Source organism: Phacochoerus africanus, chromosome 8 (assembly GCF_016906955.1).
Source record: "Phacochoerus africanus isolate WHEZ1 chromosome 8, ROS_Pafr_v1, whole genome shotgun sequence".
Classification (NCBI taxonomy): Eukaryota; Metazoa; Chordata; class Mammalia; order Artiodactyla; family Suidae; genus Phacochoerus; species Phacochoerus africanus.
This window is the reverse complement of record NC_062551.1, coordinates 16,877,904-17,159,655: the sequence shown is the minus strand read 5'-3', so window position 1 is coordinate 17,159,655 and position 281,752 is coordinate 16,877,904. Positions and strand designations below refer to the sequence as shown.

At 45.6% G+C, this 281,752-nt stretch overlaps 3 protein-coding genes, 1 long non-coding RNA gene and 1 other non-coding gene across 7 annotated transcripts; 2 read left to right on the top strand and 3 right to left on the bottom strand.

Annotated features, from left to right (window-relative positions):
- Positions 1-2,160: 2,160 nt before the first annotated feature.
- LOC125134832 (small nucleolar RNA U13) lies at positions 2,161-2,263 on the bottom strand. The gene has a single exon (XR_007136828.1). It is a non-coding gene; the product is annotated as a small nucleolar RNA U13 (small nucleolar RNA).
- A 32,314-nt stretch (positions 2,264-34,577) lies between these two features.
- Positions 34,578-46,702, bottom strand: NOB1 (NIN1 (RPN12) binding protein 1 homolog). Its single transcript, XM_047791558.1, has 9 exons — positions 46,543-46,702; positions 46,288-46,420; positions 44,334-44,464; positions 42,229-42,300; positions 41,891-42,019; positions 41,599-41,799; positions 40,339-40,436; positions 37,190-37,334; positions 34,578-35,141 (listed from the first exon to the last, which is right to left on the bottom strand). Exons 1-9 carry the CDS (start codon positions 46,603-46,605, stop codon positions 34,872-34,874), a joined length of 1,242 nt encoding a protein of 413 aa, XP_047647514.1. The 5' UTR covers positions 46,606-46,702; the 3' UTR covers positions 34,578-34,871.
- Positions 46,703-52,280: 5,578 nt separating this feature from the next.
- WWP2 (WW domain containing E3 ubiquitin protein ligase 2) lies at positions 52,281-207,901 on the top strand. The gene is made up of 24 exons (XM_047794004.1): positions 52,281-52,370; positions 79,212-79,296; positions 86,199-86,346; positions 86,674-86,795; positions 119,793-119,930; positions 121,777-121,873; positions 148,736-148,863; positions 163,294-163,504; positions 179,766-179,855; positions 185,195-185,369; positions 192,470-192,524; positions 195,970-196,051; positions 196,672-196,800; positions 197,427-197,502; positions 197,799-197,870; positions 198,099-198,187; positions 200,370-200,529; positions 201,765-201,898; positions 202,137-202,277; positions 203,186-203,306; positions 203,642-203,746; positions 205,250-205,346; positions 205,536-205,608; positions 206,085-207,901. The coding sequence occupies exons 2-24, from the start codon at positions 79,227-79,229 to the stop codon at positions 206,182-206,184; spliced, it is 2,613 nt and encodes an 870-aa protein (XP_047649960.1). The 5' UTR covers positions 52,281-52,370; positions 79,212-79,226; the 3' UTR covers positions 206,185-207,901.
- Positions 207,902-219,726: 11,825 nt separating this feature from the next.
- On the bottom strand, positions 219,727-229,158 carry PSMD7 (proteasome 26S subunit, non-ATPase 7). The gene is made up of 7 exons (XM_047790378.1): positions 229,036-229,158; positions 226,827-226,918; positions 225,783-225,875; positions 224,798-224,895; positions 224,228-224,308; positions 221,414-221,505; positions 219,727-220,687 (listed from the first exon to the last, which is right to left on the bottom strand). Exons 1-7 carry the CDS (start codon positions 229,107-229,109, stop codon positions 220,243-220,245), a joined length of 975 nt encoding a protein of 324 aa, XP_047646334.1. The 5' UTR covers positions 229,110-229,158; the 3' UTR covers positions 219,727-220,242.
- On the top strand, positions 222,249-261,650 carry LOC125132736 (uncharacterized). Of its 3 annotated transcripts, none has more exons than XR_007136313.1 (3): positions 222,249-222,644; positions 260,504-260,632; positions 261,556-261,650. It is a non-coding gene; the product is annotated as an uncharacterized LOC125132736 (long non-coding RNA). The 3 variants fall into 3 exon arrangements; XR_007136312.1 differs by lacking the exon at positions 261,556-261,650 and adding an exon at positions 260,944-261,086; XR_007136314.1 differs by lacking the exon at positions 222,249-222,644 and adding an exon at positions 229,123-229,340.
- The last annotated feature ends 20,102 nt before the right edge of the window (positions 261,651-281,752 follow it).

The following is a 281,752-nucleotide window of genomic DNA, read 5'->3' as shown; positions in this document are numbered from 1 at the left end:
CCCTACCCACCCCTCCCTGGACCTTCCCCTCCTCCTTCGTTGTTCCTGCCCCAAGGTCCCGCCGTGAACTCCAGCCACAGATTCCCGTCACAGGTCCTTTATAAGGCCAGCCCGTCCTCACGGTCAGGGCTGGTGCCACCTTGAGCTCAGCCCGCCCCCCTCTGATGCCTGCATCAATCTCTCTTGCTTTACCAGCTTGGCCTTGCGCCTTCCTCCCTCGGCAAACCTAACATTTGGTGCCAAAACCCAGGAGGGAATGGCGAGGGAATGGGTAGCGGGTCAGCGGTGCCCAAAATTCCCAGGTTTGCAACCCGGAGAGCGGCAGACAGGGGCAGCTCGTCCTGGGCGAACCTCAGGATCCCACCAGGTCTGGGCCCCTGATCTAGGCACCTGCCATCCAACCCTGTGGAGCCCGGCCAGGGAGGAACGCCGAGCCGGGAACTTCGCCTTTCCATTACCAACTCCACAGCCAAGACCCGCCACCTAGTTCTTGGGTAATTGCCACCTTTCCGGGTCTTCTGTCATCAGGGCCACGGCCCCGGTTCCTCTGACACATCAGAGCGAAACCTGCCTCTCAGACAAATCCTAGCACTTTGTCCGAAGACGCCAAGGCTGCCCGGCCCCCATTCCTCTGATGTGGGGGCGCCCATAGAGTGCATCCTCTGTCTCTTCTTGGGTCCACGACTCAGACCTTGGGGATGCCCAGCCCGAGGAGTGGCACTGCCAAAGGCGGTCCCCTACTTACCCCCTGCCCCATCCCCTCTTAGTCTTCTCTTCTCATCGTGGGGAACACTTCCTCCACTCTTCCAGGGACAGCCTCTGGGCTGCCTCTCACGGACTGAGAGAGATGTTAGGTCCCAGCGTTTTAAATGGTAACACTGCTTGGACACAATACACATTGGATAATGGCTCTCAGTGGCCCTGAAATGGCACTTATGTTGTTGTTGTTGTTCTTTTGCCTTTTTCTAGGGCCACATCCGCGGTGTATGGAGGTTCCCATATGGAGGCTGGGGGTCGAATCAGAGCTGTAGCCGCCGGCCTACGCCAGAGCCACAGCAGCACCGATGCCAGCCGTGTCTGCGACCCACACCACAGCTCACGGCAATGCCGGATCCTTAACCCGCTGAGCAAGGCCAGGGATCGAACCCGCAACCTCATGGTTCCTAGTCGGATTCGTTAACCACTGTGCCACAACGGGAACTCCCAAAAATGGCACTTTTGATTTTAATATCCTGCATGACCTCGATAACTTTTGTCGCCGTAATGGCGAGGGGTCCAAAGGTCCCTGCGTGCAGGCTGTCCTTACCCTCCGCTCCCACCCTCCCTCCGTTCTTCTTGCTCCACCTTCGAAATTCTTCATTCACAACGACTCCCCTCTGATTCTGAGAGCTCCTCCTGTGATCCTGCACATCATCGTCCTCCCTGTGTCACCCTCTCCGTGCAGCCAGCTCTCCCACCCGCTCACAGCCATCCTCTCCTCCGCCCTCGGCTTCCTCAACTTCTCCCCATCCTAACCCAGATCCTGACCCCTTCTTGCTCCCCTCTTCATCCTCAGTCTGGACCGGACCTCCTGCTTCCAAAGACACCTGCCAGCCAGCTCCTTTACTCCCTCTAGGGGAAGTCGCAGGAACTGAAGGGATTGTCCGGGTCCATGTCCCTTTTTCAACGTCCACCCTCTCTCACATTGAAAAAAGATGAGGCTCCTTCTCTTCTGACCCCTCCACCTACATTAAGCAATTGGAGTATCTCCCTCAGTCCTATGACCTCACCTGGCATCTCCTCCTCCACCCTCTCCCCCGAGGAAAAGTAAAGGGTCTGGCGAAGCCCTCAGGCCCACGCTGACACCTCCACTGGCAAGATAACCGCCAACAGGTCAGGGCAGCAGCAATCCCCAGACAGGATCCAAAGTGGGACTGTCAGGTGGTCACCGCCCCCTCCCGGGCCGCAGACGCTGGAGTCTCATGGTAACTTGTCTCATAGGAGGAGTGGGAAAGCAGCATATGGAGCTGTCAACTATAAAAGCTAAAAGAAAGTAGCCGAGGCCCAGATGAAACCCCTGCCCTCTTTCTCATTTCACTTCTTTTTCACTTTCTCCAAAAGGGCACAAATTTAGACCCGGTTTCAGTAGAAGGAAGTCTTTTCTTTCTTTCTTTTTTTTGACGTCAGATGGGTAATATGCCGAAGTTGTACCAAGGTTGGAGGGAGGCACATGTCACACAAGCGTGTGACACCCAGTTATCATGCTCCTGAACGACAAAAAGACCTGAGGTCTTAAACGCTCACTTCACGTCTCAGGCTGCACCTGACATGCGGCACAAACTGCAAACATCGGGGGATGGCCCTCAACGCCCACAGCAGGATCTCTTGAGCCGTGCCCTCAAGGTATTTAATAATCCGGATAAAGAGGCTAAATGCCAAAAATTAAAAAGCGATCAGGCTAAATATGAAATGCTGGAAACTGCCATTCAGGGCTCCCCAAAATACAGGCTCCCTCACAAGGACGATGGCTCTGAGGCCCCTCCAGGACCATGTTACAGATGCGGCAAGAGAGGCCACTGGAAGGTTGAGTGTGACCAGCCCCCTCCGGGGAGGGCTGCATCCCTCCCTGTGGAGAGACCAGAATCCTCGAACCTCGAGCTGCCGAGCCCCTTTGGTCAGGCCACAGAGGACTGAGGGTGCCCGGGCTCCCGGCCCCCATGCCTGTCACACCATCGCAGCCCCCGGTAACTCTGCTCGTTGCAGGTAAGCCAGTTGCTTTTCTTATTGACATGGGGCCCACTTAGCACTACCTGAATTTTCAGGCCCAGTACACCCCTCTCAAGTCTCCACTGTGGGGCCTGCTGGCCGGATCTCCAAACCCTTAACGGCACCCCCTCCCGGCAGGAACACCCTAAAGCCATTCTTTCCTGATACTGCCCAGGTGCCCACGCCCGATTCTCGGCAGAGATATTTTATCTAAATTCAGAGCCTCTCTTATACTTCTCACTCCTGTCTCTGACTCTGACCCCTCCCTCCTCCTCCTTCTTGCTCATCCACAACCTGATAAGCTACCTCTCCCAGCCTCCACTGTTTCACCCTGGGTATGGGGTACCTCCACCCCTTCCATAGCTCAGCATCATGCTCCCATTCAAGTTAAAAGACCCACCCACATGGAGTTCCCGTCGTGGCTCAGTGGTTCACGAATCTGACTAGGAACCATGAGGTTGTGGGTTCGATCCCTGGCCTTGCTCAGTGGGTTAAGGATCCCACGTTGCCATGAGCTGTGGTGTAGGTCGCCAACTCGGCTTGGATCTGGCGTTGCTGTGGCTGAGGCGTAGGCCGGTGGCTACAGCTCTGATCAGACCCCTAGCCTGGGAATCATCCATATGCCATGGGAGCAGCTCTAGAAAAGGCAAAAAGACAAAAAAATAAATAAATAAATAAAAGACCCACCCACATGCCCCTGTCCACCCCAAGACATGCCCCTGAGGGAAATTGCTGGTGGAGTCTCAGGCACAATCAAGGTCCATGTCCCCTTCCCATGTCTGATCTATGCACTAATCCAGACCCCGAGACCAGTGAAGGACACACCATTCCTGCAGTCCATTTTATAAGCCAGGCTTCCCCTGACAGACAAAAACTACAAAAATTAGAACAGGGCCCACGAACTCCATTCCTGGACTTAACTGACATGGCCTTTAAGTCTCAGGAAAGAGGCTTGTAAGCATCGAAGGGAAATTTGTTCTGACCTTGAAGGAACAAAGTCATCCCAGGAGGAATTTGCCGGTGCCTTTGAGGTGCAGAGGCTCTGCCTGGCCTTCTGGAACACTTATCTCGCCGTCTTTTTGAAATACAAACTTCAAGAGAAGGGGCACAAGTTGGAAGTTGAATTCTCAGGGGCAAATAGAAATCCTACGTCTTTTTCATAAACATGAGCAAAAGGGGGTTTAGCCATCTAGACAGGTGACCTTGATTTGTTCCATCTGCCAGAAACCCAATTTCGACCCAGTCTCTCTTGTAACTGATGGGTTTTACACAGTTGTACCTTATTCATGGCTGAAACTTAGGAAAGGGAAATATGAGGTCTCTGTTTTGCTTGTTTGTATGTATCTTTGTGTGTGTTGTGCATGCATATGGCATCGCCGAAATTAATTCACAAAAGAGCTCTACTTAATTGGCTTAAAGGAAATTAAGCACTTACGTAAGTTCTCAAAATGTGTAAGGTCAATTAATTTTAGGTTCACATGAACTGGAAAATATTCAGTATTACATTAACATCTAATATTAAAGTTTGTTGATCTAATATAGACATGACTTTAAAGTCATCAACATAAGTATGATACCTTTCGTACCTGGGTTTGATAAAAGTCAAATGAGATACTGAGACTTCAGTTACTAAACAGAGAAACCAAAGTCATTTAAGACTATTGATCGGGGAGTTCCCATCGTGGGGCAGCGGAAACGAATCCGACTAGGAACCATGAGGATGAGGGTTCGATCCCTGGCCTTGATCAGTGGGTTAAGGATCCGGCGCTGCCATGACCTATGGTGTAGGACACAGACGAGGCTCGGATCCTGTGTTGCTCTGGCTGTGGTGTAGGCCGGTAGCTGTAGCTCTGATTTGACCCCTAGCTTGGGAACTTCCATATGCCACAGGTTCGGGCCTAAAAAGCAAAAAAAAAAAAAAAAAAAAATAGTCCATAGTTGCTTCAGAAGAGTAGGATGTGTGTTTTCAGTAAAGAAGGAAGGAGAAATAGAATTGCATTTTATTAAGGGAAAAGATAATAAGTCTGTCCTATAGCTTATTGTTTTGAATGGAAAGATAGGGGACAGAATAACATGGATACAGAAATTGATGATAAGTTTGTGGGAAGTGGACACTGAGAAAAGAATTTTGTGCAAGGACTAAGTTTAGAATTAACTTTAATTGAGTAAATTAATTTTATTATTATTACTATTTTTAAGGCCACTCCTGCAGCATATGGAGGGACCCAGGCTAGGGGTTGAATCGGAGCTGTAGCCATTGGCCTACACCACAGCCACAGCAATGCAGGATCCGAGCCACATCTGTGACCTACACCACAGCTCACGGCAATGCCAGATCCTTAACCCACTGAGCGAGGCCAGGGATTGAACCCACAACCTCATGGTTCCTAGTCGGATTAGCCAACCACTGCGCCTCGAACTCCTATGTTTTCTTCTAATGTTACTTGAACTCAATCAAAAGCAAGTAAGACTTCAGTCAAGGGGTATAACTTTCCCAGAATGTATTAATTTAAATTTAAATGTAAAGGCTTCTTATGTTGAGGACAATTACACCATCTAGGGATAACCAGCCTAATAACACTAGGGAATGGACAAAGCCAGTATATAAATTCCTTTAAGGATAAGGAACAGACTAAGCCAGCTAAACAGGGATATACTGGACTGTACTTGGTGAAAGCTCTTAGCGTAAAATTTTTTTTTTTTAATTTTTTGGTCTTTTTGTCTTTTTAGGACCACACCTGTGGCTTATGGAGGTTCCCAGGCTAGGGGTCCAATCGGAGCTGTAGCCACAGGCCTACACCACAGCCACAGCAACTCAGGACCCGAGCCACCTCTGCAACCTACACCACAGCTCATGGCAACACCGGATCTTTAACCCACTGAGTGAGGCCAGGGATTGAACCCGAAACCTCATGGTTCCTAGTCGGATTCGTGAACCACTGAGCCACAATGGGCACTCCATTAACTTAAATTCTTATTTAGGACTTTACTAATACTGCTATCTATATTATTTTTTATTAACTGTTTTTTGTGTGTGTGTGTGTGTTCAGTGCCTTTTTTTTTCACTCAGCATGTTACTCCTTTTTTTTTTTTTTTTTTTTGCTATTTCTTGGGCCGCTCTCGCGGCATATGGAAGTTCCCAGGCTAGGGGTTGAATCAGAGCTGTAGCCACAGCAACGCGGGATCCAAGCCACGTCTGCAACCTACACCACAGCTCACAGCAGTGCCGGATCCTAACCCACTAAGCAAGGCCAGGGATCAAACCTCATGGTTCCTAGCTGGAGTCATTAACCCCTGAGCCACAACGGGAACTCCTTTATTAACGGTTTTTACAAACTGGCTATTTCTTACATTGCCACATATGTAACCGAGTCTCCAATAAAATGACACACAGCTCCGCATGAGATCAGTGATTAGATAAGGGAAAATGCCACAGAGGGAATATTTTCTTGGACCATAAGAGACTAGGAAGACAGATGGTTGAGAGACTTTGGGCTACTGTAGATAAGGCCTAGTCCAGTAATAGCACTTCGAGTGGCCTCTCCCCAAAACCTTTTCCACACCTGGGAATGAGCATTTCCAGCACCGTGGGACAAAATGATGATGAAATGCCTCCCAAAACTATGGTCGGATTTATGTCCAAGGAGGAGCACCGTGAACTGGAGTTCAGCACCTGCCATCAGCCTCTGCAACTGCCGACCCACAGCACCCCCTGGGCAGAGTTCAGCGTGGCAACCAGGAGTGAGGCCCTCTGTGCCCTGGGAACATGGACCGAACAGGCCTTCAGATAGATTTCAGGTAAGGATGTTTATGGGCCCAAATTCTTGGGTCTTCTCACATCTAGAAAAACTGAAATCATTAGCAGTGGCCTCTGCATTGCCCGTTAGGGAGAAAAGGCAGAAGGGAGCAGCTGTGGATCAGACATCCAAGGCAATAAATACCAGGTAATATTACGGGAGTAGTTTTAGACAAGTCTTTGTATTGATGCCACCAGCCGTTCTCAAAGCAGCATCAGCTGGCAGCTGTGACAGTACATTTTCTTATCTTTTTTGGTCTTTTTGCCTTTTCTGGGGCTGCTCCCATGGCACGTGGAAGTTCCCAGGCTAGGAGTCTAATCAGAGCTGTAGCTGCCGGCCTATGCCAGAGCCACAGCAACGTGGGATCCGTAACCCACTGAGCAAGGCCAGGGATGGAACCCGCAACCTCATGGTTCCTAGTCGGGTTCGTTAACCACTGCGCCATGACGGGAACTCCTGCGACAGTACATTTTCAAGGTGTCTTCCTATAACAACCTAAAGGAGGCAACATTTAATGAAAGGCTGGAATGATAGGTTCCCAGGAGGATGGAGACAGGCCCCCCACCCCCCCAAATGTGACTGTTCACCTTGCAGACCTGCTGTGGACACCCCTCCCAAAATGTGGAGGCTCACATTGGGCAGCAAGAAACAATGGCCTGCGGAAAACACCTGCCTGCCCAGATTAACCTCCTATGGGTTAAGTGCCCTCTGTCACGGGAATCGACCCCCTACTCACCCCTCCCTGGACCTTCCCCTCCTCCTTCGTTGTTCCTGCCCCGAGGTCCCGCCGTGAACTCCAGCCACAGATTCCCGTCACAGGTCCTTTATAAGGCCAGCCCGTCCTCACGGTCAGGGCTGGTGCCACCTTGAGCTCAGCCCGCCCCCCTCTGATGCCTGAATGAATCTTGTTTTCCTAAATTGGCCTTGCAAGTTCCTCTCTTGGCAAACCTACCAGGTTCAAGTCCCAATGTGGGTTTTGGCTGGGTTTGAGTCCTGGCACGAGGGTTCAAGTCCCAACCTGGCTTTAGAGGGGGTTCAAGTTCCAGTCTGGATTCAGGCCATTAGTGCTGTCAGTTTCAGCAGGTGGACCGTGAAGGGACAGTGATAAGACAAGAAGGTGTTAAGAGTTAGGTCTTGGTCCTAGAACAGCAGCTCCAGGACAGAGCTCCTACTCTGCACACTCTTCTCCTTGATTTTGAGGTTTTGCCCTGTTCTGCTCCACTCTCTTCCTTTCTTTCTCTTTTAACCCCAGAAGAACTGTGTCGCCACTAAGGTGTCCTTTTTATTGTCCCCGCCCTTGCAGGTGCTAACGCTTTATTCCCAGCTTGCAGCCAGGCCAGCTCCCATCCATCTCGGACCCTGTTGGGAACCCCTTCTGGCGGCACCTTCTCCGGGCACCAGTACCGGGGTTGGGGGACAACCTTGGAAGGAATAACATCTATAATAGGAAGTGCAAATCTTGACCAGATTGTGTGGTGGATTTTGACACAAGAGTGGGATTTGGATAATAGGGGACCTAAAGAGATCACCTCACAGTTGACTCTGAAATGGGTCTGGCTGCATCAACCCCAACCACCCCCCAGGTGGGAGCCCCTCCTCCACCCGAGGCTATTGACAGAGCTGGGGATTAAGAGAGGCCCCCTGCACATTCAGGAACCGCTTCTCTGTACCCTGAGTTACCCAAGGGGCGCATCCTTAGCCCAGCTCGCACTCGCAGTGGCTTAAATTACCAACCAACTGCCCCTACGGTTTTGCCTCTGAGAGAAGTTCCTGATGGAACCTTTCTCCATGTCTGATCTAAGTATGGCAGAGGTCAAGTTAGGACGTTTTTCTGATGGCCCTGAACACTTTACAAACCCAACGAGTGAGGGTTTTTTGTTTGTTTGTTTTTGCTTTTTAGGGCTGTACCCTCGGCATATGGAGGTTCCCAGGCTAGGGGTGGAATCGGAGCTACAGCTGCCAGCCTACACCACAGCCACAGCAATGCAGGATCTGAGCCGCGTCTATGACCTACACCACAGCTCACAGCAACCCCGAATCCTTAACCTACTGAACGGCCAGGGATTGAACCTGCCACCTCATGGTTGCTCTGACTAGTGAGATCTTCTAATCTCAGCTGGGGAGATTTGCAGATCTGACTCTCCCACTGCTGCAGTGTGTAATAATGGTGGCCAGAGCACATGCAGACCAACTGGCAGCCCGGGCCCTGCCCGACAGGGCCACCCAGTACACCGGGTGGGGAATGATGCTGCTCTGAGGCAGAGCCACAGTGGAATCATCAGGTGAATTCTATTGTTAGCAACAGATGGGATCATGCAGTTAACTGTGTAATAGAGGCTATGAAGAAACTTACAATGAAACCTGTAAATTATGGGAGTTCCCATCGTGGTGCAGTTGTTAACGAATCCGACTAGGAACCATGAGGTTGTGGGTTCGATCCCTGGCCTCGATCAGTGGGTTAAGGATCCAGTGTTGCCATGAGCTGTGGTGTAGGTTACAGATGCAGCTTGGATCCCGTGTTGCTGTGGCTCTGGTATAGGCTGGCGGCTATGGCTCTGATTGGACCCCCAGCTTGGGAACCCCCATATGCTGAGGGAGCGGCCCTAGAAAAGGCAAAAAGACAAAAACAAAACAAAACAAAACAAAAAACCAAACCTGTAAGTTATGAAAAGGTGAAAGTGGTCCAACAGAGACAGGATGAAAATCCTGCAGTCCCCAAGGGAGACTTGTGGAGGCTTTTAGAAAGTATACAAATGCGGATCCCTCCTCTCCTGAGGGACAGGCCCTTTTGGTTATGCATCTCACAGCCCAGTCTGTCCCAGACGCCAGGCGCGAACTTCAAAAAGCAACTGCTGGTCCTCAGACTCCAATGAACCATTTGCTCCAATTGGCTCATTCAGTTTTCAATAGTAGGGATGAGGCCGAAAAGGCTGAATGCACCCAGAGAAAAATGCAAAAGGCTCAAATGATTGCAGCGGCTTTGTCTGCTCAGAGACCACCAATGGGGAGGCTGGCTTTTCTGGGCTAATCTGGCTCTGGCAGATCACTAGGCTCATGGGTACCCAGACGGGACCCGTGTACCCTATGTGGACAAAAGGGGCACCAGAGAGAAAACTGCATTCGATGTGCCTCTGCAAAGCCAGGGCATTGGAAAAGGGAATGCTCCAGATGCCAGAGAGTGACAGGGCCCCCTCAGCCATTGATGGTTTTGCAATCAGAAGGTCGAGGGGGTGGGGAGTTCCCGTCGTGGCACAGTGGTTAAAGAATCCGACTAGGAACCATGAGGTTGTGGGTTCGATCCCTGGCCTTGCTCAGTGGGTGAAGGATCTGGCGTTGCCGTGAGCTGGGGTGTAGGTCGCAGACGCGGCTTGGATCCTGCATTGCTGTGGCTGTGATGTAGGCAGGCGGCTACAGCTCCGATTTGATCCCTAGCCTGGGAACTTCCATATGCTGTGGGTGTGGCCCTAAAAAGCAAAAAAAAAAAAAAAAGATCGAGGGGCCCAAAGCCAAAAGGGGCTCTGTCTAGAGGTATCATCTACATAAAAAATGACAAGCCTCGAGTGGTCATTGATGTGCCAGGACACTTAATAAAATTTCTTATGCATAGTGGTACAAGCCTCTCGGTCTTAACCCAAAGGATCGGCAGCCTTCATCGTCATAAGGGGTTCGTGATGGAGCTGTCACGGAAGGGCCAAGGGCACACTTTCCTGGAGCCCCTCTTGTGTAACATCGACGGCCAGCCGTTTTTACATTCTTTGCTGTTTGTGTCTGATTGTCCTGTCCTAATAGGAAGAGATTTATTTACTAAGTTAGGGGTCACTCTGTTTCTCCCGAAGCAAGGGAACCACCCTCATCACCACGTGGTTCCAACCGAAAACAGAGAGGGACCCACTGAATGTGAAGTTGAGGGAGCCGCCCTGGTGGACTCTGGAGTGTGGAATATCGGGGTTCCAGGCTTGGCAAAGATATCCAGTTGAGACCTGGGCAGGAATATCCCTGCAAAAAGCAGTACCCCTTAAAATCAGAGGCAGATGAGAATACTGTTAAGACCCCAACTCATTTATAGAATAAGGGTTCCCCGAAGCTGAGGTGTCACCCACGGACCAGGAAACCATGGGTGTCAAGGGACCCAAAGGAGACATTGGAGCACCTGGTCCCCAAGGTTTCCAAGGCCCCTCCAGTGAGCCTGGAGCTTCAGGTCCCATGGATCCCCGTGGTCCCCCGACCCCCTTGGCAAGAATGGTAAAGTCGGAAAGCCTGGTAGCTCTGGTGAAAATGCAGTTCCTGGTCAGATGGGCCCCTGTGGTGAGAGGGGTCACACTGGACACCCTGGCCCTGCTGGTGTTTGTGGAAATGGTGATGCTACTGGTGCTGCTGGACCCCCTGGTCCCACTGGCCCTGGTGGTCCTCCTGGCTTCCCTGGTGCTGTTGGTGTTACCGGTGAAGCTAGTCCCGGAGGAGCCCCTCTGGACCTCGGGCACCAGCAGCCCACCAGGTCCCAAGGGAGCAGTGAACCTGGTGCTCCCGGCAGCAAAGGAGACACCAGCACCCAGGGAGAGCCCAGCACCACTGATATTCAAGGCCCCCCTCCCCGGCCCTGCTGGAGAAGAAGGAAAGCGAGGTGCCCAAAGTGAACCCGGACCTGTTGGCCTGCCTGGACCCCCGGCAAGCGTTGTGGACCGGGTGCTGCTAGAGAGCAAGGTGTTCCTGGACCCCCTGGTGCTGTTGGTCCTGCTGGCAAAGATGGAGAAGCTGGAGCTCAGGGACCCCCCCTCACCGCCCTGACTTGCTAGCCTCACTGCAGGCAAACCCAGTAAACAGGGGGTTCCTGGAGTTCCCGTCGTGGTGCAGTGGTTAACGAATCTGACTAGGAACCATGAGGTTGCGGGTTCGATTCCTGGCCTGGCTCAGTGGGTTAAGGATCCGGCGTTGCCTTGAGCTGTGGTATAGGTTGCAAAAGCGGCTCAGATCCTGTGTTGCTGTGGCTCTGGCATAGGCCAGCGGCTACAGCTCCGATTCAACCCCTAGCCTGGGAACCTCCATATGCTATGGGAGTGGCCCAAGAAATGGGGAAAGACAAAAAAAGACAAAAACAAACAAACAAAAAAACAAAACCCAGGGTGTTCCTGGAGACCTCCGTGTTCCCTCTGGAGAAAGAGGTGAGAGGGGTTTCCCTGGCAAGCATGGTGTGCCTGACCCCTCTGGCCCTGTTGGCTTCGCTGGCGCCCCTGGTGCTGTTGGCCAACCTGGTGTGAAAGGCGATACTGGTGCCCCTGGAGCCACTGGTAACATTGGTGCTCCTGCCCCCAAAGCTGCTCATAGAAGCCTGGTCCTCCTGGTGCTGCTGGTTTCACCATATGCTGTTTAATCTCCAAGGTGGCTGGGAAAATGTTAACCCGAGCCACAGAGGGTTACGGCCTCCCAACAGAAGAGACAGTCGGGTGTTTCACTCCTCCCCCAGGCAGGCCCTCGCCCTCCCCCAGCAGGAAGTAGTTATTGAACGGTCATCGCCCAGCAGCCCCTTTAAGCATAAAAGGGTGAAACACCTGGAGGGGGAGTGAGTGCCTGGATGGAGCAGGCACCGTAGCTGTAGAGATCCCAACAAAGGATCACAGATGGAGAGGGAAAGCGAGGGGCCTTGGGAGATCACTGCAAGTTAGTAATTGCTCCAGAAAGCCATCAGAACAATGCAGGCTTGCTGGACGAGTGGAGGCAGGAGTTTTGCCTCAGGTCTTTGGGGGGATGCGGTAAGGCTTGCATTCAGGTTCAGACCTAGAGCTGAAGTTTAAGGACCACCTGATTTGAATACCGGATGATCAAGGAGGAGCTGCCACACCCAGAAAGGAAGAGGCGGGCTTTTCCCACCCCACTCCCCTGGATGATAAAAGTAGCCCACCTGGTCCTGGGGCAGAGCCTCCTTGCCGGCCCGCTGGCCTCTCTCCCAAGCGTCCCATCTCAATAAATCTGCTTCTTGCCTATCCTTTTTCTCTGGCGGAATTCCTTCTGCGTGGAGGCATGAAGAACCTGAACTTCAGTGAGTCCAGACACCAGGTGAGTGATTCAAATTTAAAGCCCTGGGTTCAAGTCCTAGTCTGGGTTTAGGGTGGGTTCCAGTCCCATCTGGGTTCTGGCTGGGATTCAGGTCATGAGTGCTGTCAGTTTCAGCTCAGTAGGTTAAGAATCTGGCATTGTCACTGCTGTGGCATGGTTTGACCCCCAGCATGGCCAAAAAAAAAAAACACACCCCAAAACAGTAAATTTGGGCTTGGTAGCAATGCCAGACCATACTGAGAGTAAAGCAGAAGGAAGAGTCAGTTAAAACTGATTCGCTATTTTGTTTAAAAACAAAATTCAAGGCTCAGTGGGTTAACGATCCCTAGTTGTTACTGCTGTGGCTCATATTCCGTCCTTGGCCCAGGAACTTCTGCATGCCACGGTCTAGCCAAAAATATAAATAAATAAATAATTAAAACAAAATTCAAACTGAGTAAATTTTAAAGCTCTTATGGGCTTTATTCCGCAATTCAGGAATCGGGCAGCATCCAATCTAGCAGAGAGGAAGGAGCTCTGAGGAGCTGTTCGAATTAAAAGATTTTTGTAGGTAAAAGGAGAAAGGAACAAGAAGTTACACTGGGCAAAAAGTGGGTTAGTGGGAGTTCCCATCGTGGCTCAGCGGAAACGAATCCGACTAGGGACCATGAGGTTCCGGGTTCGATCCCGGGCCTAGCTCAGTGGGTTAAGGACACAGCATTGCCATGAGCTGTGGTATAGGTGGAAGACGCTGCCCGGATCTGGTGTTGCTGTAGCTGTGGGGTAGGCCTACGGAAGTAGGTTGATTTAGACTCCTACCCTTGGAACTTCCATGTGCCTTGGGTGCAGCCCTAAAAAAGACAAAAAAAAAAAAAGTGGGTTAGTTATTGCAGAGTGGCTTTCCTTTAAGGGATGGGAGGGGTCTATCTAGCAGGTTACCCAACTAGGGCTGATCAGGAGATTGCTGACTGATTCATTTGAGATTTCATTTCTAGGGGAGCCAAAGCTGTAATTAAGTCCCAGTTAGTGACCTCAGGCTTAGCATAAGCAACTCCATTTTGGGTCTATTGTCTTGTTTTAACAAGGCCCTTCTTTGGGGAGTTCCCATTTTGGATCAGCGGGTAACAAACCTGACTAGCATCCATGAGGATGGGAGTTCGATCCCTGTCCTTGTTCAGTGGGTTGGGGATCCGGCATTGCTGTGAGCTGTGGTCTAGGTTGGCAGCTGCAGCTCCAATTTGACCCCTAGCCTGGGAACTTCCATATGCTGCAAGTGCAGCTCTAAAAAGCAAAACACAAACAAGCAATGTCCTACTTTTTATCAAACTTTCAACCTAAAAGGTGTGATTTAAAATATTTTAAGGCCTTAGTGCTACTCCCAGCTAAACTCTAGAATTCTCAAAGTTTTTCTGAGTTTCTGTGTGGTACTCACAGTATCAGGTTGATTTTCTTTTTTTATTTATTTATTTTTATTTTTTTTATTTATTTTTTTTCGTCTTTTTGTTGTTGTTGTTGTTATTTCTTGGGCCACTCCCGCGGCATATGGAGGTTCCCAGGCTAGGGGTTGAATTGGAGCTGTAGCCACCGGACTACGCCAGAGCCACAGCAACGTGGGATCGGAGCCGCGTCTGCACCCCACACCATAGCTCACGGCAACGCCGGACCGTTAACCTATTGAGCAAGGGCAGGGACTGAACCCCCAACCTCATGGTTCCTAGTCGGATTCGTTAACCACTGCGCCATGACGGGAACTCCGAGGTTGATTTTCTTTAAGTCAGTCTTTCTCTTTGATCCTCTTCTGACATTCAAGTCTTAGGGAAGTCATTTCCTTGGTAGTTAGCAGTTGCAAATATGGATCTAAAACTCTTTGTTGTTTTTTTTGGAGTTCCCCTTGTGGCTCAGTGGTTAGTGAATCCAACTAGGAACCATAAGGTTGCGAGTTCGATCCTTGGCCTTGCTCAGTGGGTTAAGGATCCAGCATTGCCATGAGCTGTGGTGTAGGTCCCAGAGGCGGCTTGGATCCTGCATTGCTGTGTGGCTCTGGCATAGGCTGGTGGCTACAGCTCTGATTCGATCCCTAGCCTGGGAACCTCCATATGCTGTGGGTGGGGCCCTAGAAAAGGCAAAAAAAAACCAGAAAAAAAAACCTGGGGTGTGGGGGCATGTGCTGGGGTTGTGGGATGGAAATCCTATAAAATTGGATTGTGATGATCATTGTACAATTATAAATGTGATAAATTCATTGAGTAATAAAAACATTAAAAAATAAAGAACATACTGGAACTCCCCCCCCACACACAAAAAAACACACCTCTTTGGTTTTTTTGGTAATAGTTTTTATTTTTTTTCCATTATACCTGGTAAAAACTCTTGAGATAATATACCGCACCAGGGAGACCACTGTTATTTTCGTAAGCAGGATAATTCCCAGTGTCAGGGGTGTATGTACTTCAGAGCCACCGTCCTCAAGACTCAGGCCAATCAGAATCAAGTAAGTCAAAGAAAGGCCTGGTGAAGGAGTCACTTTTTTTTTTTTATTATAGTTGATTTACAATGTTCTGTCAATTTCTGCTGTACAGTAAAGTGACCCAGTCATACATACATGTACCCTCTTTTTCTCACATTATCCTCCATCATGTTCCATCACAAGTGACTCGATACAGTTCCCTGTGTTATGTAGCAGGATCTCATTCATGGCTTATCTACTCCAAATTCAATAGTTTGCATCTACTAACCCAAACTCCCAGTCCATCCCACTCCCTCTCCGTGCCTCTTGGCAGCCACAAGTTGTTCTCTGTGTCCATGAGTTTGTTTCTTTTCGGTAAATAGGTTCGTTTGTGCTGCATATTAGATTCCAGACATAAGTGATATCATATGGTATTTGGCTTTCTCTTTCTGACTCATTTCACTTAGTATGAGAATCGTTTCATCCGTGTTGCTGCAAATGGCAATATTTTCTTTTTTATGGCTGAGTAGTATTCCATTGTGTATATATACCACATGTTCTTAATCCATTTATCTGTCAGTGGACATTTAGGTTGTTTCCATGTCTTGGCTATTGTGAGTAATGCCACAGTGAACATGCAGGTGCATGTATCTTTTTCAAGGAATGTATTGTCTGGATATAGGCCCAGGAGCGGGATTGTTGGATCTTATGGTAGTTTTATCTTTAGTTTTCTGAGGGACCTCCGTACTGTTTTCCATAGTGGTTGTACCAGTTTACATTCCCACCAACATTTGTAGGATGTACCCTTGTCTCCACACCCTCTCCAGCATTTGTACTTGTAGACTTACTAATGATGGCCATTCTGACCGGTGTGAGCTGGTACCTATTTGCAGTTATGATTTGTATTTCTTTGATAATTAGTGATGTTGGACATTTTTTCATGTGCCTATTGGCCATCCATATGTCTTTATTTATTTATTTATTTAGGGCCACAACCACGGTATATGAAAATTCCCAGGCTAGGAGTCTAATGGGAGCTATAGCCAAGGAGTCACTTTTTAAAGTCAACTGGCTTATCTGGTGATCTTAGGCAGCTGAGTCTCAACCTCCCCATAAATTTGTTTTCTCTGTGAGTCTGCTTCTGTTTTGTAAATAAGTTCATTTGTATCATTTTCTCTTAGATTTCAAATAGAAGTGATATATGGCATTTGTCTTCGCTGTTTGACTTAACCTCACTGGGTCCATCCATGTTGCTGGATATTGTATTATTTCATTCTTTTTTATGGCTGAGTTGTATTCCTGTGTGTGTGTGTGTGTGTGTGTGTGTGTGTGTGTGTGTGTGTGTTCGTTTATATACCCATTTGTCAGTGGACATTTATATTGCTTACATGCGGAGTTCCCGTTGTGGTGCAGTGATTAACGAATCTGACTAGGAACCACGAGGTTGTGGGTTTGATCCCTGGCCTCACTCAGTGGGTTAAGGATCCGGTGTTGCCATGAACTGTGGTGTAGTTGGCAGATGTGGCCTGGATCTGGTATTGCTGTGGCTTTGGCATAGGCCAGTGGCTATAGCTCCGAATAGACCCCTAGCCTGGGAACCTCCATGTGCCAAGGGTGCGGCCCTAGAAGAGACCAAAAAAAAAAAAAAAGAGATTGCTTACATGTGTTGGCTATTATAAACAGTGCTGCTGTGAACAATGGCGGTATATGTATCTTTTGGGATTAGAGTTTTCAACTTTTCTGGATATATGCCCAGGAGTGGGGTTGCTGGATCATATTGTAACTATTTTTTAAGGAAACTCCATACTGTTTTCCAGAGTGGCTGCATAAATTTAGAAATCCACCAAAAGTATAGGAGGGTTCCCTTTTCTCCACACCCTCTCCAGCCTTTATTATTTGTAGACTTTCTGATGATGGCCATTCTGACTGGTATGTGGTGATACCTCATTGTAGTTTCTACCTGCATTTCTCTAATAATTAGGGATGTTGAGCATTTTTTCATGTGCCTCTTGGCTATCCTATGTCTTCTTTGGAGAAATGTCTGCTTAGGTCTTCTGTCCGTTTTTGATTGGGTTGTTTGATTTTTTGTTTTGAGTTGTTTATATATTTAGGAAGTTAAACCTCTGTAGGTCACATCATTTGCAAATATTTTCTCCCATTCTGTAGGTTGTCTTTTCATTTGCTTATGGTTTCCTCTTCTGTGCAAAAGCATATAAATTTGATTAAGTCCCATTTGTTTATTTTTGCTTTCATTACTATTGCCTTGGGAGACTGACCTAAGAAAATATTGCTGTGATTTATGTCAGAGAATGTTTTGCCTGTGTTCTCTTCTAGGAGTTGTATGATATTTAAGTCTTGAAGCTATTTTGAGTTTATTTTTGTGTACAGTGTGAGGGAGTATTTACAAGCTGTCCGGCTTTCCCACCATTACTTGCTGAAGAGACTGTCTTTTCTCTGTTGTATGTTCCAGTCTCCTTTGTTAGAGATTAATTGACCACAGGTATATGGGTTTATTCATGGGCTGTCCATTCTATTCCATTGATCTCTATGTCTGTTTTTGTACCAGTACCATGCTGCTTTGATTACTGTAGTTTTTGTTGTATTGTCTGAAGTCTGAGAGGGTTATGCCTCCAGCTTTGCTCTTTCCTCAGGATTGCTTTGGCAATTCTGGGTCTTTTGTGGTTCCATTTAGAATTTGATGTGGGGACCTCACTTGTGGCTCAGCCAGTTAAGGATCCTGCATTGTCACTGCTGTGGCAGGTGTTTGATCCCTGGCCTAGAAACTTCCATACACTTTGGGTGCAGCCACAAAAGAAAAAGAAAAAAAGAAAAAGAATTCGAGGAGTTCCTGCTGAGGCGCAGTGGACTAAGAATCTGACTACAGCAGTTGGGGTTGCTTTGGTGGTGCGGGTTCAGCCCTTTGCCTGATGCAGTGGGCTAATGGATCCAGTGTTGCTGCAGCTACAGTGTAGGTCGAAACTGTAGCTCAGACTGAATCCCTGTCCTGAGAAATTTCATATGATGTGACTGCAGCCACTAAAAAAATCCCTTTGCATCCCTGTGGTGCAAAGGGATCCGTGGCATCTCTGCAGTGCTGGAATGCAGTTTCAATCCCTGGCCCAGCACAATTGGGTTAAAGATCCGGCATTTCCACAGCTGTGGCATAGATTGCAACTGCGACTCAGACAGGATCTCTGGCCCAGGATTCCGTATGCCACAGGGCATCCAAAAGAGGAAAAGGAAGATAGAAACAAACACTGAATTATCTATTTAACCAAAGTGGCATAGAAGATGTTAAAGGCAGATGTGGAAATTTTGCAAATGTAAATGAAATCTATGCAAATGTATCTTTTGAGAAGATAGCATTTTCTTAAGTAGTCAAAGACCTGACAGCGAGTTACCCTTCTGTTGCAGTAACTCCGGCTAGGAGCTATGAGGTTTTGGGTTTGATCCATGGCCTCACTCAGTGGGTTAGGTATCCGGCGTTGCCGTGAGCTGTGGTGTGGGTCACAGATGTGGCTGGGATCCCGCATTGCTGTGGCTGTGGCCATAGGCCGGCGGCTGTAGCTCTGATTAGACCCTTAGCCTGGGAGCCTGGGAACCTCCATATGCCGTGGGTGCAGCCCTAAAAAAGCAAGAAAGTAATCAAAGACCTGATAAATACAATGTATGCAATAAATTATTTTGGTAAAGACACAAAATCTTTGCTGTCCACGCAGATGACTGAAAAGTTAAGGAAACTTTCACTCTTTCTTATTTAAAGCAGACCAAGAGTCCAATAAAACTTTGTTCTTTTAACATTTTTTATATTAACAATTATTTTTTAGAAAAACTTAAACTCTTGGGGGGTGGGGGGATGTACCTGGGCTGTGGGATGGAAATCCTGTGAAATTAGATTGTTAGGATCATTATACAACTACAGATGTGATAAATTCATTTGAGTAATAAAAAAGAAGAAAAAAGAAAATGCACTAACTTTGTGCAATAAGATACTGTAATAGAAAGACCGTATTCACAGTTTGTATCACAGTATATTATCACTGTTCTACTTCACTATGTTATTGCTGTTAATCTCTTACTGTATCTAATTTATAAATTAAAATTTATCAGAAGTATGTATGTATAGGAAAAAACATAAAATATTTATACTGTATGTATAATGAAAAAAAAAGAAAAGAAAAACTTAAACTCAAACCCACTCTTAGCTAGCTTGACTCCACATAATGTTGCTTTCCCAAGATTCCTTTTTCATAAACCTGCTATAACTTTTTTATATCCACTCAGATTTTGTCCTATTTTTTTTCCGTGTTCTCATTCCGGAACAATTAATTGTTTTACTTTCCTTGTCTGCTTTCTATGCAATTATTTCCTTTAAACCTTCTTATTTCTAAGCCATTTTTAAAAATTGAGATGTACTTGTCATACAACATTGGGGAAGTTCAAGGTGTACGGTGTGTTTCTTTGGTACGTTTATGTATTGCAGTATGATTCCGTAGCATTAGCTAACACCCTCATCATGTCACGTTTATTATTTCCTGTTTGTATTGAGAACAATTAAGATTTGGTTTCTTAGTAACTCCGAAGTTTATGACGTGGGATTGTTGACTATAATCACTATGCCATGCGCTGGATCGCCAGAGCTTCAATTTATCCACCAGTTGTAAGGTCATACTCTTGTTTGGGGGGGATGGGGCCACGCCTGCGCCATATGGAGGTTACCAGGCTAGGGGTCCATTCGGAGCTGAAGCCACTCCCTATGCCACAACCACGCCAGATCTGAGCTGCATCTTCGATGTATACCACAGCTCATGGCAATGTCTGATTTTTACCCACTGAGCAAGGCCAGGGATTGAACCTAGGTCCTCATGGGTGCTGGTTGGTTTGGTACCGCCTTAGCCACGGCAGAAACTCCGTAAGGTTTTGGGTTTTTTTGTTTTTTTTGTCTTTTTGCCTTTTCTAGGGCTGCTCCCGTGGCATATGGAGGTTCCCAGGCTAGGGGTCAAATCGGAGCTGCAGCCTCCGGCCTACGCCAGAGCCACAGCAACGCGGGATCCGAGCTGCGTCTGCAACCTACACCACAGCTCACGGCAACGCTGGATCCTTAACCTATTGAGCAAGGCCAGGGACCGAACCTGCCACCTCATGGTTCCTAGTCGGATTCGTTAACCACTGTGCCACGACGGGAACTCCGGGAACTCCATAAGTTTGTACTCTTAAATAACATCTCTCCAATTCCCACACACACCCACCCACACACACATACACACACACACACCCCAGCTCCTGGTTACCACTATTTTACTCTCTGTTTTTACAAATTTAGTTTTTTAGATACCACATATAAGTGATATCATACAGTATTTGTCCTTCTCTGTCTGGCTTTGCTCACTTAACATAATACCTTTAAGGTCAAACCTTTTGTTGCAAATGATAGGATTTCCTTCTTTCTCATGGCTGAATAATATCCCATTGTATATATTTATTTTATCTTCTTTATCCATTCATCTGATGACGAACAGGTTGTTTCCATATCTTGGTTATTGTGATTAATGCTGCAGTGAACATGGTTGTGCAGATAGCCTTTTGAGATACTGATTTCAGAAGTTCCTGTCTTGGCTCAGTGGTTAACGAATCCGACTAGGAACCATGAGGTTGTGGGTTTGATCCCTGGCCTTGCTCAGTGGGTTAAGGATCCAGCGTTGCCATGAGCTCTGGTCTAGGTCAGGTCACAGATGTAGCTTGGATCTGGCGTTGCTGTGGCTCTGGCGTAGGCTGGCAGCTACAGCTCCAATTAGACCCCTAGTCTGGAAACCTCCATATGCCACGGGAGCAGCCCTAGAAAAGGCAAAAAGACCAAAAAAAAAAAAAAAAAGATACTGATTTCATTTCCTTTGCATATATACCTAGAAGTGGGATTGCTGGCTCATATGGTGGTTTTATTTTTAATTTTTTTAAACTTAGCTTTTTTATTAATGATTTTTATTTTTTCTATTATAGTTGGTTTACTGTGTTTGTCAATTTCTACTGTACAGCAAGATGACCCAGTCACACACATATATGTATATTCATTCTTTTTCTCACATATCCTCCGTCATGTTCCATCATAAGTGCGTAGATATAGCTCCCTGGGCTATACAGCAGGATCTCATTGCTTATGCACTCCAAATGCAATAGTTTGTGACTATTAACCCCAGACTCCCAGTCTATCCCACTCCCTCCCCCTTGGCAACCACAAGTCTATTCTCCAAGTCCATGAGTTTCTTTTCAGTGGAAAGGTTCATTTGTGCCATATATTAGGTTCCAGATATAAGTGGTATCATATGGTATTTGTCTTTCTCTTTCTGACTGACCTCACTTAGTATGATTTTTAATTTTTTGAGGAACCACCATACTGTTTTCTATAATGGCTATGGTAAGTAGTTTCAATTAATTACATATATTGATTGGAATTTTTAACCCTTAGGATCTTTTATTCCTAGTGAAACTAAGGGATAAGCACCTGTGGACTATCCATTACACTAACATTCTGTGGATTGACAAATTTATAAATACATTTTATAATTTCTAGAAGTATATTCTTCCTCATAGCAAAAATATCACTGTGCCACACAAAGTGTTTACTAATAAACCCAAATATCTTTAGTTTTTCTGTAAAAAGAAAACAAAGTGGATACCTCAATCCTTAATGTTTCAGTATTTTATCTTGCTTGGAAATGACCTAGAAATTTGATGAATATCTATCATTTAACATATCTCAGCTTGAGGATTCAAGTATCCAAAAGATTTTGGAAACTATGATTAAGTAGACATACAATAAAGCATACGTATCATTGAAAAGTACATTTATAATTTTGTAGCTTCTAGTTAATCTACTTGTTCTTAAACATTATGTTGACATTACTCAAAATGTCATGAGACATTGAACAGCTAACCATCATGTTAAATTATTTTTCTTGCAGACAAATTCTGCAGCAGAGATAGCATGAGCATATCTGACTTTTAGTAGACCTAGGTAGAGTAAAAGTATTATACTCAAAACCAAATTCATGAGAGTCTGAATTTAGGAAGGAAAGGACAGTGCGAGCTTCTACCTTTCTCTCTTGACCGGGCACTACAGAGATCCAGGAGAGCCAGCTCCTGTAAAAATTCTCATCTTTTGCCAACTGCTGTCAATTTTCCTAGGATCCCATCTGCAGGCTCTAGGGCAAATGAGACTAAAGTCGGGAGAGAACATAGCCCAGGTATCTACCAGAACTTGGCAGTTTTTTGATAATTTTCATTTTAGTTTCCCCTTGGCTGATTAAGGGAATGGCTGGTGGTGTTGACTAGAGAATCCCTTGGAGTCCCATCCACACGGGAGGTGCCCCCCTGGGGGCCTCACTTCAATGGTAGATAGACATTCAAGTTGGTGTGGAAGGATTTGACAAAAACCTTTGAAGACAGTCTTTTTTCCACTGTCCCATCTGATTACAATTGATACGCCAATTTCCGAGCCCGCGTTTTGTGAATGGACCTCTAGGCGGGCGCAATGAAGGAGTTCCGGGGAGCGGGGGGGGGGGGGGGGGGGGGGGGGGAGCTTCAGTTTCTGGTCTTGGAACTGGTTGCAGCTGTATAGTTACTAATTTGGTGGACTTTTTTCTTTTTGTCTTTTTGCCTTATTCTAGGGCCACTTCCCATGGCATGTGGAGGTTCCCAGGCTAGGGGTCTAATCAGAGCTGTAGCCGCCGGCCTACACCAGAGCCACAGCAATGTGGGATCCAAGCCGCGTCTGTGACCTACACCACAGCTCATGGCAATGCCAGATCCTGAACCCACTGAGCAAGGCCAGGGATCAAACCCGCAACCTCATGGTTCCTAGTCGGATTCGTTAACCACTGAGCCATGACGGGAACTCCTCAAGTGCATTTCTTAAGTGAACTATATTGTATAATTAGAATGTTCCCCATAATGGCCACTGCATGGCCAGATTGTTTTAGTAAGATTTTCCTACTTTTGTAGATATCTACAGCTTCTAGACCACAGTTCTTATATAAAAGCAGTTGTGCCACATGGTGCATGCTCGATTCTTTGAAACCTGAAGATCTCATTTATTTAGCTAAGCCTTAGGGCTCTTGGAGCCGAATTAATAGCTAAGATGGGAGTTCCTGCTGTGGCACAGTGGGTTAATGATCTGGCTTCTCTTTCTGGAGGCACTGGTTTGACCCCTGGCCTGGCACGGTGGGTTAAGGATGAGCAGTGGGTTAAGGATCCAGCATTGCTGCAGGTTGCAGCTCCAGCTCAGATTCAGTCCCTGGCCTGGGAACTTCTATATGCCACAGATGTGGCCAAAAAAGAAAAACCAAACCAAACAAAAACAGTGATTAAAAAACTACACAACAAACCTGAGGGATGTGCCACAGGCTCGGGGATTTTCTGGTGTTTTACAGTGTACCTCATTGCGTGGAAATTTTCTTGAGATTTCCAGGTGACCTAGTATTGTCCTCACCTACTCCATAACCAACTTATCCTAACACAGGATTCATACATTTTCGTGGTGAGCACTCCAACTGCTTTTATGTGCTCCATCTGTGCTCACCAGTTCTGTGGCTTTGGCGTTGAGATTCCTGTTAACAATAGCTCTATTATTCCTTTACCACATGTGCACATTAACAGAAACCAGCAGTAACAAAGGAAGCAGAACTGTGGACATCAGCAGTAACCAAGGAGACGGTACTGTGGACTGGCCAAGAGAAGGCTTTAGGTAGTTGCTTCCAGTAGTTCCCAGGTAGAACCACGGGCTGAACCAGCAGAAGCCCACACATGGGGACTGTGGACTAACTGAGAGCTGGGGACTCAGGTTCCAGGTGTCAGCTCAGATTGACCCATGAAGCTCTCTCCCTGGGCCACAGAGTAACTGATAGGTAAGGACTAGGGCTCTGTTAGAGCCTCCTGTCAGTCTAGGCAGAACCATGAACCATGGACTGGAAAGCCATTTATTTTTATTTTTATTTTTTTTTTGTCTTTTTACCATTTCTTGGGCGGCTACTGCGGCATATGGAGGTTCCCAGGCTAGGGGTCTAATCAGAGCTGTAGCCACCGGCCTACACCACAGCCACAGCAATGTGGGATCCGAGCTGCGCCCGTGACCTACACCACCACTCACGGCAATGCCGGATCCTTAACCCACTGAGCAAGGCCAGGGATTGAACCCGCAACCTTATGGTTCCTAGTTGGATTTGTTAACCACTGAGCCACGATGGAAACTCCTGGAAAGCCATTTAGATCAAGAGCTCAGTGCAGAGAGCTCAGATCTGAGAGGAACTTCCCCATGGCCCTCGGAAACAGTGAGACAGAGAATGCAAAGCATGTGTGGGTGTCAACACCTGTGTTGATGGTTGTCCCTGAAGCCATCAACAGTGTCCTTCAATCCCATTATGACCACAAAAACTTAAAAAACAAAATTCAACTGAGTAAATTTTAAAACTCTTAATGTCCTGATGATTCATGAATCAGGCAGCATGCAAGTCCAAGCTCATACTGCTTGCCCCATGACAGGCCAGTAAATCAAGAAACAAGTTGTTGGGACAAGGAAGAGTAACTTTGTTTGGAAAGCCAGCAGGTCCAGAAGAGGGTGGACCGGTGTCTCAAAGAGCCATCCTTACCCAAGTTAGAATTCAAGCTTCTTTTATACTAAAGCGGGAAGGAGTGGGGCTGCTTATTGCAAACTTCTTGGTGCCAGAATCCTTAGTTCTTGAAGCTTTCTGTGTGGAAATGTTTCTATAAGCCTCCAACAAGACTATTGGTGGTTTTCCCTGTTCTGCAACTTTTTATCTCTATATGAATGCAAAAGTATTACACTTTTAATTAAAGACAACAGCCTTGAGAATGGGCTGTCTTGTTTACTTCCTGCAGTTCTTTTTTTACCAAGATGCAGAGCCAGCATGACTATGCACAAGTAACAGAGTTCAAAGGTTAGAGCTAAAGGAATAAATACAGTACACAATCAGGTATGTTCTTCTCTCTTAAAAGGAGGTGGAAACAAGGAAGTTATACTATGTAAAAAGTAAATGGATTATTGCAAGGCTACTTTGCTTTAGGAGATGGCAGAGGTCTTTTGCACAGATCATCTCACTAGTGCTAATAAGGCAATTCCTGATGGACTAGTTATAATTTCCATTTCTAGGAGAGCTGAAACTGTAATTAAGTGTTGGTTTGCTGATATGGGGCTTAGCATAAGCAACTCCATTTAGCACCTATTGTCTTATTTTTAATAATTAAATACAGTTAACACTTTTTTTTTTTTTGGTCTTTTTGTCGTTTTAGGGCCACACCTGCAGCACATGGAGGTTCCCATGCTGGTGGTCTAATCGGAGCTGTAGCCGCCAGTCTACACCACAGCCACAGCAATGCCAGATCCTTAACCCACTGAGCGAGGCCAGGAATCAAACCCACAACCTTATGGTTCCTAGTTGGATTTGTTTCTGCTGTGCCACAACAGGAACTCCAATACTTTTTTTTTTCATTCTGGACTTTTTTCTTCACTAGTTTTGATTTTTAAAAAAGAATGCATTAAAATATCTTAATTACTCAGTTTTCTGCCACTTTAAACTTTGTGCCTGAGGCAAGTGCCTCCTACTTTCTCATTTGAGTCCTAGTCTTGACTATAAATAAACTAAATATTTTTTAACTTTTTCATGTTACAAAAGATACTGATATTGTGTAAAACTAATACATCAAGAAGTAGCGTACATTATCATAATGTAACCACTAGAACCATTAAACACAATTTTAAAAGTATTTCTTTTTTTTTTGTCTTTTCTAGGTCTGCACCCGAGGTACATGGAGGTTCCCAGGCTAGGGGTCTAATTGGAGCTGTAGCTGCTGGTCTATGCCAGAGCCACAGCAACACAGGATCTGAGCCACTTCTGCAACCTACACCACAGCTCACGGCAACGCCGGATCCTTAACCCACTGAGCAAGGCCAGGGATTGAACCCACAACCTCATGGTTCCTAGTCGGATTCATTAACCACTGAGACACGATGGGAACTCCAAGATTTTTTCTTTTTTCAGGGCCGAACCCACAGCATATGGAGGTTCCCAGGCTAGGGGTCAAATTGGAGCTACAGGTGCCAGCCTACACCAGAGCCATGTGGGATACAAGCTGTGTCTGCGACCTATACCACAGCTCATGGCAACACAAGATCCTTAACCCACTGAGCGAGGTCAGGGATCGAACCCGAAACCCCATGGATCCTAGTCGGGTTGGCTAACCACTGAGCCACAAAGGGAACTCCCTAAAAGGATTTTTCCTTTTTTTTTGAAAGATCTAGGCAGCACAATTCAGTAACACTTTGTGTATCTGGGCTGCTCAGAATAACCATGGCCACATGTGGCTGTTGAGTTCTTGAAATGGGTCAATACAGCTGAGGAAGTGAAGTGTTCCTTTTAATTAATTTAAATTGTAAGGAGTTCCTGTCGTGACTCAGTGGTTAACGAACCCAAGTAGCATCCATGAGGACTGGGGTTGGATCCCTGGCCTCCCTCAGTGGGTTAAGGATCCGGCATTGCCGTGAGCTGTGGTGTAGGTTGCAGACGCGGCTCAGATCCTGCATTGCTGTGACTGTGGTGTAGGCCGGCTGCTAAAGCTCGAATTAGACCCCTAGCCTGGGATCCTCCATATGCCTCCATATGCCCAGTCCTAAAATGAAAAAAAATAAAAAAAATAAATTTAAGTACCTACACATGGCTAGTGAGCTACTGTATTGGGCACTGCATGTCTAGAACACAGAGGAAAGATGGGGAGCTGGGAGGTCACAGACTGAGAAGTCAGGGTGCTGGCTATGCTGCCTCCCCTGTCTTTTTTTTTTATTTTTACAGTATAGTTGATTTACAATGTTGTGCCAATTTCTGCTGTACAGCAGAGTGACCCAGTCATACACATACATACATTCTTTTTCTCATACTCTCTTCCATCATGTTCTATCCCAAGAGATTGGCTATAGTTCTCTGTGCTGTATGGTAGGACCTCATTGCTTATCCATTCCATTTTTTTAAAAAATAATTTATTTTGCTCTTTAGGGCCACACATGCAGCATATGAAAGTTCCCAGGTGAGGAGTCAAATAGGAGCCGCAGCTAAGCCTCCAACCAGACAGTTGTTATTTTCTGTTCTCTAACTTTTTATTCTTATATGAATGGAAAAGCATTACCCCTTTAAAGGTCAGATCCTTGAGAGTGGGCTCTGCTGTGTGTTTCAGGCGAGAGGCAGTGTTATTTTACAAAGGAGCAGGGCCAGCATGACCAAGCGCAGGCGACAGAGCACAAAGGTTAGAACTAGAGAAATAGACTCAACATGGAACCACATTTGTTTTTTTCTGTGACACATCCTTGGCAGGGCTCCCCTTTATGACTTTGTAATATCCGGTTATATGGATAAACCACATTTTGTGTATTTATTCATCAGCTGATGGACATTTAGGTTGTTTCCACTTTGCCTATTAGGAGTAATGCTACTAGGAGCATTGTTTTTGTTTTTTGTTTTTTTTTTTTCATTTTTTCAAGTTTTATTGAAATATCGTTGATGTACAATGGGATACGTTCTGCTGGGCAACAAAGTGATTCAGTTATGCTGTGAACATTTGTATGCAAGTTTTTGTTCGGACATATTTTTTTGCTTCTCTTGGGTATATATCTAGGGGCAGAATTGCTGGTAACTCTGTTTAACATTTGAGAAACTCCCAAACTCTGAGGTGGGGAATAAAGCCCCCATCTTACAAATAAACAGGCACCAAGTGGTTATCGGCTTGCTCACAGCTATGCAACGAGTTAATGGTATAGTCCAGAATTTGAACTCAGGCCCTCTTACTCCAGGACCAGCTCCTAGCCCCTTGTTATTTGAGTAAGAGTCAAAATTCTAAAGTCTAGTTCCTGGTCAGCTACTAGTGCTTCTCTCTGAGCCCTGATTTCCTCAGCTGTAAAAATATGAGTTGGGGCTGGATCGTCTCAAAGATCCCTCTAGCTTTCTTTTGCTATCGCAGTTTAAGATTGTAGAATGCCGGAGTTCCTGCTGAGGCACAGCGGGATCGGCGGTGGCGGCGTCTTGGGAGTGCTGGGACACAGGTTCGATCCCTGGCCTGGTACGGTGGGTTAAGGATGTAGCATTGCTGCAGCTGCAGCTTAGATTGCAACTGTGGCTTGGATCTGATCCCTGGCCTGGGAACTCCATGTGCCATGGGATGGCCAAAAGGGGGAAGAAAAAAAAAAAAAAAAAGGATTGTACCATTCCCATTATTCTCTCTGAGCAGGCCTCTGTCCCAGGAGTCTGTATGTGCTGGGCATTGGGTGTCAACTGAAAACAGTGTCCTCAAGGCTTTCCCCCATCCCCAGGGAGCAGGCCAGCACCATGGAGCTGTAGGTTGACTGTCTTCATTATCTAGAAATAAAAAGTAGGGGCGGGAGAACCCTCAGGAGTCCCCCATCCTCCTCCCAGTGAAAGTACACAAACAGCCTCATTAGTCACCTCCTAGGGCACTGCGTCCACATGTGTGGCTGCTTTTTTGCGCAACAAGTCCCCAAAGCCCCCTTGCTTTTCTCTGAGCTGTGGCTGATGGACTTAGGACAATAGCTCAGAGCCACGCTTAGGTCTGTCTGGGGACCGGGGCATCTGTTGTCCTCAGTGGTTTCCGTGGCTACCAGCCAAGCGTCCCTGGAGGGACTAGGTTCTTGGTGTGAGGAGTGAGATGATGCTTCTGCTGTAAACCCCACCCATCCTGCCTTTCCGGTCTCACCGCCACACCCACGACCCCACAGACCACACACCATTATGCTGGCTTCTCTGCCTGCCTGTGCGTCCTGCTGGTACATAGTGCATAAAGTAGGTCATTCTTTGTTGGGCTTAGACCACTCTTGTTCAACAAACTTTCTCTTGGAATGGCAGGCGAGGGTTGGTTGTGAAAAGTTTGTTTTTTTTTTTTTTGCTTTTTGGGGCTGCCCCTGTGGCACATGGAGGTTCCCAGGCTAGGGGTCTAATTGGAGCTGTAGCTGCCGGCCTACACCAGAGCCACAGCAACGCCGGATCCAAACCGCATCTGTGACCTACACCACAGCTCATGGCAATGCCACATCCTTAACCCACTGAGCAGGGCCAGGGATAGAACCCGTGTCAGGTTTAACTACTGAGGCATGACGGGAACTCCCTAAGCAGCCATTAGTAAATGTCCACCACACTTGCTTGTCATGGTGCTTTGCAGAGTTTGTCTTATCATTGTCTTAAATCATGCAAAAGGTTTCATTTATGAAGATTTACCTCCAGGAAGTTCCCACTGTGGTGGAGTGAGTTAAGAATCCGACTACAGCAGCTCAGATGGCTGCGGAGTTGTGGGTTCAACCCCTTGCCTGGAGCAGTGGGTTAAAGGATCTGGCATTGCCACAGCTATGGCTCATTCAATCCCTGGCTCAGAAACTTTCATATGCTGCGGGTGCGACCATGAAAAAGGAAAGAAGGAAAGGAAGGAAAAAAGGAAGAATTTACCTCCAAAGACATGAAAGCAAACATAGCAGTCGAGACATGTTCAACCTTTCCACGCTAGATTTCTTCCTTTCAGTATGTACTGGGGTACAAAGTGATGATAATTTCTGGGATATTCTTCTAGATGCCACAGGTTTGGCATGTGCTCCTTGGCTGTGATTTAGGGCAATACTGCTTCCTTGGTGGAGGGTTTTGGAAATGTCGATTAACACTGAGCTTCTGATGGACCGGGAACTGGGGGTTAATAGATGCACAGTCTTGCCTTTGGAATGGATAAGCAATGGGATCCTGCTGTATAGCACTGGGAACCGTATCTAGTCACTTATGATGGAGCAGGATAATGTGAGAAAAAGAAAGTATACATGTATGTGTGACTGGGTCACCTTGCTGTACAGTAGAAAACTGACAGAACACTATAAACCAGCTATGATGGGAAAAATAAAAATCATTAAAAAACCCCAACACTGACCTTCTACCCATATCATGTATTAAAGAAGATGTGGTATAGAAGTGTCAATCAAGGAATATTCCCCATAGAATTTTTTAATGGCTTTTATTTTTTCCATTATAGTTGATTTGCAGTGTTCTGTCAGTTTCTACTGTACATCAGTGACCCAGCCATATATATATATATATATGTGTGTGTGTGTGTGTGTGTGTGTGTATGTATATGTTCTTTTTCTCACATTATCCTCCATCATGTTCCATCACAAATGACTAGATATAGCTCCCTGGGCTATACCACCGTATTTCATTGCTTATCCAAATGCAATAGTTTGCATCTATTAACCCCAGACTCCCAGTCCATCTCATTCCCTGGCCCTTGGCAACCACAAGTCTGTTCTCCAAGTCCATGAGTTTCTTTTCTGTGGAAAGGTTCATTTGTGCTGTATATTAGATTCCAGACGTAAGTGATATCATATGGTGTTTGTCTTTCTCTTTCTTACTTCACTTAGTATGAGAGTCTCTAGTTTCATCCATGTTGCTGCAAATGGCATTATTTTGTTCTTTTTATGGCTGAGTAGTATATATACCACATCTTCTTAATCCATTCATCTGTCGATGCACATTTAGGTTGTTGCCAAGTCTTGGCTATTGTGAATAGTGCTGCAGTGAACATACGGGTGCATACATCTTTTTCCAGGAAAGTTTTGTCCAGATATATGCCCAAGAGTGGGATTTCTGGGTCACGTGGTAGTTTTATATTTAATTTGCTGAGGTACCTCCATATTGTTCTTTTTTTTTTTTGCCTTTTTTTTTAGGATTGCACCCGAGGCATATGGATGTTCCCAGGCGAGGGTTCTAATCTGAGCTACAGCTGCCAGCCTATGCCATAGCTACAGCAACTCGGGATCTGAGCCACATCTGCAATCTACACCACAGCTCACAGCAACGCTGGATCCTTAACCCACTGAGCAAGGCCAGGGATCGGACGCGCAACCTCATGGTTCCTAGTCGGATTCGTTAACCACTGAGCCACGATGGGAACTCCCCTCCTTCTAGTTTTGATGTGCATTTCTCTAATAATCAGTGATAATTGAGCATTTTTTCATGTGCTTGTTAGCCATCTATACATCTTCTTTGGAGAAATATCTCTTCAGGGCTTTTGCCCATTTTTCAATTGGTTTTTTTTGTTTTTTTTTTTTTTTGCTGTTGAGTTGTATATGTTGTATATTTTATTTATTTATTTATTTTTGTTGTTGTTGTTGTTGTTGCTATTTCTTGGGCCGCTCCCGCGGCATATGGAGGTTCCCAGGCTAGGGGTTGAATCGGAGCTGTAGCCACCGGCCTTCACCAGAGCCACAGCAATGCGGGATCCGAGCCGCGTCTGCAACCTACACCACAGCTCACGGCAACACCGGATCGTTAACCCACTGAGCAAGGGCAGGGACCGCACCCGCAACCTCATGGTTCCTAGTCGGATTCGTTAACCACTGCGCCACGACGGGAACTCCATGTTGTATATTTTAGATGGCCAATGCCTTATCCAGCAGGCTACTGGGGCAGTTGTTTGCATATTTTAGAAATTAAACCCTTCTCAGTTGCATTTTTTGAAACTATTTTCTCTGATTCTGTGGGTTGTCTGTTTTTTTTTTATGGTTTCCTTTGCTGTGCAAAAGCTTGTCAGTTTGATTAGGTCCCATTGATTTATTTCTGCTTTAATTTCTGTTGCCTTGGTTAAACATGAGTTCTGAATATCCTGACCTAGCAGTCAAAATTTTGAAGGAGAGGAGTTCCCGGCATGGCTCACCAGTTAATGAAGCTAACTAGCATCCATGAGGATGTGGGTTCGATCCCTGGCCTTGCTCAAGGGGTTAAGGATCCAGCCTTGCCGTGAGCTGTAGTGTAGGTTGCAGAAGCAGCTCAGATCCGTGTTGCTGTGGCCGTGGTGTAGGCCAGTGTTTACAGCTCTGATTTGACCCTTAGCCTGGGAGCTTCCACATGCTGAGGATGTGGCCCCAAAAAGACAAAAAACAAAACCAAAATATTTTGAAGGACAACTTACTAATATAAACAAGTATTTCCTACATCAATATTCTTGAAAGCAAACTAAATATAGAACTTCCTCACTGTTTCTATATTTTCACTAGGAAACTCCAAATCAGATTCAGTTTCATTTGCCACATCGAATTTAAATAATGGTGTGATAGAAATTCCAATCATTTTACTTAAAATACTGTTTTTAGGAGTTTCCATGTGGCTTAGTGGGTTGAGGACCGGGTGTTATCTCTGTGTGTTTGCAGGTTTGATCCCTGGCCTCACTCAGGGGCTTAAGGATCCAGTGTGGTTGCAAGCTGCACCGTAGGTTGCAGATGTAGCTGGGATCTGGTGTTGCTGTGGCTGCAGAGTAGGCCCTAGCTGCAGTTCCAGTTGGAACCCTGGCCCTGGAAATTACGTCCATACGCCACGGATGCATCCATAAAAGGAAAAAAAAAAAAAGATCGTCTTTGTTTTCAAATATGGCTACAAAATAGGAAACAATCCATTGGTTTCTGGGTAGTCATGCCTGCTTTGTTAACTCAGTGTTTTTTTGGTGGAGTAAGCAGATTCACTTTTCTATTATACCCTTATAAAGCACATTTTACCTTTTAATAATTTCTCATATTTGTGTTTCACATAATCCAGAGGACTTGAATTTGCCAGTGGCCTTTGGTGCTAAGGCCAGCCCCATTTTGGTGTATGTATAATAAACCAACCTCCCTCTAGTTCATGTTTTACCAATATTTACACCACTCTAGTATGAGTTTTGCTTCTCTGCATGTGAGTGAAATAGATGGGCTGTCTGGGGGAATGACTTCAGTGAATGGCTGTGGGGATGTGTCGCTGGTCTCTTGTGTGACTGGCGCCTGGCTGGTGTTACCTTATTGTGGGTGTGTCAGATTTCCCGTTTCTCAGAGTAGGCTTCACAGGCCATGTTTTTATCTTCTTGATGAAATTCTCTTCTGCTTCTTTACGTTGGGGGCTCTTTGTCTTTGCAGAATTCAATCAGAACTGTGTGTGGTTTGCCTTCGTTCATTCCTAATCAGTATAAATAACCTGGCAGCCCCGTGCCCTCAGAGGACTAAGAGACAGCTCCCTCCCCTTTGTTGCCAAAATATCAGCTGCCTCTGCACACCGAGGCCAAATAGAAACACGGACACAGAGTTGGAGGAACTAGATAAAGTAGCTTTAATTGCCAGGCAAAGAGAGGAACACGGCAGGCTAGTGCCTCAAGGACTGTGCACCCCCTGCCCCCTGCCTTGGAGGGGATAGTGAGGAGTCTTAGAGTGTTTGTGGGTCAGGGTGTGATCCGCTCACGGAAGTTTTCCTGATTGGTGGGTGCTGGGCTCAGTGGGAGTCAGTGCCATCAACCTTCTTGTTCCAACTGGTCTGGGGTCTCTGTGCTTGTGGGCAGCATACAGTTGACTTGTCTACTGGTGGGGCTTCCGCACCTGCAAAACGCCTTTGAGGACATGGCTCAGAATATTCTCTGTAGTCTTTGATGAAGGTCCTTGACTTTGTTGAATGGCTGAATTATTAGTTTTTTTTTTCTGTGTTTTTTTTCTACGTCCCTCATTAAATTGGTTCTTAGACTTAAGTTTTTCTATAGATAAAAAAGCAGATGGAGTACGAGTGGGGTCCACTCTGGGGAGGCCTCGCAGGATCCTGCCGGGTCATACCCTCTGCACGGTAAAACCATCAGTGGGTGAAAGGAAACCATTTCTTATTAATTCCTAAGCTTGTAAAACCTAAGGACTGAAAAGCTGGACTGAACAGTCTGCTGTGCCTGCATCGACAACCCCTGCGAACATGTTCCTGCAGGTACACATCTCTGCAGGTGTGGTTGTTGCTAGTGCTGCAAGCCCAGCCTCTAGCACCCCGCCCTCCAGTTGGGTTAGGATTGTTTTTTGTTCCCTTGGGGTTGGGCGGGGCCCCAAGATTAGTTCTGGCCGTTGAATGATTAGATCTTTGATCTTTGTTTTCCTCCCTTTTCCTTTTCACAGCCTCACCCTCGGGATATGGGAGTTCCCAGGCTAGGGGTCAAATTGGAGCTACAGTTGCTGGCCTACACTACAGCCACAGCAGTGCAGGATGCGAGCTGGCTCTCCACCTACACCACAGCTCACAGCATCATTTAATCCACTGAGCAGGGCAGGGGATTGAGCCCACATCCTCATGGATACTAGGTGGGTTCTTCACCACTCAGCCACAAGACTCCAGTAAATTTTGAATTGTATGTTAGAGAATAGTTATGTATCCATGTCACAGTACTGTGGCTATGTTAAACGAACATCCTTTCCTGAGCAGACCTGTAGAAAGAGAAACTACAAAAGAGGAGGAATACTCACAACTGGCGAGAAAGGTAAACAATGAGAGATTCTGGGTAGTTCAGTGCTGAATTTTCCTGGATGATCAAAATGTTTCAAAGTAAGTTAAAATGCTAGCTCTTAGTTTTATTATAATAAACGTAGTGTATCTTCTTACAAAAAATATAAACCTCAATGCTTGATCCTTGGGCACACGCAACTGTTTGCTTCATGTGACCTAAGAGGCAAAAAAAGAAAATGCACAAAAGCTTGCAAACACATTTATTAGAAAAATATCACCACTTGGAAGTTCTCTTCTTTAAAGGTTGAAGATCTGCTTCAGGCACTGTTTCTTCTGCTTTCATTCAACTCTCTCTCTGGCTGCACGGGGGCCAGGGCATGGCCGAGTCCCACCACCAACCCAACCCGAGGCACCACGGCAAGTCCTGGGGCAGCACTGGGAAGCCAGGCCCACTCCCTCGGTCCGGCACAGCTGGGGGCGACACACGGGACTCCCCGGCAGCCATGGCAGCAGTCCAGCTTGCCTGTGAGCCCCCCTTCACCTTTTCTTCACAAACTTCTTTCTGGAAGCATTGGGATTTAACCGTCTCCTCCCGGCTCCCAGGGTGCTGTCTCGGACGTGCAGGGTAGCTGACCGGCTGGAGATGTCATTCTCTGCAAAAGGAGACACCCCAGCTACGTAGTCGGGGGCAAACACGTCGGTTTTCTGCCTGGCCTTTCGGGAGAGCCGTAGCTGAGGGAAGCGCTGGTCCTCGGTCAGGTGGGGGTTGATGGCGTACTTGCCCCCTTTGGGAGCGGGGAGTGAGTACTGCAAATAAGACGATGGAAGGCCATTAGAAGGACGGGCTCCAAAGTCATACGCATCAGATCCTGTAAACATACAGCTCACCTTACAACTCGACGCAGGCTCTGCCTGTGACGACAGCAACGGAGTTTATCATCACTGCCCACGGAGCACTGAGCCTCCCACTTGAGCTGTGCTCCATCCCGCCTCAAGGATGAGAACTCGGAGTTCCTCTCGTGGCTCAGTGGTTAATGAATATGACTGGGAACCATGAGGTTTCGGGTTCGATCCCTGGCCTTGCTCAGTGGGTTAAGGATCTGGTGTTGCCGTGAGCTGTGGTGTAGGTCGCACACGCAGCTCAGACCCAGAGTTGCTGTGGCTGTGGTGTAGGCTGGTGGCTACGGCTCCAATTAGACCCCTAGCCTGGGAACCTCTATACGCCTCGGGTGCGACCCTAGAAAAGACCAAAAAAAAAAAAAAGGGTGAGAACGCAATGTGGTATTTTGACTACATACCCTCAGCTCAAGACAGACAGAATAACACAAAAACACAGAACTCTGGTAAGCAGGTACCATTTTCACAACAGTAGAGGCTAGCAATTCTCTCTCTATATATTATAGTCTCTGGTTGAACAAATAAACAATTAAGGAAAATGGTGTTACTAAGGGTGTAATGGATACAAAAAGGAAGCTAGAATGAACTATGTGGTGTTGGGCTGAAAGTGAAGTTAAAATTTATTGTTTAATACAGTCAGAGGCCCCATGAACTGTCTGAGCATCAAAAGTCAGTAATGACTAATGACAGCAATGAATCACAAGCTACAGACCACACTCATAAATAAATTTATGGCAAAGTTCCTCTTTACAACAGAATACCAAGTAATATATAAACTTTAACTGGTCTGATGAGAAACAGTATTCATACAGTATCAAAGCATCTTAAGTTACTAATTACAAATAACCTAACAGGAAATTTGGTAATCTTGGGGTGGTAATATATATTGTGGTTATATAAGAATCCACCTTAACTAAGTGATCTAAGTTATTATGGCTAGTAAACGGAGCAATGAGTCACCATTCACCCCCGACAGGACGGTGAATGGCAAGACAGCATCAGTTCTGGGTGCCCCTGCCAAAACATACACAGCCTGGATCCAACCACAAGGAAACACCAGACAAACTCAAGGTAAGGGATCTGCTACAAACTGCCTTGTACTCCTCAAAAACATGAGCGACACGAGCGACAACAGGCTTGAGAAACTACTTCAGTTTAAAAGAGATGAAAGTGATGTGACAAATGCAATGTGTGATCCTCGACTGGATCCTGGACCCCCAAACCCTGTTCTTTTGCTGTCAACAGGGAATTTGTGGCAAAGTTGGAACTCGGTCGGGAGACTAGCTGGCAGCACTGTATGTAGTAAGGTGAACCTCCTGGTTGTGACATCACGGGTGAGACAGTCCTCGTTTCCAGAAACAAACACTCACAGGGCCAAGGGCATCACGTACAATTCCCTCTCACATGGTTACGGGGGAAAATGCAGTCAAACATTAAATTGGGAAATGTAAGTGAAATGAAAATGGGAATCATCTGTACTGTTTTGGACAAGCTTTCTATAAATCTACAATTATTTTCAGATAGAAAAGTTAGACACTCTTCTCCGCCGCAGCTGGAGAGCCCAGCGCCAGGTCAGCAGCCGTCAGAGCCGCCTTGTCTCTCAAGCCCTCTCTCCTGATTCCTCGAACCAACCCACGGCCGCCCTGAAGGACCTGGCACCGCCTGTGCTGCTGAGCACTTACTATTACCTGCCCTCTGAAGCTTCTGGAAGTTTTGCTCATTCTCAAACTCCTGCACAAATCCAACCTCTACCATCGTACAAACCGTCTCCCTCTTTGTGACCCTGGGGCTTTCTGGGCCCGTGGTATTGACTCCTGCGCTTACTGCTTATGTCTCCTCAGACTGCAACCCCCTCAGAACCCTCCGATCTGGCCGGCCGTGTTGACATCGGGATCGCGGGCTTCTGACACCGGCCTCTAGAGCCCGCGAGGCCCTGCGGGCAGGGGCGGGCTACTCACCCGGAGGCCCCGCGGATTCAGCACCTTGGGGTTGCGGGAGAAGTGCATGTGCAGGGTTCCGTCGTCGCTGACGGTCACAGACACCTTCTTCAGGGTCTTGTTTCCACAGTGTGAACAGAACACTCGGCTCATGTTGGACGTGGTCCTAGAGACACAAAGGAGACGTGTTGCCCTGGAGCCACCGGCAAAGCCCCGGGCCCGGAGCCCAGGACGGGGCTCGGAGGAGACGGGGAACTGGGGCCGGGCTGGACGGCACCCCACCCTCCGCAGACCCAGGCCAAGGCTGCTGCTCAACCGCAAAGGACACAAGCATCAAGTCAGTAAACAGGGAAACGGAACAGAATGGTGTTGCAATAATCACGACCTCTCACCGAACTGCCTACAAGTGTAACAATGCTATGCAGTTGCTCGGCCCCCCTTTTAGACAGGAAAAAGGTCAGGTAAGGTCAGGTAGCTTGCTCAAGGTCACAGAGCTAGTAAGTGGCGGGTATGCCCCCGGAATCTAGCTCCAGAATCAGCGCTCTTGGCACCACCACACTTTCTCAAGAAGCAGACTGTGACATCATTACAACTATGACTCAATACCCTGTCCCCACCGTCAGCCTGGGCATTAAGCCGGCGGTGGCTCTGGAGGTGCCAAGCATTAACGAGTGACACAGGAAATTCCGGCAGAGCTGCTGAGGGTGAATGGTGTGCGTGCTGAGGCCCACCCCAGGCCTTGGCTCTCTCTGACCCCCTTAAGCCCCGGGGTGGACCCTGGCGGGACATGCTGCTGCTGTCAGGGACCACGCAGGTGCCCTGGTGTCTGTGCTTGAGGAATTCTCCCTCAGTCCCAGTGGTCAGGAGACGAGGGCTGCGAGAAACTGCTAGAGCAGCCGAGCCCTTTACCTGAAGTCTCTGCGCGTGAACTAAGCCTGTCAACAGTGCAGGGAGAATCATGCTATAAAAGAAACTGTCTGGTCAATGGGGCTAATCTCACAAGAACGTTTCCAAGAGTTTCTAAGAATGAATGTTAATTTGAGGAACTTGGGACTTTTGTAACAAAGGACAATGGGAGAAATGAGACTTCAAGAAGCAAGAAGCCACACTGTCAGGAGCCTGGTGCATGTAAGGGCTAAAGATTCTGAGGGGGCAGGAGGAGTTCCCATCATAGCGCAGAGGAAACGAATCTGACTAGGAACCATGAGGTTGCGGGTTCGATCCCTGGCCTTGCTCAGTGGGTTAAGGATCCGGCGTTGCCGTGAGCTGTGGTGTAAGTCACAGAGGTGGCTCAGATCTGGTGTGGCTGTGGCTGTGGCTGGCAGGTACAGCTCTGATTAGTCCCCTAGCCTGGGAACCTCCATGTGCCACGAGTGCGGCCCTAAAAGTAGAAAAAGAAGAAAAAAAAAAAAGATTCTGAGGGGCGAGAGGCAGCTTTGAGAAGTGGCTAGTGGGCAGATCTGCAAGGGATGGTGGCAGAGCTGGGCCCCAAGCAAGGAGGGATTGTTTCTTTTTTTAATGGCCGAACCCACAGCATATGGAAGTTCCCGGACCAGGGACCGAACTTGAAGCAACTCAAGCTGCTGCATTTGGATTTTTTTTTTTCTTTTTAGGGCCACACCCTCTGCATGTGGAAGTTCATAGGCTGGGGGTCAAATCAGAGCTGCAGCTGCTGGTCTACACCACAGCCACAGCAATGCTGGATTCGAGCAGCATGTGCGACCCACACCACAACTCACAACAACACTGGATCCTTAACCCACCAAGCGAGGCCAGGGATCAAACCCAAATCCGCATGGATACCAGTCAGGTTCTTTACCTGATGAGCCACAATGAGAACTCCCTGCAGTAGGATTTTAACCCACTGTGCTGCAGTGGGAACTCTACAACCTGTTGTTTTTAGGGCTGTTGGGGAGCAAGGCTCCATTCAGGCTACTCTACCCTCAGTGGAACAGCACTGTGGACTCAGCGAGACACCTGACTGCTTTAGAAAGCAGCACACACAGGCCTCCGCGAAAAGGGGCTCCACCAGACAGATGACCTACATGATGGCAACGTCTAGAACGAATCCATGGAGAGGCTGGAACCACTGAATGCAGCTCCCAGGGTGCATGCTTCGACAGCAGCGCTACAGCAGCGTCTCTTCCACTGCCCCCCAGCTCTGGGACCTGGGGGCCTCTCCACGCTAACACCAGCCCCCACTGCAAGAACCAGTTCCAGAGGCAGAGGCAAAATGGAGAGGAGGGCCCGGCCACCAAACTCCCAGTTCACCTGCCTGGAGAGCTTCCTGTGCGCCAGACTCACACGCTCATGTGATCATCTCCCCAGCTCTGCACGACCATCTTTCCAGTTTTGGGTAAGAAGCAGCTCAGGGTACAGAGAAAGTTGACCCATGACTGCAAAGTCAGACAGCTAGGAGGAGAAAGACTCCCGACTTGAACCCACCAAGTCTGGATCCTGACCCACGTTTCTTCTAAATAGAAAATTCCAAATGTACAGCTGATCAAAGCGCATTAGGAAGCCCCGTGTACCCTTCACCCAGCTTCATTTCTACCTGTACCCGTTCTTCCCACTGATTTATTTCAAAGCAAATCCCAGACATCATTCCATCCACAAACATTTCAATACTTGTCATTAGATGAGAGCTCCCTGCTCCAGAACCCACACCCTTAATCCTATGCCATGAAGACAAGGACTAAAAACAGCCTCCTAGGATTTGGGAGGTGGGAAGTCACTGGGCGTTTCTTTTTTTCTTTCTTTTTTTAAAGGGCTGCACCCCTGGCATAAGGAAGTTCCGGGGCTAGGGATCAAATCTAATCTAGCTGGCCTCCCCCACAGCCACAGCAATGTAGGACCTGAGCTCCATCTGTGACCTACACTACAGCCCCTGGCAAGGCCGGATCCTTAACCCCCTTAGCAAGGCCGGGGGCTGAACCTGCATCCTCACAGACATGACATCAGGATCTTAACCCACTGAGCCACAACAGGAACTCCTGTTCCAGGGGTTTCAATGCCCTGGTGGGGGCAGGACCCAGCCCACGCAGAAGCGACAAGGGAGAGGGAACACCTGTACACAAGGGAAGGCTCTCCTTCAAGAAGTTCATAGAAGGTTCAGGAAGAGAGGAGCGTGTGCAAAGAGGGGCGCTGGGCGCACATTATTGGCTACGTACTTGAAACAGCCGTGGCAACGCAAGATGTAGCTCCGGGCCTCACGGATCAGCATGCCGTTCACAGCCAGCACGTGCAGCCCCATCTGGAGCAGGACGTTCTGCAAGCAACAGGTTAAAGCGGAACTGAACGCACAGCAAAACCAACATTTTTTAACAGCTGCATAAACTGCTGTTGAAATAACTTCACAAACCCTGGTCTGCGCCACAGGGGGGTTTTTGCTAAGGAAGAATAAACTTAAGATGCCTCTAAAGACGTGCAGTCGTACACGAAGACGAGGACCCAGACTTCTCCCATCTCGAGGGCCGCGGAGGGTACTCATCACTTCAGCAAGGTCCCCGTGGGCAAGCTCTCTGAACAGGGACATTTATTTTGCCTTAACAAATACATTCCTGGAGTTCCCGTCGTGGCGCAGTGGTTAACGAATCCGACTAGGAACCATGAGGTTGCGGGTTCGGTCCCTGCCCTTGCTCTGGCATTGCCGTGAGCTGTGGTGTAGGTTGCAGACGCGGCTCGGATACCGCGTTGCTGTGGCTCTGGCGTAGGCCGGTGGCTACAGCTCCGATTCAACCCCTAGCCTGGGAACCTCCATATGCCTCGGGAGCGGCCCAAGAAATAGCAACAACAACAACAACAGCAACAAAAAAAGACAAAAACAAAAAAAACAAACAAAAAAAAACAAATACATTCCTTTCTGGGCTAGAAACCTCTACATCCAGTAACTATTGAACTGAGCACAAGACATTAGCACACTGAAAGAAAAGCATCAACAGACCATGAATGTTAAACATTAAAAATTTACTCTATAGGGAGTTCCCATTGTGGTGCAGCAAAAAACAAATCCAACTAGTATCCATCAGGATGCGGGTTTGATCCCTAGCCCCACTCAGTGGGCTGGGGATCCTGTGCTGCCGTGAGCTGTGGTGTAGGTTGCAGACTCAGCTCAGATCCCACATAACTGTGGCTGTGGTGTAGACCAGCAGCTAAAGCTCCAATTCGAACCCCCTAGCCTGGGAACTTTCATATGCCATAGGTGCAACCCTAGAAAGCAAAAAATAAATAAATAAATAAATAAATAAAATCTATTATATAAATTTCCCTAACCTCCAAGCAAAACTAAAAATTACCAAAGACCACAGGTAAAATTTCTAGAATCAGGAAAAGAAGCTGTGTACACAACAGCTCTGTACACAGCCCCAAACCTCTGAGGGGCCAGTGCCTATGTGACAGGTACGACACATAGCGAAGGCCCTTCCGCCCACCTGCATGGCGAAGTCCGTGGTGACACAGCCGACCCGCACGTCCTTGGGGACAGAGCACCGCTCCAGCTCCTGCTGGATCTGCTTGATGTTGCTGGGGGTTATCCACCCGCCCCCGTCGTCATCACTGTCTTGGTCCTTCCCTTCTTCCAATCCGTCCTCTTCCTTCTCCTCCTCACTCGGAACACACCCACCTTCGTCAATCTGAAAATGTGCACAGCATCACACCCCCTGCCCACAGGAGCGACTGGGGGATGCTGGTGCATCATCAGGAGATCACAAAGCAGGACCTTACCAGCAGCTCCTGCAGGTCACGATCAATGTCAGGCAATGGGTTTCTCCAGAACACAAAGGAAGTGAATTCTAGGTCCTCAGACGCCCTGGCTGGCTCTCCATGTTCTACTGTTTCTTGTGGACGTTTAGGCTGAGGTTAAAAGAAGTAATACCGTTAAAACCTGCAAATGGAGAGGGGTATAGATGAGATGCCATATGATGCACAAATCAGGTCAGAGAAGCCCGAAGACACTACGGTATTTGTCTCGGGAAATTTGGTTCCCTGTAAACAGACAATGTGTGGAGGTCTGACATGCAGCAGAAAAGAGCATGAAGAGTCTGACTGATCTAAGAAGTTACCTTTGAGGGCAGATGGAAACCAGAAATGTGCAGAGGGGTTTCTGGGTGCTGAGACGATGAACTCACTTTCACCTTTAAAAAGAAAAAAGTGACAACTCTAAGCAAAGAAATACAGGTTGAGACCTCAACATGGAAGAGTAATTAAAAAGAGGGAAAGCAGGAGTTCCCTGCTGGCTGCTAACAGGTTAGGGATCTGGTGTTGCCCCTGTGGCACGTTGTTACTGCTGTGGTGTGGGCTCAGTTCCCGGCCTGGGAATTTGTATATGCTAGGGCACAGCAGCCCCCCACTCCCGGTTTGAAAAAAACAAAGAAAACGTATTATTCCCACCTGGATAGTGAAAGAGAAGATATTCAATGTTTTTTAAAAGTGGGAAACACAAAAACATATAGAGAGAATTGGTCAGCAATTCCACTACCAATAAATAACCACTTTGAGGCAGTTCTCTTTTGTCCATAGACTTATGAACACCATTATATGGAAAAGTCAGAATTATCTTTGGTTACATCCTTAGGATAAATGCCTCAGAATGGAACTACTGGATCAAAAGATAAGCTGTTTTAAAGCTTTTGATACACAACATCTAACTTCTGCCAAAAAGCCTGTAGGACAGAGCAATTTTTAAGAATCCTGAAGTAACAGATAGAAAAATGAAAACCCAGTTCAGCCACAGAATCAGAATTTATGTAAAACTATATAAATTCTATATAAATTATGTAAAACTATATAAATTCACTCCCATCCCCTCAAAACATTCTGGTGACGCCTTAAAGTCTTTATCTTGGGCATCACTGTTAGACTTTCTGGACTGAAGGACTCTAAATTGGTTAAAAACAAATGAAGGCAGTTCTATCCAGACTAGGAACGTAAGTCTACTGAGTTTTAAAGATTTAAGGCAGTGAGGAGCAAGCAATTCTTTGCAAATGCTAGTTGAAATTAATTACTTGAGGCTAATTATCTTCTAAAATCCTCTGGTCTGGAAATAGCCAGCGGAGCGCAGACACAAATCCCTTAGTCTCTTCAACCAGGCCAAGACTCTGAAAGCACAACAGGAACCCAGAATTCTGAAGGTAGCCAGGGTTGAAAAAAAGGGTCAAGCTCTGAAAGTATTCTTTCTTGCTTGTTGTTGGAAAGAATTCTATTTTTTTATAAAGTAGTGAGAATATAGTTGATTTTTACTCTTTCTGCATTTTTTTTTTTGTCTTTTTAGGGCCACACTCACGGCACATGGAGGTTCCCAGGCTAGGGGTCTAATCGGAGCTGTAGCTGCTGGCCTACACCACAGCCACAGCCATGCCAGATTCGAGCCGCATCTTCAACCTACACTACAGCTCACGGCAACGTCAGATCCTTAGCCCACAAGCGAGGCCAGGGATCGAACCCAAAACCTCATGGTTCCTAGTCGGATTCGTGAAGCACTGAACCATGACGGAAACGCCTCTTTCTGCATTTTTTTTTTTAATTTTTAAATTTTTTTAAATCTTTATTTATTTATTGTCTTTTTGCCATTTCTTGGGCCACTCCAGCGGCATATGGAGGTTCCCAGGGTAGGGGTCTAATTGGAGCTGTAGCCACCGGCCTACGCCAGAGCCACAGCAACGTGGGATCCGAGCCGCGTCTGCAACCTACACCACAGCTCACGGCAACGTTAACCCACTGAGCAAGGGCAGGGACCGAAGTCGGATTCGTTAACCACTGCGCCATGACGGGAACTCCTTTTTTTAACCAACCATTACCAAAAACCTATAGGTCAAAACTGGGACACATTTGCTAACTGCAATGTATGGACTTAACCTGGATCCTGATCCAAACAAACTATTAAAAAGTTTATGAATTACTATTAATTTTGCATCAGTGTAATATTGGTTTTGTGGTTATTTTTTTGAGACATCCATTCTTTACAGACACAGCAAAAATATCTACAGTGAAACCACATGACGTCAAAGTTCAAAATCTTCAGGGCTGGGGGTGGGGAGAACAGAACAGATCATGAGTTGATTAACTGTGGAGGCAGAAAGATGGGGACGGTGGCTCTCTACTTTTGTACCTGACAGTTCTCATAATAACAAAATCCAAACAGGTTAAACCAACAATCCTTCTGATTTACCTTTTCTGGTTCTTGTTTTAGGTGAGACACCCCAACGAACTCTGCTTCCAACTGGTAGGTGAGTGCCAATACTTGGATATCTGTGGCAGATAGGCTGGGATAGTCTCCCGTTTTCTTTGAAAACTCAGTTACTGTGAACAAGAGATTCCAAACTTCAGTCAGAAGCGAAGAGCCATAGCCGCTGGATAACCATGATAAAAGTATGAGAAGAACTTATATCCCAAGAAAAACCTCTTAACATTTTAATCCATTTACTGATCCTTTGCTACTCAGAACTGGGACATTTGTATTCTCATCACGATTCATGCCAGGGAGCTCCCTTGTGGCACAATGGGTTAGGATCCGGTGTTGTTGTCACTGCAGGGGCTCGGGTCGCTGATGTAGCTCGGGTTTGATCCCTGGCCTGGGAACTTCCACATGCCACGAGTGTGGCAAAAAAATAAATAAATAAAATAAAATAAAATAAAATAATAATAAGGAATCACAATAAAAACTTAAAAAAAAAAGGATTAATCCTAGCTAGTCATGATGTCCTCATTGACTTGATGGCAAATGAAGGAACAGAACAGGTTAAAAGTTAGCATAACATCTGCAAATATGAGTTCCAATTTATCTGGGCTTTGGTGATTACATTAGAATAGAAGGTCTCTTCCCTCCCAGAAATAAAATTCTTTTGATTCTAACAATCCAGATTAATAGACTGGATAGTCAGGAGTTCCTGCCATGGCTCAGCAGAAATGAATCTGACTAGTACCCATGAGGACTTGAGTTTGATCCCTGGCCTTGCTCAGTGGGTTAAGGATCCAGCATTGCCCTGAACTGTGGTGTAGGTTGCAGACGGGGTTTGGATCCATCTTTGCTGTGGCTGTGGCTGGCAGCTGCAGCTCCAATTCAACCCCTAGTCTGGGAACCCCCATATGCCACAGGTGTTGCCCTAGAAAGACAAAAAAAAAAGGCAAAGAATGGATAAAAAATATTGAGTGCATTGGGTTGCTTCATATTCAACACACAGTAAAAGCCCGCTGTTGCTACTGTTATTCTCCTGAGACATCAACAATAAACACATAAGATTTTCACTTATCAGTAGAAAGATGTCTTTTGCTACACTAGCACAAAAAACAGTAAGTATGCTAGTCATGTTTTCTAAAAAAGCATCTCTAAAAAGCAGCTAAAATTTACTGGGCTCTTACTGTGTACCAGGCATTTTTAAAAAGGCTCTCATTTTATCCCTCAGCCAAATCTTATATAGTATTTCCTCATAAAGATAAATAATTGGTCAAAGATCATATAGCCAATAAGTTGGAGGAAACTACATAAGTCACAAATAGTTTAGATACCAACAACTCCACCATCAACTTTTAAACCCTAAAAACACTTCCAACCACCCAGGCCCTTTAAAGAGGTGGGATCGTTGCCTTTGACTCCCTAACAATAGAAAAACGCTGACTCCTAAGCCAAGCGACAGCTGTTTAGTTTTCTTGCAGGACTAATAACGTAAAGCCTAAAAACTATTCCTTTTTCTTATTTGAGACCAGCCTCCTTATCCAAAACCGTCATCACTCTGATCTACTGGGAAAAAAAAAAAAAAAGCTGGGGGCAAGAATAAGAGATCTGGCTTCTTTTTTTAACCCCAATACATTTACTGAACGTTTCTACAGCGCTGGATACTGTGCTGAGTGCCAGACTCCTCATTTAATGCTCCCAACAAACTCGGAGGCAGGTGCTGTTATTAATTCTGTCTTACAGATGAGGCAAGCGAGGCCTATAGAGTGAATGATGTAACTGGCAAGTTCTGGCTGACTCGTTACTCAGAAAACCCCTCTCCCCCCACGATCTCCTAGATGGTGCAGTTTCTAATTCAGCTCTGCTTTAGAGACTCCAACCAGCACCAAGGTAGGTCCAGTCAGCAAGCCGGGACCCTGCTTTGCCATCAATACCGGGCAGAGGCACTCACCCAGCCGCACGTATTCCGGGAAGGGCTCCTTGAAACGCAGCTCGTAGGGCAGGACCGCGAGCCTCCTGCGCGTGGCCTTGTCTCGAATCTCGCTAACCACATCCCTAATGGTGTAGATGTTCTTCCCGATGTCCTGCGGGGAGGCCGGCCCAGCTCACATTCGCCCGTACCCATGCAACGCGCTGCCCGATTTCCCGCGCCCCTTTAGGGGCCACCAGCCCAGATCCCGCTCCTCTCCGCCCAAACCCCCTGTACCTGCAGAGCCGCGTTCTGCAGAAAAGCCCCGGCATCGGCCACAACGTGCTCCACCGGCGCCATCTTGGCCAAGCTGGGGCGGAGCGCACATGCGCACGGAGCCCGCACCGCCCCCTCAGTCCCAATCAGGGCCTCTGGAAGCCGAGAAGAGCAGAGGCGACTAAGCAGCGTCGCCTGGTGGCCGCGCCCGCATCTCCCGGCTCAGGGCTCCTCGCGCGCATGCGCAATGCTGCCACCAGCTCTGCCACGGGAGTGTGGGCGGGGGCAAGTTTTGGGCCGGTGGAGCCTGAGGAAATGCGCTTTGGTGTCCACTCCTTGGCACCTTTTTTAGGTGTAAAGGCCAGTGAAACTAACAATTTCACTGTTTAGAGTTAATCAATACAGGTGACCTAATTTAAAGATCACAACAACACTAGGTACTAGTTGGTGAGGTATGGAGGTTAACACTGAAACAAGCCTATTTGGAGATGTTGTCTTGTCTTTTTCGGCTGCACCCGCACTGCATGAAAGTTCCCGATCAAGGATGGAATCCAGCCGCATCTACAACCTATCCCACTGCTAGGTCAACGCTGAATCTTTAACCCAATGTGTCACAGCGGGAACTCCAGAAGCCGCTTTCTTGTCCACTTCTTATCCATTCTGCTGCTGTAACCCACTTCATTTTGAGCGACCTGGAGCCAGGATGTATCATTTACTTACCTTAATATTCTTATCCCACTTACATAAGAAAGGTTCTTAATTCCTTGCTGGACAGCCGAGCAGCACAAGGAACCAGGCAGGACCACGTGGCCCAGCCACATGAAGCATGATTGCAGACTTGCAATGGGCTCCTGAGCTACCTGATCCTTCTCAGGAACCAGGTCACGCTCTTCCCCCTCATCCTGATCTTCTGGATCGAGTTCGAGTTCCTCTTTTTCTTCAATGCTATCAGTGGCCTCTACATCAACAGCCTCATCCACATCAACAGCCTCACCCATCTTTAGGGGCATCATATAAAATTTAGGCCCCCTTCTGAGGATATCAAATTCTACCAGAAAAGGATGTCAAGTTGGGACTCTTCTAACATGTAACCTTAAAATCTCCACCTTTTAGCTTTTGGATGATCAGACCAGTGGCCCAGGTGCCTATCCAGCTGGTCTGCAGCCCAGAGGCCAGTGGATGACTCAGTGCCACCAGCTGCACTGGTTTAGCTAAGTTATTAAGATGTTGATTTTACAAGAAGAAACCTATTTTTAAAAAATAATTCCTTGCTCAACTGAACCAAAGGGATATTTCTTAACTTTTAAATCCCCTTTCAAGTCTGAGATTCCATAATTATGAGATCTGGTCTGTTAGAAATGCCTGCTAGTGAATTTTGACTGGATGACGACTTGAGTTTTCAGTCATCCATCTTCAGTGGTACTGAGTTATTCTATACTTGGTCAAGTCTTTCATCTTACTCTTGGTTAGTAATTTATCCATCTATCTCCAAAAACTGTTCAGTGCCTGGGAGTCTTTCACAACAATTGCCCCAAACCCCTTTTCCTTTTCCCCGCAAAGTATCTCAACTCTTCTTATCATTCATTCTCTTCAACCTCCAGAGCCAGTGATTCCTGTCCCCACTGCCCCACCTGAAATAGAACAGTTGGAGTCTGTTTCTAATTGTCTAGTTCATCATTATCAAATTTTTTTCTTTTTGTTCCTCAGCATTCTCGGTTCCTCCACAGAATTGTACATTGCTAACCATCTCTGCCTTCTGGACTGTCTCTCTTTGCCTCATGTTGTCGACACATCACTATCCTGGACACCCTGTACTTCTGATGGCTTGTCACCCTCCTTCACTGCACTCTCTTCTGCCTTGCACACAGGGCACCCTCCACAGAACCAACCTGGTCTCTAAGTTTTCTCCTTCAGCAATACTATTTAGCCTCAAAGCTCATCACAATTACCACATACAGGAATGCTTCCTGCATCTATAGATCCAATCTCTGTTTATTCCCCAGTTTAGCTTCCATGCACCTGAAAATTTCTGGCATCTTCACTCAGGAGGAAGGTTAAAATTAAGGTAATTATCTCTCCTGCCCCCGCTTAAACTTCCTTCACCGATTGAGTTCCTATTTTTACTAATGGCATTATCAAAAAAGGCAAGAAGGTAAGAATCTCTGAGTCATCTTTAGTTCCACTCTCACTCTCAACCCATATTCTTCTTGCTAAACTTTATTGATGTCACTTGCGAAATATTTTGAGGAGCCTGGGTACCCTCTCCATTCATGCCCATTACCCTATCAAATTTTTATTTAGTGCCTAGAAAATATAACCCACTCAACACTAACATTCCTGACTCTAATTTCTTCTTAATAGACTGCTCCTGTTGCTTAAAAAGGGTGGGAGGAGTTCCCTCCTGGCTCAGCTGGTTAAGGATCCAGCGTCACTGCTGTGGCTTTGGTTACAGCTGTGGCACGGTTTCCATCCCTGGCCTGGAAACTTGCTTATACTGCTAGTGCCGCCAAAAAAAAAAAAAAAAAAAGAAGTACATGGAAACTATACTCCCCATTAACAGAGGTTTATTGGAGTTGATGATAATTCCATAGACACTAAGATGAAGAGAAATGATCTAAATCAGTGTTCTTAAATTTGAGTGTGACTCAGAATCACCTGGGGAGCTTGCAAAAATAGATTTCTGCGGTTCATCCTCAGTTTCTGATTCAGTAGGTCTGGGCAGGACAGGAGAATCTGCATTTCTAATAAGTTCCAGGTGATGTTGCTGCTCTGACCTGAAGTCACACTTGAGAACCACTGATTTAGGGGAATGATCAGGAAAAGAAAGATCAAGCTTTGAGCCATTCATTTTCTAGTAAACATTAAGAATATCTGTTACTTGGAGTTCCTGTCATGGTTCACTGGTTCATGAACCCAACTAGCATCCATGAGGACACGGGTTCAATCCCTGGCCTCACTCAGTGGGTTAAGGATCCGGCGTTGCCGTGAGCTGGGGTATAGGTCGAAGATGTGGCTTGGATGCCAGATTGCTGAGGCTGTGGTGTAGGCTGGCTGCCACAGCTCTGATTTGACCCCTAGCCTGGGAACCTCCATATGCCTCCTGTGTGGCCCTGAAAAAAAAAAAAAGAATATTTGTTACTATAAAGGTTTCTTGACATTTTGTAGCATATGTCATTTTTAATCTACTTTAATCCCTTTTCCATTTCCCTGTAACACTCATATCCAAGCCCTTTGAAACTTTAGAAAGACTCTCACTTAGTACAAACATCTATTGAGAGCTAATTTAGATGATGTAGGAGCTATGGACAAAGTACTATTTTACATGGTGTCTAGGGGCCCTTTCGAGTTGAAGACTTTGGAGCTGGATCTTGAAGAATGAGTAGGGCAAAGGCATTGAGTGAGCCCTGAAACACTTGTTTGTTGAGGCTCCTTGTTTTTTTTAAAAGCAAAGAAAACGAATGTTCTTACAAAAGTTATGGTCACTTTAAACAGTTTACATTAACAAATTAACACTTTCAAACCCTTATGGAAGGACTCAAGGTATAACTCATGCGGTGATAATGACGACTTTTACACGTGGGGCCCTTTATGAAAGAGAAATGTCTTGCTTGTGGGCCAGTGAAGATCTGAGTTAATTTCCTGGACTGGAAAATGTACAGGCTATGAAACTATATGCTAATAGCGGGAGAGGGGAGAGAAAAACTGGATGTGGAAGAAACACTATGTGAAATCAGTAAGTATCCCTAGAATTCCTCTGGTCTTTTCTGGGAGTGTCCTGGACTTTGTTTGGACTCTGTTGTCTCTGCCTTTGCTCTTGTTTTCTCTTCTCCCTGGAAACTCTGCTGGCCAATCCCTGCTTACTTAATCTCCAAGAAGTCCCTGAACTCTGTAAACTAGTTCTGATTACCGAAATCACATTTTTCCCCAAGGACATGTTTGAACTCTTCTTTCTCACCACACTTAAGACATTTCAGTTCTGTCACTTAATGAGCAGTTCCTATTTCTGCTTTGCATTGTAGTTAATTGTGTGTCTTCTCTAAGTAGGTTGTCTTTTTCCTTAAATGAACATTTCATTTTACTTTTTATCTTTTGGGGAGGCACTTTTACAATGACGCATTTCAGATTTTTTTATGTGTCTTTTCAAAATCTCCTATGCTGGAGTTCCCCTGTGGCACAGTGGTTTAAGATTTGGCATTGTCACTACAGCCACTCAGGTCATTGCTGTGGTGTGGGTCATATCCCTGGCCTAGGAATTTTCACATGCCGCAGGCACGGCTGAAAAAAATAGGGTGATTACAAAAGGCTTCACTGAGAGGGATGGTTGAGTAAATATCTGAAAGAGATGAGTGAGCCAACTGACTACCTGGGGAAAGAGCTTTCCAGAAAGAGGGAAAAGCAAGTCCAAAGGCCCTCAGGCCAGAGTGGCTGAAGCAGGGTACTGAGTGGAAGAGTAGTTGGAGATGAGGTGAGAGAAATAAAGAAGTTTGAATAGGTTTACAGATGGGATTCACATAGGAATTACGGTATTCAGAAAGGCTCCTTGAAAGGGCCATCTCCTGGATGGATCTGGAGTGGAAATAGGAAAAGCAGAGATTAAGTGCTCAACCAATTTAATTTGTACTCATAATAGGATCACTCTGAATGGGAAGACCCAAAAATCACAGAATAATCAGTGCACAGTGCTTAAAGCTAATTAAGTGATTAGTCTTCATTTTAGTTTGTGGTGATTAAGAGTGAAAAATTGAGCCTTCCTTCAACTTGTCAAAACTGAATTCCCTACCATCAGTAAAGTATATTGATTAAATTTTTTTTCTAATTCATAAAGTGCTATTGACTCTTTATATTAAGGAAATAGGGGTTCGATTGGTGTGGTGGGCAGCAAGGGTTCTGGAGTCTTTTTATTTTGCTTTATGTCACAAGAACAGATGCTCCGGAGTTCCCATCATGGCTCAGTGGTTAATGAATCCGACTAGGAACCAGGAGGTTGTGGGTTTGATCCCTGGCCTTGCTCAGTCGGTTGAGGATCTGGCAGTGAGGATCTGGCATTGCCGTGAGCTGTGGTGTAGGTTGCAGGCGTGGCTTGGATCCTGCGTTGCTGTGGCTCTGGCGTAGGCCAGCGGCTACAGCTCCGATTAGACCCCTAGCCTGGGAACCTCCATATGCCGTGGAAGCGGGCCAAGAAATGGCAAAAAGACAAAAAAAAAAAAAAAAAGAACAGATGCTCCACAAAAGTTACTTTTGTGTGTTTCTAGAGTCTAGAACCCTGCCTGGCACATAGTAGGCTTAAGGTTGTCAGGTATAGCAAATTAAAACCCAATTTGCCCAATTAAATATGAGCATCAACCACAAATAGTTTTTTTACTATAAACATGTACCAGGCAGTATTTGGGGCACACCTACATATTACATATTTTTTATCTGAAGTTTATATTTAACTGGGTGCCCTGTATTTTATCTGGTGACCCTAGGATATTTTAAGTCAGTAAATTAACCGCTGACTTAATTGACTGAAAGCCTCCTTTCACCTGTGAAATGGGGCTGACAGAGACGCCCCTGGGCTCGATGGGAGGAGTAAATGAAGCGCCTGGCACTCATCGAGCCCTCAATTTACTTGATTGCTCGGGTACCATCTGACGAGGGGAAAACCCTCCCATTTTTAAACATACAAAGGATAAGAAGGCTTTCTGGCTAAAGGTTCCCAGGCCTGGCCTAGGTTGCCCACACCTGCAGGTACGGCCAGCCTCTTCCGGGTCAGGTGACCACGCGTGGTCACGTGACCTGGCCCGAGAGCGGGCGGTCGAAGGCGGAAGTGGGAGAGGAGTTGGGCTCCGCTTCTGTGGTCCCGTCAGGTAGCGAGCGCCGGCGCGGGGCAGCGCGGCGGGCAGGCTGGCGGGGGCGCGGGGCTGGCCTGGGGCAGCGGGCAGCGGGCAGCGCGGGGTGGGCCAGGGGCGGCGCGGCCCGGGCGCCGGGGGGCGGTGGCTTCCTGTGGGAGGGGCCTGGCGCGGCGGTTCCGGCCTCCGAGGAGGGGTGTCCCGGCTCCCGCCCGAGCGGGGTGGGCGCGCTGCGGGCGGTGCGGGGGCAGCTCCGAGGTGGGCGCTAAGGCACGCTTAAGTGCGGTGGCCAGCAAGTCCTCCTGGAAGGGACAAGCATCTTAGGTGCCAGGGATGAAGAGGAGTGACCTTTGTGGCGGGATCGGGACAGGAGGAAGGGGCAACTTGGGACTGAGCTAGAATGGGTCGCCTGAGAATTGGCGAACGACATGGAAGGAAAGAAGGAAAAATCAGGAGGAGGATGCTGCCTGAACCGCGCTTGAGCGCCTCTTCCTTCTTTCCTCTTTGGCAATGATTGGTACCCGAGACTTTGATTTTGGTCCCATTCAGTTTCTAAACTTCAGAAGGGATCAGAGAATCTTGATCATTTTGCTTTCGTCACGCCCACTTAGTCCTGCTTGGGTAGGGTTTCTCCTTCTTGAGAACCTAGCCTTTCAGATCATCTTTCTTTGAAATTTCCACAGATCAGATCAACTTCTGGGCTTAAGAAAAGAGCGTGGGCACTTTGCTCTGGCTGTAAAATGGCTTTTAGCTTAAACTGTTGAGCACGGTCCAATCCCAGCATTACCTCACCTAACAGCGACTGCAGTAACCTTGGCCGGTATCTACCTACCCTGCTTTATGACTTTTTCTTTCTTGAGTTTAAATTATTCAGTTTCCTTTGCCATGTGACTGCTTATCTTGACAAACTGTAACTAGGTAGCATGACTGAAAGGTCTGTGTTGTGTTCCATAGAACTGTGACCTGGATCATGATTTTGAGATTAAATACCTGTGTTAAGGCTGTTCACCCGCTTTTTCTTGTGTTTACTAACATTTGCAAAAGTGGAATGCATTTCATGGATGTGATGTAATAGAAGTGAATGTTCAAACTGGACAGTCCCAGGAGCTGGAGTTGTTTTGGGTTCCAAGTAGGAAAAAAAAAAAAAGTACCTTGCTAATGTATTTTGAGTTCAAGTTTTTAGAATGTTTGACAAACATTTAAAAATTGATTTCTGTGACAGCCCTGGGAGTTAGATTAGGAAGATGTTTATTCTCATTTCACAGTGAACAAACAGATCTCAGAAGACTGGATTTTGTTGACAATTTTTTTGTGTTTTCTTGTCTGCTGTTCTCTTTCTTTCTGATAGACTGCAAATTCCTCAAAGGGCGGGGTTTATATCTTATTTGGCTTATTTGGCAACTAGCCTGGAGCCAGGTGTGCTATGGGCACTTGGTAAGTTTTTGGTGAATAAATGAATTTATAAAGGTCACAGACCTGTAAGTGGAGAAGAGATTTGAATCTGAGTCCTGCCTCTTCTTCTTGGTAAATGAGCTTGCCATTTTGTTGTTTGGTCTATAAGAAAATGATAGGTGTGGGGTTGGGTTGGCTTGGGTTGGCTTCTCAATCTCTTATTTAGTGACTACTTTCCCATAGTAAAAAAAGCTTATGGGAGTTCCCTGGTGGCTCAGCAGATTAAGGATCTGGCATTGTTACTGCTATGGCTGGAGTCACTGCTGTGACATGGGTTTGATCCTTGGCCCTCAAACTTCCACATCCACCTCCCCCCCAAAAAAAAGAAAAAAGAGCTTATTCAATCTTCATTATGATCCTCTGAAGGTTGAAATTGTCCCTATTCTGCAGTTGAAGAAACTGAGGCTTAGTGAAGTCCTTGTTTGAGAATCTAGAAGTCGTGAATGACTGAGCAGGGACTCATGCCCAGGCCTTTTATCCTTGGACCTATTCTTTTCCATTTTTAGATTCAATGTAAAGTTTCAAAAAAATGTTTTTTTCAAGTGTGCAAAGGATGACATTTTAAGGGGAAAATAGTACAGGTTATATCAATAATTGTGAATATGGAGTGTAACTAAAGTTTAGAAAATCCTGTGCTATACCATAGCTGCCTCTTTATTTTTTCATTCGGTGGCTATTTATACGCACGAACTCTCTGCCAGGCATTGTTCTAGAGTTTTCATTGTTCAGATCCGTAGTCACTAGACACATGGGGCTGCCAAGTACAGGAGATAGGCTATGACTATACAGTACATGCCAGATTTTGGAAGACATAGTACAGAAAAATAAAGGTAAAATTTCTCATTAATTTTTAAAAAGATTATATAAATGACCTTATAAATGTAATGTACTTATATGCTATAAATGGTAGCATTAAAGTTTATTGCCCTAAGTACAACAGAATTGAAATTTCCTTTGTTTAGTTTTTATTTTTATTTTTTTTTGTCTTTTTGCCATTTCTCGGGCCGCTCTCGAGGCATATGAAGGTTCCCAGGCTAGGGGTCTAATCGGAGCTGTAGCCACCGGCCTACACCAGAGCCACAGCAACGCGGGATCCGAGCCACGTCTGCAACCTACACCACAGCTCACGGCAACGCTGGATCATTAACCCACTGAGCAAGGGCAGGGACCGAACCCACAACCTCATGGTTCCTAGTTGGATTCGTTAACCACTGCGCCACGACAGGAACTCCCCCCCCCCCTTTTTTTTTTTTTGAGTTTAGTTTTTAAAATATTTCCTAGAGGTGTTCCTGTTGCAGTGCAGCAGAAACAAATCTGACTAGGAACTGTGAGGTTGCGGGTTCGATTCCTGGCCCCGATCAGTGGGTTAAGGATCTGGCATTGCTGTGGCTGTGGCTGTGGCTGTGACTGTGGTGTAGGCCAGCAGCTGTAGCTCTGATTTGACCCCTAGCCTGGGAACCTCCATATGCCACAGGTGCGGCCCTAAAAAGCAAATAATAATAATAATAATAATTCCTAGGAAATTAAAGATTATGTTGGACAGTGCTATTCAAAGCACCAGGAGTGTAGTACCCAAGGAAGGTGAAAATCCCTGCCTTTGTGGATTTTAAATTTTAGTGGGTAAAGGCAGAAGAAACAAAATAACTGAGTAGAGTGCACCTTATGTTGTAAATGAAGGAGGGAGGCAGGCCGTGAAGTATTGGCTGGCGCTGCACTTTGAAACAGGGTCCTTAGAAAGTCTTGCTGAGCGGGAGATGGTTGAGTGAAGATCTGAAGGAAGAAGGCGTGTGGCTAAATGGGGACCTAGCGGTCCAGGCAGAGGAAGCAGCAAGCTCAACAGCCCTCTGGCAAGTTGGTGGAGGCCAGTGGTTGGTGGCTGGAGGGTGTGAGTAAGGGGTGACGGAGAGGAAGAAGTCACAGAGGTACTGGGGGAAGAGAAAAGATGGGCTGGTGGGGGCCTTGCAGGCCCTTGTGAGGCTGTTGATTTTCACTGAGTTGGGGCCGTTGGAGGGTTTCGAGCCGCAGAATGGACACGTGTCATCCTGCAGCAGGGAGACAGGATCAGAGGTTGCTGCCACCGTCCAAGGGAAGGATGGGCCGGGTGGTAGTGATGGAGGGGGCGGAAATGATCAGACCTGGGTATATTTTGAAGTACAGCCAGCAGGGTGGGTGGAGGTGGGATGTACGAGGAAAGAAGTCACTGTGACTCCAGAGTCTTGGGTGGGAACCCCTGGAAGAATGGAATTGCCTTTCATTGAAATGGGGCGAGTGTAAGAGGACCAGGGCACGGTTTTGTGCCCAGTGACTGTAAAATGCCCAGCAGAAATCCAGGCGAGGGTGTCATGGGCACTCAGAGAGGGAAGTCTGGAGCCCGGCCGGGGCTGGACGTGTACACGTGGAAGGGATCAGCATGAGGATGGAATAGAGAGTCAAGAGACTGGGCGAGGTCACTTACCGCGTGATGTGGATACAGACCCAAGAGGAGAGCTTCTTGCTGGAAGTTCAATTTTGAGACAAAATCTTAGTTTCTGCCATTACACCAGGAGGCATTTTAAGTGTGGCAAAGCATTGTCGTACATCGCAGGGAACTTGGTTTTCTCTCCTTTTCCCTTTTCATTTAAAGACCCTTTTGAAAACCACAAGCTAATGGGTTTCATTTTGTCCTAAGGAGGCGACTCTTTGAAGCGTGCGTCTTTGTAGTGCTGCCGAAATCAATTTGAGCCCCAGTTTCTGGAATTAGTCGGGCTTTCTGGGTTGGCAACCAATTTAGAGACCTCCGAGAAAGATGGGAAGGAGACAGACAGCCCGAAAGGATGGGTAATGGCTTTTTAATGTTTAAAATATTGGTTCTCCCTAACATGCCAGGCATCCTGCTGTTTTATAGACTAAACAGCGCCTCATGGAGGTGACGTGAGCTACATGAGGTCATGGAGTTAAGACACGGAAAGCCTGGGATTTAAATCTTGGCCTTTTGAGTCCAGATCTGATGCTTCTTTCAGTAACATAGGCAGTCCTGGATGCATGCCCATCAACTTCCCCTGGAATCAAATCAGTGAGCTGCTTTTGAGTGACTTTGAATCGCTTCAGACTATTACACATTGGAATTTCTGAGAGGTAGGGACAAAAGGGAAGACCTTGTTTCTCTTCAAGAGAACCAACTGGAATCTTTTTGAGAAGGCTCTCGTCTCCTGCTCCTGCCTCTCCCCCACCAGCTTGAAAACAGACATTTGGTGATTTACGTCAAGTGGGAATCGTTACTTCTAGGAAAATATCAAATACCAAGAATTAGCAGGCCTGACCTAGGGCAGGTCCTCTTCCTCTGTGTGTCACCCATGCCTTTTGCTTCCTGTTTTGTTGTTCGAACTGCTTCCCAGTCTCTTTTATTCCCAGCTTATAATTCCACTGGGCTTCCAATTCCATGACCGTCATGGTCCCTCCCCCTTGCTGTTTATGGGCTTGGTCTTTGTGTGCATGTTGTTGGGCCAAGTTCAGTTCTGTTTGATTGTTTTTCAATATGGATCTCTGGATTATGGAAGGTAACCCAATGCTGGACAGAGCAAAGGGTCCAAGAAAGAAGCATTCGTGTTGGAAAAAACTGGAAAAGCGTGAGTGTGAGGAAAGGAAGACTGTTTTGAACAGACCCTTCTCATCCACGTCTTTCAAGAAGTGGTTAGAGGATGGATCTGTACTTACAAGTAAGAAACTCAGGAGGAGTTCCCGTCGTGGCACAGTGGAAACGAATCTGACCAGGAACAGTGAGGTTGTGGGTTCGATCCCTGGCCTTGTTCAATGGGTTAAGGATCTGGCGTTGCTATTTCTGTGGCGTAGGCTGGTGGCTACAGCTCCGATTAGACCCCTAGCCTGGGAACCTCTGATCTCCATATGCCTCGGGCACAGCCCTAAAAAGGACAAAAAGACCAAAAAAAAAAAGAGAAAAAGAAAAAGAAACTCGGGAGTTCCCATTGTGGCACAGTGGAAATGAATCTGACCCGTATCCCTGAGGATGCAGATTTGATCCCTGGCCCCACTCAGTGGGTTAAGGAACTGGCATTACCATGAGCTGTGGCATAGGCCAGCAGCTGTAGGTTGGATTTGACCCCTAGCCTGGGAACTTCCGTATGCTGCAGGTGTGCCCCTGAAAAAAAAAAAAAAGAAACTGCCTATTTTTACAGCAGGCTAATTAAAAATAAAGTCTTGGTGCTGGTGGGTTGTTTTTACTCTTCCCTGCCTCATCTGCTACACAGGTCCTTTCGACTCACAATCAGTTGTTGAGTGGTTTCTTGACTCAAAGCTGGGTCAAGGCGTTCCCATGTGGCTTAGTGGAAACGAAGCCTGACTAGTACCTGTGAGAACTCAAGTTTGATCCCTGGCCTTGCTCAGTGGGTTAAGGATTCAGTGTTGCCATGAGCTGTGGTGTAGGGCGCTGATGTGGCTGGGATCTGACGTTGCTGAGGCTGTGGCTCTAATTCAACCCCTAGCCTGGGAATTTCGATGTACCACAGGTGCGGCCCTAAAAAAAAAAAAAAAGCTGGGTCAAGAATTTCAGGAATCTCAGAGCCTAGACTTTCAACATCAAGAAGAACAAGTTTCGCTTGTCGTTAACACTTGAAAAGCACTTAGTATATCCTAGCTGCTTACCTGAACTCATTTATTCCCTAAGATAATCTTCTAAGGTAAGTACCACTGTTAGGTTCATGTCACAGATGAGGAAACTGAAATTTAGAGAGGATAAGTAGCCTGTCCAGTACCACTCAATGGCTAGTGAGTGGTTAAACCTCTGTGTTGCCAAAAGAATGACTGCTCTGAAAGGTTCTGGCTGAAGTTGAATGATAAGAGCAGTCAGGTACTTCAGATATTGCAAGAGCCGTCGCTTGCTAACTCTGACTTGTGGTTGCTTTCTCCTGCCAAAAACTCTTTTGAGTATTTATGCAATGGAGTCTCTCAGAGAAAGATAGCTGAGCTTCCCTTGCTGGGGCCCCCTCGAATTCTGCTGTGTATTTCCAGGGCCTGCCACAGAGTAGGGTCTATGAGCATCTGTAGAAAGACTGACCCTGGCTCAGGACCCTGACCCTGGCTCAGGGAGTAGCAAAGGGACCTGGAAAAGGTAGAGCCAGAAGACAGGCTGCCTTCTTGCTGAAGGGGCCCTCAACCATTGTAGTCTTACCCTGCCTTCAAGAGTCAACCCATCCTCATAATACAGATGTTGAGCTATCTCTTGACTGATGATGGGATAAACAAAATGTGGTCTATCCATACAGTGGAATATACTCAGCTGAAAAAAGGATGAACTGAGGGTACATGCTACAGCGTAGGTGAGTCCTGAAAACATTACGCTTAGTGAAAGAAATCCGATTCAAAAGACTACATGTTGCATGAATCTGTTTATTTGTAATGTCCGGAATAGGCAGGTCCGTAGAAACAGAGAGTGGATGAGTGGTTAGGGGCTCTGGTGAGCAAAGAAGAATGTGGAACAACTATTAGTGGGTGTGAGGTTTCTTTTTGGTTGATGAAACTGCTCTGGAATTTCATAATGGGAATGGTTGTACAGTTCTGTGAATATACTAAATCTCACTAAATTGTATGCTTTGAAAGGGTGAGCTCGTGGCCTGTGATTTATATTTCAACAAAAATAAAAAATAACAAAGAATCAACCATGCATCCTTTCCTCTGTGTTCTGTTGAGATCAAGTCCAGATTTTGGTGCAGGTGACAGTAGCCACCATCTTTTCTTTTCTGGCTGCTGTGTGTTATTTATTTATTTATTTTTGTCTTTTTACCTTTTCTAGGGCCACTCCCGTGGCATATGGAGATTCCCAGGCTAGGGGTCGAATCAGAGCTGTAGTCGAAGGCCTAACGCCACAGCCACAGCAACTCGGGATCCGAGCCGCGTCTGCGACCTACACCACAGCTCATGGCAACGCCAGATCCCTTAACCCACTGAGCAAGGCCAGGGAAACCTCAAGGTTCCTAGTCGGATTCATTAACCACTGCACCACGACAGGAACTCTTGTTGTGTGTTATTCAGTTTCCTCTATTGTTTCCAGTTGAATATGTTGAAAAGTAATGACCCTGCTTTTTTGAGCTCAAGTATTTCAAATATTTTAACCAAAAAGGACTCTGGTAAATCTTTGTTGTCTTCCTGGATGTCTCTGGAAACTGTGAACCAGTGGGTGGGCCCTTGAGATGCTTAATTTCACTAATGAGAAGGATTCAGTAATTACTACCTTAGTGAATATTTTCTTTTCTTTCTTTTTTTTTTTTTTCAATTTCAGGACTTCACCCGAGGCTTATGGTAGTTCCCAGACTAGGGGTTGAATCGGAGCTGCAGCTGTCAGCCACAGCCACAGCCACCCCAGAGCCACGTTGCATGTGCATCCTGCGCCACAGTTCACGGCAACGCCGGGTAGCTTCTTCTTTTCGAACAGCCAGTGGATTACAGGCAATGAAAGTTTTTTGGGGGCGGGGGGGGGGTTTCTTATTTAAAAGTAAAGATGTACGGGCACTGTTTCTTCCCTTTTGGGCAGAGCTGATAAGGCCCTGGCAGCTGGTAGTTGAGGCTGGGCCACAGTCTAACTCTGAGCTGAGGGTGGCTACCCTTTTGGTGGTGGCTCAGCAGCCACACAGGGCGTGGCTGTGTCACAACAAGAAAAAGGAAGAAATCAGAGGGGAGGGAGGGCCTAGCAAAGTAGAAAAGGGAAAGGGAGGCGAAGAGGAGGAGGAAGATGGCAAAGCTTTCATTTGAAGACCAGAGGGAGGCTGCGTGTCATCTCTTGTGGCCCTTCTTGCTTCATTCTGTCATTTGTCACTGGAACAGGGTTCTCAAATTCTCAAAGGCTGATCGACTGTTGTGTTAGTAGTGGCATCAACATACTGTTCTGAATAGAGCATGAAAAATACTCGTTTCTTAAAAGGTAATGAAATGGTGCATTTGGGATTCTGACTTGTACCTGGAGTCACAATTAAGAAACGGACAACACCTTCAGCAAGACCACAGCCCCCTGTGACTGCAAGGGTCATTACTTCTTCCTCTTCTTCTTTTATTAAAGTATAGTTGATTTGTTGTGCAGGGGTTATCTCTTAAGGGAAGTTCCCGTGGGGCCTATGTGCGGGTGGATGTGGGAGTCGGGGGCCCCGAGAATGTGTTGCTGGAGAGGCCCTCCAGCTTCAGCCTCTTATGAAATCCACACCTTCTAAAAAAGCCTTTGTCGCTCCTATTTCCAATTCCTTATGTGTGTAACAGATGACCACAAACTCGATGGTTTCACAGAAGTTTATTTCTTTCTAGTTCTGAAGGCCAGAAGTCCAAAGTCAAGGTGTCCCCTGTGTCAGCAGGCTCCAGGTCCCGTCTTTGTGGCTGCTAGTGGCTGCAGGCGTTTGTGGGCTTGGGGTTGTGAGACTCCAATGTCTGACCCGTGCTTCGTGCCCATCTTTCCTGGGTCCCTGTCTTGTCTGTTTTGTCGCCTGTAGGGGCACTGGGCCACCCTAAAGGATGAGATCCTTAACTTAATTACCTTTATAAGGGCCCTATCTCTAAGTAAGGTCCCATTCACAGGTTCCAGAGGGGTTAGCATGTACGCGTGTCTCTGTAGGAACCACAATTCAATCCACTATGCTAATTAAATACAGATGGGATGCTCTTGTAAAAATGAAATGAGGACATCATCCTGTAACCTGATTTGAAGAGAACCCTTTTCCTTTCTTGACTTTAAATTTTATTTATGCCCCAAATAATGCATGCACATGTATTAGAATCTCAAATAGCAGTACATGGCTTAAAATGCAACAGCACTTCACGGCTTCACTCCTTTTTTGTTCTTGATTCCTGTTCCGTAGAGTCAGTGACTTTTTAAAAAAATTTTAAGTGAAAATTGCAATGATTTAAAACATTTTTATTTACTTATTTTCACCAATGCCAGATCCTTAGCTCACTGACCAGAGTGAGGTCAGGGATCAAACTCGCAACCTCATGGTTGCTGGTTGGATTCGTTTCTGCTGTGCCATGACGGGAACTCCGAGTCAGTGACTTTGAATTCTTGGAGCTCATTTCTGGGATTGAGTTCTGCATCTCTAAATGGCATCCTTATGTGGTCAGTTCTTAGCTGGTCAGATTTACTATCTATTGCCTTTTAACCATTGAAGATAAGGATTCAGCTCTCTCCCTGGCCCGTCTCCACAAACACACGCTTCTGCCCCCGACTTATTACAGCCACATCACAAATATTGATTAAGTTGTTCACGCTATTGGAGTTCCCATTGTGGCTTAGCAGTTAAGGACTGGACATTGTCTCTGAGAATGTGAGTTCAATCCCTGGCCTTGCTCTGTGGGCTGAGGATCTGGCATTACCACAAGCTACAGCTTAGGTTGCAGATGCGACTCCAGTTTGCTGTGGCTGTGGCTGTGGCTGTGGCATAGACCTGCAGCTGCAGCTCCAGTTCAGCCCCAGGCCTAGGGACTTCCACATATCACAGGTGCAACCCTAAAAAGAAAGAAAAATAGAATAAATTGTTCATGCTAGTTTGATTATTATTTTTCACTCCTGAGCCATATAATGTATTAGGATTGTTTTTTTTCTTATACAGTTTTTATTTTTACTAGAGTTCAACATTTCCTGTTTTTTTCCATTTGCATAATTTTCTATGTACTTATCGCTAACCTCTACCCACACATTCTTTTCTTTCTTTTTTTTTTTTTTTTTGGTCCCCGTTTGTGGCACGTGGAAGTTTCCATGCCAGGGATTCAACCCACACCACAGCAGTGACCCAAGCTGCTACAGTGACAATGTTAGATCCTTAACCTGCTGTGCCACAAAGAAAACTCCCAGTCTTTTAAAAAATTTTTTATTGAGGTATAGTTGATTTAAAATGTTAATTTCTGCTGAGCAGCAGAGTGACTCAGTTATCTGTCTATATTCTTTTTAATATTCTTCTCCATTATAGTTTATCATAGGATATTGAATATAGTTCCCTGTGCTATACAGTAGGGCTTTGTTATTTTTCTGTTCTGTACACACTAGTTTGCATTTGCTAATCCCAAACTCCTAATCCATCCCTCCCCTAGTCCTCCTCCTCCCTGGCAGCTACAAGTCTGTTCTCTATGTCTGCGAGTCTGTTTTTTGTTTAAACATTGTGATAGAACTAAAACAACACTTTGTTCAATGCAATCAGATGCCTCTATTTTGTCCATTTCCTGTCTTTCATCTAGAAGTGACACTTAGAAACTCTCTAATCTGCACTTGTTGCTCTTTAGGTAAATGCTTTGGGATTGCTCATCATGGTTAATCTAGGAATTCCTTTTGTCTATGCCGTGTGAATACCCACTATCCTCCAACTTTCCCGTTTACTTCCCCGGAGCACATTTTCAGTAGCTTCCTGAGAAAGTGAGCTTTGGAAGCAGTGTTTTGAGACTTTACAAATCTGAAAATATCATTGCTTTCATTGCTTTCCTGTCGTACCTGACTGATGGTTTCCTTGGTAATAGAATTCTGGATTGCAAATAATTTTTCTGAAATTTGAGAGCATTGCATTGTCTTCTAGCGTCCCGAGTTGCTGTTGAGAAGTCTGATGCCATGCTGATTCCTCTTCTTTTTAAATGTTGCTGGAAGCTGGTATATTCTTTGTTCTCATGCTCTGAACTTTCATGACCTTGTGCCTTAGTGTGTGTGTGTGTGTGTGTGTGTGTGTGTGTGTGTGTTCCATTCATTATTCTGGGCACTAAGTTAGGTTCTTTCTGTCTAGAATTTAATCCTTAAATTAAAAAAAAATCTGTAACATTTCCTAAATGTCTTTCTCTCTCTCTCTCTCTCTTTTTTTTTTCTATTTCTGAATCTACTTATAAGTCTGACATTTGACATTTTAAATGAATCTACTAAAAACTCTTTTCTCTCCTATTTACAATCTTTTTCTTTTGGTTCTACTTTTTGTGATATGTCCTTACTTAATCAGCTTCATTTGTGCTGTAAGAACTGTCCAGGAGTGTTTTCTTATTCTTTGTATCAAATGACCAACCAGTTTCCTTCCCTCCCTCCCTCCCTTTAAAATTACTTTGTGTTCTTGTTTCATGGGTGCAACATTTTATCTCTTTGAATTGTTTTGAGCTTTTCTTTGACCTCTATTATATTTAATGATGAGTTTTTTTAAAACGAAACTGAGATATAGTTAAAATTTACCACCTTCAAGTGTTCAATTCAGCAGATTTTAGTTTTTCACAGAGTTGTGTAACTATCACCACTGTCCAATTCCAGAACATTTTTATCACCTGAAAAGAAAACCTGTACCCTTTAACAGACACTCCAACCCCCAACCCTCCACCCTGGGCAGCCAGTACTCTGTTTTCTATTTCATGGATTTGTCTATTTTAGATATTTCATTTACATGAAATCATAATAATTGAGATTTTTGCTTTGGCTTCTTTTACTTAGCATAATGTCTTCAAGGATCATCCATAATGCAGTGTGAAAACAGTACTCCATTCCTTTTAATGGCCATATAATATTCCAGTGTATGGATATGCTACATTTTATTTATCCATTTACCAGTTGATTTATCCACTTGCTGGCTACTGCAAATAATCTGCAATGAACATTTGTGTATAATTTTTTTTTTTGGTGGACATACAATTCAGTTCTTTGGGAAATATACCTATAAATGTATTTGCTAGTCGTTTTGGTAATTCTATGTTTAACTTTTTGAGGAACTGCCAAACTGTTCCAAAGCTGCTCATCATTTTTCATTTCTTGCCAGCAGTGAATGAGGATTCTACTTTGTCCAAATTCTCACCAGCACTTGTAATTGTATGTTTTTTGGTTTTGGCCATTTTGGTTTGTGTGAACCATTGTGGTTTTAATTTCCATTTCTCTAGTGACTAATGATGTTGAACATCTTTTCATGTTTATTGTTTATGTTTTATTTGTTTATTTTTTTATCTTATTTGGAGAAATGTCTATTTATATCCTTTGCCCATTTTTGTTTTGGTTGGATTATTTGTCTTTTCATTGTTGATTTATAAAAGTTCTTGATATATTCTGGATACAAGTCTTTTTATCAGTACATGACTTGCAAATATTTTCTTTCATTCTTTGTGCTATCTTTTCATTTTTTTTTTGATGGTATCTTTTGAAGCACAGACATTTAAAATTTTGGGAGTCACATTTACATAGTTTTTCTTCCAATGTTTGTGCTTTTCCTGTCATATCTAAGAAACCATCTCCTAATATAAAATCATGAAGATTGACCTCAGTGGTTGATTCTAAGAGTTTTATGGTTTCCTTTCTCCCTCCCTCTCTCTACTACTTCCTTCCTTCCTCCCTCCCTCTCCCTCCCTCCTTCTCTTTCTTTCTTTCTTTCACCACATCCATGGAATGTGGAAGTTCCTGGACCAGGAGTTGAACCTGTGCCACCATTGTGGCCTGTGTCACAGCTGCAGCAGTGCTGTATCCTTAATCTCCTGTGCCAGAAACTTCCAGTATAGTTTTTGCTCCTCTGTTTTGGTCTTTGATCCAATTTGAATTCATTTTTGTCTAAGGTTTGAGGGAAGGGCCCAACTTCCTTCACTTACACATGGATATCTGGTTTTCCACCATTTGTTGAAAAGACTAGTATTCTTTTCCCATTGATTTGTCTTGCACTCTTATAAAATCAGTTGAATATCATTGTGGGTTTGTGTCTGGACTCTCAGTTCTGTATTGCTACTCTATGTGTTTCTCCTTATGCCAGTACCACACAGTCTTGATTAATGTGGTTTTTCGGTAAATTTTGAAATTAGAAAATGTGAAGCCTCGAACTTTGTTCTTTTTCAAGATTGTTTTGGCTATTCTGGGTCTCTTGCATTTCCTTATGTATATTAGGCTCAGCTTATCCATGGACTTCTTTTTTTCTCTTTGTTTTGATGTCTGGCTTTAATATTTGGGGCTCTCATCAAATACTTGTGTGGTCAGGTGAGTGGGGATGGGGGACAGTGACCCCTCGTAGTTGATGATACAGATTTTCTCTTCTCTTCCTGGATCAATATGGTGCCTTCTCCGCACCCTCATCTGTGCCTGCAGTTCTCAGATCTGATTTAATCTCTCCAGAGACTAAAATGTAACTCTCCTGTTTGGGATTAAGGAGGGGTGGCTGCCTAGCTGAACTGGGTGGAGGGGAGTCTGGGACTCTTTCCCATATAGGCTTTTTACCAGTCCTCCTGTTTTTAGCCCCATTTCCCTAATCACAGACCGTTACGTTTTGGTTTCAACTCACTCCCCATGTTCCGTAACGTGGCTGCTATCTCTCTTGCTTCCTTTTCCATTCATTTTACTGGGTTTATATTTTTTGTGTTTCTTTTTTGACGTTTTGATGGGGTTTGAGAAGGGAGCAGAGATAAATATGTGTGTTTAATCCGTCATGTTTATTGAAAGCTCCTGGAAGACTCTAAAAAATAGTTGGTATCAAGGATGGCGGTGCAATCCTTAGTCTCCTTGGAACCACTCCTGACACAGCTCCTCCTTCTGTTCCTTGAGTTACATACATATTGCCCCATTTTCATTTGCATTTTTTTTGCATAATTTTAGTTTAGCCTCGAACATTCTGATAGAGCTAAAGTCTTGAAGTGCAGTCTAATTAGTTGAGGTCTCAACTGATTCTAATCCAGTGCTTCTCACCCCAACTTCCTATAGGATCATTGGACCACTTGAGGAACTTGTAAAGAACACAACTGCCCCCACTTGACTCCTAATCAAATGAGAATCTCTGAAGTTGAGGTTTGGTCATCACTGTGCTTTTTTTTTTTTTTTTTTAATGCTCTCCAGAGAATTCAAATGTGCATGTGGAAGTTTCCAGGCTAGGGGTCACGGATACTGGTCAGGTTCATTACTGCTGAGCCACAATGGGAACTCCTTCAGGCAGGTTTTTGTTTGAGAAAGTCTTTTTTTTTTCCTCCTTCACTTTGAAGGATAACTTCATTGGATACAAAATTCTAGGTTGGTCAGATTTTTCTTTCAGCACTTTAAATATTTCACTGCACTTTCCTTTCACTTCTTTTTTAAGTTTATTTTTTGATTTTTGTGTTTATCCTGCTTGGTGTTCTCTGAGCATCTTGGATCTGTGGCTTGGTGTGTTCTTAATTTTGGGAAATTATTGGCCATTATTACTTTGCCTATTTCCTTTGTTCTCTCTTTGGGTATTCCAACTTTGTGTATTTTGTACCTTTTGAAATTGTTCCACATTCTTAATATGTGTATTTTGTACCTGCTTTTTCCTTTTTCCTTTCTTTTTTTTGGGGGGGGGGGTTATTTTTTATTTTATTTATTTATTTTTGCCATTTCTTGGGCCGCTCCCGCGGCATATGGAGGTTCCCAGGCTAGGGGTCGAATCGGAGCTGTAGCTGCCAGCCTACGCCAGAGCCACAGCAACGCAGGATCCGAGCCGAGTCTGCAATCTACACCACAGCTCACGGCAATGCCGGAACGTTAACCCACTGAGCAAGGTCAGGGATTGAACTCTCAACCTCGTGGTTCCTAGTCGGATTCGTTAACCACTACGCCACGACGGGAACTCCCTTTTTTCTTTTTTTGGCTGCACCTGCAGAATGTGAAAGTTTCCAGGCCAGGGATACAACGTGAGTCACAGCAGTGACAACACTGAATCCTTAACCACTAGGCCACCAGGGAACTTTGATTTGTATTTAACGATTGTTGTGATTGTAGGTACCAGAGGCCTCAGATTACTCTATAATCCTTGTTTTTGTCTCCCCTGTAGTTCTGGTCTTCCCTAAGAATGCTTTTTTTTTTTTTTGTCTTTTTAGCTATTTCTTGGGCCGATCCTGTGGCATATGGAGGTTCCCAGGCTAGGGGTTGAATCGGAGCTGTAGCCACCGGCCTACGCCAGAGCCACAGCAACTCGGGATCCGAGCCGCGTCTACAACCTATGTCACAGCTCACGGCAACACCGGATCGTTAACCCACTGAGCAAGGCCAGGGACCGAACCCGCAACCTCATGGTTCCTAGTCGGATTCGTTTACCACTGTGCCACGACGGGAACTCCAGAATGCTTTCTTAGAGTGCACATTGAAGTTCTTTCTGTGGCACAGTGGGTTAAGAATCTGATCGTGTGGAGTTCCCGTCGTGGCGCAGCAGAAACGAATCCAACTATGAACCATGAGGTGGTGGGTTTGATCCCTGGCCTCAGTCCGTGGGTTAAGGATCTGGCGTTGCTGTGGCTGACAGCTATAGCTCCAATTCGACCCCTATCCTGGGAACTTCCATATGCTGTGGGTGTGGCCAATAATCTGACTGTAGTGGCTTGGGTCAATGCGGGTTTGATCCCTAGTCTGGTGACTTCCAATATGCTGTGACTGTGGCAAAAAAAAAAAAAAAAAAAAGTGTACGCCTTTTACCTCTTTAAGCTGTAAGCTGTGGATTCACTGTTTCTCTATTGGAGCCATGCTATGGTGACAGGGTTTGGGGGAGGGGAAACATTTTAGAATTTTATGATTAAATCTCAGTCTTTCCATGGGTCTCTTTCCTTGGGGTGTGACCTTTACAAATGTTTATTAACTTATTTCCCCTTCTTAGTGAGACGAGAAGTCTAGAGGGGACCTTAGGGAAATTTCCCCTCCCCAGTTGGGGTAAGGCTCTGGTAGAGTCTTTTTCTCTGGGGTGAAGGCCAAGGTTACTAGAACACTTTGGACATATACCACAATGGTTACTTTTCCCCTTCTCCTGCCAGAGCTAGGAGGGGATCGTTCTTGGCTTTTTTTTTTCCCCACTGTCTTTTTAGGGCTGTACACGTGGCATGTGGAAGTTCCCAGGCAAGGGGTCGAATTGGAGCTGTAGCTGCCACCTACACCACAGCTCATGGCAATGCTGGATCCTTAACCCATCAAACGAGGCCTGGGATTGAACCTGCATCCTCATGGAATGTCACATTTGTTAACCACTGAGCCCTGACGGGAACTCTGTTCTTGGCTCTTTACTAGGAGAATCTTCTAGGGTAGAAATTTTTTTTTTTGTCTTTTTGCCTTTTGTAGGGCCACTCCCGAGGCACATGGAGATGCCCAGGCTAGGGGTCTAATTGGAGCTGGAGCCACCAGAGCCACAGCAACACGGGATCCGTGCCTCATGTGCAACCTACACCACAGCTCATGGCAATGCCGGATCCTTAACCCACTGAGCAAGGGCAGGGATCGAACCCGCAACCTCATGGTTCCTAGTGGCATTCGTTAACCACTGAGCCACAACGGGAACAGCTAGAAATTTTTTTTTTCCTGTTTTACTCACTGATGTATTACCAACGTGAAAAAAACAGTGTATGTACAGAGTAAATGCTCAATTGGATGATTGAATGAGTACCTTTTACCCAAGCCCATGAGATTAACATAGATGTGGAAAAATCCCTCAGACCTAACCTGATGAGGATCAACTGTGAGTGAGTGGTTGGTCTCAGTCTAGTGTTTGGCTCTTTACTTAGTGTCTGTGTTTCTCTAAAATCCTAATAACTAAGCTAGGATTATTGTTGAGCAGGTTTTCTTAAGGTTTTTAGCTACAATCTTTAGTAAGACATACATATTTTTAAAATTTTATCGACATGTATTTGATTTACAATGTTAATTTCTGCTGTACAGCAAAGTGCTTCAGTAATATAGACATATACATTCCTTTTTATTTTCTTTTCCATTATGGTTTATCACAGGATGTTGTATATAATTCCCCATACTATGCAATAGGACCATTTTTAAAAAATCCATTCTCTATATACTGGTTTGCATCTGCTAATCTCCCAATCCTTCCCTCCCCTAACCCCTCTCCCTTGGCAACCACTAGTCTGTTCTCTGTGTATGTGAATCTGTTTCTGTTCCATAGATAGGTTCATTCATGTCATATTTTAGATTCCATATATAAGTGACATCATGTGGAATTTGTCATTCTCTTATCTGATTTACTTTACTTAATATGGTAATTTCTAGTTGCATCTATGTTGCTGCTAATGGCATTATTCCATTCTTTTTTTATGACCAAGTAGTATTCCATTGTGTATATGTACCACATCTTTTTTTTTTTTTTTTTGTCCTATTAGGGCCACACCCATGGCAGGTGGAGATTCCCAGGCTAGGGATCAAGTCAGAGCTGTAGCCTCAGGCCTGTGCCACAGCCACAGCAATGCTAGATCCAAGGTGTGTCTGTGACCTACACCACAGCTCATGGCAACACCGGATCCTTAACCCACTGATTGAGGCCAGGGATTCAACCCACATCCTCATATATCCTAGTCAGGTTCGTTAACCTATGAGCCACAAAGGGAATTCTCTTTGGTATTCTCCTGCCTCTCTCTGCCTGCCCCAGGCTTCTGATAATTTAGTTTTTTTTTTTTTTTGGAGTGATTTGAATGCAGACACTTCTCATCACTATTAGCACTTGAAAAAATTACTTGAGTGTACATACGGAGTCATCTATTTGTGTTGCCGAGATAGGTGTAGAGTAAATTCTGGGTTTCAGGTTTCATTAGCTTCCTAAAGTGGATAGAAGGAGTTTGGACCTCTTGCCCATTAGGAGCCATGTCCAGTTTGGGGCCCTGAGTTCATGGGTTTTAGGTACTTTAGGATGGGATCTGACTTCCCTTCCAATCTGAAAGGTGCAATTCACGATACTTAACTTGTAGTGTCAGGTTGGTATTTTGTCAATGGATCTAGAAAGACAGCCCCATCGAACCCGAGTCCTCATGGTTACTAGTTGGGTTTGTTAACCCCTGAGCCACAATGGGAACTCCAAGCCAGTTTAAAAACTATCCTCAGGGAGTTCCTGTTGTGGCTCAGCGAACCTGACTAGCATCCATGAGGATACAGGTTTGATTCCTGGCCTTGCTCAGCGGGTTAAGGATCCGGCGTTGGCATGAGCTGTGGTGTAGGTCACAGACGTGGCTTGGATCCTACGTTGCTGTGGCTGTGGCTGGCAGCTGCAGCTCCAATTCGATCCCTAGCCTGGGAACCTCCATAGGCTGCTGGTGCGGCTCTAAAAAGCAAAAAAAGCAAAAAACTATCTTCAGTAGAGTTGCTTTAAGAAAGAAAGAGTCCCAGGGTGTGTGTGTGTGTGTGTGTGTGTGTGTGTATAAGATATATATATATATTTTTTCTGTGCCCATGGCATGTAGAAGTTTCTGGGCCAGGGATTGAACCCATGCCATAGCAGTGACAATGCCGGATCCTTGAGTGCTAGAGTACCAGGGAACTTTTCTTTTTAAAGTCTATAAATAATGGATTTCTAACTTTTAGTGCTTTAACCTCTGTTGCTAAAAGCCCCAAGGCTTCATTTGTAATCATTAGTCTTTCCTTCGTTACTCAAGATACCATCTTTTTTTTTCCCTTCAAATTATTAAATTATGAAAAAGATCAAACATATGAAGAGGTTCGGAGAATAAGATGACAAACCATCATAAAAACCACCATCTGGATTTAATGAATATTAACATTTTGCCATATTTGCTTTAGAACTTTTTCCTTTAAAAAAATGAACTGTTGCAGATAGAGTTGAAGTTCCTTTGGCCTCTGTTCACTCCAATTCCCATGTTCCCTCCTCTACTACTCTAGAGGTAACTTCTGTTTTGCACTTGGTGTGGTTCCTTCCCGTCCGTGCTTCTGCACTTTAATTCCATTTATGTGTGTCCACCACAGTGGATAACATCATTTTAAGTTCAAGTGTAGACCTGTGGCATCATACTATGTACTATACTTAGGCTACCCCTTGCCTTTTTTTTTACTTTTGGCATTATAATTTGGGTTTGTACATGTAGATTGAATGCATATATTTCAATACCTATGTAGCATCCCATTTTATAACTATTTCACAATCGATTTATTCCCCCATCAGTTCATAGATTATTTACACATTTTTGTTGTTATAAACATTGCTCTGATGCACAATTTCGCACGTGGCTTCTTCTGCATTTGTTGGAAAATTTTCCCCGGCAAGGAGTTTCCGTTGTGGCGCAGTGGAAACAAATCTATTATTCATGAGGATGCCGGTTTGATCCCTGGCCTTGCTTCATAGGTCAGGGATCCAGGGTAGCCATGACCTGTGGTGTAGGTCACAGAAGTGGCTCAGATCCTGTGTTGCTGTGACTGTGGTGTAGGCAGGTGGCTACAACTCCAATTCGACCCCTAGCCTGGGATCTTCCATAAGCCATGGGTGTGGCCCTAAAAAAAAAAGGGAAAATTTCCTTGGCAAACAGCTAGAAGTAGAATCCTGGGAGGTATGATATATGCATCTTTAATGCTCCCACAGGCGGCCGGATGCCATCTAATTGGACCTGCCTCGAGGTCTCATTTGCACTGCCTCCAGCAGTCTGCGAGGCTTCTTACCAACACTATTGTTAGATTTCTAATCTCTTGCCAATCTGATGAGTCAAAGAGAGCGGTTCTGTTTATTGCTTTACCAAAACAACTTTAACAGAGTCAAACATCCTTTTGAATTGCAGAAAATCGATGCTCATTTGTTCCATAAATATTTATGGAGTTATTACTAGAAGCCAGCCACTGTCCTAGACAGTAGATTACAAGGGCCAAGAGGTGGGACACATATTTCGGCCCTCATGGAGCTTACCTTCTAGAGGAGGGACGCAGTAAGTACGATAAACCAGTACAGTATGACCCATGACTGTGAAAATGCCAAGGAGGGAAGGTAAACTGGAGAAGATGGGTACAGTGTGTGTGGAGAGGTGGGGTTGAGGGGGTGCTTAGGGAAGGCCCACTTAAGAAAGCAACACTTGGAGTTCCCATCGTGGTGCGGCAGAAACGAATCCTACTAGGAACGATGAGGTTGTGGGTTCAATCCCTGGTCTTGCTCAGTGGGTTAAGGATCCAGCATTGCCGTGAGCTGTGGTGTAGGTCGAAGATGCGGCTTGGATCCTGCGTTTCTGTGGTGGTGTAGGCCGGCAGCTGTAGCTCCAATTGGACCCCTAGCCTGGGAACCTCTATATGCTGTGGGTGAGGCCCTAAAGAGCAAAAAAAAAAAAAAAAAAAAAAGGCAACATTTGGGGAGTTCCCTGGTGGCTTAGTGGTAAAGGATCCGGCATTGTCATTGTCACTTCTGTGGCGGGAACTTCCACTGCATATGTGGACAACATTCTAGACAGAGAAGTAGAAGTCTGATGGGGTAACATGTCTGGCATGTTCAAGGAACAGCAAGGAGGCCCATGAAGCTTTGGGGGGAAGAAGCAAGGGAGGAGAGGAATGGGAGGTGGGGTCAGAAGGGTATGTGGTGGTGTATCACGTAAGCCCTCAGTGTCATTTCAAGGACTTTGGAGATCGGTGGGAAGCCACTGGATAGCTTCCAGCTTCTGAAAAGCAGAGTGCTATGATTTGATTACATAATAAAAAAATATGACTCTTGCTAAACGTAGAAATTAGATTGAAGGGGGCAGAGGGCAGAAGCAGGAAAAACAACAATCCCGCTGAGAGCTGATGGTGCTGTGGACCAAGGCAGGGACAGCAGAGGTGGAGGGAAATGTTGGAGCTGGGAGGTGTTTTAAAGGTAGAGCCGACGGGATGTCCTGTCAGATTGAATGTGGGGTGTCCGAGGGAAAGGGGAAGCAGGAATGAGCCCCAGAATTTTGGCCTGAGCCAGGTGGTGGAAGGAGTTGTCATTCACCACTGAGATGCAGAACAGGATTGAGGGCAAGTGTCAGAAGCTCCGTTTTATCAGTAGACAAAGAGCATCTGAGGTTCAGGGGTGACGTTTATACCAGACACACCACCATGGGATCGTCCGTGAATGGGTGGTATTGAAAGCCATGAGATTATTGGGATCACCAAGGAAAGACATGCAGGGTCTGAGCTATGGGACACTCGGAGGGTCAGAGGGTCCGCAGAGAAGGAGCCAACAGAGGAGGCTGAGAAAAAGCAGCCAGAGAGGCAGGACGAGAATCAGGCAGGTGTGGTGTCCGGGAGGCCGAGGAGAAAGCATTTCAAGGCTTCGCAGAGTCATCCATTGTGTCAGATGCTGCCAGGAGGCCGTCATCTAACTCCCGTGTTCGTTGCAGTATTGTATTCCTGTATGTTTCCCACTACGTTTCAGAGATTTCCACGGCTGCTCCTACAATGCCTGTTACAGACTAGTTCAGGGAAAAACTGGTCACTTAGACTTTTTTTGGACTGGCTATATGTTATAAATAGGGCAAGCAAGTAGTTTTGTTTTGTTCTGGCTAAAATCTTAAAGCATAGACTTCTTTGACTTCAGCTGTGGAAAATGTCAAAATCAGTGTGAATTCTCTGTCACTGCATTTAATCTCATACAAAAGACTTCCATTTGTAGAGTCATATGGTGAATTAATAACCACGTTTTAAGGCTGAACAGCTCTTTAGAACAGGGAGTTGCAAGAAGAGATCAGGTACAAATACAACGAAAGCAGCGATAAATGATGTTGAGTAGAATAGGAGTTTCATAGTGTTTTTTTTTTTTTTGTCTTTGTACGGCCGCACCCGCAGCACATGGACATTCCCAGGCTAGGGGTCTTACCGGAGCTATAGCTTCTGGCCTACGCCAGAGCCACAGCAGCACGGGATCCGAGCCGTGCCTGTGACCTACACCACAGCTCACAGCAACGCTGGATCCTTAACCCACTGAGCGAGGCCAGGGATCGAAGCTGCAACCTCATGGTTCCTACTCGGATTCATTCCCGCTGTGCCATGACGGGAACTCCAACTTTGCCTTTTTAACTTCGATGCATTTGCACTCATGCAAGAGCAACGGTGAGTGAAAAGTGTTGGTGCCACAGCACAAATCAGGGCAGTGCCACTGTCCTGGGCTGTTGTCTTGTGTTTCTCACCATGGCACACTCAGTAAAAAGGCAAAAAAAAGCCAGTTTCACATAGGAATGTGCTTGGTGACGCAGTGAAACTGACTAATTTTATTAAGTCTTGGCTCTTGTGCACATGTCTTTTTAATATTCTGTGTGTTGAAAATAGGAACTACGCCTAAATCACTTCTCCCGCATACTGAAATATAATGGATGTGTTGAGAAAAAGCACTTGTAGGACTCTTTGAATTGAGAGCTGAATTATATAGTTTTTTCCCATGAAATATCATTTTTTACTTAAAAAAAATCAGCAAATGAAAGTTAATAGATTTGAGTGTTTGGCAGACATTTTCCTGAAGATGAATGACATGAGCCTGTCAATTCAAGGAAAACAACTGACAGTACTTGTTGCCAATGATAAAATATGAGTTTTTAAGTGCAAATGAGAATTTTGGAACACTTAGCATCTACCACAAAGCGCTCGACAGCTTCCCAGTACTCAAAGACTTATCTGATGAGATCAGTGGTGACATTCAGAAATGCAGTTTTTTTGGATCGCGTATAATGAAATTTGTCCACATTTGGCATAGCTCAGTGAACCACTTTTTTCCAAATGACAAGCGACAATGTTACAAAATTATGTGTGAGGAAAAGCTCCACTCAAAATGCAAGATAGGCGTTCCCATCATGGTTGAGCAGTAATGAACCAACTAGGATCCACGAGGACTTGGCTGCTTAAGGACATGGTATCCTTAAGGACAGTATCCGGCTTTGCCACGAGCTGTGGTGTGGGTTGCAGATGTGGCTCAGGTCCCATGTTGCTGCGGCTGTGGCGTAGGCCAGCAGCTGTAGCTCCCATTTGACCCCTAGCCTGGGTACTTCCTTATGGTGTGGTGTGGGCCCCCCAAAAAAAGCAAGACAAAAAACAAACAAAAAAACCCCCAGATAGACCCCTGCTTGTAGCCCCTCAGGTGGAGTGACATAGATGCCTTACAGCTCACAGAGTCAATCAAGAGTTATTTCATGTGCTTATTGGCCATTTGTGTATCTTCTTTGGAGAAATATATGTTAAGATCTTTTACACATTAAAAAATTGGATTGATACTACTTGTTATTTTAAAAATTTTTCTTTTTATTATTTTTTTGTGTGTCTTTTTTTGCCATTTCTTGGGCCGCTCCCGTAGCATATGGAGCTTCCCAGGCTAGGGGTCTAATTGGAGCTGTACCCCCCGGCCTACACCACAGCCACAGCAACGTGGGTTCTGAGCCACATCTGCGACCTACACCACAGCACACGGCAACGCCGGATTCTTAACCCACTGAGCGAGGCCAGGGATCAAACCTGTATCCTCATGGTTCCTAGTTGGATTCGTTAACCCCTGAGCCATGACAGGAACTCTGATACTACTTTTTACTTATTTTATTTTATTTTTTTATTACTCAAATGAATTTATCACATCTGTTAGTTGTATAATGATCATCACAGTCCAATTTCACAAGATTTCCATCCCACAACCCAAGCACATTCCCCCACCCCCCAAACTGTCTCCTCTGGAGACCATAAGTTTTTCGAAGTCTGTGAGTCATCATCTGTTCTGCAAAGAAGTTCATTCTGTCCTTTTTTCAGATTCCACATATCAGTGAAAGCATGATATTGGTGTCTCATTGTATGGCTGACTTCACTTAGCATGATAATTTCTAGGTCCACCCATGTTGCTAAAAATGCTGGTATTTCGTTCCTTTTAATGGCTGAGTAATATTCCATTGTATATATGTACTACATCTTCTGGATCCACTCCTCTGTCGATGGACATTTAGGTTGTTTCCATATCTTGGCTATTGAAAATAGTGCTGCAGTGAACATTGGAGTACATGTGTCTTTTTGAGTCATGGTTTTCTCTGGATAGATGTGCAGGAGTGGGATTGCTGGATCAAATGGTAGTTCTATGTTTAGTTTTCTGAGGCATCTCCATACTGTTTTCCACAGTGGTTGCACCAATTTACAATCCCACCAACAGTGTACTAGTGTTCCTTTTTCTCCACATCCTCTCCAGCACTTCTTGTTTGTAGACTTTTGGATGACGGCCATTCTGGCTGGTGTAAGGTGGTACCTCATCGTGGTTTTGATTTGCATGTCTCTAATGATGAGTGACGTTGAACATCTTTTCATGTGTTTTTTGGCCATCTGTCTGTCTTCTTTGGAGAATTGTCTGTTTAGCTCTTCTGCCCATTTTTTGATGGGGTTTTTTGTTTTTTTGGTATGGAGCTGCAGAAGGTATTTATAAATTTCGGAGATGAATCCCTTGTCAGTTGATTCACTTGCAAAGATTTTCTCCCATTCTGTGGGTTGTCTTTTTGTTTTGTTTAGGGTTTCCTTTTCTGTGCAGAAACTTTTCAGTTTGATTCTGTCCCATTTGTTTATTTTTGTTTTTATTGTCAATACTCCAAGAAGTGGATCTGAGAAGATGTTGCTTTATGTCGAAGAGTGTTTGACCTATGTTTTCCTCTAAGAGTTTTATAGTGTCTGGTCTTATATCTAGGTCTTTAACCCATTTTGAGTTTATTTTTGTGTATGGTGTTAGGGAGTGTTCTAATTTCATTCTTTTCCATGTGGCTGTCCAGTTTTCCCAGCACCACTTATTGAACAAGCTGTTTTTTCTCCATCGTATATTCTTGCCTCCTTTGTCATAGATGAGTTGGCTGTAGGTGCGTGGGTTTAATCCTAGGCTTTCTATCCTGTTCCACTGATCTATATTTCTGTCTTTGTGCCAATACCATATGGTTTTCAGGATTGTTGCTTTGTAGTATAGTCTGAAGTCCAGAAGCCTGATTCCTCCAGCTGCATTTTTCCCTTTCAGGATGTCTTTGACTATTCTGGGTCTTTTGTGCTTCCAAACAAACATTAAAATATTTTGTTCATGTTCTGTGAAAAATGTGCTTGGTAATTTGATAGGGATTGCATTGAATCTGTAGATTGCCTTAGGTAGTATAGTCATTTTGAAAATATTAACTCTTCCAATCCATGAGCATGGTATATTTTTCCATCTATTTGTGTCATCTTTGATTTCTTTCATCAGTGGCTTGTAGTTTTCAGAGTACAGGTCTTTTGTTTCTTTAGGTAGGTTTACTCCTAGGTATTTTTTTTTAAAATCTATGTATTTTTTTCTTTTTTTTTGGTCTTTTTGCTATTTCTTGGGCTGCTCCTGTGGCATATGGAGGTTACCAGGCTAGGGGTCTAATCGGAGCTGTAACCACTGGCCTACGCCAGAGCCACAGCAACGCAGGATCCAAGCCGCTTCTGCAACCTACACCACAGCTCATGGCAACGCCAGATCCTTAGCCCACTGAGCAATGGCAGGGATCGAACCTGCAACCTCATGGTTCCTAGTCGGATTCGTTAACCACTGTGCCACGACAGGAACTCCACTCCTAGGTATTTTATTCTTTTGGATGCGATGGTAAACGGGATTGCTTCCCTAATTTCTCTTTGTGCTCTTTTGTTGTTAGTGTGTAGAAATGCCATCGATTTCTGTGTATTAATTTTGTATCCTGCGACTTTGCCAAATTCATGGATGAGCTCTAACAGTTTTCTGGTAGAGTCTTTAGGATTCTCTAGGTATAGTATCATGTCATCTGCAAATAGTGATAGTTTTACTTCTTCCATCCAATTTGGATTCCTTTTACTTCTTTTCTTTCCTTTTTTTTTTTTTTTTTTGGTCTTTTCTAGGGCCACTTCCTGCGGCACATGGAGGTTCCTAGGCTAGGGGTCTAATTGGAGCTGTAGCCACTGGCCTACGCTTTTCACCAAAGAGGATGATGTTCGCTGTGGGTTTGTCATATATGGTCTTTATTAAGATTGATACTACTTTTTTTCTTTTTTTTTTTTTGTCTTTTTGCCATTTCTTGGGCCACTCCCGCGGCATATGGAGGTTCCCAGGCTAGGGGTCCAATCGGAGCTGTAGTCGCCGGCCTACACCACAGCCACAGCAACGCGGGATCTGAGCCGCGTCTGCAACCTACACCACAGCTCATGGCAACGCCGGATCCTTAACCCACTGAGCAAGGCGAGGGATCAAACCCGCAACCTCATGGTTCCTAGTTGGATTCGTTAGCCACTGTGCCAGGATGGGAACTCCGGATTGATACTATTTAAAAACATTGTTGAACTGTGACCTTCTTCTGCTTTTTATTCTTTTTGGGCCGTCCCATGGCATTTGGGAGGGATCTGATCCCTGGCATATGGAGTTCCAGGACGCGATCGGATCCAAGCCACAGTTATGGTGTATGCTGCAGCTGTGGCAACACCAGATCCTTAACCCACTGTGCTGGGCCGGGGATTGAACCTGCATCCCAGCACTGCAGACACATTCTATTCCAGCACTGCAGGTCCAACCCCCTTGTACCACAGCAGGGACTCCGTGGCTTTCTTTCTGGAGATACTATTTTAGGCTCTCCCTCTTCAAATCCTGTCCAGGTTCACTAGTCACCCTGAGACAAACACCATTCTGCTGGCAGTAGCTCAGCTGCAGCTGCTTGATTGTTTATATTTTCCAGCTTGTGTCTCTTGAAACTCAGATATTAAAGTTGGGTTCAGTTCCTTAGTCTCTTATCAGATGTCCTCTAAAACCTGCTGTGTTTGTCTTTCAGCATCCTGGTGATGACATGGCATCTGCCAGCTCCAGCCGGGCAGGGGTGGCCCTGCCTTTTGAGAAATCTCAGCTTATTTTGAAAGGTGAGTAGCACCATGTGACGTGCTTGTCATTTGAGGTCCAGCCCAATCTTTGGGAAAAAAGTAGAATGATACCAGACCTTGGCCTGGAGAGCCAGATTTTGTGAAATGGCCTGTGAGCATAAGCATTCTCATTGGGTTGCCCTCTTTTAGCTGGAGTTCTTGAAGAGGGAAAAAAAGGAACTTTTGGCAGAAATTGTATAAAATGGTGATAGCTTCATCCCCCAGTGCTCTATCTATGCTGATTCCCTTGGTGATTTCATCTAACCTTATCACTTTAGCTTTTTTTACTTTTTCATTTTTCATTTTTATTTTATATTTTTGTATTTTTTTTAAGGCCGCCCTCTTGGCATATGGAAGTTCCTGGGCTAAGGATTGAATCCGAGCTGTGGCTTCTTAACCTACTGCGCCATGGCAGGAACTCCATGTTTTTTATTGTATTTTATTTTGGGGGCTGCGCCTGTGGCATATAAAGATTCCCAGGCTAGGGATGTAACCTGAGCCACAGCAGTGACAAATGCCAGATCCTTAACCACCAGGTCACCAGGGAACTCCTATCCTTATCACTCTAAATGCCACTGTTAATAAGATCACTGCCAAATTTGTGTCTCCAGCCTGGCTGTGTCTGTGTGTCTGAACTCCGGATCTGCGGATCCAGTAAGCCCCCCTGTCGTCTCCACTTGAATGTTCAGTGACCATCCAAAATGTAACACTCCTAGAGCTCACCTTCTAATTGTTTTCCCTCAATTTTTTTCCCCACCGTTTTCAGCCAATCAGCCAGTCTGGTTGTGTCTGTCTTCACCCCCACCTCTCACCACGCCCACCATCCCACAAGCTGCCATCATCCTGAGACTGAGGCGGTAGCTCCCTAACCTGGCTCCCTCCCTCTGCCCTTTGCCCAGCTTCCTTCTTTGGATCACACAGCAGCCGGTGATCTTGTTAAAACCTGAGCCAGCTCTTGTCATTCCTCAGCTCGAACACACTGAGGACTCGCTGACTCACTTGATGGACCAAGCTGAATATCCCATGTGATGGGGCCCCTGCCATTTCTCCTTTCCTGTTCCATGTTTTCTCTGCTCTGGCCCGATGCACGGGTGCACATGGACCGTGCCTGCCAGCCATTGCCTATACCAGGCACACTCCCACCCCTGGGTCTTTGCACGTGCTGTTCCCTCTGAGTGAAATGCTCTTTCGGCCAAATGATACACCTGGTCTGCTTCCTTTCTTTCTTTCGGTCTTTACCCCAGAGCCACCTCCTCATCGAGGCCTTCCCTGAGCCCCATCCCGAGCCCCCCTTCCTGGCTTCCTCATATCTCTCCTCATCACTGCTTTCTGTTTTCCTTCCTGGCCTTTGTCCCAGCCCTGCCTATTTTTATCTATTTTATTTCGGTGCTGTCTCCTTCAGTAGAACGTAAGCCCCAGCAGAGCAGGGATTTTTGTCTGTTCTGGTTACTCTTGATACCCTGATGCCTAGAACGGTGCCTGCCACATAGCAGGTCCTCAGTAAATAGCATGTGAATGAAAGCACGTTGCTGCATAGCTTTAGTGTGAGTAGGAGTCATGGGACCAAGAGGTGTGCGGGGAGGGGCCGGCACTCAGTATCCTGGCTCAGGCCTCTCCACGTGGTCCTCTGGAGGCAAAATTCTGTCTTGGGTCAAAATTTAAACATTATTATTTCAAAAATGTAAATGTCATACATTTTTTAATACACTTAGATACTTCACAATTCATTCCTTTCCTCCAGCCCCTCAATGCTCCTGCTTGGAGGGAGAAACCTGTGTTATCAGTGAGTGCCTGTTTCTCCACATTTTTACCAACACAATGTGTTGTCAGACCTTTTTTTTTTGGTTGGGGTTGGAGGAAAGCTGCACCCACAGCATACAGAAATTCCCAGGCCAGGGATCAAACATGCGTCATAGCAGTGACAACACCAGATCCACTGCTAGGCCACCAGGGAACTCGTTCTTCTTCTTCTTTTTTTTTTTAATCTTTGCCAGTGTGGCTGGTAAAGAAAATTGTGTTCTCAGTCTGGTTTTACTTCGCATTTCTTTAATTATAAGTGATGTTTAGTGTCTTATCATGTGTTTAAGGAAAATTTCTATTTCCTTTTCTGTATGTTGCCTGTGCATATTCTTTGCCTATTTCTTACTGAGTTACTGATTTTCTTCATAGTTTTCGTACATTTTAATTATTTTTCTTGGTGTCTCATGGTTGCTCCAGCCCTTTGGAGAAGGGAGAAGATTCGCGTGAACTGGTAATGGTTTTGAACTTGAGACTATAGCCTTTAGTGCCATATCTAATAGATAGCAGGCCTAGGCCGAAACAGAAGCCTGCCCATGGAAACCAATGATAGCAGAGGTCCCTGTTTTGAGGTTCTTTTATTCAGGAACACACACTGGCTTCTAAAGGTTTCTCTGCTGCCTTTCTCCAGTGTGTTTTTTTCTTACTAGTGTGGAGAGAGCTAACTTGATCATGCAGGTGCATCTCGTTATATGCACGTGACCTGTAGAGATTCAGTGATACCATCCAGGAGAATGGTGAAGGAGAGAGAGAAGGAGAAAAATAACCATTTAAACAGTGTGGGGGATTCTTTCATGCGTTCAGTGGGAGGAAAAGCCGTCAGTGTAGTAGGGGAGCTGTTGCTATGCTGTTCCCTCTCTCTGCCCTGTGCCCCCTCCATAGTGCAGTCCTAGAGTTTTATATAAGCCAACTATTTTATCTGATATTTAACTCAAGGGACACTGAAAACATAGCATAGCACAGCAAAAAACTGGCTCTTTGGAACCTAATGAAAGATAGTATGCCGCGCTCTATTCTGTGGTCTTCCAAACAGCTTGTTGGGTATAATTTTGGAAATATGTGATTTTTGCCTTATTTGTTGACTTTAAAAGCTAAATCCTATGTGAAGATGTGATTCTGTGTAGAATAAACTGGCATTTATATTTCATGAAATAGTAAATAAATGATAGAGGGAGCGGCTGTACTTTTTTTTTGTGCTTTTCAGGGCTTCACCTGCGGCATATGGAGGTTGCCAGGCTAGGGGTCCAATCCAAGCTGTATCTGCCAGCCTACACCGCAGCCACAGCAACGCAGGATCTGAGCCGAGTCTGCCCCTTACAATCACAGCTCACGGCAATGCCGGATCCTTAACCCACGGAGCAAGGCCAGGGATCGAACCTGCGTTCGCATGGATGCTAGTCAGATTTGTTAACCACTGAACCACAACAGCAACACCTGTACATTTTTTTTTTTTTAGGTATAATAATGGTGTGGTTGGGTGGGAGAGTGTTTTTATTGTCAGGGTTGCTTTCTGAAAGTAATGAGGTCTGATCTGTCATGATGTCTACAACTTACTTTCAAATAGTTTTCAAAAAAAGTGTGTGGGTATAGGATGTGAGGGCAATCCGGCTGTGATATCTGTCACCCCATTGATGGCCAGGGTTGATTGGGCTGTTCTGGCTGGCTAGGCGGGTGTCCCCTTCCTCCTTCACCGCTCCAGGTGCGTCCCTCCCGAAGCTGTGCACTCAGTCGCAGAGGTCGACCATGCCCGATAGAGGAGGACCATTCTTGGGTCAAGGGTATACGAGTAGCTGTGCTCCCCCGCTAGAACCTCCAAACAAAAAGTGTGTGGGAATACATGTACACACACACACACACGGACATAGATGTCATTTAACTGTGTCCCGTGCAATCCAGTAGGATAGCAGGTGTAGCCAGGTAGTATTATTTACAATACAATTACATAGACATCAGAGCTCACATCCTCAGTCTCACTAGCCACATTTCAGGTGCTTCAGAGCCACACGCATTTCGTGGTGATGTGCTGGACAGCGCTGGTGCAGGACGTCTTCATTATTGCGCAAGTTCTCTGGGTAACACTGCAAACAGACACACAGAGAGAGGGAAGAAGCAAATGTGGCAAAATGATAGCAATTGGCGAAGAGCTTGCAATTCTTCATTCTATTCTTTTTAAAAATTTTTATTTTTATTTTTTATTTTGGCCGTGCCGGCAGCCTGTGGAAGTCCCTGGGCCAGGGATCGAACCTGTGCTACAGTAGTGACAATGCTGCCTCCCTAAATTCCAGGCCACTAGGAAACTCCTATGGATTCTATTCTTTGAATTTTTCTGTAAAGTGGAGACTTCATGATAAAACTACTAACGTGATCTTAGATTGCATCTAGAACTAGAACATTTTTTTTTCTTTTCTCTTTTGCCATAATGAACCTTGATAGGATAGCTGGCGAAATTTGAATAAGGTCTGTCAGTTAGGAAATAGCATTAAAGAATGTTAACTATCCCCAATGTTTCTAACTATGGTTGTGTTAGAAAATGTCTTAGTTCTTAGAAAAGACACACTGAAGGATTTAGGAGTAAAGGGGAACTGCATGTACAGCTCAGTCTCAGCGTTTTAGGAAAAAATGTAAATGTTTATGGGAGAGAATCAAGGGAGAGGAGAGTAATACAGCAAATGTAGCACAAAGTTAATACTGGATGACTCTGGGTGAAGGGTTTATAGGAATTCTTTGTCTTATTCTTACAACTTTTTAAATATCTCAAATTGTCAGTCTGTCTGTCTCTCTGTCTATCTATCTATCTACCTATCTATGTAAATACTAGAAAATAACCTAGAGGACCAAAAAGGAAACATGATGGCAGAGGTCAAAGAATTGGCCTGGGAGCTGGCCGACTTGGTTGCAGGCTTAGTACTGCTTCTGACTAGCTCTGTGATTTTGGGTATGTTGTCCCACCTCCCTGAATCTTAGTTGGCCCACCTGTTAAATAGAGGGTTTGAACTTGTTGATTTTAAAGAAGTCGTCTAGCTCAAAATGGTAGGTCTCTGTAACTAGTCCCTGTAGTTTATTTACATGTGAGGGTCTGTGTGCAGAGCTTCTCTCCTACCACCAGGGGGCCTCAGTTCACCTCCATCTCTGTGGGAAGCACTTCATTTCTGGGCCACACCTCCCAGCCACTACCCCTTGTTTCCCTTTTTGCTCCTGAAGTTTCGCCACAGCTTTCATTGTTGTTCCTTGACGTTCTTTTGGGCCTAGAGAAGACCGGTACTGCTAAAAACAATCGGAGGTTGCTTTGCCTTTTGCCAGGTTGCAGACCTTCTAGGACAGTCACCCCTCAGAGGGGTCCGGGAGGGAGAGGTCTGCTTACTCATGATGGGAGCTCAGGACCCGGGCAGTCTTGTCATCAGGGGCTAGGAGCGGCAGTTATGTGCCCTGATTTGGGGCATCGGGTAGAAGCCATCTAGATGTGTTTTGTCCTCATGACCTGGAGTTTCCCCTGCGGCTGATGAATGCTACGCCAGGAGCTTGTCTAGCCTCCAGCCCTGGGCGTATGCTTGCCTCGTTGGTGCTGAGTCCCTGACTGGCTGGCGCCATGCGAGCATCAAAAATGCTGCCACATGAAGGAAGCGAGCAGAAGAGGAAATGCAGATGGTTAACAAGAACATGGAAAAAACACTCAATCTGGCTAGTAATTGAAGAACAGCATTAGAGCAAATAAGCAAAGGCTGTTAGTGACTTACAGCGTGGTGTAGAGTCTGGCCGGCTGCACCCTCTGGTTCGAGGCTCCCTGGCTCTGTAGCCTGGGACAAGGCCCTTGCTTTCCCCAGGCCTGTTTGGAGTGTGAATGGCTGAAGTGGAGTTAGATCATGTGCACGTAGCGTAGTGTCTGTAATAAGTGGCCAGTAGATCTTAGCTGTTATCTTTATAGTGTTTTTTTTTTTTTTAAATCTATATAATTTGTGGAAAGTGGAAAACAGTGCTGAGGGCTGTGCGGTGTTTGGTGAGACGGACGTATTCCTCTAGGCTGATGGATGTCTACATGGGGTTACCCTTTTTGGAAAGGAATTGAGCAGTTTTAAGAACTTAAAAAAAAGAGGAGTTCCCGTTGTGGCACAGTGGTTAACGAATCCAACTAGGAACCCTGAGGTTGCGGGTTTGATCCCTGCCCTTGCTCAGTGGGTTAACGATCTGGTGTTGCCGTGAGCTGTGGTGTGGGTCACAGACATGGCTCGGATCCCGCGTTGCTGTGGCTCTGGCGTAGGCTGGCGACTACAGCTCCGATTCGACCCCTAGCCTGGGAACCTCCATATGCCGCGGGAGCGGCCCAAGAAATGGCAAAAAGACAAAAAGACAAAAAAAAAAAAGAACTTAAAAAAAAGTTCATATCCATTGGACAAATACTCTGAAATGCATGCAAATACTGTATACATTTGTGGTTTATTTTCCCTGAGCAAAAAGTTGGAAGCAACCTATTGAACAGTGAATGAATAGTTGACAATATTATAGCATATCCTTCTAATGGCCTTATGTTGCAGCTTTTCAAAATGGGTTTTGGGGAATTCCTGTCGTGGCGCAGCAGAAATGAATCCGACTAGGAACCCTGAGGTTGCAGGTTGAATCCCTGGCCTTGCTCAGTGGGTTAAGGATCTGGCACTGCCGTGAGCTGTGGTGTAGGTTGCAGACGTGGCTCAGATCTGGCGTTGCTGTGGCTCTGGCGTAGGCCGGCAGCTATAGCTCTGATTCGACCCCTAGCCTGGGAACCCCCATATGCCACGGGTGCAGCCCTAAAAGGACAAAAATACAAAAAAAAAAAAGGGTTTTGGAAGGAGAGGAATTTTTAAAGAATTGGGGACATAAAAGATGAAAGTCTAGAAAGTCTGGACTTAGCAACATCTTAATGATAGTTATCCCAGTGTTTTCAGGTTAGGAGTGATTTTATATACATACATATGTATATATATATCCTCAGATTAAAAAAAAAAATCTTGAGAATGAGGAAAAAACATTTCTTTTTAAAAAGAAAACACCGAAAAAGAGGGAAGACAGCTGCCACAGGGGGGCACCTGGGAGCCCTCTGACTCATCCCGGGCTCTTTCTGTCTTTCCGTCCAGTGGTGTCAGCAAAGCCCAAGGTGCATAGTCGTCAACCTCGAATTAACTCGTTTGTGGAAGTGGCAGTGGATGGGCTCCCCAGTGAGACCAAGAAGACCGGGAAGCGAATCGGGAGCTCCGAGCTTCTCTGGAACGAGATCATCATTTTGTAAGAGAAAAACCCCCTTCCCTCCAAACTGAAGCCCCTGCCCCGGGGGCTCCGAGGGGGCTTCCTGGGCCGCCTCGGCCTCTTCTGCCTTTGGTCCCTGAGGCACCTTCTCCTCAGGTGCTTCTCCCTCACTGAGCTCACAGAGCATTCATTGTTAGCTAAGTGGCTACCGGGTCAGCTCTGTGGGGCAAAGGGTATATGTGAGGGTCTTCCTCCTTGGGGGTCCCCCCCCCCAAGACGTCAGCAGTATAGCTTATCTGGCTTCTTCTAAGTTAGAGGAGTGCCCGAGCTGCTTGCATGTGATGAGTCAAGTGTTTTGTCTTCCAGGAATGTCACGGCCCAGAGTCATTTAGATTTGAAGGTCTGGAGCTGCCACACGTTGCGAAATGAACTGCTAGGCACCGCCTCTGTCAACCTCTCCAACGTCCTGAAGAACAATGGGGGCAAAAGTATGTATGATGAAGGGGGGCGATGCGGCTCCTGTGTGGGGCTGGGGAAGAGCCGGGGAAGGAGGGCGTGGGTCTCGCGCCTGGCGGGGAACCCCGGTGATGAGTTTCCGGCAGGACCAGGGGTTTGCAGTGACTCTGCTCCACGGGCTTGCGGTCCGTGCAGTTTTCGGAAGGCGGAGAGCTGCCCTCTCCCCTGCCAGGGACCTGAGCCCCTCGATCCAGGGCCTCCCGTGGGAGGATGCAGCGGTGTGGCCCGGTTGTTCCTTCCTCAGGGACGAACGTTCCCTCCGCCTCTGCCCCACTCTCCCCGTTCCGGGGGTGTGTGACATGTAGACTCAAACTGTCAAGTGCCTGAATCGTTCCTTGCCTCGTCTGATCCCTCACAGGGAACAAAGAAGCTTCGTGCGTGGGAGGGTGTGTGCCCGCGTGTCTGTGTGGGATGGTGTGACAAATAGTGCCCTGTGCTTCGCAGGCGCTCGGTAAACATTTCCTGGATGTTGGAATGTGCTGGAAGCTCTGTCATGATTACTCAGGGTGCCTCTGCTACACGGAAAGCTAAAGCCCAACGTCTGTTTATTGCTGTTTGTGGTCAGCGGAGTAACTCGCGCCTGTGGGATCTGGACCCTCCCTCATAAAGCCTCTATTGAGAGCAGTGCCAGATGTGGCGAGCGAAGGCCACGGAAAGAAAGGCGCCTTTTTCTCTCCATGTCTGCTGTCTAGCAAATATTTTCTGACCGTGCATTTAGCTTAGGGCAGACGAGGGGGTGGGCAGTTGCTAGTCCCGGGGAGAGCGGTGCGTGGTTCGGGGGTCTTTGCTTTCTGAGCCAGGCCTTCCTGATGCGCCTCCGGAGTGGTGCTCGAGGCAACCCCCGGCCGTGTCCTTCCTGCCGGGCACACCGGGGGAGCCCACGCAGGGCTCCGGGATTGTTGAAAACTGGACTCCACCTCTGTTCTAATTTCGCAGGGAGCTCCCCGACGCTGTCTTCTGAGTCGGCCTTTATCTTCCCAGACGCTCTCCTGCCTTTTATGATTTAATTCTCAAGGAAGATTATATTTGCTGTGTCACTTGGAAACACACTCGTGGGCATATTCTCACATTCGGATCAGCCGGCGACCCGAGTGTCCTTTTCTTTCTCTCCGTTTTCGTTTGCCCAGTCGGCATACTTTTGCTTTCAAGTACAGGAGTCATGGTGGAAGAGTTGGGAGTTACACAAAAGCACACAGACACACAGAGAAAATAGGAGTTTCCCTTGTGGCTCAGGGAGTTAAGAACCAGACATGGTATCCGTGAGGATGCAGGTTCAGTCGCTCAGTGGGTTAAGGATCTGGTGTTGCTGCAAGCTGCAGCTTCGGTGGCAGGTGTGGCTTGGATCCACCGTTGCTGTGGCTGTGGCCTAGGCCTCAGCTGCATCTCTGATTCCACCCCTAAGCTGGGAGTGTCTGTATGCCACAGGTGTGGCCCTAAAAAGAAAAAGTAAGAAAAAGAAAACAAATTTTTCTTGGAAGCACAGTACCTAACAGTAATTACCGTGAACATTGTTATATGCCCTTCTGAGCTTTTTTTGCCCCCTGTGTCAGTGTGTGAATATTGAGGACATCCGTGAAACAAAATTGAGGTCATACATGAACATGTTATTTTATAATATGCCTTTTTCTCTTAAAATGTATCAGTAGATCTTTGTTTTAAATGGTGATTTAAAAAAAAAAAACACATAAAACTTAACCATTTTTAGGAGTTCCCGTCGTGGTGCAGTGGTTAACGAATCCAACTAGGAACCATGAGGTTGCAGGTTTGATCCCTGCCTTTGCTCAGTGGGTTGGGGACCCAGCGTTGTTGTGAGCTGTGGTGTAGGTTGCAGACTCGGCTCAGATCCCGCGTTGCTGTGGCTCTGGCGTAGGCCGGCGGCTACAGCTCTGATTCAACCCCTAGCCTGGGAACCTCCATATGCCACAGGAGCAGCCTTAGAAAAGGCAAAAAGACCAAAAAAAAAAAAAAATTAACCATTTTAAAATGTACAGTTTGGTGGTTTTAAGTACATTCACAGTAATTCTGTAGTCACCACCACCATCCATTTCCAGAATCGTTTTCATTGCCATCTTCTTCATTTTGCCAAACCCAAACTCTGTACCCATTAAGCAGTAATTCTCTCCCTTCCCTCAAACCCCGCCATTCTACTCTCTGTCTCTATGATGGGCTTACTCTAGGTACCTCATGTAAGTGGAATTATACAGTATTTGCCCTTTTTTTAAAATTAAAAAATTGTTTAAATTTATTTTTTTATTTTTGTCTTTTTAGGGCCGTACCCATAAGGCATATGGAAGTTGCCAGGCTAGAGGTCAAATCAGAGCTGCAGCTGCCAGCCTACATCATAGCCACAGCCACGCAGGATCCCAGGCGAGTCTGTGACCTACAGTGCAGCTCACGGCAATGCCAGATCCTTAACCTACCGAGCAAGGTCAGGGATTGAATCTGCATCCTTATGGATACTAGTTGGGTTCGTTATTGCTGAGCCACAAGGGAACTCCCAGTATTTGCCCTTGTATGTCTGGCTTCTTTGATGCAGCACATTTTCCTTAAGGCTCATTTACATGGCATGTATCAGAATCTCCTTTTTAAGGCTGAATAATATGCCTTTGTATAGATAATACCACATTTTGTCGATCTGTTCATCCATGCAAGGACACTTGGGTACTTGGGTTGGTTTTTCCTTCTTTTTTTTAAAGTTTTGTTTTATTTATTTATTTTTGGCCATGCCTGTGGCACGTGGAAGTTTCTGGGCCAGGGATCAAACCTGCTCCACTGCAGTGACCTGAGTTGCTTCAGTGACAATGCCAGATCCTTAACCTGCTGTGCCACAAGGGAACTCCCCACCATTTGCTTATAGTGAGCAGTGCTGTTGTGAACATAGGTGTGCAAATATCTCTTCAAGTCCTCGCTTTCAGATCTTTCAGATATATATTCAGAAGTAGAATTGCTGGATTGTGTAGTAATTCTATTTTTAGTTTTTTGAGGAACTGCCATGTTCTTTTCCATAGCTGTTATACCATAAAATATAGCAGCTTAGCTTTAATTCTTCTTCTCAATATCAGTTTTTTATGACTGTCTGGTAGTAATCTATCAGATGGCTGTGTGAAAATTTAAGATTGAGCATTTGGGTAGTTTTCAGTATTTCTCAGTCACAAATAATATTATGATGATAAACTTTTTACTACCCTCTGTACCAGTTGAAAATTTATATGTGAAAAATTATTGAACACAGACTTGCTGGGTTTAAACATTTTTTTAAGGTTTTTATCACATATTGCTAGATTACCTTCCAGACCAGAAAAGTTCCATCAATTTATGCTCCCATCAGCAATAGCTGAAGTGACTCTTGCACTTTGGCATTGATTGGATTTATTTGTCTAAAGCACACACACATTTGCCTTTTTGATAATTAACTTTTTTTTTTGGTTTGTTTTTTTGCCTTTTCTAGGGCCACACCCGTGGCATATGGAGGTTCCCAGGCTAGGGGTCTAATCAGAGCTGTAGCCGCCCGCCTACGCCAGAGCCACAGCAACGAAGGATCCGAGCCTCGTCTTCGACCTACAACATAGGTCACAGCAACGCCAGATCCTTAACCCACTGAGCGAGGCCAGGGATGGAACCCGCAACCTCATGGTTCCTAGTCGGATTCGTTAACCACTGAGCCATGCCGGGAGCTCCTTGATAATTAACATTATGCCAGATTTGCCTCATCTGTTTCTTTTTGGCTGCACAATAAATTACAGATGTTTCAAACTTTTATCCTAGATTCTTCAGCATTCAGCTCATTAAAAAAGAACTTTTTTGGAGTTCCCTTGTGGTACAGTGGGTTAAGGAGTCAGTGTTGTCACTGAAGTGGTTAGGGTCACTGCTTTGGTGAGGGTTTGATCCTTGGTCCGGTAATTTCTACATGCAGTGGGCATGGCCAAAAAAGGCTTTTTTTTTTTTTTTTTTTGTCTTTTTGCCATTTCTTGGGCCACTCCTGAGGCATATGGAGGTTCCCAGGCTAGGGGTCCAATCGGAGCTGTATCTGCTGGCCTGTGCCAGAGCCACAGCAACGCAGGATCCGAGCTGTGTCTGCGACCCATACCACAGCTCACGGCAATGCTGGATCGTTAACCCACTGAGCAAGGGCAGGGATTGAACCTACAACCTCATGGTTCCTAGTCAGATTTGTTAACCACTGCGCCATGATGGGGAACTCTGGCTTTTTTTTTTTTTTTTTTAACATAAGCACTGTACAGTTATCACATCTGGCAATATTTATATGAATTCCTCATTACCACCTAAGACCCAGTTCATATTCAGTTTCATCATTTATCTCAAAGTATTGTTTTATGGTTGGTTTGCCTAAACCTGGATTTGGGAAAGGTCCCCTCATTCTCTTATTGGTTATGTCTTTGAAGCTGTGATTTACTCAAGGAGACTGAATTTTTAAAAAATTTTCTTTCTTTTTTCTTTTAATTAATTATTTCAAAACTGAATGTTTTAAAAGTGTGTTTATTACTTTATGAATGTCCTTTGCTCATTTTTATACTGAAATGCACATTTTTCTCTTTTGGTTTTGAAAGAGCCCTTTTAAGGCTTTTTGCTTTGTCTTATAATTTGTAAATGTTTTTCCAGGTTTTCATTTGCATCTTAATTTTGCAGACTCTTTTATTAAAGTATAGTTGATTTGCAGTGTTGTGCCAATTTCTGCTCTACAGCAAAGTGACTCAGTCATCCCTTCTTTCTTTATATACATTCTTTCTTTCTGTTATTTTCCATCATGGTCTATCCCAGGAGATTGGATATCGTTCCCTGTGCTATGTAGTAGGACCTCACTGCTTATCCATTCTAAATGGATAGTTGGCATCTACTAACCCCAAACTCCCAGTCCATCCTACTCCCTCCCACCTCCCTCTGGGCAACCACAAGTCTATTCTCTATGTCTGTGTGTTGTAGATTCTTCTTCTTCTTTTTTAAAATATGTGTGTAGATATATATACACAGATATTTTAAGACTTTTTGTAGTCAAATCTGTCACCTTTTGTAGCTTCAGCCTTTTATGTTTTGAAAGGCTTTACCTTTTTCCAAGATCGGGTAAATGATCACCTCTACTTTCCCCTAGTTCATCATGATTTTATTTTTTTAATTTAATTCTTCATCCAAATGAATTTATTTTTGTGTGTACTGTGAGTAGGAATCTAATTTAATTTTTCCCAAATAGGTAACCAGTTACTTTAGCACTACTTACAGAATAATCCATCTGTGTCCACAGTGATTTGAGTTGTTACCTTAAGCATGTATTAAGAACATGTGTGTACTGCCTGTTTGGGGACTTGCTGTTTCATCTGTTTTTTTTTTTTTAATTAAAAAAATTTTTTAATTGTAGTTGATTTACAATGTTGTCACTTTCTGCTGTACAGCAGTTATTTATTTATTTATTTTTAATGATTTTTATTTTTTTCCATTATAGCTCGTTTATAGTGTTCTGTCAATTTTCTTCTGTACAGCAAGGTAACCCAGTCACACATACATGTATACATTCTTTTTTCTCAAATTATCATGCTCCATCATAAGTGACTAGATATAGTTCCCAGTGCTATACAGCAGGATCTCATTCTTTATCCATTCCAAAGGCAATAGTTTGCATCTATTAACCCTAAATCCCCAGTCCATCCCACTCCCTCCTCCTCCCCCTTGGCAACCACAAGTCTGTTGTCCATGTCCATGATTTTCTTTTCTGTGGAAAGGTTCATTTGTGCCATGTATTAGATTGCAGATATAAGTGATATCATATGGTATTTGTCTTTCTCTTTCTGACTTACCTTACTTAGTATGAGAGTCTCTGGTTCCATCCAAGTTGCTGCAAATGGTGTTATTTTGTTCTTTTTTTATGTCTGAATAGTATTCCATTGTGTATCTATATATACCACATCCTCTTAATCCATTCATCTGTTAATGGACTTTTAGGTTGTTTCCATGCCTTGGCTATTGTAAATAGTGCTGTAGTGAACATACAGGTGCATGTGTCTTTTTCGTGGAAAGTTTTATCTGAATATATGCCAAAGAGTGGGATTGCTGGGTCATATGGTGGTTATATATATAGTTTTCTAAGGTATCTCATACTGCTTTCCATAGTGGTTTTACCAATTTAGATTTCCACCAACAGTGCAGGAGGGTTCCCTTTTCTCCACATCCTCTCCAGCCTTTGTTATTTGTGGACTTATTAGTGATGGTCTTTCTCACTGGTGTGAGGTGGTACCTCATAGTAGTTTTGATTTGCATTTCTCTAATAATCAGGAATGTTGAGCATTTTTTCATGTGCTTATTGGCTATCTGTATATCTTTGGAGAAATGTCTATTCGGGTATTTGTGCCCATTTTTCAATTGGGTTGTTGGCTTTTTTGCTGTTGAGTTGTATAAGTTGTTTGTGTATTTTAGAGATTAAGCCCTTGTCAGTTGTGTCGTTTGAAACTATTTTCTCCCATTCTGTTAGTTGTCTTTTTTTTTTTTTTTATGGTTTCCTTTGCTGTGCAAAAGCTTGTCAGTTTGATTAGGTCCCACTGGTTTATTTTTGCTTTTATTTCTGTTGCCTTGGGAGACTGACCTAAGAAAACATTTGTACAGTTGATGTCAGAGAATATTTTGCCTATGTTCTCTTCCAGGAGTTTGATGGTGTCTTGTCTTACGTTTAAGTCTTTAAGCCATTTTGAGTTTATTTTTGTGCATGGTGTGAGGGTATGTTTCAGTTGTATTGATTAGCAAATTTATTTTTTATTAGCCTTTTCAGATCACTCTGTCTTAGCTGTTGTAACACTATATATATGTATGTGTGTGTATACATATGTGTGTGTGTGTATATATGTGTACATATATATATATATATATATATATATTTTTTTTTTTTTTTTTTTTGCTTTTTAAGGCCTCACATGTGGTATATGGAAGTTCCCAGGTGGTCGAATCAGGGCTGCAGCTGCTGGTCTCTGCCACAGCCACACAGAATCCGAGCCATGTCTGTGACTGACACCACAGCTTATGGCAATGCTGGATCCTTAACCCACTGAGTGAGGCCAGGGATTGAACCCACATCCTCATGGATACTGGACAGATTCATTACCGCTGAGCCACAATGGGAACTCCACGTTACGTTATATTTTTCCTACCTGACAGTTCACATTTCTCTTGTCTTCAAAATCTTCTACCTCTTTTCTTTGCATGGATGACCCCATCCCATGAACGTTAAATCATTTGGTCGGGTTCTCCCCTCTTCCTGCTTTCCTACCCCCAAACCTTTAAGATTTTTGTTGGAATCCTTTCACATGTAAAGTTCCCTTGTGGAGAATTACCACGGATTTTCCTGCCCAGGAACATGGAATGTCTTCACATTCACTCAAGTCATTTTGAAGTTTTCTTTTTTTGTTTTTTTCTAGTAATCAACTCTTTTTATTTTTTTATTTTTATTTTTATTTGTTTGGTTTTTTTTTTGTTTGTTTGTTCAGTGTACTATGCTTCATTTTGAAGTTTTCTTCAGATAGCTTCATTCACTTTTTGTTGTTGTTGTTGTCTTTTTGTTTTTTTTTGTCCTTTTAGAGCTGCACCCACAGCATGTGGAGGTTCCCAGGCTGGGGGTCCAATCAGAGCTGCAGCCACCAGCCTACACCACAGCCATAGCAATGCTGGATTCTGAGCCACCTCTGTGACCTACACCACAGCTCATGGCAATGCTGGATCCTTAACCCACTGAGTGAGGCCAGGGATTGAACCCGCAACCTCATGAACCCGCAACCTCATGGTTCCTAGTCGGTTTCGTTACCCACTGAGCCACGACGGAAACTCCTTCATTCAGTTTTTAAAGTAGTTTTGGTATTATTTTCAGCAGGACGTTTTCCTATTATATCTTCTAACTTCATGCTTTTTGTTGGTATATGACTGTTTCTGTATTTTTCTTTTATAATCAGTCACTTGCTGAATTCTTAATACAGATTTTCAACAGTTTCTTTTGGGTTTTCATGGTAGACATTTATATGGTTTCTGAGACTGATAATTTTGCTCATCCTAGGAGATAATCATACTCCTTTTTCTTGTTAGTTGCTTTGCATGTAACTTCTTGTTTTAGTGGTGATGGAGTAGCCAGCCTCCCTTGTCTGATAACCAAGTTTCTTTGTGACTTCTTTAAGTGTCAGTTTGAGTATTATTTGGTAACCTGTCTTTTTGGCTTATTAATCATTATTATTATTATCACTATTTTTTAATCAGAACAGGGACTCGAATCTTTAACACCTGTCTTATAAGCAACCGTTGGGATAATGCTATGATTTTCCTTCTTTCCATTTATTGTGTTAATTTCCTTGCAGTAACAATCTAAGAATTTTTAGAATATAATTAATTGCTCCTGGTAGATTATTCCTTGAAAATGTTGTTAGAGTTGCTTGTTCATGTTTTATTTGGAGGTTTTCCATCTGTATTCATAAATGACATTTGTCTGTAGTTGTGTACTATTTTTGTCAGCTTTGGGGTTGAGGCTAGGCTAATTTTATAAAGTAAATTGAAGTGCTTTCCAGCATTGGGAATCGTCTCTATAACATGGGAATTATCTGTTCCATGAGTATAGGAAAGAGATTACCCATAAAACCAACTAGGTCTGGCAGCTTTCTTTGAAATAATTCTTTGATGACTTACTCAGTTTTTACCCCATAATGATTGGTTTGTTCAGCTTTTCTGATTCATCTTGTGTCAATTTTTTAAAGTTACATTTTCTGAGAATTGTCTCATGAAATTTTCAAATTACTAGTATAAAGATTTTAATTAGCATTCTTTTTAAAGTGTTTCTAGTTTTTCTCACTTAAAAATGTTGATATTTGTGTATTTTTTCCCATTTTTTTTTCTTGACCAACAGACATTTTTCTTTTAATTTTTGTTTTTTAATTTATTTTTGACAGGACAAGTCCTTGGACTTATTTAGCAATTACACCGCATTTTCTAATATTAATTTCAATTTTTAGCTATTTTCAACTGTTTGCTCTAGATCTGCTTTATTTATTTATTCACTCAGTCATGTATAGCTTTTTGAGTTTAAAGTCTTAGTGCGTTTATTTTTGTCCTGTTCTGTTCAATAATGAAAACGTTCTTTAAATTTGTCTCTGAGTCCCATTTGCAATTTTTTCTTTTTTTTTTTTCTATTGTTGTTGTTGTTGTTGTTGTTGTTGTTGCTATTTCTTGGGCCGCTCCCGCGGCATATGGAGATTCCCAGGCTAGGGGTTGAATCGGAGCTGTAGCCACCGGCCTACGCCAGAGCCACCGCAACACGGGATCCGAGCCACGTCTGCAACCTACACCACAGCTCACAGCAATGCCAGATGGTTAACCCACTGAGCAAGGGCAGGGACCGAACCCGCAACCTCATGGTTCCTAGTCGGATTCGCCAACCACTGCGCCACGACGGGAACTCCTGCAATTTTTTCTTTCAAAGAATAATGCATAGATTTTTGTTTGTTTGTTAGCTTTTATAGGGCTGCACCTGTGGCATATGGAAGTTCCCAGGCTAGGGGCTGAATTGGAGCAACTGAGTGAGGCCAGGGATCAAACCCGCATCCTCATGGATACTAGTTGGATTTGTTTCTGCTGTGCCACAGTAGAAGCTCTGGACAATGCACAAATCTTAAGTGACAGAGTTCAATGAATATTTATATATGTTCACTTCTATGTGATCGTCACTCAGATCAAGATGAAGAACTTTTCCGGGGCCCCAGAAAGTTCTCCGTGTTCTTCCAGTCAATATCCCCTTGTCCTGCCCTGAGATAACCACTATTCTGGATTTTCTCACTGTTGATCGCTTTTGATTAGTTTTGCCTATATTTCAATTTCATAACAGTGAAGTCAGATAGTATGTTTCCTTGTGCCTGGCTCTTCATCGTATCTGTGAAATTCATCTCTGCTTTTGTATATGAGAGTTTGAAATTTCTGAGTTTGTCTTTATCCTCTTGTAGGACTATACCACAGTTTATTTGTCAAGTCTCCTCTTGGACATTTGGGTTGTTTCTGCTTTTTAGCTATCACAAACAAAGCTTCTGTGATCATTCCTTTATTTTATTATTTTTTTCTTTTTCTTTTTTGCTAAACCCACATTATATGGAAATTCCTGAGACAAGGATCAAATCCGAGCTCCAGGTATGACCTATGTCAGAGCTGCAGCAATGCTGGATCCAGGAGAGACTACACCAGATCCTTAACCCACTGTAGGATTAAGTGGCATTTAAACCACTGCCACAGCAGGAATTCCTAAACATTCTTATTTGTATATTTTGGAGGACATAGATGTGCACGTCTGCTGAGTTTGTCTGTTGTCTAGTGGAGGTCCTTTGTGGCGCAGTAGGTTAAGGATCTGGCATTGTCACTGCGGCAGCTCAAGACACTGTCATGGTGCGGGTTCGATCCCTGGCCCAGGAACTTCCACATGCTGTGGGTGTGGCCCGAAATATCTGTCTCTCTGTCTATCTGTCTCTATATCTATTTTGAGGACTTGGTTCATCAGATGGATGTATGTTTAGCGTTTGTAGAGCCTGTCAGCAGTGTTGCGGTGGTGAAGCCATTCGCCATCCCCTACACTTTGCTGAGTTCTGATCCTTGTTTGTAGTTGCTGCTGTGATTTTCTCCTTGAGCCCAGAGGGATGGAGGAGGATGTTTTCTATGGCTCCCAGGGAGTGTTGCTTGTGGCAGTGGCTGCAGCTCCTGCTGCTCCGCCTGACACCAGCTTAGCACTGTGAGTGTGTGGCTGGCTTGAGTAGTGCGGCCCATCAGATCTGAATCCGATGGAAAATTTGGATTGTAATAGGGCAGTGGGCTGCTTTTTCTTAGAAAAAGAAAATCTAGGATGAAAATTTGTAAATCTAGGATGGCAGTGGCATAGCCAATAGAGAAAATACTCCAGCCATGTTTCATAAAGCCTCCTATTTAGAGCACAGCTGTTTCTGGTGATTGCAAATCTGCTGTGTAGAGAAGTGGTTCAGGATGGGAAGACGGTGGACTCAGACTACGTGGGTCTGAATCGTGATTCCAGCAGCTTTGTACAGCCTACCATCCCTTAACTTCACTTTGCTTCTGTTTCCTTGTCTGTAAAATGTTGTTTTGAGATTAAATGAACTCACAGTACCTGACACATGGAAGTCCTATGGGGGGAGGAGGAGGAGTAAGGGTAGTTATTATTCTGCATCGTAGGCTACTTTCCTTTGCAAAGAGTGGGCAGTTCAAATCCCAGAGATGGACAGCAAAGACCTAGTTTCCTGATAGGGAACCTCCTTGCCTACATGGGAGGCAGACCTGAGGTTATTCCAAGAGACAGTTCTAAGACTGAAGAAGTGCGAAGGCTTTGCAGGTGTGGCGCGGGAAGGCCGTTGGCAGCGCGGGACACTTCTGCACCACGGCCTGGGCGCATGCGCTCCCTGGGGAGCTGCCGGGCCGGAAGTGTTTCCAGTGTGATGTCTAAGTAGGAATACGGTTTCATAGGGTAGCGGGTCCCAGTGGGTGAGGCGACTCCTCTCATCGGGAGCCCCGGTCTTCTGGAAACCACTTTTCCCGGGAAGGACATGACGCGTAGGGGTTGCCCCACCTGGCGTTTTTCTGCTCCACGGAACATAATTCATCCTTTCATTCGCTCCCTTGTTTTCCCCTGGGCGGACTTGAAAGTTCATTGGGAAGCCCAGCTGACGCTTGCTGCCTCCCCCTGGCCGAGGGATGCTGGGGTGGAGGGTTTTACTCAAGCCCAGCATTTGCGTCATGGTCAGCCTCCGCTGACCCTGCAGGGACACTGACCTGGCTGCGGCCGAGCGGAGGTCTTGCCCAAAAGTCCTGGTTTGTCTCCCAAGGACAGGTCTCGTCATCTCTGTGTGCAAGCCAGCTTTTGCGGTTGAATATTGATTTAAAAAATTTGTTTTTAATTGCATGAATATCGACTTTTAAAAACCTTTTCGTTAGGGGAATTTTCAAACCTAATCCCTGCCCTCCAGCTTCAGAGTCATCAACATAGGTTTCAACCGTCCCCATCCGCTGGACGGTCTCCCTTTCTGGCTTGCTGGCACGTAGGACCCGGGACCCACTTTTGTCCTGAAGCGCTCCTCTCCCACAGCCAGCCTCATCAGCACCACAGACCTTGGCACTACCAGTTCGTCCTGCTTCTGAGGAGGGAAATCTAGCTTGAGGTGGATTAAAATTTTAACAACAACAGCAACAAAACTCCTTTACTTTAAAATAATTTCAGGAGTTCTGTTGTGGCACAGCAGAAATGAATCCGACTAGGAACCATGAGGTTGTGGGTTCGATCCCTGGCCTTGCTCAGTGGGTTAAGGATCCGACGTTGCTGTGAGCCTGTGGTGTAGGTCACAGACATGGCTCGGAACCGGCATGGCTGTGGCTGTGGCTGTGGTGTCGGCCAGCAGTTGTAGCTCCGATTTGACCCCTAGCCTGGGAACTCCCACAAGCCATGGGTGAGGCCCTCAAAAGACAAGAAAAAAATAAAAATAAAAAATTTCAAACTCAGAGATAGGTTGCAAGCATAGGACCAAGAATACCCCTCTACCCTTCACCCAACTGTTAATATTTTGGTGCATTGGCCATAACATCGTCTCCATCTGTATATACACATATAATGATTTGCTGAGTCATTTAAAATGACAAATCTTGTACTTCTTTATCCCTAAATAGTTAAGTGTCTGTTTCCTAAGAAGAAGGGTATTTTCTTACTGAAGTACTGTATAATTAACCAAATCAAGAAACCTAACATTCTGGAGTTCCCACTGTGGCTCAACCAGACCGGCGACATCTCTGCAACGCCAGGACACAGGTTTGATTCCTGGCTGGGCACAGTGGGGTTAAGGATCCAGCTTTGATGAAGCTGTGGTGTATGTCACAACTGAGGCTCGGATCTGATCCCTGGCCTGGGAACTCACTGTGGCCTGGGGCAGCCAAAAAAAGGGAAGAATTTAAAAAAACAAAAACCAAAAAACCAGAGTTCACATTGTGGCACAGCAGAAATGAGTCCCACTAGGAACCATGAGGTTGCGGGTTTGATCCGAGGCCTCGCTCAGTGGGTTAAGGATCCGGCGTTGCTGTGGCTGTGGTGTAGGCTGGCAGCTGTAGCTCTGATTTGACCCTTAGCCTGGAACCCTCCATATGCAGTGGGTGTGGCCCTAAAAAGCAAAAAACAAAAACAAAACCCCCCAAAACTAACAAAACCCCCCCCCAGTGTACACAGACATGTAAATATCTACTCCTTTATCTCTGTATTAAACATGATAAATTTGTACTGAAACCTCCGGTTCTAATTCAGCCCCGCAGGGTTCTTGCTGATACTCCTCCTTTCCTAAGAGCCCTGCCTCTTCCCATCATCCATCAATTCACTCATTTCCTCAGTTCTGCAGGCACAGGAGGTGGTTTGAGAATCGCTGTACCCAAACCACTGCAAGGAATGAAGTACCTTTGAAAAACTCTTTGCTTAAGCTCTTCATTTTCTATGTAGGTCTGTTTTCTTTCCACATGTGTGTCTACAGACTGGGAAAAAAAAAAAAAAAAAAAGCAGAGAAAAAAAAGCAAACAGCTTCCTATTTATTTAAAACTCTTCTAAGCAGAGGGTTGTTACTGCACTTTACGTTCCGAGAACAGATAGGCCAGTCACGAGCCCTCCCTCCCTCCTTCTCTGCGAGGATGGTGTGCTCTGGTGTGTGGGCCGTGTGTGGCTCAAGGAGGTAGGCCTGACACACAGTGCATGCATTGATTTTAAAGTAAACACAGCGCTGTTTTTCCAGTTTTTCCACTGAAAGGTAAATAAAACCACTGATCCTTGGAACGTGAGTCAGGGGGAGATGAGAGAAAATTTTAAAATGTTGCTCCTCACTTGAAAACAGTTTTAAGTTTGAAAAAGTATTCACTGCTTCTTCAGCTGAGGAGGAGGCAGGCAAGAGATGGAAGCGAAAAGGAAGTACGTGACAGTGCTATGGGCTGGTAGGGAGCTGTTCTTTAGAACATAGCTGCAAACTCCGGTGCCTTGATGAGGCCTGATGGGAGGAATGGCCAAGCCAGTCGTGCAGAGCCAGGAGGTTACGTTTATGAACCTGGTCAGCCACTAAGACCTAGTTATTTCAGTCTCATGGAAGGCTCACAGAAAGTTTCTGAGAAATTCTCTCTTGCTCCCAAAAGTGAAAATATGTATGTGTTTTTTTTTGTCTTTTTAGAATCGCACCCGTGGCATATGGCGGTTCCCATGCTAGGGGTTGAATTGGGGCTGCAGCCCCCGGCCTACACCACAGCCACAGCAATGTGGGATCCGAGCTGCATCTATGACTTCTACTACAGCTCACGGCAATGCCGGATCCTTAACCCACTGAGCAAGGCCAGGGATCAAACCCGCAACCTCACGGTTCCTAGTCGGGTTCATTAGCCACTGAGCCAAGACGGAAGCGCCCCCAAATTGAAAATATTATAATTGTTCCTTGGTATCTGTGGGGCCTGCCCCAATACCACAGGCCAAAGATGCTCAAGTCCCTTATGTAAAATAGTGTTATATTTGCATATAACCGATGCACATACCTCGTATCTGTTAAATCATCTCTAAATTACTTGTAATATCTCATACAATGTAAGAGCTTTGTGAATTGTTGTGGGAGCACAGTAAATTCAAGGTTGGCTTTTGGGAACTTTCTGAAATTTTTTTTTTCCCCTCATGCGTAAGTTCCCAAGGTAAGGATCAAACATGCACCACAGTGGTGACAGTGCCATATCCCTAACTGCTAGGTCACCAGGGAACTCCCTGGAATTTTCTTTTTTTTCTGATTTTTTTTTTTTTGTCTTTTTAGGACTGCACCATGGCATATGGAGGTTCCCAGGTGAATCGGAGCTGTAGCCACCGGCTTATGTCAGAGCCACAGCAATGCAGGATCTGAGCCTCATCTGTAACCTACACACAGCTCAGGGCAATGCCGGTTCCCTAACCCACTGATCAAGGCCAGGGATTGAACCCACAACCTCATGGTTCCTAATCAGATTTGTTTCCACTGCACCATGGTGGAAACTCCTTTTTCTGAATATTTTTGATCCCCATTTGGATGAATCTGGATGTGGAACCTCTGGATATGGGGGCAATGAGGGGACTATTAATGCTTTTTTCTGATTATAAAGGAAGCATAAACCTAAAACTGAAAATGTTATCATTATTTTTTGGATTTTTATTCTTCCGTGCTTGTTGAAAAAAAAGACAAAAACATTGTGACCGCTTAGTATGTGCCAGGCATGAAGTCTTAATATATATGTGTGTGTATATATATATATATTTTTTTTTCCTTCTCATTTAATCCTCCTCATACCCATGAGGTAGGTGGTACTGCCATCTCCTTTGAGGAGGAAACAGGCAGACATGCTGTAACTTGCCCAAGGTCGCATAGTAGGTGGAGGCAGAGTTGGGATTTGACCCAGGCCTTTTTGTCTCAAGAGCCTTTGCCTGCACTCTCTGCATATATTGCCTCTCAACGAAGGAGGTTAAAAATCACTGGAAATTGTTTTTTTTTTTTGTCTTCTTAGGGAAAGATCACTGGAAATTCTTTTTTTTCCCCCCACAATGCTTGCAAATCTTGTTCTGTTATTATGAACTCCGTTGAGTGTTTGTATTTTTTAAAGAATTTTTTAGAGCAGTTTTAGTCTCACAGAATTGAGAAGATATGTGGAAAATTTTTTATTCAGAGCTAACCCTGTTAATATTTTAGTATATATCCCCTCAGCTTTTGGGGTGTATGTCAATCATATGTATATAATACAGTCATGTATATGTGCGTGTATAGCTTTTTTCCCAAACTAGGAACTCGCTGTATGTATTGCTTTATAAGTTGCTTTTTTTTCCACCCAATCTTTCCACCACAATGAAACTAGATCCTTTTAATGGCTCCAATAGCATTTTTTGGGTATGAATACACCATAGTTTAACCAGTCTTTTATTGTTGGCTGTTTCTATTCCTTTACTACTATAAGCAAGAGTTTTCGGTAAATTCTTGTAAAGATATCTTTGTTCTCTTGTCTTTTTTTTTTTTTTTTTCTTAGGGTAGTAAATTCCTAGGCATACATCACTGGGTCAGAAGGCAGGCATGTTTCAGGTTTTGTGATGCCTGTGGCCTGGGTCTGCTGCAAAGACTGAATCCATTTACACTCCCACAGTGTGTGCGCACGTGGCACGTGGCACATGGCCCTGTTTCATTTAATCTCAGTTGTGCTGGGTGTTGCCAGTCTTTTTAACCTCTGCCAGTCTGTTTGGCTTGGAAAAGTGATTAATCTGTTAACTTGCATCTCTTTTCTATCTCCTTCTCCCTTTTTCTTCTGCTGCTGCTGCTGCTTCTTTTTTTTTTTTTTTTTTGCTTTTTAGGGCTGTACCCAAGGCATATGGAGGTTCCCAGGCTAAGAATTAAATTGGAGCTACAGTGGCCAGCCTACACCACAGCCACAGCCACGCCAGATCCTTAACCCACTGAGCGAGACCAGGGCTGGAACCCGCAACCTCATGGTTCCTAGTTGGATTTGTTTCCCATGCACCGTGGCAGGAACTCCCTCGCCAGTGCTGTGCGTGTTCTCCAGCCGCCGCCCTGCGGCTCACTCCAGTGGTCAGTTCTCATCCCCAGCTCCTTGCCTTGAAAACTGGATGCAGAGAATCCATCCTTCCTCCTTGATGCTCTCTTTCCACTTGGTCGTCTGTCTTTCCTTCTGGTCACTCTTTTCCAGTCTCCTTTGCCGGTGTCCTCCTCACCACTCTAGAAACATTGTGATACCCCGAGATGGCTTAGTCCTACATCCACTTGTTAATTTACACCTCTTCTTGTCATGGCCTCATCAGCCTCCTGGGCTTTAAATTTGGTCTGTTCCCCTGTGACTCACACCTGGGCCTTGCCCTGGGCAACCAGCGGTGGTGTTTGAAGCTGCCAGATTAGCATCCTCGGATGAACACGTTAAAAGCTGAGCTGCCTGCTTTCCCATGGCTTCTTCCATCTCAGGCAGTGGCGATTCGGTGTTGCTCGGGCTAAAAAATCTTGGAGTCCTGGAGTTCCCGTTGTAGCTCAGTGGAAGTGAATCCGACTAGGAACCATGAGGTTTGGGTTGTATCCCTGGCCTCGCTCAGCGGGTTAAGGATCTGGCGTTGCCGTGAGCTGGGTGTAGGTCACAGATGCGGCTCGGATCTGGCGTTGCTGTGACTGTGGGGTAGGGCGGCAGCTGTAGCTCTGATTAGACCCCTAGCCTGGGAACCTCCATATGCCGCAGGTGCGGCCCTAAAAAGCAAAAAAGAAAAGCAAAAAAAAAAAAAACCCCAAAAACCTTTGCCATTACTTTTCCTCCTCCAACCCACATCTGGTCCGTCAGTGTGTCCTGCCCGCATCATTTTGTGTGATTTAGGGTTTTGCTTTTTTGTCTTTTCAGGGCCTCACCCATGGCATATAGAACTTCCCAGGCCAGGGGTCTAATCAGAGCTATAGCTGCCGCTCTACACCACAGTCACAGCACCGCAGGATCTGAACTGCATCTTCGACCTACACCACAGCTCCCATCAATGCTGGATCCTTAACCCACTGAACAAGGCCAGGGATTGGATTGCATCCTCGTGGATCCTAGTCGGGTTCGTGACCACTGAGCCACGAAGGGAACTCCTGATTGAGGTTTTTGTGGCCAGTATCGTGGCTGACCTCTGAGGCAGAGGCAGGACCAGGATGGTGCTGGATGCCCTCTCTGGGGACACCTGGGCCTGCGTCCATCCCCAGCCTGCAAATGCACCCGCTTGTTTCACTTTGCCTCAATCCGGTTGCAGTTCCATCCGTGACTGTTTCCCTGATGGGCCCCAGACGCCAGGCGTCGGGTTTAAAACTGTCTTTAACAGCCTCTGAAAAGCCCTCTGTGTGTTGCTTTCTGTCATTGTGCACCTCGGGCAGACCTGGCCAAGCCAGACCTCAAGGAATTCCCGAAGCAGCCAAAAGCCACCCCCTCCCCGACCCCACGCCCCCAGCTCCTCGTAGCTCCAGCCGGACCCACGTTCTCAGCTTCGGTGTCGGCAGAGAGCTGTTCAAAAGAAAAGGTCCTTTTAGTTGGGAGTCTCAAAAGTAAACACACACGTCCCTGCAAGCGAACGTTAAAACAGACCTGCTCTCTGTGTCACCGGCTGAGAGGCTGCCTTGTGAGCCCTCACTGGAAGAAAGAAGAAAAGCTTTCTGTCAGGAAGGCCTTCCCCTGTACGTGGCTGCCTCGGTGTAACCTGGGGTTTAAGGCCACCTCTAGAGTGTTCTGCAAACCTACTGGCTTTGGAGATCGGTCCACTCCATGGGAACATGTGTTTGAGCAAAGGTTCATTCTACCCCTCAACACACGAATGCCGGCTGAGGCCGTCCCTCTTTTTCTTTTTCTAGCGGTGTGTCGTGACCTTTTTTTTTGCATTTTAACCTATAGCAGGTGGTCAAGACACTTTTCCCCCCTCTTTTCTTTTTTCTTTTTACCGTATGAATTGTCAGTGTTCCATCAGAGTTTTGTGCAAGAGGAAATTTCCTTCCTTTCTATAGGGCATTTTCTTAGGATGGTGAGATGGGCCTGGAACGGGGATGGGTCTGAAGTTTATTTCCCAGTGTTGACACAGTGAATCCTGAGCACTGGGCTAGGTTGCTAGAGATGCTGCAGGGCACGGAGGCAGCTTGTCCTGAAAGTTAGGGCCTAGAGAGGACCATGGGACAGACGTTAAACAGAGAGCTCGTGCGGACTGTCCCCGACAGATAGGATGGAGGACACTGCAGGGTGCTCTGGGCATTGCTTCACCGCAGACTTAACCTCACCTAGGGTCGGGGTGTCAAGGAAGGCTTCCCCAGGGGGGTGACTCTAGGACTCCAGGAAGAGGAGGCGCGATTGTCCAGGCCAACAGGGAAAAGCATGCCAGCCTGAAGGAACAGCATCTGGGAAACTTGGCGGTAGGGATGAGCTTGGTCCAATGAAATTCCAGAGAAGGCCCCTGTAGCCGGCCCGGCCTGGGGAGTGAGAGGGCAGCTCAAGGTTTTGACCAGAAATGGCAGGGAGGAGGCGCCCAAGCAGTGCTGTCCAGCAGAAGTGTAAAGCGAGCCACGTATGTTAATTTAAAGTTTTCTGGTAGCCACATGAAAGAAGGTAAAAACAGGAGTTCCACGGTAGCTCAGCAGGTCAGGGATTTGACGTTGTCACAGCTGTGGTTTGGGTTGCTGCTGTGGCATGGGGTTCAGTTCCTGGGCCTGGGAACTTCCTTGTGCTGTGAATGTTGCCCCCCCCCCCCAAAAAAAAAGATAGAAACGGAAACAACCAGAGGGAGTGGGATGGATGGGGAGTTGGGGGTTAGTTGATGCAAACTATTACAGTTAGAATGGATAGGCAATGCATCCACTATACAGCACAGGGTTTTCAATCATTCTGGTCACTCTTTTCCAGTTTCCTTTGCTGGTTTCCTCCCCGCCAGTCTGGAAACATCAGGATACCCCAAGTTGGCTTAGTCCAGCGTCTCCTTGTTAATTGGGATGGACCATGATGGAAGATAATATAAGAAAGGGAATATAAATATATGTATGACTGGGTCACTTTGCTGTACGGCAGCCATCGACACAACGTTGTAAATCAACTATATTTTAATAAAAAATTGAAAAAAAAAAGCTAGAAACAGGTGAAGTTAATTTCCATAATATATTTTCTTTAATTCAATATATCCAAAATGTTATCATTTTGATATATAACCAATATAAAGAAGTCTAAGACTATTAATGAGATATTTTTCTTTCTTTTTTTTTTTTTTACGATTTCATGTCTTGCCAATCAGGTGTGTGTCATTTTCATTCTTAGCACACACATCTCAGTCTGGACCGGCCGCATTGCCAGTGCTCAGTGGGCACGTGTGGCTTGCGGTCCCCACGTTGGATAACGTGTAGAGATTAAATTGCTTAAGGAAGATTCAGGAGACTTTCCTTCCAAATTGGGCAGTTAATAGTGTAGGACTATGTTGTTCATGCATTTCTGGAAACTTCTCCCGTTCCTCTTAAGCCTGTCCCATGGCTGTGGGATTTTGTCTCCTCGGGGGCCCGGGCTGTCTCTAATCATAGCAATCTTCTGAACTGACAGCTGTTATAGCCGTGAAATGGTGGCTTTGCAGAGAGCTTGGAATTGGTGAGAGGAAAATGACACTGTTGCCTGGATATGAGCTGTTTCCTTCCCCTTTGGCCAAAAAAAAAAAAAAAAGAAAAGAAAAAGAAATCAACCCTGAAACATTTCGTCTGACAATGGGGCCTCTGCCTTGTGCCAGTTGTTTGAGCGTGACTCCCGCCTGCTTGTCCGTTTAGTCTCCCAGGTTCCTGGGAAGATGCTGCTGCTGTAGCCGCTGGAGTCCCGAAAGATCAGACCTCACTTATGCGAGTGTTTTATTTCCCCTTTTCCTTCAGTCTGCCAGTATTCCAGGAGCATTTTTCTTAGAGTAGGAGACTGACTCTTGTAAGAGAGTGGTGAGTCACGAGGGAACGCAGTCCTGGACCGGAGTAAGAATGCCACAGTTACCTGGTCAGTGCCATTGTCAGGTGTGGAGTGGCGGAGACTTTGACCTTGGCGTCAGGCCCAGCCTTGGGGATGCTGTTTATTACATACAGGACAGCAAGGCTCTCATATGCTTCCCTTCCTCCTCCTCTTGCTCACGAATGCATGAGTGTTTACTTACACATGTATCACACAAAGGCATTCTCTTGGAGGTGGGCACAGTGGGGGAAAGGCTGAATTTCCTTTTTTTTTGTTTGTTTGTTTTTTTGCCATTTCTTGGGCGGCTCCCGTGGCATATGGAGGTTCCCAGGCTAGGGGTCAAATCGGAGCTGTAGCTGCCGGCCTATGCCAGAGCCACAACAGCACAGGATCCGAGCTGCATCTGCGTTCTACACCACAGCTCGTGGCAGTGCCGGATCCTTAACCCACTGAGCAAGGCCAGGGATTGAACCTGCAACCTCATGGTTCCTAGTCAGATTCGTTAACCACTGAGCCACGACGGGAACTCCTGAATTTCCTTTGAATGTGCTCTTCCCATGATCCTAAAGCCCTCCTCAACAGGTAGGTTGTTCCTATATATATTTTTAAAGATTCTTAGGATACTTTAAGTGAAAAATCAAAGGGCACAACTTGTGGGCCTAGGGTGAACTCACTTTCACATGTATAGTTTATGTGTGTTTTTGTGCTGGTGTTTTCAAGTATGACTGCTTTACACAGGGTCGAGAGCAGTGAGCTTTGTCATGGGGAAGGGATTTGGAATATGAGCGCTTATGTCATATTTTGAATTTCTGCCTGACTTTTTTATAAGCATGTTGTTTCAAAACGTTTTAAAAAAGTTATTATTATTATTATTATTTGTCTTCTTAGGGCTACACCAGTGGCATATGGAAGTTTCCAGGCTAGGAGTCGAATGCAGGCCTATCCAACAGCCACAGCAGTGCTGGATCGGAGCCGAGTCCAAAACCTACACCACAGCTCATGGCAATGCTGGATCCTTAACCCACTGAGCGAGGCCAGAGATCAAACCTGTAACTTCATGGTTCCTAGTCGGATTCGTTTCTACTGTGCCATGATAGGGTCTCCCTGAAACTGTAATTTTTAGAAAGCCATTCTTTTTTAATAGCTGCACTTGCAGCTTAAGGAAATTCCTGGGCCAGGGATCAAATCTGATCTATGCCACAGCTGCAGCAGTGCCAGATCCTTTAACCCACTGTGCTGGGCTGGGGACTGAACCTGCACCCTGAAGCAACCCAAACGACTGCAGTCGGCTTCTTAACCCACTTTGCCACAGTGGAACTCCTCACCCTGCTGATTTTTAAAAAGCAGAGTAACCATAAAAGTTTTCTTCTAGCTGGGCTCCTGTCTTTTGCTATTCAGAGACAGTTGAAAAGGAGATTTGTGCAGTGAAAGCCTGTCTCTGCCGTGTTTACAAACAGGGCTTTGATTCTGTGCAACAGGAGAGGTAGTGTGATTGCTGAGGTTCCTTGAGGGCTCAGAGGATGGATGAGCTGTTGAGATGGGCCTGGTCTAGGAATCCTCAGAATTAATGGGTGATGACGACTCCCCCTCCTTGGGGAAGAGCAGCTCTAAGGACAAGGCAGCAGTGACCAATGTGACTGGACAGATTGTCCTAAAGACCTAACTTTCCCAGGTCATATTTTCTTCCCCCTAAATTGCTTAACAATTTTAGAACTAGGCTGTAGCTTGACAAACAGATTTACCAAGACAGATGAGGCCTTTTTTGGTTCCCTGTGTTAAAGGGACCCTCATTTGATTCTAGAGGGACGCTTTGTCTATAAGGTACCTTATCTGGTAGATGACCTATCTGGCTCTCATGATGACTAGCCAGTTCTGAAGCCTACATGTGTGTGGACTTTTTTTTTTTTTTTTTTTGTAAGTGAAGAATCACATGTGTAGCCGCAGGGGCTTGGGCTATAGAACACTGGGACCCTGGCTCAAGAGAAATAAGGACAGTCATGATTGATGCATCTGACAGCTACCAAAAAGAGGATGGATGCATGTGCCTAGTGTCCCATCCCTCGTCCTTGTGGTGGGCAGGGAGCTGTCCCTCTTCCTCCTCTCCAAAGGGCAGACTCTCCATCCATGCTTTGGAGCCTACCCTTTCCTGTCTTCTCAGGGCTCCTCTCTGACTTTCCTCCTGCCACTCTGACCATCCTTCTCTGTCTTCATTGCAAGGTCATCTTTGTCTGACTATTAACCGAGTTTCCTACCCTTCTGTCCTCTTCTTCAGTGATGGCATTACCATCCACATGTTCTCTTTATGCATAGCCCCCCTGTGCAGGTGACCCATAGATTGAATCTCCGGCCGAGACCTCTCCTCTGAGCGCCATATCCAGTGCCTAACTAATGTCCTGTGGTCTCCTTCCTTGTGGATGTGTTAGAAGCGTCTCTAAATAAACATGTCCAGAGCTGAACTTCCCTAGACCTGGTCCTTTGCCGGGGTTCCCTCTTTCAATGTGCAGATCTCCATTTGTCCAGTGAATACGTCGGAAACCCATAAGTGGTCTTTGATCCCCTCATCCTTCTTGCCTACTCTCTTTGCTGATCTGTTCTCAGGTTCTCTTGGTTTTCACTTTTGCAAGTCTGCCCACTTCTTCTTCTTCTTCTTTTTTTTTGTATTTTTAGGGCCACACGCATGACATATGGAAATTCCAAGGCTAGGGGTTGAATTGGAGCTGGAGCTGCCAGACTGCGCCACAGCCCCAGGAACTTGGGATCTGAGCCTCATCTGTGACCTGCACCGCAGCCCATGGCAACGCTGAATCCCTTAACCCACTGAGCGAGGCCAGGGATCAAACCTGAGTCCTCATGGATGCTAGTTGGGTTTGTTACCGCTGAGCCACAACAGGAACTCCCCACTTCTTATATCTGCACCTCTGCTGGCCTGGGTCCTTCCCTTTGGCCTCCTGTCTACTCTCCCTATATCTGCTTTTCCTTCCCTCCATTCTGCTTTCCACTGCAGAATGATTTTTGCAATCACAAAGCTGATGTGATCACACCTTGATTAAAAACCCTCAAGTACCATGCTTGGGCCCTTAGGGTAGAGAAAAATTCTTGAGCATGGTGGACCCACAAGCCACTGTCATGTCTGGTTGCTCCCTAGCTCTCCTACCCCATTTAGGTCACATTTCCATGCCAGCCCCACTCATCTCTGTTCAGTTTCCTGGCTGCATCTAGTTCATCGTGCCACAGGGCCTTTGCAGGTGGTATTTCCTCTACCCGGAGTGGTCGTCTTCCTCCCCAGTGTACTTCACCTCCCGCCCCCAACCTGACAGCTCTCTGCCTGAAACTTGAGATGACAGTTGAATTGTCCGTTTTTCAGGAAACTTTTCCTGATCCCTGACCAGGCCAGATAGCCAGCACTCATGGGACCATAAGGTCTCCGGCGTGCAGTCTGTCTCACAGTTGCAACGTGGCATTTCTTTCTGAGATTATTTCGTTACTTCTGTTTAAAAGTTTATGAACTGGCTTTGTAAAATGAAACCGTTTTAATTTTTAGAGGAGTAAACCTCGGTTGTCCAAAACTTTAATTAATTTAGAGAAGATGAAGGATGGTTTCCCCGCAGCAGCCTGCAGGAGAAGCTTCACGGCCCAGGTAGAGCCTCCTTACACCGTGTGCTATGGGAAGACTGTGCTGAGGTGTGAGTGGTGGGCGCTGGGGGGTGATGCACAGTCAACACTGGTTCCCCAACCCGAATTCCAGTGTGTACAACCTGCTGCTAGCTTGGGAGGACCAGCTCTCTGTTGTTAGGCTCTGGCTCAGGTTGGGAGCCAAAGAGACATCGTTAACAGTAAATCCTGGAAGCTCTGGCTTCCTTTCCTTCGAAGGGAACGTGAAAGAGGATTCTCTTTAAGCCCCCCGGTCGCCTCCAGCCTGTGTGTGTCTGAGTTCCGGGGAATGGAAAAAGACTATTTGCTCTCTGCCCTTCTGGAATTTCCTCTGGTTCCGTTGCTCTGTGCCCCAGTGTTTCACAGCTACGTGTAGAATGAACACTGACCTGTTAATGAAAGCCCTGCTTATTTTCACTTTCTTTTGATGGGCCTATGGGATTGAGGGAGAAGGAGGCAGGAAGCGCGAGGTTTGTTTGTTCCACTGAGCAGCTCTGTTAAGGCCAAATCAGTCCCATCTTCATCGGGCTTCTGAGGTTCTTGACCCCAGAGCGCTTGGTCTCCCTTAAAAGGCTCCTACTTGTGTGTGTTTTGTGTTCCGCAAATTTCCAGGTAGATCCTTACATTTGTCCCCTGAGTTAGGTAGAAAAGGGAAAAAAATATTTTTTCCTCTTAAAAGATGTAAGTATGGACATGCATGAACGTGTTGGTGGTGTGGGAGCCGAGAGGGACGGTACTAACGCCGAAAGTTCTTTCGTCTCCTGCGGTGAAACTGCTCAGGCAGGGCTTCTGGATTTCAGAGCTGACTGCATGATAGGGGCACATTTTGGCAGTTCTGGGTTTAGAGAGTTTTTTTTTTTTTTTCCCCTCTGTTGGAATAAGGAAGGCAGCTTCCATGCCCCATTTATCTATAGTTATTAATCCCATATGCAAAAAAACATACTAAAAAGTCCAAGTCAGGGAAGGGAAAAAGTAACTCTTAGAAAAATATTACTCATCCTTGTTGCACGTAGCAACTCTTCCCAATAGGAAATTATTAACCTGAAGGCACTTGCAAATCTGAGGCTTTGAAATCAGGGAAAATTAACGCTGGGGCTACTCCCTAAGCAGCTTAATTGTATATTTTCTCCCTTTTTATATTTCAAAATGTGTATGTAATGTAGAATTCATGTAGTTTTTTAGTTGACAGTCACAGTTTGTTCATTAGGTATGCCGAATTGGAAAAATAAACTATTATGGAAAATGTCAGTCATACACAAAAGTGGAAAGAATAGTCTGTGGACCCCTATGTGCCCATAACCCAGCTACTGGTGGCCAGTCCCACCCCACCTCCACTGGGTTATTTTTATATAAATCCCAGACATGCTTCACTTACAATGATTTTAGTATGTAGCTCTAAAAGATAAGGACTCTTGGAGTTCCCGTCGTGGTGCAGTGGTTAACGAATCCGACTGGGAACCATGAGGTTGCGGGTTCGGTCCCTGCGCTTGCTCAGTGGGTTAACGAGATCTGGCGTTGCCGTGAGCTGTGGTGTAGGTTGCAGATGCAGCTCGGATCCCACGTTGCTGTGGCTCTGGCATAGGCCGGTGGCTACAGCTCCGATTAGACCCCTAGCCTGGGAACCTCCATATGTCGTGGGAGCGGCCCCAGAAATAGCAAAAAAAAAAAAAAAAAGACAACAAACAAACAAACAAACAAAAAAACGATAAGGACTCTTAAAAAGCGTAACCGTGATACCAACTTCCTACCTGGGCAACTTAATGGTAGTGATTTAATCTCATCAAATATCCAGGCTTTTTACATTTCTCCAGTTGTCTTAGAAAGTTCTTTTACCCCCTCACCATTGGCTTGTTTGACTCAGGATCCAAACAGGATTGATTTGTTTCTTAAGTCTCTTTTATTTTTTTTAAAAAATTTAAAATTTTTTTATTTTTTTGTCTTTTTGCCTTTTCTAGGGCCGCTCCCGTGGCATATGGAGGTTCCCAGGCTAGGGGTCGAATCGGAGCTGTAGCCGCTGGCCTACACCAGAGCCACAGCAACTCGGGATCCGAGCCTCATCTGCAATACCGGATCGGTAACCCGCTGAGCGAGGCTAGAGATCAAACCCACAACCTCATGGTTCCTTGTTGGATTCGTTAATCACTGCGCCACGTCGGGAACTCCTTAGATCTCTTCTAATTAGTACATTCTCTTTCCTCTTTTTACCCCTTATAATTCATTGTTGAAGAAACCAGACAGTCTGTCCTATGGTTTCCCATGTTTTGAATTTTGCTATTTGTGTCCCCGAAGTGTGGTTTAACACATTCCTCTGTCCCTCTCTTTCCCCATCTGTCGAGTTCTAGATCTGGATGCTTCATCTGATCTGGGTTCCTGTTTTTTCTTTTTTGTCTGCTCTATGGCATATGGAATTCCCAGGCCAGGGATCAGATCTGAGCCACAGTTGTGACATAAGCTAAAGCCGTGGCAATGCCGGATCCTGAACCCACTGTGCTGGGCAGGGGATTGAACCTGCGTTCCAGCGCTCCCAAGATGCTGCTTATCCCATTGCTCCACAGTGGGAACTCCTTTATTTATTTATTTATTTTTTGATGAGTTGGTGTACGTGTCTACTGGGAAGCACCTAATCTCTCTGCTTGTCTCTCTTGGCTTTTAAAGAGATCTCCTGGCATAGTCCTTGAGGATTTTCCAGATTCTTTGCCGCTAGCTGCTCATATCCAACCATAGCACTGTTCTCTTGACCTCCAGAAAGTAGCATTACAAGGTATTGGTAACCTGTGGGGACTTAGAACAGAAGAGGTACGTTTGCTGATGACTCAAGTTAGCATGAGCTCAGGAGCTTGGCTTTCCCGGAGGAACTGAAGTCGCTTGCCAACGGAATATTTTCATTATGTATGTTCCATTCGGTGGTAATTGAATCTGACTTCCTCCAGCCACGCTCTAAGTTGGCGCTTTTTGCAGCCCTGCCCATGATTTGCCCAAAGCTTTGATTGGAAGAGCCTGGTGGGCCTTTGGGGGCTGGCCCAGGTGCTGGGTGGTGGGGAGCCATGGGTCTTTTCTAACATGTGCTCTAAAGGAGGAAAAGGGCAAGTCTTTCTTTGGCACCCTGTTCCAGGATGGCACTGCCATTGCTTGGCCTAAGCCACCAGCCGCTGCCACCTGCAGTATTGCAGGGACCTCCTCCCTGGCCTTGGCTGCTTCAGCTCTTGCTCCTCCTATAGCCGGAGTGACTGAGCTACAACAGAGCCTTCTTCTGCTCAGAACCCTCTGATGACTCCATGTCTCATGTAGACTAAAAGCCAGAAACCTTGCAAGGGCTCCAAGGCCTTCCTGTGAGTTCTGGTTCCTTTTTTTTTTTTTTTTTTTGTCTTTTTAGGGTCACATCCACGGCATGTGGAGGTTCCTAGGCTAAGGGTTGAATTGGAGCTGTAGCCATCGGCCTACGCCAGAGCCACAGCAACACCAGATCCGAGCCGCATCTGCGACCTACACCACAGCTCATGGCAATGCTAGATCCTTAACCCACTGAGCAAGGCCAGGGATCGAACCTGAAACCTCACGGTTCCTAGTTGGATTCATTTCCCCTGCGCCACAATGGGAACTCCTTGTTCCTTTTTTTTTTTTTTTTTTTTTTCTCCTGGTGGCACCCATGGCACATAGCAGTTCCTGAGCTAGGGTGGAACCTGCGACACAGCAGTGAGAGCGCTGGGTCCTTAACCCACTAGACCACCAGGGAGCTCTGAGTTCTGGTTTCTGACTGCCCTCGTCTCCTGCTCCTCCCTTCCCTCATCCACACCCGCCTCCCCGCCATTCCTCAGGCCTGAGCACACTCCCACCCAGGGCCTCCGAGCTTCCTTCTTTCTGCCTAGAATAATCTTCCTCCAGATACTTTGGTGGCTCCCCCGTCTCATGCTTCTTTAAGTCTTTGCTCCATTGCCACCTTCCCGGTGAGACATGCTCACCACCGGGGACCCTCCTCCCACCTCCATCCCTCTCCATCCCGTTCCCTCCTTTCATTTTATTTATCCTACTGCGTTTGCTGCCATCTAACAGATGATGCCGTTTTCACAAACCACCAACCCCTTGCCTTGTGCCTGCCCCAACTAGAATATACACACCCAGCAGCACAGCTTTCTGTCTGTCCTGTGCTTGTTGGAGCGCAGGGGGCTGAAGAGTGGGTGCTTACTGCACACGTGTGAACTGCGTGACCACAGCCAGAGCAGGGCCGGACGGGGTCAACGGAGGGTGGCGGATGAGCCTCCTATGCTCATTCTGGTTCTAGCTCTGGAACATGACTTCCTACACCCATGTTTTCATCAGTTTCTCGATTTTTGAACAGTGCCTGCAGGGGAAGACCTGGTGCAGGAGAAAGGCCCTTTGTAGAGTCACTGGCCTGGCTGCAGTGAAACCCGAGGGCCCCAGAGGCAAGGTGCCTGATGCTGCTATTTATAGCTCGGATTCCAGTATATGTTTTCCAGCCACACTTACTCCTTTCACCCTCCCCTGTATGCTCAAGTCCGTCACTCAATTAGCTAATGGTTTCTTTAGTCCCATTATGCATTGTAGGGCTCCCCTGGCTCAGGTGGATTTTTTTTGTTTTTTTTTTTTAAGAATAATAGAGTGTTCTGTTCTCAGAGGTTTAATTTTTTAATAGCCTTGCCAATTAAAAAAAAAAAACCCTGTCCCCACATTTTATCATGCAATTTTCTAACATGCAAGAGAACTGAACCCACAGACGCCAAGAACCAACGCTTGTTAAGATCCCGCTGCATTTGTTTTCGAGCCTGTGTGAACAGGCTACGTGCGAGCCCGTGACCGTGTGCATGTTCCTCCCTGAACCATTTCCAGGTAAATCGTAGCTATCCTGACACTTCACCTGTGACAACCTCAGCCTCTTCTCCTACAAAACTTTTTGAAAATATGTGCAGATATCATCGTAATCTACTCTTGACTGTCCCAAGAATGAGAACATTCCTAAATAAAGCCACAGTACCATTAAGGAACCGAAGCGAACCACCGGTAATTCCAGGCATCATTGAACATCCAGTCTGGATGCAGAGTTCTTCCATTGTCCCAAGAACATATTTTTCGAACCAAGGTTTAGTCAGAATTCATTTGGTCGTTATGTTCTTTTAAATCTGGAAGAGTCTTCTTCCTGCCCACTCTGGAAGGTTCTTCTTCTCACCTCCCCATTTTAAATGGATTTCATGACATTGCCTTTTCGAGGAGCCTGGGATAATTCCCATGCAGATGCTCCATATTCTGGACTAGTGTGATTGCTTCCTCATGGTATCCCTGAGTTTGTTCCATTATCCCTTGGCTTCGTGTAAACTGGTGAAAGGAGGTTTAGAGCCTTGATTGGATTCAAGTTAAATGCTTTTAGCAAAAAGTCTTTAAACATGATGCTGTGTCCTTCGTCCTGTATCCCGTCAGGAGGCACGTGGGTGTTGGGTTGTCTTGCTCTTAGTGATGCTCAGTTGGATCACTTGGTCCTGACAGTGATGGCCAGAAGTCTCTCTTATCGGTCTGTCTTTTTAGTAAATAGCCGCGTGGAGGGCTATGTTCACAAAAGCTTAGTTTAAAGGAAAAAGAGCTTCCTCCTCACTGGCTCTTTTTGAAGGTCACTTGTGTCTCAAAGAGTCACAAGGTAACTTCTTTTTTTTTGGTTGTTTGTTTTTTTCCTGGGCTTTTTAGGGCCGCACCCACGGCATATGGACGTTCCCAGGCTAGGGGTCAAATTGGAGCTACAGCTGCTGGCTTACACCACAGCCACACCAACGCGGGATCCGAGCCGCATCTGCAACCTACACGACGGCTCATGGCAACGCCAGATCCCCAACCCATTGAGCAAGGCCAGGGACCGAACCGGCATCCTCATGGATACCAGTCGGGTTCATTTCCGCTGAGCCATGATGGGAACTCCCACAAGGTCCCTTCTTAGCCTGCACGTAGATAATGACTTTGCTGGACACGATGGGATGGTAAACCAGACAGAAGAGGCTGTGCTGGAGCCTTGAGAAGAGACCATGGAGAGAAAAACGGGGGCTCTGCCCGTGGCTTTGTTCGAGGACCATAGCAGAGTGGCTGTCAGGAGGTTGAAATTAGCAGCAAAAGGCCTTGGGCTCCTCTAGCTTCATGTGGAATAGTATCATCTCTCCTGCCAGGAAGGAGGGGAAGAGGTGCCCACATTTCACTTGTAAAGTGATAGCTTTTGAGATGCAAGAAGGAACACAAGGAGTCCTTGTAGAATGCTCATCTTAGCACATTTCTGATAGTGGTGTGCAGGGCATCTTTAGAACGTGTCCTAGAAGCAAGGCAAGAGGATTATTCATCCTTGTGATGGGTATGTGGCTGACCTTGGAGTTTGTTGCCAAAACCTGAAAAAGGCTTAGAAAGGTCAAGAAAAGAGCAAGTGTACAGTGAGCGAGTTAGGCCAAGAGAGATTGGGACTCCTCAGCCTCAAAATAGGAGAGTCAATGAGGGATAAGAAAAACAATAGCATAGGAGTTCCCTGGTGGCCTAGCAGGTTAAGGATCTGATGTGGTCACTGCTGTGGCATGGGTTCAATCCCAGGCCTGGGAACTCCCATAGGCATGGCCAAAAAAAAAAAAAAAAAAAAATGACAGCCTATCAGGAACTTATAGGTGCTCTTTAATTTTTTATAAGTATTCTCTGAAAAATACGTTCTTACTGCTCCTGTTTTGGAGGTGGAGAGACCAGTGCTCAATGATTTGTGTGGTCCCATTTAGCTGCTAGATAGAACTGAGATTTGAATCCTGTCTGCCTGACTGGCACCTGCCCTCAACTTCTGTGCTCAACTGCCTGCTAGGGACTTAAGCCCTGGATCTCGGCATGGTAGAGTAGGGAGATGCTTCTTGACTTAAAAAAATCTGTCTCATAGTTTCAATGGATCAGGTTTTGGGAGCAGCTCAGCTGGGCAGTCATTCTGGCCTGGGATCTTCCGGGAGGTTGCACCCGATACATTGGCTGGGCTGCAGTCATGAGAAAGCTTGACCGGGGCTGGGGGACCCACTTCCAAGGTGGCTTATCTTCCTGGCTGGTGAGTGGTACTGCCATTTGAAAGGCCTCAGGTCTTCCCTCCTCACTGGGACTTTGGAAGGAACTAGTTCTTAGGTTAAAGGTGTTATTTTATAGAAATATTTGCAGCTCACCAAGCCCCTGAGTGAAACTTACTGAAAACAGACTCAGAAGGATTTGGAGAGAGCTACTACGGGAATGAAAGATTAAGGGGAGAGAGAGAGAGATGCTTGGAGAGCTTGAAAATATGAAGGATGACTGATTTCTACCTTATTACAGTAGATCCTTGAATTGATTGAGACTTTTTTCTTTTCTTTTTTATGGCTGCACCTGTGGCATATGAAAGTTCCCGGGCCAGGGATCGAATTAGAGAGCAGCTACCAGCCTACACCACAGCCACAGCAACACCAGATCTGAGCCACATCTGTGACCTACACCACAGCTAGCAGCAACAGTGGATCCTTAACCCACTGAGTGAGGCCAGGGATCGAACCTGCATCCTCACGGAGACTCTTTCGGGTCCTGAACCCACTGAGCCACAACAGGAACTCCAAGACTTTTTTTTTTCTTCTAAGTTCTTAAAGATCTGTGTCTGTTTCTTAGAGAGATGCAAGGCAAACTTTTTTGGTGGGGGGAGGTTGTCTTTAAGAAATGCTTATGGAGATAGTTGTTTATACATAGCCTGCCTTGTTGGAGAAAACCAGTTTATAATAATACAGTAGCGACCCAGAGATAAAATGGAGTGGCGGTCGGATGGGTAGCGTGGGTGGGGAGGGAGGTTGGAACATGGGCCACTTTCCTGGTCTGGCTTCGTAAGATGTGGGGAGCCGTGGAAGGACTGCATGCTCTTTGGAAATCCTCAGACCCACTGCTCTTTCTTGGTAATTATTGCACAGCCCTGAGCTGGAGACTCTAGTCCTGAGCAGTAACTGGGTGGAAGCCATTCGCTGCAGCCAGGCTGGGGGGCAGGGTCGGGGTATGCAGTGCTTTGCAGTCCGCCTCGGGTTTGTGCTTCTGCTTGTTTGCCCACGGAGCTGCATCTGCCTCATGTTCCAGGGACCGGGGGACCCTGAGCTGCCTTCTCACCCCAGTCACAGCGCCGGTGTCGACTAGTCTCTCCTTATGGGACCACAACTCAGGACCATGTAACTGTGGGGCTGACCTGCCCTAATTGAACTTCTGTTGTTTGAAAGTTTTTTCCCCCTTTTTTCCAAGTGCAATAGTACAGGATTGAAAATTAAAAAAACACCTCTTTACCATCAATAAGAATAAGTCCCTGCCATCCTTTATCTAGAGATGACACCTGATGGCTTTTCCACAGGGTCTCCTAGCTGGTTTTCGGTTCTGTTTTGCCACCATTCCTTGTACGGGTGGGGTGGGGGTGCTGCTTGTAACTAAGCTCTTCCTCTCCCTGCCATCCTTCTCTCTTCTTCTCTCCTTACAGCCCTGCAGGTGTAAGCAAACACATAAAGAAGTGATACAGTCTGTAGTGTTACCTAGCTAGCCTAAGGATATGAAATGTTAGGGCAAAAAAAAAAAAAAAAAAGCGTACAGCCTTTCCCACCGGCCTAACACAGCGATGACAACTAGGCATTTTCCTCTGCCGCTCCCCCCCCCCGCCCCCCCGCTTTTTCCTTCTGTGCCCTTAAGACAAGCGTGAAGATGCAGAATGATGTTATTAGGGAAGCCAGAGTGGGTGAAACGAGGGCTTATAACTTAGAGAACCTTAACTTGGTGCGTGTTTGCTTTTGTCCATCCGTGTTGCTTTTTGTGTCCCACAGTGGAGAACACGCAGCTGACCCTGAACCTGCAGACTGAGAACAAAGGCGGCGTTGTCTCGGGTGGTGAGCTGACAATTTTCCTGGACGGGCCGACTGTTGATCTGGGAAGCGTGCCTAATGGCAGTGCTGTGACAGACGGTGAGTGCCGCCCTGCTCCCCAGGGCTGTGCCGGGACGGGTGGGGCGGGGTGGGCCAGGCAGCCGGAGGAGGTGCCCAGGGCCGGGTTCTCTAGCAGGTATCTGGGTGTGGGTACTGCTCAGCGCACCCTGACTCTGCTCAGCATCGCGGATCCACATCCTGACATGCTTTCTCAAGGACCGTTTTCTGATAAAGGACCAAAAAAAAAAAAATGTCACGTCTTTGTAAGCATGGTGTTGTTTGGTTGGAGAGCAGAGAAAACGTCATTTCATCCCACATGGACTTTGGAAAGTAAAACATCTTTATAAAATGTTACTTGGGCCCGTTGCTCTTCTTCCCAATGCAATTAAACTTCCCGGGGAGCTGGAGAGTGGCTTTTGTGGGACAGTCTTGGTTGGGAAAGGGTAACTGTGTGTCTCAGAGTCACACTAGCAAAAACCAGGCAAGATGCAGGGAAACTGGAGCGTGTCTCTTGCTCTGTCCTGAATGTGGGCCGTTTTTTTTCTTTTCATCTCGTCTGAAGTTAGTCACCTTTAGATTTAGCAGGAAATTATTTCATGAAGTCTGAGGTCTGAAATGGGTTGGCTTTCTCCATAATTTTTCTCGTTAAATGTGATGTAACCGTGGCGCTTTCCAGGCCCCATACAGGCCTGCCGTAGCTTCAGGGGGTGAGATTTGAATTCTGTTTCGAGAAGGGCATTTGGGTGGAATCTGAGATTGGATGGAGCTTGACTGCTGAGAGTCCTCCCTCAGCTGGGCTTGTATGGTGCTCGGTGTACTTCTGGTGCATCTAGAAAAACACGCACCATTCACTCATTCAGCACCTCTAGCCATGATTGAGCGACTCTTAGACCTTAGCTCTTGGACCAGGTGCCAACCAGATGGCAAGGGCAAAATTCACGTGGTTTTTACTCCCTAGAGTTTTGAATCTATTTGGTGGGGGCAGGGCACACTGGACATTAAGTGAGTAAATGCACTAATAATTCTTTAACTGTAACTGTGACAAAAGCTGTGAAGAAGAGAGTCCTCGGTGGCATGAGATTCCTGTACTTTGGAGGGATCTCACCTAAACTCGGGGGCCAGGGAAGCTTTCTCTGAGGAAGCTGAGACCCACTGGAGTACGAGGGGTTTAGACAGGCCAGGGTGGGGCTGTGGGGTGAAGAGGATTAAAAGCTCTGAAGTGGGAGGGGTCCTGCAGTGGATCCAGAGGCAGCCAGGGTGCTTGGCTCATGGGGAGCAAGAAGGATAGTGGTGGGGGTGAGGCCACAGAGGCAGGTCAGCTCCAACCACACAGCCCTGAGGGATTTTGAACCTCATCCTAAGAAGCAGCAACAGAGTTCCCTTGTGGCTCAACAGGTTAAGAACCCAACTAGTATCCATGAAGATGTGGGTTTAATCCCTGGCCTCGCTCAGTTGGATGTGGCTTGAAGATGACTTGGATCAGATCTGATTTCCGCTTTTTAAAAGCTCTCTGGCTGCGACGCAGAGAGATGCCCCGCTTCCTTGCCCTCATCGCACAGCCAGCCCCTGTCCTCTGTCTCACATGGTGTGGCCCAATTCATTTAATGTGTAAGGAAGGCAGCAAGCGAGGAAGTGCCTTGGACATTCTCGAAGGTCTCAGAGAAGAGCTGCTTCCCAGGTTTGCGCCTCCTCTGTTCCGAGGCCCCAGTCAGACCTCCCCGGCTTCTCACGCCGGTGGCTGTGGCTTGCTGGACTCTCCGTCTCCCACCAGGGAGGGTAGCTCTAAAGCTGCAGTGAGCGCTCTCCCTCTGCCTCCCTCTCAGACAGAGGCGTGGGCTGTTCAACGTTTCTGTCCTTTCCTGTGATGGATCGATCTCTTTTCTAGGCCCACAGCCGCCTTCCAGAGAACCCAGCGGGACAGCTGTCGCCGCAGAGAACCGGCACCAGCCCCCCAGCACAAACTGCTTCGGTGGGAGATCCCGGTAAGACCCCTACCCCACACCCCCAGTCCGCCAGCTGCCAATGATGAGGATGATGAGGCGCTGGGAAGTTGGTTAGAGCCCTTGAAAACACACTGGGAAGTGGCGAGGCACAGTTGATGTTAGAAACTGGTGGAAGTTTCCAGAGAGCTGATAACCAACTTATATGAGACTCAGGAGTATGTTAAGTTGGTGCAGAGGGGAATACAAAACTCAGAATTCTCGAAAGGGCCAAGGGTTCCTTGACAGGACTGGGACTGACTCACTTGGTTATTTGGCTGAGAGGAGCAGAGCCGGACGCTTTTTTATGCATCAGGTACAACGGCCCGCAGTTCGCCTTCCAGGATGCACGTGGGAACGCTTAGAGCAGTGGTTCTTTGTACATGAAAATTTCTGTCCGTGGCGGTGATCCGTGATCCCCTTTGGAGTGTGTGTTAAGACCTCCGGTGCTCAGGGTCTCAGCTGTATTATACCTGTTATAAGATACCACGTGACTGAATTTCATTTACTGATCATGCCATCATATTCCTGTGTTAATGGTGCAAACTTATTTCCACAGCGGCTGAACTCCCCGGCAGGGGGCAGGGGAATAGTTTTAAGTGTATGAGAGAGACGGGGAGGGGTTTGGGAGCCTGTTTTATTATTTATTGTAGTGTACAAATTCCTCAGATTTTTTTGGACATTTTAAGGAATAGAATCATATGGAATGTAGTTTTAAACCATTCTCTGTGGAGAATAGCTGGTAAAAATGTTCCCAAACAAATTTTGGGGGTGGGAGAAATAATGCTTTAAGAAACAGTATATTTTAGCCAATTCCACAGCATCTGGAAAGATCCCTCTGAGGATAGCCTTCAGCCTCTCTGGATGTGGTTGTTTTGAGGGTTTGTGAGTGAGGTATTAGTGCCTGGCAGGCACCAGGAACAAGAGAGTTGGGTGTTTGGATCTTTTGTCTATAGTGTCATTAGAAGCAGAGGTGCCATTTTCCTTTTGTCTTTTCTCCAAGCCTCTGCAAAGGTCTTACCTCATATCCTGCAGTCTAGTCACTCTTCTCTGTGACTTGCTACATGACTTACAAGTTGGGATAAATAGTTGCGTTTCACGAGCTGAGGACAAATCCTGTATCAACAGAGGCATGTGTGGTGCCCAAAACCACAGCAAACAAAATCTCCTCTGTGGCGGCGAGTGGCTGTGGGAGAGGAGCAGCCCGCCCTTCACTCTGCAAGCCCAGTGCCTTCTGAGCTCTGGTCTTTCGCTGACTTGGAAAGTTGGTGTCACGCACAACGGATGCCACTTCATTTGGGGCTGGAAGGCAGAGTTCATGTCTTAACTGGTTTGGACTTAAGTTGGTGACCTGTTTGTTGCTCTCCGAAGTTCTTGAGTTGATAGACCTTGAAATCACACATCCGGATATCCCTTCTTTTCTTGTTTGGGTTGAGGATTCTTGACTGTTACATAGCAGCTGGATTACAACAGAAAATCAGATGTTTTTTGTGCCCGTAACACATAGCAGACATTCAGTGCTCATGAATTATTGGTGGGCAAAATGCCCTCTAGGTAGTTTAAACCACGTGGGAGTCTTCTTCCGTCTGCCCAGCTACTGCAGCATTTTGTACCCATGGCTCATGAGTTTTTATCCACTGAAAGCATTCAGCAGCAAACATTTTTGGAAAGATCACCCCAAAGCGGGGTCTTGTGCATCCCTAAGAACCCCCCTCCCCATTGCTGCTGCCTTTATGAAAGTCATTGTTGACACAGGTGGTAGCAGGGTAGTCAACTAGATGGGTGTAGGACTTTGGAATCAGAAGATGTAGATTGAGATGTTCCCATTATGGCTCAGTGGGTTAAGAACCTGACATGGTGTCCATGAGGATGCAGGTTCAACCCCTGGCCTCAGGCTGTAGGTTAAGGATCCAGTGTTGCCACAAGCTAGAATATAGGTCACAGATGCCGCTCAGATCTGGCGTCGCTGTGGCTGTGTCCTAGGCTGACACCTGCAGCTCCAATTCCACCCCTGGCCTAGGAACTTCCATGTGCTACTGGTGTAAAAACAACTTCCATATGCTGCTGGCCCTAAAAAGAAAAGGAGGGGGGAAATGTTGATGGAATCCTGGCTTGTCGTTTACGTGCCGTATGATGTTGGGCAAATCATTGAACTTCTCGGTTTTTTCAGTTGTAAAATGAGGCTGTTGCCCGCCTCGCAGGGTCATTGCAGGAATTAACCGAGATGAGTTAGGTCAGCCTGAGGGCCCTGCGCCCTGGCAGTGCTTGGTGACGGTGGCCGAGGTGGCCTCTGGAGACTGTCTTTTGCGCCCCATTTCCCCAGCCCCAAACCTGGGCGGGCCGGCATCCCTGAAGCATTCCCGGCCAGGAGACCGTAGGTCGTGATGAATGGGGATGAGTCCAACCTGAAGGATTCGAGGACAGTCCTCTGCTGTCCTTGGTTTCCTGTGGCCGAGAGAATGATGGGCTTCTGCCTGCCGCCTCCCAGACTAAATATTTAGCTTTCACTGTCTGAAGGGTAGGTTTTTCTTGGACTTGGGTGCGATCCCCCGTGATCAAAGGTGGTCTGACGTGCCCGAGAAGGTGAAGATTGCGATGTTGAAGCAGCCTTTTCCTCTCCTTCCCCTGCTTTATAAAGCCCCAGAACTGAAACCGTCTGCGGGTTTTATGTTAAGGGTTCATCTACCCAAGGTCACCCAGCAAAGCCACCATGTGCTTGCCAAGCCCGGCCCCCCCGCGCCGTCCTGAGACTTGCTCCCTCTCTCAGGACCCTCCGGTAAAACATCCCCAGGGCTTTTACCACCTGGGCTGCCACGTGAAGCCAGCACAGAGCACCACCCACGATTCACAGGCATACATTTGTGAACAGGCGGACCAGGATAGTATCTAGGCAGCGAGACTGGCTCAAGAAAGAAAAAGTTAATATCATACACTGTTGTATAGTCCTGCAGTGAAACACTGACCCATAGCAAAAATGGGGGCGAGGCAGTCACACCAGTATGGTGGGGTCTCACGAACATAACATGAAACAAGAGAAGCAGATTGCAGAAAAAAAAATGTATGGTATGATGTCATTTATATAAAGTTTAAAAAGGAAAAGTGAAACCATGTTTTTTTTAATGGATACCTTCGTAGGTGGTAAAACTATAAAAAATGGAAGGGCACAATTACCTCTGAATTCAGGAGAACGTTTCTGGGGGATTTATTGAGGACAAAGCACATGAAAGCTTCTGGCTACTGGCAATATTATTTCTTAGCCCGGGTGATGGGTCCCTGGGTGTTCATTTTATTATTCTTTTTTTCGGCTGAGTATATATTTAATATATGCCTTTGTTTGCAGGGTCTATGTCACAACACAAAAAGTCTCATCCACCGACCTGGGTGAACCGAACAGCAGAAGTGTTAGTTAGGCTGGAGAAATTGTTGTCGGCCATTGAGGCGGATACGTTTCAGAACTCAGGGTTTCTCTGGGCTCAGTAACCCCCTCTCATTTCTCCTCTGCCCAGCTTATCTGTAAAGCCAGTGGTTCTAAGACGATGCTCCACGCTGTGGCCTTGTCAGTCTCGCTGCCTTGGTCATTCAGAATCTCAGGTGGGAGAATTTAGTTTGGGCCTTGGGCAGGGGCTCCAGAGGAAAGCGGGCCACTGCCAGATAACGTGTCAGAAGAGCACTGATTTGGTGGCAGGAGAAGGGCTGGTCTAACACCACGTGGTGTCTGGCGTGGTGTGGGGACCATTATGTGGTGTGCCCAGGGCCCTGTCTGTTCGTGTGCTGTCCTGCCCTGTGTCCTCAGCCAGTGTTCCTTGTTCCAGTGTGTTATGGAGCCCCCGGGGACAGCGTGAGCTAGTTGGCACAGAAGGGACCCACCATGCCCTTTAATAACCCCCCGCTGTTTATTTTATTTTGCTGGAATGAGGGCCAGCTTGGGAAGGGAGCCTAAGTCAATTCAGGTTTTGCAGCTCTCATGCGGTCCCCATATCGCGCCCACATCACCTTCTTGCCAGATGCATGGCATCTGCTTTCCACCGCGAGTTCACCGTCGCTGTGGCATATGTGGTGTGTGTGAAACTCTGAGAGCCTTGGCAGCCCAGAGAGAAGAGATCAGTGTGTGGAGAGGGAAGGATGGAGGAGAGAGCGGGCGGGAGTTCGCAGCGGGACTCTGGGCCATCACCCAGTGGTTCGATACAGTCTCCTAGTGCTGACAGTGCAGGGCTGCTGAGTGGTGACCTAGAGAAGCCGGCAGGGAGGCAGGCGAACGTGGAGGGAAGAGAACCCAGCAGAGGGCATCCATGCGGGTACTGGCAGCTCTCTTCAGAGTGACCGCTAAGTTAGAAATGGTTGGGAGGAGTTCCCGTTGTGGCACAGTGGTTAACGAATCCGACTAGGAACCATGAGCTTGTGGGTTCGATCCCTGGCCTTGCTCAGTGGGTTAAGGATCCGGTGTTGCCGTGAGCTCTGGCGTCGGTAGCACATGCGGCTCAGATCCCACGTTGCTGTGGCTCTGGCGTAGGCTGGTGGCTACAGCTCCGATTCGACCCCTAGCCTGGGAACCTCCGTATGCCGTGGGAGCGGCCCTAGAAAAGGCAAAAAGACAAAAAAAAAAAAAGAAAGAAATGGTCGGGAAACTCTGGATGAAGGTAGACGGAACGCCTCTGTGGTTTGCTGATTGATTGCTGATCAGCTTTGGTTTTTCTTTCCCCCTCTCCAGCTATCACATGAAATCAGGGAGCTTAGGTAAGGAAGTCAACGCATAGGCCTGCCTGTGAGTGTTGCTGCTGCTCCAAGCACAGCTCTAAGAGCTCTTCTGCCTGGAAAAACGAGCTCCTCCATCTAGAATCTGTAGATTTTCCACAGTCATGTAGGGCAGTGGTCCTGTGACCTGGAGACGGGCATTTGCCATCTGCCTCTACATGGACTGAATCATGAGCCTCTGCAGCTGCCGACTCTCAACACCCCCTGCAAGAGCTCAGGGTGAGGATCAGGACTGAGGCACTCGGTGCCCCCGGGAGAACGGGGAGAACAGGTCTTCAGATAGTTAGAATTTTCGGGAGAAGATTTTCTGAGCCCGGTTCTTATATCTCTTCACATCTACAAGAGTGATGAAGTCCTTCGTGGTGACATCTGCTCGTGACTAGCAGTAACCTTCATGAGGCTGGCAGCAGCGATCTTCTGCAAACTGTGTGCTTGGTTGCATGTACCTCCCCCTTGACCAAAATCCCATGTACACTGACTTTCCCCCTGCCTCGTGGGAGTGTTTTTTCAGAGCTATCCGAAATGCTGCCTCCTGGGCTATAGTCCTGACTTTGCCCCAAATCAAATTTAATTTACAACTCTCACGAAGTACTTTTTTTTAAGTTGACAGGACCAACAAATGGAAGAATGCATTGAATTTGCTTTTGGTTCATAGAATTTTTTATTAATAGGTCTGAAAACTGTGAAAGGAATCTTAGTTAAGAAGCTTTATAAAGGGACTTAAATAATTTTCTTTACTATGTATTATGTACATGTTTACTGTAAGAGTATATGTGTGTGTGTGTGAATGTGTGTGTGTGTGTGTGTGTGTGTGTGTGTGTGTGTGTGTAGTGAAGGGCTGGAGGCCTCTTTCCCCCGTCAGCTGTCCACATTGGCCAGTGTTGGTCAGAATTTGCATTTTATCAAGCTCCCACGTGCTTCTTTTTTTTTGTTGCTATTTTTCTTTTTTTGGCTGCCCCGCGGCATATGGAGTTCCTGGGGATCAGATCCAAGCTGCAGTTGCAGTGTATGGTGCAGCAACTCCAGATCTGCAACCCACTGTGCCAGGCTGGGGAGCAAACCTGTGTCTCAGTGCTCTAGAGACACCACTGATTCCACTGCACCACAGTGGGAACTCCTTTTTTAAATTTTTTTTTTTTTTTTTAACAGCCGTACTGTTGGCAGATGGAGGAAGTTCCTGGGCTAGGGGCCAAATTGGAGCTGTAGCTGCCAGCCACAGCCACGCTGGACCCTTTACCCACTGAGTGAGGCCAGGGACTGAACCTGAATCCTCAGGGAGACAACGTCGGGTCCTTAACCTGCTGAGCTACATCAGGGACTTTGCCCCTGCGATTCTTTTTACATGTGTGAATTTCAGACCCTTCTATGATAGAGTTTTCATCCACCCTCCTTTCCTCTTTCCCTTTTTATCCTGCTGTGATGAAAACATGTCAGATTTATTGACTCCCTTGCCTTGGCATTAGTGACCTCTGGAGATTTAAAAGAGCTGTAGTCTCAGAGACGTACAAAGGCCCAAGGTCTCTGGTGAGCTCTAAATAGCTCATCAGCTGTGTCTGCAGACAGCCTAGCCCAGAAAGGAAAGAAAAATAAACTTAACCAGGCGTGAGGCTGCTGGGAACACTGCTGGGAACGCTGCTGCGAGTCCTGGGAGGGCCAGCAGGATTGGGAAGCAGAGCCTCACGGGGAGCCAAGGGTGGGCAGGAACTGAGCCTTCGGGCATTGGGCCACTCCCTCTCATTGTCGGCCACTGCCACCTCTCCTTCCACTGAGATGACCAAAGGCTACTTGATCAGGCACTGTAATTATGTGGAGGTGTCACCCCGTCCACCCTGACGCTGAAGCGAGCACCTTTGCAGTTTCCATTCAGGCCTCCCACCCAATAGCTTTTACTTAAAATCTAGCTGTAACCTCATTGCAGACGCTGGGGCAAAGAAAGGAGGAAGAAAAGAACCCTTGGGGGGTTACGCTATGGCGCTGCCAGTTAAGCATCCGTCACTGTCACTGCAGCGGCTTGGGTTGCTTCTGTGACGTGGGTTGGATCCCTGGCCAGGGAGCTTCCACGTGCCGTGGGTGTGGCCAAAGAAAAGAAAAGAAAAGCAATACCTGTAATTCGTAATTCATTCGTGATAATTGAGACCCTGTCCCTGCACACAAGGAGCTTGTGGGGCTTCCTTTGGAACAGGTGGTGTGTAAGGAATAGGGTTAAAACTGTGGACATGAGCCCCCCTGTGTCCTTAAAGCCAGATGTGGAAAAGTCATCCTGGAGATGAATGACATATTCATTTATGCATTAATTGATTAATTCCACGCCAATTAAAATTAGGCATTACGCATTATGGTATGCTTATTGAGATCTGTTTATTTCATTGGTCTTTATTGCATGTCTTCTGCACAAGCCTAGAGAGATGGGTGTGTGCCAGAAGGCGGGTGAGGAACTTCTCAGGAACTAGGAGAAAGTAAGGCTGCAGTTGGAGGCCGTCTTCGTTCCACCTGCGTGAATGGCAGGCGCTGAGCTAGGTTGCGGTGAGAACACGATGAGGCATCGTGGCCCCTGACATCAAGGACGGGCATCTAGTAGGAGACAGATACACAAAGGACAATTCCATTTAGTGCCACGGCCCCCCTAGTGTGGGGAGTGTGCGTCTGAGCGGAAGGAAGTGGAGTTTACCTGAATCCTGCTGGGAGGCGGAGGTGGGGGGGAAACCTCACACGTTTGAGCTGTACTTGGGAGGCGTTTGCAGACCCGAGAAGTGAAGTGAGGGCGAGGGTGAGGGAAGTCACTCGGGCAGGGGGAACAGCATGGGCAAAGGCAGTTGAGAATAAGAGACCTCGGCAAATTTGAGGACACATGAGTCGTTTGGTAATGCTGACCCATGAGATGTTCAGGATGATAGCAAACCATGGTTTGCAGGTCAAATCCAGGCTGCACCTGTAGGGTTTTGTTTGTTTTGCTGGTTTTTTTTTTTTAATTTTATTTTTAGGGCTGCACTTGTGACCTATGGAGGTTCCCAGGCTAGGGATCGAATTGGAGCTACAGCTGCTAGCCTATACCACAGCCACAGCAATGCAGGATCTGAGCCACATCTGTGACCTACACCACAGCTCCTGGCAACGCCGGATCCTTAACCCGCTGAGCGAGGCCAGGGATTGAACCCGTAACCTCATGATTCCTAGTCAGATTCGTTTCCACTGCACCACAATGGGAACTCCATGTTTTGCTCTTTTTTTTTTTTTTTTTTTAAGAGCAATTATTAGGGAGTTCCTATCGTGACGCAGCAGAAACAATACAACTAGCAACCATGAGGTTGTGAGTTTGATCCCTGGCCCTGCTCGGTGGGTTAAGTATCCAGTGTTGCCATGAGCTGTGGTGTAGGTCGCAGACATGGCTCGGATCTGGTGTTGCTGTGGTGTAGGCTGGCACGTGTAGCTCTGATTTGACCCCTAGCCTGGGAACCTCCATATGCCGCGAGTGCGTCCCTAAAAAGACACAAAAAAAGGCAATTATTAGGTTCACAGCAAAACCAGGAGCTCTTTTTGTGGCTTAGCAGGTTAGGAACCTGACTAGTATCCATGAGGACCCGGGTTCTATCCATGACCTTGTTCAGTGGATTAAGGATCCGGTGTTGCTGCAAATTGTGGTGTAGATCACAGGTGTGGCTCAGATCTGGCATTGCTGGGGCTGTAGTGAAGGTTGGCAGCTGCAGCTCTGATTTGACCACTAGTTTGGGAACTACCGTATACCACAGATGAGGCCCTAAAAAAACAAAAAACAAAACTGAGCAGAAGGTATGGATATTTCCCCCGTATACTACCTGCCCCCACATACATACAGCCTCCCCCACTATCAGCATTGCAAGCTCGAGTGGTACATTTTGTTACAGTCATTGAATCTACATTGATACATCCTTGTCCTAAAAGATAATGAAGGACTTTATCTCCCAAATCCATAGTTTATATCAGGGTTCGCTCTTGGTGTTGTACACATTATAGCTTTGGACAGATGCACAATGACAGACACCCACCACGACAGTCTAGTACGGGGTAGTTTCACTGCCCCCCAGTCTCCGGCCTCTTCATCCCGCCCTCCCCGCTAATGCCTGGCACCCACCAGGCCTCTTACTGTCTGCCTTTTCTAGAATGTCATGTAACCGGAATCCTAAAGGCTGTCGCTCAGATTGTCTCCTTTCACTTAGTGTTATGCATCGAAGGTTCCTCCATGTCGTCCCATGACTTGCTGGCTCATTTGTTTTTTTAGCACAGAATAATATTCCATTATCTGGACATACCACAGTTAATTTACCCGTTCACCCACTGAAGGACATCTTGGTGGTTTGTAAGTTTTGACAGCCGTGACGGAAGCTGCTATAAACATCCCCGTGCAGGTGTTTCTGTGGACATGTTTTCAACTCCTTTGGAAAACAAACAAGCAAACAAACAAACAAACAAAAGGAGTTCCCTTCATGGCGCAGTGGTTAACGAATCTGACTAGGAACCATGAGGTTGCAGGTTCGATCCCTGGCCTTGCTCAGTGGGTTAAAGGATCCGGCGTTGCCCTGAGCTGTGGTGTAGGCTGCAGACATGGCTCGGATCCTACGTTGCTGTGGCTCTGGTGTAGGCCGGTGGCTACAGCTCCGATTCGACCTCTAGCCTGGGAACCCCCACATACCGTGGGAGCGGCCCTAGATAAAGCAAAACAAAACAAAACAAAACAACAAACAAATCAACTCCTTTGGTAAATACCACGGAGAGTGAGTGATCACTAGGCTGTATGGGAAGAGGGTAAGAGTATGTGTAGTTTTGTAAGAAGTTGCCAAAGTGGCTGGACCATTTTACATTCCCACCAGCGATGACCGCACATTCCTGTTGCACGGCATCCTCACTAGCATTTGGTGTTGGTGGTGTTCCAGATTTTGGCTGTTCTAAAGAGCTCGTACTGGAACCTCATTTGCATTTCCCTGATGACACATGCTAAAGGGTCCCTTTTCATGTACTTATTTACCATCCGTATATATTCTTTGGGGAGGTGTCTGTTCATATCTTTTGCCCATTTTTTTAATCAGGTTTTTTTCCTTTTCTTATTGTTGAGTTTTAAGACGTCTTTGTATATTTTGGATAACAGCCCTTTATCAGATACGTCTTTTGCAAACATTTTCTTCCAGTCTGTGTCTTGTCTTCTTAGTCTCTTGACTACCTCTTTTTGTAAATACGATTTTATTGGAATCCAGCTATGCTCATTTACATATTCTCTGTGGCTCCTTTCACGCTGTAACGGCAGAGTTAAGCATTTGTGACAGAGACCATATGGTCTGCAAAGCCTGAAAGACTCACTATCTGGCCCTTGACAGGATGCTGCTTCCTGCTGTAGGAGATGGTTCAAAAAGGGTTATGCTTTGCTGAGGACTTAAGATTTTATTCTTTGGAAACAGGGGACCACTGAATTCTGAGCAAGGGCGTGATGTGCTGTTTCTGTGGTAAAGGATTCAGGTAAGTATCTGCTGGATGAGTTTGAAGCTGTGTCAGTTAGGGCTCCCTGCAAGAAACAGAGACCGCTGTAGGTATTTTGAGCAGAAGAGGATATAATATGGGGAATTAAGAGTTTATAAAGATCACTGGCTGTGCTGGAGGAATAGAAAGGAGCCCCTCCCCCTCCCTGGTTTCAAGGTCATAGTCCTGTGGCTGCAATCCAGAGGTCAGGAGACTGCTGCTCCTACAACCATCTCTCATGCATGAAGCGGTATCCAGGCGGCGGAGCATGGAGGCTGCCAGAGTCCCCCCCCCCCCATCATCACCCCCAGAAGTCTCTCCTTTCCTTCTGCTTTCCAGGTCTCTCATAGGAGCTTCTCATTGGTGCCATCTAAGTCACTTCCTAGCTGCACGGTAGTCAGTTTGAGGGGTAGTCACTTGTGGAATAGAAGAAGGTGGGCATGGCTGACACAGTGGAGGCTGAGGCCAGACTCAACGGGAAGAGCACTGTGGGAAGTGGTGAGACAGGAGCTGATGACGAGCTGTGGGTGGTGACAGATTAGAGAGGAGAAGGGGAAATACCTGGGAGGTGTGATCATTGAGCAGGACCCAGTGACTCACTACTCAGACATGGTGGAGGGTGAGGAGCCACAGAGGGAACTCTCAGACTCTTGGATTGTGATGCCATCCCTGGAAAGAGGAAATGCAGGAGGGGAGCAGCTTATGAAGCGGTCACTTTATTATTATTTTTGTCTTTTTGCCTTTTCTAGGGCCGCTTCCTGCAGCATATGGAGGGTTCCCAGGCTAGGGGTCTAATCCGAGCTGTAGCTGCCCGACCTTTACCAGAGCCACAGCAATGCAGGGTCCGAGCCGCCTCTGTGACTTACACCACAGCTCACGGCAACACCGGATCCTTAACCTACTGAGCAGGGCCAGGGATCAAACCCCCAACCTCATGGTTCCTAATTGGATTCGTTAACCACTGCGCCATGACAGGAACTCCGAAGCGGTCACTTTAAAATGGCACCCCCATAATGGTTGTGATTGGTGTTGAGCAGGCCCCATGGAGCAGTGGTACCATGTGGCTCTGGGGCAGAGTCCTTCCACTGAAAGTGTATCCATTGCAGGAGGAATGCAAACCAAAATGTGTTCCTGACATTGAACAACTGAGCCAGTGGAAGGGTCACCACAAATTAGGGAGCAGGGGTGACATGTCTACTTTAACCAGATCCTTGTCCAGATTCTGGGACTTCTCAGTCCTAGAAAATTGTGATTGAAAGGGAAAGAGTTGAGTGAGAAGCCAGGAAAAGGAGCCCAGGTCTCAGAGAAAGTCACGGGAGCTTGAGTGGTTTGGGTATGTGCTGACTGAAGACCAGAGCAGAACTGACTGCAGATGCTCTGGACAGATGTGGATGGCGGGGAAAAGGGTTGCCTCAGCCATGGTGTTTGTGGCTGTGGTTTGGTGTGATGAGGTTAGACTTTTCCTTTAGGATTCTCTTGGCCCTGGATGGCTCCTTTTGAAAGTGCCAAGGTCTGTGGAAGTGGAGATTTGGGGTTTGGTTTAGTGACTGTCTTTACGATGGCATGCCCAACGTTTTAAATAGAACGACTCCTTTCAAACACTGGAACAATTCTATATTTAGGTTTTTCATTTTGCATTAGGTAAAAATAGTCACAGAACTGAAGCACAGAATTTATATTACTCTGTGCTCTTCACATCACAGGGTTTCCTGAAGTTATGATGTACCCACAACTAGTTGAAAATTATGGTCAGACTATTAGTCTCAATATTCTTTGGGTCTCCCATCCTTATTTCTGTTTATGTATTGGTTCACTTCATTCTGGATTTTGCCTCTTAGCATTTTTGCCAAAATTATAGCCACAATGGCCCAGCTGACCTATCTATAGGTTTAAGTTTGTGGACTGGTCCTTTCTGGAAACGTTGCCACCTCGGTGTCTATAGTAACATGAAATCCCAGAGTGTTCCTCCTTTTTTTTTTTTTTACTCTGGTTTTATTGATCGTTATTGTTATTATTATCTGTCTAAAAGGGTGGCACTCACAGCATATAGAGATTCCCAGGCTAGGGGTTGAATTGGAGCTGCAGCTGCTGGCCTACACCACAGCCACAGCAACACAGATCCGAGCCACATCTGCAACCTACCCCACAGGCCTGGGATCGAACCCACATCCTCTTGGATACTAGTCAGGCGCGTTAACCACTGAGCCATGACGGGAACTCCTATCTTCCTTATTTAAAAAACACACTTGAGCCATGCGAAGACATATAAATGTGTTAGCTGATTTGTATTTCTCTAATAATCAGTGATGTTAAGCATTTGTTGGCCATTTGTATATCTTCTTTGGAGAAATGTCTTTTGAGGTCTTTTTGCCCATTTTTCAAATGGGTTGTTTTTTTTGCTGTTGAGTTATATAAGTTGTTTGTGTATTTTAGAGATTAAGCCCTTGTCAGTTGCATCATTGAAACTAGTTTCTCGAGAAACTCATGGACTTGGAGAACAGACTTGTGGTTGCCAAGGGGAAGGGGGAGGGAGTGGGATGGACTGGGAATCTGGGGTTAATAGATGCAAACTATTACATTGGAATGCATAAGCAATGAGGTCCTGCCGTATAGAACTGGGAACTGTATCTAGTCCCTTATGATGGAGCATGATGGAGGATAATGTGAGAAAAAGAATGTGTGTGTGTGAGTGTGTGTGTGTGTGTGAGAGAGAGAGAGAGAGAGAGAGAGAGAGAGAGAGAGAGAGAGAGAGAGAGAGAGAGAGAGACCGGGTCACTTTGCTGTATAGTAGAAAACTGACAGAACACTGTAAACCAACTCTAATGGAAAAAAATGAAAATCATTAAAAAAAAGAAACTATTTTTTCCCATTCTGTAGGTTTTCTTTTCTTTTTATGGTTTCCTTTGCTATGCAAAGCTTGTCAGTTTGATTAGGTCCCATTGGTTTATTTTTGCTTTTATTTCTGTTGCCTTGGGAGACTAACCTAAGAAAACATTTGTACAGTTGATGTCAGAGAATGTTTTGCCTATGTTCTCTTCCAGGAGTTTGATGGTGTCTTGTCTTACGTTTAAGTCTTTAAGCCATTTTGAGTTTATTTTTGTGCATGGTGTGAGGGTGTGTTCTGGTTTCACTGATTTGTATGCAGCTGTCCAGTTTTCCCAGCACCACTGGCTGAAGAGGCTGTCTTTTTCCCACTTTATATTCTTGCCTCCTTTGTTGAAGATTAATTGTCCATAGGGGTCTGGGTTTGGATTCTCTATTCTGTTCCATTGGTCTGTGTGTCTGTTTGGTACCAGTACCACATTGTCTTGGCTACTGTAGCTTTGTGATATTGTCTGAAGTTTGGGAGAGTTATAATAGTTTACATCTGCTAACCAATCCCCAAATCCCAATCCTTCCCTCTCCCACTCCCCTTCCCCTTGGCAATCACAAGTCTGTTCTCTTTATCTGTGAGTCTGTTTTTGTTTAGCCTGTTTTTGTTTCCTAGATATGTTGATTTGTGTAGTCAGTGATACTGTAATCACTTTGTATGGTGACACGTAGTTAACCAGACTTACCATGGTGATCAATTCATAAAGTACATAAATGTCCAACCACTATGTCATATGCCTGAAAGTAATAGAATATTGTATGTCATTTATATTTCAGTTAAAAAGAAAAATTGAAAAAAAATCTAAGCAGTATGATACCTTTTATCTTTAAACTGTCATCGTTAGTCCATTTATGTCTCTTGTAATTCTTGATAACTTTGCAGCTTTCTCCAAAGATGATTTTTTTTATTGTGTTGCCTTTTTTTTTTGTCTTTTTAAGGCCGTACCCACGGCATATGGAGGTTCCCAGGCTAGGGGTTGAATCAGAGCTGTAGCTGCCGGCCTATGCCAGAGCCACAGCAACGCTGGATCCAAGCCGCATCTGCAACCTACACCACAACTCACGGCAACGCCAGATCGGTAACCCACTGAGCAAGGGCAGGGACCGAACCCGCAACCTCATGGTTCCCAGTAGGATTCGTTAACCACTGCGCCACGACGGGAACTCCGGAAGGTACAACTTTTTAATGGGAAAATGGCAACAATTTTTAACATGAGATTAGTGAAAAGTCTAGAGTAGAAGATGTGTGAATCATTTTTATTTTGTGAAGGAGAAGGGAGATAAGAACAGGATTGGTTTTATAGGTTTTTTTTTTTTTAATTTTACCTGAATAATTGTACCTTTAAAAAAAGGGAAGCATAAATCAGCTATAATAGAAAAAATTAAAATCTTACCAAAAAAAGGAAGCAAAAAGCTTTCTTTTAAATCTCATAATAAAATTTTGCTTTACTCTTAGAAAAGAACATTGAACTGGGGACTCTTGAGGGGTTAGTTTTCCTCTTCCATCCATGGCACTCTTTTTTTGCACATGGGGAGGGGTACAGGGGGAGTGGTGCGGAGTTGTCAGCCAGCTTTTCTGGGCCTTATGCATCTTAGTGTCATCCCCAGGGCCTAGAATAGTGCCTTGCTGCACATGGCAGCAGCTTGATAAATACTCATTGAGCTGAAAGCGTCTTGTGTTCCTGTTTCTCACTTGCCAGAACTTTGAGGTGGGTCCTGCTACCACTTTACATTCCTCGGCACCCTGACTTCTGAGAAGAGATGGTTTCAGGGGCGTAGAGTACAGGGGAGACTTTTTATCAGGATGGCTTGGTGCTTTCCAAATTTTCCAGGCCTTAGCCTTTCCAAGGCTTAGCCTTACCGCCAAATAGTGGGTTCCCATTGCCTGCTCAGTCTCCTCTTCCGTCTTTTCTTCATCATGGATATTTTAACTTGGAACCCTTTTCGTGGACTGTCGTTTCCAAATCCTTGCATCTTTTTGTTATTGTTTTGGGGGGTCAGGGTGCTGTGCCTATAGTATGTGGAAAATCCTTGTCCAGGGATCAAACCCGTACCACTGCCTCAACCAAGCCGCTGCAGTGACAACTCCAGATCTTTAACCCTCTGTGCCACAAGGGAACTCCTCGAGTCCTTTTAAGGCGAATGTTGGAATCAGAGATAAGTTGATACGTGAATAAGTCTTGTTTGGAAAAGGATCCTGTAAAGTCCATGTGCCTGAATTCTACCAGAAAATAGTGTTACTCACCCTCTGAGAACAGTAGTGTCTCATAGATGTTCAGACCTCCAGGTGATGGTGAATCTTAGGAATGTGTGTCTCATCAAGGACACTGGGATCGTGGAAACGCTATTCCTGTGAGATGAGCACCGACTCCATGGGGCACTGCCGTCTGAGTCAGGCCCTCTAACTAGACTGAGGCAGGAAGCTCAGCAAGAATTCCGGCCGAGGCCATTACCTAACCGTATATTCGGAGTATCTTCTGCGGAAATTGCCCTTTGTCTGGAGAGGATGTATTAGGTGACAGCACAGGTTTAGGACTTCATACAGTGTCACTTATGAGCTCACAGTTCTGTGGGTGAGAAGACCCAGAGCCTCGTGGCCGCTGACTGGTCTCCTCAGGGTCTCACGGGGCCCAGATCAAGGTGTCAGTAGGGCTGCATGCTTATCCAGAAACCAAGGAAGAATTTGCTTCAGAGTTCATTTGAGTCACTGCCTGAATTCAGTCACTCACAGTTGTAGGACTGGGGTCCCCATTTCCTTGCTTGGTCTTTTTTTTTTTTTTTTTGTCTTTTTGCCATTTCTTTGGCGGCTTCCGCAGCATATGGAGGTTCCCAGGCTAGGGGTCGAATCGGAGCTGTAGCCGCCGGCCTACACCACAGCCACAGCAACTCAGGATCTGAGCCGTGTCTGTGACCTACACCACAGCTCCCGGCAACGCTGGATCCTTAACCCACTGAGCAAGGGCAGGGATTGAACCCACAACCTCATGGTTCCTAGTCGGATTCGTTAACCACTGAGCCACGACGGAAACTCCTTCCTTGCTTGGTCTTGATCAAGGCCTCATTCAGCTCCTTAAGGCCACCCATGTTCCTTCTCATACGTTTGCCCCCCGCCCCCCCCCCCCCCCCCCCCCCGCCGTCATCAGATTGGCAAGGGTGTGTCACGTTTCCCTTGACCTTTGACTCTCTGATTTTCTCCTCTGCACTTCATGTCTGACAATTGCAGGAGAAAGTGCTTTTAGAAGCTATGTCATTAGATTGGGCCCGTCTGAATGAATGACCTCCCTTTCTTTCTTTTTTATTTTATTTTATTTTTTTTTGGCCATCTCCACAGCATGTGGAAGTTCCTGGGCCAAGGATCAAACCTGTGCCACAGCAGCAGCCCAGACCGCTGCAATGACAATGCCGGATCCTTAACCCACTGCTCCACAAGGGAACTCCTGATCTCCCTTTTTTAAGGTCAGTTTTGACATACAATATCATAATAGATCAATATTATTATGCATATTATCATATAGTAACATAATCAATGTTATGCCAGCATATTCCCTGGTTTTAGGTATTAGGGTATAGTGTCTTTGGGAGGAGGGAGATTTGGAAATTCTACCTGTCACAGAAGATATCTCTCTTAATTCCTGTGTCTAATCGCTTGCCCAGACTTTAGCTGTTGGAGATTGCTTGAAAATTATAGATAGAGGAGTTCCCGTCGTGGCGCAGTGGTTAACGAATCCGACTAGGAACCATGAGGGTGCGGGTTCGGTCCCTGCCCTTGCTCAGTGGGTTAACGATCTGGCGTTGCCGTGAGCTGTGGTGTAGGTCGCAGACACAGCTCGGATCCCGCGTTGCTGTGGCTCTGGCGTAGGCCGGAGTCTGCAGCTCCGATTTGACCCCTAGCCTGGGAACCTCCATATGCCGCCGGAGCGGCCCAAAGAAATAGCAAAAAGACAAAAAAAAAAAAAAAAAGGAAAATTATAGATAGAACCACCACCACAACAAAAGAAACCCGTGATAAGTAAAGTTTGGTTGGATTTGGAGATTGTCTTACAGTTTTAGTGTAGGTCTTGGCACAAAATGAGTCTAATGAAATGATTTTTATTTGTTGACCCCAACACTAGAGAATGTTTTCACATGATGTTGAGGGCTGATCTTTCCGGAAGACAGTAGCTCTGACACTTTGCAACACCTGCTAGATGGTGAATTCCATCTCTTAGTGCGGATTCTATTCTTTAAAGGGGTGGTGGGAGGTGGGAAAGTGAGGAGTGGCTGGATTGCCCAGAACAAAGGCGGTATTAGAGATTATAGGCCCAAGAGCGCTTTTGTTCTTGATAACTCGCTTTTTTCATTTGTTCAGCAATTTTTATACGTCCACTGTGGAGCCAAGCACGTGCTAGGTGCTGGTTATACAAAGGTACACAAAACAGACATGACTCCCGCCTTGTTGAAGACAGACATTAAACAGATAAGCGAACACCTAGGTACCAATAGAAGTGCCATAAAGGCAAAGGGGAGAATTCTATGCGAGAGAATTCAAGGGAATTTAGTGCATCCTGGGAGAGGAGGGCCAAGATCGGGATGGGGAGCCAGCTGGGTGAAGAGTCCAGAGCAAAGTGTGCCAGGCCAGTGGATGAGCGAAGGCTCTGAGCTTTCCTCCGGAGGCGCTTAGAGGGGGCTTTGGAGGAGGGTCCGTTGAACCTATCCTTTTAGGAGCTTACCTCTCTCTTGCTGAACTCCGGCCTTGGTGATTTGTAGTGTCCCAACACTTGGACATAATGCCCCAGTGTCCTGTCATCCCTGGTACCTCAGGGTCCCATGCGGTCCTTTCAGGTCTGGGGCTCTAGCACAGGGACACTCTGGGCCAGGCCACGTTCAAACAAGATATGATGCCTGTAGGAAGGGGGAGACTCTTTTCTAGTCTACCCGGTGCCAGAAGTTGGAGCTTGGCTTTCGGGGTGGGCCCCATGCAGCTTCCTCCTGTCAGGGGAGGTCGATGGTCCACCTGGTCTCCTGAGCAGCCTGTGCCCTTGTGCCATCTCAGGACGTGGGACAGGTAAGTCGCGGGCTGCCACCTAAGTTCAGGGAACCTCAGGTCATCCCCCGCTGCCCCAGGAGGTGAACACCTGCCCTGGACCTCATTTGTCCCTCAAGTCTGGGAGCGTGTTTGCCCTTCTTTTCAGTGAAGCCCAGCGTACAACCTGGAATGAGAGGTGGTGAATCAGTTGGTGGTGTGTTCTGTCTTGAAGCGAATTTTGTAGTCTCAGAAAGCTGCCACCATTGAAGAGATAGTCCTCCAGGTTGGGCAAAAGTCAATCACTTGTCCTTCTGTCATGTGCAGTGGACTTAGCAGCAGTTTTATTTTTACCTTTCCTGTCATTTCTGAGGCCGGCAGCTAGAGGTAGGGTGTGGAACGGAGCCGTAAATTACCCTTGGAATGACTAGAATTGTCCCATTTTTAACTCTAATTGCGCCTTTCCCTTTTCACCTCTCCTCTTTGCCCGCCTCCCAGCCCACCCCACGCCCACTGCCCAGTCCACGTTTGAATAAGAAGGAAGCATGGCGAGGGCAGAGGCGGGAGCAGATTTGCTTATGGATGCCTCCCTGAGTAGTGGAAACTTTTCCCATCACTGCTTCCCATTTTTTCTCCATGCTTCTATTTTAAGGGCTTTCCCCCCCCACCTCTGGTTCTTTTACTGGAAACCAGCCCAGCCTCAGTTTTGTTTCCATGCTGCTATTAAAAGACAATGCCCAGTTAAGAGTTCTTGGAGGAGGGGCAGCTCTTGGTCTTGTCGCGCAGGCAAATATCGATTCCCCGGAGGGGAATGTGAGACGGGTTTTAAGTTTATTGAGCAACTATGACTTCTGCATCTGTCTTTGTTTTTGTTTTTTCTTTTAAATGGAGGCATACCCACTATCAGCGGTTCTACTCTGAAACTTCTCTTTTGCTGAGATTGAAGGCTAATGGGCCTGAATTCTGAGGTTGAAGAACCTCTTTTTAGGATTCTGGGCCTCTTTTTACCAAGATAGAAACATACACTTGGGCACCCAGTGTCCTGTGAGCGAATTCTTGATGTAAGGGAGAGCCGTGTCCCCAGGCTTTGAAGTATCCCTGTATTTATTAATTCAGAGTGTCTGTGATGTCCTGAGTATCGCCTAAATCACATTCCCAGCAGGGTTCTTGTTTGCTGACTGTTTTTGAGCATATCTTCATAACATAAGTTACCTGCTTTTTAAAACTTCTGCTCACTTTAACTTTGTCTCACGTGATGAGCAGTTTTTGCAGTGGCTAGAACATATAAATTGCTCTTTAAAAGTATTAAGTTTGGGGAGTTCCCTTTGTGGCTCAGCGGTTAATGAACCCGACTGGGATCCATGAGGATGCAGTTCGATCCCTAGCCTCACTCAGTAGGTTAAGGATCTAGTGTTGCCATGAGCTGTCATGTAGGTCGTAAATGTGGCCCGGATCCTGCATTGCTGTGACTGTGGCTGGTGGCTGCAGCTTCAATTCAACTCCTAGCCTGGCAACCTCCATATGCTGTGGGTGTGGCCCTAAAAAAAAAGTATTACGTTTGGTTTATGGAGGTATAATTTATATATGGTAAAATGAACCCTATGCCATGTACAGTTCTATGGCTTTTGACAAAAGAATTAGAGCCTGCTAAACTATGACCACAATCAAGATACAGAAAGTTTTGTCTCCCCCACAAGTTCCCTTGTGCCCCTTTGTAATCAACCCCTACTTCTACTCCAGCCACCGGCAGATCCTAATTGTTTCCTTTCCCTACCGTTTTGCCTCTTCCTAAATGTCATGAAAATGGAAGGATATACTCAGTCACCTTGTGTGTCTGTCTTCTTGCACTTGGCATCATGTACGTGTGATTCATCTTTGATGCTTCATACATCAGTAGCTCATTCCTCTTATTTGCTGAGTAGTATTTCACTGTGTGGTTGTACCACAGTCTGTTCGTTCATCACTACGGATTGTGGCACTTTTGGAAATGATGAATAAAGTCACTATAAATGTTTGCCTACAGGTCTTGCATAAACATGTTCTCATTTCTCCTGAGTAAATACCGAGGAGTAGAATTGCTGGTGTGCATGCTAAGAGTATGTTTAGCTTGAGAAGAAACTGCCAAATTATTTTCCAAACTGTTAGCACCAGCAGTGTTTGAGAGTCCCAGGTGCTTTGGATTCTTGCCAGTGTTGTTACTGTCAGGGTGCTTTTGTTTGTGTTTGTTTGTTTTTTACTTGGTCCATCCTAACACTTGGTGAACCATCTCTTGGTGCTTTTAATTTGTGTTTCCCTGATGACTAATGATGTTGAGCATATTTCAAGTGCTTATTTGCAATTTGTAGACCTCCTCTTTTAAAATCTTTTGATTATTTCTGTATTGGCTTATTCTTTTTTGGCCACGCGCATGGCACATGAAGTTCCCAGGCCAGGGGTTGAAACTGCACTGCAGCAGTGACAATGCCGGAACCGTAACCCACCCAGCCACCAGAGAACTCCAGTTTACTCTTTTTATTATTGAGTTTTGAGAGTTTTTTCTTACATAGTCTAGATATTCTAGATGTAAATCCTTTATCGTAGATGTATTTTGCAAACAATTTTTCTTAGTCTAGGGATTATCTTTTCATTTTCTTGATAGTGTCTTTGAAAGAGCGGGAGTTTTGAATTTTGATGATGCCACCAACTGCTTTTTTAAATTTTTTAAATTACTCAATGAATTTATTACGTTTATAGTTGTACAATGATCATCACAATCTGGTTTTATAGGATTTCCATCCCACAACCCCAGCGCATCCCCCCACCCCCCAAACTGTCTCCTCCAGAGACCATAAGTTTTTCGAAGTCTGTGAGTCAGTATCTGTTCTGCAAAGAAGTTCAGTCTGTCCTTTTTTCAGATTCCACATGTCAGTGAAAGCATTTGATGTTGGTGTCTCACTGTATGGCTCACTTCACTTAGCATGATAATTTCTAGGTCCATCCATGTTACTAAAAATGCCAGTGTTTCATTCCTTTTAATGGCTGAGTAATATTCCATTGTGTATATGTACTACATCTTCTTGATCCACTCCTCTGTCGATGGACATTTAAGTTGTCTCCATATCTTGGCTATTGAAAATAGTGCTGCAGTGAACATTGGAGTACATGTGTCTTTTCGAATCATGGTTTTCTCTGGATATAGATGCCCAGGAGTGGAATTGCTGGATCAAATGGTAATTCTATGTTTAGTTTTCTGAGGCATCTCCATACTGTTTTCCACAGTGGTTGCACCAATTTGCAATCCCACCAACAGTGTACTAGGGTTCCTTTTTCTCCACACCCTCTCCAGCACTTCTTGTTTGTAGACTTTTTTTGATGATGGCCATTCTGGCTGGTGTAAGGTGGTACCTCATCGTGGTTTTGATTTGCATGTCTCTAATGATGAGTGATGTTGAATATCTTTTCGTGTGTTTTTTGGCCATCTGTCTGTCTTCTTTGGAGAACTGTCTGTTTAGCTCTTCTGCCCATTTTTTGATGGGGTTGTTTGTTTTTTTGGTATTGAGTGGTAGGAGGTTTTTATAAATTTTGGAGATGAATCCCTTGACAGTCGCTTCATTTGCAAAGATTTTCTCTCATTCTGTGGGTTGTCTTTTTGTTTTCTTTAGGGTTTCCTTTTCTGTGCAGAAACTTTTCAGTTTGATTAGGTCCCATTTGCTTATTTTTGTTTTTATTGTCATGAGTCTAAGAGGTGGATCTGAGAAGATGTTGCTGTCATTTATGTCGGAGAGTATTTGGCCTATGTTTTCCTCTAAGAGTTTTATAGTGTCTGGTCTTATATCTAGGTCTTTAACCCATTTTGAGTTTATTTTTGTGTATGGTGTTAGGGAGTGTTCTAATTTCATTCTTTTCCATGTGGCTGTCCAGTTTTCCCAGCACCACTTATTGAACAAGCTGTCTTTTCTCCATCGTATATTCTTGCCTCCTTTGTCATAGGTGAGTTGGCTGTAGGTGCGTGGGTTTAATCCTAGGCTTTCTATCCTGTTCCACTGATCTATATTTCTGTCTTTGTGCCAATACCGTATGGTTTTCAGGATTGTTGCTTTGTAGTATAGTCTGAAGTCAGGGAGCCTGATTCCTCCAGCTGCATTTTTATTTTTCAGGATGTCTTTGACTATTCTGGGTCTTTTGTGCTTCCAAACAAACGTTAAAATATTTTGTTCATGTTCTGTGAAAAATGTGCTTGGTAATTTGATAGGGATTGCATTGAATCTGTAGATTGCCTTAGGTAGTATAGTCATTTTGAAAATTATTAACTCTTCCAATCCACGAGCATGGTATGTCTTTCCATCTATTTGTGTCATCTTTTTTTTTTTTTTTTTTCCTTTTCTAGGACCACTCCCACAGCATGTAGAGGTTCCCAGGCTAGGGGTCTAATTGGAGCTGTAGCCCCTGGCCTACACCACAGCCACAGCAACACAGGATCCGAGCCGCATCTGTGACCTACACCACAGCTCACGGCAGCGCTGGATCCTTAACCCACTGAGCAAGGCTGGGGATCGAACCTGCAACCTCATGGTTTCTAGTCAGGTTCGTTACCCACTGTGCCACAACGGGAACTCCCTATTTGTGTCATCTTTGGTTTCTTTCATCAGTGTCTTATAGTTTTCAGAGTACAGGTGTTTTGACTCTTTGGGTAGGTTTACTCCTAGGTATTTTATTCTTTTGGATGTTATGGTAAACAGGATTGCTTCCCTAATTTCTCTTCCATCATCTTTTTTAACTCTTCATTTTCTTTTTGTTTACCTTACTGATGGAGGGCTGGCCTTTTTTTTTTTTTTTTTAAACAAAGAAACAAAGTCTTATTTTGTTTAATGACTCCACTGTATATGTGATGATGATGGACACAGCTGCCCTAAGTGACAGTGCCAAGTTACCAGCCAGGCTCACTCCCTGCAAGTGGCTCCCACCCACAGGTATTGTAGTGTGTGATGCAGAATTACAAATCACTGCATTTCCACTGAGATAGAAGCTCCTTGAGGTCAGGGACTCTTTCTCTTTGGTTGCTAGCCCTAGAACAGAGCCTAGTGCTCAGAGATTAATGACAATGCAATCCAGTCACCTTGATGAAGGGTGACGCAGGATGTCCCATGGCGTCCAAGGCTGTGACTCTCAGGGTCAGCAGAGGCCTGAGGCCAACACTGAGAGTGTCGGAGCTTGAATGATAAGGGACAGCTAAGAGCCCACTGCTGTAGCAGGTGCTCTCCGGAGTGTGGAGAGAGAACCCCAGGGCACCGACTTTGACTGGCGTTCCTCCAGGAGGCCTTATTTTCTGAGAGGGGAGCTTAGGTAAGTTCACAGCATGTTCTGAGAAGCGCCTGCTGCGATGAGAGCTGAATCTCTGGAGCGAGGTGGCCGGAAGCCATCTGTGGAGTTGTGCTGTCCATCCCTCTTCTGACTGCCCCAGGGGCAGCCTAACTCCTCCTCCCCGCCCCCGAAATGGTGGAGGGATCAGGCCAAGGTTGAAGTCACTGGCAAAGCCGAAGCCAGGCTGCCTGTGGTGGAGCCCAGCTCATCTCCACCCCATCGCCCTGCTTTTGTCCTGATACTATTTTGGCTCATGGGATGTGGTTTCAGCATTTGGGCCAGCTTTGAATCACGACACAGTCCCGTCTTTTAAGGGTTGGGTGAGTCTCCCAAAGAAGAAACTGCTGAAGAGAACATTTTCCTCAAACGTTGAGGCCTTCTCTTCCTTCTGATAGTCTTATTTGACGGTAATTCAAGAGGGGAAAAGTGGAAGGTCCAGATTTAGGGCAAGGGAAGAATCTGGGAGAAGGGTGTAAGCATGTTTGTGTGTGTGTTGGGGGTGGTGATGTGTGTGAGGTGTATGTGGTGATGGTGCTCTGTGTGTGTGTGGTGTGTATGTGTTGGTATGTACGTGTGTGTGTTAGGGTGTTTGTTGGGGGTATGTATTGGTGTGTGTGTGTGTGTGTGTGGAGTATGTGTGTGTGGAGGGTGTGTGTTGGTATGTGTGTGTTGGTGGTGTGTGTGTGTGTATGGGGTACGCATGTGTGGTGTGTGCACGTGTGTTGGGTGTGTGTGTGTGATGTCTGTATGTTTGTGTTGGGGGGTGTGTGTGTGTGTGTGTGGTGGGCGGGCAGCAGGGCAGCTGTGGGCCCCGGGCAGGGAGCTGGCCGTTCGCACCTAGTGCTCCCAGCTGCCCCTGGTTTACAGGCTGAGCCCCGCTCTGCTCCAGCCTGTCATTCAGGGCGGCTGCTGTCATTAGCGGTTGGCCGTGTCTGCAAGTGTCCCTCTCCACTCTAACCACACGCCCTTTCGGGGGAGGGAGGGAGGGGCCAGGAGAGTGACGGGACCCATCCTGTTGTCCTGTCCCGCTGCTCTGCAGAGGGACAGGGAGCCCAGGGCACTAGGAGTAATCACGGGCCTGTCAGAGCCCACACGCGGGTGTGACACGACTGCTGCTGCGTGTTCCGCGCGGCCCCGCGCAGCACTGCTGCGCTTGAGGGATGCGGCCCTCTGCTGCGGGCCACCAGATCACAGCGGGCTTTTGTGTCCTTCGAAGGGGATTCCTGGCCGAAGTAAACCTTCCATCAACCAACTTTCTCTCTCAAGCTCCCCGCCCTCCTCACGTGGACACACAGTCCCCAGTGGCTGACGACCGTCTTTCCCTCTGGACTAGTCTGCGCTTGTCCCGCTCTCCATGAGGGCCGGTGGCAAAAAGCTCAATACTAATATTTCTTCCCATCAAGTGGGGACTCTGAATTATTTTTCTTGACTGAGGTGTGGTTGACAGCTTTTGATTTATGAAATTAGCTCAGGGAAAAATAAGGTGGAAAAAGAGTCCGCATTAAATCTTGGTTTCTGTAGCTCAGCCGTGCCCTCTCTACCCATTTTTAACTGCCACGCAGTCTTTAGGTACGCAGGACTCCAGGGTTTGCGTGGTTTTCTTCTTCCTTTTTTTTTTTTTTTGGAGTTTTGGCCCAAGGAAAAAACCTTTCTTTTTTTGTCTTTTAACATAATCCTGTTCTTTTCCTCACTCAAAAGTAGACAAGCTTGATGAAGAAAACCAGAAAAACACAGAAAAGCGCAAAAGGAAAAACAAAAGGCATCCATGGTCCCAACTTCCCCAGATAATCACTGTCCCCATTTTGGTTCCTGCACATCTTATTGGAGAAGGTAGTTGATGGGGACGCTCCTTAGTCCCCTAGGAATCTCCGAGTTGGTTGTGCAGCTTCGTCCCAACACACTGGACCAGAGTCTCATCAGGAGAGGGTTCTAATGGGGATGGAGCTTCCCAGGGAGGGAGCTTTCCGTTAATGGGCTTCATTGCATCACAGGCCAAGTGACTGGGGAAAGAGTGTCCTTGCATTCAGGACACTGGGATTCAGCTTAAGTCCAGGTGTCCCACCTCCAGCCTACAACTGAAGAGCTTTGTCCCTTGACCCTAGAGCACCTGGATTTGAGTCTTTGCTCTGTTGCTTACTTTCTCGATGTCTGTTTTCTCAACTGTAAAATGGGCATAATAATAGTAAGCTACCTCCAGGGAGGGTTAAGTTAAATGAGATCATATATGCAGAGTGCACGGAACACCACAGGTGCCGGAACGTAATGTTCCTGCTCAGTGCATATTAAATACTTCCACAGTCATTGTTTTCACGTTGATTGTGGTGGTATTGTCACCGCCCTGCGTGTCGTGGTTATAGGTTGTTCTCTGAGAGTTCCCATGTGGCTCAGCGGGTTAAGAACCTGACTAGTATCCTTGAGGATGTGGGTTCCATCCCTGGCTTCACTCAGTGGGTTAAGGATCTGGCGTTGCTGAAAACTGCAGCGTAGGTTGCAGATGTGGCTTGGACCCGGCGTTGCTGTGGCTGGATCCCCTCCCCCGGAAACTTCCATATGCCTCAGTGCATATGGCCCTAAAAATAAAATTAAATTAAAAAAAAAGTTCTCTGGAACTCTGTTTCTCTGTTTGGAGAAGGGTGGGCTTTTCTTCACGGGGTAATATTTACATCATCTCACCGTTGAAAAGTGGTAGATGATGATGAAGTAGAATAATCTCCTTTGACACCCGTGAAACCAAAAGACAGGGAAGCTCAGACCTTTTTAGTGAGTGAACCAAGTCGGGCTGCAGCAGGACTGTGAGAACACATACTCCTGTGGCTGTGCGTCCTCTGAAGACGGCAGGCAGATTTTCCTGGTGGTATTGATCCCTCTCTGCACTGTTCCTCATGTACTTGCCGGGGCCGTCGAGTCCTCTTCTCTTGAGAAAATATGTCCACGTACACGTTGGTCGAGGTCGTCTAATGCCCCTTGACTTTCATCCCCAAGGGAAGCATGTTTCTAGCTATCGAGAACATGGATTTGGATACGTTTGGGGCTCATTTTTGGCTAATGGGAAAAATAGGTCATCTGTAGCCTGTCCAGCGATGCTTGTTTATTTCTTACATTCGAGCCCAATAAAAATACTGTAATGGTCACAGGATAGTTTGCCAGTTATTTCGGATGTGGGGGCAATTCACTCCGGATTTGTTTACTTCAAGTGGAGAAGTTTACCCAAAGTTGCCTTCTGTGCTTTTACCGGGAAGAGAGCTCACCTGGGTCTCTGTGTTCGGGGCCAGCCTCTGTCACGTCAAGGACTGGAAGGACTATTGCGGGACTTACTGCCCGTCGTAACCAGCAAGAGAGGGCCTCCGGTGACTTAGCTGGGGCACACCTTTTTCCCAGTGACTTATATTTGTCCGCTTTCTATTTTGAACTCCCAGGACACACAGACATTCAGGTGGTGCAGCCAGAACAGCCACAGCGGCCAGCGAGCAGAGCCCCGGTACTAGCAGCCGGCACCACCAGCCCATCAAGAACCCAAGCCACAGTGGCTTGGCCAACGGCACAGGTGAGTGACAGCGCAGAGTACCAGCCTGGACTAAAACGTGGCCTCTAACCTGTCCTTACAGGGTGTCAGGACTCTGCCTGCTGTGTCAGAAGGCAGGGTGGGCGGGAGAAGACTCCCACACGAGGATGGAATTTGAACCCGTCAGTCTTTCCATGAGCCCAGCTCCTTTTCTCCCTGGCATAGTCTGTACGCCAAGGTTACTCTCCACGTGACCGAGCGCTTCTAAACTCTTGCTTTGCACAGAAACAGAGTATTGTTTTTTAAACTCATTGCTTGTCCACATTGGATTTCATTGGGGGGGGGGGGGATAGATTTTATTTGTACATGACACATTTTAAAATTTCCTTAATTTAAGGAAGTGATCAGATCGGGGAGAGAGAAGGCGAAGTGTTGTTAGGAGCTGGCTTAGAGAAGACAGGTTAGGACGCTGGACCAATGGCCTGGCCCATCTGCCACGTGGAGGCCATCTGTGGCTGTTCCTTTGAGAGTACTTGTCCCATTTGAGAGTGGGTAGCCCTTCCACCACCCTCCTACCCCACCCCGTAGAGCTTTGCTGCTCTTGATTCTGCTTTCCCGTAAATCGCTTTCCTTCTGTCTCTTTGGGATAGTGTTGAATTAAAAAGGAAAAAGACCCCCTCTCCCCCCGCAAAAAAGTTTATTTTCCCAAACATTTCGAAGATTGTCAAGCCTTTTGTGACTTCTGGTCATTTGGTAATTTGTCTTAATTTGGGGCCGTTGGGAAAGGACATGGACATTTGCTTCCATAAACTGTAGGTGGGGAAAATACAGGTGTTTAAATTAGTGACATTGAAGTCATTTTGTAACTGGAAGTTCCTGTTGTGACTCAGCAGTAACAAACCTGACTAGTATCCATGAGGATGCGGATTCGATCCCCGGCCTCACTCAGTGGGTTAAGGATCCAGCATTGCCGTGAGCTGTGGTGTAGGTCACAGATGTGGCTTGGATCTGGCATTGCTGTGGCTGTGGTGTAGGCTGGCAGCTGTAGCTCCAGTTTGACCCCTAGCCTGGGAACCTCCATATCCACAGGTGTGACCCTAAAAAAGAAAAAAAAAAAGAAGAAGCAGCAATCATTTTGTAGCTATGCTTGTGACAGCAGAAGTGGGGCATGAAGGATGGGAAATTCAGAGCAGCACAGCTTGTTCACGTCACCATTACTGTGGTAATGCTACTGCCCTTGGTGTGACAAACTTATTAAGTAGGAGACATCAATTAGGATTACTTTCTAATGGCAGTTCTCTGGCAGCAGGGAATGAGGGTTGCAGAGCCCTTCTGGTAGCTTCTGGTGCTTGGCTCTATACCACTGGCTCCAGCAGACTGTGGCGTGGAGTGGCCTGTGTCCTGCCAGGCTCACAGTGTGTGTGGTGGCCTGATTTTTCTCCCTGGAGTTTGGGACCTGCCTGCAGGAGTTGAGTTTGCTAGCTTGCCCTGAGCCTTGAGGACGAGGATGAGCTGGCGGTGAAGAAGGATGACTGGCCACCCAGTGCTCCTGTACCAACCCCTATATCCAGGTGCTGGAACAGCCAGTCACCGGAGCCAAGGGTGGCCTGGCTTCCCACCTGCGTGGTGGGGCCAGCAAGGTGGTGGCTGTGGACCGTGCTGTAGAAAACTGCGAGCACCAGAAACGTGCTTCTCTTAGAAGAACGAGCCCCTCACAGAGGAGGGCCAGTGTTCACAAACAGACCAGGGGAACTGGCTCTTGGAACCGGATGTTTTCTGGAGGCCGTGTTACCAGCCCCTTTGTTCTTCCAGGGGCCAACATTTTTGTGATGCTGGTGTCCCTCAGCCGTCTCTGCTTGTCATACAAAACCTCTGGGTAAATTGACTTTATATGGCGATGGTCTTTGAGTCACTCTTCTTGGACATTTAAATAGGTCTGTGTTTCCACTACGCTTAATTTTAGGTACCTTTGCGTGTTGTCCTTATCTCCAGGAACATGATGTATTTCAGCAGACGAGGCAGGTGCCAGCCACGTCTGCAGGAAGCCAAACGCTGTAACCCCAAACTGCCTTGGAGATGTTTTATGGCGCTGTATCTGAATGCCCGACCTGTTCCCCAGACCCATCTGCGCAGGGCAGCCCTTCGCATGTTAGGGAGCCCTGCCTGTTCAAACACCAAGACCTTGGCCCCGGCCCGTCTCTCGTCTCTGCTCTGACGATGGTTCACCTCTGCCTCGCCGCCAGCCCAGACTTTGTAGGCCCTTTAATGTCTATCCAGAGGGTACAGAAAGATCTCACCTTTCCTTTGGGGTGCAGACAGAAGGCCCCGTCTTTGGCAGTGCCAACGAGAAGGGGCTTTGGGGCTCTGAGGGCATCTCCAGCACTCAATAGGCTGCTGTTCGAACCGAGGACTGGTTCCAACATGGTGGTGGGAGCGAGCCGTGCCTCTAGGAAATATTTCCAGAGACACACAAGATTTATTTAGCAAGCCTTTCTTTGGCTGTGCTCTGCAGTTATGCATGAAAAAGACATTTGGGGTAAAGACAGAGCTGAGTTCCAGGTGGTTTTTTCATGTTGTCGCAACTTACAAGTATCCACTTATATAAAATGAAAGTGAATGGCAGCCTGTCAGCATAAATATGACCTCTCCAAGTGTTAGAAGTGGTGGCATGGAGAACTACACTAATGGTGGAGCACTTTATTGATACTTGTGTGCAATGATTTACTTTCTAATTTTTGATTGAATACTTTATCCAAAAAAAAAAAAAATTTCTCTCTTTCATTCACTCCTCCCTTAAATGGGATTTCCATGCACTTAAGATCAGGAATCACACTGGCCACAGTCAGACCCTGGCCCCCGTCTATAGTATGTGTATAAGACCCAGTGACTCATTGGGCCTTAATTTTCTCATTAACCAAGTCAGGACAAGAGTATGTATCTCATGGGGTTGTTAGAAGGAATAAATTATGCGAAATGTGTAGCAGGTCAAGCATGGTGCCTGGGGCATAGTAAGCTCTCAACGTTAGCTTTAATCTTTGGGAATCGTTTCATGCAGTTATAATTACACAGCTTGGATAGATGTTCTTTTTCCCACTTCATTATTTCTGATACACATGTCCGTTTATCAGTGGTCTTCTCATTTACCTTTTTTTAAAGTGGCTCCGTACTGTTTCACACCTAATGTGCCAGGACTCATATAACTGTTTCTCAGTTTCTGTGTATTTCCCTTTTGTAAAACAAAATCCTGCTGTAATCTTTGCACACAACTTTGTTTCTTCTGGAATGAAGTTCTTGAGTCAAAGGGCATGAAATTTTATTTTATTTTTTTGTCTTTTTTTTTTTTGCCTTTTCTTGAGCCATTCCCACGGCATATGGAGGTTCTCTGGCTAGGGGTCCAATTAGAGCTGTAGCCACCGGCCTACACCAGAGCCACAGCAACGCCAGATCCAGCCGTGTCTGGGACCCACACCACAGCTTACGGCAACGCTGGATCGTTAACCCACTGAGCAAGGCCAGGGATCAAACCCGCAACCTCATGGTTCCTAGTCAGATTCCTTAACCACTGAGCCACGACGGGAACTCCAGCCACGACGGGAACTCTGAAATTTTAAAACCCAGTGTAGGTGAGCAGATTGCCTCCCAAAGGTTTGAAGCAATCATTAATCCCAAAGCATTGTAAAATGTTCCTTGTGGTATATGAGGTTTATTTTTTCCCCCTGGACCTTGTAAATCCTGGTTTGTCATTTTGCTCACAGGTGTTAAGTGCCACCTAATTGTTTAACCTCATTTCATTTCTGTATAATTATCAGTTGCTTTTCTCTTAAGTGATTTTTTTCACAGGGTTCAGTTATTTGCCTTGCGGAGTTTGAGAAGTTTACTTTAGAGATTTTTATAGTCCAAGTACAAGTTTTTAATAAAATTGTGGTACAATGCTCATAACCTAAAATTTACCATTTAAACCATTTTTAAGTGTATAATTCCGTAGCAATGAGTACATTACAGTGTGGTGCCACCTCACCACTATCCGTTTCCAGAACTTTTCCATCACCCCAAAATGAAACTTTGTATTCTTTACGCAAAAATATTCTCCCTTCCTCCTACCTCTCCCCATCACCCCTGTCCAAGCCCTGGTAACCTCTGTTCCACTGTATGTCTCCATGAATTTGCTTATCCTAGGTAGCTTATAAATGAAATAATATCTCCTTTTGTCCCTAGTTTATTGCAGTTAGCATCATGTTTTCAGGATTCATCCACATTGTAGCATGTGTCAGGATTTCCTTCCTTTTTCAGTCTGCATAATATTCCATTGTGTGTGTTCACCACATTTAATTTATCCATTCATTTGTTGATAGACACTGTTGGGGGCATGTCCACCTTTTGGCTCTTGTAAATAATGCTGCTGTGAACATGGGTATACAGGTATCAGCTTGAGTCTGTGCTTGCAATTCTTTTGGCTCTGTACCTTGTGGTAGAGTTGATGGGTCATGTGGTAATTCTGTTTAGCTTTTGAGGAAGCCTCAAAATGTTTTCCAGAGCAGCTGCCCCATTTTACATTCCCACCAGCAGTGAATGAGGATTCCAAATTTTCCACATCTTTGCCAGCACTTTTTCCTTCTTTCTTTTATCCTAGTGGGTGTGAAGTACCTATATAGAAATTTTATCTTATATATATAGATAGATATAGATATAATTTTTGTTTTTGCCTTTTGTCCTTTTAGGGCTGCACCTGTGTCATGTGGAGGTTCCCAGGCTAGGGGTCTAATCGGAGCTGTTGCCACCGGCCTACACCACAGCCACAGCAACTCCAGATCCGAGCCGCATCTGCAACCTAGACCACAGCTCATGGCGACGCTGGGTCCTTAACCACTGAGCGAGGCCAGGTATCGAACCCGCAACCTCATGGTTCCTAGTGGGATTCGTTTCTGCTGTGCCATGATGGGAACTCCTATCTTTTTATATTTATATTTATATTTATATATATGATAAGTTCTCCTCCTATATCATTGTTTTGTCTTTTATTTCATCTTCCGTGGTTTTTGTAGAAAAGGAGTTAAAAGACTTTAAAAAAATCATGGAGTTCTCTTGTGGCACAGTGGGTTAAGGATCCAGCAAAGTCATTGCAGTGGCTCAGGTCACCACTGTGGCACAGGTTCGATACCTGACCCAGGAACTTCCTCGTGCTGCAGCTATGGCAAAAACAAATAATTGTGCCTGAGCATTCTTTTAGTGTTTCTAATTTCACCTTTTGCTTCAATTGTGAAAAGATGCTCTCTTGTCTATAGATGGAATAAATATTTTGTTCTGTTTCACTTTTTTATGTTAAAAAAATAACTATCACACTGGAATTCATAGTGGTATATTTGTATCTATATGTACGTAAATGTAATGAATAGGTTTCAGTTAATTTTTCTCTCTGATGGGGTCCTGTTATCTTACAAACATTAGTTTTTTTTCTTACTGTGGTTTTTGCTTAGAGTTTATCACTTACTGTATTCCTCGATGCAGTGAATATTCATTTCTGGACTCTTATTTATTTCTGGTTTTAAGCCAGTCTTGTGTGATTTTGATTACTGACGTGTTATAGGCTGCTTTTCTAATGTCCAGAAGGGCTAATCCAGCCTTATTGCCTTTTCTCCATGACATTCTTTGATAGTTTATGCAATTTCAAAACAGATTTGAGGCTTCTAGTGCTTAGAAGCGTGGTGAAATTTAAACGGCAACCAGAGGCATCTCCGTACTGACTGGGGAGAGGCTGAGCTTTCCCATCCGGTGACATGGTACAGCTTTAACCACTTTAAAGTTTTTCTTCTTTTTGCCATCTCATTCAGTTGCTTTTCTTGATATAATCCTCACCCAACCTGTGTCATGCTAATTATGAAATATTTTTCTAGTTTGGGTTGCTCTTGGGAAGAGCTGAGTTGACTGATTGCATTGGAAGGCATTGCTTTGGTTTCACGGATGAGAGATACCGACTGCTTCACTGTGCGTCGCGACTTTATGAGCTGATCTTCTGTTTAAAAAGCTTCCTTTGTTGGCAATCGCCTTCTCCATGCCCGAGTGAGGGGGCCAGAAAGACCTGCATGTACAACAAGAGTGTGTGCCATGCCACACACACACACACACACACACACACACACACACACACACACACACACACACACCCTAAAGATCTTGGAACACACAGTGAGCTGGCAGCGTGTCTAGGATTAAGAAAAAGAATTTCCAATTCCTGATCTTTTTTTTGGCGAACTGTAACTCAAGTATGTCTTAGTCCTGAATGAATATCTGATTCATAAAGTTAGAATGTTTAACCAGCGTCACAGAAGGAACCTTGTGAAATGCACAGGTTGCAGAAGTCAGAGGCCATCCAGCTCCTATTTGATCTCCTTACCCCATTTACCCTGTAATCTTGGTACCCAGCTTTTCTTCCCTTACAGGAAAACCAGGTCAGCCATCCTCGCCTCTCCCCTCCCCCCTCTTCCATTGTTTTTATTTAAGGGTCTTCTTGTTTCAGTGCTAGTTCTGCGACTTGCTTGGCACCTCTCTGAATGGTCCCTCTGGGAGCCTCAGTTTTGTCTTCAATAAAATGGGAATAAAAATATTTTCCTCATGCAGCTTTTCAGAGGATAAGTGAGCTAATAATAAAAGTGAATTTATGGGAGTTCCTGTCGTGGTTCAGCGGTAACGAACCTGACTAGTATCCATGAGGATGTGGGTTCAATCCCTGGCCCGGCTCAGTGGGTTAAAGGATTGGGTGTTGCTGTGAGCTGTGGCGTATGTTGCAGACATGGCTTGAATCTGGCGTTGCTGGGGCTATGGAGTAGACTAGCAGCTGCAGCTCTGATTTGACCCCTGGCCTGGGAATCTCCATATGCCAAGAGTGTGGCCCTAAAAAAAAAAAAAAAAAAAAAAGGAAATTTTCAAAAAGCAGACCAGGATCCTGGATTGGATCTTGGAGTAGTAAAAGGATATTAGTTGAAAAGCTGGTGAAATCCAAATAAAGCCTGAAATTTAATTAATAGTATCCATTAAGGTTAATTTTTTAGCTTTGACACATGTGCCGTGGTTAAGCAAGGTAAGTGATGTTATATAAGCTTGGATGAAGGGCAAGCTAATCTTTATACTGTTGTCGCAACTTCTCTGTAAATTAAAAGTTAATTCAAAACTTAGAAAGTTATGCGAGAACCAGCTTTGCAAATAGTAGTGTTACCCAATCATAAGGTTTTTTTTTTTTTTTTTTCAGGGCCGCACCTACAGCATATGGAAGTTCCCAGCTAGGGGTCGAATAAGAACTACAGCTGCCAGCCTACACCAAAGCCACAGCAATATAAGATGCGAGACTTGTCTGCGACCTACACCACAGCTCCTGGCAATGTCGGATACCCAACCCTCTGAGCAAGGCCGGGGATCAAACCCGCATCCTCACGGATCCCGGTCAGGTTCGTTACCACTGAGCCACGATGGGAACTCCTTAGGTGGTTTTATTTCAAATATCTTTTGCTAAGCACTGTGGACAATGTGAACAAGTGTAAAATCAGGCCTTTGCTCGAGAATCTGTTTCAGGGAAAGAAGCTGAAAAGACACGATTAGCCAACCAACACAGCTCATGTCACAGGGGCTGTGTGGTTGAGCAGCTGAGACTGTAGGTGCTGTGGTCCCGCGGAGGGATCGGTCTGGGCTGAAGTCGTGGTGGTGAGGGCTCCAGGAAGGAGGGCTGAGGGGAGGGCAGGGAGAGAAACAAGAACATAGGCAGCAGAGAGTGGAAGTGGCCAAAAATGGAGATTTGGGAGATCCATCTGTGGCTCAGCGGTAAGGAACCCAGCTAGTATCCATGAGGACGCTCATTCAATCCCAGGCCCGGCTCAGTGGGTTAAGGATCTGGCATTGCCATGAGCTGCGGTGTAGATCACAGAGGAGGCTGGTAGCCCATATGCTGTGGGTTCAGCCCTAAAAAGCAAACAAAACAAACCCCCAACCCCCCCCCCCAAAAAAAAACCCTAACCAAACAAGGAGATTTGCCCTCATTGTCAAAAAGGTACTGTCTTTTGGTGGAGATGAGTTGTGTATAGAGAATAATTAGGATTCATAGAGGACAGTGGTATTGCACAGAGCTAAAATGTCAACTGCAGCAGTTCTCTAAGGTGCGAGGAAATGGCAACTCCTCGTCTTTGACCATCCAGGTTTTCTCCCTACTTGAAGCCACAACCTGGCTCAGGTATGGGGCTTGTCTGCTCTGTCGCTGCTTTACCAGAGTGACCCCGGGCAGTAACTGAACTGTCTGGACTTTAGTTTCTTCTGGCCATAAGCTTTGTGGCGTGCATTTCCTTCTCAGGTCGCCAGCCCTGGCGTTCTGAGAACATGTGTGTGTGTGTGGGCACACCTTGTTTTTCCCTTTATTGTGCTTCACGGATGCTGCGCGTTCCACAGATTTGAAGGTTTGCGGCAGTCCTGCATCAGGTAAATCTTTCAGCACCATGTTTCCAACAGTATTTGTTCACTTCCTATCTCTGTGTCATATTTTGGTCATTCTTGCAATATTTCAAACCCTCTACTAGCAAAAAGATAGACTTACTCAGATGGTGGTTGACTTTTTTTTTTTTTAGCAATAAGGTATTTTTTAATCAAGTTGTTTTAAGACGTAATGCTCTTGCATACTTAATAGACTGCAATATAGTGGAAATATAACTTACCCTTCCTGGGAAACCCCACCATCCTTATAACTTGCTTCTCTTGCAGTATTTGCTTTATTGTGGTGGTCTGGAGCCAAACCTCCAACATCTCTAAGGAACGCCTGCACGCGTGCGTGCGCGCCTGCACACACACACAGAGTTTCTAGAAGCAGAGTATAAGCACAGCCACACAAAGTTTCAACGCTAAGATATTTGGCTTTCATATTCTCTTTCCAAATCCAGACTCAAGATAGCACAAAACCCTTTAACAGATGAACTACTTGAGTGAATCACAGGCTCTTGGATGGCTCTGTGGACAGATTCAGTCTTGGTGGGAACCCTTCTAACGAGATTTGCAGCTGCACGAACATTCAGACCCAAACAGTGTTGACTGGAGGGTCTTTTCCACTGGTATGCCTCCGGGCTTCGCTTTTGTTCTTTTCTCAGTGGACAGCACCATGATAGTTTTTTAATAGGTAGTACCTGTATGTTGTCAACACTTTAAAATTATAAAAGCTTAAACAGTGTAAAGAAAGTCACCTTCCTATTCCAGTCCTCCAGCCTCCTCTTCCCTCTGCAGAGGCAGTCACTGTTGTGTTTCTTGTGATTCTTTCCAAGATATTCTCTGAATATATAAGCATATGCATATATATATTCTTTGAACACACACACACTATATATGCTATTCTTCACTCTCCCACTTGTTAATTATCTTAGAAAAATTTTCCAAAGAACTAGAAGCCAATGTGAAGATTTTTGCCCCTTCCCTCTCCCGCTGACAATTTTTGGGGACAATTTTTGTTTCAATAAGAAGAGTAATCACAACAGACTGAAACATTTTAAATATGTTTAAATCCACGAAGACATAATGATTTTTAAACAGAACAAATGTTCATTTTTGTAAATTGGTACAACCACTGGGAAAAAAGTATGGAGGTACCTCAGAAAACTAAATAGAGAACTACCATATGACCCAGCAGTCCCACTCTTGGGCTTACATCCGCACAAAACTTTCCTTGAAAAAGGTACAAGCACCCATATATTCATTGCGGCGCTATTCACAGTAGCCAAAACATGGAAACAACCTAAACGTCCGTGGACAGATGAATGGATTAAGAAAATGTAGTATATATGCACAATGGAATACTACTCAGCATAAAAAGAACAAAATAGTACCATTTGCAGCAATATGGGTGGAATTAGAGACTCATGCTAAGTGAGGTAAGTCAGAAGGACAAAGACAAATACCATATGATATCACTTATATCTGGAATCTAATATATAGCACAAATGAACCTTTCCATAGAAAAGAAACTCATGGAGTTGGAGAACAGACTTGTGGTTGCCAAGTGGGAGGGCGAGGGAGTCGGGTGGACTGGGAATTTGGGGTTAATAGATGCAAACTATTGCCTTTGGAATGGGTGAACAGTGAGATCCTGCTGTATTGCCCTGGGAACTGTATCTAGTCACTTATGATGGAGCATGATAATGTGAGAAAAAGAATGTATATATGTATATGTGAATGGGTCACCTTGCTGTACAATAGAAAATTGACAGAACTCTGTAAACCAACTATAATGGAAACAAAAATCATATAAAAATTTAATTCTTGGAGCGCATGAGGATATCAACGCATTATTTTGAAAACTGTTGAGTAAAAGGAAAGCCTCAGGCAATTCTCCTGCCTTTTCTTTACAAACTGAACCTCAAGGTAGTCTCGAATAGTTTTTTTTTTTTTTTTGGGTCTTTTTTCCTTTTCTAGGGCCCCACCTGCGGCATATGGAGGTTCCCAGGCTAGGGGTCGAATTGGAGCTGTAGCCGCCGGCCTATGCCAAAGTCGCAGCAACTCGGGATCCGAGCCGCGTCTGCGACCTACACCACAGCTCACTGCAACGCCAGATCCTTAACCCACTGAGCAAGGGCAGGGATCGAACCCGCAACCTCATGGTTCCTAGTCGGATTGGTTAACCACTGTGCCATGATGGGAACTCCTCAAATAGTTAATAAGGGAAATTACTCTGTAGGCATGATAGAATTCAAATATTACTATTTTGCAGTCCTTAGCCCACTAGTGGATTTAGGCGAAAATCGTCAATGGCTGTTAACACTGGGAGAGAGAGACCACTAGACATTGTGTGTCTCCTGATGGGAGTACACAACTCCATCTGTGCTACACTCATTGCATGTGTACGGAAGTTAAAGGAATGTTATAATGAACTCATCACCCAGCTTCAAGTGTTATTAACTCAGGCCCATTTTAATTTCATCTATGAGCCGCCTCCCCCACCTTCCTTCTCCGTGTCCACCCCAGCTTCCCTCCTGCCTCGAAGTTACTGTATTTAAATTCTTGATATTACCCAAGTGCACTCCATAAAAGTTCTAGCAATTTCTCCTCCTCCCTGCAGTATGTATAAATTCTGGTTTTTCTTACACTCTCATCAGTGTGTGATGAAATATTTTTCACTCTTGCCTATGCAGTAGGCTAAAAAATGGCCTTTCTGTATAGTCTTAAATTGTATTTTTCTTTTTTGCTTTCCTTTTCCTTTTTTTTTTTTTTGTGCTTTTTCTAGGGCCACTCCCTCGGCATATGGAGGTTCCCAGGCTGGGGGTCTAATCAGAGCTGTAGCCACTGGCCTATACCAGAGCCACAGCATCTTGGGATCCGAGTCACCTCTGCGACCTACACCACAGCTCACGGCAGCACCGGATCCTTAACCCACTGAGCAAGGCCAGGGATCGAACCCACAAGCTCATGGTTCCTAGTTGGATTTGATAACAACTGAGCCACGACGGGAACTCCTTTATGGCTATTCTTTTGTATTTAATTTCCTTAGAAATTTTAGAATGAATTCATGTCATTCTCAAAAAAGTCTTGGTGGTTTTTTAATTGGGACTGAGTAAAATGTATAGATTTGCATACAGAGAATTGCCATCTGTTGTGTTTTACTAACGCAGCTGAGGTGGCCTGGAACTATAAATATAAATTCTTGCATTTATGTTGGGGAAACACCAGTTGCACAAAATGCAATCATTTATTGAATGACTAATTAAGTCTGTGTGCCAGATAATATTTCATATACTGGAGAGAAAGCAAATAAATTGGTAGCTCCTAGGATCATGATATCATGTGAAGAAATCCTAGTTTCAGCTGACCACCAGTCTCATGTTAGCCAATAGCATCATGTAGTTGCTTCAGAGGTATTATAATCTTGGGCCAAATCAGAGGGTGTGCAGCGAGAGAGAGAAGTGTAGAGAGTGAGTGTTTCAGGCTCTGGAGGCAGACAGCAGGGGTGTGAATTAGGTGCCTCGTGACCTTACAGGGTGTTTAACCTCTTTGAGCCTCAGTTTCTTCCGGCTGTAAAATGGGCAGATGTTAATTGTACCTAACTCATGCAGTTGTATGTGAGGCTTAAATGAGATGATCCAAAATGCTTTATAGTTTGCCTGGTGCATACTGGTGTTCTGTAAATATAACTAATATCATCTGTATTGGAAATCTGACTCTGCTGGTCTGATGGTGTCTCATTTATTACATTTTGCTCCTGATGTTATTTAGAAATGGGCGGCCAGAGAAGAAGATAGTGACAAGAGAGCCGCCACGTGGTAAAAAGAGGGTAACCTAGAGGCACTAAAAGAGTAGGCCTTTTTATTGGAACAGAGAGGGTGAATGAGAAACAGGATAGCCAGGCACTCATTTTGTATCGCGTAGGGTGTGGAGACGGAAACCATCCAGTGGAATTAGGCTTCACATAAAAAAAAAATCTTTCTGAAGTTCCCATTTTGGTGCAGTGGTTAACGACTCCGACTAGGAACCATGAGGTTGCAGGTTCGATCCCTGGACTTGCTCAGCGGGTTAAGGATCTGGCATTGCTGTGAACTGTGGTGTAGTCTGGAGGCTACAACTCCAGTTCGACCCCTAGCCTGGGAATCCCCATATGCTGCAGGTGCAGCCCCAAAAAGACAAACAAGAAAGAAAGAAAGAAGGAAAAAAAGCCTGAGCTGCCTGCTTTCCCATGGCTTCCTCCATCTCAGGCAGTGGTGATTCAGTGTTGCTCCGGCCCAAAACTTTGGAGTCCAGGAGTTCCCGTCGTGGTTCAGTGGAAACGAATCCAACTAGGAACCGTGAGGTTTCAGGTTTGATCCCTGGCCTCACTCAGCGGGTTAAGGATCTGGCGTTGCCATGAGCTGTGGTGTAGGTTGCAGATGCTGCTTGGATCTGGTGTTGCTGTGGCTGTGGCGTAGTCCAGTGGCTACAGCTCTGATTGGGTCCCTAGCCTGGGAACCTGCATATGCCACAGGTGCGGCCCTGAAAAGACAAAAAAAAAAAAAAAAATCTTTCTGGAAGTTCCAACTGCAGTGAAGTGAGTTAATGATCTGATTTGTCTCTGTGGAGGCCTGAGTTCAATCCCTAACCTGGCGCAGTGGCTTAAGGATCCAGCCTTGCTGCAGCTGTGCCTCAGGTTCAGTCCCTGGCCCAGGAACTTCCATAAGTCACGGGTGCAGCTGAAAAAGGAAAAAAAAAAAAAAAAAAAAAAAAGGAAGAAAAGAAAAAATCTTTCCGGCAGCTCTGTGCGTTCAGCAATGGAATGGCTCTGTTAAGAGCTGGCTGTCAGAAGAAATGTTCAAGAGGGATCTGGCTCGCCATTTGTTAGGGAAATTATGAAAGGAGTTTTCTGTTAGGTAGGTGAGGCTAAACCAAGGCATTTCCTATAAGATGCTAGTGTGAATGTACACACATGCAGTCATGGATGTGGAAACTCCTCTGTATATGGCTCATCCGTTTTCAAAGAATTTTAATTCTTTGAAACTGTGTTCGACTCCTTTTTGACTGAGAGGATATTGCAGTGCCTTGGGGTCCTTGTAAAGATGAGTGATCATCAAAGAAATGGAGAAATGAGGAGACTCAGGGATCAGTTTGTTTCACTTCTGTCTCTTTGTGTATTGTTACCTTGGAGACGAGTCCCTTATCACCAGGCCTCATCTTTTCCATCTAGGGTGTTAATCTTTGCTCCCCACTTTGAGCATGAATCTTTAAAAGAGCAAGCACGTGATTGGAATTTTCTGCCTCTTAGTGTGTATGGAGCTTTTTGAAGGAAGGTGCTATTTGTGCCTAGCAGACAAATGACAAGTTTAAAGGAAAAAATACAAGCCTTTAAACTTGGCCTTGGTCTTGGGCAAGCTCCATGTATCACTGACATACTTCCCTGGTACCTTATTCTTCCCGCAACTCTTTTATTGCAATAAATGTAATTACAGTATGCTAGAAAAATTTAATAAAGGTCTGTAAAAGAGGTCATGGTTAATAATCTGTTTATTTCAAATCCACCTCTCAGTTTTCTTCAGGCAGGCCATTACAGACTTGCTGTCGTTTCCAAAGTTTTTTTTTTCTTTTCTTTTCTTTTTTTTTTTTTCTTTTTATGACTCTGCCTGCGGCATATGGAAGTTCCCAGGTTGGAGACTGAATTGGAGTAACACCTGCTGGTTTTCGCCACAGCCACAGCAACGCTGGATCCGAGCCACATCAGCAGCTGACGCCGCATCTTGCAGCAGCACTGGATCCTTCACCCACTAAGTGAGGCCAGGGATCAAACCCACATTCTCACGTCCTCATGGACACTATGTCAGATTCTCCACCTGCTGAGCCACACTGGAGACCAAGTTAGGTTTTGTAAAACTTTTTGACGTCTCTGGATAACCTGCATGGTTACCTTGCAGGGACTGCGTTATCATATTAAGCGAAAAACCGAGTAAATGTGAGCACAGCTCTGAGCTGATCTCTCAGCTACAATTTCTGTATTTTCAGTGAGTGATGAACCCACTGCAGCCACCGATCCTGAAGAACCCTCTGTGGTTGGTGTGACATCCCCGCCTGCTGCATCGTCGAGTGTGACCCTAAATCCCACTGCTGCGGCTCTCCCTGCCACCGCCACACCGGCCGAAGGAGAGGAGCCCAGCACTTCGGGCACCCAGCAGCTCCCAGCGGCCTCCCAGGCCCCCGATGCTCTGCCTGCTGGGTGAGTAGTCTTCTGTCCCACCACAGCGCTGCCACCCACCTCCTGAAAAAACCAACAACTGAGATTCCTTCAACAGGGCAGGAACAACGTGGTTATTTATTACCTGGTGGCTAGCTAGTAGTCTCAGGGGAGGCTGCCATGCATAGTAACGAGCAAGGTGTGGAGGGACTGCTTGGTCTCCATAAATCTTGAAAAGAATCTAAATCATCAGGAGCAGAATCAATGCCACCTTATGCCGTGACTTGAAATGAACAGTTTGATGCAAAGCGTGTGGCTTGTCTGGAACAAGGAGCTCCTTTTGCCCTCTAAGATCACTGAAGGGTCTTTGCCTGGATCCTGCCTAGGAAGCAGCTTTTCTCTCTTGCATTTTATCTTAATGGCCCATGGAGGACTTGAGGCTCTGAATATTACTGTTTGTTATTCCCAGGGCCGGGCTGACATTCACATGGGCTCCTAGTTTTCTTGCCACGCTTTAGGTGAGCATAAAATCTGAAGCTAAGGGCCTTGGATGACAGCACGATAGCCCCGGCAGACCGAAAGGAAGTTCAAGGTTTGACTGTGTAGTGAGTGGAGATGAGGAGCGTGGCATCCGCTCGATCTGGGCTTGGATCCCGCTCCACCCACGGTGACCTTGCCTGAGTGACTTTCCGTCTCGGTGAGGTGGAGGTAATAATCATGCCTATCTGTCTCCCCAGGAAGTTAAGGGGCTCCGGTAGACAGCATATGTGATGCCCTCCCCCAGTGGTGGGTCTTACACCTGGTGAATGCTATTTTTGAAGCAGTTGTGAAGGAACCACAAGGAGGGGGAAAGAACCTGAGCTAAAAACAAGTCTGGGAGTTCCCATCGTGGCGCAGTGGTAAACGAATCCGACTAGGAACCATGAGGTTGCGGGTTCGATCCCTGCCCTTGCTCAGTGGGTTAAGGATCCGGCGTTGCCTTGAACTGTGGTGTAGGTTGCAGGCACGGCTCAGATCCCGCATTGCTGTGGCTGTGGTGTAGGCTGGTGGCTACAGCTGTGATTAGACCCCCAGCCTGGGAACCTCCATATGCTGTGGGTGTTGCCCTAGAAAAGACAAAAAACAAACAAACAAAAAAAAACAAAAAAAACCCCACAAAAAACCAACAACAGAGTCTCATCTCAGGGCTACCAGTCCCTGTCGGGGCCAGTTCCATTGCCGTCCTGCTGCCCTTCCTGGTTATCAGTTTGGTACCAAGGAAACCCGTGTATGGTCCCCGTGGTCTTGCCCATGGTGGTGACGTGTGTGTTGGTCCTCTGAGCCTTTGTCATTTGTAAAGGAAAAGGGAAAGATGGATGGTGTCTTGCTTAACGTATATCATGCTTCATTGTTCTTAAGCCGCTTCAGAAAACCCAGTTGTTGCAACAACAAAAAAAATCACAATCTGAAGGCATTTGCCATTTTACCACATACATCTCCCCATCCCCAGCCTTTGGCTCACCACCTAACTTAGATTTCTTAGTAAAACATGCTGAACACGTGAAAAGTCTTGCAAATAGTTTTTAATACCTCAGACCCGGCGAGAATCTGGGCCATCGAGAGGTGGTTCCAAAAAGTTTTTTGGTGAAGTTTTCAACTTTGCGAAAGGATTCATAACCCATTGCTTGTGTGCAGCTTCTTACAGGGATTGGTTGCTTTTTCTTTTTTTCGTATGTGGTAAGGAATACTCGAAAGACCTTGGTTTGGTTTATAATTTGAAATCTGTATATAATTTGGGGGGAACCGGGCAGAGTCACGTTGGCAGAAGGGAGAGAAAATGCTGTCTGTGTCCCCCTTGAGCTGTCCCTGTGAACCCCCCCCCCCGCCCCCCGCCCTTGCCACCCTAGCAAACGCCTGGAGGGCGGGCTTCACTCCTGTGTGGGTCACAGGTAATTAGGACTCATGGCTCAACGTGTCTTTATGTAGGGCGTGTGTGAGGGTTACTGTTCTCCTGGATTGGGCTCTTCCTGTTTCCAGGCAGCTGGAAAACTCCAGGCCCTGAAACCGCTCTTTATTCTACGTCTGGCACTGGAGCAGCCCAGGGAAGCGGTTCTCCTCCCCCACCCGCCAGAGGCTGAGACACTTTGGCTCAGGCCAGCATCCCACCGTGGAGCGTTTAGAATGGGATGAGGCCCCATGGGCGGGTCTGGGGAGGCCCCTCCCCACTTGAAGACGTACGATGGTCCAGAGAAGGGTATTGAGACCCAGTTTTCTGGCCCAGATGGGCTTCCAGGTGCCCGTCCCCGAGACAGTGGGGTGCTCCCGTACCTCGTAGGCTGCCTCAGGGCCTGGAAGTCGCCTGGAGCAGCACTGCTGAGTGCGTGGCACCGGGGATGGCAGGCTTTCAGTTCTCTGCTCTGTGATTGCAAGCCAGAAAGGGCACACTTTCGCCCGCCAGCCTTGCAGTTCACAGACCTACCATCCCCACCCCAGCTTATTTACAAGTTTAGGAGATTCAGACAAGATGGGTTATTCCTCTATTCATAGTATCTTGGCTTCAGGAGTCAGGGGACCACTTTTAACCTTCTAAAATAAAACTCTGAGGCGTTCCCGCTGTGGCACAACAGGATTGGCAGCATCACTGGAGCGCTGGAACGCAGGTTCAATCCCCAGCTCAGCACAATGGGTTGAGGATCCGGCATTGCTGCAGCTGTGGCGTAGGTTGTAGTTGGGGCTCGGATTCAATTCCTGGCCCAGGAGCTTCCATAAGCCACAGATGCAGCCAAAGAATAAAATAAAATAAAACTCTGAGCGTGACATTTCACGACTTAGAATGCTGCCCATGGCTTCCTTTTGTCTTTAGGGATAAATTCGCAAATCCTCGACAAGACCTCAAAAGCCCTGTAGGATAGGACCTCATCTACCCCTGAAGCTTTGCTTTCCACTCTAAGCTCTAGCCACAATAACTCCTCTTAATTTGACAAACGTACCACTGTTTCTCCGGATTTGGGACCCTCTGCCATGCTGGTTACCCTCTCTGAAACCTTCCTCACCATCTCTGTGCATGGATTTCTATCCATGTCCGAGTCGCAGATGAATCAGCGCCTGCTCTGGGAATCCTTCCTCGATCCTTGGTAAACAAGGTCAGACCGCCCCGTGTACTGTAACTCTTCTCACACGTGTAATTGCCTGTTTGGCGTCTCTCTGCCCTGCTGGGCTGTAAACGCCAAGACGGCAAGGAGCCCTGTACAAAGTCAGCCCCCAAGGCATATTTGTAACAACTTAATGAATCAATTTCAATGCCATCGCTTCCTCCCTCCCCCCCCCCCCCCCCCCCGCCCACCTGGATGAATGTTTTATCCACAAATAGAGAGCAGTTCTGAAGGAATGTGGCATTTTCTTCCCGAGGGTGAGACCTTATGGGGTAAGGCACTGGGTTGTCAGGTATGAAGCTATCACAGGATCAGGATGCTCTTCCCTGCTCACCAGGGGCCCTCATGCCTTTGGGAGACCCTGTGGAGCTTGGCTCCCCTTTGCTGAGGCATTTCTGGGCCCCGCTAGACTGCTTTTGCAAGACGTCCCTCTGCCTTTGTCTCTTTGCGACCCTTCAGTCTCCCTGAGAGAGCAGGATTCACTTGGGGATCCCAAGGGCTTATTTTTCCAGTTGCTGCGTTGCCTTTCTGAAGCTTGCAGCCGATGAGATTGGTCATAAAGATGTCACAGATGTCTCTGTGTTTTAATGACTTAAGGCCGCTGGAAACTGGGCTGTGTAAGTCCGAATAGACCACCCTTTATCCCGCTCTACTCCCCCAGCTCCAAACCCTTCTGCTTTCTGTACCTTTTAATTGAATCAGCACGAAAGAAGCCAATTGGGAGGGCGTGGCATTTTCAGCTTTGCAAATAGCTGTTACAGGATGGGGTGCCAGGGAGGCTCGGGAGACGTGGTGAGATAGTGGTCCGGGCCGCGGGGAGGGAGGCCGCTTTGATCCGCTGGCCCTGCATCTGGTTTTTATCAGCCCGGAGCCCACTTGGGGGACCGAATGCTCATTAAGAGCCCGTGGGTACATGGCTTAGATAAACTGCAAGCGCGTCCCCGGCTCAGCCGCTTGCGCAGCCCCTTGCGCACAGAGGCACATTATTCGGCCCTGGCAGCCGGCACCGGGCTGCGGTTTCTTACATAAGGGAGGCCGTTGTGCTTGGACTGCCGACTTAGCCCAGCGCTGCCATTTCACACCATCCCTCTCCTCCCGCAGTCATTGGCTGCCCTGTCTGCTTCCTGCCTCAGAGTAGAATTAATTGAGGAGAGTGTTTTCTGGATCTTTCGGATTGGCCATCTCCCCTACCCCCAGGCCCAGGTAGGAAGATCCAGTGGTCCTTGACACACTATCAAGGAGGACAACCCGGGAAGAGTTCTTGGATGTTTTCTTTGTAGAAACACTTTAAGAGACGTTGACATTTGGAGCTTCTCTGCTAAGTTATAAACCAGCCGCTGCCATTTGAATTTCATTCCAAACTCCATTTTGGCGCGAGCCAAAGAGCCTTACCCAGGAGTTTTGAAATAGTGCTTCTCAAACTGTCAGTGAAGAACTACCCTTTTTTTAAAAAATCTGTTTGTTTTAATTTTTTTTTCCCCACTCTCTTATGAATCCCTACTTTGGTCCTCTATTCAGTGAGACAGATCCACAGATCACATATCTGGATGTTGTGGCAATGTCACATTGGTTTCTAAATGCTTAGAAACTTTGGATCTTTTCTGTTCGCTGAACAGTAACAGCGTGAGCCATGGACCGTACTTTGAATAGCAAAGGATTAAAGGATTATACTGGAAGAATCTGTGCCTTCTTGCTAAGTGGTATGGTTTTGTTCTCAACTCTGCAAAGACTATTACATGCTTAGGTAATGCCAGATAGTACATACTTTTGGCTTCTTCCTCCTTGTCTCAGAACAAAAGTTACTGTTGTTGGGGCTGGCCTGTGAGACGTCCTCGCCCTGCTATGTGTATGTTTTCACGTGTAATTAGGAGTTTTCATTTTTGCCATACCTTTTAAGAACTCTTCAAGAGCTGAGATTATTGTGTCCATCTTTGTATCCCCAGCACACAGGACTTGACTTCTAGGAAGATGGAGTGAGAAGTATTTGTGGAATGACTGGATAAATGCCTTCCATTCTCAGCACCTCTTACAATTTTTTTTTTAATTTTTAAATTTTTATTTTTTGCTTTTAGGGCCACACCCACGGCATATGGAGGGTCCCAGGCTAGGGGTCAAATCAGAGCTGCAGCTGCTGGCTTACACCACAGCCACAGCAATGCAAGATCCAAGCCTCGTCTTCGACCTATACTGCAGCTCACAGCAACGCTGGATCCTTAACCCACTGAGCAAGGCCAGGGATTGAACCCTCAACTTCATGGTTACTAGTCAAATTCATTTCTGCTGCACCACTATGGGAACTCCACCTCTTACACTTTTTTAGTTTTTTTTTTTTTTAATTAGAAAAAAATAGAAGAAATAGAATAACAACAGTAACAAACACCCACCTAGATTTACTCATTGGTAGTTTTCATGCACCTAGTGTATACTTTTGCCTGACCATCAGCAATAGCTAGCACCCAGTAAACATTCCCTTTGTGCTGGGGAGGTTTATATGCTGGTTATTTCACGCCATCTTCACGGCCCTCTGTGTAGTGGCTACTTTTACCCTCATTTTGCAAATGAGAAAGCCTTCAGCAGTTTGCCCAAGACCACAAAGACAGACATGCACACATCTACCAAAACTGGACAATCTTAGGGTCGGTGCTATTAACATTTATTTTAAGCACGCAGATAAGAATAGAGAAATACCTGTGGGCTCCACCCCCGGCTTTATCAAAGTTTAGCACTATGCTGCGTTTGCTGTGAAGGCCCTCCCCCCACTCCCATTTTTTAACTTCTGATGAAGAAGACATTACCAGTAAAGTTGCAAGTCCCCATGCAGGCCTCCACGATCCCACTCCCTCTCCATAGAGCTACACGGATCTCGGTGCATTCATTTTAACTGCTATATGGTATTCTGTTGTAGGAAGAGGTTAAACTTTATTTATGTCATAATTAAAATTTATCTCGGAGTGCCCGTCGTGGCTCAGTGGTTAACGAATCTGACTAGGAACCATGAGGTTGCGGGTTTGATCCCTGGCCTCGCTCAGTGGGTTAAGGATCCAGCGTTGCCATGAGCTGTGGTGTAGGTCACAGATGCGGCTCGGATCCTGCGTTGCTGTGGCTCTGGTGTAGGCTGGTGCTACAGCTCCGATTCATCCCCTAGCCTGGGAGTGGCCCAAGAAATGGCAAAAAGACCAAAAAAAAAAAAAAAAGTATTTATCTTTACTGTATCTATCAGACATCATGTAAATACAAAATATAAAAGGTAATATGTTTTATATGTACTTATAATTACCTCTTTGCCATTGTAAACAATGCTACAGTGAAGTTTTTTCTGAGCATGCCTTTTTGTGTGTGTGGTTGTTTCTTTAGTGCAAGTGCTGGAACAGGACTTTCTTACACACTTTCAGTAGGGGCTGTCAAATTGCTTTTTGAGTCAGCTCACTGATTCACACCCCCATGAGCATGCATAAGCATTCCTGCTAAAACTTAGAACTGTCAGATTTTTTTCACCTTGGCCAGACTGATAGGCGTGAATGGTATCTCTGGGTGGTTTGTTTTTGCTTTTGTTTTTTCTTCTTTGGCTGCCCCGCAGCATATGGAGTTCCTGGGCCAGGGATCAGATCCGAGCTGCTGTGGCGACCTTTGCTGTAGCTGTGGCAATGCCGGATCCTTAGCCTACTATGCTGGGAGGGGGATTGAACCTGTGTCCCCAAGGCTCCAGAGATGCTGTTGATCCTCTGCACCACAGCAGGAACTTCTCTTGGTGGTTTTAAATTTGAATTTCATTGATTATCATTGAGATAAAACCTTTTTTACATTTAAAAAAAAATTTTGTTCTTGAGTTTCCTTTCTTGTGAGTTATCTATTCTTATATTTTGGTTCATTTTGCTGCTTAGGTATCTGCCTTTTTAATCTGCAGGATTTCTTAATATGTGCTGGAGACTAATTGCCTCTCAATTGGGTATCACAAATACTTTATTTCCACTCTGGCTTGTCTTTTCATTTTTGTATGTTTCATTATTGTACAAGAGTTCAATTTTTTTTGTTTTTGTTTTTTTTTGCTTTTTAGGGCTGCACTAGCGGCATGTGGAGGTTCCCAGGCTAGGTGTCCAGTCGGAGCTACAGCTGCCAGACTACACCACAGCCACAGCAACATGGGATCTGAGCCGCATTTGCAACCCACACCACAGCTCACAGCAATGCTGGATCCTTAACCCAGTGAGCGAGACCAGGGATTGAACCCATAACCTCATGTTCCTAGGTCGATCTGTTTCCGCTGTGCCATGATGGGATCTCCAGTTCAAATTTTTAAACACCAATTTTGTGAATCTTTTCACCTGCCTTTTGTGTCTTGTCTAAAATACTTTCTTACTCTGATGTTGTAAAAATTTTACATGGGTAAACGAGCCCCTTTTGCCCACATTTTGTTGATTCTGATATGCGTGATATTTCACCTTTAACTTCTTTAAAATCAAGCTGTGATTTACCAGCACTGGCGTGTCATAGTTTAATTGGTAGAGGCTTTTTCTTTCTTGGTGTTATGTTAACAATCTTGCAGTTTTTACTGTCTTACCATTAGTGACATTTTAGATTTAATGAAAAAGACTATTTATATACTTTTTCAACAAAATTTTGATTATCTTATGCATGTTATTTTTTCACTTTTTCCACCCAATATATTGTGAACATCTGAACAAGTCAATATTATTTTATAGTAGTATTTTCTTTTACTCTGTGTCAGTAATTTGTACCTCTTCATACAATTGTATTTTAAATGACTGAGTAGCCATTATAGAATTAACATAATTTATTTCTCTAATCCTCCATTTTGGAGCATTTACATTGCTCCCAGTTTTTCTGTAACACGCCGCAGCACACTGTGACAGATGCACCTAGGGGTGACTTCTTGACACACAAGTATTTCTTTAGGGTATATCCTCAGAGCAGGGTTGCTGAATCAAAGGGTATTCATGTAGGAAAGGTTTTTAAAAAGAATTTTTTTTGGCTGTGCCCATGGCATGTAGAAGTTCCCAGGTCAGGGACTGAACCCGTGCCACGGCAGTGACCTGAGCCACTGCAGTGACAATGCTGGGTCCTTAACCCACTGCACCACAAGAGAACTGCCCCCCCCATTTTTTTTAATTAAGTATAGTCAATTTACCACCGTGTGTCAATTTCTGCTTTACAGAAAAGTAACTCAGTTATACATATACGTACCTTATTTTTTTATATTCTTTTTTTATCGTGGTGTATCACAGGACATGGGATATAGTTCCCTGTGCTTTACAGTAGGACCTGGTTGTTATCCATTCTAAATGTAACAGTTTGTATGTACTAACTCAAGCTCCCAGTCCATCCTGCTCCCTCCCCGTCTCCCTTGGCAACCTTACAAGTCTGTTCTCCATGTCCGTGAGTCTTTTTCTGTTTCACAGCTAGGTTCATTTGTGCCATGTTTTATTTTATTTTTATTTAATTTTTGTTTTTTAGGGCTGTACCTGTGGCCTGTGGAAGTTCCCAGGCTAGGGCTTGAATTGGAGCTACAGCTGCTGGCCTATACCACAGCCACAGCAACGTGGGATCTGAGCCACATCTGTAACCTGCACCATAGCTCCCGGCAACACCGGATCCGTAGTCCACTGAGGGAGACCAGGGACTGAACCCATATCCTCATGGATACCAGTCGGGTTCATTACTGCTGAGCCATGATGGGAACTCCCCATTTGTGCCATATTTTAGATTCCACATATAAGTGATATCATATGCTATTTGTCTTTCTCTTTCTTATTCCACTGAGTGTGAGAATCTCTGATTGCATCCATGTTGCTATGAATGGCATTTTATGGTTCTTTTTATGGCTGAGTAGTATTCCATTGCATATATGAACCACATCTTCTTAATATAGGAAAGGTTTTTGACCAAGTTGCCAAATTGCCATTAGGAAAGAGTATACCCATTTTTGCTCCCACCAACTGTTTTTTAAGAGTGACTATTTCCCTGCATCGCCAAAGTTATCTGCAAAAATGTAAAAAAAAAATTGTTTTTAATAGATTCCATCTCTAGAAATTGTCTTCCCTGTTTATGAAAGCACATCTTATAATGTTGCCATCTGCTACAGAAGAGCTTTGGGGACTTTTCCAAGGCAAAGAAAATGGGACGGTTGAAGAAGAAGACAAACAGACCTTAATTCAGAGTCCTCAGTAGCTACTACTGTGCCACCCTCTGCTCCAAGGACATAAAGTGCTAGTTGTTGATAGTTTTTAAAAGGGGGTTAGTGTGCTTAGCTTTAAAGGAAGGCTCAGTATTTCAAGCAGTGTTCTTGGGGGCAGGTCTGAGTTTACAGAGGACCTACTAAAGCGGGGAAAGCAGCGAGAAGGAGCTGTATTCCATTGCACACCGACTTCGGACTCCTAAAACACTGACAGTGTCCCTACAGAGGACATACATCTTACGGTTCACCCAGGAAGTGGCCAGAGCGTCAGGGAATAGGATTTGGTTCAGAGTCAATTTAATATAGAAGCAGACCATAAGAAAATTTGAATTCCCTGCCGTATTTGCCTGAGAGGAATTGAACTTCTACATAGGCAGCTTTCAGAATACCCGAATACTTTCGGTGTATTTTTCTGAAGTTTAGTTTTTGTCTAAGTAATCAGCAAGGCGTCTTTTCTTTGTTGGTAGTAAAGTCCTGCTTGACTTTGTTTTCTGATGGAGAGAGTGTACTTTGAATGAGTGTCAGCCCAGTGCTTGTGTTAATGAAATTAATGAATTGTAAATAATACAAGTTTTTAAAAAAGAAGAAAAGGAGTTCCCATCATGGCTCAGCGGAAACAAATCTTATTAGTGTCCATGAGGACACAGGTTCAATCCCTGGCCTTGATCAGTGGATCAAGGATCCGGCGTTGCCTTCAGCTGTGGTGTATCCTGCAGATACGGCTTGGATCCCACATTGCTGTGGCTCTGGCATAGGCTGGCAGCTGTAGTTCCAATTCGACCCCTAGCCTGGGAACTTCCATATGTTGTGGGTATAGCCCTAAAAAAAAAAAAAAAAAAAACAGAGAGAGAGAGAGAAAAGAAAAGGGAGTTCCCTGGTAGCTCAGTGGGTTAAGGACCTGGCATTGTCACTATGACTCAAGTTGCTGCTGTGGTGTTGGTTCAATCCCTGGCCTGGGAACTTATACATGCTATGGGCATGGCCATATAACAACAACAATGATAATAATGTCCTTACTAAGAATTTTTGAGCATGTTGATGTTGTCTCTGATACTAACCTGAAATTCTTGGATTGCCCAGCTTCAAATTCCTTCCCAGTTTAATCCCACTGTTAGTGAAACTGTGATTCTGTCCAGATTTAGAGTCGTCAGACCAAGAAGTGTGTTGATCAGGATGGTTGGATATACACTAACGGAGGGTTGATTTCCTGAAGATCTTCTAGGGAATCCTCCACAAGGAAATGGGGTTCAGGTGACCAGATAATTTCCTTTCAGATAACATAGGAAGAAATGATCGGATGTCATTCTAATAATGGAACTGAGATTTTTTTTTTTTTTCCAACCTTTACTTTTCTGTGAGAATGATGGTGGAGGGACTCAGGGCACAGGCCTGGAAGATATACAGCTAAATAAAGGGCAGTTAAAATCCATAGGAGCAAAGGGAATTTAGGCTAAAAAAAAAAGAAAACACCACAGTGAGATCAATTGAAATTGGGGACTACTTTTGAAGTGCTTTCAAATATAAAGACCCTGTATAGTCCATGGTCCGACTGAACGTTCCACGTCGAAGGCCAAGGAGCAATGTGTGGGGAAGGGACCTGAATCACGCTTGGCGCTTTGAACACTCTTTGCGAGAGCATCAAAGAAAGCTCTTCCGTGGGAGAGGAGGTGACCCACGTGACCAGGATGCAGTATCGAAACCCACGGGTCGTTTGATTGAAAAGCCTTTTAATCTCAGCGTGAAGAAGATGCTTATGAGGTTCAGACACCTCACCCCTGCCAGGGATGTGCTGATGAAAGGTCGCTGCCAGTCTCCCTTTCTTGGCATGGGGAGACCAAACCAAGACCGTGGGAAGGCTTCATCTATGTGGGTCAGCAGCGACTGAGGCGGAAACGAGGCTCAGGAGGCTCGTGTGACGACAGCCTTGAGCGGCTCTGCTGCCCGAACGGAGGGGAGGGATTCGTATGAAATCTGAGGCGCCACGCAGGCAGGGAGGAGCTGCGAGTTTGCTGAGAAAAGCAGCTAGACCAGGTCGTGGATCCGGGAGGACCCGCATGGACATTTCATCCGAGCAGGAGTCCAGTTGTAAAAGGAAAAATGTAGATATCAAAAGAGGGTAATGGAAGAAAGGCCTGGTTCCTCTGGTAACTTTTTTTTTTTTTTTTTCCTAGCTAAGCCAACTGAGAGGGTTCATAGAAGGACACTGAGATTTGCTGGGCAGTAACAGTCCCCGAAAGAGAACCTTTCATTTGAAGGATCGACTGGGATCAAAGATAGGACAGACGGGGCTTATCCAGGCTTGGGAAGAGCTGCCATGGCTCTTGACTATAATCCAAGAGGGTTTCCTTTCTGGCAGTGGAGGAAGAAAGGCATTCACTTCATGGGAGTTTAAGAAGTATCCCATCTTCACATGAACACATAAGCCAAAGTATATAATCAAACTAAAGTTTCCTCCTTGCCTCAAATGAAACATAAAAGAAGCCAGAAGTCAAGACTTACTTACAAGATGACAGGTGCAAGAAAAGACTTGTTGGTGTAAAGAAAATAGCAACAGCACATGTTTTGTCTTTATTCAGGAGGCAGCCCCACCCCCCTATCATGAGCCGTTTTCTAGATAGTGACTGCAAAATGAGCAAACCTGTTTTCTTGGCCCCAAAATTGTGAAGGGAAGGAAGGGTAGAGCTAACTTCTGAGGAAATGCTGAGGAATTCTCAGCATCTTAAGTCTCATTGGGAACAAATTTTACGAAGGAGTGATTTGCTACCCTTGCCTTGAGGAGCTTCCGTATCTCAGTTCTTATTAAGACAAGTCTTGCTCAAGACTTTCCTTAGTGGAGTTCCTGTCGTGGCTCAGTGGTTAACGAATCTGACTAGGAACCATGAGATTGCGGGTTTGATCCCTGGCCTCGCTCAGTGGGTTAAGGATCCGGCATTGCCGTGAGCTGTGGTGTAGGTCACAGACGCGGCTCGCGTCCTGTGTTGCTGTGGCTCTGGTGTAGGCCCAGCAGCTATAGCTCCGATTCATCCCCTAGCCTGGGAACCTCATATGCCGAGGGAGTGGCCCAAGAAATGGCAAAAAGACAAAAAAAAAAAAAAAAAGGACTTTCCTTAGTTCCAAATTCACATGAGTAAAGAGGGGATCGGATTCGGAGAGCTGGTGTGAAGTCACAGAGAGGAGCCTTTGTTGTTGCAGGGTTCCCGCCAGATCCTCACGGATGGGGACACCCTTCCTCTTGAGTGGGCAATAATATCTGTTAACTCTTTTGTCTTTAATTCAGAAGGATGTTGAGAGGGAGAAGAGCCTCAACTTTACCCTGTCTATATTTTCATCTGGTTGTTTTTGCGAGAAGATTTTCCCCCTGACCGAAAAAAAGGATCTTCCTTTTGTAATTGGGAGGAACCAGGGCACCTGAGCCAAGTCACTGGTATCCGCTTCCCCCAGAACCTTGAGTGGGAAGGAAATACCCAGGAGAGAAAGTGTGCTTGAGTGCATTTTTTTTTTTGTCTTAAAGTTTTTTTTTTTAGTTATAGCTGATTTGCAATGTTGTGCCACTTTCTGCTATACAGCAAAGTGACTCAGTCATATGTATATACACATACTTTTTTATTTAAAAAAATTTTTATTGTAGTTGACTTACATTGTTCTCTCCATTTCTGCTGTACAGCAAAGTGACGAAGTCATACATATATAAATATTCTTTTTCTTTCTTTTTTCTTTTTTCTTGATTTTTAGGGCAGCACGTGCGGCATATGGAGGTTCCCAGGCTAGGGGGTCGAATTGGAGCTATAGCTGCTGGCCTACACCACAGCCACAGCAATGCAGGATCCAAGCCGAGTCTGTGACCTACACCACAGCTCACGGCAACGCTGGATCCTTAACCCACTGAGCGAGGCCAGGGATCGAACCTGCAACCTCATGGTTCCTAGTCGGATTTGTTTCCATTGCACCACAACAGGAACTCCCTCTTTTTCTCATATTATCTTTTATCATGTTGCATCACAAGTAACTGGATATAGTTCCTCGCGCTAGACAGCAGGACCACATTGCCTATCCATTCTTAATGTAACAGTTTGCATACTTTTTTATACTCTTTTCCCTTATGGTCTATGCTGTAGCATGTCTTTTTAAAGCTGTTTTGAAAAATACTAAAGTGTTTAAAACAACAATTTTACGCTTTTTCTTGTCAGAAGAGTGTGTACAAAAATGAAGCTGGATCACGAGTAGGTGTTCTGAAATGTGCTTTTGCATAAATATCATATCGAGTGATTGAACAGATTTGAATGTAAATAAGCAGTGTTTTGAAGGCATGTAACAAAAATAGATTGCTTTATTCAAATGGTTTACCTGCCCTGGTCCAGATTATACTCAGATATACCAAGTGGAATATATCTTGAATGAAGAATTAGCTACCGTGAAATTTAGTGGTGTTTGTAATACTCCAGTCCTCAACCCCGTGGCTGATTGATCCCTTTTGAGAGGAGGGCGTGTGGGACGACCAACCTCAGGGCTCCCCAGGGTGAGCCTCCCCATGGGGCCGAACGTGCAGCCTCTTCCCCTTCAGTCATCTCTGAGCAGAGGGTTGTGATTAAAATGGAGCCCAGGGAGTTCCCGTCGTGGCGCAGTGGTTAACGAATCCAACTAGGACCATGAGGTTGTGGGTTCAATCCCTGGCCTTGCTCAGTGGGTTAAGGATCCGGCGTTGCCGTGAGCTGTGGTGTAGGTTGCAGACGCGGCTCAGATCCCTCGTTGCTGTGGCTCTGGCGTAGGCTGGCGGCTACAGCTCCTATTAGACCCCTAGCCTGGGAACCTCCATATGCTGAGGGTGCGGCCCTAGAAAAGGCAAAAAGCCAAAAAAATAAAAAATAAAATGGAGCCCAGAAATGAATAAGTTGGACTCATTATAGTTCCTTCCCCATCGTCTGGATCTGCAGGGCCCTGACCCAGACTCCTGCACCAGGGAAAGCTGTTCACGTTGAGTGGGCATCGGAAAGGTACCTGGCATCTTGTCTGCTGGGTAGTGGGTTCCTTGTAGGTTCCTGGTGACCTTCCTTTTCCTCCTTTCTTCCTTTCCACGTGATGTGGTACCACAAATGGGCCAGAGTCAGAGCTGAGTTAGAGTTACTAGCTTCTCTGAGCCTCAGTTCTGTTCCCTCAGTGGTGATGGCGTTGCCCACCTTAAGAGATGGAGGCAGGGACTGACTGAAGTAGAACATGAGCCTGTAGCCATGGTGGGTGATGGGTCTCCCCTTCCCATTTTTGGCTCAAAAACCTCGTGTCTGTCTGCATCCGAACTAGCCTTGGAGGGGCTCATCCGTGCAGTCTGTTAATCATACCTGAGCAGTGGGATGGCATAAAGCCAGTATCTATCAGAATAGACACAGCAGGCTTAGTCATAGAAGTTAGGACATTTATTTCGTTTTATAGTGTCCTCTCCTGTAAATTATGTCTTCCTTAAAATCACCACGCTTTGCCAAATGATGCAATACAACCTACAGGGCTTATGGGAAAAAATGGGTTGGGACATAACACTCAAAAATTTGTCAGTGATGCACAGTGCACACTAATACCCATGGTAGTGTAGTTTTACACATGTTAAATGGTTGCAAGCTTAACCCTACAATAAATACCGAATGTTTCCATGAGGAGACCTGAAGTTTGCTTGTGGCAGCAGGTGTTGGAAGGGCTGGTGCTTGTGAGCATTCTTGTGGAGTGGTACAGGGAGGGTTTTCTGAAATCAGGCAGGCGTTGTAGCCCCAGATGTGGATGGGTGGGTGTGGTGTCCATCACGTAGTAAAGCGAGGTAGCTGGCGGAGGTGTGTGGGTTTTGTGTGTTGCTACACGACTGCTTTCAGCTGGGGGACGTCTTCTGTGTTCATCTCTTGTTTTTCAAAGGCAGATTCATGCAAAGCAAACACAAAACTCACATTCTGTACACACTGTTCCCCTATGTATCAATTGCACTGGAATAGATCTGTGTTTTCCAAATAAGAATTTCACCGGCACTGACTGTACCAACTTCCTGGAAAAGATCACCTTCCCCTAGACAGTAGCCCAAAGTGGAAGTAAATAAAATCAGTGTGAAACATAAAGGCTAAGGGAACCATCAACATCCTTTGTAAAATGATGATCATTTTAGAAACATAAATTCTTCACATCCTTTATATGCAGGATGCTGTGTTCCAGGTAAGTGGATTTACTGTCAGGCTGCATTGAATACGGGAAGAATAGGAGTTGGGGATGGGTGGTCCTTGGCCGTATTTTGTAGTGAGTGTGTGTGTGGATTCACAGCTTGGATCATCTGCTGCCTTGTCATTCTGCCATTGGATGGCACCCTGATCTTCTATTGACCTATACACAGTCTTAAGGGTAGAGCAGCCAATAAACAGTTGGCTGTGTGTCTTGATTCATCCTGATCTCTTTTCAAGACCCTTTATACGTGAATCTCGTATTTTCACAAGAAATGTATGGGGTCATGAATCTGTGAGAACGCGTGGTCATAGAATTTGTGACCTGAAGAGGTAGTAGGCAACGAAGGCTGGGGCTCCATAGATGCACTGCAGGAGAGGTCCATGAATCCCAAAAACCACACACACATTTTTGTTGGTAAGAGCATTTTGGAAGGAAGGACTCGTCAGCTTTCATCACATTCCTAGAGGGGTCTTTGATCCCCAAATGGCCAAGAAACATGGCTTTAGAAAAGTCTATGGGATGTAGGTTCATATGGGTTGTTCAGGGGAATTTATTGCCATCTATGGGCTATCTAGTGCCTTGAGTTCATAAAGGGGACCTATTCTAGTTTTCTCTGGAAACAGTCCCGGTGCCATTAGCGGTGCCACCATTAGTGACAGCCTGGAGCTGGTCTGACCAGAGGGCTGGTCTTGCACGTCACTTTAGCCATATCACTAGTGAAGGACCCCGTTGAGCAAGGACTTTTGCCTTTCCCCGTGTGTCTCATGCCTCCCTTGACTGTATTTTGCAGATGGGAGCAGCGAGAGCTCCCCAACGGGCGTGTCTATTATGTGGACCACAATACCAAGACCACCACCTGGGAGCGGCCTCTTCCTCCAGGGTAAGGCTTGGGCCAAAAAGCCCCAAACTCGGGAACTGGCACCAGAAGCCCCCCATCGGCTTCTCCCCCACTCACTGCCATGACCATCTCTTTATTTCCTCTCCCTCCTCTTTTCTCTCTCTCTTCCCTTCCTCCCATCCACCAGGCCATTCTACAGTCTCTCCTCTCTTGGTACTTTCCCTTCTCCCCATATGTGTTGTTGGCTGTGGGCATTAGTGAGCGGTGTTCAGAGCCCCCATAGCTGTTGGGCTCGGGAGGAAGGCGGGCTGGGGACGCCTCTGGGGGCAATTGTGTCTTGGTGGCCTCAGTCACTTGACCTACAAAGAACCCTATGGGGCCCAATTTTTGTGCTCCTTCTGCAGAGGTAGCACAGTACAGGGAAGTTTATCGTCCTGGGCCACTTGATTGCTTTTCCTAGTCACTTACCTTCATTGTGCTCTCATTTCTTAGGACGTACTAGGATACGGAGAGCACATAAAATATCTGGGGGGAAAAAGAGCACGAGGGAGCCCAGCTAGAGAGGGTGTTGCTGATGCATTTCACAGTGCCCCGTGTCCATCCAGCCCCTGAGGACGGCGTGCATCTCGTTCAGCTGGGCGTTGCGAGAACTCACCAAGTTCTCCAAAACCAGAGGATGAGTGAGGCGTCCAAGTGAGGGAAGACTGTCCAAGTTCAAGGAGAAGGGGTTTGGTTCCCTGTCTGCCAGGGACAGAAAGTTCTTTCCACATGTGTCTCTGGGTCCTGAGAGCTTTCAAAAGGGAGTGTATTCTGCTCTAGGAAAAGAATCCCCTCGAAGGAAAGTCGCCGTGAAGGGCTCCTGCATAAAACATGAATGGGGGGGGGAGGATGTTGGAGGAGGGGCCTCGCGGGGGACCCCTGTGTTCTGTTTTGTTCTGCTGTCAGGCGTTTGCCAGGCAGATACCCCTTCACCTTCCTGTCCCCGGAGTTTCCGTGGACGAGCTGCTTTTAGTTTTGGTTTTCCACGGGAATGCTTGTGTTTTTCCTTTTCTTCCTTACCCTTCTGGAAATCAAACTCATGATCCATCATCATTAGTTGTCAGTCTGTTTTCTCCTTTGACTTCAAGGCCAGAGAACTTACCAAAGTTAAACACTGACCTCCTAGAAAAAAGTTAAACATTTCATCATGGCGGTGGCAGAGATTTTCTTACTGAAATTTTCCGACAGTGCCCAAAGTAGAGAGAATTCCCACACAATCAACACATAACTGCAATAATTATCACCTCTTGGCCATTCTCGTTTCATCTGTACCAGAGGCTGGCCACCTGTGGGCCGGTGAACGAAATCCAGCCCACTGCCTGTTTTTGTAAATAAAGTTTTATTGAAACACCGCTGCTCTCATTCGTTTTTGTCTGTGGCTGCTTTTATGGTCATTGGCACAGCTGAATAATTTTGACAGAGCCTGCAAAGACTGAAATATGTACTTTGTGGCCCTTTGTAGAAAAAGTTTGCCAACTCCTGCTCGTAATCCTCCCTTACCCGTGTCCTATATTATTTTGAAGCAAATCCCAGACGTCCTATCTTCTTATCCAACTTTCGGTCTGTAGTTCTAAAAAATATTCTCTTATTAAAAGTAAAACCACTGTATTGTTAGCAGTATTTACCTGCCACAGTCAAATACCCAGTCAGTCAGATTCCTCCAGTTGTCTTACAAATTAACCACCGAGGTTTCCCAGGACAGTGTTGCCTACGTGTACTTGGTGTGTTTACAGCATGTCTATTTAAAAGCAGCAGTAACTCTGTATGTGCTGGTTGCTTGTCTCCTAACCTCTCTGGTCTCTAAGTTATGCAGGCCTTGACCTGGTGAACATTTGGGTGGTGTCTAAATGAAGATATTTAATGGTGTCTTCTGAGAAAGGCTGAGATCCACCTTTCTTATCTTCTGGCTAGTTTTTGTGTTTTATTGGGAGATGGCTCAGCTCTGCAAACCCCCCCACCCCACCCCCAGCCCCATAGCCTCTTCGTTCTTCCTGAATTTCAGGCCCAGACCTTTGAGCTCTTGGCACTGAGTTCTGCTCTGTAATCAGGAACCCAGAGAGAACAGTATGCTCAAGCGTTCATCGCTAATTAATGGGAGAGGTTCTGCCATTACCAAAGTGAGAGCATTCTTGAAACTATAGACGGAATCATTATCTCAGCAGACCCAGTCATCCAGGAGTGAGATTGGGCCAGAAGACTCACTTTATCATAGCCACCCCCTGCCGTCCCTTCGCTTGTATAAAGAACGGTCCATTTTTATCCAGGAGCAGAGGGACCGGACGTGGTGGTTAAGGATGAATGCAGTCATTTGCTTTTTAGTCACGCCTGGGTGGCTCTCAGGCCTGGGGTGAGCAGGGAAAGTGGTCACCACAGAGCCTGGTCCTGGGGAGGCCGCATAGAGTCATCAGACTTGGCCTTTAGGAAAGGCTGGAGGTGGACCTCAGTAAGAAGAGGGAGGCGATCCAGGTCCGGGGAACCGTGTAAATCTAAAAGGGGCTTTGAGGGAATGATGCTTGGAGCAGTTTTGCTGGAGTGGAGCGTTTGTGTGAAGCAAAGATACCCAGTGTATGTCCAGCACGGTGTTTGGGGCAGATGCCTACTGGAACCAAAGAGCAATGGGGGGGAGAGGGACTGCCCAGGCCTCCAGCCACTGCTCTGTTTTTATAGATTGCGATTCTGCATAAAACTTCACCTGAAATCAAGGATGTGATTATGCTGCTTAGAAGTTTGACCAGTGCATGGAGTTGCCATCGTGGCTCGGCGGAAACAAATCTGACTAGCATCCATGAGGTTGCAGGTTTGATCCCTAGCCTCACTCAGTGGGTTAAGGATCGGGCGTTATCCTGAGCTGTGGTGTAGATTGCAGACATGGCTTGGATCTGGTGTGGCTGTGGCTGTGGCATAGGCTGGCCACTATGGCTCTGATTGACTCCTAGCCTGGGAACCTCTATATGGCGGGGGCGGCCCTAAAAAGACAAAAAAAAAAAAAAAGTTAGACCAGTGTAGAGGATTTCTAGTTAAACATGTGGATTAAACATGTGTTTATTTCCATTCCTTCCTGAAAAGCCACTGAAATGGCAATAAGGGTTATTTTTTAAAAGTATAATACAAAGGAATGGAAGAGGAGCAAAAGCATGTGGAAGACTGTACTCCAAGTTTAGTTGCTGATAGATAAATGGCAGTGTTGAGAAAGCTGAAACCCAGGCTTACAGTGTGGGGTTTCTACCGGGAAGGCAGCCAGTTTGTACCAGGGAGCCCTGGAAAGGCTCAGCGATGAGAGACATATGGGGCGTGTGTGTGTGTGTGTAATGAGACTAAAAAGCAGAAGTTTAAAATTTGTGCAGAAGAATGTATACATGTATGTGTGCCTGGGACACCTTGCTGTATAGTTAGAAAATTGACAGAACACTGTAAACCAGCTCTAATGGAAAAAAATAAAAACCATTTAAAAAAATTAAATAAAATTTGTGCAGAAAGTAGCTAGATTCCTCGGTTGTCAACCATAATTCCCACCCCTCTGCCACAGGCATGTCGCATGACTGCTGCTGATAATGAGAAGTTCCTAGGAGAGCAGAACCAGCCTGGAGAACACAGCCGTAGCCAAGGTTAGGGATGAACTCAGGAAAAAGGGATTAAGTGAGGCCAGTGGCCTCAGGGTAAAGATTGGAATTTTTTTTTTTTTTTTTCTTTTTAAACTGGGGAATGTGACCATTCTAAGGGAAGAAAACTTCAGATTGTGCTCTTTAGGGAATCTTCTGGTAACAGTGATTCCGGAGATCAACTTTTAGATAGTTTATCGCTCAAGTGTGAGGGTTGAACTAAAGGCATCTTCAGACATGCAGGGTTTCAAAAAATTATGAACTTTGGTGCCTCCTTTCTCAGAAACTAGTCAACGATTTATTCCACCAGACAGGAGGAAACAGAGAAGTCCTGAGATGCAGGGCACAGGGGACTCAATTCTGGGGGCGGAGGTGTTCCCTCGAGGACAGCGAGGGACGATGGTCGAGCAGGCCTGGGGGCCGGCTGTCCACACTGGACAAAGGATGCCCAGAACGTTGGGACCAAGCGTTACGTGACACCTGCCCTGGCAGAATTGGGGGGTGAATTAGCGATAGGTCCAAGCAGCATAAAACACACCGTTCTTAACCGTAAAAGAAAAAGTTGTACAAGGAAGGAAATGTAGGTATAGTATATACTCCAAGGGCATCATCCACACTCTGAGTATTGACTTGATGATGGTTTTCTAGGAGTTCCCCTCGTGGCTCAATGGTTAATGAATCCGACTAGGAACCAGGAGGTTGTGGATTCGATCCCTGGCCTTGCTCAGTGGGTGAAGGATCTGGCGTTGCCATGAGCTGTGGTGTCGGCTGGCGGCTACAGCTCCGATTGGACCCCTAGCCTGGGAACCTCCTTATGCCAAGAGCAGCCCCAAGAAATAGCAAAAAAAAAAAAAAAAAAAAGATGGTTTTCTAAAATGGGAGGATGGGGGAGGGGAGGGCACTGTGTGGGTTGGGGCAGGGAAGTGCCATAACCAGACCCTCAGCTTTGATGGTGGAAAGTCCATTAAGTAACGTCTCACTTGGCAGAAAGCAAGAAATGATGGAATGCGCATTTATGTAGCAGTGTGGCTATAAATAGTGGAAGAGGTCAAGAGTTGAAAGCAATTGTTGCCACGGTGGGTGGGTGGGGGGGCGGGGGGGCAGGAGACACCGGTTTTCACTGCCTCCCCTGTAGTACTTGTTCGTATCTCAGGCTGTAGATACAGGATTCCTCTGATAACAGATAAAGAAAAATCACTAGTGGGGAGAATTTGTGAGAAAGGTGGGAAGATTCCGGATTATCGTGAGCCTTGAGTGCTGGTTTCAAGGTTTTGGCTCGAGGGCAAGTGAGGCGTCAGTTGATGTTTCCAAGCAGGAGCATGGCGCAAAGGGTCCATCTGCTGGGGCTATCCTGATGGCAGTTGTCCACTGGAATGGATGGCGAGATGAGTTCAGGGACCGTTGGACGTAGACATGGAAGGTCAAGGGCAGAGAGACAAAAGAAAAAGAAGCCCCTGGCCTGGGTGGCTTACTGAGGTCCGAAGGAGAGGACAAAGCCAGGAGTGATGATGTGGTTTCCTTCCTGGGAAGGGACAGAGGAGGAGAAGCCTGGGAAAGGCTCAGGTTCGGGGCAGGAGGGATGGCATTTAGTCGAATCCTTCCTGGAGGCGCCAAGCACCTGTGCCAGCCCCCACACCAAACCCTTCCCCTCCGTCCTCCTTGCCAGCAGGCCTGAGATTTCCCTAGGATTTGAGGGCAGGGGTGAGGTAGTCACTGTATTCACCCTGAGTTTAACATTTGCAGCTGGGAGAAACGCACAGACCCCCGAGGCAGGTTCTACTATGTGGATCACAACACTCGGACCACCACCTGGCAGCGCCCTACAGCCGAGTACGTGCGGAACTACGAGCAGTGGCAGTCCCAGCGGAGCCAGCTCCAGGGCGCCATGCAGCACTTCAGCCAAAGATTCCTCTACCAGGTGAGAGGCCGGGGGCCAGCCACGAGGGAGGGGAGCCTGCCGGCACCATAGGATGGGCAGCCTTGCACATTCTCTGTAACCCTTTTGGGTGAGCGGGGGGAAAACGGTAGCTGGAAATGTCAGTTCTCTGACCCTGGAGATTTTACTCATTGCAGTGAAATTCCTCAAATTCCAGTGTTTCTAACTTAGTAACTCAATGCCAGCATCTGTGTTTATGGACTCAGTGTGTATGTCTGAAACCGAATCCCCCATCTTTCTCCCGGGATTGGCTTTTTCCTGGTCCCTCCATTAAATGCAAGTCCATTACACGGTCCCTCCATGTAAATCCAAGTCCATTTACAGTGTCTGGAGCCCTGAAGGTCACTGTGACCTCTCCCATACCTTGTCCTTTCAAATAAGGCAGTCACCCAAATCCTTCCCTTCCCGCTGCTGCTACTGTTTTTCCTCTGATCTTTATCATCTGACAGGTTCTCAAGGATGGAGGGACCATGAGTTTATCTGGATCTGGGGTGGGCAACTATGGCCTTTGGGCCAAAATGGCCCCCGGTCTGGTTTTGCAGATAAAGGTTTTTTTTGTTTGTTTGTTTTTAGGGCCACACCTGTGGCCTATGGAGGTTCCCAAGCTAGGGGTCCAGTTGGAGCTACAGCTGCCAGCCTATACCACAGCCACAGCAACACCAGATCCGAGCCATGTCTGCAACCTACACCACAGCTCATGGCAACGCCGGATCCTTAACCCACTGAGCAAGGCCAGGGTTCGAACTTGCGTCCTCATGAGTACTAGTCAGGTTAATTTCTGCTGCACCACAGCAGGAACTCCTGAAGTTTTCTTGGAACACAGTCACACCTGGTAGTGTGGGTATAGGCTGAGGCTGCTTTCATGCCACAGTGGCAGAGTTGAGTAGCCACAATGGAGACCAGGTGGCCCATGAAGCCTAAAATATTTTTTATGGCCCTTTACAAAAAAAATGGATTGACCCTCTAGTCTAGATGACCCTCCCTCTATCCAATTCCCGGTTTTCCTCTGTCCCTCCCGACTGATGGTTAGGGCAGCCTTGGACTTGTTCTCTTTGCTGGCCTCATTTTCTCTCTCTCAGTCTTCAGCAATCATCATCATTCTGTCACTTTTTTAAAAATCACTGTGGAGGATTTAAGGGAAGGGGGCCTTGCTCTGTATTTATCTCTTTATCACTGACTCAAAACCTTCTACAGTTGGTACCTACAGAGTAACATTTAGACTTTCTAGTCCAGAATTCAGAGCGTTGTGGTCCCAGACTAACTGTCTAAGGGTCTCCCACACCGTGTCCCTTTAGGAACCTTCTTCCCTGGGTCTCCATCTCATTAGAGCCTCTCCTAGCAACCCGGTGCTTGGTGGGGAGCCCAGGTACCCAGTCTCTTGTCAGGGAGAGGTGAGGTTCCTAAGGTGGAACTCTGATTGCATTTTCTCAGAGCACTTTGAACACTCTGGGATCTGCAGTAGAACCTGCACAGGGTGTGGTAGATTGGAGGTTGGAACCTTTTTGAGCTGGACTATGGCATCACTGCATTTAACCCACATTGTTTCCATTCAAAATGAACTTTAACCCCACAAAACTATTTCTGATTGCTCCAAAAACCTGTAGTTCCATTGGGTTGCACAGCACTCCTCATCAGCCTTGCCCTCATTTCCAGCTCTTTCACTGCTCACCCAAAGCAGGAGCTGCACCATCAACCATAGGCATGGTAGCATTGCCCTGGCTGGCTTGTTCCTTCTTTAGAATGTGGGGGTTGACTGCTCATCATGTAGTGTTTCCTTGGTCCAAGTGAGAAAGTTCAGTGTTTGTCACATTAAGTTGCTTCCAGGGTCAACTGGAATGCCCCGGGGGGTCTGTCTAGTGCAGCCCCGCATATGTTCTTCTGCCAGGCCTCCCACTCCACAGCCCCTTTCACGAGTGCGTGGCCTCTGGTTCTGGCATCTTCCCACATTGAGTGGGATCTGGCCCTTCTCTCCATTTCAGAAACTCTTCCTCTCGAGCTGGGCCCCAAAGACTTTCCCTGCCATTTCTTGAGTGGTCGTGGCTGGAAAACTGGGATGGTCTGGGCCTCTCTGACCTTTGACTTAGAGACAAGGACACATTCTAGGAGTCTCACATGGTTTGGTGTCCCTGCTTCCCCAACTTGTCAAATTAAAAAGGAAAAAATCTCTTGAAGGAATCTTTTTTTCCTACCTCCAAGGCACCATGTGAGTTCTGTCAGTTGACCGAGAAGTTGGGTGAGTGGAAGGGAAAATTCTGGATCCTCATCCCCTCTGTCTTTCGGGGGTTTCATTCCTCTTGTTTCTCTCATTTTAGTGACATCATTTCGGGCCTATGGAGATGGAGCTCTGATCTGGAGTATCCCCTAAAAGTAAAAATTCAGGGCTTAAAAAAAAAAAAAAACCTCTGAGTCCTCTCTCATGGTTTGCTCAGCCTGGCTGGGGATCCAGGGGGGTTCTGGATGGAGGTAGTGGTTCCTTTTTCTCCCTGAAACAAGATTCCTATTGAAAAACGAGGGGTTAGCTTTCAATGTCTCTCTGTTGGTTTCTCTCCCCTCTGCACTGGGTTTGCCCCTCTTGTTTGCGGTGGTGCCATGTCCTGGTTACAAGTAAGAAGAGTCGCTTTCATAGAGTTATTTTGGGGTTTGGCCTTGGCCCAGGATTGGCCTCCGAAGACTTAAGAGCTGATACTATACCAGAGGCGTGCCCTCCTCCTCCGGCTGCTGGGCTAAAACCAGATCTTGTTCTTCGCTGCTGCCCGGCAGAGAACACGAAACCCAGCCCCACGCGGGAAATCGAGGGCAGCCCAGATGTCAGGCTCCCGCAGTTCCTTCCTGCTGCCTGCCTCAACACGTGCCTCTCTCCGTCTCTCCGTTACTGCTCTCTTATTTCTGACACGGCTCCCTCCCTGACGCCCCAGTGTGTCTTTGCTCCTCGTGATCATCACTTGCGTCTGGCCCCTGCAGTTTCGCCTTGCCTTTCGCCTTTGGTCCACCGAGCATGGCCAGCCGGGGCCTGCGCGTCTTGTGTCGCGACGGGCCCCCGCTCACAGCCTGCTCCCACGTCTATGACAGCTCCCCTCTCCCATCCCGCCTTGGTCCTCCCCTCATAACCAGAGGACTAGTCCGGGTTGGCGGCACCGAAACACATCATTCCGTGGCTCCTAGCGTGTGGACGCCCAAGTGCTTTATCTGGGAACAGCTTGTTTCTTCCTCTGCAAAGAGCCCGTTGGATCAAATTCTCAAGCACCTGTGTTTTGTTTCTGTGTCCACTGGGTGCTGCACTTTTTTTTTTGTCTTTTTGCCTTTTCTAGGGCCCTCCCGCGGCACATGGGGGTTCCCAGGCTAGGGGTCGAATTGGAGCTACAGCTGCTGGTCTACACCACAGCCACAGCAATGTAGGACCTGAGCCACACCTGCGACCTACACCACAGCTCACGGCAGTGCCGGATCCTTAACCCACTGAGCAAGGCCAGGGGTCGAACCCGCAGCCTCATGGTTCCTAGTCGGATTTGTTAACCACTGAGCCACGATGGGAACTCTTTTTTTTTTTTTTTTTTTTTTAAGGAGCCTGCCTTCCACCCTGTAACCTCTCTCCCCTTCCCAGAGTTTTTCTTGCCCTCAGCTGTGTTGGCTAGACATTCTTTATTTCTGAGTTTCTGTCTTAAAATATTACTGCCTCGTCCCTAAGGGAACTGAACTCATGTGAGCCTGTGGCTCGCAGCCGGCACCCCTGTCCTCCCAACCCAGGCTGGTTACCAGGAAAACTATCCAATAGCCTTCCTGGCAAAAAGGAAACTGCCTTGTCTCTTAAAGTCACCTGCACATCCCAGAATCTCTCTTCTGACTGGACTCTCCCCACACCCCTTTCTCTGTGCCTCTCCAGCGAGATCCAGGTCACACATGGGACCCCTCATTTCAGGGGAAGGCTCGATAGGAGAGGAGGGGAGTTGGTTGGCTCACTGGAGATGTGAGGTTTGGGGGTTTTGGTTCTCGGGTCTCTATGTGCAGCTTTTAGTTTTTGCATCTCCTTGGGTTCTGTCCACTTTTTTACATTTTTCATCTTGTATACATTAGGGGAGAAATATGCAAAAATAATCAAGCGCTTTGCTTTACCTGTAGGAGGTAAGATAATTACCAGCATCAGCTTCCACCAGCTCTGGTTCATGTGTTCATGTTTCTCAGTCTCTGGTCTCTCTTCCTTACTCTTGGCCTCCTCTTCTCTCCTCCTCTTTTAGGTTTGGAGAGGAGGTCTTCTCACAGGGTGAGAAAGAGAGGATACGAAAGATTTTTTTTTTTGTCTTTTTGCTATTTCTTGGGCTGTTCCCACGGCATATGGAGGTTCCCAGGCTAGGGGTCGAATTGGAGCTGTAGCTGCCAGCCTATGCCAGAGCCACAGCAACACGGGATCCGAGCCGCGTCTGCAACCTACACCACAGCTCACGGCAACGCCGGATCGTTAACCCACTGAGCAAGGGCAGGGACCGAACCCGCAACCTCATGGTTCCTAGTCGGATTCGTTAACCACTGCGCCACGACGGGAACTCCAGATTTTTTTTTTTTTTTTTTTTAAAAACACCCTAACAATAGAGAGCCAACACTTTGTGAAGTTTCTGACATTAAAAACAAAAGGACAAATATTGGAGTTCCCTGGTGGCTTAGTGGATTAAGTATCCGGCATTGTCACTGCTGTGGCTTGGATCACTGCCCTGGTGGGTTTGACCCCTGGCCCAGGAACTTCCATATACCACCTGCATGGCTAAAAAATAAAAGGCAAGGATTAAGAAAGGGGCTGATAAATGTGTGTGTGTGTGTGTGTGTGTGTGTGTATTTTGTCCTTTTAGGGCCGCACCAGCGACATATGGAGGTTCCCAGGCTAGGGGTTGAATCAGAGCTGTAGCTGCCAACCTAGCCAGAGCCACAGCAACGCCAGATCCAAGCTGCGTCTGCAACCTACACCACAGCTCACGGCAACGCCAGATCCTTCGTCCAGTGAGCAAGGCCAGGGATCAAACCCACAACCTCATGGTTCCTGATCAGATTCATTTCCGCTACACCATGATGGGAACTCCTGATAAACATTTTTTGTTTCTAGTTCAGTGCAGGTCACGGAAGCCATCAGGAAAGACCTTTTGGTGTGTTGATTTGTAGGGTTAAGCAAGATAGGACTGTGAGCCCCCTGAGGCCCAGGTGGTAGCTAATTTCACATCCAAGCTCCTGAATTCCTTGCACATAATCCACTTTGGTCGGGGGAGGGGGGGGACTTACATCAGCAAACAATTTTGCTCCAAATGCCAAATGCTGCCTTCTTTTCATGTCTTTAAATGACCTTTTCTGCAGTCCTTACCCTTTGCAAGGATGTTGCTCCAGCTCAGCACTTAGGCGCCGTCTCCTGTTTGGCCTCATTATCTGAAGCGCATGCGTGTTTCCCAAGGCAGGGCTTTCCTTCCGTTGTCTTACGTATTAACTACAAAACACAGTTGGAGGAGCTTGGATTTTATGAGATGCTGACTCCCCCACCCCTCTCCCCTCCACACACATCAAAACAACCTCTGTGAATTTGGGAGGTTTTTTTTGTTTTTTTTTTTTTCCCCCAGTAACCATCAGACAAATCTGAATTGGGGTGGAGCTGGCAAACACACCCTCCAGATTGAGGGCAAGGTGCCCTAAATCTATGACGGCCCAGCTTCCCGCACCTTCGAGCAGTTTCATTCCGCCCAGGCTAGGAGGCCCTGGGCTGAAAGGGGGCTGCGTCCCTTCAAGGAACCTATGGTTTCAAGACTTAACCGTCTTTGTTAGAACTGGCTTTGGAGTTGCTTGAGCTGCCACCTTGGAAGGAAACTTTCCCTGGGGGTGGAGGGAGGGCCCTGGAAGGGGGTCCGTTGGCAGTTGAGTTCGGCCAGTGTTTTCTTAAGCCAAGACTGAGCTCCATTCATCCTGCTGCCCGTGTGTGGCTCTGTCGCCCCCAGACGGGGCCAACCGGGCAGCCCAGAGTCTGCATGGAGAACTTGATCCCCCCATGTAATGATTAACTTTTAGTAAGTGAAATAAAAATGCCTGGGCAAGAAAAGAAAAAAAAAAAAAGAAAGAAAGAAAGAAAGGAAAGCGAGAGAGAAAGCAAGCAGGGAACAATACTCGTTTTATTTAACCTTGAAGAGGCTTCCACGGCCCTGCCCCCTTCCCCTCAGGATGTGAGAACCCTCAGCCCCCGGGCAGCCCTGCCCCGGGGACCTGGCAGCAGAATTGGGCTGCGGGTGGGGGCCCTCATGTAAACAGTGACCCCGAAGGCCTGGAGTCGGGGCCCCCCTTCTCTGCCGGCTCCCCTTCTCGCCCCCTCGCCCCCAGCCCCACCTCCCCAGACAGGCGCACCGGGAACACTGAGCGACTTCAGGTTGAGGCCGGAGGAGAATAAAGGTGCTTTTGTGAAGGGAAGCAAAACATTCCTGGGGGAGGTGAGGGGCCTGGGCCTGAATGTGCCCTCAGTCTGTCGCACACCCCGGCCTGCCGGCGGCTCCCTCTCCCCGGCACCCAGGCGGGAGGTGGCGGGAGGAGGCCCAGCCCCCGGCCAGGAAGCTCTGGGCGTGGGCAGGGCTTGTGGGAATGATTTCATTGGAAAGGCCTGCGATATTTTTTCCCCTCCCGTGTGTGGTTCTTGGAGAAAGTTGGAGGTGGTGGTGATTTCAGTCGCCTTGGCCGCCTGAGCGGGAGCTGAGCAGAGGCCCTGGGCCCAGCCCGCCGGGCAGCCCCGCTCCGGCCCTCCTGCCCCGCCTGGGCCGGCTCCCTGCCTCGCCAGCCTCGCCAGCCCCGGGCCCACCTTCCCCTGTGCACCTCTCCTCCCCCTCGCTCCACCCTCCAAAGCTCCCCTCCGTGTGCAGGGCCCTTTTTCGGGTTTTTCTTTTTCCGAGAAGACAAGACGTCTGAGAGGAGCGCGTGTCACCTAAGGCCCCCACCCTGTGCTCCACCAAGTGCTCAAATGTGGAAACCAGCCCTTGGCATTTATATTTTGATCGCTTGAGTGATTTTTAACCAGCGGCTTTTTATTTTCATTTTTTAAACATCTTGTGTTCTGCTGTGTTTCTTGTGTTTAGTCTTCGAGTGCTTCCACTGACCATGACCCACTGGGCCCCCTCCCTCCTGGCTGGGGTAAGTACCGGGTTCTCCTCCTGTGCCCCCAGCCGTGTCCGCTGTTGCTCCACTGCGCTCTGTCCTCTTTCCCTGGGCATCTTCCTTGCTCCCATGCCTCGGTTTCCCGCCTGGGTTCTCTCGGGCACCCCCTCTGGGGACGCCTAGCTGGAGCAGTTGCAGGAGCTGCAGCTGGAAGGAAGGTTGGAAGAGCAGCCGAGTCCCTTGGCGCCCCTGTAGCACTCACCACCTTAGCTGCCGGAGGGTGACCTCACGAAAGGAAGCCCCGAGCAGCCATGGGGCTCTTGGGTAGTGGTGCTGACTTTCAAGCTGTCGCCTCAAGAATCCATCCGAGTTGATTAAGGCACTCTGACACGGGTCGATGCCCAGATGGCCATGGAAAGCAACCTTACCAAAGCTTTCTTTGCAGCTGAGATGTTGGAGGACTTCAGCCTTATTTTGACTCGCAGTCATATAGACTACGAAAGGGACCAGAGGGAAGCAGATGAGAGAGTTGAGCTCTGGCTGGTGGCAGGTTGAAAGTGCCAGTTAAGAGTGCCGTGCTGGCCTCCCCTGCTCACTGGAGGGTGACAGGTCCTGGGTGTAATTTGCCAGTGATGGGCTAGAGGGACGGCCATCTGTGCCTTGGGAGAGATGGTGGGCCTCGTGGCTGTTCTCGGAAGGAGTGGCCGTGCAAAAAAGGGGTCACAAGAGATGGCGGGACTCAGCACACTGAGTCAGGGTTTTGGTCCGTATGTCCAGTGCCTGTCCCTGGAATCAGTTTTACATGCACCAGGCTGGGCCTGGTGTAATTTGTTTGTTAGGCCCGCAGAGGACAGTGCGTTCGGTGGTCTCCACAGATGGTATTAAATTGGGCTTGGGGGGGGCGGGGTGTGCTCCCCAACCACGATGAAGAAGCGGACAATGAGAGCATGAGCATTGCCCGGAGAAGTGCAGCTTTTGAGCTGGTTCCTCTCACTGCCAACACGACTACTCCCTGCTAGTATTTTATAAGGTGGCACCCATCCCCTTGGACCCGCAGGGTATCACTTGTCAATTCCCATTGCATTCCTGGGCGCTGGCAAGACTGCCTAGTCTTTCTCGTGGAGCGTATCCGTTATGGAAGCCCCGACACAGTTCGTGATTTTTAGCAGATGGATGATCCACCTGGCTCCCTGAATGGATGAAAGGTCATTGTTCACTGTTATCTCAGAGATCGCAGCCAGTCAGAAGTGCGAGGGTCAAAGGTAGGACCTCTGGCTGGGCAGGGGAAGGCGCATCAGATAAAATAAGAATCTGAAAGGCCATCTGGCAGCCAGTAGACACTGTGACCTAGAGCAGGGGACCCAGAGTCGTCCCTGGATCTGTGGAGTCAAGTGATTGATTTCCGTAGCACTTCTCCTAAATGCTGCTCACCAAGTCAGAGCAGCTCTAGGGTCTCGAAAACAGCTCCCAGAAGCCAAGTGTGAAATATGAGACGGGGCTAAGGGCCCTGGTTGGAGTCCGTGCTCTTAGCAAATCATCCAGAAAGCAGACCAGATGATAATGGTATGAAACTGAGAGAAAAAGAACTTCTGGCTGAGGGCCAGGGAACCTTCCTCATCAAATCCTCTGGGCTTTTTGTTGGCTTCCCCAGGGCTGTGGCAGGGCCACCTCCCCAGGGAGAGTTAAGAGTGAACAGAAAAAGCAGCAAAACCAAAGGAGAATTGTGTTTAGCAAGGAGAATTGTGTTTTGCTAAGTCTCCTGTGCTGTCCTGGTGTCCCTTTCTGCTCCCCTAGGGAGATCCTACATTCTCCCCAAGCCCCCACCCAGGGGCCAGGACACCTCAGGTTTAGGTGCGTGTCTGCTCAGCCGCTCTGACCCCGGGCAAGTGACTGAATGCTTCCCAGTCCATTTCTTCCTAAATCAGGTCGAGCTAGATGACACCTGAGGACTTTCCCCACCCCCAAACTACCACCTTGTGTGCAGCGAGGTGGTTCCAGTGGGCCATGGAAGGCCCCCACGCAGCAACAAGGGCCCCGGGCTGGCTGGACAGATCCCCCAGCTTGGCAGTTGGCCTTGGCTTTGGTCCTTGGCTGAGCACGCGCAGAGGATCTAGTTCAAAGCAGAAGCTCCTGGGCTGGGAGCGGCTCCTCCCTCCCCCCAGGATCCCCTCGGGAAGCCTGTCTTCTGTGGGGTGGTCCCCCAGGCTGTCCTGGGGTGGCGGTGGCTCTGGGCCAATACCTTTTCTTTCTTTCCTTTTGTCTGTGTATTTGAAATTTCCATAAAGAAATGGATACCAGGTAAGGCAGAGAGAGACGGGACCCTGGGTTGATACGGGGCATGTGGCAGCCTGATACGTGAGGCGAGGGGGCTGGGCCCCCCAGTTCTGTGTCTTTTTCTGCTTTTGATTTCCCCATAGCTTCTGGAACTGGTTATTTTTATTTCTTCAATTTCTCCCCATTATCATAAAATAGAGAGGGCCATTAGCTTTGTTTGTCTTCAAGACAGAAACAGGTTGGAGGGCTCAGGAGCTTTGAGCTAGGAAGAGCAGCCACGCGTGCGGTGGTTGTCTTGCCCTGAGTCTTATCTGCCATCCACCTGGAGCTGGTGGGCTCCCTTTTCAATCCCTTCAAAGGCCAGAATCACCAGCTAGAGTTGAGTCTGCCCCCAGCCCGCCCAGACTTCTCTCCCTCGAACAACCCAGAGCCATCGTGAGTCCGTTGGGGCTAGAGGTAGATATTGTCCCGAGGAGAGCAGAGCTGTGTCTGAGCTCCCCAAATGCTGCCCCGTCTCGAAGCACGCACTTAGGTGTAAGGCCGAGATGGCATTGTGCGTGCCTACAACCCCAGATGTGGATTTGCGCATAAGCAGCATAGAGGTTTTGTTAGGATGTGGGAGCTTTAGGACAAAATTTTGCCTTTAAGCCGGAGGGGACATAGGCCCGGTGGTGCAGAGCGCTGATCGGAGAGGGATGAGGGGAAATGCAGCCACCCCACAGTGACCCTGCCTGTGAGACAGGCACCCGGGTCACTGCATCCAGTGGACGGAGCAATTGCAGGACCAGAGAGCAGCAGCGATGGACTGGGGTGGGGACCCGGGTTGAGGGGAGGCTGGGCTGTGCCTCCACTTTGCACACAGCTGGATGCAATTACGCCTCTGGGTTCAGCTGGGCTGCCCCCCCTCGTGTTGCCACACCGCCCCCTTCTCTCCCGCAGACCCACCCACCAAAGACGGTGCTTGATCTTGAGTTGAAAACGTGTCTATCCCTCCTCCCCAGAAGGGAAAGGGCTCCTTGTCCTTTTTGCCAGTGACGGATATGAGAGCCAGGCTCTGGGTGGTTCAACTTCTCTGACAGCTTGGGACCAGGAGCAGGCATTCAGAGCCAGCAGCCGGGAGGCGGGAGCCAGAGGGGAGAGGGATGTGGGCTCAAGATGTCTCAATCTGAGCGTCTTTTCCTTTTTTTTCTTTCTTCTCCTCTGGCAGAGAAGAGACAGGACAATGGACGGGTGTATTACGTGAACCATAACACACGCACTACCCAGTGGGAGGATCCTCGGACCCAGGGGTAAGGACTCACACCAGGAGAGGTCTGGGCTGGGCCCCTGTGCAGCCCTAGCCCTGGCCCAGGAGCCTGCATGCGTCCTCCACGGCCGATGTTCTGGGACCCTTAGCCACACACGGGTGCCCCGAGACCCTCATGATCTGATGTCCGCCCAATGAGAGCTTGTGAGTGGCACCTTCAATTGACCTTCCTTGTGGACAGAGAGTGGCCTGGTGGGCAGGTGTTGCTGGTCTCTGTACCAGCTGTGCAAGCTGCCGATTGCGTGATTTCAGAAGGGCTGAGAACTTCCCCCTCATCCTAAAACTCTGTTCTTCCCAGCCTCCCAGAAGCTAGTCTGGGAGAGGGGTACTTGGTGTCCTGGCATTGTTGGTAGACGCTCAGACCATGGCCATCCACCCAGGGCTGGTTCTTTGGCTTTGGGACAATAAATGGCCTCTCTCTGCTGCAAAACTGTCCTCAGGGCTCAGGCATTGCCAAGTGCATTTGCTCAAGGCCCACCTTCAAGGGCTCAGCAGGGCCTGGGAAAAGCAGAAAGAAAGCAGCCCTGTGGGACCCCAGCCTCCTTAGCCTGGAGGCCCAGCAGGTGAAATTTGCCTTCAACCCCTCTCTTCCCATGTTGCCAGGATGATCCAGGAGCCAGCTCTGCCTCCGGGGTGGGAGATGAAGTACACCAGCGAGGGGGTGCGTTACTTCGTGGACCACAACACCCGAACCACCACCTTTAAGGATCCTCGCCCCGGGTTTGAGTCTGGGTAAGGACCTGGCACAGGTGATACCCCGCTCTGTTAGCTCAGGCCGGGTCCAGCTGTTCTCACTGCCCTCTAGCGGCCAACTTTGGTGTCACACTTTTTTTTTTGGTCTTTTTAGGTCTACACCAGAGGCATATGGAGGTTCCCAGGCTAGGGGTCTCATCTGAGCTGTAGATGCCAGCCTACAACAGAGCCACAGCAGTGCCATATCCGAGCTGCGTCTGCGACCTACACTGTAGCTCACGGCATTGCCAGATCCTTAACCCACTGAGCGAGGCCAGGGATCGAACCTGCATCCTTGCGGATGCTAGTCAGATTTGTTTCTGCTGACCCAGGATGGGAACTCCTGATGTCACCCTTTAATCAGTGTGAGTGGGAGAGGGAAGGGGCTCCTTTGTTCAGAATAACACGTGGTCTTTCTCTAAAAGCAAGAGGTCTGGCTTTGTTTCTATTTTTTTCGTTTGAATCTTCACATCTGCAGACGGTCTTAATGGCAATCACTTCCTTTCTCTTACGCCTACTTCGCTCATCTTTAAATTAACGTGGCATCAGCTTTCCTTAGGGCTAACAAGATATGTTGCACTTTTTGAGAAACCCCACGGATTCCTGATCACCTTTGCTCTTCCCAGGACGAAGCAAGGTTCCCCTGGTGCCTACGACCGAAGTTTCCGGTGGAAGTATCACCAGTTCCGCTTCCTCTGCCACGTGAGTTCTGGTAGTAGGGCTCCTACCCCTCAACCCCCGAAATTATAGTTTCTGCCCAATTTCTAGCCCAGGAGCAGGCGCTGGAATGCCTGTGTCTTAGGTGGGAGCCGGTCACTCGTCTCACCCGAGTAGCTATGTGACATTATCTCCAGGAAGCCGGCTTCCTTTCCTAGGGCATCAAGTTGTTCCTTCTTGGCCCAGGGCGGGTGGGGAAGCCTATTCAGACAGACAGGTGATCAGGCTGAAGTCTTGCCACCAAGGCCCCAGCTGGAGGTTTGTTTCTCTTTTCTTTTCAGTCAAATGCTCTCCCCAGCCACGTGAAGATCAGCGTCTCCAGGCAGACACTTTTTGAGGATTCTTTCCAACAGGTTAGAGAATAATCTTCATGTCTGAAACCAGAGGGCCGGCAGAAGGCCCCCTCCTGCAACCCGTCTTCTGTCATGTGGCCTTTTAAGCCCATAGAAGTAGAATTTTCAAGGCGTGGTCCATGGTGACCGGTATCTGCCGAAGAGCAGGCCTAGAAGTCCCCCGTCCCCTGCCCCCAGCCTGCTGTGGACTGGAGAGTGGCAGGCTGGCTCAGTCTTCTGTCTCCCCAGATCATGAATATGAAGCCCTATGACCTGCGCCGCCGGCTCTACATTATCATGCGCGGCGAGGAGGGCCTGGACTATGGAGGCATCGCCAGGTGAGCTGGGTGCCCCTGGAGGGCTGTGCTGCACCCCACTTCCCCGGGGCTGCAGAGCCCATGGCTGGAAAGCTGCCTCCTCCCTGCTCAGACAGTTGCCAGAGCTCCCCTGCACCTGCAGGAGTGGGCACGGGTGTGGCCGGTCTGAAGGGGCGCTGGAGCGGGGTCTTGGGGTCCTCTGCTGGGCTAGGCATCAACCCTGTAGCTACCGGGTCATGGGGAGGCTGAGGGGCTTTGGGGGGAGGGGCTCACTCAAGACAGTAGCTCTACCCACCAACATCATTATGTCTGTATTTCACCCAGTCTGTCTGACCCGTGGGCAGGGGAAAAATACCAGTGTTGAGTGGTTGTCCATGAAAGCTGACCCTGGGCCTCACTTCCTCTTGAGGCAGCCGGGGCATGCTGAGTTGGGAGTCATGGTATGTACCTGCCGTGCATAGGCTGTGTCACCCTCCAGAGGGCATTGATCACTACCCAGCTGTAGGTCATGTGCACAAGGTCAGTGGACTCAAAATAGCTCCTATAACCCTACAAAGAGCTCAGAGCGTTGTCTTGCCCTCCCCCCCGTCCACCTACAACAGTTAACAGACTCCCCTTCCCAGTGTTGCCTCGGATGAGGGGCACAAGGGCCCCGGCAGAGAGAAGGAGCATCTTGGCCTGCGGTGACCGCTCAGCTCACTGCCTCTCATGGTGTGGGGACATCTTCTCGCTGGGTGTTGGCTTAACTTGCTTCTGGTTCTCTGTGTGCTGGTGGCGTTGCCCGCTGTGTTGGCCCCGTGGATCAATGGCTCTTTTTCCGTGGTGACCGCGATAACCTCCTCTCCAGGCTCTGCTTGGTGGTGTGGCTCCCGCCCCGTGTGTGTCTGTCTCTCTGTGTCCTGCCAGTGGTTTTACCCTATGGTAGGTTACGTCATGCTGTTCTACCACAGGGTAGAACCACGGACAGGATACCGGGGCACCCTCTGCATCGAAGGACTCCTCATCTGCCCGGCCACAAACAGCCCAGCAGCCAGGGACCGGTCCCCTTGGGCTGTCCCCCTGCTGGTCTAACTCAAGCTCCAAAAAGGACTCTGACATCTGGCTTCAGGCTTTATCTAGGGCCCAAAGTGATGCCAAGTCATGGACATGGGTTCACAGGAATGCATGGACATACAGGGAAGGGTATGATGATGGGGTCGGGGACGAGGGAATGGCAAAGTGCCCCAAGGGCAGTGAGATACCTGGGCTGTAGCTGGGGGAGTGAGGTGTAGGCACAGCATGGGTTCCAGAGTTTTTGTGCATCGGGAGTTAGGAATGTGTTACCACGTGTTCACAAGATGCTGCCTCCTCAGCTAGGGCGGAAGCAGGCCGGCTGCTGTTCATAAAGCATTTCTGCGAAGTTTAGAAAAAGGTACCCTTTCTCAAGATACTTCTGTATTGGAAAATGGCCACAACATACTGGGTTTTATCCGAAAATGGCAAAATGGCAACTTTACAGCTGTTTGCAGGGACATTGTTGTGATAAATGTACAAATTATGGTTTTTTAAAAAAATTGTGTTGAAGTTTAGTTGATGTAAAATGTGTGTTAGTTACTCTGCTGTATAGCAAAGTAACTCAGTTGTACATGTATCTCTTCTTTTTCATATTCTTTTCCATTGTGGTTTATCACAGGATACTGAATATTGTTCCCTGTGCTATACAGCAGGGCTTCGTTGTTAATCCATTCTATATATAATAGTTTACTTCTGCTAATCCCAAACTCCCAATCCTTCCCTCCCCTCCGCCTTCCCCCTTGGCAACCACAAGTCTGTTCTCTATATACGATATTTTAACGTAGTGTCCTTGTGCAGTGCACAGCCCACACAGCTGTGCATGGTGGCTCAGGGTGCAAGGAGCCCCTTTGCCGTTAGTTGCTCTGGATATCGGATGGGAAGTCCTGGAATGCAGCACCCAGAGCTAACATGCATGCACATGGGTCTTCCTGAGCATCATTGTCAAGTGCACTTGTTGTTCTGGTTCACCTCGGGTCTGACTCTGCTCTGTCCGTAGAGATTGGCCCAGCTGCTGATCCTGGTGGGGCCGCCTCCCCAGGACACAGGTCTCCAGACCAGGTGAAACAGGAGGCAGAGGAGAGTTGCAGCTCCAGAGTGGGTGTGCAGGGAGGGATCCATTAGTCTTGTCTTTCTCTCTCTTCTCTCACAGAGAGTGGTTTTTCCTCCTGTCCCACGAGGTGCTCAACCCCATGTACTGTTTATTTGAATACGCCGGGAAGAACAATTACTGCCTGCAGATCAACCCCGCCTCCTCCATCAACCCCGACCACCTCACCTACTTCCGCTTTATTGGCAGATTCATTGCCATGGTAAGAGTCACTGCCACAAGACCTCCAGGGTAGGCGGTGACCCCAGACACCAATGGCAACTCTGCAGACTGGCATCCCCTCTCTGGGCCCCACCCTCATCCTTACAGAACTCCTCACTGAAGGTGCAAAAAGCTAGTGAGAGTTCCGGCGCTAGATCAGAGCTCTCTCGGTGGCCACCACAGGGCGTTGAGCAAGTTTTCCTTGTTGATTCGTGTAGGACTCACCAAGCGAAAGCCCGGGCTCCCCGGATCAGAGTCTTCAGTGAACACTCGTTGTGTGCCCTGTTGTGGTGGGGGATGACGGGCACGGCCCACCTGCTGCCCATCTCCGGGTGTTGCCACGAGCTGGGTGGCAAGAGTTTGGGAGTGTCTGACTATGACTCAGGCCTTCTGGAAGGGAATTGGGAATCTACACTAGCTTAGAACAGAGCTCTGGTGGACCAGCTGGTGCAAGATGGAGGAGGCACCTGTCACGAGCAGGGCAGAGTAGGGAAGGGGAGTCGGTATTTGTGTTTCTGCAGAAATAGGCTCCACAGAGTGAACATGAAAAGGGGGTGACACTGGGTGCCTCCAGTTGAGTATCTCACGAGTATGGAGACAGGGGGATCTCTGGGAGCCCCAGTCCCGCTGCCATATTTGGTAGCTTGAGATGTTTTGCTGCTAACTTTCCTTCGCTTCTTCCTGAGTGAGTGCCCCGCCCTGCCCCCCTCTCGGGGGGACCCAAGAGCCCATGACTAAATATGTCCTTTCCCTTTGTCTGGAAGTTCTTGGCCAAGGTGCTGGGCTCAGGAAGTGGGCACATTCTTCCCAGGTCTAGAGACCCGCCTGGCCCCGCAGCTGACAGGACAGACCAGTAAAACCCTAGACTATTACTCACCCCTGGCCCGCCAACAGCGGCGTCTGCATTATTTTTGGCTGTCTCTGCTGCCCGGCTCTGAGCACCAGTGAGTCAGGGCCGCCCTCTGGAGCTGTACGGAATGAATCTTCTCTGGGCGCTTGGGGCTGACTCGGCCAGAGCAGGGAGCCAGTGGGCAGGTGGGCAGGCGGTGGGCCTGCTGGGCCCAGAGGTGGCTCCCTGAGGTGTGCAGGTGGGAGCAAGGGCCCTGCTTGTTCCAGGCCTTCCCTTCAGCCCCTGGGGCAGCTGGGTGCTCAGGAGGGCGGGGAGCAGGAGCCAGGCTTTGAGATGGGGCATCCTGGGAAAAGCCCACCTCCTCGCCCTGTCGCCTCCTTCCTCAGGCTCTGTACCATGGAAAGTTCATCGACACGGGCTTCACCCTCCCTTTCTACAAGCGGATGCTGAACAAGAGACCAACCCTGAAAGACCTGGAGTCCATAGACCCCGAATTCTACAACTCCATCGTCTGGATCAAGTGCGTGCCCCTCCCTCGCCCCACACTGGGTTAAAGGCTGGGGTGGGGGGTGGGGGTGCTGGGTCGCTTCCAGTCTGCCTGCAGGACAGCTCAGGAGGTGTCCCCTGCCTCCCGAGGTGGGTTCTAGGCCACCTGCGGATCCCCATGTCCCGTGGGCCCTGCAAGTGCGTGACAGCCGAATTGGGGGAAGGCCCCTTCTGTGACAGACTTCTTCCCCCTGGGTCTGTCGTGCCCCCAGAGAGAACAACCTGGAGGAGTGCGGCCTCGAGCTGTACTTCATCCAGGACATGGAGATCCTGGGCAAGGTGACGACGCACGAGCTGAAGGAAGGCGGGGAGAGCATCCGGGTGACTGAGGAGAACAAGGAAGAGTACATCATGTGAGTCTCAAGCGCTGGGGGGCTGGGGGGCTGGGGGGCTGCGGGAGGGGAGCAGAGGCCCAGCTGGCTGCAGAGAGAGGGTTTCCTGCTCTTGTCTCTGGGTGCCCTCTTCAGCCAGCCCCCCACGCGTGGCCCGTGGGTCACCAGGGGTGGGAAGAACCTCCCACTTGGCCCTGACCTTAGGTAGCTGCCGTGGTCTGTCAGGGACTGACCCGAGTGAGCAGCTGGAGCCCAATTCTAAGGCCATCTGTTCCCCTCCTGGGTTCTCTGTCCCCCAGGTGGTGGACTTCAAGGCCGCAGGGCCGGGGAGTTCCTGTTGTGGCTCAGGGGAAACAAATCCAACTAGGAACCGTGAGGTTGGGGGTTCGATCCCTGGCCTTGCCCAGTGGGTTAAGGATCCGGCGTTGCCATGAGCTGTGGTGTAGGTCACAGATGTGGCTTGGATCCCGTGTTGCTGTGGCTCTGGTGTAGGCTGGCAGCTACAGCTCTGATTCGACCCCTAGCCTGGGAACCTCCATATGCCGCAGATGCGGCCCTAAAAAGACAAAACAAAACAAAAGGCTATAGGGCTGAATTCCTTTGATGAGGCATAAAATTTAGATGGCGCCCTCTTCTTTCTCCTGATTCTGTCCAGTTGGCTTAAATCCATTATCTCACATGCCCATTCATGGTCGTGCCTTTTAACCTCCTCATCTCAGCAGTGGTGGGAGGAGGAGGAGGCGATTTCAAAGATTCAAGTGCCTCTGGGTTCTGGTGAGGTTTTAAAGGCTGTTCCCTGGGGCTGGCAGCAGCCCTGGGTCTCCCCGCCGGCCTGAAGTCAACTTTCAGCTGACCCCTTGCTGCCAGCGGTGGGCTTCCCCGCCCCACCCTGCCGCTCCTGAGCTGTGGCTCTCGGGCTCTGGTTTTAGGCTGCTGACCGACTGGCGTTTCACCCGGGGCGTGGAAGAGCAGACCAAAGCCTTCCTAGATGGCTTCAACGAGGTGGCCCCCCTGGAGTGGTTGCGCTACTTTGATGAGAAGGAGCTGGAGGTGAGAGCTGGGGTAGTTGGGACCCCGAACCCCTGCCTCTGGGGCAGTCCTGCTCTTTGCTAGCTTTGCTGGGAACCCACAGCGACTCACCAGGAGAACCCCGAAGTCTAGCTGGGGGGCGGCAGCAGGCCAGTCACATTGATTTGGGTTCACACCTGCCCTTACCTGGGCCCTGGTTTGCAGGGGGTCCACCTTACGACTTGTGTTGCCCGCACTGTTAGGCCTGCCGGCAGAGACAGTCGAAGACGTGTTGCATCTGGCAGGGCGTGGATGAGGCGCCGTGTGCCGTGGGGGGTGCTGGGCTGGGTGGCTGACTCCCGGGCTTTCTCCGGCAGCTGATGCTGTGCGGCATGCAGGAGATAGACATGAGCGACTGGCAGAAGAACACCATCTACCGGCACTACACCAAGAACAGCAAGCAGATCCAGTGGTTCTGGCAGGTGGGCCCTGGGTCTGGTCCCTGTCCTCAGGGCAAGGGTCTGGGCGGGGGCATTTTCGCAGTCCCCACAGGAAGCGAGACCTGATTCCACCCCAAGCTCCCAAGCTCGAGGATACTTGTTGTATTACCGCCTCCCTCGTCTTTGACCCTCTCCTCACCTCCCTCAACTTGCAAAAGGAGATGAGACACCCAACCTTGAGACAAAGGGAGCTGTGGCATCTGGGTTGTGACCAGTGTGGGTGGGCGGTGGGTGGCCCAGCTCCAAATGCTGGAATGCGGTGGGGGCTCGTTATATACAGGAAGGAAAGCTCTCGTCTGTCCTGTGGGTCCCCGTCCAGCCAGGTGGCAGGGGCAAGCATGAGGTTGGCTCCAAAGAAACAGAATGGGCTCGTTGTCTCAGATATAATGAGTCGATTCCTTTGTGTGTGTGGGTCCAGTCGTTGTCGTCATTATGAAGTATAGCATATACAAAAAAGAACAAGCATGTGTAGGTTTTTTGTGGCGGTGAAATTCCTATGCTGTAAAATTCACTGGGTTAAGCATTTTAAGGTGTACAGCTCAGTGGATCTGACGTGGCTTTTAACAGTGCTGTGCAGCCTTCATCACTGTCTAATTCCAGAATATTTCATCCCCCGTAGAAAGAAACCTCATACCCATTAAGCAGTCACTCCTGTCCTTAGTATACTTTTAAAAGTAGAACTTGGGAGTTCCCATTGTGGCTCACAGGGTTGCAGACCTGACTAGAATCCATGAGGGCGTGGGGTCAATGCCTGGTCTTGCTCAGTGTTTAAAGAATCTGCTATTGCCGTGAGCTGTGGTGGAGGTCGCAGACGTGGCTTGGATCCTGTGTTTCTGTGGCTCTGGTGTAGGCCTACAGCTACAGCTCCAATTCAACCCCTAGCCTGGACACTCCCATATGCTGCAAGTGCGGCCCTAAACAGCAAAAATAAATAAATAAAATCAGGGAGTTCCTTTTGTGGCTCAGTGGTAACAAACCCAACTTGTATCCATGAAGACGGGGGTTCAGTCTCTGGCCTCGCTCAGTGGGTTAAAGATCCGGTGTTGCCAGGAGCTGTGGTGTAGGTCGCAGACGCCGCTTGGATCCGGCATTGCCGTGGCTGTGGTGTAGTGTGGCAGCTACACCTCTGATTGAACCCCTAGCTTGGGAACTTCCACTTGCCACAGATGAGCCCCCCACAATAAATAAATAAGATAAAAATAAGCAAACAAATAAATAAAAGCAGAACTTGGAGGGAGGAAGACTGCCTGATCCAAAGTGTCCCTGAGACCAAGCGATGTGACATCACCTGGTGGGAAAGGCCCACACAGCCTCTTAGAGAGAATGGCTTTGGAGTTGCCCAGGTGGCGGTGGTCAGCTCCCCATCCAGCCCAGGCTCCGAGTTCTCCGTCCCAAAGAGGGGCCCGGCTCAGTGGAGAGTTAGAGGTCAGGGGAGGCACTGGGCCGAGCGGCTCCCTGACGCTGGCTTGGCTTGTGGAGCTGCAGGTGGTGAAGGAGATGGACAACGAGAAGAGGATCCGGCTGCTGCAGTTTGTCACTGGGACCTGCCGCCTGCCCGTTGGGGGCTTCGTCGAACTCATTGGTACATTTTCCCTTGGCCTGTGGGTGCCCTTGTGGGGGTGAGGACAGCGCAAAGAAGGGGGCAGGACCTAGTGTCTTCCTGGAAGCAGATCAGTGGGAGGGAGGCTGAGCCTTCAGCGGTTGGAGCTGGAGGGTCCTGCCTTTGGAAGGGACCGTCCTGTGACACACAGTGCATTTTTCCGGACCACAGGAAGCAATGGGCCACAGAAGTTTTGCATTGACAAGGTTGGCAAGGAAACTTGGCTGCCCAGGAGCCACACCTGGTGAGTGTGCTGGTTGGAGGGGAGGTGGCAGGAACCTGAGGCCGGGGGAGCACCAGAAGGCAGCCTAGTGGGCGAGGTGGCTTCAGGGCCTTGACGCTGGCCACTCTTGAGTAGCTCTGGGTGTTGGGCTTAGAGGGGAGGTGTGTGGCATGCCTGGGCCTCTGACCTTTGGGAGCTGTCACACAGTTCCACGCCCTGATGGCCACCCCAGGGGTTCACTACTGAAACACCCTCTTCAAGTAGGCAAAGAGCTGCTGTTCCGGGCGCCCCCTATCGTTCCCCATCTCCCCTGCAGCCCTGCCTCCTCTAAGCCCTTCTTGGTCCAGGGACACAGCAGAGAACCCTGTCCCAGGATCTGTCTGCCTGGCATCACGGTTGAGCGCAGTGGGGTGGTGGTGGTGGGGTTCTATTTGGACCCCCGGTGGCCGTGAGAGCTCTGACCTCCCTGTGCTGACTGCCCTATTCTTTCTCACCAGTTTCAACCGGCTGGATCTGCCACCATACAAGAGCTACGAACAGCTGAAAGAGAAGCTGCTGTACGCCATCGAGGAGACCGAGGGCTTCGGACAGGAGTAGCTGAGGCCACCCTCTCCCACGCCCCCCAGCACATATGCAGTCCTGAGTCCTCCCTGCCCGAGAGGCTGCTGGCTGCGCAGCCCCCGGGAGGCCCCTGCAGACGGTGGCCCTGTGTGGGACCACAGCGTCATCAGGCTGGTGGCAGCAGAGCCTGCCTTCAAGAAGCCCCACCTGCCCCTCCCTCCTACCCACTGGTGGCAGCCTGGAATAAAGCCCCCATGTTACCCTCGGTCCCATCACCCACTGCAACGTCGGGAGAGCTGCCCCTCTGTGCAGAGCTCACCCTCCTTCTCCCCGAGACCTGCCCTAGCTGTGTGTGAGGGTGCCAGGCAGGGCGCCCGTGCCCAAGCCCTGGGCCTCACGGGCTGGCTAGGTGAGAAGGAGACCGGTCACTCGGGGTAGGTGTTCTGGGCTAAGGAAGCCCAAGGTCTTCGCCAGTAAAAGAGGTTCTGTTTTATATAGAACTTTCCAGTGACCTGTGTAAAGGAAGGTCTGAGGGAGAGGAGCTCTGGATCAAGGCCACCTCCCTCAATGGCTCTAGCTCCCGAGGCCGAGCAGCAAGGCCCCTTCCTGCACTCGGCGCGGGCCCGTTCGTTCTTTCCAGCAGATAAAGGGTCATGTCAGTGGGATGGAAACAGCAAACGCCCTCAGACTTTCTTTTCCCTTTGACATAAACTTGAAGCATTTTGTGTGTGGGGTTGCTTTGTGTTTCGTGGTTGCTATGCTGCTGTCACTTTCCATCAAGGAGCTGGCGTTCCAGGCATGGCTAGGACCTTGACGGCCCCAGCCCTGTTGGTCCAAGAATTGCCCCAACAGCAGCTCCACTTAGGAACCTGCTCAGCAGTTGTGTGAGCTCAGGCAGGCCTGCCCTGGCAGCTCAGCATCACAGCAGCGTTGTCCCTGAGCCCTGACAGAGAGGGAAGGGCGCTGTTGTCCCTAGTGCCACCCCAACCTTGCCCTCTCCCTCCGCAAAGAACCCCCCCCCCCCCGCCCCCGCCACTGCTAGATGTAGCGATGGGGCTCAAGTCCCTGGACCTCCAGGCAGCCCGTGCGTCCGGGTGGAGAATGAGGTGGGACGCAGCCACTGTGGAGTGAGTCTACTCCCCCTCCAAGTGAGGCGACAGCTGCTTGTAGGAAACCAGCAGAAGGGCCCTGAGCTGCCATGCCCAGTCGGTCCTGATTTCTGGAGCTCCCGCCAGCCTCTGCTGTGGGCATCCTGCCATGTGTTGCAATCGTCAAGGTGAACACACTCCCCTGGGAAGCTGGAGTGGTGACTATCGCGGGGCCCCCATGCAGCCCTCGGGCCGGTCCAGGGGCCTTCTGAGGACCCTGTCATGGTCCCAGGGCCTCGTCCTTCCCCGGCCCGGCCCAGGGAGGAGGGCCCCGGCCGCTCTATTGCGCGTGCTGATGTCAGCGGCTCAGTTCATCTCGGCTCAACCTTTTTTCCTTCCCTGGAATCGTTTGCCGTGCTTCCCTGCAGCATCTCACCGTGTTGGGGGTTGGGGTGCCAGCTGCCAGGCGGGGTTTGGAAGCCTCGGGCTCTGGGTGTGCTGAGTGTGTTCATGTGGGTGTGTGTGTACATAAGTGTATATAACTGAGGTGTCTGTACGGAATGCCCTTTGGTAGCTCTGAGGTGGTCACTAGATTGTTTTGTAACGCTCCCCGCCCTTGCCTCGGTATTGCCAGTTTCTTGTGCAATAAACAATCAGCAGCTGTGGGTGGTGTTGGCGTGGATGTGTCCAAATCTCTGTCCTCCAGGCAAAAGGCCTCTGGGCCCCACACACCCTCCAGGTCCAGACTGGGTGGAAATTCCATGACCTTGCTGGTTTTGAGAATTGTGTGCGTCATTTACCAAGACAGTCGCACTTGTGACAGGTTGCTGGGTCCTTGTCCAGGGGTTCCGGACGTCAGCCCTCCGTCACTTGGTTCGCGGCACCCTTTTGGCCTGGGTCTCTTTGGGCAGTTGCTGTGGCACAGGAGTGCCAAGAGATGAGGCTACAGGTTAGACAGGCTTTGGGCACCAGCTCCTGGGGACAGTGTTCTGGGCGATCATTCATTCGAGAAACATTTCCTGGGATCTCTTGAGTTCCCTGATGGTGCAGAGGGCTCTCTGATCTTGGGCTCCCGGTCAGACAAGGGCTTGCTGACCCCTTTCTTGAAGGGTTCCGATGGGACCCATCAGTGCAGTCTTGGTGCTTTCGACATGGAAATGACTTTGTCCTGGATCAAGCCTTGCTGTGATCAGGCTTCTTTCCAGGGGAGGCAGAGATGTACAGAGCACCTCCTTCCTGGAGTTCATGAGCCGAATTCAGTACCCCCCAACTCCGAAGCCTTTCTCCGCTTGACAGGGCAGTGCCGTGCTTTCGAGGAAATGATCCACCAAAGTCTATACATTATACAGACATCTCATAATCAATTCAAGTAAGACACCTCTCAGTGAAGCTGTTCTCCCCACAAGTAACTGCTGTTCAGTGGGTGGTCCTTCCAAACAATTTTGTGTGTATAAATCATATATACATATAGTTGAAAAATACACCAAAAATGACATACATGTTGAGCAGCTTATCTCATTAAATGAGGTATTAGGGACACCTTTCCATGATTGTCAGCATAGGTCCAATGAATTCTTTAGGGCATGATAGTCCACGTTATGGCTGTTCTGTAGCACACCCGTCTTTGTCCGAACAGGCATTGCATTTGTGTCCAGTTTGCTGGTGAATGCTGTTGGCCAGGTCTTGTGCATCGATGCTGCTTTTCCAGGAGGGGCCCGTCCTAGAGTTGGACTGTTGATTATGCACTTTTTTTTTTTTTTTGGTCTTTTCTAGGGCCGCACCTGTGGCATAGGGAGGTTCCCAGGCTAGGGGTCTAATCAGAGCTGCAGCCGCCTGCCTACGCCACAGCCACAGCAATGCAGGATCTGAGCCACATCTGCGACCTATACCACAGCTCACAGCAACGCTGGATCCTTAACCCACTGAGTGAGGCCAGGAATTGAACCCGCAACCTCATGGTTCCTAGTCAGATTTGTTAACCACTGCACCACGGGGAGAACTCCTGTGCACCTCTATTTTTAATTTAAAAACTTTTAAAAAGGTTTCAAATTCCAGGCTAGAAAGGGTCCACCGTGAAAGCCCTCCTCCTTTGTTCCTCAGCCATTCTGATCACCTTCTGGAGGCAGGCATTGTCGCTGGTTTCTTTTGGATCCTTCCAGATAGACTTTAAAATCCCAACAGATTCTACCCAGTTGCCCTTCAGAAACATTCTTGTCTTACCAGCCTTTGCAGTGGACAGGACCCCTTGCTGCCCCACTCTGGACACTCAGTCTATGAGCTCCCTGTCTCTCCTTTCGGCTTTTCTTCCACTTCTCCATCTCCTAACTCTGGGCATCTGCCTTTTACTTTTGCATGGTCAAAGTGGGTTTTTTTTTTTTTTTAAATATTTATATTCCGAAGTTCTCATTGTGGTACAGCAGAAACGATTCTGACTCATATCCACGAGAAGGTGGGTTTGATCCCTGGCCTCACTCTGGGTTGGAGATCCAGGGTTGCTATGAGCTATGGTGTAGGTCACAGATGCAGCTCGGATCCCACGTTGCTGTGGCTGTGCTTGGCAGCTGCAGTTCCAATTTGAGCCCTAGCCTGGGAACTATATGCCGCAAGTATGGCCTTAAAAAGCAAAAAAAAAAAAAAAGCAATAAATATTTATATTCTATTGTGTAACTATTATGAAGCCTGTATTTTTTTTTTTTTTTTTTTTTTTTGGCTGCATGCAGAAGTTCCTGGGCCAGGAATCAAACCTTCGCCCTGGCAGTGACCAGAGCCACTGCAGTTAAGGATCCAGGACCACTGGATCCTTAACCTACTGCACTACAAGGGAACTCCAGCCTGAACTTTTTCTGAAGGTTTATTAAGGAAGCTGAAAAGCATGGAGTTCCTGTTGTGGCGCAGTGGTTAATGAATCCGACTGGGAACCATGAGGTTGCGGGTTCGATCCCTGCTCTTGCTCAGTGGGTTAACGATCCGGTGTTGCTGTGGTGTAGATCGGTGGCTGCAGCTCTGATTAGACCCCTAGCCTGGGAACCTCCACATGCTGTGGGAGTGGCCCTAGAAAAGGCAAAAAGACAAAAAGAGAAAGAAAACTGAAAAGCAACAAATATGTGCACACTACTAAGATGGTAAAAATGCCTATTACTCCAGAACTAAATAATATAGTACAACTAATTCTTCTTCATACAGCTCTTTGACCCTTGGGGTTCTAATTACCGACCTTTGCTTTCATTATAGCCCGCCCTTTTTTTTCTTACTCCGAAGTGTTTCAAGTTAAATTAGATAGTCAGGAAAGCTCCCTACCTTTTCACACTGTGACAAGTCCCTGATAAAATTAACCAAATCTGCAAAATTATTTTGGAAGAGCAAATATGACTCCCTTTGTCACCCAAGGTCCCCAGTGGAGCTTAAGACTTTACATAATGGGGGAACCTTACTCGATCTGGAAAGCTCAGTCTCTGCATCCCTGTTACCTTTCTATATTGGGGCTCAGATCACCCTCTAGAAGCACTTACCCTAAAGATCTGTGTGCTTCCATTCAGAGGCATGCTTACAAATAGCAAGCGCTTGCTGATCTTAAGCTAAATGCAGCGATAACAAGGCCCCAGCTTCATCTTGGGGAAGCACATTGATTCAGTGCCCAAAGTTCCTACCTCAGCTCATTCCCCTGCAGTCTCCCCCATGAATCTTTTCTGGGAGTTCCTGCTGTAGTGCAATAGGATGAACGGTGTCTTTGGAGCGCTGGGATGTAGGTTCAATTCCCTGGCCCAGCACAGTGGGTTAAGAATCAGGCATTGCCACTGTGCTGGATGGAATCTCATCCCTGGCCTGTGGGGTGGCTACAAAATTTAAAAAAAAAAAAAAAAGAGAGAGAGAAAGAAAGAAAGAGAGAAACCCTTTTCTCCAGGTCGCTCTGATTCTGAGGATGGTCCAAGTTCCAAGCTCACTTTCCTGTGGTCCATTCGGCATGAGTCAAGTGCCAATCAGCTGATTTAGAGTGGAGCCTGTGACCTTTCTTTGCCATGCTTTCTTTTTTGTACCTTTTGAGATGTTGAGGCTTTACTCCAACTCAGTTGGTTCCGGCGACAGTGATCCTTGTTTTCCTTTTTGAGGCTTGTCACAACTTGGGCCCCTTCAGGTTGACTCTTGTCACCCTTCCACTTGTCTTTGATGGTCTCTGTGCCATCTAGTCCCAACTCTAGTTCTCTTGCCCAAACACAGTATTATCTACTCCACTAGGAGCCCTGGTTCTTCTTGGTATAATAGAGGACTAGAAACCAAAGCGTGGGCTTCCATCAGGAGGGCACCATGAACGCATGACTTGATCAGCTTCTCTGCTCCCAAATGCATAATCTGAAAAAGAGAACACAAAACATATATGTGGGGGTGGGGAGAAAGAGAGAAAGTTGGTTTAAAAAGATAAAAATAAAAATGCAAAACGTTGGGCAAGATTGAACCATAGGTCTGCTGCCCCTAGAGCCTGGCAGATGTGAGTTAAGCTGCCATGGGGTAAGGGGTCTGATACCCCCGAGTAGGTGGAGGATGGGGCACCAGTTGCGTATCTGACTATGGCTTGGAGAAAGTCGATAGGAGGCTCATTAAGCCAAACCACCCCACTGATTCTGGCCGGGATCTGTGACATTCCCAGGTCACCCCAAGGCTGGGGCCCCAAACTGCCACTCAAAGACCAGGCTCTAGAATGGATGCCCAGCTGGATAGGATGTGGCAGCTATAAAACCATTAGGAAAGAATGAGCACAGGCAGAAATCACTCAACATTTTTGACTCCATATTTCAGAGAAAGGCACTCGTGGGTGCTCTTGCCTGCTGTCTTTGCTGTAAGGGGTTAGGGGGCAAGTGGGCCTTTTCATGGGGCCCCCTATGTCACTGTGCAGGGGTCTATCCTCTGGGGTGACCCCTTTCTCCAGAGATGAATCCTCTGCTCCCCGCCTGAGTGGGAGACTCTGCCTGAACCAGGGAACCTTCCTGGGACTCCTGGCCACTGACCTGATCTTTTCTCTCCTCCCGTCCTCAGCTCTGACTCAGGTTCCTGAGCTGGGGGCTCCACTCGACCGCTGGTCTCCTGCAGCTGGCAGAGGGGAGGTAGCCAAGCTGCATGGGGCTCTGGGGGAGACCTGGGTGGCCCACTCTTACCGCGGTTTTCAGCTCTCCTCTGTCTGCCTTCTGTCCCCAAGTACTGTCTCTCTGGGGACTCCCTCCTTTCCTGTCAGCATTGGCTTAGGTGCAGACTTGTGCTTGCACCTGCTTTCCACCTCTGAACATCACGGAATCCTCTTGTGTTCTCTTTGGGCCTGTGGATTAGGACCTTCGTGGAGCTGCCTTCACTGTCGTTTCAGCGTGGCTGGTGAGGGCCAAGAGCTGCTTCACCTGCTCCCTCACTTAACTTCCTTTCCTTGGGTCTGCCTGCGGGGGCAGCTTGCAGCTTTGCGCGGAGGTCCCGGAGGGGGCGTGTCTGCTTCCTTATTTGACTTCCGACTCATGCAGGGCACTAACTCCAAGCTTAAGCCTAAGTCTTTCCCTGTTCTGAACCCTCATCAGCTAAGCTTTTTCCACGTGAAGTTGAGGCTGGGGCTCTGGCTGCCCAGCTGCTGCTCCTGCTCTCCTCCTTCCAGAAAGGTGTCGACCTCCCTTGTCCGCCTTCCAGATGCTGCTTCTCAAATCGGACCAAATGGTGAGGACAAAAATGGGAATGCTTTCCCAATGGCTTTAGTGGGGACTTGGGAGGGAACAAAGCGAAATGCATGTCAGAACTGATTTTTGTGAATCAGCCACAGTTTTGCACCTCACCTCTGAAGAGCACTAACTCTAAGCGTTGGTTTGGTTTGGTTTGTTATTTCCAAAGCCACTGGCACCAATAGCTAGTCCTCCTTCTAAACAAGAGGGATGCTTTATTTCTGCATTTTCTATTATCTTTATTTTATGACTTTCATGAGGCATTGACATTAAAAATGAAAAACCCACTGTAGTTGATGGTGGATGACCCTGCTGAATTCTTTTTTTTCTTTTTATGGCCGCACCTGCTGCAGATGGACGTTCCTAGGCTAGGGGTCGAATTGGAGCTGCAGCTGAGGGCTACGCCTCAGCCATGGCAACACCAGATCCTTAATCCACTGAGCGAGGCCCGGGATTAAACCGGCGTCCTCACAGAAATTATGTCAGGTCCTTAACCCACAACGAGAAGTCCTACCCTGGTGAATTCTTGTTTTTATCTCTAGGATGAAGGCTTCTTAGTCATTCCTCCCCCCATGGCACTGCTCCCTGCTCCCCATATGCACACCCCCGTGGTGAAATCCCCTCCTTTTGAGTGGGGCTGGTCTAGTAACTAACCAATAGATATGGCCAAGGTGATGGGCTGTCTCCTCTGTGGTTAATTGATAAAGGATTCTGATCTACTTGTTAGCTGAGCCTCCATTGCCTTCTCGGCTTGTGTGCTTTGATGAAGCAAGCTGCTGTGGTTGGGAGGCCCACATGTCAGGGGACGGAGGGCTCCTTCGTGTCAAAAGCCAGCAAGGAGCTGCGGCTCTTGGTCCCACAGCCCATGAGGAACAGAATCCTGCCAGCAACCACGTGTCCTTGGAAACTTGAGATGACAGCAGCTCAGCTGACACCTTGATTGCCACCTGCGAGTGTCACCGAGCAGAAGACGCAGCTAGGCTGTATACCTGGGCTCCTGCACCCCAGAACTGTGAGATAACGATGTGCAGTTTTAAGCTGTTCAAGTTTATGGTAATGCGTTGCTCAGCAATAGATAACGAATACACTGTCCTAGGTCAGATGTAATGTCCTTGGATTAGCATTTCTTCAAAGTCCTAAGTCCTGAATGTGGCCAGGATTTTTAATAAATGAAAGAACCATGGCATGTGGATTATCCGTAGTTCAAAAGAAATCACACTAACTGGGAATTGAGGCACAGAGGTACCGGTATCCCTCTTCTTCCTTTTCTTGGGGGAAAGAAAGTACTGGGAAGTGGGAGTAATTTCAGTCCCCCCCCACACCCCTGTCCCCAGCTCATGGCCTGACATTGCTTGTTGGTTTCCGAGGGCTTGGCTCTGGCCCAGCCTGTGGCTGTGGCACTCTGCCTTGGGTTGTCATTCATGCTTATCTGGGCTTCTAGCCAAACCCAGTTGGCAAGGGTCGGGTCCAGTCTCTGAAAGACAATGTTGGGTGCCATTCCCTGTATAATGACAGCGTGAGGAGTAGGGTGGATGGTGCCATCACAGCAGTGCATAAGCTGAAGAATGGCCTTTGCAGCTCCAGGATTTCCACTGGCGTTGGTTGTAGGGGCACATCTCCCACCTCAGTTATACTCCCTCATGAGCATCTGGTCCAGAGGTATAGCAACATTCTTTTCTTCAGGGAAGGAATTAATTTCCTCCTTGAACATCTGGTTTTCATAATCACGGGTGTTTGCCATCTCTCGTGATTGGTTCACGTTGGTTCAAACACGGGGTGGGGGAGAAGCAACTGGTGCATTAACCTTTGTCTCTTATTCCATCCCTGCTCTTGAACAGGCGCGCACATCTCTGAGGCATCGGCTGTCTGCTACGGGGTACAGGAAGCCCCTGGATAAGTCCTTTCCCCAGCTTTATGGAGATGTAATGGACAGAGCGTGTTAGCTTAAGGTATAAATCGTGTGATGGCCGGATACGTGTATGTATTGCAAGATGATGACCACAGTAAGGTTAGTTAACACACCCATCACCTCACAGAGTTACCATTTTTGTTATTGCTGTTGAGACCATTTCGGTCTGAGTTGTGGTGAGAACATTTAAGATGGACTCTCTTAGCAACTTTCAATACACCTTTCATATTGTATCCAGTGCTGGAGTCTCTCTGCCAGGGGGTAAGAGGTAGGGATAAAGCCAGGATTAAAAATGAGAAAGAAGGGATAAGAGATGAAATAAGGATCTTAGTTAGTTGTTTTGGTTAAAAGATTAGCCAGATTATGTTATCAGGGATCAGACACTAGCTATAGCCTCTAGACAGAGGTCATCACTGCAGAGGAGTGTAAAAGGTACATGTGTATAAGAAGGTATCTTGAGCTGGGAAAGGGCTTAAATGGAATCCACAAAGAGCTATAACCACAAGGCAAAAGCAGTGTTAGGTCCATCTACATCCGAATAAAAGTTCTCTATCTTGCACATGTGTAGAGACCATAGATCTCTTAAAAACACAGATTCCCAGAGATTCTAATGAAGCAGGCAAAAATGTATACATTTACAGTGAAATAAATGATATCTGAAAAGGGTAATAACTACTCAGTATGTATCATAGATTAATAATTTTACTACATTTAACTCTCATGTGTTCTTGAGGATATTTTTAGCTATAGTAGCCATATTTAGGTTATACTATGTGATGCTGTGCTGATGTGCCTCTTTTCCTAATTTATGGCGCTGTCTTGAAATCAGCCATCGTGGGAGTATTTACACCAGGGAAATTGGCAAAGACCGCAAATCAACACCCCTCCTTCTTTCTTAGAGAACTGGTTATTACACATGTACTACTGGACATAGTCCATAAAACAAATCATGAGTGGTATCAGTAGTGAGGAAAATCAAATGAAGAGCTTTCTGAAGGGCAGAGGAGTCTTTGCATGTTGATTGCCCAAGCAGTAGTGTGCGGTAGAGTACATCATGGATTGGAGGTGTGGCAAACTGACCCAATCCTTTTGCACCCATATGCTCTCCAGATTCCTTCAAAATCTTGGCTTAGATGGTTGCAGCCCAAGGCAGAAGTGGCGGGCAACACCTCTGGTGGTTTCCCAGTTCCTTGCTGAACTGGCAAGCAAATGGCTCTCTTGCCAAGATGAGATTAGTCAATGGCGCCATCTAGTGTTGAAGAACAGATTGGTTACAAAGAGAAATGCTTAGAAAGTGATTCTCTTGACTTAGGCTTTGGAAACACTCCTGGTTTCCTCTTCCTTTCTTTTCCTTCTTCCAGTTCCCTATTTCTGGAGTCATTTACTATTTCCCTAATGCAAATAGCCATTAGTCGTTTTGTTTTATTGAAAGATATGAACTCCATGTTACTTCCAGGCAAAATAGATAATGCCAAGAATTGAGTGGCATAGATATGCACATCACCACTTGCCTATATTATCCATAATAATTTGGAAAGAGGAGTTCCCGTCGTGGCGCAGTGGTTAACGAATCTGACTAGGAACCATGAGGTTGTGGGTTCGGTCCCTGCCCTTGCTCAGTGGGTTAAGGATCCGGCGTTGCCGTGAGCTGTGGTGTAGGTTGCAGATGCGGCTCGGATCCCATGTTGCTGTGGCTCTGGCGTAGGCCGGTGGCTACAGCTCCGATTCGACCCCTAGCCTGGGAATCTCCATATGCCGCGGGAGCGGCCCAAGAAATAGCAACAACAACAACAACAAAAAGACAAAAAAAAAAATTTGGAAAGAATTTGTTTAGGGAAGCTGTAGAGATCTCTTGTGGGCCACAGTTATTTCTTGTAACAGGGGCAGACGAAGTATTTTGGCTAAGCATATCATAGTACCACAAACAGCCCAAATTCATTCTCAAGTCTTACTTCTGCTTCATAGGTATTTTTGTAGAAAAGTGGTAGAAGAAAAGACCTGTTCGTAACTCTTCTAAGAGAGCAGGACCTTTCATTCTTTTAGGAGGACCTATGTTAAGTCTTTTTTTTTGAAGTGAAGGTAATAATGTATGCTTAAGTTCTCAAAGCTGGAGGGTCTTGTAAAACTGGAGTAAGATTCTGAGGTTGCTAATTCCTGCTAGAGAGGTTTACTTTTCATCTTTCGCACTGGAGAAGTAATATGGTAGTCCATCAGTAAAGACTCCCTCCAGAGTTCCCGTCATGGCGCAGTGGTTAACGAATCCAACTGGGAACCATGAGGTTGAGGGTTCGATCCCTGCCCTTGCTCAGTGGGTTAAGGATCCGGTGTTGCTGTGAGCTGTGGTGTAGGTTGCAGACGCGGCTTGGATCCCGCGTGGCTTGGATCCCGCGTTGCTGTGGCTCTGGTGTAGGCCGGCGGCTACAGCTCTGATTAGACCCCTAGCCTGGGAACCTGCATATGCTGCAGGAGCGGCCCTAGAAATGGCAAAAAAGACACACACACACACACACACACACACAAGACTACCTCCATTTGTCCCTTAGTGATTGATGATCTGAGTACAATGAAAGAACATTTAACTGATTAGTGGGCCCAGAGCTGTTGTTCCTTCCTGATAGTTTTCAAATTTTTTTTTTCACCAAGGAAAACTAACCTCTAAGTTCAGGAATATTTCAGATGCTGGTTATCAAAGAGAAAACCAGTAAGGAGTAAATGCCATCCTCTATAACGTGTGTAGCGGAACAGCCTGAACTCTGTTAAGTCATCCTGAAATGTCCTGGAAAAAAAGTGAAGGGAATGCCACAACTCTGGATGTGAGGTCCAGAATTGGGATCAGGCTTTATCCAGGATGCTTTTTCATTGTGCACAAAAACAACAAAAATGCCTTAGAAATCTCATCTTGAGACTGCCAAGCTATCTGAACACATGGCTTTATTTTAGATGAGGGCCATGGGTTTCACAAAGTCAGCTGCTCTCTGTATAAGCAAGACCCTCTTACGTAGAAGGGTCATAATATTGCCTTAGAAAATGAGCCTAAGTGACTCTAGAGGCTACCGATGACTTTTATTGTAAGTAGGAGCTGAAGATCCTATTAGGAAGGTAGAAGTCAGTTTTGCCCATAGGTGGGCCAAACTATTAGATATAACAAGACCTGAGTATTCCCAAGTTCTCATATGCTCAGTAAACATTCCAATTTATCAGATGTGACAAACTTAAAAGCCTGTGGCATTGTCCTGGTAGGCCCTGGGAAAGCTTTTAAGTGCAGATCATACGACTAAAGGTGGATCTGATCCTGTGTGGTCCCCTGGTCCTACACAAAGGACCCAGCCCTCAGGGTGACATCCTCCTCCTTCCCCTGCCAGGAGTCGGAAGCACTGCATCCGGCTCCTTCTTGCCCACTTGGGAGAAAGCTTCCCTTTCTCATATCAGTCTCTTCTAAACATGGCAACCATCTCAAAACAACACCCTCCTGTAGCTTTAAATATGTCTCAAGCTTTGAACTATGGATTTCAATTTTTTTTTTGAAACGAAGAGCTACTTTATTCCTTAGTATTTGTTTTCTCTTTACATAATACACGATTCAGACACTCAAACTTCACCTCTCCCTAAAGCAGCACGTTTTGTCTATTTCTGCATTGACCTGTACTGAGTTAAATGAGATATTGTTTATTGTCTAGTTCCTCCCACTAGAAGCTTCCTGGTAGCACAGACCACACCTAGTATTATCATAGCTCTAGTCCCAGTGCCCAGTACATTATTTGGCATATAGTACATAGGTACTCAAATTTGTTAAAACTAAATAAATAGAAGTTGAGATAGTTGGGTTAAGCTATGTTAAGGTGGGTTAAGTTATGTTGAGACAGTTGGGTTAAGCTAAGTTGAGAAGTTGGGTTAAGCTATGGTATAGGTCGCAGATGTGGCTCAGATCTGGCATTGCTGTAGCTGTGGCATTTGCTGGCAGTTCCAGCTCCAATTTGACCCCTAACCTGGGAATTCCCATATGTGGCAGGTGCGGCCCTTTAATTTTTTATGAAGTTAAATTTAACAACCATCTGACTTTTGACTGCTGTAATAGACAAGTGTAACATGGTTCTCATTTTTTTCCCTTTACTGTTTCATCTCACTTTTTTTTTTTTTGGTCTCTTTAGGGCTGCTCCTGTGGCATATGGAGGTTCCCAGGCTAGGGGTCGCATTAGATCTGTAGCTGCCAGCCTGTGCCACAGCAGTCATCTCAAGTCTTAATGAACCTTGAAGTGACCACTAATGTGGGTGCTTCTATTTATGTAAGATAAAAGCTCAGGTCTAATGTGAACCCCTAGATTCCCACTAACTAGTTCTTTGGCATGTGGGTTAAAAATAGATGCTTCTGGTAACTTTAAGGCACTATATAACATGATGGTTTAGGAGCTTCAATTTAGTTTTAGTGCTATTTTATCGTATTCTTAGATACTTGAACATTGATAGCCCATATGGTGCAATAGAAAACTCTTAGGGAGGTTCTAACTGCTTACAAAAGGAAATTAATGTCCAAGTGTCCAAGGTTAAGTCCAATGATACGTTTCTTGAACACTTACTCTGGGGAACTTTGCTCCATCCCCACTAACTCTGTGGGTGATGCACTCAGACCTATGGCAACAGTAATCGAATGTGTCCCTTACAGGAAGGTGCTCTCGGGACCTCACAGGTGAGGACCGAGAGGCATTAATTAGCTAGGACCCGGGTCTTTTGGGCTCCGTTAAGAGCACTCCTCACCACAACTGTTTTTAAACAGAATACGACTCTTTCGTTCATAAAAGATTCCAATTGTTTAAGGCAGCTTCCATGAAAACGATGGTCTTGGCTGCTTCTGAAAACAGATTGCCACTCTTGAGTCAAAAACGACTAGAACACAGACTTAAAAACCAAGCCATTTAATTGTGTCTTTGAAGGTAAACAATATATTGAGCTGGATCCCAAGCCCCGAGAATGCCAGAGCTACGGGTCCGAGAAGTCCTGTGGGGTGGTATTCGCAACAGAGTTCAGGGGGTCAGAACTCAAGGTTTTCCGAGGCAGAGTACTTATGGAATTCATGCATTCCATTTTGCAGTTTTGCAGACTGCCAGAAACAGACCCCGAGAGTCTTTTTTGACTGGGGAGAGTCAACTCCTGGTTTTATAGATAAAAGCATGAAGAGTACCAGCAGTGTTAGGTGTACTTCTCTTCACTCTTTCTCACATAGGCTGCAGCCTGAGCTGTCACATCCCCAATCACAGCAGCCGGGGCTGCAGCTTAGGTGTGCGATCAGTCCCTCTATCCAGAGAGCGCTCATCAACACAGCTTTGGAACAAGCGCTTAAAGTGAAAAGAACCCTCTGGTGGCACACTGAGTTAGTTTGTAAGATTTTAATTTACAAATTAAAAAGCTACATGTTTTATTTTTTCTCCTTTTTCTCTTCTTTCTTTACATCACTCTTTTCCTTGTCTTTCTCCTTCTCCTTGTCATCTTTTCTATCCTTTTTGCTGTCTTCTTTTTCCTGCCCCTCTTTCTTCTCTGCGTCCCGGTTGGCAATCTTGTTGTTGATGAGGTTGTGCAAGGCGACGACGGAGCGGATCAGTGAGGCCAAATACACCACCACCATCTGGTCGTTGGTCTTCAGGTAAAAGGCCTTGACAAACTCCTGCAGGCTGACATCTGGCAGCAGGTTGAAGACGTCCTGCAGCTGGTAGATGATCTGGTGGTTGATGGGCAGCTTGCCGGTGGCCACTTTCTCCAGGTAGCTCCTGATATCCAGGAGCTTGGAGTTGAGTCCCTTCAAAGCGTGGACCTGGTCTGTGATCCGCTGGGAAAGCGTGCCCACTGTCGTGTCTTTGATGTCTCTGTAGCGAGACCCACGAGAAAGGGCAGGGAGACACGTCAGTGTGCAGTTCTATCACACAGGTGTTCCCATTCTACGAAAACACCCAGTTTGGGGGGAAGAGCAAGTTTTTAAAAAGAAAAATGTTACTTCTCAATTTGAGAAAGATTTGAATATAAATTGCCTTAGTTTTGTTTCCATTTGGAGGCATAAATTTTATCTTTCTCATTACAAGGCATTTTTTGAGAGAGAAGTGGGAGCTAAAATGGAATCACACACACACACACACACACACTCTACTCCAACGTTGCTGTTTCTAAAAAGGGTGGCATTCTCTCCATCTGCAGCTGACTTTTTGAGAGCTTTTACATCAGTCAGCAGTAACTGAACTAGAAAGAATCTTACGGTTTGAGAAACTCTGTGACCCCTTCAAACAAGTCAGGTTATGTAAGTAGAGTATTTTAAAAGAAAAGCCAGCCCAAGATGCAGATCTTGGCAGAACACTGATGAGCTACATTCACTGGAAAAACACACGCCTGCTTTTATTTCTCACATCTTCTCCTGTCACAGCCGGCTCGACAGTTTCCAGACAAAGTGTGCTATCCACAGAGTCATAAATCATGAACTCAGGACCCTTTAGAGACGACCCTGGACTAGAAGCCAGGTCTCCGTACCCCTGATGTGGATCTCGTCCTCACACCGAGCAGCCTCTCAGGCTGCTTCCGATTCTGATGCCGCCCCATCTCACCGTAACAAGTGTTCCACTCCAACTTCCTCAGCTTCCTCTGCTCCAATTTCACTCGTCACATGCTCAAATGTTTTCGAGGTTGGAGTTCCATCCTGGGAGAGGAGACTTAACTGTAGTTACTGACATAAAACAAATTACAAACTGGCACATGTTCCTTTTCATGCCTTGATCCTTCTGCTTTAAGTTTGATCACTTCATGGATGTACTACTGGGTTTTCCAAGGCAAAGGTGGGTAGAGTTTGCTTTGAAAGCTCAGTGTTCTAAGCTAAAATCGCAGTGGTCCTGCTGAGCGAGAAGGTGCTGGGGCACCAACATTTGCTTTATGTCTCAGGAAATCTTGATATTCCCTGAAGTCCACAGTAGGGATGGACACTCGGGGAAGTCGCGATTGGGCTGAATTTTAAGGACTATCATAGCTCATTCTAAAATAGGCAATGTACAGAGTATCTGTATTTGAGGCAAACTCATGTCAGAAAATATAACTTTTAACCATCTACAGTCCCTGGGTTCAGTGATCAGAGTGCCAAATAGTGCGGTTAGAAAAACTGACTTTCTGGTGGCCTGAATGAATCAAGGAGCCCGTTAATGGAAGTGGTTCACTGCATCACTCAGTGATTTCTTTCTTTCCTCTTTTTTTTTCCCCTTTTTCTTTTTAGGGCTGTACCTACGGCATATGGAAGTTCTCAGGCTAGGGGTCGAACTGGAGCTAGAGCTGCTGGCCTACACGACAGCCACAGCAACTCGGGACCCGAGCCGAGTGTGACTTATACCATAGCTCATGGCAATGCCAGATCTCCAACCCATGAGCAAGGCCAGGGTTGAACCTGCATCCTCATGGATAATAGTTGGATTTGTTTCTGCTGTGCCACAATGGGAACTCCCATCTAGTGATTTATTGATGGGACTCAGGAAGAAGTTTGCTCAGATCTAGTATCAAAAGAGGCTGTACAGCTCCTGGAAAGGTTGTAAAATGTTCACAAGGCAGGACAGCACAGTGGTGGGTGCACAGACTCTAGCCAGGCTGCTTAGCTTCAAAGCCTGGCTCTGCCACGTACACATAAGGGAGCCGTGAGAGCTTGGGAAAGCCCCTTGCCGTGCAGTAAGTGCTAAAAACACTATCTGTTGTTATTTTACAGTGTGAATCTTGCAAATGGCATTTTCCTCTTGACGTTATGCTAGGATCATCAGCGCCTTGGAAGACCTTGCAGGACTTCATGGCATATCTCTTCAGGTACCAATTTTCCCCTGGCTTCATCTTATAATATGACCCTTCCATTCTCTATTTAAAACATCTTGTTTCATGGTGTGTGTGTGCGTGTGTGTGTGTGTGTGCGCGCGCGCATGTGTAAGCAGCTTTGAATTCCTTTTTGAAAGAAGCAGGGTAAAATTTAACTTAAAACAACTCTAAGAGGAGTTCTTGTCATGGTGCAGTGGTTAACGAATCTGACTAGGAACCATGAGGTTGTGGGTTTGATCCCTGGCCTTGCTCAGTGGGTTAAGGATCCGGCACTGCCGTGAGCTGTGGTGTAGGTTGCAGATGCAGCTCGGATCCCAAGTTGCTGTGGCTGTGGCGTAGGCTGCGTGGCTACAGCTCCGATTTGACCCCTAGCCTGGGAACCTCCATATGCCGTGGGAGCGGCCCTAGAAAAGACAAGAAAAAAAAAAAAAAAACAACTTTATCAAGACCAGGGATGAAAGGCGTATTACAACTAGGCAATACATTTGGACTAAGCGCTCTGGTAAGCAAGGCAAAGAGAGACAGGAGAACGAGCTCAGTGCAAGGAACATTTGCAGGGAGCTAATTTAACACAGCCTTTTCCCAGGAGTTCCTGTCACGGCTCAGCAGATTAAGAACCTGACTAGTATCTATGAGGATGCAGTTTCGATCCTTGGGCCTCGCTCAGTGGGTAAAGGATCTGGGGTGCCACAAACTGTGGCGTAGGTCGCAGATGTAGCTCGGATCTAGTGTTGCTGTGGTGTAGGCTGGCAGCTGTAGCTACGATTCGACTCCTAGGCTGGGAACTTCCATATGGGGAGGGTATGGCCCTAAAAAGAAAGAAAAAGATAGAAAGAAAGAAATAGCCTTTTCCAGACCTAAAAATGGAATATATGTATAAGAAAGAGAGCCTTTAGTACATCCCTCTAACTTGACTTTGGAAATTCAAGACCGAGCACGGTGCACATCCTAAGTGCAAATATGTTACACTCACAACAAACACACAGTTCCTATTAAATCTTATCTTAGAATTTGAGTTCAATTTTCCTGGAAATAGAAGCTATTCTGGCAGCTCCTCAGGTCTACACCCAAGGCACAAACTAAGAGACTACACAGAAGGCATGGAATGCCAGGGAGCTGACTCTTTAGGTGTCAAATCACACAGACGGTCTTGCCATCGAGCTCCTGGCACCTCTGATTTACTCTATTTGAAAACCTAGGATCTAGTCTACAGGGACTGAAAAATCTTCCAAGGAGACGATTGTCAGAGAGGGACCAACAGCGAAGACTGCTCTAGTTTAAGACCAAGCTCCCCAGGTTTTGCGTTGACTTTGCTGAGAACATCTCTTGGCAATCATTTGACTTCTTTGGCTTCAATTTCATTTGCAAAAGGTGGCTCTAGCTTTCTATGGTCCTGTTTCTAAAATCTGGTGATTCAAACACTCAAGGGGGAAAAAACATAAATATCAAACTGCTGACAGAAATCAAATAACATTTTCTCTGTTATAAAGTATTTGTTGCTTGAAAATGGAAAACAAACCCAACTGTCTTATGAGGAGCAAATCTAACCTCCTAGGCTCACAGCAAGAATGACTTACGTCATGAACTTCTTCCACCGAAATATATGCTTCCGTAGGCAGGCCCAGGTCTTTCGGCTTCACGTCAATGATGACTAATACCTGGCAGAAAAACATATCTTAGTAAATAAAGTACTTCCCGCTGAGCACATAAGGCGTAACTGTAGCCATGCTCATGATTATTGAAGCTTTTTCATTCACCCAACCAGATATGAGCCAGGATTTTCAGGAAAAAAGACTCCACATTTCAGATTATCTTATCATTTGCTCAGTATCAACACGCTGAGAGGTAGTATCATAAGTTGCTCAAGCAGAAGGACATGAGGGTCGAGACAGCCAACATTTTAACCCCAGCCCCACACTTAGAAGACGTAGATAACGTATACAGCTGGCACTTAGCAGATGTTTGCTGTAATCTGCTAAATTCATTAGGTTACTGTGTACTACACGAAACAATGCAAACTAACACAATAAGCTTATAGAGAAGAAGTGGTGAAATGACTCACGAACCAAATCCTTCCCAGGCTGCTCTTTTGCTTGAATAAACTGGCAAAGCATGTGAGTCAAGAGTTTTCAAGACAGCGCACTCACCGAGTTAGGGCAGTATCTCTTCATGAGCTCGTTGATGGCGATGTCATTCTTGTGCAGTTTAGGGCCTGTGTGGTACCACCCGACTATTCTTTCTCTGGCTGGGAAGGAAAAATTTAGCGGCTCTGAATTGTTACGTAGAGATCTATTTCCCTCCAAAAGGGTACGACCTCCAGCAGTTTCGTTCTCTCCCTTTTTCTAAACCGTGACACGCTTATGGAATCTAAAACCCAGAAACAGGGAGTTCCTGTTGTGGTGCAGCAGAAACGAATCTAGTATACATGAGGATATGGGGTCGATCCCTGGCCTTGCTCAGTGGATCGGGGATCTGGCGTTGCTGTGGCTGTGGTGTAGGCCGGCAGCTGTAGCTCCGATTCGACCCCTAGACTGGGAACTTCCGTATGCTGAGGGTGAGGCCCTAAAAAACCAAACAAAATCAAATAAAACCTCCAAAACAGGACTCTCAGAAAATAAGCAGCAAGGGAAATCTAGAGACATCCATATCTCAGACTAGTTTAAGAGACCAGTCATACATGAAACAACTAGAAAACAATTCCAAGGCAATATATAAACAAATGCAAGCCCCTGTCACATAGACGGCACCTCTGGGTGTTGTGGGAATACAGCTTCCAAAGCAATGTGGTTGCTGTAATGAAATAAAATGAAAACGATACATGTGACAGAGAGAGATTTACCCTGGCAGTACTAAAGCTCAAGGGGCAGGTGGCTCTTATTTGAGCATTCTTTGCTGTTCTGCTGCAGAGGGCTAGCTCTCTCCCGAAACCTAGGTGCTCTAGTTGGCCTTAAATTGATACTCTTCTTTCTCATTTACTCTACTTCGTTCCTCTACTACCACTAGTCTTACCTGGTATAGCCAAATGAAAGGGCCTCTGACATTAAACAAAGAAAAGTGGAATATGAAGAACAGGCCTGGGGGGCACACACGTCCATTTACACACACACACACCAATGCCACACTGCCACCTACCATTGACCTTCTTAAACATGCCATACATGTTTTCCAAATAATCATGGTCTAGAAACCAGACAGAATCATCTTTGTCATCTTCATCAAAAGGGACTAGAGGAGAAAAAAAAAAATTGGTTGTTAGAACTCTAAGGGCACATATTACACCTTTGGACTGGCTCCTAGGCCTGACCTGATCCATGTTTTCGGTTTGTCCAACACAGTATTAATTATTTGTGTGAGTTTTATGAAAACCTGGGAAATTTCACATAAAAATCCAGACTTCCAGGTTCTCCTGAAAAGGTGGAAGATCTGGCAACAACCGGCTAGAGCCAGACAGAGGCTGTCCCCTTTGAAAAGGACACATATTCTTCAGTTTGCAAAAAAGCTCCATCACTTTCTAATATTTCCTGTCTGGCAAATTACATTACTGCCTAATCCTTTTAGACACTGGAGTTAGTGACCTCTAGTCTAGCAGCTGAGCCGGCAATTGTTTTGTTTTTATTACTGCTGCTTTAATTGTAAAATATATGGATACATTCCTGTAAAGATTCATGAAACAGAGTGAAAGAAAGGTCTTCATCTCCCCCTTGCTGTTAAACCGTCTCCCTCTTGCTACTGAACATGGTCAATAGTTTAGTGCAGGGCTTTACAAACTACACCAGCTGTCTATTTATTTTTAAATTTTATTTTCTATCACTAGCTGCCTATTTTAATTGTTTTACTACAATACAGCTATTAGTTTGTCTACGTACTGTCTATAGTTGCTTTCTTGTTATATGAGCAGAAGTGAGCAGTTGCAATGGAGATCATATGGCCTGCAAGTTTAAAAATATTTACTATCCAGTAGTCTAAACTAAAATTTAAACTAATTTAAAACTTTAAGCTATTTTAACTAATTTAAAATTCTGAAACAGAATCTCTTGGTTGTAGTAAAAAATGGAAACCACAAAAGTTTCTCTCTTTTAAAAGGTAACTGACATTTTAACAAGATGCAGAAAAAAAGTAAAATTGTCTATTTTTTTTTTGAAAAATTGAGGTATAATTGACAAATGTTTCTTTTACCTGCAAAACTGTTGGATACATCAAGTACTTTCTTTTGCCATGACCCCAAAAGCACACCAACAACACGCTTCTGGTTTCCAACCTTGCCTATTCTAAATGAAAAAACAGAAGGTCAGTCTGGATAAGCACAGACAAAAGTGGACTCAACAATAAGATGCCCAACAGGAAATATCAATGGTACACACACTGGCTTAGCTGAGAACTAATCCCACTAAACAAAAGTAATAGGTTAGGCCTTAATAATTAATTTCTAATGAATATAACAGGTAATTCACGAACTTTGTACACTGGCAGCTTTACTCACTCCTGACTGCAAATTAATACATGCCTGGAAAAAAATCTCAAACTTGTATAGACATTTAAAATGGAGAAAGCGAAAACTCCCCAGATCTTGGTGTCTTAAATGTTATACAGTTGGTGTTTGGTTACACATTAATGTTACCATATTTAACTTCAGTTTTTCTTTGCAGCCTGTCTTTCTCTTTTAAACTTTCCCCATCTTCTCTAGCCTCAAATCGTTTCAGGGATAAAGATACTAAAGTAGATCCAGTTTTATGGCCCAGCTTGCCAACTCTTCCCCGGAGCATCTATTCTGTCAACAATTTTCACTAGATGTTTTTAACTCTTTGTATCAAATAGAGGCTCAGAAAACCATTCTGATCCAGAGGCATTTGTGTGCCATTTGTGGTCCCTCTGAATGGCTTAATGAGGCAGAAGCTGGAAGTGAGCTGGTGACTAATCATGCTGGTAGGAGGGCTCAATGAATGAGAAAGACTATTTCGGAATTTCTCCATATCAAACCTCATCAGTGATTCTGTCTTAAGGAACTACAACTGTTTCGCTTACATAATCTAATTTCATTGGTTTTCATGTAGAATTCTCCTTTAACCATTAACAAATGCGACATACAGAAACAATACAATTCTATGTTCAAAGCAAAGACAAAAGCCACTGTGAAATGAAGTACAATTCCTTAACAGCTGCTGCTTTCACAATGATTTAACTGTATTTATCAAAACATATGGTTTGGCAAATTTATAAATGCTTACTATATTTAGGGTTTGGATGAAACAAAGTTAAGGATTTTCTATTCTGGTGGTTCTTGTTTTTTTGGAAATCTCTGCTTAAAGGAAACTTCCACACTCAGGGCTTTTCTTCTGATCTACAAAAATCCATCTGCCTTCTTAAAAACACTACAACTGTTATCTGACAGAGCAGCTCACAGTGTCTGCCTGCATTAGGCCCTTAGCAAGTGTTTGTTGAACTTACAGAATAGAACTGAAATGATCCCTCCCTGAGCACCTCTAGTATCCTACAGGAGAAAAACAGTAATTATTTTAAGTGCGATAGCTTGCATATCCTGTTAGGCTAAGGCTCCTACAAAGCAACGGAACTGAAATGGGGACCCTAAACCTCACAGGGGTCTGGAGTTTGTTTTGAAGAAGCTGTACAAAGCAAGTTGCAAGAGAATGAGCACTTAGCAACTCTGACTTTACAGCAAATGCTCCCAACTGGGTCTTGCAGTTTTCCAAATCAAGTAACTATCTGGTAAAACTTCTGAACACGTGTAACAGGTCCAGCGAGACGAACAGCTCACAAACAAGCAAGCAAAGGCGGAAGAAACATCTGTGGGATGTTACCTTATTCATTAATGCCCAAATCTCCAACTGGTCTCATTAAAAACAAAATAAAACAAAGAACAAAACCCAAGGCAGACTTGACACCTCATCTACGTTTTAAGCTGTCGTCAAACAAGATTCCCACTTCGAAACTCTCACAAGTTAAAACCACAGCTCTTCCAGGCGCTGAGACCAGAATTTCGCTGACAGCCTTCACAGGCAAAAAGCGCGAGTCTGAAGGGCTTTACTACGAGACATCAAGTCTTTTTGGCAAAAGGGGGCGGACGAAGTGACAGACGGGCACGAGGCCTGGGAATCAAGGCCAAGAGAAGCTTCCCAGACTCTGGCATCTTACGGACTAGGTAAAAGGAACCAGCAGCCCAGTTCCCGGAGCGTCGGCTGGGCGGCGTGGGAGACAATGCCAGGTGTCTTGGGCTTCGCGAAAGGAGGTTGCTCTGGGACCCTCGGCGACTCAGGGCCCTCCTGGTCCATCAGCGCCCCCGCGGCCGCCGCGCCGTCCCCAGCGCGCCCGTGACTCAGCAGCGGCGGCGCCACCGGCCCGGGTAGGCCGCCCCGTGTCGCCCGCTCACCGATTGAAATGATCCACCACACTGAGCAGCACCAGGGGGTGGACCACCACCTTCTGCACAGCCAGCTCCGGCATCGCGACACACCCCGCCCGCCAGGCCCTGCTCCCCGCTACCCGCAAACGCCGGCGGCCAGAGCGGCAGCGACTCTTTGGGATCCTCCAGGCCCGGCTCCTCCTCTTCCGGCTGGGCCGCTGCCGCGCGGCCCCTTCTTCCGCTCCCAGGGTGCTGCGCGCGCCGGGAGCGGGCTGTCGCTCCCGCCGCCAACTTGAGGAGGGCAAGTTCCCGGGAGGCGGTATCCGCCTCAGGTGACTGGCTGCGAGTTTCCGGGGTCTTGATAGCTAACGGGACACTGGAGACGTTAGAGGTTGACCTCCTGGTGTTTCGCTTGTACCGTTACCCACAGTGGCTTTTCGCTTCCATGCCTTCCCAGCTCCCCTCCCCCATCGGAAATCTCGAGAAAATACTAAGAAAAAAATGTAAACAGTGATATGTAGTAGTTCCACCATTCAGCAAATGTTGACCTTTGCTTCTAGTCAGAGTCGTCTACAATTTCTTAGAGGAACTAATTTTAAGTCTCCGGCATTAGGGCATTCCCTTTAAGTAGATATGATAGTTTATCTCATTATCATCTTGTCAGGGAATTTCTCCTTAGTCTTCGCTATAGATGATAAGCAAACAATCAACCTGTCTGTATTTTTCCACCTATCTTTATATTACTTACCATTTAACAAGGGATAGAATAATGCCGTTTGTGCCTAGAGTCAGGTCATTCATACAGGTTGATGTTCAAATAAAAACTTAGAAAAAGATTGAAAAAGATGGGAAGCAAGAAGAAAATGTGTTTTCATTTTTCGCTGAGAGAGAAAAAAATACTAAAAGGGGAAATGTAGAAAAAATACTAAAAGGGGAAATACTGAAAATACTAAAAGGACTTAAGGTTATTTGCAGAAGGAGGCAAATGACTTAAAATCCATACAAGTTTAGTCGCCGGACTGACTTATAAGTTGCTGTTTCTGTCAACAAAAATAATACTTAAGCAACTTGAATTGTTTAGTTACTGTTCATCCTCTTTTTAAACACCTTTTACCTCCCTGGGTCACGGGAGGATCTGACCTCTCTGAAAAATGACCAGGAGATTTTGCTCTGAATCTTAGCTACCTTCCAGAATAATCAGGGAGCTTTTGATATTCTTTATGGATTTTACCCCTCACTTTTATTTCATGTACTCTTCCTACTTTTGAGAACACTGTTTTGTATTTTCCTTGTTTTTTAAAGTGTTTTTGATTTGGCTATCAGGTGATTTCTGCTACTTCTTAAGATAATAGAACTTGTAAATTGAGAAAATTTAAGTCAGCCCCATTGTGAGTTAAAGCATGCTTGCTGGTGTTTAAAGTAGATTCTCTTGTTTCATCTCTTGTGTGATGCTGTTCAACAGAAGGTAGATATAGATCTGTTAGAAAAAGAGCTTGGAGTCTAAAGGAAGAATTTTGGGCAGCTAAAATATATAAAGACTATAAGGAAGACAACTTAAAATCATAACGTATTTTCCATGTTGCCCTATTTTTTTTCTTTTTCTTTTTTTTTAAAGTGGAACTGACTTGAAATCATAACTGATTTTGCAGCCACTTCTAGGGAAGGAATTCATTCGGCTGAATGCAGAGGGAGATGTAAGAAATCTAATTTCTTTTGTTCATTTAATTCTGGGCTTTAAGAGGATCTGATGAGAGCATAAGGATAATAATTTTCTTTTTTTAAAGAAAAATATTATTTAATTTGCTTTCTATTGGAGTATAGTTAATGTACAGTATTATATAAGTTATAGGTGTACAATATAGTAATTCACAAATTTTAAAGATTATATTCCATTTGTAGTTATTATAAAATATTGGCTATATTCCTCATGTTGTACAATATATCCTCGTTGCTTATTTTATAGTAATAGCTTATACCTCTCAATTCCCTACCCATGTCTTTCTTTTTTAGTGTTAAATTCTCCTTTCCTCAGATTTATTGAGATGTCACTCACACATAACATGTAAGTGTAAGGTGTGTAATATAGTGGTTTGCTACACATACATATTGCAAAATGATTACCATAATAAGTTAGTTAATACTTCTATCACCTCACATAATTAGTATTTTCTTTTTGTGGTGAGAACATTTCAGAGCAACTTTCAAATATGTAACACAGTGTTGTAAACTGTAGTCATCATACTTGACCTTGGAGCTCCATCTTGTAATCGTAAGTTTGTACCCTTTGACCGACAACTCCTGTATCCCCTGCTCCCAGCCTCTGGCAGCCACTATTATTATTCTACTATTTCTGCAAATTCAGCTTTCTTTCAGTTGTACATACAAGATCATACAATGTCTATCTGACATTTCGCTTAGCAAGATCCATCCATGTTGTCACAAATGACAAGATTTCCTTTTTTACGAGTGAATAATATATATATATATATATATATATATATATTTATTTATTTATATATACCACATTTTCTTTATTGATTCATCCGTAAACGGGCACTTAGGTTATATCCATGTCTTGGTCGTTTTGAATAGTGCTGCCGTGAACAGCGGGGAGCAGACATCTCTTTGAGATAGTGATATCATTTCCTTTGGACACATGCCCAGAAGTGGGGTTGCTGGATCATTTCTTTTTTCCTTTTTTTTTTCTTTTGTGGCTGCCTGGCAGCATATGGAATTCCCAGGCGAGGGCTCAGATCTGAGCCACAGTTGTGACTTAAGCCACAGCTGCGACAACACTGCAACCATAACCCACTGTGCAGAGCTTGGGATCCAAGCTGAGTCCCAGTACTCCCAAGATGCCAAGATGCACCATGGCAGGAGCTCTGGAGTTGCTGGATCATACGGTAGTTATATTTTTTGTTTTTAAAGGAACTTTCATACTCTTTTTCTTTTTTTAGGCTAAGGTTTTCTTTTTAAAAATTAAAAAAAAATATATGGTTGATTTACAATGATGTGCCAATTTTTGCTGTCCACCAAAGTGATGTATTCATACATATACACACATTTATATATACATATACAGTCAGATACACACACATACACATACACACATTCCCTTTCTTATATTATTTTCCATCATGGTACATCACAAGAGACTGGATATAGTTCCCTGTGTTATACAGTAGGTCCTCATTGCTTATTCATTCTAGATGTGATAGTTTGCATCTACTAATCCTCAACTCCTGGTGCATCCTTCTTCCTCCCCCCTCCCCCTTGGCAGCCACAGGTCTGTTCTCTCTGTCTGTGAGTCCATTTCTGTTTTATAGATAGGTTCATTTGTGTCATATTTTAGATTTCATATAATAAGTGTTATCATATGTATTTGTGTTCCTCTTTCTGACTTACTTAGTATGAGGATCTCTAGTTGCATCCATACTGCTGCAAATGACATTATTTTGTTCCTTTTATGGCTGAGTAGTATTCCATTGTGTATATGTACCACATCTTAATCCATTCCTCTGTCAGTGGATGTTTAGGTTGCTTCCACGTCTTGGCTCTTGTGTATAGTGCTGCTATGAACATATGGGTGCGTGTATCTTTTTGAATTGTAGTTTTTTTCCAGATATGTGCCCAGGAGTGGGATTGCTGGATCATATGGTAATTCTACATTCATACTCTTTTTCGTGGTGGTTGCACCAATTTACATACCTACTAAGAGTGCTCAAGGGTTCTCTTTTCTCCACATCCTTACCAACACTTGTTATCTCCTGTCATTTTGATAATAGCCATTCTATCAGGTGTAAGGTGTTAGCACATTGTGGGGTTTTTTTGGCCACTCCGCAGCATATGGAGTTCCTGGGCCAGGGATCAGATCTGAGCTGCAGTTGTGAGCTATGCCACATCTATGGCAATGCCAGGTCCTTTAACCCACTGTGCCAGGCTGGGAGTTGAACCTCTGTCCTGGTGCTGCAGAGATGCCACTGATCCTGTTGTGCGACAACATTGTGGCTTTGATTCACATTTCTCTGATAATTCGTGGTATTGACCATCTTTTCATGTACCTGTTGGTCATTTATATGTCTTCTTAAAAGAAAAAAACAAATCTCTGAAGTTTCTGTCATGGTGCAGTGGCAATGAATCAACTGGGACCCAAGAGGTCGTGAATTCGATTCCTGGCCTTGCTCAGTGGGTTAAGGATTCTGGTGTTGCTGTGAGCTGTGGTGTAGGACACAGACGTGGCTCGGATCCAGTGTTGCTGTGAGTGTGGTGTAGGCCGGCAGCTGTAGCTCTAATTAGACTCCTAGCCTGAGAACCTACATGTGCCGTGAGTACAGCCCTAAAAAGCCAAAGAAAAAAAAAAAAAAGCCATTCAGGTCCTCTACCCATTTTTACATTGGATTAGGTACTGTGATCCCTTACCCAAAATTCTTGCCTCTTGTTTAAGGTATTTTTGCTGTTTTTAAGAGAGGATGAGTGCTAGAAATTCCTATACCACCAACATGTTCATGTCACTCGCTCTAATCTACCTTTGTCTTTCGATTTAGGGAGATAGCTCCCACAGACCCTAGTATCTTGAAAGAATTCTTACTTTCGTTAGGTGCAGAACATGGAATACTGGTCCTAAAAGCACAGCAGCAGTATTTTGAACTCTGAAGCCTCTATTTATCATTCCAGTAGATTTGGAAGAAAAAAAATAGGAGATATACCACCTTTAGTCTAAGCTGTATTCATGGATAGGGTTCAGACATCCTTGGGGATGTTCTGGTAGTCCCACCAGAATTCTCCTTGAAAGAATCACTGAGAAAGTAGAATGGAACTCATCTTAAGGGTCCCTTAGACCAGTTCGATCTGGAAACCAAGACCCAGTCTTTATAGGGAGAACAGTGATTTTTGAGGTAGTATGAATCTGCCACTCAGATTTGGCTTTGAGTTCAGCTCATCATGGACATATCTGAATTCAGAAAGCCATGTTAGATAAATGTTATGAGAAAATTGAAAGAACTATTTCATAAAAACTTTGTGAGACATTTTGGCATGAGTAGTAGCACTGTGTATGGTATTTCTCTGAAAGAGTGTGAGCCAAAAGCGTGGGGAGGAGCCTTTTTACTAATGTTGCACTTTTGGCCCGTGAAGGCACCAGTACTTGAACAGTAGTGATGGCAGGAGACTATAGTCTGTGGGAGTTGGTAGTGTCTAGCAGTGTCCGTAGGCCTGGGAGATTGTTGAGACATAAAACAGACAGGGGCTAGAGCAGGAAAAAACCAAGGATGCTGCAGGCTCATTGCTTTAATGCATGTACTGTATCCCTGGGGTTCTGAGAAATATTTGCAGTGAGAGAAACTTAGTAAAGTCCTGGGGGTCTTGCCGTAACAAGTAGGATGCAATGGGCAGTGAAACACCGATTTTATATGTATGTATGATGGTATTATGTATTCAACAAAGACTGTCTAAAAATATTTTCCTGCCTATTACAAATTATATATATAGCTTAAGGCCTGTATTGGTCATTAAATTTTTTTATTTTTCCTGGAGTTCCCATTGAAGCTTAGTGGAAGCACATCTGACTAGTATCCATGAGGACGCAGGTTCGATCCCTGGCCTCCCTCAGAGGGTTAAGGATCTGTGGTGTAGGTCACAGACAAGGCTTGGATCTGGCCTGGCTGTGGCTGTGGTGTAGGGCCATAGCTGCAGCTCCAATTCGACCCCTAGCCTGGGAACCTCCATATGCCGCAGGTGTGGCTCTAAAAAGACAAAAAAAGAAAAAAAATTTTTTTTCCTTAGAGGAGACCTTTAACTTCTCTTTATCATCTCATAATAAATGTAAGAAAATAATTTAAAAATTCTAGTACTTTACTAATCAAAGTTGATGATGTACATGAATATGGGAAAGTAAGATTTTTAGCTTCTTTTTTTTCCTTTTAGGGCTGCATCTGTGGCATATGGAAGTTCCTGGGCTAGGGGTCGAATGAGAGCTGACACCACAGCCATAGCAATGCCTGATCCGAGCCACATCTGCAATCTGCACTGCAGTTTGTGGCCGTGCTGGATCCTTAACCTAGTGAGTGAGGTCAGGGATCAAACCTGCATCCTCATGGACACTATATTGGGTTCTTAACCACTGAGCCACAATGGGAACTCCAAAAGTAAGATTTTTAGAGGTCATATGTGTAAAGGCAAAAAGCATTATAGAGGTATGAGTGTGTGTCTATATGCATTGGACTGTAATTATGTTAAAATGAAATCGTCTATCTCTTTTTCAATGGAAGCTGTGGGTATGCGCAATGGAGGCAATCTTTGGAAAATTATTATTGTCCTTCCCGTCTTTTACCTTGCCTTTCCCATACAAAACATTCGCTTTGGTTTTGGGGAGGCATCCATTGGTGGGGAGGGTATGGGTCTTTTTTAATTCTTCTTAGAAGTAAATCAGAGAGATGATACTTAGCTTCTGACATGCAAAATTGAGTTATTCAATAAGTTAGTACCTTTGCAAGCCAGGGCATTGTCTTGAGAGATGATTTTCTGCATCTTTTATTCTCCTCATTTCCACCCTAGCTTAGAGATTTCAGTTCATAGTGTCCTCCTGTAGTTTAAGGTACTGCCCCATTTACCACTAAGGCTTTCCCAGGGAAAGAGAAGGAAGAAGGTGGTCAGATGTAAGTGCTTTCCTTTCTTTGGGCTTTGTCTCATCGTCTCAGCGAGCCAGAGGTGTGGTAGATGATTGAGGGAACTAGAGGGTAGGAAGGAGTTTTGGGTACCTTGTTTGGGACTCAGGAAGATGTTAGATTGCCCTGTATTTGCCTGGCCACAGCCACACTGATTTGACAGCACAGTGAGGAAAGTAAATGCAGGCTTTCCGATTTGATTGCCTGAGCACAGCAGCACCATGGCTGTGGCATGGACAGAACCCATAAATGGCAAAGGGAGGTGACTACAGTGGGGGGAGATCTGTGCTCTGCACTAAATCTCACAGCGCAGGATGCCTGATTTACACCTAACCACAGTCATAAGTATACCTCAGAGTTGGCCTGGGAGCACTTGTAGAGCAGCCTGGCCATGAGAAAGTGTCGCAGGTGCACCAGTCATGGAATGGACTTTGGAGGCCAGCAAGGCTCCCAGCAGTCAGGCTCTAAGAGACATTGTGTCAGAGACCAGCCGACACTGGTCAGCACACCTCCAAGGGCCAGCATGAGGAATAGGACCCTTTCTCCCCTTGCTACCAAGTCATGTACACCCCACACCTCTCTCCCCGTAGGCCAGCAGAACTTAGGGAGAAAAAGGAGGTTGGGAGAAAACCAGCTAAGTGACGGAAACTATTCTAAAGGGACTATTTAACTTCAATGAGTTTGGACATTTAATGTTTTAAAGGTTATTTTCCCCTTGTTAATCAGCATGTGGAGGCTTGTGAGGGAAGGATAGATAATAGACAAAAATTAGAGTACAGGTTCCTAGCACATTTGAGGGTCAAAATAAATGTGAGTTAATTTTGTGATTCCTCCATGTCAGTAGGGACTATAATCCCCAAACTTTGTGCTTTCGTTTCCTTAATGAAGACAGTATGGAAGCTAGTGTAGCATATCTTGGGTGTGAGGGAAGAAACTCTTGTAATTTCTGTGGAAAACCTGGTTGAGCCACCTTAGGGGGGAAAAAAAAACCCCTCTAATTTCTGTGGAATACTTGGTTCAGTTGCTGAGAATTTTGTATAGATTTTCTCTAGTCATGTATAATCTGGTTGATGATGATAGTTTATAAAATACTTTAAACCTTAAAGACAAATATAAGACATGACACCGTACAGCTCCTAGAAGGGAACATAGGCAAACATTTTCCAACATAAATCTTAGCAATATTTTCTTAAGTCAGTCTCCCAAGGCAATAGAAATAAAAGCAAAAATAGGAGTTCCCGTCGTGGCGCAGTGGTTAACGAATCTGACTAGGAACCATGAGGTTGCAGGTTCGATCCCTGCCCTTGCTCAGTGGGTTAAGGATCCAGTGTTGCCATGAGCTGTGGTGTAGGTCGCAGACGTGGCTCGGATCCTGCGTTGCTGTGGCTCTGGCGTAGGCTGGCAGCTACAGCTCTGATTTGACCCCTAGCCTGGGAACCTCCATATGCCACAGGAGCGGCCCAAGAAATGGCAAAAAGACAAAAAAAGAAAAAAGAAATAAAAGCAAAAATAAACAAATGAGACCTAATAAAATTTATAAGCTTTTGCTAAGCAAAGGAAACCATAAACCAAATGAAAAGACAACCTACAGGCTGGGAATAAATATTTGCAAACGATGCAACCAACAAGGGCTTAAATTCCAAAATATATAAACAGCACATAAAACTCAATAACAAAAAAACAACCCAATTGAAAAATGGGCAGAAGACCTAAATAGACATTTCCCTACAGAAGGCATACACACGGCCAATAGGTACATGAAAAGATGCTCAGCTTTGGTAATTATTAGAGAAAAGCATATCAAAACTAAAATGAACTATCACTTCACACCAGTCAGAATAACCATCATTAAAATGTCTACAAATAATAAATTCTGGAGAGGGTGTGGAGAAAAGGGACCTCTTCTACATTGTTGGTGGGAATGGGGGTTAATTAACTGTGAAAAACAGTATGGATGTTCCTTAAAAAACTAAAAATAGAGATAGAGTTGCCATATTGTCCAGCAGTCCCACTCCTGGGCATATATTCAGGGAAAACTCTAATTGGAAAAGATAGACACATCCCTGTGTTCATAGCAGCACTATTCACAATAGCCAAGACTTGGAAGCAACCTAAATATCCACTGACAAATAAATGGATAAAGAAGATGTGGTTTATATACATGGAATACTACTCAGCCATAAAAAGAATGAAATAATGCCATTTGTAGCAACATGGATGCAACTAGGGATTATCCTACTAAGTGAAGTAAGTCAGAACAAAAAAGACAGATATCACTTATTTGTAGAAACTAAAATATGATACAAATGAACTTATAAACAGAAACAGACTCACAGAGAAAACAAATTTAGGGTTACCAAAAGGAAGTGGGGGAGGGATAAATTAGGAGTTTGAGATTGACGGATAAAAACTACTACATATAAAATAGATAACATCCTAGGACAGGGAGCTATATTCAATATCCTGTAATAAAAGATAATGGAAAATAATATGAAAAAGAATGTATACATAGAGAGACACGCACATACATCTGAATCGCTTTGCTGTATAGCAAGACTAACACAACACTGTAAATCAGCTATACTTCAACTTAAAAAAATACCTTAACGAAGTTCGCTTGTGGTGCGGTGGGCTGAGGATCTGACATTGCTGCAGCCGTGGCACACAGATTGCAACTGTGGCATGGGTTCCATCCCTGGCCTGGGGACTTCCACATGCTGTAAGTGTGGCCCAACCCCCTCCCCCCCACAAAATACCTTAAGCCTAAAACTCTTTGCTGAATTCCAGATCAGGGCAGACTTCTCTCTGTAGGATCTCTCCTCTTGGCTATCCTATGTCCCATAAGCATCTCAAGTTGAACAGGGTAAAACTGAATTTGTCATTTTTCTTTCCATGTTTGGTTTTGCTTCTGTAGAAGCTTAGCAGATGCTATGTCAGAAACTTAGTGGCCTAGTCAGAAACTTGGGTGTTATTCTAGATTTTCTATTCCTTTTTCATAGAAATCTAATTGGTTAATTGGTCCTGCAAATGGCTTAAGAGGCTCATCACTGTCTGGCACCTGCCTGTTCTTCCAGCTTCTTTACATACCTGCTAACCACCACCCGGAGTGGTGATTTCTCCACCGTGCCATGCTCACTCATGTTTCAGCAACTCTGCATGTATTTTTCTCTCAGTCTGCGGTGTCCTTCCCTTTGTTTGCTTATGGAACCCCTAACTTGTCCTTTGAGTTTTAGTTGAGGAACCTTTGTGAGACCTTTGGCCCCCAGGACAGTTAGATGCAAGCATTTGACACACAGTCTGTTCTTTCACTTATGTTATTTAGTCCTTGTTTATTTTCAGGCTCCCACCGTAGAATGAGATGCTCAAGATGGTAGAGATTTGGTCCTGTTCGCTTTTCTATCTCAGAGTGTGTTAGTGCCAGACACGTAATACCACCCAATAATAAACACTTGTTGAATGAAGCAAATTATCAGAGCCATGTTTTTAGAAACTTAATAATTTTGTTTTACTTTTGATTCCTTCCTAAAGGTAGGTAAATTAACATTTGTATTGCTAAGAGATCTTATGCAAACTGTGCTGACCTTTCATTTGATTCTGAATGTTTTAAATGTTTCCTTGAGTATGCCTTATGTGTAAATATAGGCTGGGTTGCAAACATGGCCCTCAGTTTGTCTACTGCCTTCTGCTAGCAGTTTAACCTCTTTGAAGGTGAGCTTTGTGTTGCCTCATAATGTCTAATAATGCGAGTTTCTTAAAAAGTAAGAAATATGAGGTACTAGTTTTAAGACTACTCTGTGAATACTCAAGTATTAATATGAAATATTACCAGATAATGCTTCAGAAGAAGCCTGGAAGGAAAGAAAGAAAATTGCTAACAGATTTTGTCTCTGTAGACAATGGGTAGTATGTTTCTTTCTTTTTTTTTTTTCTCTTCTGGGTTTCCCAATTTTTCTGTAGACTTCTTCCTCCTGTTGTTTTTTAGTAGAAATCACTAGACCTAGGTTGTCACATTAGCGTGGCAGAAAAACAGTGGTTAATGGTGCCATCTCCCCACGCAGACAGACCGGTGCATTTTAACAACTTCTGTCTCCTCATCTGTAAAAGTGGATGATAATACACTTTTAATGTACCCATATTATTTAGACCATTCTTTGATTCCTTTCTCTTGATCTTTTCTGTATTTACTGTAAATGTTGGCTTTGTGGTTACCATGAGACTTAAATAAAACAACTTATAACAGTTTGTTTTAGGCTGATAATAGCTTCGATCACATATAAACTATCCTTTTACTCTCCCTACACACGTTTTATGTTTCTGATGCCACAGTTTACATCTTTTTATATTGTCTCTTCATTAGCTAATTATTCTTTTCCACAGCACATGGAAGTTCCTGGGCTAGGGGTTGAATCCTACACCACAGCTGCGGCAATGCCAGATCCTTTATCCCACTGCCCTGGACCGGGAACCAAACCCAGGCCTCCATGATGACCCAATCCACTGAAGTAGTATTTTCTTCTTCTTCTTTTTTTTTTTTTTTTTAGGGCCACACCTGCAGCATATGGAAGTTCCTGGGCTAGGAGTCGAATTGGCGCTGCAGCTCCCGACCTACGCCACAGCCACAGCAATGTCAGATCTGGAGCAGCACCTGTGACCGCTGCAGCAGTTGACAGCTATGCCGGATCCTTAACTAACTGAGAGAGGCCAGGTATCGAACCTGGTAGGTCAGGTTCTTAACCTCCTGAGCCACAATGAGAACTCTTGTAGTTGGATTCTTAACCCACTGTGCCACAGTGGGAACTCCTGTTCTTTGACTTTTATATTAGAGTTAAGCGAATAACATACCATATTGAAGTATTCTGAATTTGACTCTACATAGCTTTAACCATTGCTTTATATTTTCATATGTTTTCCTGTCACTAATTAGTGTGCTTTCATTTCAACTTGAAGAACTCCTTTTATCATTTCTTGTAAGGCAAATCTTGAGGTGATGAACTCCTTCAGCTTTTGTTTGTTTGGAAGGGTCTTTATCTCTCCTTCATTTCTTTTTTTTTTTTTTTTGTCTTTTTGCTATTTCTTTGGGCTGCTCCCGCAGCATATGGAGGTTCCCAGGCTAGGGGTCGAATCGGAGCTGTAGCCACTGGCCTACGCCAGAGCCACAGCAACGCTGGATCCGAGCCGCGTCTGCAACCTACACCACAGCTCACGGCAACGCCGGATCCTTAACCCACTGAGCAAGGGCAGGGACCGAACCCGCAACCTCATGGTTCCCAGTCGGATTCGTTAACCACTGCGCCACGATGGGAACTCCCTCTCCTTCATTTCTGAAGGACAGCTTTCCTGGGTAATTATTCTTGGTTGGAAATTTTTATTTAGCACTTTGAATATACCATCCTGAACCTTGCTGTTCTGTAGCTTTTTTGCTCAGAAATCTACTAACAGCCTTGTGAGGGTTCCCTCATCTATGAGGAATTTTTTCTTTCTTGCTGCTTTAGAATTTTCTTTGTGACTTTTGATAGTTTTATTATCATGTGTCTTGGGTAAGATTATTTGGGGTTGATTTTTTTTTTTTGTCTTTTTAGGGCTGTACCCACGGCATATGGGGGTTCCCAGGCGAGGGGTTGAATCAGAGCTGTAGCTGCCAGTCTACACTGTAGCCACAGCAATGCTGGATCCAAGACACATCTGCAGTCTACACCACAGCTCATGGCAATGTCGGATCATTAACCTACTGAGTGAGGCCAGGGATCGAACCTGTGTCCTCATGGATACCTCTTGGATTCGTTTCCACTGCACCACAGTGGGAATTCTGATGGTCACGTTTTCTTGGATCACTCTAGCAGAGCTGCTGGTGACCCACCTTGCTTTCTCAGATGCAACAAGGCAAAAGGCTGAAGTTTTCTATCTCTTTGTTGAAACTTTTGTTCTTGTATTACTTTCCTGATTTCATTAAATTGTTTATCTGGGGAGTTCCCGTCGCGGCGCAGCGGTTAACGAATCCGACTAGGAACCATGAGGTTGCGGGTTCGGTCCCTGCCCTTGCTCAGTGGGTTAACGATCCGGCTTTGCCGTGAGCTGTGGTGTAGGTTGCAGACGCGGCTCAGATCCCGCGTTGCTGTGGCTCTGGCGTAGGCTGGCAGCTACAGCTCCGATTTGACCCCTAGCCTGGGAACCTCCATATGCCGCGGGAGCGGCCCAAGAAATAATTAAAAAAAAAATGTTTATCTGTGTTCTCTTGTAACTCTTTCAGCACCTTTGGTAAATTATTTTGAAGTGTTTGTCAGGCAGTGTGTATCTTCATTTCTTTGGGGTCAGGTCCTGGAAGTTTACTGTTTCCTTTGGTGGTGTCTTGTTTCCCTGATTCCTTGCATTCCCTGTACCCTGGCATAGATGTCTCTGCATTTGGGGAGTTCCCACTGTGGCTCAGGGGGTTAAGAATGTGGCTGCAAATGTGGCTCAGATCCAGTGTTGCTGTGGCTGTGGTGTAGACTGGCAGCTATAGCTCTGATTTGACCCTTAGCCTGTGAACTTCCTTATGTCCCCGGTATAGCTCTAAAAAACAGTCACCTCTTGCAAAAGCAGTCACCTCTTCCAGACTTATGGACTGACTTCAGAAAGGAAAGACTTTCACCTGTGAATGAAGGCACTCTGCTGTGTGTATGGTTATGGGTCTAGGGGTGCAGGGTGCTAACTGTGGGGGTGAGTAGCGGCTCTGGGCCCAGGGGTCTCTGTCTTAATGGCTTAGGCAGCTGGAGTTCATTCCATCAACAATTGCATGATCCTTGGTGAGAGCTGAGAGGGGTCTGCAGTAGCTAGAAGGGCTGTTGAATTCCTCAGTGGTACCTACGGGTCTAGAAGGGCAGGTAGCAATGGTGGCCAGAGGTTGTGATATATATATGTTTGGCTGTAGGGGCTGGCCACAGGTGTCAGGGCAGGGGCCTGTTTCAGACACACATGCAACGGTGAGGGCCAGGGCCAGGGCCAGCAGCAGGGGCTGGTGTCAACTGTGGGCACATGAGCAGATTAGGGGACCCTGGCTGCATGGGCTAGCTCTAGGTGTGTGTGCTAGCCAGACCCTTCTTAATTGCTAATAGCACAACCCAAATTCTAACCAGCTGAAGCAAAGGGAAACTTATTATCTCATCTAACAGGCAAGTCCAAGGGCCTCAGTGATACTTCTCTCTTCAGCATCCTTGGATGTTTTGGTTCCATCTTCAGACAAATTTCATACTAGTGGCAGGGAAATCTGTTGATGGCTACAGGTTTAAATCTTTAAAGGGAGACTTTGAACTCCTAATCTTTATTTATGAAATTTGATGGACCTTTCTGGGACTGGGGGCCTCTCTCAACTGACGGCTGTCCCCCACAGGAATGGAGTTCTCTAAATGTCCAGTTTAGGATCAGTTTTGCGATGGTGAAACTGTGATGGATCTGCTAACTATGACCACATGAAGCAGGGAAGGAGAAAGGGGTTGCTGTAATTGCAAGAGGGGGATGTATGTCTAGCAGGCAAAAAGAAGTCTGTCCTGTGATTTAAAGAGCTTAGCATAGTTCTTGGAATATAATAGGAACTCAGCAGATGTTGGACGTGATTATTGTTAGAGTGTAGGGTCATCATCATTATTATATATTATAATAGACTATAAGAATTTTTTCTTTTTATGAAGTGGTGTATATATTTTATGTCACCTAGGAGACAAGAGTTGAAGTCCATCTTTGCATTGGCCAAGTATTTCTTTATTCTTCTTTTGCTTTGGGTATATTTAGTTTATGGAAATGGGTTTTTTAAAATTCCTATTTCTTTCTTTTCTTTTTTCCTCCTTTTTTTGCTTTTCAGGGCCACACCTGTGGCACATCGAGGATCTCAGGCTAGGGGTCCAATCAGAGCTACAGCTACTGGCCCATGCCACAGCCACAGCAATGCGGAATCCCAGCCAAGTCTGCGACCCACACCACAACTCATGGCAACACCGGATCCCCAACCCACTGAGTGAGGCCAGGGATTGAACTCGTAACCTCATGGTCCCTAGTCGGATTTCTTTCTGCTGCGCCACGACGGGAACTCCTAAAATTCCTTTTTCTAAGTGTACTAGTGATCATTTTGATTTCTCAAAAAGGCTAAATGTTACAGAAAGGTTAACTTTGTTTTAAGAGGTTTTCCTTATTTCATGCTTTACACAAGTGATGACCCTATGTGTTGGCCCTGTACGATTGTTATTCCTCTTGTGGTTGTCATATTTCATTTAACTGCAAATTAAAAAGAACTAAAAAAAAATTACAGCAATTTCTAGTTTATATCCAGGAAATAGAACTCTCCACAGGAGACTTTGTATGGTATAAATATGTTAGAAAACCATTTTCCATTGTGCTTTGAAAGCCTGTAAGGAGGCCACGATGGAGCACGTTCGCCTGTCTTGGATGTGGCCCAAAAAGACTGCAGTGTACAGATTGTAGGAAATCTCCCATCTGAAGAGTTAATTTTCGTTCAGGATCAGTGTTAGCGGCTGCTGCGATTAAAACAAGACACTTTAAGATTGGTACAAGAACACTTACAACAGTTGACTCTAAAAGAAAACCCAGGAGGCCAGATTCAGCCTTGGGAACGCCTTTGTTTTGAGTCTCAAAGACTTTTATTTTGAGTTTACCTCTTCCTTCAATTACACCTGCTTTCAGCTTTATTAAAAAGAATTCATTAACATAAATGAGCAAACAACTAGTTTCATCTTTTTAACTTTTTAAAATGTCTTAAAGGCAATTTTTGTTTTCATTTCTGATTTTTTTCAGAGCCACCCTTAATGACTGTAAAATTAAACATTTGAGATGCAGATTTATGAATGTAGTATCAAACAAGTATAAAGTTTGAAGACAGATGAAGCTTTTCATCTTTTAAAGGACAGAGGTGTTTTTCCTTATTTTCTTCAAGACAATAAATCAAAAAGTGTTACTTTTTATTTATTTATTTTTTAATTTTTATTTTTTTGGTCTTTTTGCTATTTCTTGGTCTTGGGCCGCTCCTGCGGCATATGGAGGTTCCCAGGCTAGGGGTTGAATCGGAGCTGTAGCCACCAGCCTACACCAGAGCCACAGCAACGCGGGATCCGAACCGCGTCTGCAACCTACACCACAGCTCACGGCAAAGCCGGATCGTTAACCCACTGAGCAAGGGCAGGGACCGAACCCGCAACCTCATGGTTCCTAGTCGGATTCGTTAACCACTGCGCCACGACGGGAACTCCAAAAAGTGTTACTTTTTAATTTGAAGAGCTGGGGCAATAACTACTGTTGGGACTTGTGGTTGCCAGGGCAGGGGAGTGGGATGGACTGGGAATTTGGGGTTAATAGATGTAAACTGTTGCCTTTGGAATGGATAAGCAATGAGATCCTGCTATGTAGTGCTGGGAACTATATCTAGACTCTTATGATGGAGCATGATAGTGTGAGAAAAAAGAATGTGTATGTGTATGTGTGGCTGGGTCACCTTGCTGTACAGTAGAAAATTGACAGGATACTGTCAACCAGCTATAATGGAAAAAATATAAATCATAAAAAATAACTAATTCTTGGAAGAAAAAAATCAACCATAGTCCTAATTTCAAATGGAACAACTAATTTCAGTTTTGTATTTACCTTTCAGTTTTACCCTTCACTAAAGCACACATACTTTAGTGAAATTGAAGTTTTAATGCAACTGGAAAGACTATTGAAAAATTCAAGGAAAGTTGAATCAATGTGAAGTTAGTATACTTTGTGTTTTAAGCATAGAGCAATATTTGTCAACTGTAGACTGTACTTTTTTTGCTTTCTGTAGGAACAGGAAGGGGTACAAAGTCTTTTAAAAAATTGCTCATATGACATGAAATTTTCTTCTTTTAGACCTGGAAGTCATAAGAGAAGTAGGCATTGATGTGGGTTTATGGTAATTCTTCATGATCACTGACATCCTCTCAAGTTTTCCAAATTTCTGCAGGTTTGTTCCTACAGGTACCTCTTACGTTCTTCAACCAGGACTTCCAAGCCATCTTCCACATTGCTGGTATTTTTTCCCCCCCAGTATGAAGTGCTGATGTTACTTCCTTAAAATTCTTCAAAACCTTTCCAGTACCTATGAGATAAAATCTGAAGTTTAAGAAGGTATCCAAGACCCTTCTTAGGCTGGCCTGAGCCAGACCCTCAGAGCCTCATCACTTGTTCTCATCTTCTGTGAGACCCACCTGAAACTTCAGCCATTTCATCTGTCTCTGAACGAATTTGCTTTTCTCTGTGTTCATCCTGTTCCTGCTTTCTGAATTGCTCTTGACCCCTTAAACACCAGAATTTCTAGGTCTTTCTCAAGAACCACACTCAGGGGAGTTCCTGTCGTGGCTCAGTGGTTAACAAATCCGAATAGGAACCATGATGTTGAGGGTTTGATCCCTGGCCTCGCACAGTAGGTTAAGGACCCAGTGTTGCCGTAAGCCTGGGAACCTGCATATGCCATGGGAGCGGCCCTAGAAAAGACACAAAGACCAAAAAAAAAAGAACCACACTCAGTAGGTCATTTCTTCTTTTGGTGTTTCCCCTACCTTCCTCAGGCAGTGTTAGTTCCTCTGTCCTCTGGATCCCCATAGCACCTCACTTGACTTGTGTCTTTTTAGTACTAGGGTGTATGTGGAGGCCAGGACCATAACTCAGTCATTTTTTTTTTTTAAGCATCATATGCTTGTTAGCTGCATTGTATAACTTGGGTAGTACATTACACAGTGCATCCGTAATATGCTGTTGAATGATCTTTTAGCATGCAACCCCTCCCTCCCCCAGTACTCTCTGTAGGCTCCTATTTAGCCCCCCATCTACAAAACCAAAACAACATAAAACCAAACTCATGTAGAATGCGCAAAGCTCTTTGGTTAAAAATTTCCCATCAGTGCATGTAATTTTAAATATATCTATTGTTTCAAATATAAATGAAATGTGTTGAAACGTGAGTGAAAAGAAATAGGGGCCATTATTGATAAAACCATTCAAAATCAAATGGTATATTCTGGGTAGCTATAATTTTTCAAAAGGTACTATGTTAAATTTTAGGTTAGTGTCAGATAACCTCTTCACCTTCATTTCTCTCTTAACACCTTTTATCATAATTTCTGAAGCTCCCCTTTGTAGTTTGAGTTAAAAGTCCTGAGGCAAGCTCTTCAGAAGTCTAACACCTGCTTAGGGCTGAACTGGCAGGGGGAGAAATTGAAAAGCAGTGAAGAGTCTTTTCAATAAAGTACTTAGCATTTTAAATAGTAGATGTTTGAAAAAAAATAATGGTAATAATAGTATTGGGGACTCTCATACCACCCCACACAGAGAGAGGAATGTGAAGCTGTTTAGTGGAGTCATACTTTGAGTTCTCAAAACCCTTCATTTGCAGAGATAGTTCAAACTTGATTTTGATCAAATTAAACTAAGAATGTAGACGTTTCCTTGAGCACAGATTTATACTTTCTCTTTTAAAATTCAAACCTGTTTCCCTCTGACATCAAAGAGAAAGGATTCAAGGCTTTTAGAATCTTACTCTAAGGTGCCAAAAACCCTAGGATAATGGTTAGAAAATTAGGAATGGAGTTTTGAAATAATCAAATTTTGATTCTCATCTGCTATTTGATATTGACTATAAAGTACTATGCTCCAGGTTAATGACAAAGTTCTTAAAAGATGCCTGTTTTTTTAACCCTTAATGATTTTATATTATTGCCATGAATTTCTGGACCCTTTTTTAAGATTCAGAGGCCTGTGGTGGACTTTTTATGGTTATATCTTTCAATTTTTTTATCTTTTTGTTCTGTAACTGAAGGAAATGATTTAATTTGTTTTTCCAGCAGAGGGAGACATCTGACCATGAACGTGGTATTGCTACTTGCCAGGAGTGTTCTGTAGCCCTTTTTATCAATATACATAAAAAACTCAATGTTCAAATTAACTAGTTCAATAAGTAATTTAGCTCATTGATTTTTGGGCATATCCTAAGTGCCATTACAAGCTACGGATATTTTAAATGCCATTACCTAATAGAAGGAATGTTTTAAGCACCTTTTATTGATTTTATTACTGCTTTATTTTGCTGTCTTGGTTTAAAATCATTTTAACCACTCCGTAATCAAGAAGAAATATATCGTTGGTGAAATACAGTCAATTTCCTAAAAACCTTTGACATCGTTAAATAAGGAATTACAGTTGTTAAATCATGTCAGGCAATAACTGAGGGACAGAAGAGATATAAAATTTGGAGCGGTTGGGCCAGCATGCCAGTAAGACGTGTTGACCTCCAACATTCAGATTCTGCATGTGACAGTCACACTTCAGGTTTGCTTATGGTTTTTACGTCAGCAAGAAAGATTTAAAAGATCAGGTAGCAAGGAAAATGGAAGAATGATAGCAAAGTGTAATCCCAGGGCAATTACAGTGCTTTTTAATGACCTCCTGTGACTTTCAATGAAAATGATTCTCTAAGCAATTTTTAAATTTCATTTGCTTTCCTTGCTAGATTGTAGTATATTGATATTCTACATAAGAGGGAACCAGAGTGCTCACAGGGGTTTTACCACTTCCTTCGTTTGCTCATCTGATTTTATATTAGCAGTATGACTGAGCTCATCAGCTGGTGGACAGGCAGGGAATATGGCTCATACACGGCTTAATCAAAGAGATGCAGAAGTGGGTAGTGAACACTGAAGCTTGATACAAGCCTGCTAATGAGTCGATTGCGTTGACATTTGGCGCAATTTAACTGTAGAGTGGCAGATATCAATACCTGTGTATGATTTGGCAGATGGTCGTTGAACTGTGATTAGAAGTTTAGAATGATTCCCGGTAAAAGACCACCTGGCAGTAACCCAACAACAGAGAACTGAGTTTCCCCCATTAGCTGGAATAGGTCCAGAAAGTCAAGTGTTTTGATCATTAATAGAATCTTTCCTTTTCTTTTAACAAATGGTGGCTTCAAGAGGAAATTGATAATTATGCATAGGTCTATTAAATGATCTTAGGGAGAGCTCTTTTCATTCCTTCAAATGAGCTCATATCTCTAGTTGTGGCAATTATTCACAGCAAGGAAAGAAAACTGGTTAAAATGTTGATATGTGTCACTTCAAATATATCAGGGATGTTGGAAGCATGTTTGTAAAATTAATGTATCTGAAGCTAAAAATCAGATTCAGCGGTAACATTATTGATTATATTCTATATTAATTTATACATTATATAAATACAATAGGAAATAATTTAAGGCGTATTGAGTATCTATTATATGCGAGACATTCTTTTAGGCGTTCAAAATACCAAGAACACCAAGATGATGTCTTCCTTTCTCTCAGTGAAAGAAGGCTGGTAGACAGACCTGTGTAAGCATGTGCCATGGATGGGTTGGAACAAAGACCGAGGAGCCAAGGCAGCATAGAGAAGAGTGATAGGTTCCTCAGTAGGAAGAGAAAGTGTTAAGAAGGGCCTTATGGAGTTGTCACTTAAAATAGATTTTGAGCAATTAGAGATGAGCATTCAGAAGTGGAGTAGGAACACAAAATCTTTTTTAAAAAGAGGTTTTATTTTTTAGATCAGTTTTAGGTTCATAGCAAAGGGGAGTGGGACGTATAGGGAGTTCCCTTATTCCCCCTGACTCTGCAGGTACACAGCCTCCCCCACAACCAACATCCTGCATCAAAGTGGTACCTTTGTTGTACCTGAGAACCTCCATTGACGTGTCATTATCACCCAAAGTTCATAGTTTGCATTAGTGTTCACGCTTGGTGTTGTACATTCTGTGGGTTTTGAAATGTATAGTGTATAATGCAAATGTATACTGAGTTGTGTCCACCATTTTCTGTATCATACAGAATAGTTTCACTGCCCTAAAAGTCCTCTTCGCTCTGCCTAATCATCCCTTCCTCCCTCCCAACCCCTGGCCACCACTGATCTTTTTTCCATCTCCGTAATACAAAAACTTTTGAAAAATTTGAAATGTTTGAAGTACCATTGTGTGTGTGTGTGTGTGTGTGTGTGTGTGTGTGTGTGTGTGATATATAAAGAACAATGAAATAAATGTGTTCACTTCCCCAGCTGAGGTGTTAGAATATTACCAGTATTTCTGAAGCTCTGGTGTACTCCTTACCAACTGCTCCTGCCAGTATTTCAAATTATTTAATATTTCTATATCTTGTTGCAAAACACAGAAATCTTAAGACCTACAAAGCCAACCCCCTTATTCTTATCTTTTGTTAGGTCTGTGCAAGGTGAAATGAAGGAGTGGGTTGATGTTTGTCTATTGAAATCGGATTATATGGAAAGCTGGTTTTTGTTTTTGTTTTTTGTCTTTTTGCCTTTTCTCGGGCCGCTCCCATGGCATGTGGAGGTTCCCAGGCTAGGGGTCCAATCGGAGCTGTAGCCACCAGCCTACGCCAGAGCCACAGCAACGCGGGATCTGAGCCGTGTCTGCAACCTACACCACAGCTCATGGCAACGCCGGATCCTTAACCCACTGAGCAAGTCCAGGGATCGAGCCCTCAACATCATGGTTCCTAGTCGGATTCGTTAACTACTGTTTTTTTTTTTTTTTATGGTGGCGAGAAAGGGGGAGTCCTGGATAACCTGAATGACTGTCAGTATAATTTGAAATAGGAGCTAGTCTGACTTATTCAAATTATAGTTTCTGCTTCACTTTGAGCTTTATAGACCTTTCTTTTCTTGCTCCACATTGAATGACTCATCTGTTGCAATATGGTGAATCCACCTATTTGCTTATGGAGACTCATTCGGAATTTTCATGCATATAAACTTCCGTGTCAGCATGGACTACTCATTTTTAAATTTAGCAACAGGTAGTTTCAGAATTAGTTTTTCATTTGGCTGATGGTCGTGGCCTCCGTTTTCAGTTTCTAGTTCCATAAGACTTATAGGTGAATATATTTTATATTAAAGGCAATGGTATGTTGAAAAGTAGAACTCTACAGGAAGCAAACAGTAATCTCCCCCTCCCTCTCAAACCCACTCTGGGGGCCAGTTTTTTGCCTACCCTAGCTAAAGCCTCAGGCACAGCCCTTAGCTTTCCCAGCCACTCTTAGATTTAAGAAAATATACTCTGATGACCTCTAGTCATAATAAAAATATACTTTTGGCGATAAAAAATGACCAGTCCAATGTAACATTCTGAACTTCATTAAAGCCACTCTTCTTGCCCAGCTTGGTGCTGCGTTAGGTTGAGAAGCCCACAGCAGGAGGTGGGGACACGTTGACTTTTCTCTTTCCCTCTCGGAGCTTTTCCCCCCCACCTGTCCCAACCCCATGGTAGGGCTGGGAGAGGTGAGGAGTTGGGGCAGGCACAGGAAAGTCTTCCTGGGAAATCCTCTCATGATTAGCTGAGCTGGTGGTGGTCTCTGGGCTTGGCAGAGGCTCTGACTCTGACGCACTCTCCCCGGTGCCCCTTCAGGGAGTGGCAGGTGGCAGATGGCAACGCACATCCCTCTCCTCTGGCTTCATTCCAGGGTCCACCTCCAGCCTGTTTCTGCTGAGGTACCCTGACCTTTTTGGATTGGGGCCTCTTTTACGTACGGGCCAATCGTACAATTGCTGTAGCGATTAAATGAAATAACATATGTAAAGAGCTCTGTGTGGCACATATTTTTTTGAATACGTTAATTAGTGATTTATTGGGTGCCTTCTCTGTGGGGCACTTTGCAAGTGCTTTATAAACCTAACTCGATGCCAATCCTATGAGATCGATTTAAAGGGACTTAAACACATTATGTTATTTATGTTATTTGTAAGGTCACACAACTAGAAAGTGGCTGAGCTTGAATTTGCCCGCAGCTCTGTCCCATGCGGGAGTCTCTGGTCCTTTGGACTATGTTTTACTGCCTTCTGAAAGAGCCAGGCATGGCATGGTTCTTCCTGTTCTACACCCTGGGAAATCTGGTTAACAGCCATGGGTCCCAGTGCACATTCTATCTTATGAGTTTCTTAAATGTCAGGCAGGCTATAAATCTACAGGAGCACTTTCTTAGACATTTTCACTGGACCACACCTAGCTGCCTTTGGGCACCTTAACTTCCTTTACATAAGTCCTCTGTCTCTAGGGACCTGGGACAGGTTTCTGGGCAACTCAGTCTGAGATTCAAGGAAATTTATCTTGATAATCCAAGCAGAACCTGGGTTTTCCTTCCAGAGAAATGCCTCCATGTTTCATGGCTCATATGTTCATTTGCACCCGTGGAGGTCTGAGCCTCATGGAATAATCTCGGCCAGCAGGGAGATGACGGTAGAGAGGTAACCGCACATCTTCCCTTTGCTTCTAGTAGTTCAAGAACCGAAGACCACCTCTGAGCTGCCAAAGCTCTGCTGTGCCAACTTCCTCAGATGATTCCCAGGGCAACCCGTGCAGGTTGGCAATCTCAACAGACAGGCCTGCAAGAATTTGGAATCTTGTTCATTCTTATTCACTTGGGGCAATGGGCGGAGAAAATTCGCTTTTGGAAAGAATTGGCCAGAGTTAGAGTAGGATAGAGCAAACCGTGGAAAGGAAACAAAATCTCCAGAATATTAGCTCTAATTTGTTTCAGTAAAATGTGTCGCTTAATGAAATCCTAACGGCAAAGCCAGGTCCTGGATATATGCTGCTGTGAAACATCAGAATGTTCTAAAACTGCCATCAAAATTAGCTATGGTTTAGTTCCTTTAACCTTATGCCCACCAAACTGCAAAGTGCCACAAGCAGATCAGTTTGAAAATCTGACTTTTATTTGCCCTTGTCGCTTCCGGCAAAGAGAAGTTGAACCCCAGATCATAAACTGGCCAGTTTCTAGTGCACAGATAGTTATTCAGCCAACGTCAGTAGATTACTAACCCTTCTTTCCTCTGTGATGGTGATATTGTGATATTGTCAGAGAAAAGTACATTCGAAATTCTTATTTTGTGAGCTGTAAAATGAGTGAGGTCTTAAGAGTACCAACTTGGGTCTATTTTTTGGCGCTGTGGAGAACTTAGCGATAATCAGGAAAAGACATCTCTCTCTCTTTGTGCCTCCACTTCCTCTGCGAGCAAGTACAAATAATAAAGCCAGCCCTCTAGGACTGCGTGAGGCTGTTATGGTAAAGTATTTCAAGCTCCTTGGAGAAAACGCCTACTCAGTGAAGTTGCTTTGTTATTCCTTTTAATGTCAATTATATTCTGAAATATGATTTCAGAATTTCAGGATCCCAGGCCCTCTGATGGAACTGGCAGCTGATCGATTCAGTGGAATTTCGTGTTCTCTTTCTCAGCCTTCAACCCAAATTTGCCTTGGCTAAAAGAGGTAAACCATACAATTATGGTCAGAACCATAGTAATAAATCTACCGTGACAACCTTCTTTCCACCACATATCTTTTCTGGTATTTATCTGAATATACAGCTTATGAAAACTAGAAGAGATTATAATTTCAGTAGCACCAGCAAAGCAACTCTATGAGTACACAAAGCCATTTAAACGATGATCTGCTTGTGTTTTTCCAATGTGCATGTCTGAAAGGTTTTCTTTCTTTTTTTTTTTTAAATTAAAAAAAGGAGACAAACAGTTAAAACTATGGAAGTTCCACGCCTGCTGCTTTTTCTACACCTTGAGGACTAGCAAAATCTTTAATATGAGACTTTATTTGTACAAAGCAAAACTTCAAAACCACTCAAAAGCTTTTCTTATTAACTGCTGTCAGTCCTGTGATTTACAGAGGCAATAAAGAACGAGAGGGGGCACATTTATCATGGAGTTCAGCACACCAGGAGCCATTTTCTCCAGCAGTAAAGGCAAGTGATAAAAAGAATTCTTTTGTTCTATAACCAAGACACATTCCCTGCTCCCCGTTCTCTAAACTTGGGCGCGCCAGGCTTCTCTGGTGGCAGCTTGGCGCTACCTCATCCCCACTTAATGATAAATTGTTAACATGAAAACATCGATGGTACACCTGGAACACCTGGCTGTGAAAGGCGCTTCGTGGTTTCCTTCAACACACAGTCGTTACCCACCAACGTGTTTGCAGTATTAAATCCCACTTTGACTTGAGCAATGCTGTGTGTGTGTGTGCTTTCTTTGGTTTTCAGAGGTGGGTAGATGAGAACGTTAAGTCATGTGGGTTTTGTGTGTTTAGTAAAGAGCGTACAAATTTTGATTTTTGAATTACAAATTTCTTGCTGTGTCAAAGACTGCCTCACCCGAATTTTGATACTGAAAAGCACAACCTGTTCCAATACACATCTTTTTCATTTTGCTTTGTATTTGATTCAGATTTTGTATTTTGTGTTCTAGGCAGGCAGGTGTGAGACACAGAGACACTTTTAAACTGTCTCTGAGCGTCGATTATACATTCGTGGGTTTTGAAATGCATTTGTCAGACTTTGAGCTAAGGTGGATGTTAAGGCTCCACCAGTGTTGCTCTTAGGGAGACTTATAAAATGGAGCATTTTGGAATATTCTGTAATTGGGTACATCCATCATCCAATAGTATTTATTAAGTGCTCACCTGTGCATGACAATATATTGGGGACAGAAATTATTGGGAAAAAGGTCAATGACTTGGAACCAGAGACAGTGATAGTGTTTATACCTTTGGGAAAATGAACACAAATGTGAAATCGTGGATGCCGTTCCTAATGGAGCAAGTTAATGTAGTTAACTTAGTCCTGGAAAAAGACGAGAACACTCAAGTATTACCTCCCGGCATTTCCGAATTACACAGTCCTTAACTGTGCTCCTATTGATGTCTTCGTGAAAAACATATTCAAAAGACAATAGTAAGGCAGAAGACAAAAAAATCCAGGAAAAAATTTCAGGCCAGATGCTTTTGTGACTTATTGACCATTTTTATGAACCTTTAGCTGGGAAAGAATTTGTAATGAAATTATGTGGGAGTTTCATTTATCCATCTGTTGTTTGCAATGTATAATTTAGTGGTTAAAGTTATTCTCTTGCTTCTGTCACTATCAGTTTCTTTTCAGAGGAAGGGGAAATAGGTCTTTCTGTCAGTAATTTGGCAAAAGTGCTGAAAAGCCCATTATCCCTGTTGGAGAGAAAGCAAACCAGCCCTGGTATGTGAGGGCCTGGCAGACTTCAGAGAGAGAGATGAGCCCAACAAGTAGCTTCCAGTGAGAGATTTTTTTTTTTTAAATTTTCTGAGAGTTACTGATCGTTAGACATTCTTCTTGAATCCACCTAACATTTTGTCAGAGCATAAGTATCTGCTCCTTACCCACCCCCCCCCCCCGCCCCCGCCAAACAAATTCATTGGTATAGAAGATATGGGATAGAGAAGGAAAAAAAGCAATCGTTTGCATGAAGAAGTCGGAACTCGTATGTACTTGATGTTATATTCTATGCACTTGGGGAGGGACTGAGGATGGTGGGAAATTGAATACTGTGCTTCTGTGGTGTGCTTCTTAAGAGTATTTCCTTAGCAAAAAAGGAGCAGCTGTTAGGAAGCAGAGAAAGCATTGTCAGCAGCCTGAACATATGGAAGCCTGAAGCTGTGGTTGATGTGTATGTCTGGGCACCATTGCAGAAAGACCATCATAATTGTTTGCTGGGATTTTAGGTCCACATCTCAATGTTGGAAGGAAAAACTTTTTTTTTTTTTTTTTACAGAGGCTTACTTTTTTTTTTTTTTTCTTAAATATGGCTTTGAAGGGAATTGTATTTTATTTCTGACACTTATTGTATAGTAAAATCTCTAGTCTCTGATATTTAAAGGTGGAAACTTTTAACTTTTAAAAAAACCAACTCTAGAGACTTTTTAGTACTCTAGCCTCTCGAATAATCCTAAAGCTTTGAAAAATGAAATACTTGATTTTATGAAGCAGTTTTGGGGTTGGTTTTTTTTCCCCCTAAAATGTATGCTTTTATGTTGGGTAGTTTAAAGACCAGCTGTTAACTGAAACCAACCGTCAATGAAGTTACATAAAGTTATGTTTCCTATTAGTCTTGTATCTTTCCTATTAGTCATTTATGAAAGAATATAGGAACATCTAAGAGAACTCTCAACAAAAATTGAAAAAACAGATGCCAAAACCATATTGGTTTGATGGTTTGCTGCTTTTTTTTTAAAGTGAACAAGGAGCTCAGTAATTATTAGTGGATTATGAAATAAAGCCTGTGTTGCCAATTTATCACAAAATTATTTCTAGTAGCTTGCAGTTGAACATTGATGTTTTACTAGAATTTCAGGAAATCAAAAAAATCAGTTGAAGGGAGTTCCCGTAATGGCGCAGTGGTTAACGAATCCGACTGGGAACCATGAGGTTGCGGGTTCGGTCCCTGCCCTTGCTCAGTGGGTTAACGATCCGGCGTTGCCGTGAAGTGTGGTGTAGGTTGCAGACGTGGCTTGGATCCAGCTGTGGCTCTGGTGTAGGCTGGTGGCTACAGCTCCGATTCGACCCCTAGCCTGGGAACCTCCATATGCCGTGGGAGCGGCCCAAGAAATACCAAAAAAAAAAAAAAAAAAGACCCCCCCCCCAAAAAAAAAAGTCAGTTGAAGTTTATGCCTTGGGAGCACCACGAAGGAGGAACTATGACATTTTCAATAGTTGGACATGTATGGGCCTCTAAAGGTGTGTTTATTATGTTGTCATGGTGAGCAGTGAATTAAAAAAATAACAAGACTGCTCCTTGGGTAGTTGTGACTTATTGGTAGTTATCTTTACGAGAGTTCCATGCTGACTTAAGTAAAGATCTTCAGGGAAAAAAAAAAAAACAAACTTTATTTTTCAAATAAATTCAGCTCAGAGCCCACAGGCTTCCATGACACCACACTGAATTATTATTAATGTGCTCTGCTGTGAGAATAATGCTTGCTGCTGTTTAACAATAACCCCGTCCTCTGGAATTTCAGGAAAGTGGTAGGAAAATGAGAGGCAGATTTAAGTGCTGCTGCTGCATTAAACGTGCTGGTTGACAGGCACAACATTTTTATTGTTACTTGTGCAAAGGAGGGCAGAAAGGGATCTTTATTCCGGGTCAGGTCACATGTGGGACTGGTGAAGAAGTTTGAGAGGCAGTTTTGGCAAGCAAGGGCATTGCTCCTGTTCAGGAAGAGATTTGTCCCACCTCTGCCTTTACCTCGGAGGTCCCACTTCCATCCTTCTCCCCAGGGTTATGTTTCTTGAAGGCAGGGATAAGATCTTTCGAGAGTCTCCCTCATTGACTTTCAGAGTTTATTATTAAAATCAGATATTGGGCTCATTAGTACTTTTTAACTTTGATGTTTAGTAGAGTGATTTTTTTTTCCCTCTTTTTGTCTTTTTTAGGGCCGCACCTGTGGCATGCAGAGGTTCCCAGGCTAGGGGTCGAGTTGGACCTGTGGCTGCCGGCCTACACCACAGCCACAGCAACAGCAGATCCAAGCTGCCTCTGTCTGCAGCCTACACCACAGCTCAGGGCAATGCCGGATCCTTAACCCACTGAGCAAGGCCAGGGGTCGAACCTGCGTCATCAGGGATGCTAGTCAGATTTGTTTCCACTAAGCCACAACAGGAATTCCCAAAGTTAGATTGATTTGAAGTTCCTTATCATGATTATAGAGACCTTTTCCATTCGGAACAGTCTTTAGTCAAGGTCCTCCAGACCGCATTTCCAAACATATATTCTGCCATTCCCAGTAGTTTGTCCTCCTCCGTCTCTCTTCTCCCCACACGCCCATCTTCTAGCCATGCCAGACTATTTGCCGTTCTCCAGATATGCCTGCTACTATCTCGCCTCTTTAGTGCCTAATACCTCTGCGCCTTTGCTCATGCTGTGCAGGTGGAATACTTGTACACCAGCCCCCATGCCTTCTACAAGGTCTAGATCCTGTATCACCTCAGCAAATGGCTCTCAAGTCCCTGCATGGGCTTCCATGGAATAAACGTCTCCCCTTGCTCTTCCCCTCCTGCACCCACTTGTTACAGTGTATTCTTTCTTGTTTGCCAGCGGACCTCCCCTTCTTCCCCGCATGGTGGGCCCTGGACGTTGGAGGGAGAGTGACTCTTACCTTTGTATCCTGCATGTGGTCAGGAACAGCACGTCATGTGATTATACACGGTCGGTGGTAGATAAATCTTTAGGGAGTGTAATTCAGTCATGAGTGATTGCAGATTCCTTATAACCTGAGACATTCAAGGAGTCTGCAAATTTTTCAGAGGTCATTTAATTGTAATTCCGGTGGATGGAGCCTTATTTTATGAGGGAGGACCTGTGGCCAATAGGGAGACAGCTTCACTGAAGTGTGAGGTTGGTGAAGTTCCTTTTGCTGTGCGGTGTCTCGCTCTGCTTCTTGTGCCTTTGTGCTTGCCGTCTCAGTGTAACTTCCCCCTTGGGTGGGGAAACGTCAACAGACAATCTGAAAGCCGCTATTTCAGAGGATATTTAACATGCTTTTCTAAGGTGCTTTTGGTATATTTTTTAACTAGTCCTTAAATTTCCACAAATTCATAGGAATCTTAGAGACCACCTAAAGGCGCTTCCTTGCCTGGGCAGAAACCTCTTCCTAGACCTTCCTCATTGTATCTGCCTCAACACGTTGGTGATGGGGGGGGGAATTGCCGCTCTGACCATTGAAAGAAAGCTGGGGAGAGGGTAAAAAGTGTCTTCCTATGATAGCTTGTTCACAGTTTGTCACTCTTCCTCTTGTTTTTTCTCTTCTAAGTTGAATATTTCTTTCTTTTTTTTTTAGGGGCACACCTGTGGCACATGGAAGTTCTCAGGCTAGGGGTTGAATTGGAGCTGCAGCTGCCGGGCTATGGTCCTGCCATAGCTACACAGGATCTGAGCTGTATCTGCAACCCACCCCACAGCTCACGAGAGTACCCCAGATCCTTAACCCACTGAGTGGGTCCAGGGATTGAACTCCTATCATCATGGATACTATTTGGGTTTGTTACTGCTGAGCCATAACGGGAACTCCCTAGGCTGACTATTTCTAATCCTCCCCCACGTGAATCCAGATTCCCATCCAGCACAGCTAGTTGAGACAGACACCTCATCAAAGTCACCTGTTCCACTGGCTGGCCATTGACCAATCGAATTTTCTGTCTCTGAAATCTGACTCAGAGACAGGAACTGGAGTCAGTTAGCTGTAGAGAGCTGAGCTAAAGGGGCCTATGGAATAGAGGCCTGAGTCAGCACCATGACAAGTCAAAGTCAGATAAAAGCTACATTTATGGTGGAGCCAAAACCAAAAATTAGGGGAAGCCGAGTGTAGAGAGGATGGAGCAGAGCCCCACGAAGAGAATTAGTGACAAGGGTTGTGCAATTCCAGAGACAAATGGAGAGAGAGGCTGTGTCAGTCCCCAAAGGTGGGGCCTCATGGGACCTGGAACTGAGAGAGCTTTTTCTAGTGGCATACAGTGGTGTGGCGCAGGAGAGGGCATGCCAGCAATTGCTCAAGAGGCCGTTTAGTGCTCATCTCTCGAGGCAACGGTGGTTAAGATGAGGGATGCTGGTGTGAGACGGACAGGATTTGGGTCCTGTCTCTTCTTACCACTGTGTGACTTTGAGTTATTTACTGACTTTTCCTGGGCCTTAGTTTCTGCCTCTGTAGGGTGGGCACAGTACTAAGAACTGCATCATAGCATTGTTGAGGAATCGAACAGATTAACTTGTGTAAAGCATTTTACTTGAATGTGTACCTGGCCTCCAAAATGATAGCCATTACTGTTATTTAAAATAGTGATAATCGTGCTTGTTTTAGTGTCTGAAAACATTTTTCAGGCCTATTTCTGGAAGTAAAGCATGGTGGTTAAGATGATGGACCCTAGAGTCTGACTGGAGGATTAGTTTAAAATAACACCATTTCCTGGAGTTCCCGTCGTGGCACAGTGGTTAACGAATCTGCCTAGAAACCATGAGGTTGCGGGTTCGGTCCCTGCCCTTGCTCAATGGGTTAAGGATCCGGCATTGTCATGAACTGTGGTGTAGGTCGCAGACGCGGCTCGGATCCTGTGTTGCTGTGGCTCTGTTGTAGGCTGGCAGCTACAGCTCCGATTTGACCCCTAGCCTGGGAGACTCCATATGCCGAGGGAGCGGCCCAAGAAATGACAAAAAGACAAACAAACAAACAAAAAAAACCACAATACCATTTCCAGCTATATGACATAAGTTTTATAAGCTTCTTGTGCCTCGTTTTCCTTATTTATCTAGTAGGGATGCTAGTACTACCTACCACACAGAGTTCCTTTGAAGGGTAAATGAATTAATATGTGTAAAATATTTAGAAAGTAACTTGTATAGAAAGGATCTCAGTAACAGGGAACTTTATCTAGTCACTTGTGATGGAACATGCTGGAGGATCATGTGAGAAAAAGAATGTATATATGTGTGTGTGACTGGGTCACTTTGCTGTACAGTAGAAATTGACAGAACACTGTAAATCAATTATCATGGAAAAAAAATCATTAAAAAAGAAAGGATCTCAATAAATGTTATCATTACCTCTTATGACTTTAGAATGCCTTTGGTTCTTTTTTCTTTCTTTTTTTTTTTTTTTGTCTTTTTGCCATTTCTTGGGCCGCTCCCTCGGCATATGGAGGTTCCCAGGCTAGGGGTCGAATCGGAGCTGTAGCTGCCAGCCTACGCCAGAGCCACAGCAACGCAGGATCCGAGCCGCGTCTGCAACCTACACCACAGCTCACGGCAACGCCAGATCGTTAACCCACTGAGCAAGGGCAGGGATCGAACCCGCAACCTCATGGTTCCTAGTCGGATTCGTTAACCACTGCGCCACGACGGGAACTCCTGCCTTTGGTTCTTATTAAGACACATTATTTTTATGAGCTATAGGAGACCTAAGTATATTTACTTGGTTGCTCTTCTGTCTCATTTTTCTCTAGGGGGATCGTAGTCTGTCTGCTGGTCATCTCCAACTGATGCAGGGCTTCACCAGGAGTCACCGAAGTAAAGCCTGGAGATGTCCAGCAGGACATCCGGATTTGGAGTTCAGAAAGAGGTCTAGAAGAAAGGTATACGTTTGAGTAGCTATAGCAAAAGCCATGGGAATGGCTAAGATCATCTTGGAAGAAGGTTCAGAAGAATGAAGGAGAGAAAGGGTTTGGGACAAATACCCGAAAGAGGTTTTGGAGTGATTTTGGCAGAGGGTGACCAAAGGAACATGAGCCCGCAGAATATACTCAGTGTAGTCAGACAGGTGATACCAATAAGGAACATGACTAAAAACATACTGTGTGTCAGACATTGCTCCCAGTTCTTTTATTCATTCATTTAACCCTCTTAACACCTCTTATGTGGCTGTTATTATATTCTCATTTTACAGGCGGGAAAATTAAGATCCAGAGAAATTCAGTAATTTGCAGCAAGGCTGCAAAGCTAGTAATTGATAAAGACAGAGGAATTTGAATCTAGGTAATCTGACTCTAGATTTTACAATCTTCTTTTCTGTTTTAATATTTTCTGCTTTTGTTTGGATTTTTTTTGGGGGGGCACGCTTGTGGCATCTGGAGATTCCCAGGCCAGGGAATGAACCTGCACCACAGTTGCAACCTGTGCCACGGCTGTGGCAATGCCATATCCTTAACCCACTGTGCCACTGGGGACTTCCTGTTTGGATTTATTTTATTCAAATATTGTTGACTTACAATATTGTGTTGGTTTCTGCTGTACAGTAAAGTGATTCAGTTATATATGTATATATATTCTTTTTCAGATTATTTTCTATTATAGTTTGTAATAAGACAGTGAGAATATATTTCCCTGTGTTACAGAGTAGGACCTTCTTGTTTATTTTATATATAGTAGTTTGCATCTGCTAATCCCAAACTCCTAATATACCCCTTCCCCCTCCCCCTTTGGTAGCCATAAGTTTGTTTTCTATGTTTGTGAGTCTGTTTCTGTTTTGTAAATATGTTCATCTGTATCACTTTTTTAGATTCCACCTGTAAGTGATTAGATCTTACAATCTTCATGACCAAATGACCTCCAAGGGCAAGTAGAAGAAAAACTGGAATAAATAAAGACTAACAACTTGTCTCTGTTGGCATTTATCTCCCTATCTCTCTCTCTCTCTATCAACATTTAGATTGTTGATTTTTTTTATTATAAACTGTTTCAAACCATCAGCATATGATATTCTTTAGCAATAGCAACTTCATGATACATTTAGAAGGTAAACATCTGTGAATTGAGAAATGAAAGTGTATTGGTCAGTTTTTGTTGCAATAGTAATGCGTGACAAGCAATCCCAAGATGTCGGTGGTTTTCAACCATAAGCACTATTTCTTGCTCATGGATCTGAGGTTTGGCTCTGCTTCAGGCTGCAGGATGGGTTAGGTTGTTTCCACGTGTACATTAATTTGTTATGGCTACCGTAACAAAATACCACATACAGGGTGACCAAAACCACAGAAATTTATTTTCTTACAGTTCTGGAGGCTGAGAGTCCAAGATCAAGGTGTCAACAACTTTGGTTTCTTTTGAGGCCTTTTTCCTTTGGTTGTACCTGTCAGTGTCTCACTGTGTTCTCACTATGTCCCTTCTTTCCTATGTTTCTCTATGTGTGTCAACTTTCCTCTTCTTATAAGAACACCAGTCCGATTGGATTAGAACTCATTCTAATGGTCTCTTTTTAATTTAGCCACCTCTTTCAAGACTATCTTCACCTTACAGTCACATTTTTCTTTCTTTTTTTAAATGGCCACACCTGTGGCATATGGAAGTTCCTGGGCCAGGGATTGAATCTGGGCTGCAGCTGTGGCCACACTAGATTCTTTAACCCATTGTGTTGGGGACAGGGGTCAAACCGTGCCTCTGCAGAGACCCAGGCCACTGTATTTGGATTCTTAACCCACTGTGCCACAGCGGGAATTCCCAAATACAGTCACATTTTGAGATACTAGAGGTTAGGGCTTCAACATATGAATTTTGGGGAAGGCGGAGCACAGTTCTGTCCATATCAATGTGTCTCCTTATCCTGGGGCCTGTGGCTAGGTGGGGTAGAAGCACAGGATGCCTCTTAGGGCCTCAACTTGGAACTGGCACACTGACCCCTATGTCCACTTTCCATTATTTAAAACAGTTTCATGACCAAGCCCAAAGTCAATGGGATGGGGGAATATACTCCATCCACAACGGAACTGTGGGGTGAATATGGAGGGAAAGAAACACTGCAGATAAACCACACAATCCAGTGCAGAGCAATTGCAAGGTCTTTTCCAGAGAGTTTTACTAAAGGAAGTAGAAGGATGGGTAGTAGGTAGATAGGGACATTGTTCTCACAAATATGTAAATGGCTAGTAACTAACAGGTTTCCCCAATGGCCTTTCAGAACAAACCTGCCAATGTCATGGCACCGAACAGGTATTCCTTCTCCTCCAGCCACTCTTGGCTTCTTGGTGATCCCTCATTGCCCCCTCTTTGTTCACATTGTTGTCTACTGAATGCCTTTCCCCATTTTTCTGTTCCTGGATAACTGCTATTCATCCTTCAAAACTTAGTTCAAAAGTCACTTTGTTCGTGATGCTTCTGGTTCCCTGAGGCAAAGCAGGTACTTCCTTTTTTGTTCTCTCACAGCACCTCTGTTTTAGCTTTTATTACTTTTTAAATTATAACTTTGTGTCACTCAAATATCAGCTTTTCTCCTGTCCTCTGGGCCCAGCATCATCACAGTCAGTGTACGCCCTGGGTCCATGAGGATGTGAAGTTCAGTGCTGCTTTGGGCTCACAAACTAACGTGGCCATCACCACTCATAAAACCTGAAATAACTGCCACCCTCAGCTACTACACAGAAACAAATAACAATAGTAAAATTCAAGTTCACTTATATAGAAGTCTTAAGAGGAAAGATGATTTTGGAGGAGAGGTGGAAGAATGGGTTGTATCATACTCCAAGGCAAATAACAACAAAAATCCCTTCTGGGCATTTCCGCTCTTGCCTCAGTTTTTTTTTTTTTTGGTCACTAGGGATTCCTTAGCTGCCCAGCACTGCCCAGTTCCTCTGGGTTTTGCAGGGCTGCTGGCTTGTAGAATGCTATTCAAATAGCAAATGATGTATGTGGTGCTCCTTGGAGTTGTGTGTTGTGGCCCTGGGCCAGTTGTATCTTCTCCCTTGCACATTTGTCTAGACTCTGGAGACTCTAAATTGCTGTTATCTGTTAGGCAGAACAATCCACCTTGCTCCATTTAGTCCTCCAAGTGCATAGTGATACTTAACCCACAAGAGGAAAAAACAGGATCCACTGACTTTAGAAGGTTTAGTGACCATTTTTGATTATTTTAGGATGCGCTTTAGTGGGCCCTTACCTTTAGGGGCTGATCAAAACATTTTCTAAACCAAAGTAATGTCCCCTTGTAAGAAATTCTTGCTGTAGCTCTTGTGATACTACACTCCCCTCATATCATTACATTTATTATCCACTTAGCTATTTCCTAGCTAGACTGTGATATTCTTTAAGACAAGAATTTTGCTCTATTCATTTTTGTATCCCAACATCCATTACAGTCCCTGAAAGGGACTTCAAAAATGTTGTCTGAAAACCTAAGTGAGTGCAATTCAATACTGTTTATTTTACATTGTAATCAGGAAGCCAATGGAAGTTGAATTAGAAACGTGTAAATATGTTTCCACATTCCTAGAACTGAACTAGAACTCTTATTTTATTGAACCTGAACCTGAACTAAATTGAAACAAAGCTTCTTGATATTTTCAGTGTAAATAAGTTAGAATTTCTTCCTGGCTTGAACCAGAGATAAACTGCTCCACTGCTGAATGCAAAAGAGGAACTAATTTGAAATGCTTAACTGGTTTATTTTCTAGTTACTTAGTAAGATACTTGGATAGTCTATAAATATGAAATTGCCATTTCATTGACAGTGGATCTAAATATATTAACTTATAGGTAAGATCTTTTTCTGTTTTTTTTTCCAATGAGATCACGAGATCTCTTATAAGATCCTCTGAGAGTTCTGTTGTAGCTCAGCAAAAATGAACCTGACTAGTATTTGTAAGAACATGGGTTTGATCCCTGGCCTTGCTCAGTGGATTAAGGATCTGATGTTGCCATGAGCTGTGGTGTAAGTTGCAGATGTGGCTCGGGTCTGGCATGGCTTTGGCGGTGGCTGTGGTCTTCTTTCTGTCTCTCATTCATTCATTCATTCATTCATTCCGTGTTTCCTTGCCTTATTGCTAAAAGCCCATTCTATAATAAGATGAAAATCAGTTAGTGAGGAAATCAGAAGAAGGGAGTAGGGGATTTTTTTTTTTTTTTGGTGAGGCTAGGAAAGCCAATAAAGAGAGGAAAAATAAAGTAATGCTGGGAAAAATCTTTGTATCAAAGTATGTGCCCCAAAGTCTTACTCATTTTGCTAAATAATATTATAAACTTTAATGAAAGTAATGACAGTAATGTACAATTTGGATGTGATTGAAGAAAGTTGGGGGAGTCATGGGAAAAAAATCTTTCTATTTAAGTTTTACTAACTTTCCTTTTTCTTTCTAATTTGTGAAGAATTTATATTCGTTTACCACTCAAAAGCATCATTTTCCCTCCTTCAGTTATTTGAATTCATTTCCAAGGCAAACTAAAATCCGGTGGGTAATTTCAGAATTTTGTGCTTTAATTTGGGTATATGAATCTGTCCATAGAAAATATTCTTTATAAGTGTTTTGCATTTGTTAAAAATAACATGCATGGCTCCAAATAGTCTTACTTTTGTGCTGAAATGCCACATTGTCTCATCTGGTATCACAATCTGGTGATAGCCCCTTTAATTTTCCCCATGATTTTATTAGAATTTAGAAAAGGTTAATTAGTTATCTACTGGTCTTAGTTGAAGAAGATTTAAAAAATATAATATCACAGAACATTCTAGCAGGGTATAAAGGCAACACCACAAGGGGGTACTATAATTTTATCAAATTTGTCCTGGTAAGTTGGCTCAGAAAGTGAAATGATTAGAGTGCACAGAGTTAATTTTAATATGCTAATATATCACAGCAAGTTGGGAACTTAAATAAAATGATACAATTAACATACTTTTATGGGATGTAGAAAGACTTAGTAAGGTCATTTGTAGATTATATTAGAGCTACATTTAGAATTATTGGGCTTAAAATTCAGCATTCCTAAAAGAAATCAGCAGATGTCTGACATATGCATTTTAGTGACCTTTGGATGTAGAAGGGAATGTTGAATTGTTTGGATCTTGTTCTGGATTCTTAAACTAAATTAACTCTCTGGGCTCCCCCTAAATACATCTAGGAGCAAGCCTATAGATATTCGTTTCTTTAGTGTTGTAGAAAATGTTGCAGCGTGTTAATCCTAGAAGGGGTATTTTTGAAAGGATATTTAATCACAGGAGACTTCAGTTTCTTCATGTGCTTCTGAAAGTGATTCTGCAGTGTTTCCTGGTAATAAATTTGAGTGGCTTGTAGTCCCTCTTGTTTGGGCAATTCTCTTTTATTTAGACTTCAATTTTTGAAAGGGCTTATATGGGCAAAGGCCATTTTTTGGACACAACATCCTGGTACTCTGCTTTTTTGAGTTAATTTTACCAGGTGCTGCTCATTTGCTGATCAAGGTGAACCAGGGGGTATTTGAAATAAGCTTGTGATTCATCCATGTGAAAGAAGAACTACATGTTTACCGACTGAAAACAGAACTGCTAGGTATTCTATCTTTTGTCACATACTTACCAAGTGGCGTGTAGGTCCAATATTTAGTATCATGCTAAAATTAAATGAGATAACCTGTGTAAAGTGCCCAGCAGAGTCGTTGGGGCAATAGTGAGGCAATCCATGGCCCTTAGGCTGTTGGAGGCCTCTTTGACTCTGCCATACAGCTCTTGATCTTACTGCAAAATGCAAGATTAGAAAACTGCCTCTATGTCTCTACCTCTCCAATATGCACAGATGCTAGAATTTAGTGGCTAAAAAGCATAGTCATTTTTTTTTGACATTCTTCTATCCAATGAAGTAAGCAATCTGTATTTTAAGAATTCGTGCTTTCCTCCTCTACAGGACTAAGTATAGTAAATATTTTTTTATTTTGCATTATAAAAAGCAACCTTGGCCCTTTTGAGGTCTCTTAAATTATTGTAGCCTAAACAGGGTTGCTCGAGGATTTCCCTGGTGGCTCACAGGTTAGGGACCTGGTGTTGTCACTGCTGTGGTTCTGATTAATGCTGGGGCATGGGTTCAATTCCTGGCCCAGAGAACTTTCACATGCTGTGGGTGCAGCCAAGACAAAAAACAAAGAACAAACAAACAAAAAAAGGTTGCTTATGATTATCTAAGGATGTAATTTGGTAAAGGATTTCTTTCTTTCTTTCTTTTTTTCTTATTGCCAACGAGGGACTCCTCTTTACCTGAAGGCCCTGACTGGCCTTCGCCCTTAGAATGATTCTGATTTTCAGCAGTGGCAGCTGTTTTGTAAGATGTTTTCACAGATATCATGCTCCCTCTCTCTTGTCTTTTTCTGGCCATATCGGTGGCATATGGAGGTTCCCAGGCTAGGGGTCGAATTGGAGCTGCAGTTGCCGGCCTATGCCACAGCCACAGCAACACCAGATCTGAGCCTGATTTATTTGATTAGCTCTGAAGATGGATTTGTTGGATAGGGGGGTTGCTGGGATAAACTCTTTCCTTGAAACTTAAGGAAAGTTAAGGGAAAAAACCATCTTTCTTTAACTCTCCCAGCTACCTCGGGACTGAGTGACACAGTAGATTTCTAATGTGTATTTGCTTCTTAGAATGGGAGAGGCTTGAGGGTCTTACAGGCTTTGGCAAAAGAGTCATAGGAATGAAATGGGGTAATGGATGTGCACGGCCCCAGGCGGGCGTATGGTGATGGATCAGCATCGTAAGGCCAGAGGAAGGACACTCATTCTTGAATCTCCTAAGTCAGGAACTAGATTCCTCTCTGCCCTCATCTGCCACATTCAACTGGACACCGTGAGTGAAGTATCTACTTCCTAAATATCTTGAGGTTTGGTTCCTTCTCTTTTTCAGCTGACATTGTCTTGCTTCAGGGTCTTACTTTCTGCAGCCTAGGCTACTGTAACATGGTAAAGTGTTGGACTGGACTTCTGCAATACAGCAAAATTTCTGTTCTGGACTGTAGTAATACGGTGAAGTACTGTCTGCACTATTCTGACAGGTGTCCTTTCTTTTATTTTAGTCTGCCTTAATTGAATGTTCACTCCACCGCTTAGAAGGGTCTTTCTAAAGATGCAAGCCTGATCATGTGTATTTTCTGTTTGCCCCCCCGCCCCTGCCCCCTGACAATGTCTCCCTGTTGCTTTCAGGATAAAATCTCAATGCTTTAGCCTGGAATCCAAGGTTCTTTGTTGTCTGGACTATGTCTCCTTGTTTAGCCTAACCTATTATAGCTCCTCCTATCAGACCCTACACCTGAGCCATGTATCCTGAAAGTTATCAGATCTTTTATCCCTGTACCTTTCCTATGCAGTTCTTTGCCTCTATACTTGGTTATGATTAGTGAGGTCTTGATAGCTGAGTCAACTTCCCTTGGTGCCTGACTTAGATTTTCTCTGTGCTCGCTATCTCTCTTTCTTATGGCTGTACCCGTGGCATAAGGAAATTCCTGAGCAAGGGATTGAACACTGATCCTTAACTGACTGTGCCACAGCAGGAGCTCCTCTATGCTTTCTATTGATCAGAGGCAGTCTCCCTGACTCTTCTTGTTTCAAAGCATATGCCTTGTTTGGGGATACACCAATTGTTTAATTTCTGTTCTATTTTTAAAATTTTGATGATTTTTGTGATTAAGAAGTAATATTTCTAAATCCCACTGTAATCATATAATATCAAAAGTTTTAATCTTACAGTAAAAATTGAAGAGATGATTTCTGTCATGTTCATTGTCATGGGAAAGCCTATTTTATTTTAGAGTTCTCCTAAGGGTAAGGCAATGGGACTAAGATGGGGCTTTATATTTGGTGGAGAAAATGCAAAGAAGGGAGGACAGGTAGAAATGGAGAGGTGATGATTTGAAAAGGAGGCAAGAATATAAAATGGGTAAAAGAGAGTCTCTTCAGCAAGTGGTGCCGGGAAGACTGGACAGCTGCATGTAAATCAATGAAACTGGAACAAACCCTCATATCATGCACAAAAATAAGCTCAAAATGGATTAAAGACTTAAAAATAAGACAAGATACCATAAAACTATAAGAGAATATAGGCAAAACATTCTCTGACATGAACAGTAAAATGTTTTCCTAAGTCAGTCTCTCAAGGCAACAGAAATAAAAGCAAAAATAAATCAATGGGACCTAATCAAATTGGCAAGCTTTTGCACAGCAAAGGAAACCGTAAAAAAACTGAAAAAGACAGCCGACCCAATGGGAGGAGATAGTTTCAAATGATGCAACAACAAGGGATTAATCTCTCAAATATACAAACAACTTATACAACTCAACAACCAAAAAACCAATGATCCAGTTGAAAAATGGGCAGAAGACCTGAGTAGACATTTCTCCAGAGAAGACATATAGATGGCCAACAGGCACATGAAAAAATGGTCAGCATCACTAATTATCATTATCAAGTCAAGAAATAATAAATGCTGGAGAGGTTGTGGAGAAAAGGGTACCCTTCTACACTGTTGGTGGGAATGTAAATTGGTACAACCACCATGGAAAACAGTATGGAGGTACCTCAGAAAACTAAATATAGAACCATATAATCCAGCAGTCCCACTCCTGGGCACATATCCAGACAACTTTCCTTGAAAAAGATCCTTGCACCCATATGTTCATTGCAGCACTATTCACAATAGCCAAGACATGGAAACAACCTAAATGTCCATTAACAGATGAATGGATTAGGAAGATGTGGTATATATACACGATGGAATACTAATCAGCCATAAAAAAGAACAAAATAATGCCATTTGCAGCAACTTGGATGGAACTAGAGACTCTCATACTAAGTGGAGTGGGTCAGAATGAGAAAGAAAAATACCATATGATATCACTTATATCTGGAATTGAATATATGGCCAAGTGAAACTACCCACAGAAAAGAAACAGACTCATGGACTTTGAGAACAGACTTGTGTTTGCCAAGGGGGAGGGGCAGGGAGTGGGATGGACTGGAGGTTTGGGGTTTGTAGATGCAAACTATTGCATTTTAAGTGCATAAGCAATGAGATCCTGCAGTATAGTGCAGGAAACTATATCTAGTCACTTGTGATGGAACATGATGGAGGATAATGTGAGAAAAATAATTTATATATATATAAAGTATATATATACACACACACACACGTACACGCACATATATGTGTGTGTGTTTATGTCTGGGTCACTTTGCTGTATGGCAGAAATTGACAGAACATTGTAAATCAACAATAATAAAAAATTAAAACTCCAAAAAACACTTGCAAAGGAGTTCCCATTGTGGCTCAGTGGTTAAGGACCTGAAATAGTATTGTGAGGATGCAGGTTCAATTCCTGGGCTTGCTCAGTGAGTTAAGGATCCAATTATGCTGCAAGCTGTGGCATAAGTCTCATGTGTGGCTTGGATCCAGTGTGGCTGTGGCAGAGGTCTCAGCTGCAGCTCCGATTTGACCCCTAGCCCAGGAACTTCCATATGCCGCAGGTGGCTTAAAAAACAAAACACAATCCCCCTTCCAAACAAACAAAACATTTGCAAGGTGAGTATACTCACTAGACAACTTTTTTTCATATTAAACATCTTTTCTTTTTAGCATCTTTCTGACAATAGGTATACAAATAAAGTACTTCTTTTTGAATTTCTATGGAGCCTTGATAAGTATCATGGGGCTTATTCTTGATTATCTGGGTGAAGTTTTAATTAGAAGAAGAGTATAGTAATGTATTTTTGAAGCAGAAGAGACAGGAGTAAAAAATACTTCAAGTAATTCTCAATTTTTATTTAGCAAGATCTGATACAAGCAGAAATAATTAGAGTGATAAAGTCTAACCAGCAGTAGTAAATTTGACTAAAAGCCAAAAGCAGCACAGCCAGGACACTTATGTTCATGTTTAAATTACTCAAGTGCTTAATTGTATAATTTCAGTTTCAATTACTAAATGCCCTTCCTTTTAAAATTAGTCCTTTGGGTATTAGCTGCATGATGTTGTTATTAAAGTTGAAAATCTGCTATTATGGTTTAGAGGATTATTGTAAAGTTGTTGGCATATGTCTTGTTTAATAAATAAGTTTAATTGTGCATGTAATCTGGTAATTTAATAATGATGAATTATATGTTACAGAAACGTAGAATGACTACTTTTTTCTTGGGGTAAAACAAAATTACTTTTTAGGATTTATTTTCCAGAGGAAATATTTTATTATAAAAATACCTAAATTACCTCTTATACTACGTAAACTCCTGTAAAGAGTAAGACTTAATGGAGATTTTACATTCACACCCCACCCCATAAAAGAGGTTGGCAATAGGGAAATGAAGTTCAGTTAATGAGGAAGTGATGTTTATACACTTAATGCTTTCTCAGTTTGTCTTACCTCTAGAATATCGAGAGTATGACATAGTAGCCCATACGATAGATTAGTGTATTTTTTGCCCCATGAGGCACATTCCCATTTAGATATGAACTTGCAGCTGCTATTAATGTTAATGAGCTTCACTAGTCAAGAAAGTCCCTTGAGTTCATCCTAAATTACCTTGGGCAAAACCATGTGATTGGCATTATATTGTTCATGCTTCCTATCAGCTCTAGTTGTCTCTTTGAATTCTAGTGGGGGGGAAAAAGCCAATTGTTTTAGACCTGTTTCTCAGAATAAGTTTCAGAATTTTATTTTATTTTTAATTTTTTTTCTTATTTGCTTTTTTTTGGGGGGGCCGGGGTTTGCACTGGCAGCATGTGAAGGTTCCCAGGCTAAGGGTCGAGTTGGAGCTGCAGCTGCCGGCCTATGCCACAGCCTATGCCAGATCCAAGCTTCGTCTGTGACCTACAGTACAGCCCATGGCAACACCAGATCCTTAACCCACTGAGCAAAGTCAGGGGTTGAACCCTCATCCTCATGAATCCTAGTCGGGTTCATTAACTGCTGATACATGGAGGGAACTCTGAAATTTCAGAATTATAGAATTCAAGTATATTTTCTTTTCTAAATGGTATTGGCCTCTCAGTTGATTTTTAGATGAAGTCTTTACATCAAGAAGTGTTGCTTTTTTGACTCCTGCCTTCTCTTGATCAGTTAGGAAACTGGGGAAATGAAAGCTTTCTTCATTTTTTGTAAAAGATCGCACAATTCTAATGGTAGAGAAAGGATGAAAATTCAAGTCCAATAATTAAAAAATTCATTTGACACATTACCTGATTTATTTCAACATACTGAGAGGAGATTAAGAGTGTTTTCAGAAAAATTGGGTATGAATTTGTGATGAGTCCATAGAATATTAAGAACTAAAGAAGTAATTATTACCCTTAGGGAAAACAATAAACTGTACTGGAAAAGAAATGACACAAATGACACCATAAATCGTAAACCATATTTATGTGACCCTATTAAATACCGATTACTGAATTAAATAAAAAGTTACAAGGGAATTCTCTTACACTGTTGGTAGGAATGTAAATTGATGCAGCCACTATGGAAAACGGTATGGAGATTCCTCAAAAAACTAAAAGGAGTTACTGTATGATCCAGCAATCCCACTCCTGGGCATATAGCAAAACTATATTTTGAAAAGATGCATGCATCCCTATGTTCATAGCAGCTCTGTTTATAATAGCCGAGCCATGGAAACAACCTAAACATCCATCAACAGATGAATTTATCCATATAAAGAAGATGTTTATGTATATGCAATGGAATATTACTTAGCCATTTAAAAGACATAAATGTCATTTGCAGCAACATGGATGAACCTTTGCTATATTGAGCAAAGTAAATCAGAAAGATAAATACCATATGATATCACTTATGTGGAATCTAAAATACAGCACAAATGAACTTATCTACAACAGAAACAGACTCATAGAGAACAGACTTGTGGTTATCAAGAGGGAGGAAAGGTGGGGGAGGGAAGAAATGGGAGTTTGGGATTAGCAGGTGCAAACTCTTAGGATGGACAAATAACAAGGTCCTATCATATAGCACAGGGTGTCCTATGATAAACCATCACGGAAAAGAATGTGAAAAAGAATATGTATGTATATAACTGAGCCACTTTGCTCCACAACAGAAATTAAATACAGCACTGTAAATAAACTGTACTTGAATCACATTTTTAAAGAAGACCATCAAAAAATTATGATATGACCGTGTTAAGAAGAGGTAGGAGGAATTGCGCATGTGGTGGGGTAAGTGGGTTTGTGAGTAGTGGTATAAATTCTTATTTTCCATAATAGAAAGATTATGACAAGCATATTAATTAAAATATATATGTAGATAGTAGAAGAAAGAACTAAAAGAATCAAAAGTGTTGGCCTCTGGAGGACTGCTCACAAATTAATACTCGTCTCTTCAAGAGGTGAGCTCGTGTCCCTGTTCCTCCAGTGTTCTGGCCTTAATGACTGTCACTTAATGAATAGAATAAAGCAGAGTGACCATATGTGATTTCCAGATTATACACATTGTTGGGGCTTTCTTCTATCACTTGCTTTGGATAACATTGGCTACCGTGTGTGAGGATTCTCAAGCAGTCCTGTAGAGAGTCTACATGGGTCTTTTAACTTGTAGGTGCCACAGCAAAGAACTCAAGATCAAGCCCAGGGTAATGGTTATGCATGGGTCTCCGTCATTTAGCGGTAGACCGATCATTTTCTCAGATGGAAAGTGGAGAGTTTCATATTATGAACCATACAGTCTGATAATGGCACTGTAAAATATTTTAGCTTCTTGTTTGCCCTTATAAATCTTGGCTAGTGAACAACTCTAAATGGACCTCATTAAGATTGCTAAAATTAAAGGAGAACATATTTAAATGTTCTCAACAAAGATTATGTGGCCTCCAAGGGTTTAATTAATTAAATTAGTTACGTAATTGATTGTTTATTTAAAAATATTGAATAGATATTCCCAGCACCAAGATCAAGACAGTTTTTTTTTTTCCCCCTACATCTGCCCAGTGCATTTATTTCTAGGCACATTTTCTTGGAAGAATGGCTCTTTGGTGTTCTCATTTTATGGGATGGAGGTGGGTTTCTTCTATCAGGCTTTTCTCCTTGGCAAGGCCCAAGGCCTAGCCTCCTGTCCTTCACACACCACTGTTCTGCAGCCTTAGCAAGTGTTTGATAACAGCAGGGTTTGGTCAGACCAAAGCTGACTTTGGCACTTGCTTACATTTCTGGAGTTCAGCTTCCACTTTGCTTTTGTCCTTTGAGGTGTCCGTGTTTTCTTATTAGCTCAGTGCTGCGTTTGAGTTTTATTTGAGATTATTATAACCAGCATATTCAGTGACAACAGTTCCTCAGGGTTTCCAGTCTATTCTATTGGGAAATATTCTGATTTAGGTAAACCAGTGTTTGTAAACGGTTGTGTCTGATGAACAGTGGTCAAAGGGATTCCATACTTGAGATGAGGAAGCTCAAGAAAAACTACTTATTACCAGCTGTGACAGGCTTGTTGATGCTCCCACCCATTTTCTATCAGTGCAGCTACATTTGCCTGCAGCTGAAGTCACTTCTGGGTATGCTGAGCTTCTTCTCATCTTAACATCTCCCACTTCTCTGGCTCTGAAGCATCTGGGTTGGGCACACGTGCAGCCTATAAGGGTGGAGGTGGTCTGTGCTCAACCTCAGCCAATGGGGGCTGGGAGTTGGTATATAAGTACCCCACCTACTTGCCCTTAGGTGTGTCGGTTTTCAAGCGAGTGTTATCGTGCGTCTCATGGCTCGTCTCAGAGGTTCCTAGCCGTACTGTGCTCCTGGCGTTTGTCAGGTAATCTGCTCACTAAGGGGTATTTACATGGCTCTTTCCTACCTCCTTCCTCCCTGGTATTTTCTGGTGTCACTTCTCAAATCAACTGTCTATACCTTTTTGTTAGCATCTGCCTTTTGGGGAACCCTAAGGTGCTATTACATTGCTATAAACTTTTAACTCTTTATTCATTGGAATCAGCCTCCGTGGATTTTGAAGTTTAAGCCTTCTCCATGTCAATTTTTCTTGCTAAAATACAGAAATGACTTTTCTTTGAATTTAGACTTAAAGGGAAAAAGGTTAATTGCTTGGTGACAGTGTTGGATAGATGGAATGTAGTGTTGTCCTGGTCGAGAGGTAAAGTTTGGGTAAACTACCCTTTATTTTTCTCCGATATTTAAGTTCAATTTTTTCCTTACAAAACGTTTTACAAATACTGCAAGTTTTTCTATTAACTGATGCAGAAAGAAAACAGACATCTTTCTAGAAAGTCCATAGGTAATAACATAGTGATTACTGCTGCCTAACATGAAGAAATGAGTAAGAATAAGTATGAATTGAAGCCTTCGTAAAATAGTAGAGGGGCTATGATTGTTGGTAAGGGGTTCTTCTGTTAGGTATGTTTCTTTTTCTCGCGTTTCATCTTACAGGTATCTTTTGGGAACACATAGTCTTTTTAATTTGCACATTAGTTTTGTGCCCTTTTTGGTGCTACTATCATCCACCCAGAGTTAACTCTCATTTGGGAGTTTTTAGAAGTCTCCGAAGGTGAAAATAATTCGATTATATGTATGAACAGGTTCAATTTTTTTTTTCGCCGACACTCAGGTGATTTGAGATTTGCTAGATGCTAGAAGGAAATTTTGAGCAGGTTGGAGTGTCAAGGAAGGGCAGGATAGCAGAGTCAAAAGACATGACCTTTGAACTCCAGTAGCCATCCCAAGGTAGTCCCTATGAAGTACAAAATAGCCGCTTGGTGTGTGATGGAACTCGGTAACGCTAATGTGGCGTAATGTAGAAACCCTGAGGTCATCTGAACAAGAAGAGTATCTCCTATTTCTATCCCCTACTTGCTCACAGGTGCCTTAGTTATGAAGAAATGTAGTCTTTGGTTTAACTCTTGCATGGGAGCTTTTTAGATGACCTTGCTTGGTGCAATAACATTGTTGGCATAGATTTTCTTACGACGGTGATTTCAACTCCAGCATCATTTACGAAATAGCTTTGTCTGTGGGGTTGTATTCCAAGTTAAGGAACATCACGTGTTTGACTTAGCCCATTCCTTTTAGAAATTTACCCTTGGCTTGGTTCCAAGTATTGTATTTCAGAGTTCTCTTAGATACTGTAGTTTAGGCCCCCCAGTTTTTGAGAGTGGGCCTCAAAATGTCATATTGGGGTGCCAGCACAAGACTGTTTCAGAACAGTGTCATATTTTTGGAAACACTGCTCAGTTACCAAGTGAGTAAGGTATTAAAAATGGGTGCTGATACAATTACTTCATAAGGCATGTCAAGCCATTCTCCCTACACAGTGAGTGCTGGCAGTCAATTAGGCTTCATTCTTAAGCACTTTTGTGCTAGCTAGTAATATGAGTTAAATACGTAATACGATGCAAATCTTTCTCAAGCCTGTTGATGCCAGGTGTTTTTTTGTTTGGTTTTGTTTTTAATGGCTGAACCTGAGGCATATGAGAAGTTCCCGGGCCAGGGATTGATTCCAAGCTCCAGCTGTGACCTGTGCTATAGCCGTGGCAACACGAGATCCTTTAACACACTGCACTGGCCTGGGGATCGCACCAGTGATTCAGGAGCAAGCTGAGACCCTGTAGTTGGATTCTTAACCCACTTTACCACAATGGGAACTCCTGCTGATGGTAGTTCTACTTGGTATAACAATGGAGTGTGAGTATATGAGAGTTTTTAAAATGAAAATTTAAAATTTACTGTGAAGAATGCTGTCAAATTAGGTGTTTAATATTAGAAAATAGCACAAATCCAGGAGTGTTCTTAGATTGCCGACAAATATCTTTACATCCTTGATGCACTTAAATGAATTGGAAGCCATAGATGGGGTCTCAGCTGCAGCTCATGCAAGAAAAATCATGTGATACTCCAGTTGGTGGACTTGTCCTGAAAGAGTCTTTGTTTTATATGAAAAGTTTGGTAACCAACATTTTATAGCAAACAGATGGCTTGGATGGTGGGCCACAGAAGGGGGAAATTAGCTGTTGAACAACCTGTTAAGTAATCTACAGCTGAATGAATCATTGAAATATTGGTGACTATTTTGAGACTATTGATAAACAGGCCTATATTTAGACTTATAAACAATCATACAGAGAAGAGTGTGCATCAAGATGCAAAAAAAAAAAAAAAAATCACAACAGTGGCCTGCAGCCTTTCATCTGGAGCTTAAAAATTGCCACTTGAGGTTGCTGACCAAGTCACAAATCCTAGAGTATTTAAACCTAGGAATTGTTTGTCTTTACTGGTAGACGACAGCTCACAAAATAGAGGATGGATGAACCCTACAAAGAACTTGTTTATATCAAGTTTTTTATCTTCTAAAGAAAACTCTTCTTTCAGCAATCAGTCCTTAGATCCTGGTAAGGACTGCAGGGGATGTAAAGCTCTTGCTTTCTTGAGCAGATAGGACTGCTCTGATCTAGTTGGTGATGGGTTATGAGTTCTGGAGTGTTGATAGAATAACACAAGTGCTAAGTTTTTGAATGGGTTTGGAAATAGTGGAAGATAAAAACGAAGGTGGTCCCGAATTAAGAGTCCCAACGTGTTAAGATACTATTTATAATACAATATTGGAGTAGAGTAGCTTTTAGTTCAGCATATACTGCATCTTGGAGAAAACTGGTCTGAACTTGACAACCCGCTGCAGAAAATCCAAATGTATAAGAAGAAAATAAAGGGCAAGGATTGAGGGTGACAATTCATAGGAAAAGGACATTGTGAATGATGCCGAGGTTTATACATGCCAAAAAGAAGAGATGAAGCTGAATAGGAAAAAGATCAAGAGGCAGACATGACTCGGGTGGTACGCCCAAAATGAGTGTATACAGTGTATTGACCACAGTCTGAATTGACAATGGTCAGGACATGGCACATAAAAGTGGAGGAACTAGATGAGGAAGATAGTATTCCATCTCTTAACAAATAAATACTAGATTATTGATGAATATGTGTTTACATTTCAAGGTAAAAATGTTTAAGATAGAAATTATTTTCTTCCTTTCGACCATTAAAAACTTGTAGAGAATGAATCTAGTCAATCATTAATTCTGAATCAGCTAATAGCAATTTGGCTATATTTTTAACACATGCGCTCAATGTTTGTTACCACTTAGCTTGATAGTTGTCAAATGGGATTCCATGGTATAAAGGGAAGTTTGATCAGGTGAGAGGCATCAAGAGTTGGCGAACTTCGCCCCAACAGTTAAGTTTCCCAGGCCAAGAATGAAGTGACTGTTCAGAGGTACAGGTGACGTGAAGGCGTGCTCTTCACCCACATCCTGGAGACTGTATGAGGACATTGCCTATACCAGTTAATCAAATAAGTACAGTCTACAATAGATTCAAAATGAGCTACTTTTTGAAAATGAAACCAATGTATGAGCACTGTGCATCCCGTAATGGTAGCTGCACCGGCTACAGCTTGGCTTTGTTGTCATGCCAACAGGTGACGTCAGGATGGGTGGCAATTTCGTGAGGTAATAAAAATTACTATGACATGGGAAAACACAATCTATATGCAAAGCTTTTTAAATATGTGCTTCTGTCATAGTGTGTTTTTTTTTTTTTTTTTCCCCCCCACCTATCACCCTTTGGCTATTACAGAGTTGAGTGAGGAATCCCTTGTGGATTGTTAGAGCTTCAGAAAAATAAAGCAAACAAAGACAAAAAGACTTGGTTCTCTGTTCTTGCTGCCTACGTGAACACCCACCCACTGTAAGCTTTTCACTGTGAAACAGGCCCTAATAGGCATCGCATTACAAACCTTCGAGCTTCAATTAAGTGATTCAATCACTGTTTTGGTCATTATGCAGAATTGACAAAGTTTCTTCTTGTTCCCAGAAATTGCTGATACTCCTTGGGGGAAAACTAAAGACACTGTATTACGAGGAACATTAAGAAAACTGACAAATGAGAACAACAGACAACAGAAGCCAGTCCATGTTCAAAGGAAGGTGACTACAATTTCTGTCACCGCATTTTCAAAAAAAAATGACATGATGTATTCTAGTAGGCACATTTGTGGGTGTAGTGGGCTTTTCTTGTGCAAAATGTCTGTCATAAGATGGAATGTGTATTTTAAGTGTTTTTTCAAGTTTTAAAATGCAATATTGAAATAGAACAGTAAAATTACCCACTAATGACTCTCATCCTTGCAAGCTTTGGATCAAAATAGTAAGCTACTGTATTACCAGTAATAACAGTTAAGAATTGGATACAGCTGACAATATGGCTACGTCTCTTGGAGCTTTGAGGGACGAAGAATACAAAAAACACAAGCCAATATATTTCATATTCCTGTGCAACCTTTTTAACAGCAAAATACCTTGCTAATGTCATGTAACTGTTCTGGTTACCTTTTTTCCCCCCAAGGTGTTCTGTTCTAAGCCATTTCTCCATCAGCTGAGGGAGTTAGTAGGCTCTTGGTAAATGTTGAATGAATACACGGTATCTGTTTTCTTATTGCTTTCACAGCAGCTCTATGGTTCTTGCCTTTCTGTGCCTCTTGCTAGCATCTCCAACCACCCTAGTGTTTGTTTTCATCCAAGCTACTTGGGAGTATTCTGTGATCATCCATTTCAAGGGTTGGTCTTCCACTACCTTTGGTCTATGAGACAGTGTCCCACCCACCTAAACATATACAGGCACCCAAACTTTCCCTCACTCCATCGTGTAGGAACAACAAGCTCTAGTCTCCTCCCTCTGCTTTCTTTTTTCTTCTATATTCACTACAAGCAACTAATCGTCTCTATCAGTGTGATTTGACTTAGTAATTTAAGAGACGTTAGACTACTCAGATGGACTACATACCTTTTATTTGACACATTACTTCATAGCCCTTAAGACTTGCATATTTTTCTAGCAGTCTCAGATTTTTTTTTTAACCTTCTAAAGCTGATCCTTCTGTTTTGGAATCCCAGCCCTCCTGTGAGTCATGCACTGCATCCTTGAATTTTTCTTGTATGGGTTTAGTCCTATTTCAACTTTTCCCGAGATCTGGCAATTAATACTTCTTTTCCAATTTTGTTTCTTCTTTCAAAGTAGCTTGGTAATTAACGGGGTATACATTTTAAAGAGACAGTGCTCCACTTCAGTTTGGAGATGCTATCCTTCACTGGTTTGGATCAAATAGGAAAGGATAAGTGCCTGAGTCATTCCTGTAGTTTATTCATTTTCAAGATAATTAGTTTCTAGTGATGCTTTAAATTTAGTCATGAAGTCATGGATTGAGACATACTTGAAGTGTCAACACTTGGTGAACTTAAGTTACCCTGGTTTGGCCAATGGTAAGGTTTTTTTTTTTTTGTCTTTTTGCCGTTTCTGGGGCCGCTCCCAAGGCATATGGAGGTTCCCAGGCTACGGGTTGAATCGGAGCTGTAGCTGCTGGCCTATGGCCAGAGCCACAGCAACGCAGGGGGCACCCTGGCTCACCTTCCTCCATTCTCCATGGCTCAGGACCAGGCTAAGGGCAGAGGTAGATGGGGAGATGTGGGGGCTGCCCAGGGCCCCAGGTGGCAGTGAGGGAGCTCGGGACCCTGAGGAGGGCATGCTGACTCCTTGCTGGAGAAAAGGCACCTAGATAGGGAAGCTGAGTCTGGGGGCCTCCCGGGGGGGTGAAGTGGGGTAGGCTGAAAGAAGCAGGAAGCAGGGTGCTGAGCAAAGCCCAATCCTGGTTCCCAAACCCTGGCCTACTGAGGGAGAAGACCTACACCACAGCTCATGGCAACGCCAGATCCTTAACCCATTGAGCAAGGCCAGGGATCGAACCCGCAACATCATGGTTCCTAGTCGGATTCGTTATCCACTGAGCCACCACGGGAACTCCGGGAAGTTCTTTAAATTGACACCTGAGTCTTTTTCGCATGACCCTGGTGTATTTTTGCTAGTCTTACTGCTATATGGGATAATAACATTCAAGCCAATTTTACTCACTTTCCATCAAAGACTTAGTTATTTCTCCAAGGAGCACTGTTTTCTTGTGGTAGGAAGTGGTACTCCATCATCGTGATTGGATATGGGGGAGAATACTTTTTTTGTCTTTTTAGGGTCGAACTTTTGACATAGATTCTCGAGCTTGGGGTCGAATTGGAGTTATAGTTGCCGGCTTGTGCCACAGCAACGGCTGATCTGAGTTGCAGTGGCGACCTACACCACAGCTCATGGCAACATCGGATCCTTAACGCACTGAGCGAGGCCAGGGATTGAACCTGCCTCCTCATGAATACTAGTCAGATTGATTTTTGCTGAGCCACAACGGGAACTCCTTGACTAATTTAAATGTATTTTCCAGTTTTCCCCCTTCCTAGTATATAGAAACATGACTGATTTTTGTGTATTAACCCTGTATTCTGTAATCATGTTAGACACATTCTAGCTTTTTTTTTAAAAGAATCAATTTCCTCCTTAAATGACAGTGTTGTCTCTGAAAAAATAGTTTGACTTATACTTCTGATCCAGATGACTTCTTTTTCTTGGCTTCCTGGCTAAAAGCTAAAAGGATAATGTTGAATAGAAGTGGTGAGGGTAGACATGTTTGCCTTGTCCTAATCTTGAGAAGTATTCATCAGTCTTCTAATATTAATTGTGCTGCCAATTTTTCTTTACATATCTTTTCTCAGGTTAGGAAAATTCTCTTGTATTCCTGAGATGATCACAGGTCTATCCTTCTTTCTTTTTTTTTTTAAGTTTGTTAGCATGGTGTAATCTGCTTGATACTTGAAAATTACCCCAACCTTAAAAGCTTCTTGATCATGCTGTGTTACGCATTTTATGTATTGTTGGATTTGTGGCCTTAAAGAATTTTTATGTTTATGTTCATGAAGTATGTTGGTTCTCATAAGGTCTTTGTTTGGTTTTTGTCTCAGGGTAATTGTAGCTTCATAAAATGTGTTGGGAAGGAGCTCTCTTCAAATTTTTGGAAGAATCTGTGTAGAATTCATAGTAATTCTTAAGTGTTTGGTACGATTTTAAGGGTGGGGGCCTGGAATAGTCTGTGGGGAAGACTTTAACT

Excerpts from the sequence above, each read along its gene's own strand:
- WWP2 (XM_047794004.1), top strand. The coding sequence starts at position 79,227 with ATGGCATCTGCCAGCTCCAGCCGGGCAGGGGTGGCCCTGCCTTTTGAG. Across the intron at positions 79,297-86,198 it reads ATCTCAGCTTATTTTGAAAG|TGGTGTCAGCAAAGCCCAAG; the intron begins GTGAGTAGCACC and ends CTTTCCGTCCAG. Across the intron at positions 198,188-200,369 it reads GACTATGGAGGCATCGCCAG|AGAGTGGTTTTTCCTCCTGT; the intron begins GTGAGCTGGGTG and ends CTTCTCTCACAG.
- NOB1 (XM_047791558.1), bottom strand. The coding sequence starts at position 46,605 with ATGGCGCCGGTGGAGCACGTTGTGGCCGATGCCGGGGCTTTTCTGCAG. Across the intron at positions 42,020-42,228 it reads GTTTCCATCTGCCCTCAAAG|CCTAAACGTCCACAAGAAAC; the intron begins GTAACTTCTTAG and ends TTTTAACCTCAG. Across the intron at positions 35,142-37,189 it reads TGAATCCGCGGGGCCTCCGG|TACTCACTCCCCGCTCCCAA; the intron begins GTGAGTAGCCCG and ends TCTTATTTGCAG.
- PSMD7 (XM_047790378.1), bottom strand. The coding sequence starts at position 229,109 with ATGCCGGAGCTGGCTGTGCAGAAGGTGGTGGTCCACCCCCTGGTGCTG. Across the intron at positions 225,876-226,826 it reads TGTATCCAACAGTTTTGCAG|TCCCTTTTGATGAAGATGAC; the intron begins GTAAAAGAAACA and ends TTTCTCCTCTAG. Across the intron at positions 224,309-224,797 it reads AGAGATACTGCCCTAACTCG|GTATTAGTCATCATTGACGT; the intron begins GTGAGTGCGCTG and ends TTTTTCTGCCAG.